The 239,567-nt window shown below is 26.9% G+C and overlaps 9 protein-coding genes, 1 non-coding gene and 1 pseudogene across 16 annotated transcripts in view; 7 read left to right on the top strand and 4 right to left on the bottom strand.

Annotated features, from left to right (window-relative positions):
* The window catches only part of LOC113555644 (membrane-associated protein Hem), a 9,141-nt gene extending 8,966 nt beyond the window's left edge, over nt 1-175 (bottom strand). Inside the window, exon 1 of the mRNA XM_026960113.2 lies at nt 1-175. This exon is cut by the window's left edge and continues 134 nt beyond it. Within this exon, the coding sequence (XP_026815914.1) occupies nt 1-7 (7 nt within the window). The 5' untranslated portion in view covers nt 8-175.
* A 223-nt stretch (nt 176-398) lies between these two features.
* Nucleotides 399-11,117, top strand: LOC113555654 (ATP-binding cassette sub-family F member 1). The gene is made up of 18 exons (XM_026960127.1): nt 399-625; nt 1,549-1,674; nt 2,691-2,831; nt 5,474-5,617; nt 6,182-6,349; nt 6,565-6,723; nt 6,860-7,012; nt 7,098-7,235; nt 7,334-7,449; nt 7,541-7,782; nt 7,932-8,160; nt 8,239-8,471; nt 8,593-8,830; nt 8,908-9,097; nt 9,196-9,374; nt 9,454-9,687; nt 10,514-10,586; nt 10,688-11,117. Exons 1-18 carry the CDS (start codon nt 553-555, stop codon nt 10,873-10,875), a joined length of 3,024 nt encoding a protein of 1,007 aa, XP_026815928.1. The 5' UTR covers nt 399-552; the 3' UTR covers nt 10,876-11,117.
* Nucleotides 11,118-29,686: 18,569 nt separating this feature from the next.
* On the top strand, nt 29,687-81,985 carry LOC113557084 (venom dipeptidyl peptidase 4-like). Of its 3 annotated transcripts, none has more exons than XM_026962387.2 (16): nt 29,687-30,362; nt 62,860-63,064; nt 64,041-64,135; nt 64,245-64,319; nt 64,408-64,460; nt 67,710-67,918; nt 71,632-71,801; nt 71,920-72,020; nt 73,666-73,804; nt 75,735-75,955; nt 76,300-76,498; nt 77,561-77,748; nt 77,882-78,076; nt 78,775-78,935; nt 79,077-79,282; nt 81,545-81,681. In XM_026962387.2, the coding sequence occupies exons 1-16, from the start codon at nt 30,285-30,287 to the stop codon at nt 81,641-81,643; spliced, it is 2,394 nt and encodes a 797-aa protein (XP_026818188.1). In that variant the 5' UTR covers nt 29,687-30,284; the 3' UTR covers nt 81,644-81,681. The 3 variants fall into 3 exon arrangements, with proteins under 3 accessions (XP_026818188.1, XP_026818189.1, XP_026818187.1); XM_026962388.2 differs by lacking the exon at nt 29,687-30,362 and adding an exon at nt 38,960-39,107; XM_026962386.2 differs by lacking the exon at nt 29,687-30,362 and adding an exon at nt 42,912-43,527 and having other exon boundaries at nt 81,545-81,985.
* A 5,846-nt stretch (nt 81,986-87,831) lies between these two features.
* Nucleotides 87,832-94,897, top strand: LOC113556782. Its single transcript, XM_026961929.1, has 4 exons — nt 87,832-88,239; nt 89,400-90,036; nt 92,589-92,973; nt 94,027-94,897. The coding sequence occupies exons 1-4, from the start codon at nt 88,174-88,176 to the stop codon at nt 94,622-94,624; spliced, it is 1,686 nt and encodes a 561-aa protein (XP_026817730.1). The 5' UTR covers nt 87,832-88,173; the 3' UTR covers nt 94,625-94,897.
* A 1,128-nt stretch (nt 94,898-96,025) lies between these two features.
* Nucleotides 96,026-96,145, bottom strand: LOC113559489 (annotated as a pseudogene).
* A 2,105-nt stretch (nt 96,146-98,250) lies between these two features.
* On the bottom strand, nt 98,251-113,646 carry LOC113555657 (protein MON2 homolog). 2 transcript variants are annotated; one of them, XM_026960130.1, is made up of 28 exons: nt 113,403-113,646; nt 112,934-113,325; nt 112,650-112,823; nt 112,348-112,530; nt 111,884-112,255; nt 111,684-111,809; nt 109,754-110,056; nt 109,314-109,587; nt 109,075-109,234; nt 108,103-108,465; nt 107,618-108,006; nt 107,393-107,529; nt 106,567-106,923; nt 106,277-106,489; nt 105,635-105,810; nt 105,317-105,479; nt 104,372-104,621; nt 104,137-104,258; nt 103,850-104,047; nt 103,618-103,752; nt 103,018-103,484; nt 102,085-102,604; nt 101,862-101,999; nt 101,019-101,344; nt 100,682-100,917; nt 100,184-100,532; nt 99,698-99,777; nt 98,251-99,292 (listed from the first exon to the last, which is right to left on the bottom strand). In XM_026960130.1, the coding sequence occupies exons 2-28, from the start codon at nt 113,081-113,083 to the stop codon at nt 99,105-99,107; spliced, it is 6,549 nt and encodes a 2,182-aa protein (XP_026815931.1). In that variant the 5' UTR covers nt 113,084-113,325; nt 113,403-113,646; the 3' UTR covers nt 98,251-99,104. The 2 variants fall into 2 exon arrangements, with proteins under 2 accessions (XP_026815931.1, XP_026815930.1); XM_026960129.1 differs by having other exon boundaries at nt 112,934-113,460.
* A 9,283-nt stretch (nt 113,647-122,929) lies between these two features.
* Nucleotides 122,930-128,276, bottom strand: LOC113557210. Of its 2 annotated transcripts, none has more exons than XM_026962591.1 (3): nt 128,213-128,276; nt 127,837-127,932; nt 122,930-123,898 (listed from the first exon to the last, which is right to left on the bottom strand). In XM_026962591.1, the coding sequence occupies exon 3, from the start codon at nt 123,896-123,898 to the stop codon at nt 123,182-123,184; it is 717 nt and encodes a 238-aa protein (XP_026818392.1). In that variant the 5' UTR covers nt 127,837-127,932; nt 128,213-128,276; the 3' UTR covers nt 122,930-123,181. The 2 variants fall into 2 exon arrangements, with proteins under 2 accessions (XP_026818392.1, XP_026818393.1); XM_026962592.1 differs by having other exon boundaries at nt 128,182-128,241.
* A 10,086-nt stretch (nt 128,277-138,362) lies between these two features.
* LOC113555948 (putative fatty acyl-CoA reductase CG5065) lies at nt 138,363-164,992 on the top strand. Its single transcript, XM_026960592.2, has 9 exons — nt 138,363-138,494; nt 139,473-139,664; nt 142,508-142,759; nt 147,614-147,759; nt 154,104-154,231; nt 156,344-156,536; nt 160,072-160,320; nt 164,495-164,755; nt 164,845-164,992. Exons 2-9 carry the CDS (start codon nt 139,479-139,481, stop codon nt 164,930-164,932), a joined length of 1,503 nt encoding a protein of 500 aa, XP_026816393.1. The 5' UTR covers nt 138,363-138,494; nt 139,473-139,478; the 3' UTR covers nt 164,933-164,992.
* Nucleotides 164,993-173,827: 8,835 nt separating this feature from the next.
* Nucleotides 173,828-187,280, top strand: LOC113556188 (fatty acyl-CoA reductase 1-like). The gene is made up of 9 exons (XM_026960993.2): nt 173,828-174,172; nt 175,413-175,601; nt 176,351-176,602; nt 178,119-178,264; nt 180,063-180,172; nt 184,036-184,228; nt 184,934-185,182; nt 186,744-187,004; nt 187,163-187,280. The coding sequence occupies exons 2-9, from the start codon at nt 175,416-175,418 to the stop codon at nt 187,278-187,280; spliced, it is 1,515 nt and encodes a 504-aa protein (XP_026816794.1). The 5' UTR covers nt 173,828-174,172; nt 175,413-175,415.
* Nucleotides 187,281-200,154: 12,874 nt separating this feature from the next.
* LOC113555756 (prostatic acid phosphatase-like) lies at nt 200,155-212,002 on the top strand. Of its 3 annotated transcripts, XM_026960280.2 has the most exons (10): nt 200,155-200,432; nt 202,245-202,505; nt 203,494-203,595; nt 204,023-204,268; nt 204,353-204,541; nt 206,611-206,734; nt 207,508-207,725; nt 207,798-207,969; nt 208,518-208,613; nt 211,621-212,002. In XM_026960280.2, the coding sequence occupies exons 2-10, from the start codon at nt 202,398-202,400 to the stop codon at nt 211,737-211,739; spliced, it is 1,374 nt and encodes a 457-aa protein (XP_026816081.1). In that variant the 5' UTR covers nt 200,155-200,432; nt 202,245-202,397; the 3' UTR covers nt 211,740-212,002. The 3 variants fall into 3 exon arrangements, with proteins under 3 accessions (XP_026816081.1, XP_026816083.1, XP_026816082.1); XM_026960281.2 differs by lacking the exons at nt 200,155-200,432; nt 211,621-212,002 and adding an exon at nt 209,547-209,910 and having other exon boundaries at nt 201,827-202,505; XM_026960282.1 differs by lacking the exons at nt 200,155-200,432; nt 208,518-208,613; nt 211,621-212,002 and adding an exon at nt 209,547-209,910 and having other exon boundaries at nt 201,826-202,505.
* Nucleotides 212,003-212,867: 865 nt separating this feature from the next.
* Nucleotides 212,868-212,940, top strand: Trnar-ucu. The gene has a single exon. It is a non-coding gene; the product is annotated as a tRNA-Arg (tRNA).
* Nucleotides 212,941-239,567: the final 26,627 nt, after the last annotated feature.

Here is a 239,567-nt window from a genome sequence, read left to right on the forward strand (position 1 = left end):
ACGACATCGTTTGGTACGTCGACGGTGACGACCGTCCGTGCGTCCTACAGGCTGTTTGCGCGCACGCGTCGACCGAACGCGTATATTTCTCAAGTTCCACCGACGGAAACGTCAATCCCGGCCGAAATTGCGACTGTTCGGTTTGTTATTGTGATGATAAACAGCGTTTGTGTGCGCGTGAGAGGCTGTGTCTCGGTGATAAATTGATAATGGAAACATTAGCAACAACAATAACATGGCGGTTATGGTACGCCGTGTTCGCAGTGCGACAACATGGTCCACCGTCGACGACGTACAGATAGCGCTGACGGTTGGCCGAGGCGACGGCGGCGGCGGTGGCGCCATATTATCAGTCACCGCCGCTGTTATCTCGTCGGCGGTATCACATTATCTCGGGCGACGACGTAACGTGTTTTCGATTTCACGTGCCGATTAGAGTGGAAAGCTTTCGCGACTCCGCTGTGCGCGACTTCTCCCGGTTGCCGTGGTGATTCCTGTTGGTTTTTCGAATTTTCCACCGCTCGTGGCAATTTTGTGCATTCGTATCAAGTCATGCCACCCAAAAAGTCGAAGAAAGCCAACAAGCACAATCAGGATTGGGCCGACGACGACGATGATTCGGCCGGTGAGTCAGTCGCGCCTTGTACTCTATATCAGTAGTCACTCATTTCCGCCCGGGTAGAATGCCACTATAGATTATACGTGTCACCTCGTCAGTGTCGCTGAAACAGTCAGAAACTGCGATGTGACAGCCAATCTTTAACATGTAGCGTTGACTGCAAGGGATCATTAAGTTATAATTGTTATACACTTTAAATGATACAATTTTTTTATTTTTTTTTCAATTAAAAAATGTCTACTTGTTATAGAATTCACTTTCTGTGTGTTAATTTTTCAAAACATTGTGTCTTGTAAAAAATATGAATACTTAGTTTCCGAGTTAGTTTCATTATTAAGCATTAGTTGCAAATATTAAACTGTAGATTTAAGTTAAAAGTATAATATGTCCTACAATATATTATCCAGTGAAATTAATAATTAGAGTATTCACTTTTAGGTTCAATGTTGAAGGATTTTAAAGTATTTTAAAATTATCATATTTTACTATTATAGCTTATTTTAAAATTAATAAAACTATAATCACTTAAAATTTTTTCTAGAAAATGTTCTCACTTAAATTTGTAAAAGATCATTTTAATCTTATACTAAAGCTACACCACAAATCAAATAGCATGCTGACATTTTCTTAATATATTAAATCTTTCTTTACCATTAATATGATATCTAATAGTAAAAATTAATTTTTTTATTAACTTAGGTTAAATATCACATTTTAGTGAGTAAACGTAATAAAATTTATTCTCAATTTCTATTTCTACATGAATATATTTTTTTTTTAACGAGGTACCTACAATTTCCAAGATAATTTAATATTATGTACCTATTTATAAAATCAAAGTTAAAGTTTTTATTTTATTTCATTAAAAACTTTTTTTTTTTAAATGTACCAATAATATTTATAAATCTTTTATTAATGTATGAATTTAGTTGATATATTAGCTGCTGCCAAAGCTAATGATGATGAAGCACCGGTACAACCTAATCGTGGAAATAAAACTTCTAAAAAAAACAAGAAAAAGAATAAAAATCAAGATTGGGAAGATGAATCTGAAGGTATAATATTTTTGGCTTTAATTTATAGTGTTAACAATTTTATACTACACAATGGGGTATAAACGGGGTATTTCTGGCTATTTTGACTATCTTGTATAATCTTATACTATACTTCCTGTATATTTTTAAGTCAATACATTCAAAAATGTTTTTAACATTGGAAAGATTATGACATATTTATTATTAAAAACATTTTTTATTAATATTTTTACACCAATATAGGCAAATAATAAAATATAGTAAGCTACATGAAGAATATTTATGAGTTAAGCAAAATATTTTGAATAATGTATTTCAATTTATGCATTTTTTTAGTTGCATAATACTTATATAGTATTGAATGTTTATAGAAATTTTCAATGGATAAGAAAATCAATATTAGTTATTGAGATTTTAGAAACTGTATTATATGTGTTACTGATATAAAATGTAATAGTATTTATAAATTATATGTAAAATATAAATTAAGAATTATCCATATACTGTGATAATGGAGTTACTTTGTGTATATAACTGGACTTAATGAACAGGGATTAGGTTACAGTGGTTTGACAATTGATATGTTTAAGTGAATGGATTATATAGATGAGTATATTTGAACTAAAACTGAAAAGAATATATTGAGGTAGTATATACATTATACATGTTATATTCAAGTTAGGCTTTTATCTAATTATTTTATTTTATAAGAAGAAATTAATTTTCTATTAATTATCCAACCTTTTGTAGGTAATTTATTTTTATTTATGATTGTAAACATTTAAATCTAACCAACTTAATTTTGCTGCTTCAAATTAAATGTCAACTACTAATATCATCTATTACTAGAGTTTATAATGTCCATCTAATAGGTATATTACTTTATAATAAGTTTCCTCTGTAATGTATGTATAATATGTAACTTGATACTTTTCCAGAAGTTTTGTTTGTTATCCATTTATTAAAGTATATAAGTAGTCAAATATTTGTGGTTAAAAAATATTGGAAAAATTATTATTTTAATCTTAAATTTATAGATTTGGTAGACATTTTGGCTACTTCAGAAGTAAATGATGATGCAACTACCAATGAGCCGCCACAACCTAATCGTGGAAATAAAATTTCTAAAAAAAACAAAAAGAAAAATAAGAATCAAGATTGGGATGATGAATCAGAAGGTAAATAGTTTGGTTATATATTTATTAGTTATTAATAGGAAATTAATATGGATTTGAATGCAAATTGCATTTTTTCTGAATGTCTGAAAACATTGCTTTCCAAGCACAAAGTTAATTTCATACATCAAGGAATTAAAAAATATAATTTTTATTTTGTATTTTTTGACATTTTTAGTGCATTTTATATGTTTTTAAGTAATTTTTATATAGGAATGGATCAAATTCGATAAAAACATGTGAACATTCATTCTAAAAAAATAATAAAAAAAAAAAATAATGTGTTTTTTAAAAGTTTTTAGGGAATTTTTTTGTTATTAAAGCATTTTTTTAAGGCATTAAGTCATATTTTTTAGGACATTTTTCTTATTTTTTATGGCATTTAAAGTCTATTCCCTAGTTATCAACTTATTAAAATTTACACTAATAATCCAAATCTTACCATTTAACTAAATGTAGTGTTATTAACCAAACAATAATTGTGATATATTGATCATTTGTTGCTTTAAGTTTAAAATGGCAATCCAAAAATTTTGATAATAATGTTATAACCATTGAAGCTGGTAAATAGTTCTCCAAAGAAAATAGATTTGTTACAACATATAATGGCTTAAGGAGACTCACAAGATTTTTTATATTTTTAATCATTGGGATTTAGTTATTTTTAATTTTTTGCGTAATGTTTAAAGACGTGAATATCTGCCAATACATTTGAAACTGGACTTCTGTTTTTTAAAAGGTAGTCTAATATTAAATATATTTAGTTGCATCGTGTCTTGCAGCCATTATACTGATGATTGATGTGGAATTTCTAGCTGTTTTTGTTTGTTTAATAATGACTGTTTAGCTACATTCTAGTGTTTGAAATGTCCAGCTAAAGCTTAACTGTTTTATTAACTCTGAAAATATTTCTTGTTTTAGTGCAACATTAATGGCTAATACAACTGTGAGCTGCATATGTCACATCCATGTTTTCATTGTCTATTGTAACATTTAATAATTTTACAGCATTTACTATGTTTTTCGTGTTATTTGTAATCACAGTAGTAACTTTACCATTAATTTCCCAATTTTAAAAAATACAAGTTAAATTTTCAGCTAGATTTACTACTGTATGAGGTTCTACTATTTCTCTTGTGTCTTAAGTAAATTACTTTACTGACCATTGATTATGGATTATGTTAGCAGTTAATGATGTTAACGATATATATGAGTTTTGAGCCATTAAAGACTAACCATTTCAGTGGTGCAAACTACATTTTGTAAATATCTTATTATAGACCCAGTAGTTCCACCGACATTGGAGTATTCATTTTGGTTGTCATCACACAGATTACAATAGGCGCGATCTCCTTTTCGCTTAGTATAGTCCCACGCCCAACTTTTTCTTTTTCCAATTTTTTGGAAAAACTTATATATTACATTCATTTAATGTGGCTGCACGCAAACCCAATGGTTGACTGTTGCAACAAATATAAATTATAGAATGGAAACTTTACACATAATATCTAATCTTTTGCAAAAATATTGTGTTATAACATAATAAAGTATGATTAAAGTTTATTAAATGATAATAAAATGAACCGCTAAATTATAAGCAAATCTCCAAATAAAATAGGACAAAATGAAGATAATTAGTGTTTAACACAGGTTTTTGTAATGTAATATAATATGACAACCTTCTAAAAATTATTAGTTGACAGTTATTCCTTTTTATAAAATAAACAATTTATTTATTATGATAAAAATAATAAATTATAATATATTTTCTTACCAATTAAAATTATTTACGTGATTACAAAATTTACGTATTCACTATTCACATGATTATGATTCCGATACATGTGCACATGTTTTAGCATTTATTATAAGTGTTTTATTTTGTTACATTCATGTGTTTGGAATATGTGTGTACATATATGTTTGTATTCTCTTAAAAAAGTAAGATCCGTAGTTATAATGCTTTTAAAAACATTTTTTTTTTTTTATATTGAAAAATTAAAATATTAATGTACAACTTACACATATACATGCAATAATACTTTTAGATGATACTATCGTTAATCATTACATTGACTCCATTATAGTGCATTTAATAACAAAGTAGATGGCTCTAATTGGCATTATTCAATACATAATAACAATGTTAATGTTTACCATTTGGTGTCATTCTTAGAGAACATATTAGCTTAAATATATGATTTTGTCTTTATTTTTTTTAACTAATCAATTTGATACAATTTCATTTCTAAATAAGGAGGTAACAATAATTAGTTAAGAATAAAATTAAGTTGATTTTATAATGATTACAAATTTGATAAATATGGCTAAATATCAAATTAAAATTATTAAATAATGATTATCAAATACTTTTAAATAATTCAAATATAAATATATCATTAATCATTGCAAAAATTGATGCAATAATTTTAAATTAAATAATTTGGTTTAATTATTCTTAACAATTTTTACTATTTTTATTATTCTAAAATAATTTTAAAATTAGGAAGTACTTTTGTACTTTTAGTTCAATTTGTTTTAAATAATTATAGAACAAATAAATGACAAAAATTTAATATAATACAAAGGTAATATAAAATTAAATACATTCATTTTAATAGTATTTTATTTGTTGTAATGTATAGATTTAGTTGATCTATTGGCGGACACAAAATTAAATGATGACGATGTTGAAGAAATCCCCCAGCCAACTCGTGGAAATAAAATCTCTAAAAAGAATAAGAAAAAGAACAAAAATCAACAACAAGATTTGGAAGAAAACTCAGCAGGTACACTTAATATTTTTGCTTGTATTTTTATTATAACATTATACCCTTCTATTAAGTCATACCCTTAGCTATTTAATATTTAAGGCACCTAAGTAATAATTTTACATTCAATTTAAAATTATGTATCTAAATGGAAAATTACAGTCATCATGTCATATCTAATTTATTAAAACTCTGTAATAATGACATCAAATTGATAATTGGATGAATATATTCAATATAAATGTTTGAAAGAATATAATTAATTGATTAATAGCCTTTGATCTATTTATAATAAAACTATGTTGATCTAAGCTTATTAATGGTGTTAGTAGTGTTGATATTTTTCGATTTAATTGAGTAAACAATTAGATTTACTCAATACATATAATCTCTATCAAACATTGTAAATTTACTTATCATATAGTCTATTTGAATTGATTTCAAAAAGCAAAACAAATATAATATAAAAAGTATTTATGTATGATATTTTTTTTTTTATAAATATAAGCGTATTAAAAATGTATTCATTTTCCTTCAGCTGTCCTTTTACCGCTAATATTATACTTATGTTGTTTTTTTTAGTTGATGATGATGATGATGATGACGACGTTAACATTAAGGTTTCAACATCGCCGACGGAAGAAGTCGTCGACAATACACTGGCCAAAATTCCGACGGGAAAAGTTTCGAAAAAAAACAAAAGGAAAAAAAAAGATTTTGATTTGGAAGAAGACGACGATTACCCGCTGGGTTAGTTATAAACTATAATTATTTAATTTTCCGAAGACTAGAACTATCTAAATGCTTTTATAATTTTATTATCTTTACTTAGTATCAGTGTATTGATATTGGTTATTATAGAGATTTTTATTCCAACGTTGGAGGGAAGGGGGATCGTTTGAAGTTAGGTGGTAATTGAGTTTATATAAATGGCAATTAATGAATTACGTTGTGTTTTGTTATAGTTCAAGACAATGTCGTCAAAATTGATGACGAAAATAAATCTTCGGATATCGTTGTAGAAGAACCTGTTGATTTTGATGATTTGACAGAAAAATCTGACGAGAAAATCGAAAAGGTCACCGATTATATTGAAAGTGACAATCTTCCAACAGCAATGCCAGGTAATGCGTACCTTTTATCATTTAGTTCACGATTTTTGGCGTTAGTATTTCTTAACGAGAATTTCGTCCTGTGTCATAGTATGATATACTACATTATGTTTTTATATTTTAATCTACGTTCATGTTGGTATTTTAGTTATAGATCAAGACGTAGATGATAAAGACGGTGGTGATATAGATGAGGATCTGGAAGCCGCTAAGCTCGCTGGAAAAAAGAAGAAATCGAAAAAAAATAAAAAGAAGACAAATTATGACGAGGAAATCTTAATGGAGGCGTCGACAGCAGATGGTTTGTATTTTTTATGTGTAGTAATAATTGTGTATCGATAGCGTCGGGTCATTATTAATTTATCCGGTTTATGGTAATTCTATAGTTACTATAGAAGACGATAAAAGCAAAAAGTCTGATACCGTCGAGGAAATGCCCGTTGAACAGAGTGCTGACGTAGCTGACCCCGAGAACGCAGTGACTACAGAGATTAAAGCTAATGGTGAAAACGAGGATAATGCCGGTGAGTTTTTAATTTTTTTACTAGTATATTGTATTATTGTGCAATAGCATGTATAAAAACACGATTAAGTGCATTAATATTATGTACACCTAAATTAGACCAATTTGAGGATGAAGCTGTACCAGAGATAGTAAAAGTGCCCAAACAAAAATCGAAAACTAAGGACGTAAACAAATCACTGTCCCATAAAGAGAAAAAGAAAATGAAAAAAGAGGTATATATGATATAATGTGAATAATTATCATTTATCAATAACCGTTGAGCATATTTTGATTTGTAATTAACGTATTGTTTGTTTTTTCAAGTTGGAGTATCAGAAACAAATGGATTTGATGACCAAGAAAGGGGGCCAGGGACACAGTGAGTTGGGAGCCAACTTTTCAGTGTCACAGATTCAAAAGACAGCAGGTCAACTAGCGGCTATGGAGCACGCAGTTGACATTAAAATTGACAGCTTTAGCATTGCAGCCAAAGGTCAGGATTTGTTCGTCAACGCCAGCTTACTGATTGCCCATGGCCGGCGATACGGTCTGGTCGGACCAAACGGGTGAATACCGATTTTATAATGACGTTCTTATAAAAAAAACCACAAACAGTTGCTCCTTGACTATTGCTTTAGTGACAACTTCCGTTACTTTGTAAATTTTTCGTCCTCGTTGTCTAATAATGATATCAATCTGTTAACGCTATTCACAGTCACGGAAAAACGACACTGCTCAGACACATTGCGGAGCGGCTGTTTGATGTACCTCCGGGTATTGACATCCTGTACTGTGAACAGGAGGTAGTAGCTGATGAAACAACAGCGGTAAAGGCTGTACTTAGAGCGGACACGCGATGTACAGAGTTGCTTGCTGAGTGCAAAAGACTCGAGGAAGCTCAAGAAAAGGGCACGGGTGAAGACGTAACGGAAAGATTAAACGAAGTGAGTAAGGATTGGGATCTGGGTATTTCATAATTCGGTGATGTATCTGTAAAACATATTTTCCCCCTCATGACATAGGTATATGACGAGCTCAAGGTACTCGGGGCGGACTCGGCTGAACCCCGGGCTCGGCGTATACTTGCTGGTCTCGGTTTCTCCGCGGCCATGCAGGACCGGGCTACCAAAGATTTCTCCGGAGGCTGGCGGATGCGCGTGTCTCTTGCCCGGGCCCTATTTCTTGAACCTACGTTGTTGTTACTTGACGAGCCGACTAATCATTTGGATCTGAACGCTGTCATCTGGCTGGACAAGTGAGTTACCCTGAGTTGGTTGATGCGCATATCATATTGCAACACAACATGGGTGTTTTGCTAATCGAGTGACAAGTGTGTTGCACAAATTAGCGATTATTGTTAAACAGAGGATTTTCAGTTATTTGCAGGGATGGAAGAAAACTCTGTTAGTTGTATCTCACGACCAGAGCTTTTTGGACAACGTGTGTAACGAAATCATACATTTGGACCAGAAACGATTGTTTTACTACAAAGGTAATTACAGTATGTTCAAGAAAATGCACTCGCAGAAAAAAAAGGAGACTATCAAGGAGTATGAGAAACAGGAGAAACGACTGAAAGAAATGAAACAACAAGGTCAATCCAAGAAACAAGCTGTGAGTTGATTTATTTTCGTTATCAACTCGAACGCTTCTCAGAGCTAATCTCTAATAAAAATATTGTGTAACTGCAGGAAAAAAAACAAAAAGAAGTATTGACCAGGAAACAGGAAAAGAACAAGGGCAAACCTGGTAAAAATGCCGGCATGGACGATGACGACAACGCGGAACCCACGCAGCTATTACAAAAGCCTCGAGACTATAACGTCAAATTTTCATTCCCCGATCCAAGTCCATTACAACCACCTATACTGGGTCTGCACAGTGAGTTGTCTTCAGTAACTTAATTCAATTAACACAATATTATTATTAGAGGTGAAAATGGCATCGACTGATATTGTGTCTTTAATTTAATTGTACAGGTGTGAATTTTGCATATCCCACCCAAAAGCCATTATTTAAGGAAGTCGATTTTGGCGTTGACCTCAATTCCCGGGTAGCTATTGTCGGGCCGAACGGTGTAGGTAAGTCGACGTTCCTCAAGCTATTAACCGGTGACTTGCAGCCTACTGCCGGTGAAATGCGCATGAACCATCGGATGGTATGTATATTCACACACACACACACTCGATAATAGTTGATGTAAATTGAATATTTGTCTTGCACATATTTTTTCGCAGAAACTTGGAAAGTTCGACCAGCATTCTGGTGAACATTTGACAGCTGAAGAGACGCCCGCCGAATATCTGATGCGGTTGTTCGACTTGCCGTACGAGAAAGCGCGCAAACAGTTGGGTACTTTCGGCCTAGCTGGTCATGCGCATACCATCCGCATGAAGGACTTGTCCGGTGGACAAAAAGCCCGCGTCGCCCTGGCTGAACTCTGTCTGAATGCTCCCGACGTCATTATATTGGTAAGTCCCATGATATCACTTGGGATAAATCCAGTTTTATTATAAAAGGGGTTTAGAAAAAATAATAAATAATGTATATAATGTATAATGTACAATATGAGAAACATACTATTGAAAAAAAATAGTTTGCAAGGTATTTTTCATCTAAAAATTTGAAATTGATTTTTAATGTTTTCTAATAACTGGAAATATCAATATTTAAATTTTTAATATAACATTAATTTAATTAAAATTTTAAATGTAAATTGTGTATTTTTATGCAACATATATCTCCCCTAATTATAATGATTGGTGTGTCAGAAAATGTAAAAAAAACCAACTCGAACCATAATCTTAAATTAAATTTTTTTCACTCATTTGTTTCTTTATATTTAAAGATTTATTATAATATTAAACTTATTTTTCAAGTAAAAAACTTAGTTTAATGAAATTATCGACAGTTTGCAAAAGAGTAAACACTTTACCCTAAAATTATATCACAGAACTTTTTACATTTATATTTTTTATTGGGAATAATATTGGCTACATGTTGCCACTAATTAGAATACAACATAGTCAGACTAGGTTTGTTAAACCAGTGATATGTATTAATATTAAATTAATGTTTGTATTATATTGGAGTATAATTATTATGGTGTATTATATTAATCGGGTAATCTTTTGATTCATTTTTTTAAGAAAAATATAAATAACAGAAAAAGAATATTGTAATACCAATGCATTTATAAAACATTAAATTATAAATATGTCCCAAATCCAATTAATACATAGTTATGGTAGTGTTTTTTTTTTATGGTTGTTGCTAATACTATTCATATTGTTTTAGGATGAACCTACAAACAACTTGGATATAGAATCTATTGACGCTCTAGCAGAAGCGATAAACGATTACAAAGGAGGTGAGTAATATTAGATAGGCATATATGTACATACATGTTTATAACTTGCTGACCCGTACAATTTTTCATGATAATTAATCTTGTCAACGTTTGCAATCAAGGTGTCATAATTGTATCTCACGACGAACGACTTATTCGTGACACAGAATGTACATTATGGGTTATTGAAGATCAAACCATTAATGAAGTAGACGGTGACTTTGACGACTACCGAAAGGAACTGTTGGAGTGTCTTGGGGAGGTGATCAACAGTCCGAGCATTGCAGCCAACGCGGCCGTCGAACAATAACAGCAATCTGGTGTTGTCGATTATTAATTATGTTTAACAATTTTGGTTGTGTGCATGGACACATCTGATACTTATAATTATATTGTTGTTGTCTTTGGCGTATTTGTGATAATATTATCGTCATAGTCAAGTGAAGTTCTGTAATTCCTATTTACGTGCCTTTGTTTACTCACAATATATTTTATGAATAAATAAAATAAAAATTAATGTTTGAGGAAAACAAACACTATTTAAGAATAACATACAATGATATTATATTCTGACAACTGATGGTTTTTCTAACCTGATCAACCCTGATGATTATTAATTGTATTTTATTGTGTTTCTTGGAACCACAATAACTATTATTACATCAATATAAACTTGTTACTTTTTGTGCAGAAATGATGAGTATATAAAGTATTATACCAATCAGAAAGAAGTGGACTGATTTTTCAGAGTAAAAATAGTGTTGTATGTTGAGTGAAAATGTAAGAGAATGTAATATATTATTGTATTTCATGTTTGTGTGGGTACTAAATTAGCATATTATAAACTAGATCAGTGGTTCTTAATATTTTTGGAACGACCCAAATTTTCCCTTGAAAATCTTCACGACCTAAATGGCTTAACTTTTACAGGATCAATAAGTTGTTTTAAAAAAAAATCAAAGTTTGTTTATTACTTTATACTATAAAGTCAGTAATATTATAATTTATAATGAATATAATTTTACAAATGTATTTTTAATGATGAGGTGTATGCAAAGTGTACTAGTTTCCTGCTATGGTTGATAACAGTACTTGATAATTTATATAGTTTATATTTATATAGTATAAAATAACATACATATCTTAGAATTTTTATAACTAAAAAAAATTCTCATGACCCACCTAAAAATTGATTTGTGGCTTACAGTTAGAGAAATGCTGCACTATAGATGATATTACCTGATCTTCACTCAGGTTGCGGTTTAATAAATATAATAACATTGCCTATATAAATATAAATTACAATAAAATAATGAAATAATGTAAATAAACATATATTGTGTACAGTTTTGAAAATTATCCATCTAAAAAAAAGCGACATTTAATATAATTTCGATAGATAGATAGATATTGATATATATATTTTATATTATGATATATTATAATATTATGATTTTTTATAAAAGCTATCTCTATCTACCTATAATCAACTCTCAATTAATGATTACTGCCTTTTCCCACGTACACTTAATATCTATTTTGCATTTCTATTGAATCTAACCTGAGTTTTAGACATAATGAATTTAAAAATATAATTACATTCAATTTTATTTACATAGATAGATTTTATGCAATTAAAAAAAATAACCGATTGTAAAGTTTTTAAAACTAAAATAGTATAAATGAGGATAACTATTCACGATAGCATAAATAATTAAAACATTAGTGATAACTGATAAGTAATAAAATATATTCCTTCTGGTGTAACAATCAACATTTATGAAATTAATAAATCTACTAAGTTTCTCACTTGTTTACATTGGGTACCCCACGTATGTTATGTTCTTTTTTTCTGTTTACTTTAGATGTTGTTTAATTTGCATCCGTGCCACGAAGCATTGATTGTAAATATTAATTTGATAACAAAAAGTTTCTCATATTGATAATGGCTTTTCCTAGTTCGGCCTAAGTTATTGACTACAACTTTAAATAAATTATATACCCATATATATAAAAAAATTATTACTTATCAGTAAAAATTATAGCCGAAAGTCTTGTGAATATAATATATCGTTATTTATAGCGGATCAAATAAATATTAAAAAAAAAAAATTATTATTTTTATCAAAAAATATAATTGATAATTGTTTTTAAGTAGTTTCTATAATAAATGAGTAATATTAAAGTAAGTGTTAACTTAAGAAATATTTTAAATGTCCTATGTTTTACAGATGATGTAAAAAATGTGTATCGTTGTAAATATTACTGAAGACCTTAAGTATGGCGATATATACAATTTTTATGGACTTATAACTGCACGTCAATGAAAACTAACTTTAACACTCTGAATGAAAACTGATATATTTTCAATATTTTTTATTACAATAGTTGAGATCAGTAACGTCAAAAAATTTAAAACATTAGTTAAATTGTTATTTTGAAAGTTATGATTAGTTAGATAGAAAATTTATTTTTACCTATAGATGTCCAATAAATAATTGCTATGAATAAGCCACCTTAATATTTCATAAATATTATTATATCTCTAACTCATTTATGAGTTTTGAGATATCGAAAAACAAGAGGTCCTGATTTGCGTTCAAAACTACCACTCGTTAGGGAACAGTTGTATTTAAAATCAGACATATAGTGCACGCATAATTATAACTTTAAAGCACGCACCTACATTTTCCTTTCTACTTAAGATACTTAAATGTTTGTTTTGTAAGTGTTAAAACTATTATATTAAAATATTATAATTATTTAATTAAAGCACGTGTATTATAATCATACTTGGTAGTTCAGTTTCAGATTTATGTTTCACAACACTGAAGGACATAATATCTTTTTTAAATTTTATTTGGTGATAACTTACTATAATATGTTAGGATGGCAATGTTTAAACTTAAATAGAAGGTACATATACACAACCAACGACTGTTTAAGTTGTAAAAAGAATATTCTATTTAAATTATCTTATACATATTATATCTAGTATCACGTATATCTGGTAAATTTTAGTTAACATACATCACGAAAAAACGACGCCGACTTCTGGACCGTTGACGTGGGGAACTCGGCATAAGACAAAATAGACTTATTTTAGACATATTAGTCATATTATTATACAATGATGGGGGGGGGGGGAGAAATGTATTACTGGTTGAAATAATAAATCACCACTTTTGAAATTAAGATATTTTGTAAATTTAACATTGTCAAAACTTAAAAAAAAATTTTTTCTGATCACAATTCAAAAATTTTATCGATTTTATAAATTTGAAATTAGTAGGTAATTGTACTGTTCGTAGATAATTTAAAAAAATTGTCTGTACTCTTTATTAATAATTGTCGTGCAATAGGTAATAAAATGCAATTAATAACTGATGATGTGCATAAACCAGTTATACTTTTCTCTTCTTCCTGTGCTCAAACATTAATGTTTCATGTAAAATTATAAAATTATTAGCAATCAAGTTGCAACCCCAAAAATAGGTATTAGGTATATCCATGACATTCGTGTAGCCAAATCGCCTATCTAAGACGCCGTGTAATCTATGATAGTCGACAGCCAATAACATAAAAAATGACTATTTCCTGGTTTATGACAGTATACACATGGTTAATTATTGATAATATTTAAAAATGTTATTCGTTAAAATATATATCTGTTTATTATCTTCTACATTATTAGTTGGAGATTACTTTTATGGAAAAAATAATATATTCTTCTACAAAATATTGCATATAGAAGTACTGTTTCTTTGATAAATATTAAAAACCGAACATTAATTGTTGGTCAAAATATGTGTTAGAAAATAATTGGAAAATAACTAATATCAAATTAAGTAAAATATAATCTAACAGGTTTAAAATACATAAAACATAATATCATATATTTTTAATCATGTACTAGATATTTCATATTATGTATAACATGTTTAGTTAGAAGGCAATATTAAAGAAGGGATGAAATAGATAAAATGCCGGTCAGCTGTATAGGTATTGAGCGTGCCTCGTTATTGAGTAAATCACTTTGTTAATGTATATATTATATTTGAATTCATCGATAAATAATGATATAAAGACAATGATTCTAAATGAATATGGTCTATCAGCCTATGTTACTAAGTAGGTACTCGTATATTTTATAATATATTTATATTACTAATTACTATTAAAGTAATTTATTTTGTTACAAGTATCTAATACTCGTATATCTAAGTTGAATTAATTTTTTCTCAATATAATATTTAATTTCTGTACTTGAAAATGCAATGTACCTATTTAAAAATATGAAACATATTATTACTTATTATACTTAAAAGTTTCAAGTCTCGATAGATTTAAATTTGAATTCCAACAATTTTATTTAAAATTCTTCAGATAAATTTTTAATTCCGTCCAAATTTGTACTTCAAATTCAATAAAAAAAAAAATTGTATACATTTTGTATAATTGAATAATTTCAACGAGTTGAAATAAAGTGTTTGTTTATAAAATAAAAAATGGCATTGTATTTATAAAATATAATAATATACGTAAAAGTTTCAAGTATTAACGATTAATAGTTTTTTAATACAATAAATTAATTTAAATCGTAATATATCATTCGTTAAAACTTAAAAAAACCTATGTATATAATTCGACTAAACACAAACTTTAAATTTCTATAAAAAAAAAAATTGTGCTTAAATATTTTTATACATAAAATACTCATACCAAAAATCGCGATGTACATAAAAAAAATATAAACTAATGAAATAACGCATTATTTTAATATCAATATTTTCACAGCTTCATCCAGAAAAATATTGCATTGCTATAAATTTATCTAATTATATGCTATAGGTGCAATGAGATACTCTTGCTATAATATATTTAGGTAAATACACTTCTATATTGGTTTTTGAAATTTACCAGAGAAAAAATATGCATTGAAGTGTAAAAATTATTTTATTGGTAAATTGTTCACTACATTTAATACATTTTGTTTATTGTCCTCGACTTAATTAAATATACACAAACCGTTCAAAATTCATTTATGTAACGGTACTCGGCCTTATTCGCTGTTGTGGTCGGTATAGGTGCATATTATTTTATATTATATGGTAAATACCGATGGTCGTGTGACGTGAGATTCACGTCCTTACGCAGAAAAATAAATATTTAGTTACGCTAGGATTGCCCTTCGTTGTGTCTCGTTTCCATTTAACGCCATTTATAATTATTATTGTTATTTTACAGAGGATAGTGCTACACAACCTTAATCATTCATTGTTTAGTTGTACCGATCAGAATAATATTATATTTGGATATCTAAATACTTTCCTCGAGTCTGTGATGTGGGTGCACTTCTGTAGCATTGACCTAATTTGAGGATCGAAATAAAATATTTACATTATATCTTAATTGGTTCTCACTTTTCACATCAAAAATTCTACAACCCAATTGGTCCCCACTAGAATTTTAATACAACATAAACGATTCTAGAACCATTAGTTTTTTTAGTATAATTTATTATCCGATCTAAATATATAATCATTTTAAGTTCAAATATATATATATATATTTCTTTTTTTAAATAAAAAACTAAATAAACATTGGTATCAAATAAACTGTAAGTGTTTATTTTATTTAATAAGAGCTAAAATATTATAAGAGAGAGCTATAACATTACAGTTTTAACAAAATCGAATATAATTTAATGTCTTATTTTTGTCTGGTCGCGATAATTTAAATTACTCCAAATAATAATTATCATAACTAGGAAAAACAATTAGACTATACCTTGAAAGACGATTATCGTTCAAATTAAAAAACAAAAAGTTTTTTACATTTTTAATTTTTATAATTAATTTATGGACATCGAATTATATATACAAATGTAAAATATTTAAATATTATTGATAATACCACACATCATGTACTTCTTTCTTTTAAGCTACTTACATATTATTATTTCAGTAATTTTATTTAGATCGTATGCCATTTTAAGTGCCTAAACTAGTAGATTTAAGTGGAGAGAAAATTTGGAGTGCAGACTTCGTATTACTGCTAGCACATTATATACGAAACGAATTTAGTAGTAACTAGAGTTACACAGAAGGAAGCTTTTGTGATCGTCCTGAGTGTTTGGCTGGAATTTCTGGAGTATGTTATAATATTAAAAATTAAAATTGTTGTGTATAATATTTAATTGTTTCACCGAACTCCAACTTGTATAGTGTATAGGACCATAATAATGGGTGGCAAATGAGCTTTATGTACCTAAGTAGTTTATTATTTAAGTTGACATATGATGTGGATGTTAGGAGGTAACGTAATCCCCTACGCCTGTCATTTAGTAGTTTCCTCTTAGGGTTTTACATGCTGCAGCCTAGCAAGACGTCGTCAGTTGAGTGTCATTTCTAATAAGTAACGTGTACTTTGTTGCATTGGCCAGTGAGTGAGGTTGGTAATTAAAGTATATTAGTAGTTGAATAATGAAACTGTGGTTATTCATATGTATTGATTATCTTTCGTTAACTTACATTCTTCATTTGTAAATTATGATAAATAATAATAATTTGAATTATTTTCATAGTTAACTATTTTTTTTTGTTTATGTAGGTATATAAAGTAATCAATATTAAAAACCTCAATGAGTTTTTTTTTTTTGCAACAAAATAAATATTGTTGAAAATTATTGCAATATAGTATCTAGGTTTCCGAACAGCTGAAAAAATAATTTTAAAAGTTGTAAATATTATTATTCATTGTATTCTAAAAGATCCACAGAGAATCATTTTTTTCCGAATACAAATATGGTTTATTATTCGCTTTCGAAATTAAAATAATAGATTAATAACACTACAACGACGCAACCTTGCGCTAAGTAAGGCGATGCGTGACGATGACTGACGAGAGCCTGTAACGTGCGTAGTGCAACACGTATAGTCAGACTAACATGGGTTATCCACGTCAATAGATTGTTGGTAGAGTTTTTTTCGATTTTTTTTTTTTACCAGCCTTGATAATAGGTATGATCAATTTGGGACCAAGACATTTTAGTACTTGAAACGGAATAGAATTGACTGTATTATTGAGCAAGGAGTTATTGAAAATTAAACTAAATTATTAGTTTATATCCGTAATTAAATAAGATATAATATATGTATGTTGTAAATTTGTAAGCAATTATTGGTTATATCAACAGATCGTTAATAATTTAATATGCCTGTAATAAACTAATAAGAAATGCTGTACAAATAACAAACACATTTAGTATATTATGATATTGTAAAATATTGTACCTATATTTATAAATTTACAGTTGCAATTATGACTCCTGCTGACAAGCGTACAACTTGTTTAAATATTACATAACTATTATACATTTTATTTTTAAATAAAAAATTAACTGTTGGAAACACGAACAAACGAACAATATTTTTCAATGGTTATCAACACACAATAATTAGTAGGTACTTGCTTAATACGTTTTAATAGTCATATAAGTTGATATTACAAATACCCAATTATTTAAAATTTTTCTGGCATAGAATAAAAGTAAACGAGGACCACAGATCGATTAAAAACTGTACTTGGTACATCTTGTATTAAATAAAAAATATTAAGCGACAATAGTTCCTTTTGGTCTCTTTCTTTACATACATTATATATATATAAATGTATATTGTTGCTATTAATTATTACACACTTAGTGTATACTGCATACATTAGGAACATTAAAAATAAACATGTTAATGTTATAAGAAAAAAGTCTATTATTAGAACCAATTATTTGGCATATTATATTTTTTAGGATAATAGTTTTAAATTATAATTATAATTTATAATATCGTATTAGGTTCCTATATTACAGTAGGTACCTAACATATTGGTACTAAGTAGTAATAAAGTAGGTAATTAATAATAATAATAATTAGTAATACTCTATATAAAATTGTCTCGTGTAGTAAATAGCATACTTACTTATTTATATATATCCATTGTTTTTGGAATACAAATGATATGACGAATTGGTGACTACACAGTACACATTGAATGTAGACTTATATTTTCTTACCAACAAATTATTTTTTCGAAAAATAAAATTATATTATTAGTTATTACTCAAAACTCGATTTGCTTAGCCGCAATATTCACCCAATTATCAGAGACTCAGTTAACCACTCCTTGCAGAAACATGATATGTAAACCGTGATTTTACTTGAGAGGATGTCGCACCCGCATGTGTTGTCTCCGTCTTACACACGACATAGTAAATTTTCGTTCATCAGTTTTGGTGAATTATGAGCATTTTAAAATATTTATATTTTTCATACTCATAAATCACTTAAAAATTAAAATATCGTAAAAAAACTAACGAGAAAATACAGATAATGTTCTTACCAATAAGTCTGATAATAGGTAAATTCACTCTAGTATCAAAAATAAAAGCACACTTTTGAAATTGGTGAATAAAAATTTACTATATCGTGTGTGTGTAAGACGGAGACAACAAATTCGAGTGCGATGTCCTCTTAAACATTTAAAATAAGCATTTTTCCGTAGTATGATTATATAAACCTTCTATTAAGGTATACATACAAGTATTATAGATTATATACTATATAATATATTATGTTTATTGTGTTCCACGTGTGTGGTGTTTTTATTTAAACGTATTTTTTACGCGTAAACATTCGAGCAACCACCATACAATAAATATACATAACTATACCATACCAAGAATATTCCTATCATCAAAATTATTATAAACATCATAAGCAACGAATAATGAGACTTTAATAATATACATCAGCATATTTGTACAGTACTTACCTACCTATAGGTATTCGTGCGGTTAATAGACAGTATTATAACTTTTAGGGGACAAATACAGGCTATAAAGCCATCGAGTACATAGTGTATAGGTATAAAATCAAACGTAAATAATACGTAGTTTTGCATATTATATATATATATTTTTTATGTTTGTGTTTGTAAACGTACTATTAACTGGTACGCGATGTGTTATTTTTGATTTCGTAATACGGCGATGGTATATTATTTTCCCACAGACAATGATAGGTGAATATACGCCTATACTTATTACCGTTTCCAAATATTCATTTGGATTATCGACACTCGACATTCTCAATACTTTAATTTGGTGAATACATGCCATATAATATTGTTCATAGGGTGTAGGTATGTGGTATTGATGATTGCTCAATTAGACGGTTATTTAAATGTTAAATCGCTAAATCCTCCAGACACACTCGGTAATATGCTATATAATATAATATGATTTTAGTAAATGTCAAACAAAGAAAATTTTACATAAGCATTTAAGTAATCACTTTTTGCTTTATCTCACATATATATAGGTTCACAATACAATACTATATGACTGCTTTAGGTATGCATATTAGAGCGGTGATATCTGATTGAGCACGGTCCATTTTTTCAACAATTGGATTGGGCGAAGAAAGAATACATTCTTTTCATGCAATGTTGTCAATTTTTTGATGATACGTTTATAACTAAGACTGACCATGGATGAGGTAGCTTCTTATGAAATACTAGAATATTACAAGTATTATCACTAATTGTCATAATCATTTTTTTGTGAGATTCATTCTTGTTATCTACACATATTCTATTCTATTTTTGTGATTTTTGAGATAAATTACTACACTGTCTATAGACATTATAATGTCGAATTAGATTTTTTTCATCGTTAATCTAAAGTAACTAAGTACTATTTCCAAACCGTACTTATCGTGTATTCAATGTTTATGACATTTACAGAAAAAACGACAATACTCGTATTCTAAAATGTAAAAAATTTAGTTTTTTTCAAAAAATATTCTTTTTGACTTAAAATAATTAAATTTAATCTATAAAAATGATTAAGTATTTCTGGGCTTAATCGTTTCATATTTTGATTTTTTTTTTGGATTACCGTTACCCCATTTTTTTATGCATCTGTGATATGTGTGTTCCCAACCCTCCCAAATAAGAAATTGTTGAAAATTTGTATTAAAATATTTTGTACCTTATTTGTACGAATTTGTTTGACAGCTCTTAGCATTCAAGTAATATAACAAATTTCTGTGACAATAGAGTTCACTCTAATGTAAATCATTAAGTATTCATATATTTTATTTTTCTCGATTCAAGAATTTAATTTTACAAATTTGTAAGATTATTTCTGATATATCAATTCTTTTCTCTGGAAAACTATCATTGTTTGAGTATTTTCAAAATTTATACTTACATTTTTCTATTAAAGTATGAAGATAGCGTGTAGTAGAAAAATTTTAAATTTTGTGGGGTGACGTACGATGCATCTGTTCTCAATTTGGTTGTGAAGAAGGTAAACTATATACAAATAGATTACTGCTTATTTAAGTTAAATTTTCAGAATAGGTCAAGTAATATCAAATATTTTGCATAGTGATTATAGTATTAGTTACAATTAGTATACAGGTGTTTGAAAAAATATTTATTTTTACATAATTTAAAGTTCCTATATTATTTAATGTTACTTACTTTTTTTTATGTTTTTACTTTTTTCGAATGACAATATACATTTTAAATCTAATCTAAAATATTTAATAGTTATAAGTAATAACTATATAAATTATAAGTGATAAAGTTTTGATGATTGGATGACTAACATTGCGAGATACCTTGTATTGCTCCATACCACTCATCTAAACGTAAAATACTAAATTAAAAATTTCGTTTTTATACATTAAATCAAAATGTTCTGTTTAGGAGAATGAAGCTAAAAATGAATATTGTTTAATCAATAAAAAATTTGAATTATAAAAATAAAATTGAAAAGTCTCTGCTATACAGAAGATTTCTAGTGGATTCCGTTAATCGTCATTAAGTATTCACTGTAATGTCATGCTGAATTTTAATTCAATATAAATCATTACAAACTATTCAGACAGAAAAAGAAGTGTAATTTTTAATTTTTAATTTTGTTATAATACAGTAAGTTAAAAACATGTTGCCAAAAACGTTACAATAATTATTTTAATAATAGCATTGTTATAGTTATAAAATATAAAACTTTATTGCAAAATAATAGATGATACATTTTATAAACACTAACTTAAGAACATAAATTAGAATATTGACGTTGACAATAAGCGCTCAATTTTGAAAAAATATCCTAAATCCTTATTAACCTTTGTAAATATACATACACCTATCGAAAATAAATCACATGAAGTAAGAGACAAGTTTTATGATAACTTTGACTTTAATTTAAATGAAATGCTTCAATATAGAATAAGGATAGCCGTGGGGCATTGGAATAAGTTTATTAATAAGATTTACATAATTTCAAACTAAAATTTACAATTCAAACTAAACTCAAGAGATGCAGATAATGTGTATTACCATATAATTTAAACTATGGAAATATTTTTTTGGCTTTATTTGGAGATGATTGATTGATTGCAGCAAAGAATGATAAATTAAAATAACTGTTACTAAAGGCACTGAAAGTAGAGTAATTGTTGCCTAGAAAGACGAAGATTATAAATAAGGTGGGAGGACTAGGTACATACAAATAAAAAATATAAACGGAGTAACAAAGTTAATGTAGCTAAACATACATGTCAATTTTTGTAATCAGCTTTATTATCTTAATTGGCTGAAACTGAAGGAAGAAGAAAGAAAAATATATATTGAATTACACCTTTGATTACAACAAAAATTGTTTAAGCAAATCATAATTTTACTTTAGATATATAACTTAGTTTAAAATCTAAAATAGTTTAAAATTTTCCAAAAATGATATAAAAAAAAAATTAGTTTCAATAACGTTAATAATTTTAGTGATAATTAATGTTGTAACTTTAAGTATATGTTACAATTGTTTACTATTGAAATTATCACACCCAACACTCATTTATTATAAAATATCATTTTTTATTTTATTTATCTATTTGGATGGGCATGATGGCCAATAAAATTGAATTATAAAATGATCAGTAGCGTACATTTTTTAAATTAGTACCTTAGTAGTTATGACATACTTATTAAACAGATAGTACATATTTAAATACAAATGTACATAAATTGAATTTAACTATTACAATATGAATATGATACATCAAATCATAATTTCTAGGTTGTTTCTTACAAATTATTTTATTAAAGTATTTAAATATTATTAAACATATTCACAGTTGTACACGAAAATAAATAATATGAAATATATTAGCTATAATTCAATAAATTAATAAGAGAATTTCGACCATAATTGGTAGTTTAGAATATTACATAGAAAGTATTTAATTATCAAGTACTACAATAATTAAGAACCAGAAAGGTAAAATTTAAAAATAATTCCGAATTTCTGAGCAATAAATTTGTTTAATATAACTAGGTATTTTAAAGATAAAACAGAGGTTTAACCTTTTTTTGGATCTCCAAGGATTCTATGTTTAAAAGGGTTAACATTGGAGGGTAATAAGTATGAGGTTGGCATTGGATGTTGCAATTAAAAAATACAAATCTCAAAAAACGATTTTGTATCAACTCTATTGTTTGTATCGGACTTACTCTACTATTAGGCGACCAAATAATAAAGTTTTATGTAAGGTTTATAAAAGCTTTTATAGCTTCGATTTATAAAATCTAACATATTATATATGAAGCTTTGTTCTGAATATTTAAGTAATGATCATTTGATGATAAGATGCATTAAAATATTTAACCTAGATCATTATTCTTATAGACGCAAATAAATTCAGAATCATTTAAAGATATGGTGTTCATTTTTCGAGAAAATTAATACTTTGCAATTAGGAATACTTAAAATTAAACTGTTTTGGTTACACCATTCATAGAAGGACGTTAATATCATTTTGAATTAACTCAGCATCATTTGAGGGCCTTTATAATACGAAATAGTTTTAAGTCACCTACAAAGAGTAACACAGGAGAATAGGCAAATTTAATGTTATTGATATACATTAGGGTGAAATACCTATAAGACCCTTTATTATAATGTATATAAATATATTTAAAAAAGATCTTTAAATGAATAAAAATGTATCCTAACTCTTACACTCTTATATGCATATAAAATATTTCTAGCAAATATTCTTTATCAATTTTTAATTTCTCATTCATGTATATACGCAACGACCAAGTGGTTATAACATAGTATTATATATTCATATCATAGATGCCTGTAAGAATATATTAATATCATTACTGCGAAAATACTTTTTTGTTATAATAATATGAGTATGTGGGCGTGTGGCAAAGCAGCAAACTACTTAGTTAAATGAAAAAAAACACCTTTCGATCAGAGTAAAAGTTCCTGTTTACGTTAACTATTTCCATCGTGTATAATAACAAGGACGTGCTCGCTCGAGAATAGTAATCAGTTCATCATTTTCGCAAGCCAAAACAGGTCACCACCGTGGCGTTTCAATACATTGTACACATAATATATTATTATTATATAAAAACATTATATTAAGAATATTTTTTAATGTTACATATTTTTTTAGTAAATTTTCTTGTTAATTTGAAGAGAAAAACATTTTTTTTAGACTACAGATATTATTATTATTACACTATTATTATCATATATGGCTGCGATATTCTAATATCAATACTACTGAAATAAACATTTTTTTTCAAATATTTTATTATTTATAATGGCGGGTATTTTTCATAGCAGGTACCCTACAGTAGTGGTTTTGACAAAATATTAAAGTAGGAAGTGGATGAATTTGGCACAAAAAAATATGCAATCAAAAAATTGTTTTCATCCCGTACTTTCATAAGTTTGTCCATGTGTACTTATGTTTTATTATTTTAATATTTTAAAATGTAGATAAGTAGGTACCAGATATATATTAGATGTTGAGTGAGTCACTGTAATGAATGTGTTAAATTTGAATTCATCGGTATATTATTTTACAGAATGTTCACGAAAAACAATTCTGAACGGAGACCATCTGTAATCAGTCTAGGATATTTTTATATTATGTTATACTCGTATAATACCGATGAAAAACATTTATTATATAGTATTGTAGTATATTGTTTCCTAAAACAAAACAAAAATATATTTTAATTTATATTTTATTATTAATTATTATAATATAATATTATATAATATTGTTGTAATCAATTTTTATAACTTTATAAGTCTATAGACTTACGATCGGTGTAATAAGTTTGTCATTTATGGTATAAATAACTTAAAATTAATCTAAATACTTTAGAAAATTTCATTAAGTGTAGTAAAAATTATATAGACATTAATGAAAAGTTTTAAGCCATAACGAATAATATTTTTAAATTACAAAAAAATGACTAAAGTCGTTAACTTTGTTAAAATTTCTATTTTTATCAAAAATTCTATTTCAAATGCTTTTAAAATAAAATTAAAAATTGAAATTCTTTAATATATATAAATAACTCAAAATAATTCAAAATATTTTAAAATTCAAATCTATAGAAAATAATAATTTTATGACCATTTTGTTAAAATTTCAAGTGTTTATGATTACTCGTATCTACAACTGCAAAATGTTTACCTAGTTTCCTCCTTTTCGGATTTCAACTGTATATTATTTATACAAATTATTTGCCATAACTTTATACATGTATATTATATTTCTGAATATATTATTAGATATCAAATAATGTTTAAATTTCATCGAATTTTATATGATATGATAGATGATAAAGTTTTTTATGACTTCATTCTTAGATATTTTATACATAATAATTTATACTAAACATGTTTAAATGTATAATAAACAATACTATACAAAGTATCTTCGTTCTGAAATGTATATTTTTATCAGACCTTATACTAAGTATCCGCGTTTTGCATTTTAAATAATAACTGGATTTAGATGAAGATGATTTAACAGAGTTTTGGAACGTGCCGTTCTATCTTATGTATTCAAAACATTGAGTGTAAATATAATATAAATTGTAGGGGGAACGATATACAAGTGATAAGATGTGCATTTATAAATGCATTTTTCGTTTGCTTCTATCTTTTAAATCTACTGACACCTTATGTATAGCAGAGTATTCACATAGTCCCCCGTTTTTTAAAACCTATATATTATAAGAAATGAACCAAGCTACAAGAAAGGGGCGATTACCACCGTCTATACATCCATACCCATAAAACCGTTATTAGTACTGGGTTATACCCAGGATATTCGTATATGCCTACTAAATAAAAAATTAAATCATAAGCCTTAGCTTACAAAATTAATGTTAAATTAGAATGTCAATATGTATAATAAAAAGTAGTAATGAATTCAAATAGATTTTTTCATCGTGCTATTAAGACATTAAGTATATACAATACTAAAATGCGAACATACATTTCAAACATATAAAAAAAAATTCAGTATGAATATTAATAACAATTTTGTTGTTTATAGCTTATACTGTTTATAGTATCGAATGTTAACCGGAAACTAAACAGGGAAAACTTGTGTAAGCGTAACACTATGTACCTAAAGGTAGGTAATTTAATAAAAAAATAACTTGAGTTAGTTTAGTTAAGTCAACGTTAAGAGCGCCAAGTTATAGGATTAAAGATAACAAGCAAATAACAATATTTTTTTAGCACTAAATGTTTAAAGTTTATAAAAAAATGAAAAAATAACCTAACTTGTTTTATTTGGGTTTTTATAATTATTGCTGATTTATGTTTAAATTTAGATAAAATATTTCGAAAATGTTATTGTATATAGAAAATAATAATTTTAGTAACAGTGAATTATTTCAAGTTTTTATAATTAATATTTGTTCTCTTTTCTCAATAATAACATATAAACCTGAAATCGTTTGATGACTAATCATTATTTTGTACATCAATATCCATTTCATCAAAATTTAAATTTCAGTCACTCATAAAAGATATTTTTGAAAATATAATAAATAATTTCATTTCATAATTTTGCAGATAACCAGAACGATATGGAATCTTGTATTGAAATTTCAAACTTTTAACCAAATGAGCAGAATTTGTATTTTTTTATCGAAATATTTTGAAAATTATTGTAACTAAAGTTATTGTTTTTGAATTACCACAGAATGATTAAATTATTTTTTATTTTTCCTATTTAATAAGTAAATTACTGTACATTTTTAAATTTGACTACTAAAAATCTTAACTAGGTCCACTTTGGAACCAGAAAAAATATTAAAGATGAAGATAAAAAATTTTTATATTTAAAAAAGATTATTCTATTTTATTGCTCAGAATATGAAATAAATATGTTTGAGTGGTTTAAAACATTCCAATATTTTCAAGAAATATTATTTTATTTTTATTTATTAATTAATCAATATCTATAATAAATATTGTTAAGCATTTAAATTTTATTCATAAATCATACATTCATACATATAAAACTATATTTTGTCCTCATTACACTTTAAAATATATACTATATATCTAATAACAATGCTATTGTACATTACGTCTGATATATGAATAATTATCGGTTAATATTTAAATTTCCTAAATAAATTGAACAATTTGGTAATTTTACACTAATCTAATCTCTCAGTGTTTGCATAAATAATTGTCTGACTTAGGTCGTAATATTCATAACACATATATACGTATATAAAGATGCATATTTAGGAATAAATTCAAATTGTTGTGGAGGCGGGGGAAGAACTTAAATATTTGATATTCAAAAAAAAAAAAATAATTTTTATTATTTTGTCATAAATCAAAAATATTTTTCATGGGAATTTACAACTTTTAGATATTTGTTAAATTTTATTTATTTATACAATAGTATTTTTAATACATTTTAACCATAAATTATTTATAAATATATCATAACATATACTAAGTAATAAAAATATAGAAAATATAGGGTGACAAACCGTTTTTGCTTCGAATTATTTTTAGTACGCAATGATTTAACATTGACTTTAAATTTAACACATACCTTACAGTGGCTTAGTGAAAAAAACGAGGTAAATCCAACCCTTACTGTTTATCTACTTCCTTATAATAATTATAAGAATATAAGCAATTTTAATTTTTAAATAATATTATCGTCATCAAATGGAGTAACATTTCTGAAATAATGAAGGGGAGTAAATTCAGTATCCATTATCCTATAGCAAAAAAAAAAAAAAATTGAAAATAGGTTTTTACATTATGAATTATGATGTTTAGTCATTCCACATGATTTAAGAATAAAGTATAGAAATATATTCTAAAGTCAAATGATACTTTTAATAAGTTTTACAAACACTGGTATATTAATAAAAGCTTTAAGAGAATATAAAGTTTTAATCTACATTCTTGTAAAGTATTTTAATAGAAGTATTACAATTTTAAAATAGGTAGGTATGGAAATACTTAAAATAAAAGTTTTCGAACACGGTACTTTTAAAAATTTGTTATTTTAAACACAAATAGCTCATTTAAATATAAATATGATTTTATAAACAATTATTTTCAATTAATTGTATATTACTTGTAATTTTATAATTAGCTTGTGTAATAACTAATAAATAATATATGATTTATTTTATTTGTTATATTCTTATATTCCGTTCACGAACTATTAATATTGATACTCTTGTTTATTTTAATATTTTACTGGCTTATATGAAAATAACATTCGAGAAGCAGTATTGGTAATCTAAAAGGAATGGTTTGAAAAATGTAAATTTCTGGAGTATAGGATTTAGAGATAGGTAATTTGAAGGTTATTTAAATTGGTATTGAACCTCTCTCCATTACGTACACCACTGATGGCAACTTATTATTTTTACATCTTACGTATTAAACTTTCGATTTGGCGTATGCATGTTATTTTTAAAATAGAAAATAAATTGAAAACTAGTTAAATAAGAAATATAAAAATGTAACAATAGAAACAATTATGTTACACCTAAATTTGTGTAAGTTATCCCAAAAAAGGACAGCACACTTGTAAAGTTTGTTCACTTGTCATTTTCTGAAATACTGGCCATTCTATACAATTTCTGGTCTATGTGTTTTATTATCTACATGGTTTGAACAACTCGAGCAAAGTACACTTTTCTGGCCAGTGTTTACAACCCATTTGGATCGTAACATATACCTATTATATAGTATATCAACATTTTTTTATGTTTTTTTATTTATCATGATTTTAAATGTTATATTAAATCATTTTTAATTTGCGTTTTATTTGTCTAATAACGATGTAAAATGTTATATGTACCTGCATGTTTCATTTTAGATACTGCGATGAAAAAATTAAGATGCTCAAAAACTTACCAGTACCTACTGTACTCGATATTTTTTTATCCAGATCAAAAATTATCAAAATATAAATAGATAATACAAAATTTAATATATCTACCTAGATAAAAATTAAATTTTTTACATCTTATTCTTAAAAAAATATACATTTTTTTCGCTTCATAGGAAATATCAATATTAATATTATTTTAATTTAAATTACTAACAATTAATAACAGTTATTAATAAATGTTAAATAATTTAAATGATCATGTAGGTACATTTTATCTGAATGGCTATTTAATTATTTACTTAAGTAATTTCTTGATCACAATTTTGTAATTTATCTAGATAAGGTATTTAGAACATATTTATACGAATGTAGGAATTGCACAACACTAGAATTAACTAAATAGTGATTATATTATTATAGTTTATAACTATATATAAGTTATTGAATGAATGGTACTCAGTGCTGAAGTGCTGCAGACGGTCCTACGTACGGATATGTCGAGATGATAGTGCATTGAACCTGTTGACATTTATAGTGTGATTTTTAACGCGGCCTTCGAGGCGTGCTCATAATATACTATTATTGCTTTACTCAGGTAACTAATTCGCGGAGACAGTAAGTACTGGTAATATAATACAATATTTGTATAACGATGTCGTACACAGGCGGGCATCGGGTACTTTCACATTTGCCGTGATATAACGCGACGAGTGTTGGGTACAACGTAAATAATAATATTATTATATGCACGATACCTGGCGGCGGCGGCATCCGTGGCGGGTCAGTCCAGAGTGAGTCCGAGTTACCTACCTACTTTCATTTGCAGCTGCAGTACGCGTGTATACTGTTTCCGCGCAGCAACTCGAAGTGTGTACCGTTTTTCATCGTTCCGTGCTGAGGCCGACGACTATAATAAACGTATTAATAATATTATTATTATTCGTCTCGCACCCCTCACCCCACGACAAATTGTTTCTGCTGATCACTTTTATACATAACCCGCGCAGGTAAAATCGCTACCGCTTGTCGCTCGGTCGGACAAAATAAGAACAACATATTATATCGTTAAAATCAGACGGACGACCACAGCAGTGAGACGATGTGTGTATTCGTGAACCGCGGTTTCTCTACACGCGTTCATCTGCAGTAATACCTAATAATATTATACCTAGGTATACGCACCGGTTCGCTTCTCGTCGGTATACCCCCGTACCCCATCGACAATAATAATATTATTGTTATTGTAACGGCGTCGCGATCTCTCGGTCGGCGTCGACGTCCGTCGCGCGTTCATACTATATTACAGTAGACAGTAGCTCGTCGTGATAATAATAATAATAATAATATAATAACAGACGGTCAGCGCGGGTCTCCCGACGGATTTCGCGTGGATTACACGGCCGTCACTGCGACACGAGCAGTAGCAGCAGCAAGTCTCATGCCGCGTCAGTCGGCCGCACTTAACTCGTTCGACATGCGCTCATCGACGGACGTATTCCATTCACCCACGACAATGGTAAGACGATTTTTTTTTTGTTTTCAAATTTATTGCAACAATAATACGACGTACCTAATTATGTACAATAATATTATTCATTATTTCGGTGTCGAGTCAGGCACGCCAATTTACCCGTACAGATGGGTATCTAATAAGGTACTGTACCCGTGCATTCAATACTTAATTATAATAATATTATATCGAGTTGAAAATAATAATTCAAAAGTGAAACACACCGACGAATTTTTATAATCGAGAATATTTGTATTTACGTATTATTTGATTTTGATTTTTCGACTTTCTATTCATATACTCGATAACACGCAGTTTATTTACTTTCATATTGTATTTAAAATACTATAAGATTTTGATATTTTTTCCATGTACGAATAAAATATCACCAACAATTGTATTTTAAATAATACGAATATTTGAATTAATTATATTTTAGATGTAGGTACACGCGCGTATAATAGTTTATTATATTCGAAATATGATTTGGACGTTTAAAACATTTATTTTAATATTCTTTTATTTGAATACCTTTACGAATCGGAATTTATATGTTATCAGTTTTATTTGATCATTATTATTGTTATAATTTATAATAATTATTATAGCAGTCGGCTACGCAATACCGCGAGTTTCTTCTAAACGAATACAATTAATTATAACTGTATATATTATTCGCATTATTTTGCTTTCACTGCTATATTGTTATTACTATACTCGACAATTATCCAGTTTATTTATACACATTATTTAATGTAAGACCACCGATAGTTTATAGTACTTAATATACGTACTATATTGATGTACTTATAAACTAATTAAGTACATTATATAAACAAAGTTATTTTCTTAATAAGTATAATTCACAATTAAATAATATTTAAAAATCGAATAAACATTATGTGCTTACAATATTTTCGATTACACATAATACAATATTTAAAATTCTATGACTAATAAGACGCCAAAAATGTTGTTTTAAAAACATCATATAAAACACAATACATGATGAAAATAAATTGTAATAATGGGTAAACGTTTATAGCCTCAATATTTAAAATAAAAACTGCCAAGATCATACTCGTACTACTTCCTCATCTAGGCGTAGATATTTGTACATTGTGGATTGTGATGATGTACAATTTATATATAATAAATTGTATTATTAAATGATAAAGCAATTAATAACTAACGACTTATTGAAACAATCTAATTGAACATTTTTCGAGGGTCATTATTGTTAGTTTTTCCATGCTTTTAGAAGAATTTCATTTCATTTTATGAACTTTTTAAAGTACTATTTACATTCGATTTCCGATGTTTAAAGGTGCTACTAGTTTATAAATAGTTACTACTATTATTAATGAAATTCTTTGAGCACTCTTTAGCACAAGAAAAACGTTCCCGGGAAAAAATATAATTATTGTAACACCAATATATTAATATATATTTAAATCTCTTCACTATAAGAGATAAATACCATTAAGAAAAATAATTTTAAAAAAAAAAACGTCCAGCCTGAAAATATCGCTCGTTAATTATTGAAAAACGTAAATCGCCAAACAGTTACTCATTCTGGTCGCGTATATCTACTAATGGACAATGAATAAATAACATTTTTCTTAATACTAGCATAATGACTTTGATATATGCAGTGTATATAAAAATATTTAAAATACTTTAATTTTTACAATCTAAAAATCAGTGTAATGAAAAACTCATTTATATGTTTTTGATGACACGAAATCAAATATCACGTGTTATTTGTTATAGAAGTGGATAAAGTTAAACAGGTAAATATTATAATATATAGTAACCATACCAGTTTAATCTATATTGCACAAGAAATAAAAAACAAATATGTATATAATATATAAATAACGAAATATAAATACTTGCAATACCGTGGTACTATTTACATCAGTCATCAATTATACAAGTAATTTTGTACTAACATTTTTAACTTTATTGCTTTCGACAAAATAACAAATGTTCTTACGTATTCTTTAAATTAAGTCATAGAATTCGAAATTAAATAGGTATTGCATACATTCGAAGATACAAAGACATTACTTTACAAAATATTTACTCAGGAGTCTGTAGCCTTAACAAATCCCACTTTCTCAACAATACCTTTTAACTTTGTAATTTTTCGGAATAGTGTATTGAATTGGATAAAATGTTTATCTTACCATGGTTTCTTTCAAAAGCGAATAAATCTAAAATATAAAAAAAAAACAAAAATAATCAAACAGTAATTGACTTTTGAGTTCTGCTGTGTAGACTCAAATTCAATGTAGGGATTAACGGGGTAACCATTTATTTATTTTCTTGTTAAAAAAATATATCATACATTTTAATCTTATAATTTAATTTGCTTAAGGAAATATTTAATGCAAATATTATTTTATATCTATTTGGCAATTTTATGTATTAAGGTATCATGTCTTGTTGTTCATCCCTAGGTTTATTCAGTAGCTAATTGTCGAGTACATAGTTATTATGGTGCAGCAGCCAAATTCAATTAAAATTACTTAATAATTATTATAATATTATAAAAATATTTAATATTTATTTTAGGTTTTGAGCGAAGCGATGGTCGTAGAATTTATACATTGATTTTACAATGATGTGTGTTGTTTTTATTTTTGTATCTGTCATCACTTTTTGGGCAGTAAAAACGCTATGATTTTCAATGTTGAAGGGAATTTCTGATTCAAAATTGAACCTATTTGGTATCTCGGAGAGACAAAAGTAAAAAAATTTCCATTATTTTTTAAAACAATCGTAAATAACAAAAAAAAAAAAAAAATTAAGGAAAAATTTGAATTTTTACACGTTGTAGCATGCCATAAATTCGATTTTGCTTTTTTTTTGTGTAACTCAAAAACGAATAACTGTAGATACTTAAATTTTCACCAAACGTTATGTTGGCAGTTACACATTTTATTATTTTATAATCATTTTCAATCTTATTGAGCTATCTATTTATATTTATTCAAAAATTTAGTTTTCTTCTATAAATATTTATAAAACAATATCCGCTAGGTTAAAATGTTAATAAAAGGTTCATTTATAAATAATCAAAAAATACTGAAAATACAAAGCTGCAATATTTTTATAAGAGTTTAAAATACTTAATAAACCTATTTTTTTTATAGTTCCTACTAATTGGAAGCCTAAATAATATAATAAACTATTATTCTGGATGATGAGTGTACATGAATATTTTTAAATTTAAAAAAAAACTCATCTATAAACAGTTCAAAAAGTGCGACATTATTTTATATTTAGAAAAAAATTGGTCAAAAGCTGGTATTGATTTAATATTTCTATTTTATCAAATTAAAAAATTACTGGGATTATCCCAATGTAACAATTTGATATAACTTAACTAGAAACCATTTTAAAATTTAAAATATTTTGTTTCATAACGGGATGAAGACGAGTACAATAAATTATATTATAGATAAGAGTATCTATGGTTGGAATAGATACTCAGTATGAAAATACGTAGTTAAATTATATTTTAGTATAAAATTGTCAAATATTCTAGTCTCCAGGTACACACACACACATTATAATATAATGATTAATAATCATATGAAACTCACTATATACCACTATATATCATCAACAATGTCTACTCTATCGTTATGTGCTTATTCTAGATATATTTGATATTAAATTTGAAATATAAATGCATTATATAAAAAAAAAACCTTAAAGTTGCAATCAGAGTTCCAGTCTTTAATTCATATTTCAAACTAGTCTTTATTCGTATACCGTTCTGTTTGATGTTGAAGTACCTATTCATGAGATATATTGTAGTTACAAATGTATTATAATGTCTTATAGTTGTGTTTTTACTTTTACACCATGTTGCACTGTTATTATTTATTTTATATACAGTTAACTACACTAATGATTAATTTACTATGCATAGTATTACCACATGACTCGCCGCACTCATTAAAAAAATTGTTTGAACTCCTTAAACACGGTCAGTATCTAATCCCCTTAAATAAAACTTAAAAGTTAATAAATTATTTATAATTTTTATGCACAAATTTTAAATTTTAATCTTTTTAGTAGAAAAAAAAATATTATTACCTCATTATCTATTAGAATCTCTGAAACTCGTCGTCTAAGATTCATGATCCATCATGTATGCTCATCTTCTTCTTTATCTTTTAGCTTCAACTAATGCTTTATTCATAAATATTCATCAATATTTTAAAAAGAACTCGGCTTTGTAATTATTCAGTGTTAAAAAGGTGGTCATAATTTTTTAAAAAAAAGCTTACCTCAAGACTTACATAAATTTAAGTATTTAACATATTAGTAATTAGTACTAATTTGAATATATTATTCAAATATACTTATTTTTCCACAATTCATAATTTGAATAGACGCATTAAATGGAACATGGTTGCGCACATGCTTGGTGAACCACTGTCTACTTTTTCAAAGGGTGCAAATGGCGAGTGATCCAAATGGTGTGTTTATAATATTAATTTTCATTTGCATTTTAATATTAATTTTGATAACAAATTAGAAGGTGTATATTATAATTAATATTAATTTTTGGTGCAGTGATTTTGATTTTCAACTGTCTATATATTATATTATTAGAATTATTATAGTTATTTTAATAAATAATATTTAATGACATGCTTTAGTTAGCATATATATATTATTACATACTTAATACAGTATAGTTGATTTTTATTTTTACAAAACAATAAAACATAAAATTTGTAACTTTCTCAGAATTTCTGAGTGTACATTTTTATTTATGACATAGATCAAAAATAAACGAGTGAAATTTGTCTTTTATACATATAATACGTAATTTGTGAAAAAAATAAAGTCAATTTCCTTTTAACCGTCCTTTATAATATCATAGTTTTTAGATTAGGTTAACATTACGGTAATGTAGTGGCGGCTCGTGCATATGTGCGATGGTGCGGTCGCACTCCCTACAGAAATTAACAGTTTATAGTACAAACTACAAATATATTTACAAAATAAATAGGTACATATTTTAGTGCATACTGCATAGTATATTATATATTAACAAATTAACAATTAAAAATATTTTTAATTATTATTAAAATTATTTTCATAATTTATTAGAATATCGTTACGAACTCGCGATATTATTATACGGGTATATAGATAGCTATATAGGCCTATGCAACATCGCAGCTTGTGCGACATTTTGAATCGCATAAAAAAATACCGGTTTCCCGTAAACTTTAGGTATAATTTTAATATACGAGTAATAATAATACTATCTCGATGAGGCGGCGGCTATAGAAGCTTATGATGTGCGGTGAATTTTGTCGTTCAAATTGGACGGCAATGACGTGCGGCGTGTTTAATTTTGTATTATTATTTTATCATTTTAATTTTTTGTGTGATGTATTATTGTTCTTAAATTTTTTCATCGCACTCCTGTGCTAAACTACTACGAGCCGCCACTGACATTACCTAATCAAAAATCTTGTAATAATAATAGTAATAAATTGTTTGTTACAAATCATCATTGCGGATAATATGTAAAAAAAGATAATAAAGAAGGTTAAATTCGTATTGACATAAATACTTATCTATAGACTGTAAGTATAATATTATAGCACAAAGGCGCTTGGAAAAATATAAAACAGATGACAAAGTTAAACAAAAACTCTCTATATAATAAATTAATTTTTTATATTATGACAAAAGCATCACGCATCTTACCTACACTATCCTCATCTCTAAAGAACCCATCTTAGTATGTTACACATACAAGGAAAACCTTTCATTGAACACATAATTATTAGATGTCCAAAATACACTAAAACTTAAAAAAATATTTATTAACTTAATATCACTCTGACTAGCTCGTAACAAAAAAAACACCGAAGCAATCTACACATTTTTTGGACGTAACTGTTTTCCGCCAAAATGACTCGCCCGTTATCACTATGATCGTTTTCCGCCAAAGATTATATTCCGATTACCGTCAAAAAAAAATTAAAAAATTATTTATAAGTTTTTTAGAGAATCTCTTATATAAGTTATATCACGCGTCATTTATTTATTTTTTTTTGTTATTGAAAAAATCAGACATAAATGACAGGTTAGATATAATGATCAGTTACAGGATTGATTAACCTACCTTCTGTAAGCTTATGCAGCTTGTGGTGGAGATCGAGAATTATTATGATTACTTTTAAATTATAATTATTTCATCGCAACGTTATCCGTAGATAATTGACGGGTTATTGCTTGTTATCAGTCTGAACCTGACAGTTTAAATCATGGTAAACGAACAATTTTAAAATCATTTCTATAATATCGAAGAATATTGAAGTGATATCAAGTAACCATGGACATATTATGCTAATATTCAAAAATTTTAAATTTATACACGCGTTTACATTTAAAAACGACATTACTCGATAAAGGTGCTTCAATAAACAGTGCGTTGCTAAAATGTTTACACCATTCGTATTATTCATAGACATGTTTATATCAATATGATAAATTGTTATATCTACTATGATAAATAAAAATAATACAGTTAAAAACAAGTCAATTGTTAGACTATTAGACTAAAATATAACTTAGTGTATTATATCATACAAATAAAAAATTTGTAATCAGCAATTAGAAACATATAATCACTTATCGTTGAGTGTTGAAGATAAATAATTATTTAGCGCAAAATCTTAAATTTAAAATAATATCTAATAGCTTAATTTTAGGAAATTCCATTAAGTAACTATAAAAATGATTATTTAAATAAGAGTAAATTGCATCAGGTTTCTTCAATAAATATATATTTTACAACAAAAAAAACTAAGATTATTAATAGGAAATCGTTATTTGTTGACTATTTTATTTGTATATCTGATGTTATTAACTTTTTAACTTCAGGTGCTTTAAGAAATATTTGTAGAATTAGGCATAATTTTTTTAAACAACTTATTAGGAACTTTGTTCCTTGTTGCTTTAAATTTTTTGAGCATAATTTATTTAAAATATTTGTGTTTAAAAATATCTATGATTATTTGTTCTTGAATTATAATAAAACAACAAAATATATTTTGTTGAATGGTTTTTGCTTAAAAATTCACATTTTACAATTAGTTTCCTCTTATGAAAACTACAGTGATTTTTTTACTTTTGACTCTAGATAAAAATAAAGTTATTAACTACATTCAATTTGCTACCAAAAATTATATTTAAAAATTAAAGAAAACACATTATTCTAAAATCAATACATTGAACGATCAGCTCAGAATTTATGATTATTATAGACAATAATAATAGTGTGGAGAAAGGCACACTTGAAAAGTATAGCCAATAAGAATAAAGGTTTTGGAATAGTAACATAAATGATAATAATATAATGGATATCATAATATGATAACCGATTTATATCAATAAGTAATAACTATTAACTATATTATGTGGGTTTTCGTAAAAAGGTTTTTAAGAATACATTGCCTAGTTTGAGTATTTTTTTTTAGACTAAAAATACTATTATTATAATTTATAATATATATACGTAACGTTATATAACTAAGAAATAAGATATTAATTGTATTTTTATAATATTGCGTGTGTACTATACATTTAATAATATCGTAATTTTATTTCGTATAATTATATTATCTACTTAAATAATATTGAAAGTGTAAACAATTATATAGATACTATATCTACTATCAGCTAGTAGGTACTCGTATAAAAGTTACGATTATCTAATGTGCCTCATATGTCATCACTGTATGTTTAAATAACTTTGAGTATATTCTTATTTAGCTATATATAAAGTTTAAATATTTACTAAAGGTGGGGAATTTTACAGTTATGGAAGCAGATAAAAATTGAATCTCAATGTAATTAATAATTATTTTAAATTTGAATTCATGTTTTTATAACAAAAAACTTGTTACATTTTTGTCACCCATACTAAATGATACTAAAAATATATTAGGTATAAGTCACAAATCAACAATACTATAAATTAAAATAATAAGAATATTGGTTTATTTTTTTTTTACTGAAATATAATAATAATTCATCAACTAATAGAAAGTATGTCAATATTATAAAAAAAATTGTGGTATATCTCTGTTTACATTTTTTAAAAACAATTTATTTGCATTTGTATATTACGTAATAAAAAAAAATGTAGGTATATTGTAATAATATGATTTTCAATAACAAATCGAGATTAAGTATAAACGAATAAAGGAATAATAAACATTTACAACTTTGGACTTATTATAAAGAATTTATCATTATACTTAATTTCACATATCGGCTAAATATATATTATATATATATATATATATATACACGTAGAACATAATATTATTACTAACATATTATATATAATCATTTTATTGTTTTTGACACTCGCATCGGATAGACACTTGACATAGTTTGGTAATAAAAGACTAAAAAAGATTAGGTATAACATGAAAAACTTCGAAAAAAATTCGAAACGCTTTAGTAATTGTATCTTATCATTTAGAATTATTGTATATATGCATTGACACGATCGTGTTGTACCTATTGTAAAAATATTGCTCTAGTGGCCCATTTACATACTGTTTGATGTTATCGTAAAATATTGGGCGTAGACACACGGCGGACTAACCAAATACATTGTTTTCTTTTAACGGCGCTTATTTTTATTTTCGTCAAGGCATGTTTTGTACTCAAAGAAGACTGTGTGGATACATGGTATGTAAAATATTTTGTCACGATCATTTGTTTAACATAGTAAAGGTCTATATTGAATCAAATTTCGTTTTCGAATCATGTTTATTTTAATTAGGTACATACTTTGTAATATAATATGATATAGGACCGTTAAATTATCCGATTTTTTGCAGTAATTAAAAAGAATTAAAATTAACTTATTTTACAAAATACTATATTGTATCGTGTTGAAAAATATAATGTATTTGACAATAGTTTGGATTTGTTATCAATTATATACTCACACCTATATTATGGTATAATAAATTGAATAGCATTGTCTATACTAGAATATTTTTTTGTTTCTTATCTTAAATTTTTGATTTGATTGTTCATTCACAACTTAACAAACGTTTTTCAATTTCCCATATTAATTATATTAGTTGTTAACCCGACACAGTAATATAAATATTATAAGTATAGAATAAAATGTATCAATAATCCGATAAAGGTAATAAAAAATTAAGGTGTAATAAATCTTGGTTATTAAGTCTCCCTTATACATAGGTATAAATAGCTAGATTTGAGTATATATATATATAACAAATTATCAGTTCATCCCAAAATAAAATACTAAGTATGCCATGTGTGAGAATGATATTAGGCGTATACTAATAATTTATTATTATTTATCGTATTATTGTTTAGTTTAATTGCACTTTTGACTAATAAATTAAACATAATATAATAGATAAATACCAACTAATAAAATCACTACATCTATGTTTTCATAAATTTGTTTGGTTTATTGTCTTTCTGAATAAATATTATATTTGGGTGGCCTTAATTTATCGGTAAAGAAAATAAGTTTAGATTTGATTAAGAAGTTAACTTCCCAAACAATATAGTGCATTATTACTATTTTAGAAAATCATGAAAAATTAGAAAATATAAATTAATGACGCTGTTTTTGTTTTAATTTTACTAAAAAAAACTATAGCATTTAGGGAAGAGCAGGACAAGTTGACTGACTTAAGATTTAAATAATTATTATCTTACTACAACTAATTAGTTATGAATTAATGCATAGATTATCTTGAATTTTTAGTGATAATTCATAATATACTAAGAGTAAATAGTATTATTTTTATTTCTTAATATTTAGTATATTATGTTTTAAAAATAATTTATGTAAGTTTGTAAATTTTGTCAACTTGTCCATAAAAATGTATTAGCTTAATTATATAATTTAATATTATCTATGAACAAATTCGATATGTTACAACAACATTTTTCTAAATATTTATTCTAATATTTAATTTTAATATAATTATAGTTAGACTTATAATTAAAAAAATAAGAGTAGTCAGTACATTAAATAATATTATATTTAAACACATATAAGCTAAAATTGTAAAGGGTACTGACATTCATATTTTATCTTAAACGTTCTATGCAGAGTGATATAAAGCAAGGATTAGGTTATTCATACTAAACCAAAATAAATATTTATTATTTTTGCTCTAAAACTACGGATATTTCATTTAATTTAAAATTAATAATATCAATATAATATGAGCATTTATTATATTTTTCTTAGAATTTCATTCTACATAATGGTTTTCTAAACCCCTATAAATGAATATTTTAAAAGTATTGTAAGCGGATCGATCATTTAAGTCTAACTAAAAAAAAAAAAAAATAAATATATAAATCTAAATACCTAATTATTAAATTTCTATGATAAATTATTATTACCAATTTTGACCGAAGGAGAAATGATTTTGATTCAACTTCAAGACCTTAACGTGCAAGCGTATAAATTTTGAAGAATTAGTTAAAGGGTACGCGTTTTAAGCACAGTTCATGATAGAGACACTGAGTCCCATTGCGTCTCACCACTTTAACTCCTGCATATATAGTAGGAGTCAATTTCAGCCAGACAGTGTCTCTGATTTGACCAATTCAATATTGCATAACGTCATTATAAATTATAATACATTTATGAATTAATTATACATTTGCTTTGTGCTTCACTGCAGATAATTGCGTGCATAAAATTTATTTATACATACTTAAATATGATTATATGAATTATAGAGTGGCTGTGCTTACGTATAATTTGTTATACCTAAGTTTGTCAGTTTATATAAATATATCATACACAATAGTTTTGTAGATATATTTACGTAATATGTAGGTATAGTGAGTTCCACTTAGTGTTATCACTGATTACATTGGTGCAAGTTAATTTGATTCTATTGAACAAATTTTAACTAATCATTTAAATTAAGTATACTATACGTGTATAGTGTATACTTGAAAAATTAAGCACATAAAACACACATAACACATATTAATATTATATTATAGAATAATATTATCATTATTGAAAACAAACTATATATATATATCAATAATTAAAGTCTCTTGGGCGTCGCGTAATTTATACCACACCTTAACTTAAAAATAAATATTTAGAAAAATTTTAAATATATTTTGATTTTTACTCGATCTGAATTTAATTATTTGACCGTAAAAGTGTGGTCATTTCATTCAAAGTAAATTTAAAATTTGATTTAAATAAACAGTGGATTTTATAGCTAAGCTACTACCAATGTAGTTCTCCAGTACCCCTTGAAGATTTAAATACTTACATAATTTATTCAAATTTGATTTCCTTGTTATTAATTTTTAATTTTGTTTTTATCAATGGTTTTGCGATTTAGCTATGTTTTTTGTGTCTTTGTTGGTTATAGTATTTTATGAGAATGTTGTTCTTAACTTAAAGAAGGTATGTCCTTTTAAAATTTATAATTTTTGAACATATATAAGTGAATCAATAAGATAAAACAATATAATAAAGTATCATTGATGATATATGATTGAAAAATAACAATATTTATAAAGCTTTATTTCAACTTTTTATCGGTAACTTCATTTATAAATTTTATTTCATGTTTTTATATTTTATACATGTATTGCTCATATCCAATGATAATTATTATTTATGATTTCAACCTATTTATTGGTTTTTAATATTATATTTAAAAAAAAATTAACTTAAGTTAGTAAATTAATTGTTGGTTTCTATAAGCGCTCAAGAATTTACTGAGTTAAGTATATATACAATTATTAACTTAAAACTATTTTATTTTTCAATATTAACTTAGCTGAGTTAAAAAAAATACCGCCAACATCCTCAGCCTTGCTAGTTCATAATTATAAAGTAATTATATATTGTTTAATGCGTGGTTTCGGTCTCACATATACAGATTTATCATAACATACTGCAAGTACTCCATAAAGTTATGACAACAATAAAATAATATTTCCCTAATATGGCGTGCTATACATTTTTAACTACCTATTATGAAAATATGTTTTTCAATAAAAAATTCACGAGATGAAAATGAACGACACGATTTCGAAAACATTGTCGGTGCGAGTAGTGTGTATATTATAAATTATTTTAGCAGCAAAAGATATTCGTGAGTATAAAATATAATAATGTATCATAGAAAAACAAAAATTAAAAGCCGATAGTTTGCAAGAGGGTGGTAGTCTCGGTTATGGGTGGAAATAGAACGTTAGATATTATTAAGTATACGTATCTATCTCGCAACCCCCGAAACACGCGACATGGCCGATGACCCGCGAGCTCTTTCTCCGATTCGTTCGCGTTTCTCCGGTGGTTCACATAAAACATTTATTTTTTTTGTTTTGTCCTTCGATACACACACGCACATTACCACTATCATCGAATCATTCCGCATCGGCCAAAGTGTATCCCGTCCACAATCGACAACGTGCTCTTCAGTTGATACTCAGTCTCAGCCGGCGTTCGACGTGCGTGTAGCGTGTGAGTTTCACTACAATTCGTAACAGCTCTATTATAATATCATCAATAAAATTGTGTTCGTAGGAAAACAATAATAATAATAATAATAATACATCGTTAACTTTTTAGTCCAAAACGCGATCTTAGTGCGAAACAGTTGTGATTTTATTGACGGTATACTATATATCTCGATAATATATTATAATATATCTACTACTTGCTATTGTAAAGTGAATAATTAAAAAAAAATCTTTATTTGAATTTAATTTCATGTATGGTTTTCAGAACTTCAATTTCGTCATTTATTTGTAAAATAATATTATATTACAATTTTTTAACTCTGCGGGCCGACCCTGAAATTAACGTTTGACCGGAGTAGAAAAATAGTGCACGTGCAGCAAGTGTTAAATAATCATTTAGATATATACTTTATTTGTTGGCATCACGATCAAAAGATTCCGACTAGTTGAGTTATTCTGCCTCTCGAAGTCTCGACCGTTTGTATGGTTGGACATTACTATATTTATAATCACTATGGAAACAATATTTTCCTCTTCCGGCCAGTACAACACGAACAGCATGGACACGACCGAATTGCGCGAAAACGATAAAAGTTTTTGGGTAAGACACTATGCCAAACTCGCGCATTACAACGTTCGATATTCTATTTTAACAAAAAATGAAATAATAATAATTATATTTATTTAAGCTCGTCTAAATGTCTAATATAAAGGGCGTATGGGGTACTACCATCACTGCGTTTGACTTTTCAATCGACTCAACATGGTGTGCGTATGACGCGTATAAGGTCATGTTGTCCTATAGTCCACTTTTGCCTTTTAATTATTATTACTATAAAATTATAAGTACAATTATTAATATTTTTCTGATAATTCTATTGCAATATAGGCAATAGTTTAACATTAAGCGCACAATATTAAATGAGTTTTAACACTGAATGTTTTTTAACGGACAGCCGTGGCTACATCTGAAATCCGTATACGCCAGCAATGCTATATACTATTGTAATAATATTAATATTATATTATTATTTATCTCACCTTTATATCACTTATCATTCATCTAAAAACCCTAGGTAAAGGCCTAGGCAATGATTATCATAGCGTTTTAAACGTATTAATTTATAAAATAATTACCGAAGTTCAAAACTGAAACCTCGACAAAAAAGTATTACCTATAAGTTATAACCTTAAAGGTAATACCTATTATTAAAATAAATTGAAAATATATTTATTTTTAAGATTTTATCAATAAATCAGTAAAGCATAGGAAAATATATAAAATAATAATACCTTAATGAAACTATTTGATACCCTCAACAATTTGCTACCCTAAATAACTACTTAGAACAACTGCCCACTCAACGTAGAATTGAATGAACACCGTTAACATTAGATTACAATGAAAACTCTTTATAATGAAAAACGTAAATATTACATTAAAAAGGTTGGTTTGTTCTATAACCTACTCGTATTATACCTTTTATACCCTTTCTATATTACAAAAATTCTCTATAACGAAAGAAACTCTTGGTCCCATCAAATTCGTTATAGAGTGTTTTCACTGTATTTAAAAATTTGTAGTATAACTGAATTTTATAACGATAAGTTTAGTTTTTTTTTTTATAACAGTAATTATTATTTATTTACAAGCTTGGCAATGATTTTGAAGACGAAATCGTGATGTTTAACATCTGTTTCACTTTTGCGTGCTAATAATATAAATTATTATAGATTTTTTTACTTAAATTTTTTAGCTAATGCTTATCGAAATTCTTGTTTCATTAGTAATCATGAAATGATGAGACGACAGCGAGACTTAAAGAGCTTTAGCTACTAGAAAGATAATATTTTTATTATATACTAATAATAATAAAGATCGTATATTGTGCTATTTTGACCCGATCCACGTTTCTAAATTGTTGGTATTAAGTTATATTTGCTTATATTCTTAATTTATAAATATCTGATGTACAATACAAAATTATTGTAGATTGTTTCATTTTGTTTGCACGTTATATATGTATTTATAATATATAGGTAGAAAAATATTATTATATTTAATATTTATTTAAAAAGTTAGTTCATTATTAAATCAAACTATTATTTGATTATAGTGACTACCTATTTACAAACCATAGTGAATCAATAATATTATCAAAAAAATAGTTCAGTTGAATCTTCAAATGTCTTTATTTTTAATATTTAAAATTCCTCAAAAAATATTCCCAGCCGGTATGGGAACAATATAATAATGTTTACTTGCCTAATCTACAGTTATAAGAGTTAAGTACCTAATAAATATTAAAAATTATTTTAAAAAATGTTTCTACATATTTAATAATTTCTCACCCAGCTATAAATGTAATTATTATTGCTCACAATAATGGGCAATTAAGATAATTTAACACGATAGTAAATTTAAATTATCCAAAATTATTGATCATAAAGTGTATAAAAGTACTTAGTAGGTAGTTATTTAAATTCGGTATCGAAAATTGTTTATGGCATTATATTATGTACAATAGTAATAGTAATAGTAATATAGTACATTACATGTTTATTGTTAAAATATTGTCCTCGAAAAGGTATGAACATTATTTGAGTTCTGTCCAAGAGATTTATTTATTTCTATTGTAATTTATTGTATAGTTTAATAGTTATATACCATATGGTACTGTAATAATATAATGTTGTATAATGTATAAAATCAATTAAATAATTATTTATTAATTTATATTATGTGCACAGATATGTATAAATATTTATTTTACATAAAAACTAAATATTGATTGAAAAATTAATGCCCTTAAAAAAAAGCTTTATATTTGTTTTTGAATAACTGACAAAATATCTTAAATAAATATCACTACTAAATATTATCATGAAACCAGTACATGTTAATGAAGTAATATTGTCAGTAAACTATCGCATAGATAAATAAGTGTCTTTATTATAGAATATGTATAGCTGCTTTATAATTATGATAGTACAATAGATAAATAACTCGAATTTAAGTAGATATAATTAATATTTAATAGTTAGTATAAACGATATTATATAATAATTAATCATTAATATTATTAAAAAAATATGACAATTATATAACTGTAGTATAATATAAATGACTGGAATTCAAGTATAATTCATACTTTAATTGTAATTTTTCATTAATAATTTAATAGCTATTTTAAAGTCGGAGAAGAGCAATAAATGATTAACAGTGATATGTGTTTTATTATTTTTAAATTTTAAATTTTACAAATAATACAAGTATAATTTTATAATATTCCCTATAATAAATTATTATATTTATTATCTATTAAATATTAATTATATTTAAATTTGAGTTATACATATTATTACGCAATAACTATATTATTGCTCTAAAATATTTATACTGATGACATATTTTTGTCAATGTCATATTTTATTGACAAAATTATTTTTTTGTGGTTTATTGGTTTTATGATATTTTGTTGATATATATCTTTGTTTTTGAGAGTTTTTCTTTTTTGGATTTAAAGGATCTATAGAAGCATAGAAAAATAAAATAGGCATTCGAATAATATTTGCATTATACTTCGTATTTCTTCCTTTACTATACCAATTCTCAATTGAATAATTTTCAATTTATGAAAATGCATTCTTCTAATGGATGTAAATTCGATCACACTTTTATAATAATATGATGATTGGTATTTGAATGCCAGCATGCCGCCAAACTTGGCAAATCAAAATCAGTGTTCTTTATTATTATTTGTAACTTATAGGTAGGTAAGTGGTGTGTGGATAATGTGCTTACTGACGAACATTTTTTTGTAATGCTCGATTAGTTTTTACTTCGATATCGTTTTTATAAAAGTATTAAAATTTAAAAATATAAAAAATAAGTATTTCTTATGGCAATATAAAAAAATATGTTGAGCATAATATTTAACAATATCAGCTTATCTTCTTGAGGTTGGATTGATTAATACATTTAAATAATTAATATTGTGTTAAAATATTTTTTGTTATTATCATTAAATTATTTGTTTAAAGTAAGATTACTCATGGAATAGATAATGATAATGTTTTCAATTTTTAATCCTTAACTATAAAAATTATACATTTTAAAAATTTTCAAATGCAAAAAGAATTGCAAATATTCGTGATTTTAAGATAATTATCTATTTATATATTTTTAGTATTTATTTTATAAATGTCGAAAAAAATTATTCAAAAATTTATTATGATGATTTTTTAAAATTTTATACACAAACCCACATAAGTTGTTCTTATATTTACAGGTATATAAAAATATACACAGTTTACTTTTATAACCATTTGAAGTTCAAATTTCAATAAAATTTCTTAAAATTGATCCAAAATTTTTAGATAGTTTTCGTTATTTCCAATTTTTTTTTGGTTTTTCCCAATTGTTAAGAAAATTAATAACGATTTTTTTATTTTTAACTTTGAATTATCAATTAGATTTTTTTCATTAGAAAATAGATTATGAATGATAAGTTGAATATAGCTGGATATCGTCGTTATAAAATTAATACATTCATCACTCCGGTCAGATTCTAAAATTAAATATAAAGCGCGTATAAACAGTGTAAAATTAATAATAAAAATTATATATAAGTTTCTCATAAACAATATCATATTGAGTAAAGCCGAGAAAGTTATTAAACAATGTAATTTAGATTAAATTGGTCTGTACTTTTATGTACCTATAAATTGTTTTTTTACCTACAGAAGTTTCTGTGTACAGTTGAAAAGTGTTTCGCAATGTCATTATAAAAACAAAAAGTTATAAAGTTATTTATAATAAAGATATTAAAGACCGCGGCAATGTGGATATTTTCATTTTGCGTCCTTTATCTTAAATATTGATCATTTGTACAACTATTATCCAGGTATGCTATAAGTTCGGGATCATCCCCTTTCGTTAGTAAAAGAGTTAAGACTAATATGTGTTCGTTGTGATCCTTACAGTGGTTGTTGGATGGATGTTATTAATGCTTCTTCTCTGCTCTATAAATTATTATATTCGGTCGGCCACTGAACCCAGTGAATGTGCGATACGTTGCAAATTTTTATTATATATTTGCTTATAAAATATATTTTATTATTTTTCGTTTTTTTTTCCGTTTAATAATTAATAATATAATTTCTGATATTTTATTATATTTTAAGCCATACATAGATCTAGGTAAAACTATAGAGTATAGGTATTTAAAATTCACTATTATTTAGATTTTTTTTCAAAAACTAAATGTAAAGTCAATTTTTTTCTGATTTTGACGTGATATGACTACATGAGTATATAATAGAAAATAATACAATATGTATTGAGTAATACTGTTTTCAACCGGTTCGAGGTAAACGAAAGTAATTTTTTACGCAAACAGAATCCGCAGTAATCCGTGTAGGTAATTTATAATGGCAATGCAATTTATTGTTGGCATATTAATATTTAATATTATAATGATATTTGAAAATTTTATCGGACCGGTCCTGTACTGAGTATGAAATCCATAGTAATAATGTAATTATATGCGTGCCGGTTTTTACCTTACAAACAAGACGAGTGCGAATTATCGTACGTCAATGGCTTCAGTACATATCACACCTACTTAATATTATGTTATTTAGTTATTATGATGTTTTGTGTCGACTGTATGAAAAAACGTTATAACCTATAATACGTGGTTACTTTATACTATATATTATACTCGTATGGTACCTACTATTATTAATATTACAATATTATTATTATTGACGTTTGAAAATCTTAATTTACCTACACGCAGCAAAACGACACTCACTGACAGATCATCAGCGATAATTAATAATAAATATAAAGTATAAACAATAATAGTTTTATAAACTTTCTACACGCATTACCATAACGTTTGATAAGTATTGTGAAATCACATTTTGTTACGACTATTATGTATGAAATTAAAATATGTAAAACATATTTTGTGAAACATTTAAACAGAACATTTGTGGACAGCGTTTTTTAATTGTGAAAACTCCTTAGTGATGTTGCATTTATATTCGTGAAAACTCGTAAATTCATATGTCGTCATGATACCTATAAGATCTAAATAATACCACCGACCAGGATACAGTAAGTTTCTTTATAAGATATAACTGGTTACAAATTACATAATAAAACCGTGTGCATATTATTTACAAAACAATTTGTAATTGGTTATATTACAACTTAGAGTTAAATTTCAGGTCCTAAGCTACTATTAAGTATTTTTAGATTAAATTCTATAATAAAATGTTCACACTACTATATATTTGTTTATATAGCTATAAGTGAAATCGTATCGTTTAAAATTAAAATAGTTTGTGAAAACAATGTATTACATAAATTATAAAACAATAAGCTTTTGTTTATAAAGAGGATGAAAATCAGTTTATCAAACTTTTTTTTTTAACATTCACTGGAAAAATATACAATTTTTAAAAACAGTTACAATAAAAATCATATAAGCGAAGAAAAACAATAATACAGAGCATGGAAACTCGAAAAGAGTACCCAGCAATAATATTCAGATTTATCAAACTTAAACAATTAATTGTTATTATTCAGATAATTACGTAATAATTTAAATATAATAGAATTAATGAACTTCAATATAACTATACCTACATGTTCTACATGATCAAATAATTTAATTAATTATTTTTAATCATTCTCAGATTTTTATATTCCTGTGATATTGTAACTAGTTATTTTCTCAAATTATTTTTTGCTGTAACATACTAATGTGTATGACCTAAACAATTTCGAAATATTTAAATATATAGTCATCTTTAAAATCTTCAAAGCACGCAAAATAAAAATATTATATTTTTATTCTCCTTTGAGTATTTTCCTAACAAATTCATAAGCTATATTTTGGACTTACCAAAATAATTAAAAATGCTACAACATTCTAATTTAAGTTATAACTAACGAACTTATAGTACCAAATTTGATTTATATATATATATAATATGTATATTGGATTATACTCTATTATATTCATCAGTTAATATATTTTTACTATAGGATATTCATAAAATATTCAATTATATATGATTTATTATTTAAAATATATTTTTTTTTTGGTTAGGTTTCAACGAAAGTAAATATTGTCATATAAGTACATATTTTATTAAATAATAATATATTATGTACCTACCTACCTATGTATATATCGTTTTGCGGATACAAAATTCAAAGTTCAAACAACTACATGGCAATGAAAAGTAATATATATATATATATATGTCATACTATAACAATATGTGACTTTATAATATATAAACTATACACATACACACACATATATATATATATATAACCTCGTACAGACAAGTACACTATACATATTATTCGAAACATATTTAAGCAGTTAAAATTAACACAGTTGGTTATCAGAAAACGTCGCGTACAGTCGTTATCCATAGTATCCCCGCTTTGTGTCTACACATTATATGGCATATACAATAATTGTACAATAGAAAAAAACTACACGTACCTCGGAAAAAGGGTTAAGTCATCTTATGTTCCAACATTTTTCTTTCTTGATTTTCAATAAACATATGCGACCAAGTAGAATTTTACACTCTTTATTTAGTGGTGAAAACGAAAATAGTTACTCAATTCTATTCAATTTAAATGACAATGATGATATTATGAGGTCAGCCACACCGAGAGACGAAAAAGATGAAAAACCAAGTGAGGTTAGTTTTAAAAATCCATAACTCATTATCTATAAAAATATAAATATTGAAGAATTTTCTACATCATTCAGATCAAAAATGCACTAAAATTAAGCATGTTATAATTTTTGATAATAGATCGCTTATTAATAGATTTGTTAATTAGAAATTGAGTATCAAACTTAAAACTGCCATCAGGCAAAAAACGTGTGTCCAATGTGTCCAAACTTTAATAGTTAGTTACTTACTTACTTGGCCCTAACATAATTAGAATTCAATATAATTTCAGTTTACAGTACAGTAGTAAAACCGTTCTAAATTTCCTATGTATAACTATATAAGTACTTATCGTTATAGTTCAACTATCTAATCCATTAATTCATCAAATAAAAAAAAAATATATGTAGACTTTTTCATTGTGCTATTCTATTTGAACATATAGGAAGCTTTTTAAATGGTATTCCTAATGCACTAATCAACAACGTCTTATATATATAAAATATTCTATTATTTCCTGCATGGCAACATATGCATGTTGTATTAAATGTTGACCACCATTTCAGTTAATATGTAAAGATTAAAGATACTTTTTCAAAATGTGTTTACTGTGGCAAAAGTTGCCAAGTTATCTACTGAGAGTGTATTAGTGTGCTGCTGTATAAAGAAATATCGAAACTCAAAATACCAAATCACTTTACACCAAGCGAGTCATTTTATATACATATTTAATCATAAATTTCCGTAATCAAGATTCCGGTAAAATATTTTAGTAAAAATGAAAATAAATATTAGATTGTTACCGCATTGCTCAAAATTCAAATAATACATTAATTAAAGAAAGATCAAACTTGAACATCTTAAACACAAACATGTAGGTACATGTCAAATACCTAGCAGAAGAATAATGACCGAAAATTTCACTAATACTGCATTGGCATGTTCAAACATTACGCACCATTATACTTAAATATTTAATTTGCACTACCACACTTCATATTATCATGAATTTAAAAAAAATATATGTGGTGACTATTGCAGATTTAGTTAATTATTTAAACTGAATAGTAATTGTATTATTATTTATATACAAATATAACTACTAGTACCTAGTTAATTATAACTAACTAATAACAGTTATTTTTATAATTCTAAATTATTTTTATTTGATATAGATACTATTTAGTATACCATAATGTAGTAAATAATTACAATTATTACCAAAAATACCACGTTACAGTAATAAAAATTAATGCCAAATAATAATTACAAACATAATTTGTAAAATAAAGTTAATGGATAATTTAATCCGGTATTGGAAAGATTTTTCACCGAAAATACCGTATATACATTAATACCATTGATACCAGTTATAAACAAAATAAACACACGATATCGGCGGTATTAACATTTTAAATACCGCCAGCCCTAACACAAATATTAATAATATTGTATTATAAGTATAACTATAACACCCTTCAGTTATAACAGTTAACCTATTTATATTATAAATATTATGTTTACAGCATTCCTATTTTTATCATACATTTTTAGTAAATTATTTTGCAGAAATAACAAATATTTTAATAATAATATTGTAATGACACGTAAATTAATTATTATTGCAGCACGTGTTGTTACTTTTTTAATAACTTTTGCTATGTTTTGCCTCATATTTGACGGAAATTTTCAAGGATGCCTTTTTTACACGATAATTATTATTATACAAAAATATATATTATAATATATAATTGAGTATAGTGCGTCACTGCATTTGGTTCTCATAGTTTTTTAACTTTTTTTACAGCATACTTTTAATTTCTTATTTCAAAGTAGAATATTTTTCGAAGTATTTACTTTGTTATGTTTAAATCGAATTTTGGCCGAGTATTTTATGAGTTATAACTTATAGTGCTGAGCGGAGTGGAGTAACATAAGGGCACCTCGTCAAAAGTTGGACCAATACTGCGCTCATCTAAACTTAAATACTTATCTAATAATAATGGTTTGCTCGTCCAAAATTTAATTTTTGCGTATCATATTATACTACAAAAATAGCCTGCGTAGGAATATTATTATTGCTTTTACTCCTTAAATTCGAATATAACATTATGAGTATAACCGGCTATACCATTTATAATATGTACATACGGATTGCATATTGGCAATATGTGTACACTATACATCCGTTCAATTGATTAGATCAAGGTATCTCATTTTTATGACGATTCGTACGGATATACAGTAATATGTACATGTGCTCCGAGGGGTTTTATGATAATTACTTACGTAATAAAATACAATACTATGGCGTAATCGATTTAAGAATAATTTGGAAATATTTTGTTAAGAAAGTTTATAGATACGTATTATTATATTTTATTATATTAAACATTTATGTAAGGAGATAATAATATTATTCGAACTGTAGTGTAGTATAGAGTTGTAGACAGACATCATATGCGTTGTAAATGGAAATAATATTGTAACATAGAGACAGCTATAATATATGTTATACAGGTGAAAATAAATTTTTTTTTTTAAATTATGTTTTGTAAAAATTAATTAATTATCTCAGAATTATGGTGGAAGGGGAGTTCTGGCCCCTTCCTAACTCCTCGTGAAACATGAATACGACACTGACGTAGATCTTTCTAAACTATATGTTAAATATGTATATGCAAATAATTTTATTGGAGTTGAAGTTGATTGGGTTTAATGATTTAGTAAGTCCTCTTCAAATTAAAATGCTATATTGGAAAACAGCATGATATATCTGATGATAAATATTTATTTTGAACAATGTTAATCGGAAAAATATCTTTAAGTTTACGGAAGTTGAATACTGCTGTTCTTAGATGCATAACTGTATACATTATCTATAAGTATGTAAATTCTATCTTAAGTTTTCGTTGAAAGCTAACCTAATATATACGTCACGTTAATTATGTACGTTTATTATATTATATAATTTTCGATTGTTGACTTAATTAGTTAAATATAAGTGCCATAACTGTGTGTTATAATATGTTACTATGTAAATAATTTATAGCTAGTTAAAGAGGTGTGAAGTGCTGGTGATGTATCAAAGAAAATTACACACACGATAATAAACGTAATATTATATTACAATATAGGTCATATACTATAAATATATATAATATTATCACATGTACATAATTAATAATAATTATAATAGGTAAGTGATAACAGTTATTATAATAAACTTTGAGTAAAAAATGACCAAGGTCATGCAACACATTGTATCGGGCTTAAAAAGTTAAAAGTCTTTAAAAAAAAGTTTTTTCACATTAATTTACCAGGTTAGGTTAGGTCGATTTTCACTCCACTTACCTATGTAATATTTTATTTTTTATACGCCTATTATGGTTATGTAAATGTTAGTAATATGATTTGTCGCCATGGCTATTGATTTTAAGTGGGCATTACAACGAGTATACGAGTACTCATCTATATAATATTGTAACGTGTGGATTATTAATAACAATACCTTACCGAATTACCGTATAGTTAATTATAAGTTGCAACCATACTCAATACTAATTAGTTATAAATAATTGATACAAATATATTTTAATGAATAGGTTGTATGTAATATTATTTACCAAGTTATAAAAAAACGGTACAATGGACAAGGTTACCTATAGAAACTTTCTACCAGTTAGTTTATTTTGAGAAAAAACTTTTATTTAATTAAATTTAAACTAGTTAAATAAAACAAAAATAAAACTTGCCCAGTCTTGTCTAAAATGATAAAAATTACATTTTATATTCAAAATAAAATCGATTTGACATTTGTAATTTTCTTATTTAATTTATTGAAAATTGGATGATGAAAATAAATTAGCTAGGTATTGTATTTGTAATAAATATATGTGTAATGCAGTGGTCTCAAACATACGGCCCGCGGGCCACAAGTGGCACGCGTACCTTTTCTATGTGGCCCGCAATAAAAATACATTTTGAACAAAAATAGAAAAAAAAATTGTTAAAATTGTTAATTTTTTATCCATGTTTGGTAGCTCTTATGTATGTGAACAATTATTTTCTCTCATAAAATTAAATAAATCAAAAAGTTGGAATCAAATTTCAAATATCAAACTACAATCTGTTTTACATTTGGCATCAAGAAATTCTTGCGCAAATATAGACGACTTGGTACAAAAGAAAAGATGTCAAGTTTCAAGTGCAGCTCAAAAATAAAAATTATTAAATAGTTAAGCTATTTTTAAATTTTAATTAAAATTTTTTATAGTTAATGTTCATCATATTTTTTCAATGATAACTTTGTAGTAATAATTATGTCAAATATAAACAACTACCTTGTTTATATTTTTTATAAATATTTTTGGTAATAGTAATTATAATTAAAGTAATTTCGTAATATATTAAGTCACATTTAGATAAATGGATTTTTTATGTATCTTTGCTTTGTCTTTAGTTTTAAGTGTATAAGTATAAAAATGACACTTAAAATTTGGCACACGAATTTTTTTTGAAAAAATATATGGCCCGTAGGTAATTTGAGTTTGAGATCACTGGTGTAATGATACAGTGTGTTTATGTAGTGTAACACGAACATTTTTATTCAGTAACCTCGAATTGAAATGGGGGTTTCAATTGGATTTAGAGAGTAATGAGGTACATATTTTTTGGTGATTACAATTTTTAAACCTCTTATCGAGTGTATGCAAAATATAATTCACCTTTTTGTTTCAAATATCAACACTTACCCACATAAAATATAAAACAGCTGATCTAATTTATTTTTAGTCATAATTGACTTTTAAGTATGATTCTTAAACCAAAATTGACTACAAGTTGAAGTTTCAATTTAAATTTCTATAAATTACTGAATTTGTCAACAATCATCATCCTACGATTTTTCAAATTTTTTTCATTATGACGTGATTTCGTGTATTTATTCAACCTAATTTTAACTCGTTGTAGGTCAATACATTTTGATTTTGGTGTTATGGTTAAATTATTCAAATAACTTAAAAAGTTTAGTCTATCTAAATATAGTGTTGGAAATGCATGACACCGTTTGAAAAAAATAGTTTAAAAATGTAAAACTGTCAAATAAATATACGTATTTCAGTATTACCTAGGTCCTAGATCGTCTCGAAAACCTCATTTCAAACCGATGTTATTTGAGAGAAATATTTAATTTAAAAGGAATTACGCGCTTTGTATATATTATATACGAGTTATACCACGTCTTACCTTTTACTCAACTATTATAAAAGCAAAATATATACACTAATCACAATCAGTCAAAAGCGCTAGCTAATTTTAACCTTCTATTTACATAGTCATAAACCTACATATTATATAAAATTAGTGATTTTATGTTAATATTAAAACTTATCTTTACGCACAGTAGTGTAAATTGGTCTATTAAATATGAAACATGCACTATTATTTCAGATATCTGGTGCATAGTGATGTAGAACTATCGTTCTGCACCGCTAGATAATCTAAAATATGTCCAACTTATAAATTTAAGGCGGTCTATAGTTGTGTTTTTGACATGAGTATAATTATATAATTAATTACAGACTGTTATTAAATAATGATAATTTTATGAACAGTTAAGTTAGAAATATTACAAGTTTTTCAAAAAGCAACCAACAAAATATATATATACTAAATCATTGCGTGTGTTTGATAAAGTAAAGAACACTATTAGTTTAAAATAAGAATTTTACTAATTTTCTTCTTGAAAGTTTAATTTATAGACAAGTAAAATATTAAATTATTTTATCTTCTTGTATGAAAATTTGGTTTTGAGTGTATTATTAGTTCTAAGACATTTTAGTTATGTTTACATTCCTCTGTTCCATCACAAATAAAATAAAATGTAAGTTAATGTTTACGCATTATATGAATATTATTATTCAATAATAATACATTATATACTTGTAATGTAGGTAAATATTCAATTATTGAAAATGCGTGGTGGTCGGTCATATTGGTATACAGCCAAAAACGTTTTAACGTATAGGTACTACACAAAGTTAATTTTTAATTGTCACCTAACGATTGATTATAATTATATTTATATCCCAAAAATATTTTATAAATGTGTATGCGTATGTGAAAGGTGATCTGATTAATATTTTATGAAAATTCAATTGTAAGGTAAACCATTAAGGTACAGAGTACGGTATGTATGGTATGTAATATGGTGTCGGACTTATCTCAAAATGATCAAATATAATAATACGAATTAAAATTGAATTTGTTGTCGCGTATAATAAATATTATTTTAATGTTTTGGGAATTCTAATAATAATATCGTTACAAATTTTTAGTGTTTTTTGAACAACATAAAAAAAAACAGTCAGTTGAGTGTATTGAAATTATTCTGAGTTGCGTTTTTTTCATTAGGCAAATAATATGACTGTTATTTTATCATTATTATTATTTTTCATGCAATAGATACACAATCTATTATTACTTTTAAATTATCTATATGTCACGAATAACAGCAATTTAAATATAATTATATTATTTCCATAATTTTTTTTCTGACAGCTATCTAAAATTTGTGCTAGGTTTGCAAATTTTTAATATTATATACGAAATAAAAGATAGCAAATAATCAATAGATAAATATGATACTTATTTTAATAAATTGATAATATCAATTATTGATAATGTTATAATAGTAGTGTTAAATTAAAATAACACAAAAAAGATTAGAATAATCAGAGTATTTTTTTTTGATACAGCATATTGTTATTATTAATTGCTATACAATTATATCTAGAGCTAAAATGTATATGTTTAAATATGTGTAAAAAAAAAAATTAATTTTGTCCATAAATATGTTTTCATATAAGTATTGGTCGTCGATAACACTTTTGTGAATTGCATTTTTGTATTAGTTTTGAAAACTTTACTAGATGATTCTTCAATGAATTTCATAATTTAGCATTATAACTTTGAACTTTTTATATCGTCTAAATGTGATACGTTACGTTAAATGTCACCCAAAAAATATAAGATAAAAAAGTATCTACACGGTATACACGCGTCGTACTAACACTACTATAACGATTGGTAAATTACCTTAAGACCAACTATATAGTCTACATGCCTCTAGGGATAACATTTTATCTTTTAATCGATCGTATCAGCTTATAAATATTATATTTACTACAAATAAAAAAATAATGACTGATCTTCGTTAGTTAAATACAATATTCTACGTTAGTTTTTTTTTAAACGAACATTAAAAAAAATTCAATTTGCAACTATACACATTTTGATCATTTTATGTGAAAACATATATTCTATTCAGTTCACTATGAGATAAATCTTAGACATAAGGGACTAAAGAAAAGTAATATGCTAATGCATAGAAATTTTATTTCTATTATATCAATGCAATATGAATACTGCCGTCGAATGGGAAATATTGATGTGTTTTATAACAATAGTTAAAAAAATATCAAAAATATATAGGTAGGGTTGAATATTTTTTTTATAAGTATTTGAGGTTAAACTATTAATAAAGCTTAATAAAATCATGAATATTTGGTAATTATTCATAGGTAAAATTAATAAACTTTCAATTTTTTAGTAATAAGGCTTGCAAATTAAATACAGAGTTTCTCATAAGTACTTCTTGTTGAAATCCAAGTATCTTAAAAATATATAAAAACATTTTTTTTATACAAACATTCGAAGTTCAAATTTGGGCATTAAGACTGACATTGTTTTAAAGACCTGAGGTCTCTAAAAGGACCTCTTATATCTTGGATTTTCTACTTATGAAAAGTAATAAATTGTTAGAAATAATGAATAATGGGAAAAAAAAAGTATTTTTAGAAAATTATCTGCACTTGTTTATTCTAAACTTCGTATGAACTACTCAATTTTATTTCAACTTGTGAGTTTTGATTTGATTTTGACGAATCTATGAGCCAATAGATCTTTTTTCTATTTATATATGATTATTAATATGTATGTTTAATAAAAATGTTTGTTTTTACATTCTTCGTCAATGTGAAATCTATACTACGGCGTTGTTAAAGATTCAAAATATCCACCATCATATTATATTATTATAATATTGTACCGTTTACATTTATAATATAGAAACCCATTATTGTATTCCGTTATGCGTCCGGCCAACATTCGTTCATTCGTTCCGTTGTCCTAAATACACGTGTAATAGATAGGTATACAGATAGGTACATTTGTCGTGATCATATATATAATATATAATATAGCTATTGTGCAAATGTGCTCGTTCTCAGTGATCGGATCGTTATTTTTAAAACATTATTGTATGCTTCGAGTGCTGCTGGTAACAGTGTAATAATACTTAGATTTGTATCGAAAACCTGTTGCGTGGGTCGATCTTGTCTGATCCAAACTCTATGTCACAAACTCGGGATTTCTAGCGGTTACACGTGCATAACGTTTTTTTTTTATAGATATTGTAGTAGTAGCAGTAGGTGCAGAGCTTAAATAATGAATAATGATAAAAAAAAAAAAAAACTAGAGCTATTATACGTATTATTAAAATTATTTGCATCTAAATTGTATTTAAAACAAAAATCATAATATATGGCACACAGGATTTTAATATGTTTGATGACAATTCATCATTTAGATTCGACGCTTCATTGATTTCCGGGATTATGGGAAATGTTAAGATAAATGAGACAATAATGACATTATATGGTTCTGCATTCGCATCTATATAAAATTTAAAAGTGTTGCACTACGATAAATTTTTAATTATTGATATAATTTTTATTTTTCGATATCGATATCGATTTGAAATAAGTACGCCAAAACACAAAAATTATTATGTATACATAAAATTAATTAATTATTCGAGTGTATTAAATGCAAATTATAAAAATACGGTATATATTAAGTGTTTAATTGTAACGTATATTATTATTAAAATCCAATATAATGTTATCAAAATTATAAATATGAATTAGATTTAGTTAACGTATTTTCTTCATCTATAAGCATTTTTTTCAGTATTATAAACTAAATTCAAACAAAACAAAAAAAAATGTATCAATCCTTTTTTTAATTAAATAACATGTTCAATTTTACATGTTTATTTAGATGGAGTTAGTATACAATTTGATATTTAAGTATTAGAGAGATATTTGCGAGTATGTACTTGAATATTGCCGACAACGCAATTTGAGATTTATATTATAACTTTCAGATCATTTACAGTATTTACGTTTTTTAACAAAATACATGAATTATAGATTATATTATGGTTATAATAGTAAATACTAAAATATAAGTACAACATTTTAAATAATATCAATTTTTTTATTAAACTCTAAATGTATTATAGAATTATAGTTAGTTAAAATATTATGTTTAGAAACCTGGATCTTTGCTCACTCTTAGAAAGAGCTTACCTAATTCATTTTTTTTTTAATATATCACGAGAAATTGTAGAACGATTTTTTCAAAATTACAAATTATTGTTTTAAATTACTGTCGAAAATAATAATATCACACGAAACAATTTTGCACATCATGAATCAATTATACATTTTTCATTTCATCGCACTGTATAATAATCTCACAAGAGAATACAACGTTATGCTTTGACGTTTTTCATTGCGATTACAAATTCTTAGTGTACAACGTAAAAAAAATTATATCAAAATATTATTTGATGATTTAGTAGCGATTATGATATAATATGACGTACGTACATATTAGTTGGGTTCCTGGTTTTAAAGTTACACTAATTGGGCCCCATAATAAAAATCATATTACGTTAATTGCATTCCAGAAATAATCTTTTTTTTTTCCGTTATAACAAACTTAGAACTGTCTAGAACTTATCATCCAATTATAATAGGCAGGGGTGTATTGCGTACTGCAAGAGTAATAGCCACTGAGATTTAATTATAAAATAGCCATTTATTAATATGATAATAATATCCACAAAAATATTGGATGCAAGTACATTGGGCAAAAATGAAATACACTTAAAACGATTATTAAAATAGGTAAAATATTATTGTACGCATTATAAATTGTTTTAAGAATATTTTTTTTTTTACTTAAACAATATAGGTAAGTACAATTTTTACTAAATATGGCAAAGTTATTAAATTATATGATCTTATCGATTTTATACCTAAATAATTTACTGGTATAGTTTAATTTTTTTAAATTAATTATTTAATGTTAAATTTATTTTCGCTTTTTACAACCGTTCGTCGTCTGATGAATACATAATTTGTTTATATGATAAAATATTAATAATTGTATTGAAATGTATAACAAACAGATTTAACGAATTCGTAGTAATTATTTTTTTTTAGCGATTCGAATACGTAATTTTTTTTTGTACACAATTTAAAACTATAATTATTTTAAGACCTAACCACGGATGCCATCGAAATTATGACGTATTCATTCGACGAATTGATGATTGTAAGAAAAAAACAATACAGCATAAAAGTGTTGCGCATTATTAATACTATCGTCGCGAAAATTCAATTAGGTCTTGTAGGATTGCATTGATGATGATATATTTAAAAGTTAGAAGAGAGGGCTTACTGTACTTTTGCCATTCCCAAGTGACACAGACAATTCGCGAATTTTTTTCGCTTACACACATCACGTGGCGCGTACCCGCTGAAAGAAAACGGTGGCGTTATATTATATTATACGCGTACGCGGGGAGACGTATGGTGGCTGAGTCACATTTTGCCAGCAAAAAAAAAGTTTACATAATATAAATAAATAATACAATAAACTAGCGCGAACACTCGAGCGGATGTCAGCAGTCTTAGTACGCGTACACAGTACACAAACGTATTATATTATATACGTATTCGAATACCTTAGAAACACTTTGTTTTCAGCCCTGCCATCAGGTATTGAATTCTTCTTTTATAAATAATGCCTGTAAATCAAATTCTGTAATTCTTTACGGAAAATACATACATATACTATAAAAATTATACATAAAGACATAAAACACAAATGCATATTGTATAAATTTGTTAATACATACATACGTCATACATACAAGGCCAGAAAAGTTAATAATAGAAAAAATGTTTTATCGATATAAATTGTTTTAAATTAATAGTTAACTAATATTTTTTAACTCAGTTAAATATTTAGAGTTTATAGAAATCAACAAATTTAAGTTAATTTTTAGTTTTTAATATTATCTATAACTATCCAATAGGCAGTTGAAAATGGTATAAATAATAAACATCATTGAACATAGGCATTTAGTACTTTACATTATTACAATATGCATAACACTTTCTTATATTAAATATGTATATTGTTTTGAAAACTGAGGATTTAAAATTTCGATGAACATTTGCTTAAAATTAAACAGCCTAGAAGTGTATTTTGGGGGGTGCGGAGAGATGAGATTATTGAGATTTTCAAAATTCATCGTAACAATTTAAATTTGGTGTTCACAAACTTTTTTGACCATAATATTACGTATATCGCCTATAGACAAACTTCATAATTTTGGTTGTTGTTGATTTTGCTGACTATTTATTTTTAAGAAAATAAAATAACAATAAAATTTTGTAACAGGCGGATATGTCAAATATTTATCACGTACCCAAATATAAAAAAGTGGGGACAAATTTTGCGCACTTAAGCAAAAACCAAAAACATTGAATGTGCCGGTGAAATGGTGCTAACATTAAAACTGTTGACTTAACGATAATTGGTGACCCATGAACCGGTCAAAATTACGTGTATAATTTAATTTATTTCAATTAATTGGTCATAGGCGGAAAATTAAACATGATGTGCGATCGAATACAAATATTGTAGGATTTTATCCAGTTGGTTTACATGGTGTGAATGGTTTAATCTAGAATAGGGAATTGTTTATTTAATTTTAAGCGCACGATCCAGACAGTGTATTATTTATGTTTTTGTTAATGTTTTTAATTATTCCTTATACTCGCCAGCCACCATCGCCACTACGTTCATTTATCACTAAATAAAGAAATTTAAAAATAATTTAAGTTTTAAAAATATTATATTGTTAATTATTCAAGAAAAATAGAAATAAATTATCGATGAAAAGTTCTCAATTTTTTTATTAATATTGTCATACATTATATTTTATTGCCGTATTTATTATAATATATATTAATATCTATACTTCTTACAAATTTGCAATTAAAATTTTTTTCAGGAAAAATGTGTATGGAACGTAAAGAACAGGCCTTTGGTATTTCTATTGATTTTACTATTGGTCGTCTCAGTAATAGGAGCATTGATTTACTTCACCACAGACATATTCAATAAGCCTCAAGCAATACACTACGAACCATTACAGTTTCAACAACTTCTTAGCGGCAGCTACGAACCTAATCTTTTCAACGGGACATGGGTCCAAGGTGAATAGTTATAAATCATTATATTAAATGCGTAAGCATATTATTGTATAGAATGGTGTGATGCTCTGCCAACAAACGGGGTCCAGGACAAAGCGGCGAGGAGTTTTTAATGTTCAAATTTGCCGTCTTTTCATGACAGGTTCGCGCGGCATGGATGGTTATGCTCGCTATGCTATTTATTAGAGTTTGGATATTCATATATAAATATTATATATTATATTTTCTTATCCATTACCACCATCAAAGAAATATCGAATACTATAGTTCATATTTTTTGGTACAACCCAGAAATAAATTTATATATTTTTTTACTTCAAAGTGGTCCATGACTTAGAAAAGGTTAAGAACCTATGCTATAGGTAAAGCAGCTAAGATAATTTAATAAGACATAAAACAGTTAGTTGATTTATAATTCGACAGATTCTCGTAAGAAATAAGTTGTTATTTCGTAAATAGACGTGTTCGTCCGAATAAAATGTTCAATTTACAAGCAAATTGTGGTTGTGAAAGTTTTGTGCAAGATGTTTTTTTTTTGTATATATTTGAAAAATGTAATTTAAGTCGTACAAAACGTTTTTGAAGGTGTCGTTTATCGTAATAAAGAAATCCGTGGACCTGTCATGAAAAGGCGTTAAGTTTAAACATTTAAAAACTGGCGCCGAAGTTCCCCATTTTCTAATAAACGTACTAACTCCCCCCCAAGATACACCAAACTTTAAAATACGTTAATATAATATTTTTATTTCCCTTAATTTTGTCGGTTAATTTGTTACTATATATATATTATATGGATGGTTCCTTAGCTCAAAACTTCTCACTGCGACTGCTCTAACTTAATTCATCAATTGTGCTTATTTTAAAAATTGTTTACAATTGTATAATACATCATGCGTACATTACAATTGAAAAAAAAATAATAAATATTTACATTAAAATGTAATTTTGATTACATACAACTTGTATTTAACTGAAACAGGTGACGAAATATTGATGAAAGATGATAAAGGAGATATTGTACTGTTTAATGTGAAGAATTTACTCACGACAGTTATAGCAAACGCTTCCACAAAAGTTGGTATTTTCAAATATTTTATTACATTTTATTCTATAGTTAAAAATAATTTTTTATACTATGAATTTATTATTAAAAATTGTTTTTTTTTTAAATTTTATTTTTTAGAACGTCAAAAACAGCTTTCAATACGATCTTTCTGCCGACAAGCAATTCTTGCTTTTAGCTTATCACTACAAAAAAGTACGCTACTCTAAATTATCACTGTAATTTAATCTAACCGATTCAATGTAAAATGTTTAACATTGTTATGTGTTTTATTATTGCACAGGTATTCAGGCACTCGTTTACTGCTTTTTATGATATAATTAATGTTAAAACAGGGTGAGTATCTGTATTCATACTTTATTACATAATATTCTGCTAATTTTTTTGTTATACTATTATGATATATATATATATATATATATATATATATATATATATACATATATATAATATTATATTAGACATCTATAACTACAGTGTCCAGTGAGGATTTACCCATTGCGATATAGGTATCTTGAAAGAATAAAGTTATCATGATTTTTTTTTTTTTTTTGTGAGATAGGAGGAAAGACTATAGCTACAAGTATTTCATATTTTAATTTAATTCAATGTTTTGGTAAAAAAATTTAAAAAAAAATCGAAAATAGCTATTTTGTAGAGTTTATTTTTCTGGAAATATTGAAGTTTTAAAATTTTATTTTCATTAATCTCATAGTTTTTAATATTTTTTCTTGTTTAGAGAAAACTTGTGAATTTTTTTTTTTAAATCCCGATGCTAATGAAAAAAAAAATATGTTAAAATGTCAAAATGCACAGAAAAATAAACTCTACAAAATGCCTATTTTCGATTTTTTTGAAAATAATTAAATAAAAACAAAATTTTCAAAACCTTTTTACCAAAACATCAAATTAAATTAAAATATAAAATACATGTAGTACCTAATTGTAACCCTTGTCCCTTGTGAGTCTTTAGGAAAAAACATAATTATGATATCTTCATTATTTTAGAAGAATAGATAGATATCGCAGTGGGGGTAAATCCTCAGGGGATACCCTAATATATAATATATCCTATCAATTCAAATATTCGATACTGATCGTCGTTTATGTTTATCAAATGTTTAAAATTATTTTGTATTGTCTATGGCTAAATAAATAATATATTGTCCATAGAAATGCCGTATCAGTAGGGATACTGGGGACCTGGGGCAACAGTTATATGTTCCTCCCTATAAATTTTTTTTTTTTGACCGTAGTGTAGTTTATAGAAATTTCTCATAGGTTGTATCATGTATTCATGTTTCATTGATATATTTATATCATTCAAAGTAAATTTATGATAAATCATTCGTAATTTGTATTTATAAATGCCAAGTATTAATGATGAAGTGTTAAATATACATTTAAAATGAATGATAGATTTAAATTTCATCGTTACCAATCTTAAATATTTATTTATAAATGAATGGTGCCCGCCACATACTGTACCTAATTATTACATTTTCTACTATATTATACATAATATTATATTAATATAGACAATGGGTATTACCACAATTTCTAAAACATAATGTTATGATTTAAAAAAATATAATTTGGAGATTATACGTTTTATTTTTATTTGTTGTACATTTAGTATGTTCGTTTTTAATGTTGTACGAATACTATGAACGCAGACCATCACATTAGTTAGTTTAGTGTACTTTGTATACAAATCGTGGATTTCGTTATGTTTTAATCATTGACATTTTTTTAGTTGCTTCATAATAATCCTTTATTATAATGTTTTATTCTAGTTATTATCCCATTTGTGTAAGGTCATCTATGGCATGTTTTATAATATATTATTTTATGTTTATAGAAGTAAAAAGTTATAAACGTGTATTCTTGTGAGCAATAATATTCAAATTAAAAATGAAATTTTATGTTTACCAGATTTTAATATAATTATATTAATTAGGTAGTACATTAATCTATGGTTTACAACAATGTTAATTCATTATTATTGCTTATATTAAATGTATACTGTAGTTATACACTATTCTATAACATTCTAAGTCTAAAATGTTTAAATTATTTTTTATCGAAAATTATTATTTATCGTATTGCAATTCATAAATAATAATATTATTTTATTGTTAACCACGCCGCTATCGTGTAGAAGGAATTGTTAGTTGTTTAAGGTAATATTATATGGTGATAATTAATTCCGGTAATATGATCGGGTTTGCCGGAGGTGCATTTTTTGATGCCTTATTCGTTGAATCGTTCTTTTTCATTGCATTAATTGTTGGGAAGGAGGCAGATATTGTTTGAGTAAAATACGACATCTGAGCAACCATTTGTATGGGAGTTGATTCACTTTCATTTGAAATTTCTTTTACTTATGAAATACATTTTTGAACACCAATTTCTTCAACATTGGATGTATGATTATGATCGTCTTTATTAGAAAAAACCTTGCTATTTTATGTACGTTCAATCTGCCCTTCTACAGTATTTGTCAGTACTATATCTGATACCTTTCCAATAAGTTTTTTCTTTTTTCATACCTATAATATTTTTCAAAAATATTTTATGAGTACACTCATATCATCTTGGGAAATTTTTATGTAATTTTTAGACATTGTAAAAAATGTTCTTAAGTCATATTTAAAATAAAATTATTTTATTAAAATAATGAGTTATAACTTATAACAATAAATAAAACATTGTACAATTTTGGACGGCATAATACAAATTAATTGTACATCAAAAGCGGACTGACGGCTGCACGCCGGTCATCAAATTATTATCATCGCCGTCGTCCAAATCGTAGTTAATATTTTAGATAATCCATCATAGATCATTGTAGCATATGTTTATAAATATACATCGTGAATTGACATAATTGTATGTTGGCTATAAGGTTATTGATGTATTATTTAGTTTTAGTAATATTTTAGTATTATAATTAACAAAAAATATATAACAATAAATGTTTTGTTGTAAAATCATTGAAGTTGATTCAATGAAGAGGAAGACGGGGATTTTACAAATCACATATTTTATTATTCTTGGGGATTTCACATTATTGACTCAATCGAATAATGGATAATTTTTTAATTGATAAAACTCAAAATTAAAACATTGTTCAGCTACACAAAGTTTTTTTAGACACAAAAAAAAAATAAAAATAATTAAATCACTTCGTTGTAGGACCACTTGACTCATAGTTCCATTCAGAATCTTAAATTGAATTTCGAAAGAGTACTTAATACTTATTTATAATTTGTAGATAGTTATAATTAATTAAAATAATATATTATTTGATTAAATTAGTTATGTATGGTAGAGATATGCTAATTACAAGTATGAATTCAGAAAACAAATTGGAAGGACATAAGTAAACAAAATATCAAATTAATTAACAAGATTACATTACATTACATGGGCATGTCTAAAAAATAACTTATATTCTATTGATTGTTTTCTATTTTTCTATTTTAAATATTTTTTTTTATTTTCAAATATAAGTACTTCACACCTCTGGTATTATATTATGATTTTATGATTGTGATTATTATTATTATGTTATTCGTGTAGAGAACAATTCACGTTACAAAACCAGAACTCTGCTAACGCCTGGGATTTACAATTAGCCAAGTGGTCACCCGTTGGTCACAGTTTAGCGTTCGTGGATCATAACAACGTATATTACATACAAGACATTAATAATCTGACGAGCACCGTACAGTTGACATTAACGGGTGGCTCAGAATTGTATAATGGCATTCCTGACTGGGTATACGAGGGTAAGTATATTGTTAGCTTGTATTTTACGAGTATATAGATACATTATTTAGGTTATATACTATAGTTGCGGACGAATTATTGTTCAGGCTAATATTATGACGTATAACAGTTGCGGACACGGGTTTTGCTATCGAAATACTTATTACGGACATCAAATTAATAAAAAAACATTTCGGACACAAGTATTTCCCTTCATTGCTTTTTTAGAACTTAGAACAAACTACTGCAAAAAATGGTTAGTTGGGATTCAAAGTATTTGTGTCTTAAAAAAAGCAATCGCTCTTCTAAAAATGTTTTTTATAAATATATTGTTATCAACGATTTGGTGCAACATTTTGATTTTTGAAACAGCCTGTACAAATGTTAAACTATTAATTTCATCACTTGCATATTGAAAATTTTGGTTATTTATTAATGCCTCTTTTTCGAAAGCTTTTTTTCTCACTTTAAATTTTGCACAACTATATAATTCACAAATTGTCTGAAGTTCGCAATCGTTATATCAAAAATATTGATCCATTATTTCTGTGGCATAAAGCTATTATATAATCTGTTTCGTTACAATAATATTATATTTCGAAAAATCGTGAAAAACATAATTTCTTCGTTTTATTATTAAATCTATTAATTGCCACTAAAAATCTCTAAGAATTTAAAAAATAAATGCATTCATAAAATATTTTTTCAGCCAATGTTTATGGTTATTGTCGTTATTATAAAAACACAAAGTGAAGTTAACAAGTGATAAATAATAAATAATAATTAAAAATTGTAGTGAAAATAGTGAAATACATACTTTTATAATATATTTAATTGTACCTACGCAATACATCAAATGGTTTATGAATTTATATTTTCAATAAATAAAAATACTTAGTTACTATTCACAGTAAGATGAGCTCACAAACAAAATTTAGATAAAATAAATTATGTATAAATATAGGTATTAAGAAGACGCTTTATCCAAATGTGTTGTCTCTGTCTTACAAACATAGGTAACTATAACATAGTAAAATCTGTTTCACGGGAGAAAAAACCTCTAGGGCTACAGTCCAAGTCAAACAACCCATTTTTTCACATTATAAAAGGGAAAAAATTAGCTGTACAACGTCATTTTTAATTTTTTTATCTCACTAATACAAAAAAAAATTTTATTGTTTTAAAATCCATTATTTTTGTATTTTTCAAACTCGATTAACTTTTAGTGATATCGAAGTATAAAAATGATATTGCGCAGTACAAAATCTCCTCGTAAAAATTAGGTTGTTTAACTTAAACTATAGCTCTAGTAGTTCTTGCCCACGTGAAACGGGTTTTGCTATGCTGTTTTTTTAAGACGGAGACAACGTGCGAATGAAGGTTCCTCTTAAGTATTTTCCCTGAAATAATTTTACAATTAATTTATCGCAATGAAAAATTAAAATAAATTGTATTCGTAAAACTAGTAAACAATAATAAGCCTATCCGAAAAGTTATATTGTATAAGTTCCTTAGATATAAAGACCATGTTTTTTTCAAATTAGTTGTTTTATATTTAAAAATATTAAATATATATGTAAATTTATTGAGGTATTATATTATGATATATAATATATTAAAAGATTATTTCTATAGTTATAATTACCTACTATAACTATTTCCAAACATAGTAACTATTCACAAATTGACTTTTAAAATTATAATATTGATATATTTAAAAATTTGTAAAGAGTGGCAATTATTATAGTTAACCATTCTGTTACATGATAGATATTAAATAACTTGTCGTTAAGTAGGTCCAGCGCATAATAGGCAAACGATATTTTTAGGTTTTTTTTTAATTTTCCATGATTTTCATTTTAGTCATCAAATATGAAATTCAAATTATATAACAACAAATTCTATTTAATCTGAAGCATAAGTAAAACCGTTTTAAGTACAGCTTTACAGGAAAATCATAGTAATGGTACCCTTCACTGAGTCGGTCACTGTAATTGATGTTTTAAATTTGAATATAATGACGAATCATTCTATATGAAAAACGATTCTGAACTGAGACTTCAGTACTAAATATATTTTATTACCTAAATATAAATTTATATTGTTATAACAGTAACTTATTTCACCGTCAGGGAGGCGTTGTATGGTATAGATATAATAGCAATACCTTAAAATTAATCTAATATTTTTAAAATTACATTGGGTATACAAAGTAAAATATAATAATACATGCGAACATTCCATACGTCTCCGCAATTATTTTTATATTTCTACAAAATAATTAAAATAATTATTTTTTGTTTAAATATCTAGTTTTCTCAATATTATAAAAAAGTTGTACTTACTCGTGTATATTTTCATGCCTTAAGATTTTAGTAAAAACTATTTCTATCTTATGAATAACCTAATCTAACTATTTATTTTCAAGTCTTAATATATATAATTTAAAATTGTTTTAAATTTCCGTTAATTTGACTAATTTTAACAAACGTTACATATACTTCAATAAAAAAATTCGTAAATATGTCTTTAAAATATGTTTAAATCACTATAAAAACAACTTGTATGGAATCTCCCCCATGAAATTTCTATGAATTATTGTTTAAAGAGAATTAGAATGTTTAAACATTTAATCATGTAGAGAAAATGCTAATATAATAATTAATAACATTCGGAGAGAAATTGCAAGTACCTACGTTTATTCGTTTTTAAATTAAAAAAATTTGATAAAATTATTTTAATTTAAAATATTTCCATTCCCTCTTACTTTTTAAGAAAATTACCAGGAAACTCTACTTTTATCTTCCTAAGTATCAACTAAATTTAATTTCATATTGGATAATATATTGAATTTGAAAATTGAAGCATTCTATTTACAGTAAAAAGTATCTTCAGGCACAAATAAAAACATAAAAAACTCACATCTTTGAAAATCAACAAATTCATCACTCTGCTCAAATTCTAGAATATAAGTTTTCTCAGAATACTGTACTTATACATAAAAAAAAAAATAATATATTTTCGAGCCGGGATCTCGTCATGCGCCCAGACAGTACTCAGCGCACATATTATTCAACTACAGCTGCAATTTCCTACAGCTAATTTCTACCCTAATGTTAACCACAATAGTGACGTGCGATAATATTTCAGTAACATGATATCTTACAGATTTTTCGTACGTGTAATATATTACATAGTCACGGCCGTACTGCATTGTGTACACTGTACAACACTGTATAGTAATTTGCGTAATATAATATGGTTTATAGGTACCTACTACGTTAAAACTAAAAATCGTGTACGGTGTTACAGTGTATATTATTATTTTTGGGGCGAATACAACGCACCGATACATAAATAAAATACAATGTGTTCCATAGTGAATATCCTGATTTTTAAATTATATCTTTAATAAAGTATCATTGAACTTAAAAAATTGAAGCAGGTGCTAATCAATACTCTATAGGGTATCAAGTATTTTTTTTCACAATTTTTCAAATATGTCTTCCCTCACATGGGGTCAAAACAATAACCAAACGTTCCTTTAGATTCTTTTTGTCAGCTGACAATTTTTTTGAAACTAGGACTTTCTTTGTCAACACCATTGTATATTATAATAATATCATGTTACGTACTATTATTATTATAATTATTATGTGTTATGGCCAAGTTTTCAGCCTAAATTATAGGATGTGTGTGTAGTAATCGTTTTTTCTCATTATTTTGTTCGCAGAGGAGATATTTAGTTCGAACAGTGCAATGTGGTTTTCGAAGCAGGGAACCCGGGTGGCGTACGCTGCGTTCAACGACTCGTTGGTGCCCACGATGCAAATACCCGTGTACGGTGTTCCGGGAAACTTGGCTTACCAGTACCCGAACACTGTCAGTATTCATTACCCAAAGGTGAGAACGTCGATTTTTTTTCTACATATTATTGTCATATTATCATATAATGTTTGTTATTTATTTAATAATAATTTTTTTAAATAAACACCTCGGATATTTTTCTTCTTATTAAAAGGTCGGTGTGCCCAACCCCACGGTAGAATTGTTTGTGCAACGTCTGGACGTGATTGGTGAAAAACCAGAACCCATACCCATCGAGCCACCAAAAGAACTAACGTAAGTATTGAATCCATTAATGTAATATTAATATATTAAATGTATACACGTCATTAATTATTGTATAGATAAGCAGTTACGCTACTTCCTTTCGAGGTGATATACAATAGATAGCAAGTGATCTATAGTATCTAATGTTTATCTCTACTGTTTTTTTTTTTTTAGTTTCTAAAACAGAAATTAAAACCACCTTATGCTATAGGTGGTAATTACTTTATGATTTAAAAACATAGTTCTTTTAATTTCAACAAAAACTTTGCATTTAAAATGTGATATAAATACGTTATAATATAATCCGTAAAAAACATAAATAGGTTATACAATATGATATTACATTATATTTATAGAACTATAATATACATTATCAGAATATAATATGTTAGAAAAATATGAAAATTTAAGTATATTAAACTATAATATGTAAGCAAAGTTTAAATTTAAATTTTTTTAAAGACATAATATAACGAATAACACTAAAAAAATGGAGTTAAATTCAGACTATATAATATTTTGAAACTATTTTCCTCTATTAATTAAAAAAAAAAATGGTTGATTCTATAGGACGGGACTATTATTACCGTTTAATTTATTTTTAAGGACAAAATTACATTTTAGTAGAGTACGTCTGAATATAATATCGTTACGAAACTCTGCAGTGGTGCGGTGCAATTCTTTTCGTCCTAGCAGCAGTTATCTTTCGTTCGAATGATTACATAGCTATAATTATTGGATTATACGTAGTGGTAAATTAGTGCACGAACGACCGAATTTAGTTACCCAAAATAGACATTTATATGCGCGCGTAGGTATGTAAATTAATACGGGTTGTAATCGGACTGCGTGCAAACAATCGTACACCTATTAAGTATACCTGCCTTATACAATATTATACATAGGTAAGTGCATGTAAAAAGTATATCATAATAGTATGGCAGCGGGTGAACACGCACGAAGAAGAAGCCTAAATGAAAACAGAACTCGATTGCGTCCGATGGTTTTATGAACGAGTGAATTTACATTTGTAATGCTCGCATTCAAAATAATAACAAATACGTAGCATTGATAAGAAATGCAGGTTTAAGCGAAACGTTAGCGTAAAATATCTAGTTTTGGTATAATATTATGGACGAATAATTCGTCGTTTGCTATTCTTGATTCGGTACCCGGTGACGTCTTAAGTGGTTATACAACCAAATAACCGCAGGTACATAATTAACACGATAAAATGTATTGTAAACTTGTAAACAGCTGACATTGCAGAATTAAAAAAATTAAACTTTAATTTTTTTATCCTGTTCACAATATCACCTATATTTTATAGGTATATACCTCCTATTATCTTCTGCATAATTACATTTCAAATCTTACGATATTCAGTTATTATATTTTATTAATTTATCGGGAAAGAAAAAACCATTCATTTCAACTTAAATAATTAAATAAATTTATTTTTATTTTTTTAAATATTACATGTCTCTGCAAATATTCACTCTGTGCGTAACATTTTACTTGTACTGTACAAAGTAATGGTGGATATATTACTATTGGTGTTGATTTTCTACAATTAAAAGTTTCTATCGATAAGTAGATAATTATAATATGAAATAAATCGCTTGACTCATTTAATTGTGTGTTTGAATTTCAGTTCAGTCACTAAAGATATTATACTAAATACGGTCATATGGTCAGATGATACAAACCTATTTGCAATGTGGATGAACCGAGTACAAAATAAATCATACTTAGTTCATTATTCCGTGGTCAATTCTGCAGAAAGTATTAACGTAAGTTTAATAAAATAAGATAAAAATGGTATTTAAATTGATTTGTTTCATCGTCCATACTTAGAGGACACCAAATCCGCATGGGTTTCTCGATATAGTTAGCAAACTTTCTGAAAAAATTATATTTTTTTTTCTAAATAATCGGAAAATAATTACTCAAAATTAATAGAAATTATTCAATGAATAACCACAATAATAGATTTAATTTAATATTAATAAATAATAATCACTGTCATTTTAATTTTAAAGTCTGTGGTTGATAAAATTACAGATTCTATACTTACAGTTTATAATATTATTTTCTATGTAATAACTAGTATTTCTATACTAATATAAAAAAAATATTAAAATATAATATAATTACTCACCGTGATGACTATACATACAATTCATACATTAGCGAAAACCTAACTGGTATTCTATATATTAACTAGTAAAACCGTATAATGTATATATTAACGAGCAAATAATTCAATTATTATTATTGTTTTTTTTTTATTCATCAAAAAAGTATTATGGATTTATTTTATTTTTTCTGTGATAATATGCACAGAAATACAACATTATCTTTTAATTCATATAATTCAAAACATATATATTGACTAAATAAACTACGAGCTTAAATTACTTACTACAAAAATAGATATTATATTATTAACTATAAACTTAAAGCAATTTATGTACCAGGTCAACGATATGAGATAATCGATAAGACTTAAGTATGGAAAATTACAAACTATCCTTGAATATTATTTATTATTAAGCACAATTTTTTTTACTCGTACACGTGCCAATATTATATATATATATATTTGTTATACTTATAATAGGTATTTAACTATTATTTATTATTGACAAAAACAAAATTCTCGAAAGGATAGAATATGTAATAATGGGCAGTGATAAACTCTCCCGATTTTTAAAACTATTTAACTCTCTAAGATATATTTCAATTACTACTTGTAAAAATTATTTCCCGGGTCAACATTTATTTACCTGTTGGAAATATGTATAAACTCTCTTGAGCTTTATTATTTTTTTTATATTTATATTATTATAAAAATTAAATTGAAATATATATATTTTATATTTTTTATTTTTTTAATATTATATAGATAATATGTATATATGTAAATAACTAATGCTTTTTTTTTATTATTAATATCTATCTCGATTATAATTATATTTCAAAATTAATTTATAATATTACTGTTTTTTTATTTACCATAATTTATATGTTCATATTATTATAAAATGTATATTATAATTTACAAACATATAACCTATTAAACACCCAGGAGAGTTTACCAACGGAACAATTTAAAATCACTAGTAATAATCAACTTCAAAAATGCATATAGATAAAGCTGATAATATCTAATACCTATGTGTCAATGGGCGGTACTTAAATTCAAAATTTAGTAACATAGATATTGAAAATTTTGCCTAGGTATAATAATTTAATTTAAATAAAAAATGTAAGAATCACATTAAAAAAAACCGGATATATCAGCTGTCAGTTTAAGTTTCGAGTGTTCTCCGTTATTTGTGGGTTACTGATAACATACCTATTTACACATTAATTAGAATGTATTAAATTTAAATTTAAATTCAATGATTATTGAAATTCAAATGATTACAAAATAAAAAGTATTCTGAGCTAAGACTGCGTTTTAAAAAATACTTACTGCTGTATTTCAAGTACTTGCATAGTATTCAAATTAAATTTTATTGTTATATTGTAAATCATAAATGACGTGTTGTCAAAACATAATACGTTGTACTCATTAAATTTATGACTACTATTTAGACAATTTCATTAGTCGGTATTATTATTTATTGTTCTGTATTCTAGAATAGTTACAATAACATTTACTTATCCACTTGTTTTTTTTTTAAACGCGGACGTGTGTTTTATTTTTTCTTACAGATAGTAGCATTCAGTCAATCAGGGGGATGGTTGGATTTCACACAAATACCATTGATCGGCAACGAAAATCGCCTGGCTATATTATATCCTGTGAAACAATCGGACGGAAATAATTTCAAGCACATAGTCATAGTAGAACCCGATGGAAAATTGACTCCAATAACGAATGGAAAATTCGAAATCCTCGAGCTTCTGAAATGGGACATACAGTCAAACTACATGTAAATAAACTGTAATCTTAGAGACAGGCCCAGACTATTGCATTATTTAATGAAATAATTTTTTAAATAAAATTAGCATTATACATAGGTAATTAGCGTACATTTTTGATTTTCAAAATTCCATTGAGTTTGACATAAAATTATTGTTAATTTTGCTATTTTACTATTTTATTATATGTTGCGCAGAATCAATTCAATTTTAATATTTTAAATATATAATATATATATATTTTAATAATTTAAATCTCAAATATCTTAGACCTATATAGACCTACTTAGTGCCCTAAATTAAAGCATTTATCAACAATAATATTATAATAAATTATTGTATTTTCTTTTCCTAGTTACTATTTGGCTAATACAGAAGAAAATCCCGAAGAACAGTACCTGTACCGGGTGTTAGTTAAAGAACAAAGTTCACCAGAATGTATGTCATGCACGACGAAATGTAAATATAATAAAGCGGAGATGAGCGTGGAAAACGAATATTATACGCTAATATGCTCTGGTCCAAACGTGCCAGAGGTCAAAATATTTAAAACGGTATAAGCAATAAGATTATATTATATTATATCTTAAAATACAGATAAGAATAATCCAATTATGTGTTTATATAGTAATAAGTAATAACTAATACCCTTATAGTCAAAATATTATCACGATTTTCATTTTAAGGTTATATATATAAACTATACTAGTAACACTAGTACAGCTCAACAATGAATATGAATGTATACATTAAATATCCAGTATGATAAATTATAAAAGCTATTATTATGAAATATTGTAATTGAAAATTATATTTATGAAGGGACTGTATTATAAAAGAGTTGATAATGATAATAATTATTGGTGTGAACATATTGAACATGAATAAATAGGTACATTTATTTACCAAAAAAAATTAAATATTATCTAATAAAATTGTACATATTTCATATACGTTCATGATCCATGTTAATGTTATTAGTTACTTTGAAATTTCTGTATCATTTCGATTTTTTTTAATTTGTATCTATATAGTGCTGTCCATTGATCACATTAACTCTGAATATTATATCCGTTAGACATTTTGACCAGGATTCCACAAAAAAGTCAACTTTTTTTAAATTTATATAATATTTAGAAAATGATAATATTTGGTGAAAGTTCAAATGACTACAATTGATCATTTTTGAACTATAGCAAAAAAAAGTAAATAGATTTTGTCAAAGACTGGTTTTGCGTAAAATTCCTATTTTTTCTTTTTTCTTTATACCAATTATTTTTAAAAGCACTGGGAATTTTTTACTTTTGGCTCATTCCCCAAAGTACCAACTACAGATCCTATTTTCCACCAGAAACTACTTTCTGCAATGTTAATGATTGAAGAAGTGTTTTTCCTATTTTAAAAATGTATTCATACAAAAAATCTATTATAATCAAACCAATATACCTATTTAAATCATATGTTCAAATTAAAAAAAACCAAAAACTAAAAAAGATATTTTATATTGATAAAAATAATATTATTTATAAATTAAAAATGTGCATTACAAATTGCATTATTATAATATTATTTTATTGTCACTTTTAAATAAGGCTCCATAAATGTTTTTATTTAAGACTGGTGAAAAAGTTTTGGATTGGGAAACGAACGAAAACCTCAAGGACTTAATATCTACCATTACTCTTCCCCGAGTATCGTTCATCAGCGTGCCAATCGATAATGGATTCATGGCTCGCGTTCGACTTATACTACCGCCAGCCGTCGACGAAAGTGCGGATATCAAATACCCACTGTTGGTCAACACGTAAGTGATAAGTCTCATAAGCATAATTATATTATTGAAAAATACTCTAAGAATCAATATATATTTTTGTACCTATTGCAAAACTTATGTATTATTGTATCCGATATTCTCCGTGTGTATTATATATGTATAGTTATGCCGGTCCCGGATCGAATTTGGCACTCAACAAGTTTTCATTGGAATGGAACATGTATTTTAGTTCGAGCAAAAATGTAATCGTCGCTCAAATTGACGGCCGTGGGTCAGGAAGAAGGGGCGATAGAAATATGTTCTCTAACTATCGGAAATTGGGTACCCATGAAATCGAAGACCAAATATTCGTTGCGAGGTAAACAATCGTTACTCATATTATACAATATAATATAATAATAATATAATATTTTTAAACAAAAGTATAATAAATTATAGGTACTTTTAATGAATATTTTTTTGTAATAGCAATAATTATTGATGTCCATAAATATGCATATGTACCTAGGTATTATTTTATTTGGCTTTGGCTTATTAAATATTATATAGCTAGTTTAAATGGGAGTATTCTCATATTTGAAGTATCTATTTTAAAACATGTTCCATCAATAATTATAATTTTTATGATCGTTTTATAAATCAATTCTATGGGCATTTCATTAAAAATCATTAAAATCGTTCTAAAGGTAAGTATTTTAAATTGTATACAATATCTATCACAAGAGTGTACATAAATAATTTTTATCTGCAGTTGTGCAACTAGAACTAACATTTTTAAAGGCTGTAGTCTCAACCTGATGTTACCCGAAAAGTCATCTGAGAGGGCAAATTCCTTCACCTAACAACCTTATGTATATATATATTCACATAAATTTAAAAAATAATACATTGCAAATGGTTTATATAAATTTATATTAGGTACCCACCTTATAGTGTTCAACCAAGGATGAGCTTTCCTTATAGACAAAGCGTATTAATCTATCAGCTGAAGTAGCAATACGTAAACTTTTTTTCTATAAACCTTATATTTCATTGTTTATGAATGTTTGTTTATAGTTATCTCCAGGATCGATTTTCCTTTATTGACAAATCGAAAACGGCAATTTGGGGTTGGAGTTATGGCGGTTACTCGGCTGCCATGGCTTTAACTAAAGACGACAAAAATGTGTTCAAATGTGGATTGTCCGTCGCTCCTGTTACCGACTGGATATACTATGGTATATTTAATAACAATAATGATAATAATAATAATATGGAATATGGATATTTAATTTTGATCTGTTTTTACAGTGTTAAATTTTACATTTGCCTAAATTTCTTTCAAATTTGTATAGCTAAACATATTAATACGTTTTCAGACTCGATATACACGGAACGCTACATGGGCTTGCTTACAGATGATGTAGCAGGTTACAAAAACGCCAGCCTATTGAAAAACGCCGAGAAACTCCGTGACAAAAAGTATATGGTTATACATGGCACGTATGACGATAACGTTCATTACCAACAGTCCATGATGCTTTCCTATGAACTGGAACGAAGAGTAATACTTTTCAGACAACAAGTAAGTACATACGTACTCCGCTGTACAGTAGATGCGAGTGTACCTCATCATTGAATAGGGCAACTATAATAGATGTAATTTATTTGTATTATTTGTAATAAATCATACGAAAAACGATTCTGAGCAGACTGCCAGCCTATATACTCCTGAAATATTAGTATATTGTATATTATTATAATTTTAATAAAACTACTATAGGAATTGATTTTACTATTGGTAATATTGCAAATCGGTAACCTAACCTAACTCATTTTCGCTCGAAAACATCACATTTATTTTATTATATTATTAATTATTATAATTTTGTTTACCCATATCTATATCACATACCAATTATTGTTAATAACTTTTGAGTTAATATCAAATTTTCGTAGAACGGTGTAAATCAATTCATGATTAAAATTATTAATAGCTTCAAATTAATCTAAATATTTTGAAAAATGGTTATTGTTGATATTAAAATATAATAATAAAAGCGTCATGTCCCCACAAATAATATTTTTGAATTTCTGCAATATAACTAAAATCATTATTCTTTATTGTTCTTCAAATTAATTTTTCTATAAAAAAATTTTAACTGGGCTAATTATAGGTATTTGAAATTTTTGATTTTTTTTTTTTTTCTATAAATATAGGTTTTTTTTTGTTTGGTCAAAAAATTAGAAAACTTTATTTAAGGTTTTCACTAGTTCATACTAGAAAATAAAACTCCAGACAAAATATATAAACTTGATTTTATAGATACAAGTATTTTAAGTTCATATTTGGACAACATTTTTTAAATTGTTTTGGTATAATCCAAAAGTATTCTTTGTAGGATTTTAAAATTTTAGGTATATCATTATGTTTAAATATTATGGTATGAAATTTTCAAAACATTTGCTATTTAAAATAGTTATATTTTATTCCTAATTTTGGCTTATACCGTATAGTATAAATAACAAAAAAAAAATCAATAATAATTAATACAAATATATTCATATGGTAATAAGCTGACAGAACGTTTTTACATAGAATCGGTTTTCTTATGCAATAATTTATCGTTAAATTCAAATTTAACATATCTATTATATGACCTACTTAATTACGAGGTACAGCTGACTTTTAAGTAGTTATCTACTTCCCAGATTTTTTTATTTATCCCAATTATTGAAAAAATGTTGTGAACTTTTGACTTTTGATTCCCCAAAGTACCTACTTATTAGATTTTGCTACCAAAAAATATATCGAAATTGAAGTTTTCAGCATATTTATTACTCCAAATACTAGTGATAGACAAAAAGGAAACAATAATACAATCATCTCTTCACTCAGAATCTATAATGATTTGTCTACTTCAAAAATGTGAGAGAGTCGTTTATGCAATGTAAAACCGAGAAGACCGTGTAAAGCTAAAAAATGATTAAATATTGATAATACCCTACTATGGTAAAACTCTTAGTCTATCAAAGAAAAAAAACAGTAACGTTCCAAAATAGTGAAATAAAATTCGGTTGGAATACTATATAGTATAGGTACTGGTTTTTTTAAAATAAACACAAATTAATACAATTATTTTCTCCGGACAATAGCATTTTGTCATGGCGGTGGTACACGAATGTGCACTTTCTCAGTACATTCACTTCATTGGTCTGGCCTACTTTCATTCTTACTTTGCTTAGATCTATTTTTTACTAAGACTATATACGTGTATATAATGTAAACAGCAAACATAAATATAACATAGGTACCTATTATTCAGTTATACGCATAATAACTATAAATTGTATAATATAACAATTGCAAAACAAGTTACTTAACCATCAATTTAAAGCAAAACGTCCAGAAACTATTCCAAAAGTGTCTTTTGATTTCGTAATCTTAACTTTACAGTCATCAAAAAGAGCGTTCTTGATTAAATTATTTTTATATTTTCAAATTTGCTTTGATGTATAATTTTATTTAAATATTTGAATTGGATTTACTTGTACATAGATAAATTGACAGTTTTCGTTGTTGAAATACCTTTACCTAATTATATATTATTTAGTTATACGTATATGTGTATATTACAAAGCATTAATATATAGCCATTAGCCAAACACAACATTTTGTTGTGCAGTTAACGCTTAGATACGTACATTATAAATTAATTTAACGTATTATGTTTTATTCGTATATCTTAACTAGGTATGTATTACTACAATTTAAAGAACATTATTGTCCTAAAAAAATGCAGAATACTAATATGCATGAATTTTTTGTTTTTTTTTTTTTTTGCAGACTTATCCAGACGAATCGCATGGTTTATCAAGCGTTCGCAATCACGTGTATCAAACAATTGGTTCATTTTTGTTGGATTGTTTCCACGACAGGTTGTGATCTCAATAACTATGATTATTAACAGACATTGTATTATTTTTTAAACATTTATTATTGTTTTATTTGAATTATCATAATATTTGTCTTGTATCAGATTCTACGAATCATCATTCAATTCATTTTTCAATTCATTTTTTGTTTATTTTTATTTATTTATTTTTTTTAATACACCTCAAACCCAAAATGTTGTTTGTCATGAAAAAATATATACCTAATTAATACGTTTAAGATGTTTTCATAAGTTTACTTCATAATTGTTTTCATTATCGATAGTGTTCTATGCGTTAATTGTTATGTGCCATTTATAAAAATCATCTACTTAAATATACATTATTGCTTTAACCACGCGTATTTTAACATTAAAAATCATTATTCGGACACACCTTTATGTGCTATAATATGCAGTCTGGTGTAATATGTATGTTAACGATATTACAATGTTACTTGATAATTAATATACTTCTACCCCAAAACACTTTTCAGAAAAAATACTATCGGTATGTACTTATTTTTCGTTAAATATACTAAAAACACAGCGATCATACTATTTGTTTACAATTTACACCAATGAACAATGTAGCTATAATATATAATATTATATTATATAGTGGAGCCAGAATTTCAATAATTGCAGTGTTATAAATTAAAACAATGTCGAGTTATCGAACTTGACGCACTCGAATAACATAAGTTAATTAATAAAATTATTAAGATGTATCTATGTACGCGCTTGAAACAAATTGTAGAAAAAAAAAACAGGCAAAGTAATTGTATTGCATAGTAGGTGTTGAGTACTCAAGTATAGCTCATCATTGAGTATAGGTCGTTGTAAAGGGTGTGTTAAATTTGAATTCAATAATACTGAGTTTAAAACAGTTACCGAATCTACTTAATATTTAATTAGTATATGGATCATATAAATAGTATTTTGTTCCTATCTATATATATTATAAACAATAATATTATTTTATCAAAAAATATAACAGACATTATGGTGTTTCATTTTACTATTACTATAGTATTAGATTATTTTTATTTAATACTTCATTTAAAATTGAGATTTAAAAACATACGAGGAATCTTGTTTTGAATGTTCAAACCTCAGATGTAAAAATTAAAAAATATTTCGAATACGTAACTATAAAATAATTTGCAAATGTTTGTTATTTTTGCAAATTTCGTAAAAATTAAACGCAAAACTCTTATAAAAAAATATATATAACTGAACTTTTAAAATGTTTTGATTAAGGTATAAATAGATACTATACAAGATCGATATAAAATTATGATAAACTACATATGTAAAATTCTTTTAAATATTTTTATTTAAAAAAAGGAGTATAATTTTATTGTATTTTATATTTTGTTTTTATTTAATTTTACTCAAGTATTTTTGTTACTTTTTATAAAATTTATGCAATTGTTTAATGATCGGAACTTTTTTTTATTTTAAAATTTACACTCATGAACGTTGTTATACGTTTGCACACGGTGCCCAAATACAATTTCAACTAAAACATCGTTTCAGACAAATGCATTTCGGTTAGAAACGGAAATAGTATATTTTTTCTTTTTTTACGTTATATGGTGCATATAACACATTATATGACTCTTTTTATTTTAATTACTGCTACAACTATGACAATAAAAAAATAAAAAACGTCGTGCACATGTGCAGACCACTAGAATTCCGAGGTGCGACAAAGAACCCCGAGTGGACGAGATCGGCCGGTAACAGATTTTCGATACAATCGTGCTGAAGAATGAACGCAGTATAATTGTTAGGCATTAACGTGCGATCACGACGTATTATAAGCATATTCCAGGTAATAACGAACGACGGAATGAATGAACGTCGTCGGCCGCGCACAGAACGGTATACAATACGGTGTCAGTGGGTAGAAAATATATAAAAGGTATTATTTCAATTTATAATATTTTATAGAACGACGACTGTGGATTTCGAACGTTGAATAACGCGCAGGTACGTGTAACTATAATACTTGCCACGCGGTCATATATGGACGCGGACCGCGATGACGGTCCCAAGATACACATGGTGAAGGCAGCTGCCGCGGGTTTGAGACTGATTATAAAAATATAGTGAGAATCTGAGTACCCCGTAGGTACTTGACGTATACAAATGATATATTTTGCACCTGTGCATTTTTTATGCATCCACTGTAACTATATATACCTACCGATATTAAACCAATAAGCTAACCAGACCTTTAGTGGTATTTCGAATACTGTACTCGGAGCACTTTTACAATATTGTTTCACAAAAATATTAAACGCTGAATACTTTTATAGTCGTATCGTAGCGTAATAAAGGCTATCGGAGCACCCTTTATTTATTTATTTATTTTTTTGGTTTTAGACCAATTATAAGTGGAAAGTGAGTTACTATGTACTTCCCGATGTCCGACTATACTGTATACCTATCTACGTATACGTGTGTAACTGTTTTATTTTTAAATACTATATATATTATCTTCTCATATATTTCTTAGACTATTAAACGTATTTTTTGATTATTTTTTTTACATTTAACACGAGGTACGTCTAATGAAAATTATTACATAATTATTAATTAATTCAACCATGCGTTCAATTGTACGTCACGTGTATAATACACTGCAGTTATGCGCCGGCAATATCGCCACTGCCACCGTATCGGCGAGGGAGCGTCGAGTCGAGACGATAATAACCATATACTGTCCATCGTATTACAATACGCTCGACGACTATTCACAGTAAATTGAATAATACTCACCAGCAATGTTTTTTATTTTCTCCATTTAGACGGTGGCCAAAAGACACCGATGACGCGTTTTCTTTTATATTGGTCGTCAAGATCATAGAGTAAGTCCTAAAAAAATCGCTCGCACGGCGGCACCGTTGACGCAGATATAGGGGAAACGACTAACATTCTTCAGCCAATCACTACATTATTATTATGTTGTACAAAGGCATAGATTAATAAAACATTATACGATTTACAAACATTCAGTGATATTACATGAATTGCAAACATACGTACTGGTTGTGGGCTGCCGGTGATGTGGCGCTGTTGATATAATAATGTATTTTATTATAATATAGGCACGTTGAGTATTCGAGAAAATTGTGTATTTGTGTGTTCCCGAAACAGCCCCCGAAAGACCAGCGTGCGATAACATAATTATTTTCGGCGTTTCCACAAAATAATAAGGTTGCTGCAAAATAATAATAATATTCATAGTTGCATAATTATAATAAGATATTATAATATACGTATAAATATGACTGAACTACTGTTGAAAATCAATGTATTGCATTTTAATGTCTTAGTTGCTATAAAAAAATAATTTTATAATTTTAATGCAAATGCAAGCTTTCGTGGTTTTGATGAATTTTGCAAAAATTTTAACTTCAAACGCTTATGAAAAAAAAACTTATTTTTTAAAATATTGTTTTTAATAGAACATATTTTTAATTCCATATTCCAAAACAGAATATTTTTTCGGAGTACATCGGTTAATAAAAATTTAATTTTGAAAGAGTAGTTTTTTAGTCATAACTATTTAAAGCTTAGATGAGTGATGCTGCATGCCGCATGGATACCTGCAAAATATTGGCCCATTATTCCACCCATCAAAAATTAAATACCCGTAACAGCTAATATTACACTGTTTGTCCGAAATTCAATTGTTGTAGATCGAATAACTCTGACTTCCAGACCTCCACCTAGCAAACCATAGAGAAATCTATAAATACGTCACCGCATATTTTTATATAATCACAACTTAATATAATGGTTATCAATAAGGATAATATAACAGCATACTCGGGTATCATCCACGACTCACCCTGCATTGATATACGCGCGATAACATTATCTGTCTATGTTTATATATAGCACGACCCCGCAACGGTGGATATAGGTTAAAAAATTCAGCCCGGGGAATTTGTATATAACAGGCTCGCCCAATATATTATAATATTCATTTTCCATAACAAACCTTTTTATTTTTTAGGAATTTTCTTATTTCTTATTTAATATATATATATATATTCGATTACGTAGATTTTTTTGTTTCAATAACATTTATGGAAGTTTCGCATATAGATTATAACCATATTTATTAAGCATCTGGAAAAAGTCAGTTTTAAATCATAAATGAATAAAATATGTATTGACTAATTTTACTAAGTGTAACTAAACTACCAAAGTTATAGGGATGTAGTACAATACACAATACATGTATATAACTACAATATTAATAATTAAATAAAACAAATATTAAAACAAATTGTATAAAAATGTCGACAGCTTAAAATAAAATATCAATTAACTTTGTGTACAACTACTTAAAGTGCAGCTAAAATGACAAGCGTGCAAATTAATTATGAATGCTTCAATAAATAACATTATTTTTATAAATAAAATAACCGAATCAGTATAGTAATTCCTTTGTTAATATAATATCACTCTATTTGTTTTTTACGTTGTCAATTATCTCATCTACATCTAAGCTACTCAAAATATTTTTCTCTACGGCCATAAGCATAAAAACGTTAAGCTTTAGTTCACTTAAAATTTTTACTGAATTCGAGTTTTAATGTTTTTAAGAGAACGCCATACCCGCATGTGTTATCTCTGTTAATAGTAAATTAACGTACGTCATAACAAATTTTCGTTCAGCAGAATAAATTTTGTGATGTTATCTTTAATATGAGAGTAAATTTACCTATTATCAAATTTAAAGGTAAGAATATTATCTAGACAATGACATGTTATTTTATTGATATTATTATTTTAAAGTGAGTTACAGATATGTAAAATATTACAACTTTAAAATGATAATATCAATAAAATAATATGTCATTGTCTAGATAATATTCTTACCTTTGTAAATTTGATAATAGGTAAATTTACTCTCATATTAAAGCTAACATCATAAAATGTATTCTGATGAACGAAAATTTGTTATGATGTACGTTAGTAAGACAGAAACAACACATATGCAGGTATGAGCGTCCTCTTAAAAACTGAAAAATACCTTTCGCGTGGTATCTAAAATAAAGCAAAAGCTTAGTATTATTAACTTAAAGTAAAAATTAAAAGTTAATAGGTTGTATTATAATACTTACAATAGAATTTATACTTTGTAAGTTCATCATTGAAGCAATAATACACAGTACAATACATATGTATATGACGATAATGAAGTACAAACTTTGTCTTTGATTTCATTATAGTTAATATCGTCTTCGTTTTCGTCACTATTTAAGCTGTTTAATTGTTGTGTGATACGAGTGTACGACTTAAATACGATTTTTTTTTTAAATATATCTAATCAACGGCAAAACTTAATAATTCTGACTTAAGATTTTTAGGTTTAATACTCTGGTCAAATTTCTCGAGGTTCAAAGCGAAATCGACAAAAACTTCATTTAATAGTTTAGAACTAATTTGCTGAAAGTTTTTAGGAGAGTGCCAAGTTACGTAAATGTGCATATGCAGTGTATATTTGCGAATTTGATAAAAATCTTTTCTCCACAATGTCAACTACTTGACAACAGAAACACGCAATTTACTATTGACAAATAATTTATAATCCAAATATCTATATATATATATATATATCGACCCAGAGCTATAATACGACGGTCGGCCCACCACGGGAACTTTCCCGGTGTCCCGGCGAAGGCCAACCCGCTAAACGGGCAATCGTATCGACGCACACAATTCGTTCTATGATCCAAGTATATACCTACATAATATCATAAAAAAAATAATTAACAAAAAATAAACAATCGTCGCGGTGTTTGCGTACGCAATAATAATAATAATAATAATATACGCCTAGCGATGAGTGAGAAACGTATAGTTCGGGTTGGCCGGCGAAACACTTGCGTATACATTGCCGATCGTTCACAATTATATAATAATAATAATAATAATAATGATAATAATAATAATAATAATAATAATAATAATAATAATAACGATGACAACGGTGATGATGACGATGATCGTGGCATAATATTATTATAGTGTGTGATGGGTGTTATGATGTTTTACACTCGTCACGCGCGTTTCCGTGCCAATATTGACACGCGCCCGGTCGGACGTCGCCGCGATCGTCGTCGAAAAGCGCGGCACGTCGCGTATTCACATTATAAATTTTGCGAGCCGTTGCAGTCGCGGACCGAACGAAGCCGACGCGCAATAATTTTTTTTACGACCAATAACGTCGCGAGTGCGAAACGTACGACAACGATTTGCTTTCAACATAATAATAATATTGTATACGACGACCCGTGTCGGACGACCGGACTACACGACTTCGCTGCCCGACGACGGATCACGCGGGCCCATCTGCTAAAATATAAATAATAATATTATACTCCTCACAGTTTACCGTCGTATCGTTATTGTACTACGCTTATTGAAATCGACAGTAATAATAATAATCGTTATTATTTTTATATCATTATAGCCGCCGACTGACCGCTGTCCGTTTGCGGTCGCAGTCGTCGAAATGTTAGCGACCGCCGAGCGCGCAACCTTCGTTGCGCTGTGGTTGGTGTGCTGTTACTACCATCAAGTGAGTGTGTAATAAATAATATAATAATGTATTAGAAGGTACGGAGCAACGTGGTTCGGTATTGGCCACTGACACGGTAACCGACACTGGGCAGGTTGTGTTCAAATAAATAGATTTCTCGTCTTTGCAACATCATCAGAGACTCGGAGGCGGATTTACGCATATAGTCAACCTAGGCACGTGCCTAGGGCGCAACATCTTTCGGGGACGCCGCAATTTTTCAGTATATTCCTACTTTTTATCTATATAATATAATAGTGTTGTAATGATACCTCGGGGCGGAAAAATGGTAAGTCTGCCCCTGATCAGAGTATATCTCGGGAACACCGCCCTTCACACGAGACTATGGACTTGTTAGCGTAGAATTGTATGGGTCTTAGCCCCTTGAAGAAATTGGCATATTATGTTTTTGGATACGCGAGTATTATGCATTTGTATTTTCGCAGCACTTTTCAGCGGGAAGATTTTAAAAGTATTCTTCTCGAGCCATTTTTTTTCACTGTAACACGAAAAGACACTGAAAATTTAAAATATTAAAATATTAATCGCCTGAAAAAATATAAAAATGACCTAAAAAACTACGTAAACAAAAATTTAATAACATTAAAATTTTAAGTTTAATTTATAGTAAAATAAATTATTAAGAATAAAGTAAAAAGTATATAATAAATAACTAAACAATTTCAGATTTCATCTAACATATAACAGGTACTTCTTACAACAAAAATCTACCAATAATAATAATAATAATAATAAAATAATTTTTTTGAACAAATGTTTTTTAAATTCAAAATTTGAGAAAAATGCACCACATTATATAACTACTTAAAGGACCGATTATTTTCGGTTAAAATCGACGGTGCCGCGGAAATTGCGTTGGTGGCGTTACTTCTGCGACTCGCGGCGCCACCACTAAAGACGATCTATATAATTTGTAAAAAAAAATATACCTAAAAATACAAAATACAGTTAGTATATTTTTAATAAAAGGAACACGAAACTAATTAAGGATTTTTACCTAAGACGACATTTTATAGGATCAAAGGAAAAAAATTCAAAAGTCATCGACATCCTAGAGATAGAAATATACATCACGAGTCATAACTAATTATTCGAATGATATGCATAATAATTATTATTATGATTACTTTTCAATATAGGCCACCGCTAGCCACGAACACGTGCGGACGAAGAGCGGCTCGGCGCGTGAGCAGAGGACCAAACACCTGACTTCCGGCATGCCCACGGTAACCATGGTGGCCGCCGGCGCCAAGAACATCGGCGGCGGAGGTTCTTCGGACGCCGACGCCGACACGGCGGACATTGACGTGCTCGCCGACACGGACACGGCCGGCGCCAAAGCGTCGGACGCGAACACCGGCCACGGCAAGCTCCGCGACTTCTTGTTCGGGAAACCGAACAAAATCTTCAAGAGCCTCATGCGGACCGGCGTCAGAGTGGTGCAGCGCGGCATGGACGCGTTCCAGGGGATGTCGAACAAGGTGTACACAGTGGCCCGGAATCAGATCGGCGGATCTTCGTCGGCGTCCAGCACATCGGACGAGAGCGGCAGCGCCGGCTACCGGAAACAGGTCAAGCGACAAGCGGCCGCGGCGAGAAAGCCGACCGGCTTCGTCAAGTCGGTGGCCAAAATGCTCAACACCGGGATCGCGGGCATGGAACAGGTCACCGACTTGGGCCTGCTGTTGGGCAACATGGGCACGCACAAGATCATGGCCACGCTGGACGGCAAGTCCGGCAACCAGGAGATATTCAATCTGATCGTCAAATACGTCGGTACGTAATGCACGCCATAATGATATAGCGTTGGAGCTAATTTTATTATTATTGTTGTTGTCGTCGGTTTTGATAATTATTTAATATTCAAATAGTTTAATGTTAATTTAAAAAATTCAAACCCAAGACTTATAAATATAAGGATGAGAAGTTATGGGAGGTAAAATTGGCAAAATATGCATACAAATTATTTTATACAATTATACTATTATATGTTTACTTTTTTACTTAACCACTATTGTTATTTATTAAATTATTGGACAACCAAAAAAATAATTGCATTTACGCAAATAAATTAAATTGATTGCAAATGGACATTTGAACATTCTTAACACCTTATGCAACAACTATTGTCCAAATAAATATTTTTACGACAGGAAAAACTTCTATAAATCTAAAAAATATATTTATTTGTATAAATATCGTGATATTTACATTTAATTATTATTCTTTTTTCACACCTCCAAATTATTTGCAGACCACTGGCCATTGTTTTATTGTAACAATCGTGCACATACAAAACTAGAGTTTTTTTGTTCAACTTTTGTTTTATGTAATAAATTAATGTATAATTATTCAAAAACGCATTTATATAAGTATACAAAAAATCTTTAATATTCTCATCTTGAAAATAATACCAAAATATGCAAAAAAAACTACAAATATAAACTCACTAGATTAAAAAACGAGGTTTGGTTATTTTTACTTTTTAACTAGTCCTCCCAAAAATACAAATTTTAAAGAAACACACATTATTAATAAGCATATCAAATAAAAATCAAATCATGTCGCTCAGAATTTAATATATTTTTGATGGTTAAATCATCGAATTAATTAATTAATATTGAAGAATTGTATCATAACTATATTTTTTGTTAAATTTATTATTAGACAACATGGATGCATTAAATTAATTGTATTTACTGTTTCTAAACCATAATATGTGGAGCGACCCATCCTGCGTGTATTTTCCCATCGGCTTATACTCAAAAGTGTGTCGCCAAAATATGCCTATTTATCAGGCTGCAGCTGCGGTGAGCACGCGCGCGAAGGCATTTTTAATATTGTTTTTGTTTTTATTCCCGACGCTCGATCTTCATTCTACAGATGAAATTGCTTATTTTTTATGATCAGTATACTTGAAGTATTACTAAACTATTTTTATGAGGAGATCATCGGGTTTAGGATTTAAATGTTTCCGGATTATTTGTAAACGCCTTCAGCAACAGACGGTGGCTGCGAAATGCCAAATACTCACTACATAAATTGGTATATGTTTAGGGTGCTACCTACCATAAAATATTTTTGATTTAAATCCTTCCTATTCTAATTTGTCAAATTTTTCATTAGATTTACTTACTAATTATTATACCTTGTATACACATACAGTAAATATATTATCTTGTGAAAAAAAAATTTAATTGGTTACATGACCATTTATATTATATTTTAATCGTGTACAGACTTGTGTGTTGTACAATATACGATGCAATAATAGCTATATAGAGTATAGTTATACGTGCGAGTGTACCTATCAAACTAACTCACAACAACACGCGCTACACGTGTGCAAACAATGTTAAGGCAAATTGTTAAATTCACTATTGGGAACTACTTTTATTGTACGCATATGCCCAAATTTCAATATTCTCGCTTAGTTTTCTGGTATCTTGGTAAGTGCATCTTGTCATAATATCCCTAATTTAGAAATATTTTGAAAAATATACGTACAATTTTATAATTTTAATAAATTTGCTTCTAAAATCCAATAATTTTGAAAATCGGTAGTACAAGTCAAAAAAAACAATGTTCAAATATATCAATCGTGAGAGTAAACTTTTTTGAAATACGAATATAATATTGTCTTTTTGCAAATTATAATACATAGCTTTAACTACACTATTTAATTTGTGTTGAAATTTTGTTGACTTTGCCATATTTTTTTATTTTAAATGAATACAATATAATATGAAAATTTAAAAAATAAAATTCCTATCCTAAAAATGTTTAAATGTAAATAAATAACAGATGAACCGATTAAATCAACGTTCTTATTTTTTCTCTTGAGAATATAATTCATAAAATCATTTCATCCCATTTATATTTTTGGAAAATTAATTTAAATCTAATTGCCTACGTACGTATCTCTAGTTTTCATTTTATACTTAAAATTTTATGTAGAGTTTTGGCAAAATTGAGACCACTGAAATAACCTTATCCTAATGCATACCTACATGTTATACGTAATATTAATTATTATGAATGTATAATGTACCAAACCAACATATATACAATTATAATTAGACAGTCTAAGTGTCTAACCTTATAAAACAAATAAGTACCATCATGTTTTCAAAGTAAACATGTTGATTGAATGAACGTCGTAAACTTGTAGGTTTCTACATCATTTAGCTTAAAAACTTTTGATTATATTTTAATATTTCATAATATATAAAATCATAGTATTATAACGATCTTAATGTTCATATCATATAAATTAGGTACGTGTATGAAACAGAATTTCCTGTTGTTTTTTTTTTTTTTTGAAAAAGGGTCCAAAGTCGGAAAAGGGTCTAAAGGCAGTGCGGTTCAGTTCATCAGCGACGTGGGTACGATATCGACTTTTGCAGCCCAAGACGACGATATTACCAATGCGATATCTACGGCAATGGAAAGGTTAATGAGCAACCCCAAGGTGGTCAAAGCCATGATTCGTTTGGTTCTCACCGTTTTGGATTCCAGTCCGTCCACGGCATGCTTGCTAGACCAATTGCCGTTGTCACCCCAAGACGTGCGGATGGTGTTCGATATATTCGTAGGTAGCAACGGACAGATGATGTTGAAAACCATTGCGGGGCTTGTGTCAGACTTGACCACAGGACCAGACACGAAAGCGTTTTTGGAATCAGCTTTGGGCATGATGTCCATGTTCAAAAGGTATACCGTTTTAATCGCCGTCTTATTCATCAGTCTTGTCGAACTTAATAGTACCTAAAACTACTAATTGACGTATTTTATTTTAAACATGGTATATGCATGTGGGTGTGTCGGGCATGATCTATCTAGATAAATATCAGCGAGTGTATTTAAAACAAAACAATGTATTGTATCGGGTATACATCAATAAAATTACAAGTAAAATTAAAAACAAATAAGAGATACAATAAAAAAGTTATATCGGGTGAAACTATATTTGAATGCGTACGTGGATTGAGCCACAACATGAACATTTGCTAAGAACATAAAAGAATGTATCAAAATGGAATGGAAACTTCATAATTTTCTGTTGGCTATTGATTCCGCCGGATACTGTTATTACTCGTGTATATTTATTGATTCCACCGATACTTATGTAAGATTAAAATATATATTGACATTTAAAATTGTTTGAAAACGTAATGCGAGAGATAAAATAACTAAAACATGTACGTTCTAATACTTTTCATATGTACACATGAAGTTATAAATACAAAAATAAAATCGTTTCAATTTTTCACTTCGAAGGTCGAAAGAAAAAATTCTAATACTTTAAAAAATAACGGGAAAAGGATGATTCTATTTCGAAATGATTTATTATAATTTATAGATAAACAAAAAATATTATTTTCATGAATCATATTATTATATAATTTATATATTTATATGTGAGCTATGAATTACTTGGTACTACAAAATTAAATTATCAACCTATACGTTATAATCAAACCAATTACTTCACTTAAAAACGGCTAAAACTTAAAAAACAAAAAATAGATTTGTTATAAAAATAACTTAGTTAGATAGGTCTGAAATTCAGATGATGACATGAGACACGCATAAATACACTATAATATGCATTAGACGACAGACACTATATACGTTTTATACACAAAATAAACTTCTGTGGTCTGAACGCGTTGTTTTGAATTCAAAGTATGACCGTACGAAAAAATTATGAAGAAAAAGCTATTCGTATTGTAGCTATATAGTTTTTATAACATTTTGTTTCAGTGACGATCCAGGGGCGGCCACTAAGAATTCGGACAAACCAGCTGAGTCTATCGTTGGTTCGCTGACTAGTTTCTTTACGGGCGGTGACCTAGAGGAAGAAGAAGGTATTGACGAAAATAACAATTCTGCACCCCCGCCGGAGGTCATTAACAGAAAAAAAAGCAGCCGTGCAAAAGGAACTAAATCAAAACCGTCTACGAATAAACGAAAAAAAAACGACGACCCTTGGTTCAGTAACACCGCAAGCTCGATCGAATCGTTAGCGAAAAAATCCAAATCCAGCGAAGATCCATGGTTTAGTGGAACTGCGTCGAGTTCGTTACAAAAAAAAACAGCCCCGCCCAAGCCCGACAAATGGTTCGAGAGCAGCAGTACCATTAGTGGAAAAAGCAAGGTCAGCCGCAATAGCGAGACCGTCAGCGATAAAAACCATTTGAAAGTGGTGACTAAAAAAAGTGGCAGCGCGAGCTTCAGTAACGATGACGATACAGGCAAAATTGCTGCCAAACCAGCGGATGTGAAGACAAAAACAAAAATCGTCGCCAAAAAGCCCGTCGTCGAAGAAGTTGACGATTTCGACAGCGGCGAATACGACTAATGACAATGGAGTCATCGCCACTAGGTTTGAAGGCACACCTATAACTATTTATATTGTATATCTCGACTTCTACTATATTTTGCAAATGGTACAATGATAATAAAACATAATCCATACACTCAGTATCGCAATAGTTCGCAAAATACATGTATACATATATGTCTGTCGTTAAGTTGAACCTTAAAAAGATTTGTAATAGTAATATAAAAAACTACATAACTGCCTACTGTAATTTTAAACATTTTCACATTATATAAATTTATTTACATTATACTGCATATTGTTATTATTTTTATCATATTTAAAATAAGAATATTAACTTAATACCTAGTTTTTGGTAATCACATACAACATAATATAGACATATAGAGGTATAGATACTAATGAATAAAAATAGCAATAGGTCTAGAGATGGCAATTTTATGATATATTTGAAAAATTCAAATATTTTTATAAAACAAATATCAACAAATTCGCATCAGATATTATACAAAAAAAAAAATCACATTAAGAAAATAAATAATTTACAAAATAACGTTATTGTATTATGCACATAAACTAACCTCTTTTATAATAACACGAGTCCTTACTTTAATTATATACAATAAAAAAAATGATAATTTTTTTCTTATAATATTTTTCATAGCGTTCAAATAATTTGCCATCCGTGATCTATACAATATTATAAATGATGGTAGGTAAACCATATAATTATTTGATAATTTGATATAATTTGGTCTGACAAATAGTATTATCCTATGATAATATCAGGGATGACGAACCCATAAGAAAAAATGTTAAATAATATACGCGACGACATCTATATGACAATAATGTTATTGCTTGTAACGCATTGGACTCTACGCTCCTTAGGTTATATTATATTACTATTTAGCGAAAAATGCGATTAAAATATTATAATATATAAATATTTTATTTGTATATTATAATATTTAGTAGTCAGAGGCGGACTGAGACCCAATCGGCCCACTGTTTACCAAAAAAATAAAATAAATAATGTCTATAATAATAATAATAACCAATACCTTGCGTAGGTACAAAAAAAAATTTACCTCCTAATTTCTTAGTTTTTAAAATGTTTAAAAAAAATTGTAAAATATGTTTGTATTTTTTTATTGCGTAATTTGAGTTTGATTCCCTTAAATTTCATTACACATTTATTGTAAATAAACATGTTTCTACATTAAAATGTATACTGCAATAGATGTGTCTCAAATCTCAATAAAAAAAAAAAAAAAACAATAATACTAACCGAATAAGTAGCTAACTAAAAAACAAATATTATTTTAATAATATCAAATTAGTAATTACCTATAGAATATAATTAATAATCCATATTATATTATTGAGTTTTGAGAGTAATGAATGAAAAATAAAAAAAGCCAACGGCACGTAGTGTTCCCAAGCGGTCACCCATCCAAGTACTAACTACGTCCGACGTCGCTTTATTTCAGTGATCGGACAAGGAACTGGTGTATTCAACGTGATATGGTCGTTGGCAGAGGTAATGAGTTATCTGAGTAATCAAAACTACCATTGTAATAATCTGGTAAACTGTTATAATCTGAAAAAAATTAAAAATTAAATAATATTATTATATATAATGATGTTTATTATAATTTATATAATCAGTAGTTTCGATCGCTCGAAGAAGTTCCCATGCAACATGCTTAATTAGTATAAGCACCATGAAGTTGCTTTTCGTAATATCATTATATATGGTTCTAAAGTCTCGATTAATTATTATATAGGCATCTATACCGTAATTTGTCCAGTATCGATGTGCCCTCATACGTGCCTAACAGAAGTGGCTCGAAACAATTAACAATTAAACGCATTGACTACATGCGTCGCCAGTATAAATTTGATAAACGACACCTAAACAACGAGTAATAATATTCCAGGGGCCAACTCGCCAACTACACTAGGTACTAGGTATAGTAAGTACCTTAATGCGGTATATTAGTCGTCACCTCACCAATTTGACGGTCTTTCGCTGGTAGCCCACGACTTGGGTGGATCATCATCGATCTTGACGTCTAAAGTTGAATGTCGTAAAATCGGTGACTGATGTGGTGTATACTCAGGCCGGAATAAGGGGACGACCAAGCGGCAGACGTGTTTGTGATAAAATCAAATGTACCTATGACCTATCTAATGTACCTATTGAAATCCAATTTTTTTTTCGCGCAGCTGCAGCAATCATCACGGTTTTTAATTACGCAGTCCAGCGTCGTAACCAAAGATTTTTTCAGGACATGTCCGCAATACTTTGATGGAAAGATTTATATGCATGTAATTATATGTATTATGGAAATAATGGGATAATTATGTATTCAAATATTCAATAGACAATAATATATGAAAAATTTTTTGTACGTCGACGTTAATCCAACGTTATGATTTCATTATCAATATTAGAGATGATCTATATATTGCGACCATCTCTTGCACTATTTTGCATTCTATACTCTATAGACTATAATATAAATAGCTTTCACGCGAGAGTTCTACTTCTTTTTTTTTATTCTTTTATTTATTTAAAAAGTGTGCGATTAGAAGGTACCTAGGTATTATTGTTTTTTTTTAACAAAAAACAATACAAATCGATTAAACAGAACGACAAAATGTATTGTGTACCTATACTCGAATTATTCGTGGTCAATATTTTTACAATTTAGTTAGGTTAACGTATAAAAAAACATCGAATCATAATTTTTATTTTTCTACGCTTTTATATTAGTAAGCTGTACTAAAAAATATTATAATTATTATTGTACCTACTTATTGAGGGTTTTTTGCAAAATACCAGATTTTGAATAATAAATGACCGCAGTAGGTACTTACCGCGCGTTTTTATAAATTATTTTGAGTATAATTTTCAACAATTATTAATATGATACGAGTACCGACATTATAACTATGTGCGATTTAGATTTTATCACAGCCGTCATCAACCACTGAATATATCACCATTAACATATAGCTAATTACAATTACATTCTTGAAAATGGTAACACAATTATCTATTTTATATTAAAAATATGTTTTTTCTCTTTTTTAATGAATAATATTTCTACTAGCGAAAACCAGTTCCCTCTTTTTAAAGTTTGAGCAATCATAGATATTTAGACAAAAATATAGTACGCTCATCATACATCCCATGCAGAAAAAGACCGCGACAACGAAGTACAGATAATACGTATATCGCGAGTATAAAGAGTGATTTAAATCTGCAAGTAGATAAAACAATTGATTAACTGGATAATCAAACAACAGAGATATTTAGATAAGGAACTCAATAAAAATTAAAAGCATTGAACGACATAAATTACTTATAAAAGAGCTTAAAAAAATAATTATAATCAAAACATAAATAATCAGTTTTGTTTTATTATATTTACACACTCACACATCACGTAATACAATATAAAATAATAGTAGTAAAACGTCAATATTTTCTACAACAATCATATTGAATTTCATATTACATATGTTGTACAAAGTATATTTATAGTTATTATCGCATTTAGCGGTGAGAGCAGTACCTATATAGTCGGTAGTAAACACTACACATATAACATAATAAATTTTAATATTATAGAAAAAAATTTACACAAATACATAATTGTATTAACGTGCATTAAAATATTACAAATAAAAATAAAAAATAGATTCTCATCTGAAATCTTCCCACTGTATAAATATTATAAATACAAATGTCCAAAAATCGTTGACGAGGACGGAAATGATATAATTGTCTTCATCGCTATATAAAATAATAATAATAATAATATGGCCACCACCGCCGTGGCGTTTTACACTATAGTAGTATAGTACTATACTCATTTTTCATTCGGTATGTGCGTTAGCACTCGCCAGACTATCTCGATCATCGTACCGTATGCACTATATATAAGCTCGTCGTTTAAGAGGTATTTTTTAAGCGCCCACGGCTAATTGTTTATGTCCGTTTATCGTGTAAACGTGTATAGCGTATAGTATAACAATAATGATACAACTAAAATAATAATAATAATAATGACGATAACAATAATATATAATAACTGTTATTCACCGAGCTTTATAAGGTGTAATATATAGGTACTACTGCTTGGGTTAACAATAATTAAATCAACACTCGAGTGACGACGACGAAGGTAATAATCATGACAGTAATAGTAAAAAATAATAATAATACTAATAATGATGACGATGATAGTTAAAAGTAATAGGTAATAGGTACGTAATACAAATTATTCACAAACAAAAACACGTTATTTGTGATTGGCAGCAGCGACGGCGAAGGCTTCGACAAAGAAAAGAAACAATAATAATAATAATAATATCTAATGAAGAAAATAAAAAAACAAAAACGTTTTTAAATGATGAAGGCGTGCGAGAAGTAGCGAGAGGAGGAATGTCTCCGAGCGGTGGCGATAGTGTCGACTCTTCGGAATTATTGTTGTTGTTGTGCGTCGGCAGCGGTCGAGGGCGGCGCTTTGAGCAACAGGTCGCCGTACTGGAGCAAAGCTTCGGTCAGCGAGTCAGTGACCTGAGGCGACGAACAACATTGTTGAGTGTGTGGTACGCACCGCACGAGGCACGGGTACAGTCTGATCAACTGATCCCACACGGCTTTGCTGACTGGTGATATGAATAAAAAATAAAAATGTAAGTGATTAGCGCACGTCTGATTATATGGTTTCGAACGGGTGGCAATATTATTGCGGATTGGTGGCTTCAAACGGACAGGTGGAAGTGGATTCAGAAAGGGATGAGGAAGCGGCAAAGTGGGCATTTAACCCCACAAAAACATAATTGCGTAATATTATGGTTTAGTTTTCTTATATTCATATTAATTCGGGAGTTGGTGAGCTAGATTAATTCATCACCTTGAATGACGCAATAATAGAATTTGAATAGAACTGTGTGAAAACGATGAGGCTAGGCAAAATGAAGACTAAAAATAATCAACATATTGTCATACCGTTACATTGCTCACTTTATATTACATAACATATTTATTATAAAAGATCTGTTGGTTATTACCTTTGTCGGGAGTTTTTTTCAAAGACACAATGAGTGTAGCGATTGCTTTCAGGACAAATGATATTTCTGACATGCGATACCTATACAAAATACAATTCATATATATTAATATTTTAAGACATTAAATAGAAAATAGTAAAAAAAAAATGCAGTTCGTTAATGTCAATTCTCTTGTAAGTACTTTTTAAAATACGATTCTAAGCATTATAACAATACTATATTACTATAAAAATATATTATGTTTAGCATTATTTTTAAAATGAAAATGTTTATTTTTAATTATTATTTTTATATCTTTTACAAATCCGAATTGATCAATTAAATTAACTAAGTAATGAAGGATGATATTTTAAAAGACGAATAATTAATTTCAGTTAAATATTCACTAAATGATGATCTAAGTTTAATGGTTTTAAGTGTAAAGTAACGACAGATGTAATTTAAATTTATTATAAATCGGTATATAATTGGTAATTTTATATGAACCTGGGCAATGGACACTTTCCGGTCAAACTTTGATCATGACAGAACTTCTCGACAACCTCCTGGAATCTGTGCAGCAACGCCGTAACAGCGAGTTTGCCAGTAATCAGTTCGGCGTCCGCGTTGGATTCGTTACCACCACTGTTCACCGTTGTCGCTGAAGTATCCATCGGTGGAGGTGACGACGATGATAGACCGTCTACCAATGAAAACTGCAATAGCGTTTCAAAACACACTTTGGCGAACTGTTCTCGTAAGAGGGATGGCGGCGAGAAACCGCCGACGCCAGAGCCCGTGACACCGCCAGAGACGCCTCCCTCACGGCAATCCACCATCATCATCGTATCGTATCCTGTTATACCCACACCCATCAACAACACCGATTAGTGCACGAAAATAAGACCGTCGGAGCAGACGGCGTGCCAAAGGTATCGTTGAACCATAACATATATATATATATATTTATTTATTTTTTAAAGTATTTGCAACAAAAACACGTACCACCGCCGCCGTACGGATAGTTGGGCAATGTCGACGCGGTGGTGGTGGACAACACCGAGCCTCGGTTCAGCAACACCACCACTCGCATGATGAACTCTCTAGGCACGTTGTTTGACTGCGACAGTATTTCATCCTTCAAGAATTCCACCAGCTGACAGTCAATTATCACAGAATCGTTTTCGTCATTGTCGTCCACCATTTTGTTGCTTTTCAACATCGCGGACGCTGGAGGTAAGCTGCGCATCATAACGGAGTAAAAACAAATGATGAGTTAGGTACGAATAACAAAGCAAAACATTTTTAATACGTGCGTAACAACAACTGCGTGTATACGAACTTCTTTGGGAATAATATGTCTTCCAGAACAGAACCAAGCGGTGACCAGATAGAAATATAATCATCTCCACCGGAGTCCCGGGCCAGCGGCACCCCCACTGACAGCACATTCATTAGGCCGACCACCAGTAGTTTCCACGTGTTCTGTTGCTGTTGCTGACGTCGCCGCACTAACATGAGATGCTGCTGTTGTTGCTGTTGAACGTGTTGCTGCTGCTGTTGCTGCGTGCTTCCCGACGATAAGGGAGTAACGTCCATATGGTAATGGAATGACGGAGCTGGTGTCGGATAGGAAGAGTATCGGCCGGCAAGAGGTACAGAAAACACCTGTGTGCAAAATGAGCGAAATTATTACCTCTCTTGAAAATTTAAATTTCAAAAAGTATTTATTAGCGCTTTACGTAATATCAAAAAAAAAATCTAAAATATGTAACTTATAATCAATAAAAAAAATTTAAAAACACAGAAATTGTTTTGATAAAAGTAAAAACCTTATTTAAGATATATCAAGATAAAATAAAAAATAAGTGTGATTAAAATAATATACCTACATTGGCTACATCCAAATGGTAATGATTATGGATTTAGGTAATTTAAATAAAGATAGTTGTAGATTGTATTCTTTAAGATGTAACCGTCTTCAGTAAAGAAGAATACATACTAAAATAATGCATTTAAAATATAACAGGTGCACACTATAAATAGAGACAGCTGCATAGTAATAGATTTCTGTACGACACTGTCAATAATGAATTCAGATTGTTATAATTTCATAATTTTTTAAGGACGAATTAATTAAATAAATAATGTTTAGCGCACACCATACTGGTCAACTATAATTTACCTCAATGATTCGTCTCAAAATCTCGCCTTTAACTACGCATGTTTCAGCCGCCGTCATTCCATACAAATCAACAATCATGAGCACTGCTTTCTCACCAAACGCTACATAATTCGAATCGATAGCCACCGCCGCTGCAAACTGTATTAAATAAAGATAAAAAAAATGATAATGAAAATAATATATTATATATACAAAAAAATACGTAGAAAAGGCAGACACGTACCTTGTTGTGATGGTGAAATTGGTCGACCGCCGTTGCACCGTTTGTCAATTGTTGTCTATCAATACCGGTGTTGGATACAGAAGGTGGTAACGGAGGGCATACGAAACGGCAGAATTTCAACAGTTGATCGAAGAGAGGACACAGAAATCTCTGGACCAGTTGACTCCGCTGCCGTTGCTGCTCCGTCGAAGTCATTGAGTTATTTTTATCTATGTCACCACTGTCATTACGTATCGGCGTATTATCAGCGGCAATAGATGACGAAGGTCCTGCACCATTAAATTCTTCTTCGTCGAAAATCAATGTTTCCCGTTCTAACGTTTCCAGACACTGTAAAATCTCGTCCTGCAATCGAGTCAACTGTTGTTGACTGTAGCTACCACCGTAGTAATTCTGTTGTTGCTGTTGATGATGATAGTATTGATGATGGTGATCAGACAGAACCACCGCCGCTGATCCGTCAACAGCAGCTGCTGCATCCAATACTCGGAAAAGATCTTTTAAATCTTGGTCAGTGAACCTTAAAATACAATAGTATGAGAATTGTGGTTTCTACAAAACACATTTTTAGAGAAAATAAATAAATAAAGTATATTTTTTTTGTGGGGGGAGGGTTATACAAATAAGTATATACAAATAATAATGATTAATAAACCATTTTCATAACTAAAATCTATGTTAAATCACAAAGCCACTACAATTGAAACATACAAAATTTTTTAACTTTTCAAATCTATAAAAACAATTGTGCAAGTAGGTCTAAGACCATGAAGTAGGTACTTCAAAAATTTGAAAATTGTATTACCATCAAAGACTAAAACAATAAACTAACGTTATTGCAGAACAAATATTCACACATTACAAAAAAATGAAAAATATATACACTACATATAAATGACAAAAAAGAACCCCGTGGCACTTATTGAAACGTACCTGGTTTTGATGCGCGTAAATATTAACGGAAATATTTGCAACAGGGCCGTTAAAAATTTCTGCTTATGTTGCAGAGACTGATGATGTTGTTGTGGCTGCTGATACTCGCGACGACGACGGTCTTCCACTCCGGCCGCTGACGATCCGCTGCTAGCAGTCGTTGTCGGAGGCGGATTAGTGGGACTTTCAACAACTGTCGTTTCAGTAGCGGCCGTTGCGATTCGCATCCATACAGTCCATGTACATGTCCAAATTTCATTTTCCACCAACGAAGACGGCGGTGCCATTGTAGGTGTGGCCGATCCAGCAACTCCGTTTTTACTTTGCCAATCTTCTTCTCGCGGCAACCGTACCTCAGGCGCTACGTTTTTATCGTTTGGCGTCATATTTGTACCATCACCGACGTTATTGGAGTTGCTATAAACCATTAAGAGTTCGTGCAATGAACGCAACCCTGCCAGCGATACCTAAAATAAAAAAAAAACAATTTATAAACGAGACTATAACGAAGATTTTTCGAAAAAAATCAATCGATAATAAACTAAATATCTACACTATAAATCATACTGTACTGCTTTACACTTTACTTGATATACAAACCTCCACATTTCTATTCAAAGCCGCTTTTTCCATGTATTCCAACAGCAAGGTCCACGCTTTGACAAAATCTCCACCAACTGTCATTGAGTACTTCTCTGCGTTAAACACCCTGGCTAAACCATACAGCGTAGACACCTTTAATTTTAAATACATAATAGAACATACAAATTAGGAATACCATTATTACACCTCCATTTATCTTCAAAAATCAAAAACAAATATTCAATCTAACCTGCGTTTCTGCCCATTGTTTTTGATCAGTATTCCGGGAATGGTGTATCAGGATCGTACCACCACCCGCCGATCCACTTCCACCACTTCCCCCTACACTACTGCCACCCGTACCATCGGAAGCTGCAACTGTATTGCACGTAGAATCACTGGCCGACTCGCAGAGCATTTGCACTTTGTTCATTAAAGGAAACAGTACCTACAGAGCAACCACAATATTATCACATATTCATACAATAATCATAAACAATAGACAATAGAATACATAAAACAAATAAAATGTATTACCTGCCACAAAACAGCATTCCACGATGACGGAGTCAATAAGTTTGCATGTGCAGAAATCGTTGATAACAATGTTTGTCCGGCCGACTTCCTAACAGCAGGTCTGGGATCGATACAAAGTTCACCTGAAACATGCATTAGAATGACAAAAATAATATTTTTGATGAATTTTAGTATGACAATTTTTAACAAATGATAACAAAAATAACAAAGATAGGTTTTATGTTTGTATACTCACCCAGTTTGGTGAACAAGCACATCCACAACTTATCAAACTCGGACATTTCCGCTAGCGTAGTGACACCTGGAAAATCGGGATATACCAGTTCTTGAGGATCATTCAACGTGATTCCTGACATTGTTGCATCTAGTGTGTTACCATCAGTCAATGTTTCACCACTGGCTCCTCGTTTCATATTGTTATCACCTCCACTATTGTTACAGAGCAATTTGTCTTTATTATCTTTGAAATAATCAGCAACGTTCCACTGTGTATGCATAAAAATAAAATTTGATTTTAGTAAATATTTTAAGGTATAATAATTATGGTACTAATAGCTTAAAATGCTTAAGGGGAGGAATATTAGTGGCCTGTGTTCTAAGTTTAAATTAATCGAATATGAAACACAAAGTCCAAACACTGGTGCTTACATATTAATAGCGTAGTATAATCCTTAACCATATGAAATTATAAACAGTGTAAATAGTGTGATGAATAGATTATTTACCATAAATATAAATTCATATTATAGCTGTGGTTAAATTATTTGTATTACTATAATCTTAAATTAATAATGTTGGTACAACTCAACCAATGCACTAAACGTTTCAAATAGTTAAATTAATATATAGTGTAAGATTCTAGTAACAAAAATTAAACCATACTAATCTAAAATAAAAATTATTTATTGAATAACTTTTAAATTATTAATTTTATATTTGAATAAAAATATTATATATTTATTTAAATTTAAATATTAAGTATAATAATTTATTAGAATAATTTGATTTTGGTCAAATACTCAATACTGTCTAAAAATGAATTTGGGTGTTTAGGTGCCTTAACCATTTCAATTGTGCTTGCAGTTATACTTGTAAACATTCCATGAGTCTTAAGATACATTCATTTTTTAATGGTTAGTTTATTAAAACAAGTGGTTTTTTAACAAAAAATTATGTTTACCATTAATCCTAATGCTGTCAATGATATGTTCAAGTCACGTGTTTGCATTCCAAATTTTGCTGTGGTTTCCAAACACAAAGGTAAACATTTGCACGGCATCAGTGGCAAAAAATCAGTGAGTACCAGTTCTAAACACTGGAATGCTATTCTTATCAAGTTCTCTCTGAACAATTTAAACAATTAATCAATACTCAATACAGTTTACCAATCATTATAAATAATATTAATATATATACATTATAATTTATAATAAATAATAGATCATTGTAATAGTTATAAAAATATAGTATAATATAATTGAAAAAAAAAAGGCATTACCCATGACGGTCAGATACAGCACCAACTATGTTCAATACTAATGGCCAACCATGTGATAATGTCTGTCCTGATCCATGCAGTACTTGTAATACACATTCCAATTGCCGTTGTCTGACATCACCATTCATATTTAATGACAATTGGGATAATGGACTTAGTAATAATATTTGTAGTTTCTATTATAAAAATGTGTATCAATCAATAACAGTTTTAACAACAGGATTTACCAAAGTAAATATATATTTTATTTTATTTTCATAACATGGTATACAGTACTCGTGGTATAACTAATTTCAAAAGACTAAGAAAAAAGTTTATTATATCAAGAATATGTTATATCATAATTTGTATTATATACCAAGATATTTCCAAGACAATGACAGTTTTGTTTGTTAAATTTAGATTTTTGTTATGCCAAACTTCGTTATATCACGAGTTAACTATAAAATTGTTGTAGGTACAGGGAAACATTTGTTTTTAAAAATAATTTAATAAAAATATGATACGCTAATGATATAACTATCATAATTCATATGTAATTATGTAAGGTACAGTGTTCCTTTCATCATAACATAATTAATGTACCAATAAGTGAAATTTAGGTAGAAGTTCAAAGTGATAAATCATAGATATTAAACTAACTTGATTATCTTTAAGCGGAGGCTGATATTTATACTGTAGAGCTGCTTTCACCAGGTATGTTATAGCTTCGACACCCCATTCACGCATTCTAATGTGTGGATGCTGACAAACATCCAACAAGTGATTAGTCACAGGTCTCCAAAGTATGTCAATACGTGAAAGATTAACTAATCCAGTTTCTAAAAGTTTAGCGACAGCAAACAGTGATGGTTCCTACATATATACAGAACAATTTAATTAATATACATAGACAAATTATAGTTGCTATATTATGTAACAGTAAAAATTACCCGATTGCAATAGGCCAACTCCATAGCTTCATGTGACAACTTGCAGAGTGCATCAATTAAATGGTGGAGAGCAACATCATCCAGATATCGACTGGACTCAAAGAGCCGACTGAGCATGGTTGAAAGTACAGGCAGGTCGGCGGCCATAACAGCCGTTGTTATGACAGCAACATTTGATGACGAAGTTGTTGACACTGAAGAAGTGGACGATGATAATGAGCCAACGACCGTACCATCTGCAACAGTGGCAGAATTGGTGACACTTGAGTGTCTATTTGGCACCGATGTAGCAGCACTATTTCCTGCTTTAAGGCTTCCACCAGTTGATGGTTTCAAGCCCAATATCCAGACAAGATGCTAAAAAAAGAATTATTAATATTATTAATCACTGATAACAAAAAAAAAAAAGTGATAAACATAATACGGATGAATAGTGTGATGTCACATACGTCATTAATCCGTTATTAATCAACATTTATTTTGGATCCAAACAAAACAAAATACACATTTAAAATGTATATAAAATAAAATAAATTTGTAAGTTATAATCTTTTTTAACAGCTAAATCTATTAAATCTATTCACAAAAAACAAATGCAAAATAAAAAAAAATGTTCTAAACTGTTTTAAATTGTTATAACAAACAAAATTAATTTAATAATTATTTTTGTATATATTTTAAATAGGAATCTCTGTTTGGATCCAAATGATCCAATTAATAAAATTGATAACATGTATGACGTAGGCACTATTCAAGCATATACATTGATAATACACTAAACGTATTGTTATGAAGAATACAAATATAGAAATAAATGATTCAATACCTGCAGAGTTGTTAATACCAAATGCCAAGATGATCCCAAAATGGAACCATGGCAATGTGCTAGTACTAACAGAGCACGCATGCACTGCAAATTCTTAGCTGTAAGCATGACAGGCCCATGGTTCTGTAGTGAGGTACCTACAAAGTTCAATAAGCAAAACCATAAATATAAATTTAATTTAAAAAATTGTGTATGGTACATAAATATAAGTAGAAAAAGTGTTACTTGACGGTGACGATGACATGGTCTGCAGAACAGACGAAGGAGTGGCCAATGGAGTTCCCACAGCCACTATGACTTGTTGTTGTTGCTTGTAATCAGCTGATTCTGGGCCATACCCACCTCCAGTCGCGCTGCTATATTGTTGATGATGATGGTCATCATACATCGTTGCAGAAGTGGCATATTGCACTGTTGGCGATGTTGATGATTGACCTGCACAACAAGTATTGACTGCTCCACTAAATACAGTCAGGTTGTAATGTGGTGGTAAGCATGCACGGCACACAGCTGTAATAAAGGCGTCACGTGGCCCCCGCATATCTAACAGACCGCATAGGCCAATATATGCTTGCATTGCTTTTAGCATGTTTTCTGTAATTCCTTCGTCAGTACTACATCAGAATAATACATATTAGATAATGACAAAGACATACACAATTATATGATTAAATTACTTAATAATACAATAGAGTATAATTAACACTTACCATGACTCAATTAGCGGGCAAAATGTTGTTAGTAGTCCATACCAACTACTGTTTATTATCTGTTCATGTAATGGAGATATCTTAGCTCCAGTTGTTTGACTTTGTTCATCATTACCATTGTCATCTTCTGGGATGTTCTTTTGGGAAAGACTGTCAGTATTTCGTTGATGACCACGTCCATCGTCCCCAACATTAGATGATACTGCAGTGGTGGAAGGCGGAAACACGACTGATTGATGTATATCAGGGCGTACTTCAATTTGAATAGCACGAACTGCATCTACTAAGCATGCATATGCCACAGATACACCATACCCATCAGCCACTTGTGGTGGTTCATCGTGTTTATCATTCATTTCCAGGCTATGAAAAAAAAAAACAAACAAACAAAAATTGTAATAAATTATATTATGGGTATTAAAAAAACAGATGCAATTTATAATATTTAATTATCATTAAATTCCTATTTGTATACTTAATTCAATCTCATATTCAACAAAATGCATTACCTGTCTATTGTTTGTACACTAATATATCACTAATATCTTGATAAATATAAAAATTATATTAGAAATAATACTAAATTTAAGTAGGATAAAATATATTTTTCAGCTTGATAATATCCTTAATAATAAATTTACCCGTAACTATATATAATCAAATAAATACTTATTATGGTTTATAGGAAGCTATAAGAGTACTTTTAAAAAAGTATTAATCATTAAATATTATACATCATTAACATAAGAAGGGCCATTTAAATTGTAAACACATTTTGTATAGTATTAGATAATCAATTTATAATATAGTTAACATTTTTTTTTTTTTTTTATGAGCCTATAGTAACCTATAGGATTTTTAAAAAAAGATACTAAAACACCATTCAAATTTCAAGAAATCTAATAATATCTTAAACTAAAATCATATCAGTTTTTTGATGTTATGAATTAGTTGATTATATATATTACTCACTAAATGGATTTAGCTTGACCAGTTGGTAGCTGGATCACTACTGGTAGCCATATACCATTACGTCCAAAAAAACCTGGTTGTGGGGACACACCTGGACCAACTGGCATACCAGCCAATACAGTTGGTGACTGTCCTTGGAGTGCTGCGTTAGCAGTTGCTGCTAAATATATAAAATTATATTTAATATTATTATTAGCATTATTTATGTAAGTTTCAGTAAAATAATTATAAGTACATACCCATCATTGCAGCATTGTTCATAGAACTGCCACCTGACACCACCATAGCAGGATTAAATAATGATTGCACGTATCCAGCTAATGAGTCAATAATATCACGAAATATCTTGGTGCTATGTAATTTGAGATCATAACATGCGCAAAATGCGGCTAATAGGCCAGGTTCAACCACCAGTCGATGTAATACCTCCAAAGCGACAGATCTTTGCCATGCAGGTTTGTCAGCATCCAAAAACTTGACAATCAATGACAAAAATATCTCACACTCGGTAATCTAGAGAGAAAAACGAACAAAAGCATTATTTTTTAAGAAATAATGATTAATAATAATCTTCATCACTGATGATTACAGTTAAATTTTCAATGTTTAATTGATTTTTCAAATTGAACTAGAAAATTAATTCTATAATATGTTAACTACTTATGAATTATATACACACCAGTAGCTTATGGTATTTGCGAACCAATATCGAAACGAGACGCAATAGTCGTACTGTAATAGCATAATGTGGTCTATCATCACCACGGTGATTTGAGGTAGGACTGCCAGCACCACCAGTAACACCCATCATCATTACTGAAGAGTTATTATTGCCAGAAACAGATGAAGCGCCGCTTCCAGTGTTGGTTATTGTGTTTCTCCTAGCGCCACTATTTCCACTATGATGCTTGACATTGGGAGAAAATAGCTTAATGACTAATGCGCAGACACGCTCTTTTAATAGGTATCTAAACTCCATGTGCTAAAAAAAAAAAAAAAAAAAATGGTTAATATAAAACATGTTTATATCAAATATTGTGTACACAGATATTTACGGCATAAACATTAAATTATTGTATTAGCTACACATCTTATACAATTCTATTTTAATCTAGACCTAAAAGAAAGCACTTTTAACATTTATTGTTTTTATTATTTTATTCATTCAATATGAATAATTTATAGTAAAATCCGGAATAATTTACATTATTTAAAAAACTTGTGTGCAATTCTTGAAATTTTATTTATTCATATATGGATATTATATTTATATTTATTTACTCATATATATTATATCATATTTATATAACAATAAAAACATAATATGAATTAATATTATAATATTTTCATGTCTTCATAATTATAATTTTATAATCTCATCTCCGCATGAACATTAATAAAATTTTAAAACTTGTTATCATCAATAACATAATAATATTTACACTTTAGACATTGAAATTATCACTATAATATTTTATCAACTATATAAGAATATAATTATTTTTAAATTATCAGTTCTTATAATATAGATATGTACACAAATATGAAAAATGTAATTTAAAAATCAGCTTATTTTATTGATAATTTCTTGAATATTGAAACGTGATTAAAAAAATTAATGTACATACATATAATCCAAATATTAATAATATTTTATTAAATATAAATAAATACTACTAAATTGCTAGTAAAATTTCATATACTTTTATAAAATTGTATACCTCTAAGTAATGAGAATAAGTTCAGTTACATAAGATTAAAAGATTAGTTTCATGCTCAACTCATAAGTACAATTCATTATCTTTATAAAATGTGATAAGGTATTGAAAAAATTAAGAAATAGTTTTCAAAATAATAAGACAAATATTTGTTTATTAAAAAAGTCCAATCAGTATAGTTTGTATACAGACCTAATGATATGAAACCACCAAAACTAAGTTGTATGCATTATCAACTAATGTTTTATTAATATATTAATTTAAGTCCTAAAATGACTTAATAGCTGGAGAATGAGATATTGATGAAAAATAATATGGATTTTTAAAATAATAAATGTGTTTATAAAAGCTATAAAAACATAGAATACCAGATAACTGGGTTACTATATTTATAAATTATATACATTAAATGGTTTGGGGTAAGGTAATCCTTTAAAGATAACTTACTCTAAGTTTGGTGTTTTCAATTATAATTTATGAATATATTTTTTAAATAAATATAGAACAACTGTTATTTTGTACGAACTGTATGTACCGTGTATCAGTACATCTTTATTTAGGCATAGCTTATTTAAATTTGACTTAATATATATACAAGATTATAAGTAACATGAAAGAAATCATAAAAAACCAATAGTCATAAGTTGAGTATTTTCTTACTTAATTTAAAAACATCTAATTTGGGTAATTAAAGTTGGATATTCACAATACTATATTATAACTACTATCATAATGTATGAAATTTAGTATTTATTGATAGATCAAATTTAGAGAAAAAACATTTCAAGTATACCTTAATGCAGTTATTTAACTATTTAAAGAATATTCACTTTTATACTATCTCTATAACAACTGAAGACAAGGTTTGGAATGAATATAACAATTAATTACTTTATAAAACACAGGCTGAAAATCAGAAAGCACAGACTCCAGTAATTCCAGACCAAACGTCCTGGTCATTTCCGTCATTCCAACCAGCCAATATGGACGGTCAGTGTTCACCAATCGCACAAGGTCCTGTGAAAATATAGAATTAAGTATAAATTATAACACAGAAAAATCAAAAAAAAATTTATAAAACTAAAACATACCTGGAACATATGATATGCATCTGCAGCACAAGGGCTCAATGAAGACACAGCAGCGATATTATCATTTCCACTTACGTTGCTACCATTATACTGATGATGATGATGAAGTTGTGGCAATGGTTGAGTTCTATTACTTTGCTGTTGTCTTTGGTCTTGTGGTGGAACAGAGGACTCTATGCCATTTCTTTGTTGTTGTGCATCATATCCATTATCGTCTTCACTACAGTCTTTAAGTTGCTGTTCAAGCTGTTCATCTTCATGCATAACACGTTCAAATACTAGAGCTACAAGCTGACGTACAGTAGCACCAGCTGTGTTAATGACAGCTTGCGAGTCTTTGGTAAAATGTAGTCGGAAACACAACACCAAATTCTGTAATATATACACATGACAATAATTAGTAAACAACAATTTAGTATATATATAAACTTTTACAACAAACGTTGTAAAAACATTATAATTACCCTAGCTAAAGTTTCACCACGCACCACACAGTCAGTGGTCAATAACAGCGTGACACTCTGTAATACTTTTACGTGTTCAGTCCCCGACTCCATTAGCATCCACAAGGTATCAGTTATGTAACGAGCACCTTTTTGGTCAACTGCTCGGTGTGTGATTAGTTTCTGTATGGTTCCCAAACACATCTATATAATTTTAAAATTATATTAGAAACAAAGTATAACAAGTCATAGTAGAAAAAAAAACAGGTAATATATTATGGTTATTATAAAATACACTTAGCCAACATGTATACTGTACAGACCTTGACGATTTTTGGCTCCTTGGTCTCACACCCCTGCACAACAGGATATAGTATTTGATTGACAACATAATATATCTGGTGATGATGGTGGTGTGGTTGTTGTTGTTGTTGTTGCAAGTGATCGGCCGCAACAGCCGCCGAATTTCTCAATTTGACAATGGCCTCTTCAGACGCCTGTAACGGACACATAATATTATCATCAGAACGTTGCGGACAGTTTCTCATCGGGAAACAAGCACAGCACGAGCGTACACACGAACAACGGTCATGTAATTCGGACGTACCTCTTTGATTTGTGGATATTTCTTCTTCGTCTCCATGGACAAGCTCTTGAAGTCGTTCTGCAGCGATTCCAGTAGTCTGATGGCATTTTCGTTGTCGGTGACAGACGACGACGGCGAGGACGTGCCGCCGGCCGGACGACGGTGAGCCATGACGGTCGGTGGCCGTGCGAGGCCGTCCGTTCCCTCTCGTCGAACCTGATCGATCTAACCTTTGCCAACAGCGTGTACAAATCGCTCACTCACTCCAGGCGAGGGGGACAGCCTACTGCTGATCGGCCGTCCTAGTCGGTGGCGCGATACACGACAATGGCGCCTGTCTACACAGCCGACCCACTGCCGGGCACCGTGTTAACAAGAATATTGCCCGGCACGCTCACACAACGGGTAGGCACCTGCGAGAGAAATAAAATGATCGTAAAATGTTGGACGTTGACTAGCACACGCGCAGTAGCCAGTAGGGTCGTCTCACCAAAAGTTGATTTCCGACGTTTCCGTTCGCTGACAACGGCGACGGCGAACGACGATAACAATGATAGAAAAGAAAAAAAAACGTAGGTAATCTGTAATCTGCGGCGGCGGTGGCATTAATATTGACGTTGTCGACTTGTCGTCGTCGCCGCCGCTGCCCCTGGAGTGTAATCGTGGTCAACTGTCGCTGTAGCACCAGTGCACATTGATAGTGGTCGTGGTAGTAATGGTCGCAACTCGCAAGTGTCGTGATAACGAATTAATAATATCAACAAAAAACCATGGTTGACGTAGGTACTCACATCTTGTTATTGTTAAAATTTAATGACAATAATAAATATTATGCATCAATATCTTATAACGTGAGGCAGGAAATAAAACCATAAAATACAAATCTAATTTTTTATTTTGCTATTACTTATATCGTATTTGACATTAGTTCTAATTTTATAATTACAAATTTAGATCAATAATTAGGTATAGAAGTATACAAATATACAATGAAACACATTATTAAATAGGTATAGTACCTACGTATTATTTACATTATGTGGCTCGTTCATTATGTGATTGTCCTTGCTTGGTTTTCCTAGTTGCTTATTAATTATTTGAATTTTTTTATTTTATATTTTGTATTTATACAACCTGTAAATATAATATATTTTTACAGTAAGTATACGTGATGTACATATGGGGGAAAAGGAGACTGTTGGCTTGGTTGAAGAATCCGTCCAGCAACGAACTTCATGGAACGCGAAGAGGTTTTTTTTTTCTAGTCGTGGCACCATCTGAGTTATTTGAATTTTGAAATAATATTTAAATCTTTCACGTTACCTATTTGTTTTTACGGAGAAATATTATTTCATCATTAGCTACTTAACGTTTTTTGTATAATATTATGAGTGAGCAGTGAAAATGGCCATGAACCTAACCTAACTATGACTCATCGTTTTATTTGAACTTACTTTTTGCTAGGTATCGTAGGTATACTTTATGAATAGTAATGTTACTAGTTAGTTTTATATGGAAATACCCCTAAGTCCTAATTGAGATATCATTGTGTATAGCTTGTCTCAATAATATGTACATTTGAGTATACAGAGCGATTAAATCATACTATTTGAAAAAAAAGCTAAATAAAATATTTTTTTAATAATTAATTTATACTTAAATAATTTTATTCTCGGACTATTTTCCCGTTTTTCCGGACTTTATTTCCTTTGACTTTTTTCCTAATATCGTTTTATACTAACACAATTATTATTATTATACATAGGTTGTATTAAATAGTACAATATTAATTTATGCTATTAAATCGAATGTAATGTTATGAATATAATATTGTCATTTTAATAATATATCAACTATTAAGATTTGAGATGCTAATCAGTTGATTAATGTTTGCTATTTATAAATCAGTAGGTAATTCAATTTACCTTGATAAAAATACTTCAATATCTTTATTATTATCATATTCTAAATTAAAATAGTTTTCGAATAAGATTATTGGGTATATTCGAATATATAGGTCATTGTCTCGTATTTCCATCATTTTTGCTTATTAATTTGAGTTATTATTTAAAAAATGTAAAACTGCATTTGTTTTTAGTGTGTATTTTGCCAATACTAGATTTATGAAAGTAGAATGTTTTTATATACAATGTTTTATTTGTTATGTTCATATTTTGTTATATTTAATAACTCATTTATTAATATTTAATGTCATATTGTAAAATTATCTTGTTTCAGTTACTTGTTTTGATTTAACCATTAGTTTATTTATTCTGTCATATTGTGACATCGAGAGAATTCTATGTCAAAATCAAATGTCTATGCATTAGGCGTTGTATATATTCCATACAAACTTCTAGCAGTTTTGATAAATAATAAACTTTAATAATTCACTTGTTTTTTTTTATAATCATATAATTTTGTATAAATTTTTTTATATTTCTTTGGCTCAGTGGCGAACCCCACCCCCATTTTTTATACTAGTTTATACATTATATAAGAGTTGATTTGTTAGAAATATATTACATACAAATATTTATCAATTTAGTTACAGATTAATAGTTGTGCATGATAAGATTAATTAATAATTACCAATCAATTATTTCGTTGAAAATTATTTTTAATTTTATATGTGTATTGTTGCGATTTTTTCGGCTAATCGTCGGCCGTCGCCTTTGATCGATAACTTATATACGATAACAATAATAATTATACTACTCTCTATTATGGATATTAAGAAGTCCCGTGTGAACGATTCAATCCATTCGATTTTACCTTAGACTATATAGTGTTAACTACATTCAGAGTCGATGCTTGAAGTATTGGCGCCCTTTACCTCCTCACCAAGTTAAAATAAAATTTAGTTTTATAATAAGATTAAATAAAAATAAAAATAATTTAAAATGTGATACTTATAATTATTATAATTAATATTAATAACAAAAGAACTTTACTTTTTTAGCTTTTAATTCATAAAACTATTTGATTGCTTCTTCGTAGTTTACTTTTTGGACTAAATCATTTTCAATTGACAAAATCGCTAACGACGAGAGCCTATCATGTAATCGAGAAATTCAAATAAATTTTTATTAATTTAAATTTAGAGAAACTTCGTTCACTGGATACTACTAAAATTGGGATTGTCAAAAATATTATTTGAGATACCTATATAAGTTTAAGCCGTTTAAAGTAATATATACTTTAATTGCATATCAACATATTGTATATAAATTGGAGCGCTCATGTGGGTGATCCTTTGCCAATTAGTAAAAGTGAACTCAGATGTTCAAGTTCACTTTATAGTTCTACGGCATTTATACCAACATTATCTTCTTCCTCCATGTAAATCTTTACAGCATTCCAAGATATGTACAGGAGATGGTAATTTTTCCAGATTGTACAGAAACCCTCATGATTATTTATGATTTTCAAAATTAGTAAATATTTCTTCTATAGATTCTCTGACTGTATCTAAAATAGTAGAAAAAATAATTGAATTGAATTGAATTTATTTATAAATGTGTAAATTATAATCGCAAATACATAAATATTATCAAAATATAATCGTTGAACCAGTCATTTGAGTTGTGACAAAAACGAATCAAATTTGGTATTAGTGGCACTTAACTTAACTATTTAAGTATTAAACCAATAATATTATTTTATTTTTATATTATAATATATACATTTTACTGTTAATATTTAAAATTAGTTATAATTATAAATATTATATAATATACACATACATGTTAGGTAGTGGTGGTATTACGATGTAGTAATAAATACAAAATGTATTTAGTATATTTTTAGTGTAAGGGAAAATAGGAGTAAAAGTCCACATACTCTCGACAAAAAAAAAAATCCTGAGTATCCATCCACTCTGGCTATTGATCTTGTATAATATGAAGTATATTGTTAAGATTAGATATTTATATTCATTACATATATTACTATATTAGTATATCACACAAAAAATTATACACCTATATATTCCCGATGTTCGTTGTATTTGTGTTTGTTAAAATATGCGATTAAAATCCATTTCGACGTTATTACTCGTATGGGTAATTTATTTATGTATTAGATTGTCTGATTGTCGTAATAGTTGTAACAAATATTGTAAGTACCTAGTACCTATACATAATTGTGATAGAATCTTCACTAGTGTCCCTATAGTTTTTTTTTGTTTCTATGTCGGTTAGATGTATGTAAAAATACATCACACTAGTTCAGTGGCATGGTGAACGATGTTTGTCAAATGCAATTGCTTAATCAACGAAATGTATGTTGAGCTTAAAAATTAAGATTTGTGTGGATGAATGTATAGTTAATTAACATAGTATTTTTTATATTAAATTGTTCTATAGCAAATTAATATACAGTTTTAGATTATATATTATGTATTTATGTAGTAGGGGATATAGTGGGTGGGTCATTGTTTAAATACTTTGCTTAGGGATTTAAATATGCTCGCCGCACCACTGCACTCGTTTATGTTTAAAACCTATACTTCAAGTCTTTCTAATACATCTTTGCCTGTATACTCTCTGCCTAAAATATCTACTAAGAAGTAAGTATGCATGAAGAGTTTTGTGAGTTCAAATAGAGTGAGAGGTAAAGTCGGGTTCGTCAGTATAATTAGAATTAAAAATTTGTACAAGTAGGGGGCAAATATATTCGGCTTATCTCTAGAAATACGACATTCTGTTTCAGTCATTGTTAGATTTTTTTGAAATACTAAAAACTTTCCCTCTAGTTTAGTTATTTTATACGTGAAATTATTATTGGATATAGCTTCTGCAGATTCGAGTTTGTTTTTACCAAGATTGGTAAATTCGAAATCCATGATTATATGCAGTTACGTATTATGTTTTAAAAAACAAAAAACTATAAGATAATATTATATGTTTATTAAAAATATGAACTATAAGCTTTGTTTTTAAAATTTAGAATTAAGTTATATAATTGTTTATAATAAAAATCAGCAATTTGGGAGAGTAGAATGTTCATCTATTATAACTTACTTTTAGATACCAATTTATACAATATATATATATATGCCACCGTGCTTAGTACAGCCTTTGTAATAACCATTTCTCCTAAAGTTCTTACTAGACTCTTGTAACTAGTGAACTAAACTCTAGTAAAAGTAAAACCACGTGAGCCACGATATATTTTTAAGAAAACATTTTGATTGTGGTCTTAGAAAGAATGAGAATCAGTGAATCACTGTATTAGAGATCTCAATTCATGTTGAATGTTCCTTTCTGGAGAATTATTTCCCTACAATAAATTTCAGATATTAGAATAAGCTTTTCCATTTCTAAGTTGTACATTTAAAATCCTCAATTACAAAATTAGGCTTAGTATTTCTAAAACACAAAATTATATAATCATACATAACATTATTTGATTAAAAAAGTTAAGTTTTATGTATACCTTTATATATATATATATATTATTACTTATTTTTATTACTTTTATTTGTATACTTTTTTTACTTTTTTGAATTCTGCAAGTTACTTGTTTATTATTCAAATAATATTTTAAATAATATATTATAGGTATAATTTTAACATAAAAATCCATACATTACTTATTATACTTAAATATAATATATATATATATATATTATAAATATATTATACAAATACTCTTAAATTAATTACGTCAAATAATAATTTAATTTTAATTGGATAGGAATGTGAACCATTGATTTTATTCATAATATATATTAATATTATAAATAATTTGAAATATTTGTATTATATTCGGTATATTTATTTTAATTTTTTTAAATTATAAAAGCCATTTATATAAAACATTAAAAACTTATTACGCAAGTATAGAAATATATTAAAGTATTATATTATTAAAAAAAATTAGTTCATAATTGTAATGATAAAAATATTTAAAAATACCTCGTTATTAGTATATTATTTTATTTTATAAATTCTCAATAGAATACCTCATAACTTAAACGATGAATACAAATAAAGTCTCCAAAATAATAAAATAATGAAATAATCGAAATTTACGTAAGCGATAAAAGTTATGATTGTATATAATAGTCATATTTTTGTGCTTCTGAAAAATAATATATTTTGACAGACGAGGTATTGCTTCTCCACATACCATATTCAATAACACAATAGTTTACATAAACCAGTTTAAAAAAAATGAAATTGAAAACAAACAGAAACCCAAATAATTGAATATATAAAAAAAAAAAATGTATTTTATTTTTTAATTAATTTGTGATGGAATCTTGAATTTTATTCACTTAATACTTTTCAGTGTTCCCAAATTTTCAATCCAAAATTAATTATGTTAGCTATTACTATAATAACTTGTACGAATGTCGAATATAATATTTGCTTATAAATATTATTTTTTTAATAAAAACTATAGTATTTTAAAATGGTTTTTCATAGATAAATATAAAAAAATTATTTTAATTAAAAATACTTAGCTTTGAATAATGGTACAAATTAAAATGTTTTGCGATTACTTTTCTTTGAGAAACAACGAAATAATAAATTTAAAAAAATGTTTGAAAATCTTTATTTGTTGTTTTTTCAGATTAACGCAGGTGCAGTTGAAATACGTGGATTTGGCTCCCTTAATATTGGGAGCCACACAAGGCCTATGCTATTATTACCCATACCCCTTTTTTATTGAATTCAATTTATGTATGTAAATAATATATTGTTAGATATTGTGGGGAATAGAATTTAAAATAATGTTGTACTATTACTGCTATTTATTTAAGCTAAAGTATTTTTTTTATTATATTTATAAACATTTAACAGGTATTATTATTAAAAGTGGAGTTAAGAATTAATATTTCTATTAAGTATAACTAAGTAATACAAAACAACGCTATAAGTAGCAGTAGGTATATTTAACTAGTATTAAGCACTTGGTATAAAGTATAGTTAATATAGAAACATTAGAAACACCACATAGCCATACAGGTAACGTTACTTATATTAATCATAATAAGAACTAAAGTAATATCATTGTTCTTTACAATTTTTATGACGGTCCCATAATAAATATCACAGGAAAAACAATTATTTAAAATTCAGCTTTTGTGGTAAGTATTTTACTTATGATTTGTGATATAGGCGGTAAGAATTTTAGTACCCATATCCCATGTAACATTTTGCAAGAGAAGAATTATATGACTACACAGTGTAATATTTAACCACGAAAATTGTGTGAGGGTCTATGACCTACGTATTTTTTAATTGAAAATCCCCATATTTTTTATTCAAGTCCTCCCTCCTAAAAAAGGACCATTTGTGTCAGTAACTTTAAAGTAACTTACTTAATAGTCATAAAACGTTTAATTTATATAAAACATACATAATATACTCTATAGAAACAGTAATTTCAAGCTTTAAAAAAATTAAATTAAACGCCAAAGAGTATAATTATTATTAAACAGCAAGACCACTGAACGGTTATTAATTATTTCAATTACTTAGAAATACAAACACTGTACCGATATATTAATATTCGACATTGTCGCAGTTAATTTTCAAACGTTCAATTAATTAAATTTGGTCTTGAGACTCAATTCTGATTCATCGACTCGAAAATATAATTTTGTAACGAGATATTTCACTTATTATTCCTTATTGTTATTAAATGCACATAATATAAAATAGACAGCAGACCATTACGATGCATCGCAGGTTTTCTCAGCGTAATTAATTTGTATAGCTAATAAAATTACCATACTAAAATTATTGTGAGATTTATTTGAATTTCTAAAATTAGAAATAATAATATCTTTTAGAAATCTAATATCTATAATTTAATATTTTTATACAAGCAATTCTGTGAGTGATTATTTAAAAATTAATACCACTTATTTGTATATTATTAGTGATCTAAGTAAAATAATATATACTAATCGTTAAAAATATTTTATTCGATTGAACAAAAAATAAACTAAAACTCAATAAATGTTATCATTATTTTTTTTGAGAATTTATTACAATAATAATAATAATATTATTATTTATTTTTTTATAAATAAACCAAAGTACAAACAATTAACAAAAATTATAATTAATTTAAATCTTAATATAGAGTACTTAGAAATGAATATTATATTATTTTAATTTTTTTAAATTATAGGAATTTTTATTTCAAAATAAATATATAAATAAAAGAATAAACGGTTAATATATATAGTTATATTATGCTAATATAATGGCGAAATTTTTCTAAATAATTAAACTATTTACCTTTACCAAACATTAAAATAAAATTGTTTAGAATTTCTACAAAAAAATATTTCACATTTCATGAAAATATTTCTTTTGCGAGGTTTATAAAATGAATTCGAAGAATTTATTATTGTATAACAGCCAACAGGCAAACTTATCCACCAAAGTGAACAAATATTTTCTCGGAATCTGATTTTGTAAGTATATAACACTTTTGTAAATATTTATGAGTACCTATAGATATACAAAATTATGTCATAAAACATATTTTCATCTTTACCTATAATGTTTTCCCCTTACTAAATTCAACAATGTTAAGTACTTATATTATACCGAAATATTTTTTATACGATTAGTTTTTAATAACTAAAATTTGATAGATATTATCAATTTGTTTGTCCTATGTTAACTGCAGACACACTGTCGTTACACAATAATATAATACTTATTCGTAGGTTAAATACAATATATTATATGTTATGTTTATTTTTAATAAAGTTTGAAAAATGTACACAACATATAATACTTAATAGTACGTGGTGAGCTGCAGCACACGGAACTGTGCGTAATATAATATTATTATGTCAATAAAAAATAAAAATAATATAATATAATTAATAATAATTATAACTAGAGTTAGGATGTCGATTACCTAAAAAACACACAAAAATGCCCTAAAAGCTTCAAAATATTACCTTAAAAATGGTCTAAAAAACTAATTAATTAGTAAGTGAAAAAAATGTATCTATAAATAATAATTTTTATTAGAGATATGGGCGTGATAATGGGTGCAATAGTAATTTAAAATATAAATTATAGATTATAATATTAATAAAATGATAAACAATAGTATACATTTACATTTTAAGCATTCTATGAAATTATTAAAAATAAATTAAAAAGTAAAATATAAATAAAATTAGATTTAAAAAAAATTAAATTAGTTTCCAAACTTGAGTTTAACACTTGCTCTAAAATCTAAAATTACCCCACATTGTACAAAAACTACAAAAATACGACCTAAAAGATGAAAAAATTTTGAAAAATGACGTTAAAAAAAAAAAAAATGCATTTATAGCTAAAAATTCCGTTAAATGCAAAAAAATGCAAAATAAAATTTATTGGAATATTCTGCATCAAGAGAGCATGAATCAAATTTTTAGCTAGAATAACATTGTATAGAATAAAAGGGAAAAAAATTCAAAATTCATCAACATCCTAACAATAATAATACGCTTTGGAATTTGGATACATAATATATGTTTGTCAAATACTAATAATATATTTCTGTAGTGTTGAAGACACTAGGTATTATAATAATATTGAAATGACACCGGGATTTCGAAAAGAACAGCTACATTCTACTCGTTATAATTATAATATAATAAATTCAAGACTAGGAAGTTATAGCATCTGTGTATTTTTTTTTTTTTTTAATTCTTAACTCTTATAACATCTATAATGCGTTTAATTTTTAGTTTAGTTTAGTTTAGTTTTATTTTTATGTATCATCTCATATAAAAAAGAAATCAAACACATTTTTTTTTTTATATTTACTCATTTAATATGTCTAAAACAAACAATTGAAATAAATGGAAATGTATAGAATAACTAGTAGTAGTAATGAAACAACTATAGAGACTAAAGTCTCTGAGCAGTGAGTACCAATATTATAATCTATCTTATAATTACGGAAAAATATATGAAAATATTAAAAAAAATAAAAGTAAACAAAAGAGATAAGAGGACAAGAGTATTTAAAAGAAATATAAGTACAAATGTTTATCGATTCGGTTTTTTTTATAAATTTGTATTTTATCATAATAGTATGTCATATTTCTCAATTTTAAGTGATATTTAATTAACCTAATCTTGGTAATTCTAACTCTTAAGTGTACATTAAAGTGCTAAAAAGTAACTATTTTGGTGCTATAACTTCCAAGTCTTGATTATAATGTTTATGAATACAGAATAACTATTTATTATAATATTATATTGTATAAAATCGATTTTTAGCAGACAGAAACTACTCGTTGTCAGCGTTTGGCTTCTCGTCGTCGCCGAATATATCGGTGAGTTCGAATTCTGTTGCTTCTGGTGTCGTAATTTTGATCCTGATCGCTGACAGCTGCTCAGTCACGCCTGAGTCCCCAATCACTCTGGATTCGTAGGGACCGTTTTCTGACGACTCTTGTTGTACATCATGTGGCCCAAGTCCTTGGAATTCGCACAGACGAACATCAGTATATTTGTAAGTCCGCTTTATACGGGACGTGAGAGCGTGAACGTCAATCCGTTTAGGCGAACCGTTTTCGGGTACAGTTGCACTTGCCACTGCACCCGATATATGCACAGTACCTAATGTACTCGACTTGGTAATCACATTTGATGCAGGTAATGCATTCATCGGATCGCCACTCAAAGTACTCTCCGGATTAGATGCATTCGCTGCTGTGTCAGCTGCACTGGAAGCTGCAGCATTTGTGTGGTCCAGTATACCAGGCCGCGTGAGTTCAGGCAACATATATGACGTTTCCGACTGCATCAGCTGCATGTTCATGAATGACCGCAACAAATCACACCAACCCCTCTCGTAGGCAATCCAAAGTCTCTCGTCCCGGCGCAATTCGTCCAAAGTTAAGTTTTTGATCTGCTTTGGCGTGCACAGCGGATTATCCGACCCAGAGAGTCCGGGCAACGATTTTTTCCACTCGCTGCCGTCGTCTCCCTGCTGGTCGGACATCTGCAGTGCATATAATATATAATAACAAATAATACTACATTTATTGATACATAATATATTATAATAATATTTCCAGTAGCGATCAAATAATGATTTCAAGGGGGGAGGGAGTTGATTTGAAAATCTTTATATATATTTTTTTTATACATTTAAGTAAATTAAATATTATAATATATTTTCATTGACAAAAAAAGGTCATGAAGAATATATCAATCCCCTCCTATATTGTACCAACCCGATTTATGTATTTAGAAATACTCGGGAGCAATAAATATTTGACCACTGCAATAACTCTTAGTTACTGCCTATTTTTGTGACTTTGAAAATGTTTTTATCTATAGTTTTAAATACACTATACATTTTTATAATAAAAAAATGTAGTTTTTAATGTAATGATTTTTATTTATCTAATTTTTGTTTGTTTTTCTAGACATTTAGCTTCAAGTATTGAATATCAGTTTTGTTGGACGGTGTATACGTATTTTCGTATATACATAATTAATACATAATAAAAATTGTCAATGTTTATAAGAAAAAATAGTTATTTGCTCATTGTTTGATATTTTTGATACAGGTAAATCAAACTTTTAGAAAAGTAATTGGTTGTATTATTTGAAAAGATAAAAATATAGTAAAAAATGAGGATATTTTTATAAAATTGTTGTTGTCTTGAACTATATTATTTATTTATTTATATACATATAACCGGGATAAACCCTTTTGAAAATAAAGTTGAAGTGAATGACATAAGATTTAGTAAAATATTAGTAATTAACATAAACTATTATCAATCATCATACAAATTGAATGATGAATAAATAGAATTATAAATTATACAATTTGAACTACAACAAATGACTGAAAAAAATAATGTATCCTTTTATACAGATTGATTCATTAATAATGTGCTCAACTTAATTTAACTTTGTGTACTAAGAATAATATAAGTCCATAATAGGTTTGAAAGTTATGGACCAATGAGGGGATTATAATGATTTGAAAATTTACTGTACTAATTTTTTTTATAATCTATCAATACTTTATAATTTGTAAGTATTTTTTGAGATTAATAGATATTACATACTTACATATATTTTATATTTATGTAAACCTATTATCCTTAGTATATTCATTTTAATAGCTCAGCAACATCTTATTCAAATTTTGATTTAGATATATGAAAGTTTTCAAAAAAATCGTCTATTTAATAATTTACAGAAATGAAAGATTGGTTCTTATTTAAAAAAAATAATGTTTGCATCAACACAGGACACAATATAAATGGTAAACAAATCTAAATAATTTAAAATATGGTCCTTTAGCATGCTTATAAATTCCAAGAATTTGAAATTCATTATAAAAGATAATAATGGAATTGGTGGATTATCATTTGTAGTGTACATATATATTTTTACCTCATATTTTTAATTTCATACACTTAAGTCATAACTCATAATAACATAGTAGTTAAATATATTATTTTTAAGCTTTAGACAAGTGGTCCTACCAGTTTACTGCCACATATCAAATATTTAAGTATAGTAGAAACTATCAACTATTTGGATTATTTGGAATAATGTTTGACATAAGTGTCATCAATATTTCTAAAATAATATTTTGCTTTAACATAATATAAGATTGAAAATAAATGTGACCATTAGAATGGAAAAAATCTAAAAAGTTTTTTTGACACAAGTTATTAAAAATTCAATTTTTACATATTATGCAATATTGAAAATATTATATAATTAGACAAATATTTGAAATAAATTGAAAAATAGTATTATTAATATGAATGAATGTCGTACGTTAAAGTACGTTAAAATAGCAGCATATTGTAATTTATATCGGTATATTTAAATTATTTCTATAATATTATCAAGTGATATTTATCTATAATCTATATTATATTTTATCTATATTCAATATGCTGTGCAATGATTTCGAGTTATTTTATATGAAATATGATTTTAATTTGAGTATATGTCTGCACATGTCAACATTTCAAAGTTGAAATACTCAAACGTTGCTGGTATTAAGGCGAGTTTAAATTAAAAATTAAATTGTCAAACATCGAAAATAAATCCTACTCCTTTGATTCATGTAATAATAATATATATAACAATAGTATATGCATGCCTTGGCACAACGAACAACCCGATCTCTATCTGCTCGAGGAAATAAAAATTACTTATTTGATGATATGATAAAATTTAAATTCAATATTATTTATATTGACTTTATAGTTTATTGAACGTTTAATATATACGTTAATTTAGAGATGATAATATCAATAAAAGGTGCAAGTGCTACCAGTTACAATCACTTTATTAAAAAAAAAAAAAAACAAAACAAAACAAAAAATTAAAATCAAAATATTTTAGTGTTGAGTATTTAAAATAGTATTTTTTTAAAACTTTAACTTATCTAAAAAAAAAATAATAATTTCATTGCAAATGATTCCTCAATATTTAGTTCATGTTAAAACGTAAACAAAAAATATATGTATTTATACTAAAATCGAATCAATATGTGGTACCTGATACCATTATTATACAATATTTATCGTAATATTACAACGCCACTGGATTTTCACAATTTCATTTATCGATCAATCATCAATATTATGTGCAAATACAGAACGTATCTAATGTGATAAACACGTACAACACATTTCTATAATCCACGATTATGAGATTATTTGCAGTACCTACCTATAATAACAGGTGTATAACACGTTTTTAGTGTTCCGCCATAAGTCTATCTTTCCCATTGGCATTTTCCACCAAATTCAATATTTACCGACTTCACGTTTCCATAAAAAAAATTTAATACTATTAAAAGTTTTTATGAATAATAAATTAAGAATAATAATATTAAAGTTATAAATTGCTGGGAATTGATTTATAAATGTAGAATTAATATATTATGTATAAGTTTTTAAAATAATTTTTGTAATTATTGTAGGTACACTTTTAAGATATTTGTACACAAATGTTTAATTTGGTTTAAAATATAAAAATTATTTTTATTTTTAATTTATTTAATAATATATTGTAAAATATAAGTACTGATTTTTCAATATTATATCGTATTTTAAATAAAAAGTAACAGCTTGTCATAGTATAGAAATTGATTTAGTGGAAACGTGGAATAAGTCAATATCTCATTTATAGTGGGAACGAGGTATTGGTGGAAAAGGGGAAAGTACACTTTTAGTGAAAATAGGTTAGGTTTGTTCTATGTATGCATACAGATTAAATGTCTTATTTCATACAATATTTTAGTGGTCTAAATAAAATAATGGCAGAAACTCGATAAATATATTTTTTTAATTGGATTCTTTTTTATAATTTTATAAAAAAAAAGTATAATAACAGGTCCCATAAAGTATCTATTAAATTACAAATAATAAATTATTGTATAAGCTCTTATATTTAATCGTGTAAGCTATCATCATATTGATAATGTGGAATGTTATAAACTGTTGAAGGACCCATATTTTGTTAAATAAATTATGATTTGATGATTTTTAAAATTATAAATATTAAATTGCTTTGAAAAGGAGAAATACATTTGTTCGATTTAAATTTAATCACACAATTAATCAAACCATATTAATATATTCCTTAAATGTACTATTGAACAATTTAAAGTGTGATTTTAAAATTGCAAACAAAAAAATAATTAATCAAAACAACCGCTGCTCCAATAGTGTGTAGTATAGTATAGTATATTATGGTTAACATGCAGTGTATATTTGTTAATTTATTTTAGGTTAAAAAAAAAAATAAATAAATTCCAATAATAATTAAATATAAATTTTTAATAGGTATCTAATTTACTAAACAATGATCACTATGGAGTGCTACAAGTGCTATAGACTTTTTATTTGATACTCGACTGATCAGTTAAATTGTTTAGTATGTAATACTTACATTTCGTTTTAGTTAGTTTTCTATTGAAAATGAAACTGTTTCACTGTAAAAGCCGAAATCGTCCAGTGTTTCTGAAATTTAAATGGTGATCTTAGACTAGAAACAGACAAACAAAAAAATTTTGGATTAATTGTTTATGGAATATAAATTATTATATTTAACTTGTAATAAAAACAAACAAACAAATAGAATTAAAATTTAAACAGAATTTGTTTAAATAATATATATATATATATATATATTATTTATATATATATATATATATATTATTTATATATATATATATATATATATATTATTTATAGATAAATATTAAAAAACGATATTAGTTATTTTATTCATTACTATAATGTGGTTATAGACGTGTGTAGGTTACCTAACTTTCGACGGAAGGAAGACGGTAACACGCTGAACGATAGTTGTCACACAACTGACTGGCGGTACACGAACGATTGCCGGACAATGCTCAGTTTTTGGTCAATTTCATGTTCTGGGTGGCTCGGCGGATTACTTTACTATATATTGTGCGACCGTTATATTGTGTACTTGTTCGTTCACGGTGGGGAACGAGGTAGTTAAATACGACAATCGTATATTATATTACACAATTTATTATGATCGTATCTGTATAATCAGATAGTAAGTTCTTCAATTTTAATATTCTTCACATTTTTTATTTTTATTTGTGTCGAATAAAACACATGATAATATAATACACATCAAATATACGACATTATGGACTATAATATTCTCGATTGATAAACGAATTTAAGTAGTATATTGTAAAGCGAATAAAAATATTAATGCATTTTTTTGTCATAGATTTTGAGCAAGTGAACTAGTGAAGAATATTATACATTGCATTGATTTTAAAATTATGTGAATTCGTATTAAGTAGATTTCATATTTTTACGCACATCATTACTAAGCAACTCTAACAAATGTAATTGTATTCCTTTTTACGCAAACGCAGATAGGTAAACAAAGTTAATTGTTATTAAGATTCCATAGTATTGTTCCTATTTAAGTATGGAAAATATATTAGATCATCATCAAAAGCTGTGGTCCTGTAAAATTCTAAATAAATGTTTATATATATATATATATATATATATTATTACTTTTATAATTGTATTGTTCTTTGATTAATAATTATTTTCTAAAGTAAAATTAGAACAAAAACATATTATCAAAGTGATCGCTGGTGGTTGAACATTTTATGCAATTATTTTTATGTGCAGCTTAATGAAACGTTCGTCTTGGAGCTTCCGAGACTTACATGTGACTGTTTAATACTTATAGATATATCCATTAAAACTTAAATATTTTAATTGGTTTTAAGCATCATATATCTGTATATCGTACAGATTAATTTCCGTCTGTAGAGTAATCATAATGTTATTTTAACAACATAAAATATTTACCAGTCGTTAAAATTCTTCACATTGATTTAATAGTTCGATGAAATATAAAGTTTAGTTTTCGAAATGTTACAGTAAGTAAAGTTTTATTTTATATTTTGCATATTAGTAAAAATTCACACATGTTTTGTATATTTCAACAGATAATTTCATAAAAAGTCTCGTGTTTTAGAAATATATTAACTAAAATAATTTACATTTTGATCACATTTTTTATTTAAACGAACTATTATTTTATTTTGAGCTATATGTAAGTTGTATTGTCGTCTTATTGACTTATAGTGTTGGTAAACTATCCAGCCATAAGCCATATACAAGTATATTATACAGGAATGTAGCCCATTATTGCTTACATGTAACCTATATTTTGTGTACTTCAATTATTTATACATATAGTCTGTATATGGTATATTATACGACAAAATTTGATTTCTGATTATATACAATGAAACATAATTTTTATTTTACTTTGTGACTGTTATTCGTTTGGCAAAAAAGTTTCCATTACATCCACTAAATTAATGCCAAATAAATTCAAATGTTTAATAATTTAATAATTTAATAATAACTCAATAAAAAATTATATTCTAATTCTATCAAATTTTTAATAACAGATATTGCAAATTTATCATCTGAAAACATTTCCTGTTTAAAATATACACCAATATTGTGTCTTATAATATGGAATAAAGCTTTTTGAAATAATTTATTATAAAACAATGCTACTTGAACGATAGAAGTTTTAAATTTGAAAATTTAAATATATATTCTGTGTTGATTCTCATTATGAAATTAAAATCAATTTTGTGTTATTTATACCTTTATATACATTTATGTAAATATTTTAATTCTATATTATTTCCTGAATATTTTTATGTATAATTGAAGAATATTCAAAATTAAAATAAATAAAATAAAAACTTTAGTTTTACACAGTATATCTGAAGAGTTCCCAAACAAAATATATTTATAGAATGTAAAAAGCATTATCTCTCATACAATCAATACATATCGTAATATAGTATAAAGTCTAACGAGTATTATATTGTATACAAAATATCAGCAGGTTTGGTTTCTTTCTTCGGTCACTAGTTATATTCGGCTGTGTACGGTGTGTTCGAGGTACCTTGTCCGAGCTTGCAACACATAGAAGTGCAATAACATTTTTGTGTTCGACTTCAAAAATCGTTTAGAGAAACTAATTCTATAATACAGTATGCATTCGATGATAAAGCTACATCTCGCACAATAACGTATAATGTACACGGTGGAAGCGGTTTAAAAAACGGTCGAGAGTCAAATCAAAAAACTAAACAATGTCGATCGCATTTTTCATTTTAAAGGGCCTGTGATCCAATTGGACGGCAAATGATAACGTTTATATAGAAGTGATGAAGTTCCTAATGCATTGTACTCGTCGAACCGAATACCACAATCCGGGTAGTTGGACTCTCATGTAAGACATAGCTTTAGTTCACACAGCAACATTTTTAACACGTTTTTACGCTAAAAATCAAATCACTATTCTAACTCATCCACCCTACTCATCCGATTTTGCATAAGCCGATTATTTTTTATTCCCAAAACTCAAGTCGAAAATAAAAGGTCACTTTTTAATGACGTTCCGGTGATCCAAAGAGTTTGTACAGCGCAGTTAAAGGAAATTCCACAAAATGAGCGTTTGAACTGAATTACCAGCGCTGTAACGGGTGTGTGACTAAACAAGAACTTTATGCAGAGAGTTGATGTGAATAAATTCGTTTATCTTTAAATCTCTGTTTTTATTTAATTTGGCTTGGGAAATTTTCAGACATACTGTGCATACTTAAATTGTTGTAATAAATAGCATTTTATTCGCAGGAAGATACTTGAAAAATGCTACTATTGTAAGCAGTTTACTGTATTAAATATTAATAACTATATAATATATAGAATTGGTACTTTTTTAAAAAAAAACTAATTTAAAGCAGTGTGCTTATAATATATATCAGGTATCACTAGGTGCGAATCTATTAATATCATGTAATTGTGTGTCTATGTGTGGTAGTTGTGGTATAGATTTTATAGCAATAAGTTAATAACGTTAAAATTTATTATCCTACACATATAACTTGATTTTAGCCATAAGTATTATTTTTTTTCGCTTATGGCGATAATATTATTAGGAGATAAACAACAATAATCATTATATATTATAATAGGTACTTCAGTCCTGATTAGACGGTGTGTATTTTTTTAGTCATACAGTATTTCCTATACAAAATATGTATAATTTTCAATATATTTTGACTTTTTTTTTGAGCTATCTACAAATTATAAGAAGAAAAATGTTCAAGTTTTATTTTTTCATTCAGATATTATCGATAAAAAAAATTGTTCACTGAGTCAGAAAAGTTTAAAATTGAATACTGCAAAGAGTGCAAGGTTCTTTGTAAGTTTTTATTATAGCTAAGATATTTAAAATACATAGGCACAATTTTTTTTATAGACATTTTAAGTTCAAATTTGTTTAAAATAATTACATATTTAAACAACGAACAAGAATATTCATTATTTTACTAAAATATTTAAAAATATTATTCATGAGGACTTGAAGCAATTAATAGGCAATTAAATTTTAAAATTAATATATTTTAATTAAAATTTTTTTAATATCTTACATCTATGCCCATTTGTACGCATAATTTGTTAAATTGAAAAACATAATATTATATTGGAGAAACAGAGCATCTAATTTGAGAAATTACACACGAATATATTTTATGTATATTATTATTAGGTATACATAGATAATTTTGAAGAATGTGTAATTCTGATGACAATATTAAATCAGTTAAATTCTAGTCTGTTGATATAATTATAGCATGACCATTGACCATAGTATTTTTTATGACTGTGAATATGATATGATTGCTATTTCGTACTTATCATATTTGAACAATTCAACTCAATTTATTGACTTTATTCATAATAAAAACATAATAGGTAGATACATTTTTTTTACTTTTTTGATAGTTGTTAATTTTTATTTTACATACAAGCCTGATTCTTGAATCTATTATAGTGTTACCAATACCTCAACGCAATAATATTATTCGTTAAAAGGAACAAGTTAAATTAGTCTTTAAAAATCGTTCGTGCGATATTAAGTTTTTGTATACCGCGAATCGCGATACTGACTATACTGTATAGTTATGCATTCATTACGCCGATTTTCGGAAAAATCTAACGACTATCGTCTACTTTTCATAATTTTAACGAATAATATCGCGTGGTTGAATGGGCCAAACTATACTGACGGTTTTTTTTTTTTATGTAAAAATAAAACTTCAAAAACGGCGACATTGCAAAACAGCATACTGCGTGTGGCTTATTGAAAGTCGTATTAAACAATATAATAATAAATTAGAACTAACGGAATTAAACCATTTTATTAGTTTTATCATTATTATAGTTATGTATTTATCTTAATTATATAAACGATGATTTTCGACTTGGATTTTTATGATATACAGATAGTATGATATTTTGTTGTAATTTGTAATTAATTGAAGAAAATTAACGATTTAAACATATTGATTCTTAACAGATGATGGCTTATATTTAAGCAAAAATACTTTTTTTGACTGTTAGATGCTTCAATATTGTTTTCGCCATGACGTTGGCTGCACTTTACTTATCTTTTCGCTTCTATGGTATGAAAGTGTATTTTAATAAAAGTTATTTAAATTCAAAAATTATTAAATGGAAATATTACGACGATATAATGATATACATTATAATATAATAATATATTATATAGTTGTCATTTCTTATAGTTAATTTACAATAGCGATATTACTTTTAGTCAGTTCGCGTAGTTCCAAGTATATAATTATTTACCGTTTAACGACTATATTCATATTGTATTTCCGCTATTTCGAGTTTTTATCTTACTCACACGCGTGTAATAATATACAATTGAGTCTCTCTTCGGCAGTCATCTACAAGGTCATTAGATATATTTTGTGTAGCATTACAGTTGCATATAATATAATAGCGCATTAACGCGTGTATCGCAAAAAATCTGGGCTTCTGGAAGTTATATACAATGTAGTAAGTATATATATTTCAATACAACCGATCGCACTGTGCGGATCTTCGGTCACCGATTTATGAAAATATTTTTTTTTAATTTTGAAAAAAATGTTTTTACACAATTATTTTTTAATTATCTTATTCAAAATAAAAAAAAAATTACTTTTACTAACTGTACAATAATGTTTGATACGAAACAATTAATTAAGAAGTTCTAAACTATCCGTGCATTTGGAACATGAATTTAAATTTATACAGCAATAAAGATTTGAAAAAAAAACACGTTGTCGTAAATTAACTAAAAGTATGTACGCAAAGGAGTGACTCAATTTTTCAGAACTAAAAAAGAATCTAAAGGTAACTATAATAAAAATGTTTACCTAGCTGACAAAACACACAGCCACAACAAACCACTAAAATCCATTGATCACCAACCTCCACTCACATTTTAACCCGATTAAACTCTCGGTTGACGAAGACTTATATTACCGAGAAACTTTCTGAATGGAAAGTCCTGGTAAAATGAATCCAAAAATCTAATATACCTATATATATTAGCTCGTAAACAGCTTATATCCATATTTATCAGAATATATTCCCCTAAAATAATTATAATAATTATAAATAAATATAAAAACATTACTTCAATGATAATTTCGTTTTTTATCTAACTATTATCGTAGAGAAATACAAAGAAACATTTTCCATTTGCTGATCTATAGTTTGTGAATGGCCGCAGAGCAAGTGGTTCGAAAAATCTAAGTATTTATAAAATAGTCTTTATCCGAGTATAATATAGGTAAACTTGAATATTCCAAAGATCAGAATATGAATAAAAACGCATTATCAAAGGAAAAATGAGGTGATCGCCTTGTATAAAACGATATACAAAATTATACGTAGGTATATTATCGGTTATTTGAAAAGCTATTTTTTTCTAGATAAACACTAATTTTAGCGAGTCTTACAAAACACTGTTAACCAACCGATTATAATATTCTAATTTTTGTTTTTTTTTTTTTGTTTTTTACTCTTCCATTTAACCTCGCCGCGTATTCTAGATAGGTTAGGTATATATAAGCTATGTGTATATATAGGTATAACAGTCGTTCGAAACACGGCGGCGGCGTAACGAATCACATCGAGTTAATGTTTTAAATCATCCGAACCGGACCAAGTGGCCAGCCTATTATAAGCCATGGGTATATAATATATAGTTATGGCCAGCTAAAATCAAGATAAAACTCGTATGGGGTATTATAACATACTATAATATATTATACGATACCGTCGCACGACTTTGGGCCGAAACAAGACCTAGAAAGCCTATATATAAATACATTATATAGGTATATTCTGGTTTTTGTTTTTTTTATTGATATTAAAATACATCGACGACTTGTCCATTAGTATATAATATGTACATTTGTGTTAGGTTTGTTACATATTTTTTTTTTATATAAAATAAATAAACATTTTTATATTAAATTGTATAATTCGGTTTTTTTTCAAATAGGATCATGTTCTTTATATCTTGTGGGTTCGGTCTTAGGGTTTTACAGAGAGAGCCTCTGACTGTATTTTATTAATTAAATTATTTTTATCTGTTTTAAATAGACTTATTGAGCTTCGATTTGTCCTCGTTTATTGTTTATCGTTATTGTATAACGTACTTTTCGTTTTACCACGGTTGTACACGATTTTACAAAGCTTCGTATTATTTCATTTGGATTTCTTTTTTTTTTTTTTTGAAAACTATTAGTTGCAGTTGGTATCGTAAGCACGTAAATATGTTGTGGCATTTTTATCGTTGAATCATTGAACACACGCCGTGTATATATTACCTATATTGTTATACCGAGTATACCGCATCCGACCGTCGTGGATTCCGAAAACCCCATAAACTTGTATATTTTAAACGACTTAATACGTTTGTCTTGTGTGTGTGTATATATATATCATACTATACACTTTTTGAAAGAAAGTAGACATAAAAAAAAACAAAAATAAACATTTACGAATTCACTCGATTGTCAGTATATATATATACTGATATATTCTATATATATATATATATATATATATATAGAATGTAGGATGTATAATATATTAGTTATATAATATATACAAAGCCGATATATATATATATAGGCCCTCTCTATACTGGTAATTTCGTAACAAGTCAAAAACTCGAATTCCGCCGATATTATATTATACACTACATTTATAATATTAATAACATTGATATTAATATGCATTTATGTATACGCTCGCGTATACAACGATAATGGTTGTTTGTGTGTTGTTTTTCCGTTCGATGCCGTGTGTTTTATTATATGCGCTTTATACCTACCTTAAACGCCATTGCCCATTGCAACGACATAGTTAAATCGATATAATATTATCATAGGGCGATTAGACATTGAAAAAAGGCGTTCTTCACCGGACGTGTTCATAATTTATGTTCGTCCGAGCATCAACAGTATAATAATATGTAAATGACGGTTGGATTCTTTTGTATTTTATTGCACCGTGGTTTTTATTGAACAAAAATAATATATTATTATTATCGTGTAATCCTTTTTCATGATATCAGCTACTATGTAATATTACCATTTGAGCAAAAATTGTTAAAGTTGCATCAAAAAATTGTTCACTGATGATTTGACTTCAAAAAGGTTTTCCCTTTGACAAACGAAAACCGTACTCTATCTGGTTGATTGTAATTATTGGATTAAAACTACGCGCTATTTTTAATCTATATAGACCAGATATATTATAAACCTCAAAAACTTTTACTAAGTTTACTAAAAAGTTTAGAAGAAACATTCCATTCTATTTAAATTGTGATATTCTTATCATTCAAAATTAATAAATTACTTTTGTTTTCAAAAATTACAAACTGTTATTGTTACATGTCAACAATTATTGATTGTAATTATTATGGTTATTTATGAGTAGGTATCTACTTAGCTGAAAATAATTTATACATATGTATTCATATACATATTATGAATAATAAATAAAACATTATATATTAAAAATATATATATTTTAAGTAATTATAAATTAATTATAACAAGTTTCCGGTTTTTGAATATAACGACCTAAAAAAAAAATCATGTGGCTTATAACCTCCTGATGCTTAATGTCCATTTTAATGAACATTTTGTGTTACTTCCTAAAACGCCAGACCTGTTTATAACAATTGTAATCATATGTGCCTGATGTCCATTTTAATGGACATTTATTTTTACCTCCTAAATGCCGGGCCATATTCTATTTTGAATTTTTTTGATATGATATTACAACCTCAAAATAGATATGATAAGAAACAATAACAAATAGGTTAGGTTAGGTTAACAAATGTCCATTTGAATGGACATCCGGCACATTTGGTTACAAATTTTAAAAAGCAACCAAATTTTCATACTAGAAAGGAAAGGTTTATGACTGTATAAAATAATTTTTATTATTTCTAAATCAGAACTACAAAAAAAATTGTTCAAGTTTTAAAAACATAACAATAATAGATTTTGAAACGATAAGAACTTTTTTCGTATTAGACATTATAGTGATATAAAAAAAATTTAAAATAATATTTCACAACCAATGATTTCCTTTTTATAGTATAAAAATTGGGTTATTTAACTTAGATTTCAGCTCTGATGGTTCTTGCCTGCGTGAAACAGTTTTTAGTATGTTGTACGTTTGTAAAACGGAGACAACACACGCGGATGAAGCGTCCTATTACGAGTGCATTATTTACAGTAAATTTACCAAATTTTTATCACACAACACAGTAAATGATTTTATCTGTATTATACATTTTTCATTTATTTAATATCAATACTCAATCATTTTTAATAAACAAAAAAATTAATCTCTATATATAAAAAATCTAAACTATCTTTAAGTTATTAAAAACATAAAAACTCTACAATATACCTCATAATTTTTTATGATTTATACCATAATTTATGATAAAAATATAGTAAAGCTACTGTAAATATTGTGTTCGTAATTTGTTCCCTATAAAAAAATGTTCATAGAAACATTTTGGGTGATGTGGCGTCTTCTTAAGTTTTTAAGTTTATAGGTATCCTATATTTATTGAGTGGGATTCGTTAAAATTTATATGAGCTTGACATTTAAAAGCCGTTTTGTCAATGAAAATCAATCTTTCTATCTGTTGTAGGTAATTAAAATAGTCTAAATTCTTGGAACTAGTGGGGTCAGTACTCTGATATTTTTTTAGTATAACTTTGTAGATTGAAGTCTTGGAAAAACACATTAGCTATTTAAGTACATATAAAGATAGTGACGTAATTTAAATACTTGCGGTGCTACAATGCACTTTATTTTTCAGTTAGTCAACAAATTTTATAAATTATGAAGGTGATAATTTCAAAACTGGTATTATAATCATTCCATTCAATATAAATCATATCTATGTGAATAGTAAATACATTAATACAATCGACTCTCGGTATTTCGGTAACTGGAAGTTGACGAGGAAATAAAAAGTTTGACTAAATGTTAAGTTATCAAAATCTTAAAAAATCATGCATGTATTTATTTATTTTTAAATATGTATGAAGATTACATTAAAAAAAATCATAATTCCATTTTTACATATTTATACATTAGTATACATATTGTATACTTCGTGCTAACATTTTTAAAGAATTTATTTAATATTAGTTAATTATTTTTGTTAATTTAATACATTGTTCTTGATTATTTTTTTTAAACAATTAAATGGCTTGAACACATAAATCATGCACACCTTTATTGTCTTCAATATCAAGATTCGAGTTATCAGTATTCAAGCATTAAGTAATAAGCAAAAAATATTCACGGTTATAAACAATATTTAGCTTATACCTACTATTTATAGGTATTTACAATTTAAAATCGATTACAATATTATTCTATAATGTATTTTTTACATTGAATTTTAATTATGGAATCCAATTATATAACACAATAGAAACGTCGTATTCGTTATTAATTCATTTACTCATCGTATTTCTTCACGTATTATACTACTAAGACATAACGTCTATTGACTTAAACCTGAACGATCATCAAAATTTTCCACCTTATTTACGACAGTAACATTAGTGTAAATTCAAAATACTCGCTATTCTATAAAAGGTAATGTTTATATACTTTTTACGTATACCTAGGTATTGATATACCTAGCTTTTTATTTAATAATCGTAAAAATGAAACAAGTGAAAAAAAATACCACTGCTCCGATGATTTAAATTGATAACTAAATCATATTTAACAATATTTTGTGATTTATAATTGCTTATACATATTTAAAAATAACTTTAAATCATATAAATATAAAATTATAATATTAAATAAATGCCTTATTTTTGTAAAAAACTTTTTTTTATTAAAGATCATTTATTATTATTATTATAATTAATTCGTTAAACTTAATTTAGATTTGTTTGTAGTTAATTAAAATTTATTATCGAATATAAATTTGAGGTGTCACTAACAAATAAATGAATATATATGGTTGACTTTATGCACAATTAAGTTAATCAAGAGGAATTCTAATTTAAATATTAGGCTTTACGTCTCTAGTTAAAATACTGGTCCTAAATTTAAGAATCGTATTCACTAATAATTTATAAATGAATATATTATAGTTGCAGTGACGACTCAAGAATCTAAAATCATGCTTGTGAAAATCCTTCTACGAGTTAAATAAACTAGGAAACGTGTCTTATGTATACCTACTAGTAATAATATTAATCTATACATTGTATTAATATTAACTTAAGTTTTACCAGATGTTATGAAATGTTTAAACATTGATTAATGTAATCCGATTGGGATGTTATCTCAATGTATCGAAGTATCCACAAAAAAAAGAAAAGAAAAAAAAATCGTGTTCGAATAAAATAATATATCATTAGGTTTTCAAAATTACTTTATAGTCACACCAGTTAAAATATTCATATTATTCGTAAAATATTGTATTCGTGGTTCAAATAAAACAAAAATCAATTAACTTCAAACTTGCATGGATATATTAATACGATATTAAAAAAACAAATAAACTACATTTCGTTCAATAGAATATTATTCAATATTTGTTTTGTTTTGTTTCAGGCAATCATGAGCATAAAGGAATTTTACACCGGATGTGATATTTTCATAACTGGCGGGACCGGATTCATGGGAAAAGTTTTGATTGAAAAACTACTGCGATCATGTCCGGGCATTAGAAACATATACGTTTTGATAAGACATCGCAAAGATAAATGTATAACTGCCAGAATCGAAGACATGTTGGCGTTACCGGTACGGAGAAATATACATTTAAATATACTTGAGTGATGTTTAAAATATTAGGTTTTCGTGCATTTGATACGTTCGATAAGTTCGGTAATAATAAATTTAATTCACTTGTCGAATATATTATCGTCTTCGGACCAATGGTTCAATATTATAGTTAACGAAATATTAAAACGAGTCACGGGTGTTTATAACTGTATAATTAAAAAACAAATTTAATGATCAAATATTATTACTATCCAACCATATTCGGCGGGTTTTGTGATCATTTGTAATAATATAATGTGTATTTTAAAGATAAAATACTTTATTATACGGCGTGATCCATTGAACGTAAAGTGCACTTGTTATTTCATAAAATAATATCATTTTTTTTAAATATTCCTTTTTTTATTTATTGATTTGATTTAATAAATATCTATTATTATTAATTAAAATCGTTACAATAAACAACATATATTTCTGTAAGTATTTCTTATCGTTATTATATTTTAAGTTATTGTTATTTTAAATGACTAGATATATTTTTAATAATATAATATTCTGTAGTAGAATATTAATTGGAGTATTTCGATCTACACGTATTAAAATAAAATTTTGCGTAAGTATAGTTTATTCGTTTTTACTATTATTATTCTTATAATAGAAAATTTACAATCTATGCTACGTGCATAATAAAAAAACATGTTAACAGTGTAGGATTTTTTATTTACAGAATAATTTAAAGAGGGAAGGCATCTGATGATAGAACTCAACTTTTTCTTTAATTAGTTTATTAGTTAAAGTTTTTATGAATCGAGCAGTGAAAAAATATTTGTATGGGTACCACTCCACTCCAATCATTTAAACTTCAAATAATTATAAATCATTAACTTATTCGTATAAAATTAGATTTTTGTATATCTATAATGTCTTTAAATATATTTTGCTTTGAAATAAAATATTAAAACCACACATTGTTGTTAAAAGATTATTTTTTAAACAATGACGGTAAAAAGTAGTAAAAAATTTAATTTTTTAACGATTTAATATTATATTATAAAAAAAAATTCTCATAAATGTTAATAGTTTTTGAAATAATAAGTGTTTTATATAAAATAGATCACTCGGATGATATTTATTATATAGTATATATGATAGTATAGTTCAATAAACATACCATATTACAAATTATTGTCTCCATTATACGATTACATAAAAAAAAACCACTTACCAGTTGCCACTATGCTAAAATTACTTGTTTTTTTTTTAGTTAAAAAATTCAGCTATCTAATCGTGGAAAATATGAGAAATATATTTTAAACGTGATACTTGTATTGTACACGTTAATCGTATTAATAACCTCTCACCAGTCTTACCCCCAAATGTACAATGACTAAATAGTAAAGTACTCTGAATGTGTGTCTGAATAGGTGCTTACATTTAAATGAAACTGAAATAAAACAAACGGTTAAATAATTACAATTTAATAGCTTATACAAGTCGAGAAAATAATGTAAAAATGTCTAATATATATATATATATATATATCAAATAAACCGTAAACACTAAACACAACAAATAAATAAATGCAATTATTTACCAAGTTTGAAAGATTAGTTGTAGTATTTTGCAATGAAATTTACACACACGCACGCGTGCGAGTTTGGATTAAAGCTATTTACGTTTATTATCGGTACAAGTGTTACTCTATTTTACGAGTAAATTGAATTAATCTATTTTATTTTGTTTTAAATTTCAATTAGGAATAATAGGTATTAAGTTTTGCTGTGTAGGTGACACTGGATTTATTTTCTCGAAATAATTCAAACATACCTATCGTTATTTGTAATAATTTTAAATAATTTACCATAATTTAACTTTGGTTTTATAATTACACTGAACAACAATTTCACATAAATATTTTTTTAATTGAATGTAACTGAATAAAAAAATATATATATTCCTAAAATATCTGAAAAATGGAGAAAATATCAATTTATATTCTACATGTATTACTTGTATTAAAACGTTATGACAATAACGATGTAATGTTTCAATTTCCACATAATGTTACATGCCATATTATAATAGATATAATATAGATACTATGTATATATTGTAGTATTGTACAGTGATTAATTCTAAGCTGATTGAAGAACGGTTTTAATTGAATTGATAACACTTAAATGGTGTTTCAATGCAAAAGGGTCAATAAACTTGTTTACTTAAATATTTTCCATGATGATGTTACTATGCATAATGTTCCAAAGAATAGCTATAATTTTTAGATAAATATTGAACTAGAAAAAGCGATTTATAAGATAATTTTAATAATCATATATTTATTTTCAATGTCATAGACATATAATATTTTCCCTGTTTTTAATAATCGAAATTACCATAGCTCATAATTTAATAATAATAGGTAATAAAAAACAACGATACATTATTGAAGCGTTCGTCAAAAAATTTTATGGTACCTAAATAATAATAAATATTTGATATTTTCTTCGCAGCACTAAAAAACATAATATCGTAGATATGATTTTAACCAAGATTCATAATAAGTATTTGAATAATAATATTCAAATTTTAGCAAATGTTCGTATTTTTTTTCCGATTATCTTAAAAAGTACGGATAACTTTTTCTACTATAAAATATTAAAATGTATCTTAAAACAAAAAACATTTATAAATAAATAATATAATATAATCGGTTTCTAATAAGGGTAACATAGGTAATTGTAACACAAAATTGATCAGAAAAAAAGTTATTCTCAACCCAAAAACAAATGTATATTTATATCAATATTAATTATAATCATTATATTATATTAATATGGAATTTTCTTTTTGCGTTTGCCCAGCTGTTCGATAAGATTAGAACGGAGTATCCCGGTGTCGCAGAAAATAAAATAAAACCTATAATTGGAGATTTGAGCGAAATCCATCTGGGGATGAGTGATGAAAATTACGATATGTTGGTTCGTAATGTTTCAATTGTTTTTCACGTTGCTGCAACCGTTCGGTTTGACGAGCCTATTCGAGAAGCGATTATCAAAAATGTAAGAGGAACACGAGAAGTCGTCAGATTATCTAAACAAATGAAGAACCTCATTGTAAGTAAAACTATTCAAATGAAAATGTTTATACTTAAATTCTTACGTACCTAAGTAGTAAAAAGAATTTAACCAAATCAAAGCTCGGAAATCGGAACCAAAGTCCGGGCGAGTGGTTTTAGAAATAATATACTATACATGTGTACAATCAATAATCATATAATTTGTATAGTTTTAGACATTTATAAGATAAATGTTTGGTGTATTGATACATTTTCTTCGTTTAATTGTTATAGTAAAATATAACTTAAGATTAAATTTTAATTATAACATTAATAATAATCACTATTGATAAGTGATAACTTTATGCATATAAACACACTCAGATAGCGTGAAATTGCCTAATAAGATAAGTACCGCGTATTAATCCACTGTTAATTTTCTTCATCTATTATCAAAATGAGCAATTATCTCTCACTTATTGATTTGAATACGTATCATTGCTATTATTATATTCTGCACAATAATATAATAGTATAATTATAGTGACCATATATAAAAATTTTAAAAATAGTGCATATTAAAATCTTGCTTTTCTATTACGAAAAACCCCTCTTATGAGATAATTGGTCAATGTATATATTATTCTACACATTTTTCCTATAGGCCATCTTTGTCTATATAAATTGTTTTTTTATCTCTTTACTCTATTATTTCTATTATCCACTGTAAAAACGAATTATTTTAAATTATAATTTCATTACCATATCAACTCATTAGGTATGTTTCTTTATGATGAACACAGAATCTAGTAGGCCATAATATCTTCAACGTACATTACGTATACCATAATGGTATAGTTATATAATTTTTATATTTGAAGCCTTTAATATAATTCTTAATAGGAATAGCTACAACTCGTAAATATTTTTTAAGAATATCAAATTTAATTTCTTATAATTTAATTTATAAGACTCAGTCTAATATTAAAAATAAAAAGGTGGAAAATTGGGTACTGCTCTCTACTGTATAATAAAGCGTCGAGCGTGTATTGCTGTAATAGATGAGCTCAATTTTAATTCTATGATATACTGTTGAGAGTAGAGCATTATTCAAATACAATTTTATTTAGATAATATTTTTAAAAATATTTTCATAAAAAGTTTCATCACAAGTTGTTATAATTTACAATTATAATTACTCGAATAAAAAATTATTCAATTAATTTTAAAACATAATTCTTTAAATAATTCTTAAACATAAATCAAATAGTTATCAGTTATTTTATTTGATTAAAAATTTAACATAATATATTATAATTTTTTATATAAAATATTAAAAACGGTAGTTATAGCTTTGTATTTTAAGTCATACGATTAATATACATTTTATTTTATTCCGAATAAATGCAAAAATAATATAAACAAAGCATACCTATATAATATTATAGAAGAAAGTTTATTATAATTATAAAGTATGTATTTGTTATAATAATTTCGTAATAAGTAATTACTGCAATAATAAATAGTAGTAACTATATCAAAAATGAAAAACATTTATTTATAATAAATATCATTACACAATTATTATACATATTACAGAATTTTTAAATAAGATTTTCAAAATAACCTTTTCTTCAAACATTTCATCTGATAGTTTGTTGAATTTCGGTAAATTAGTCATAGTTTTAGGTATTACAGTGATACAATTAAATAATTATATGAGAATTAAATGCATTCGGTAAAAATCAACATTCTGTTCGATTAATAAATTATTAAAATAATTTCTTAATTTAATGTATAATAGAACAATATTAATATAAACTTATTGATGACTAGATAATACTATAGTACTTAGAATATTGACTACGCAATAATAACGTATTTCGTAATAATACATAGTGCGATATACTCATCATACGTTTGGCTTACTTCGTAACGAAGAATTTAATATTTCTTTATTTACTAATATTATTATTAATGTAAATTATAATATAATGAATTAGTATTAGAATTATGACTGAAAATTAATCGAATATTTTTTTTACACATTTACACTTTCATACGAATAATTTTATAGATAGGTAAAATGTTGTACAACACTGATATCATTGATCATTAACCATTGTATAGGTAACAAAAATAATTCCAAGTGTTTGAAAGCCTAATTAAGACTTACCTGTTAGCCACTAATATTATTCTTCATGATATTATATTGATAGTCTTATTAAAGTAATTTATTTTATTATTGGTATTAATGGAGATTGATTTAATTTTTTTCAAAAATATTCTTATTCTACACTTATTATACTTGTATTTTTAGTATTTAATTATTATAATAATATACATAAATAATAATATTATATTATTGTTATTATTTATTTATTCTCTTTATTAATTGTTGATCTAATATTAATTTTTTATATTTCGCGCAAAATAAAAATGTACTTAAATATGTCTATTGGTGGCGCAAATTACAGGTAATAAAATTGGCAAAAATACTATCTCCCTGCAAAATTTCATAAGTTATCAATAATTTGGTTATTTTTAAAGTTATGTGAGACATATTGTATTGCAATTATTAGATTTGACGTATTCACTTTCTAGAGACAAACCTAGTACTTTAGTATAAATAGTTCTTAACTACACTACCACATTTATCTATGAAAAGTATAAAATTGAAAAAATCTAAAAACACTTTTATAAAAAAAAATATGTTGCTTATTTTATTTTGTATATTTTCTAATTTTTAGTGATTATTTTGATGTTCTTAAGAGCATATTAAAGCTCTGAAAAATGTATCTTTTTTAGTTACATAACTTCCGATTCTTGCAGATAATAACTGGAATATTGTTTTTTAACGTTTATTACTATCTTGTTATCGATTTCATCAGGATAGTTGTCAACAATAATTACTAATCACTAATACAATGTTAAAACAGACAGTGTAATCGTTATTGATAATTAAAAAGTGGATTTTATTTTATAAATGTCCCAAAAAACAAAAATTACTTTTTAAAAATAAAACTTGATGCACTTATAATATTACATAACTTAAAATAATGCCCTTACACATTTTTTTAGCATAATGTAATTAAAAATCTATTTGAATGACTGTACGAGGTATTAGATAATTGTAATTTGGCGTTATCGTGAATGATACAAGTCGTAAATCATATAACCCAACTATACTCGTATATTACTCATATCTAATGGCACATGAAGAAAATGTCGTTGGTCAAACGCATTTGATTGTTACATAGGTAAACCATACGTAAAAAATTAGATTACGAAGAAAAATAAATAACACTTTATTATCTAGTAGTAGCGTGGTTTATGGTAAATTTTTATGAAACTGTATTCATTATTATAAAATCAATACACGTAATATATGCATTAAGTTTAAAAAAATGTAAAATATAAATTATATTTTTAAGTACTTGATGTGTTTGATAAATTGATAAATTTCGTGTTCAATAAGCAGTGTTTTGGAATATTTGGAAAAAATTCGAATTTCATTTACATTCATACCCTATTGTTAATTCACAAAATGTAAGATACAGTCACTAGTTGTAATTGTATTGAAATTAGTTTAAAATACGAAACTATATCATTATGTATGACGATAAAAGTGATGACGTTTAGATAAAGGTAAAATATATGCATAATTTATATAATATACTAAAAATATACCTAACCATCTTTGTGTTATAACTGTTATCATTGAGGCACACAATGTGTTATCAAAGAAATGAATGTATTGGTAATTTATTATACAATATATCGTCTGTAGGCATATTATACAGTCGATATACATAGCGATTTAAGTGAGTATAGGTGTTATCACATTATTATTTTTTAAACATAAACTTCTTTATTAATGAATTTCAGGATTATATTTTATTACACATTTACACAGTTAATATAATATAAAAACTAGGATATCTCTAATTAAAATAATACATCTGTGAACTACAACGATAAAATAATTTTTTAATGAATTTTATACAAAATACGAAGAATTTGAATTTTTTCTACGCCAACGATGATAAGTACTTATAATAATTTAACTAAGTTTATTTAACTAATTTACCTAACTTAACTTATACTTAAAGACTGTAAGTTATAAGCTTTTAACTAAGTGATCGCTACACCTAATTTAAAACTGCATACGTCTTTAAGATAGTAAGTAGTTTAAAATAGTACAATATTTATCAAGATACTTCATATTTTAAACTAAGTTTGAAATTTCTAAAATCAAATTCGATTTTATAGGTATTTTATTAAGTAGACTTGTAACACATTAATTTCTCATGAACTACTAACTTTGTGTAGTAAAACAAAATTATTATATTTATCTGCATTTTGTCTTGTATTATACACATACATTATTTATTACCTATTATTTATTATAATGATTTTTCTGCCAAATAATACATTTGTGAATCTGTGAATATAAGGTGTACTACAGTTGAGCTTTGCCATTCACCCACACCAATATGTGTCGCAATATATGACATTCCCAAAAGAGGAGAGGTATAACCCCTAGCCTCGTCACCACGGAACCGCGTTAGACTATACTCATTATTTTCACCACACACAAGTGTTAGTGTTTAAATAAATAATTGTGGAAGTTAATCAGAGACATAACATTTTACTAAACTCCGGTGGTTTTTTAGCCATTGGCTATTATATTAACCACATCATTTACCTCTTCAATTAATATACATGTCATTAGGTATCATACACATGTTTATTGGCATAATAAATCGATATATTATTGTAATTCATAATTCATAGCGTATAACTTCATAATACTGCGGGGTACTTAATTATATTCGATAACTGTATCTTGATGTTTATCATATTATACATTATTGAATAATTGCATAATTCATTAAATTTTATTCTGCAGGTATTTTTACACGTATCAACGACCTACTGCAATTGTAACAGAATTTATGTGGAAGAAAAAGTGTACGAATCGCCGATCAGTTGGCAGGATGCAATTTTGATTGCAGAAAATTTAGATCCCAAATTATCTGAAATTTGCACGAAACAGTAAGTGAAATAGGTATAATTAATCTTAAAAAAAAAAAAAAAATTCCTTTGTAGTAATACATATTTTTCTGAGTTATATAGTTGATTATAGTTTAATATATTTAGCATTAAAAATTGGGAAATTAATTTCTTTCCTAAATTCAAATATCACGATTTTGCACAATTATCAATTAGTATAGTATTAACAAATATCAGATATCAATAAATGATATTATATTAAAATTATGCATATTCCTTATCATTGTTGTACAACATAAGTGTATATTTTAGTCTTTCAAAAACTCATATTATGTGTACCTACACTCATAATATTTATTTTCAAGCGCTGTTTTTAATAAAACCCGAGTCCTAACTATAAGGCAGCTATACCTTGCAATTTACATTATAGAGTTGCCAAAATAATAAAAATGTTACGATATAAATAATTACTAATTTTTTACCTAATTCATGATATTAAGGATAAAAATCAGTAACTTTTAATACATTAAAGCAATCCTCATATCGTCAGGTGTAGATTAATTAATAATATCTTAAGTTTTTAATTATTATTTATTATTATTTGTCACATTATAAAAATATCTACATTATTATAAATACATAAACAAGAAAATCACCTGGGGTAATATTAAAATATTTAAGGGTACTTAACGCACACTAGTTCTCATTTAGTTGTACCTAGGTTTAGATACCTGTAATTAAGCATAATTGTTATAATGTTACAATATGTATGAAAATTACTACATCGAAGCTATAAAGTAAATTGTTCTTCAAACTACAGGTCTACAGGTGTTTATTGGAGATAAATAATAATACCTACTATAGTCTATAAAGTACAATTGAAAGTCTTTTTTTTATTATTATCAACTATCAAACTATAAAATGAAAGAATAAGAGTACTATGTTTGATACTATAATGTGCAGTGCAGTGGCATAAACTGGGGGTCGCACGGGGTCGCACTTGCAACCCCTGAAAATATCATAGGGTCGCAAGAGTATCTTTTGCGACTCCGAAAAATCACGATTTCAGTTTTCATAAAATTGAAATATCAGTAAAATAATAAATTAACTAATTTATATTTTGAGAACCAATGTTTAATTTTGTTTTGAAGCACTAGAATTATTATTATATTATGTCATTTCACATTTATTTATAGTTTTGTTATTAATCATTTTCTATATTTATACCAATATGCATATTTATTGTGATCGGCCGATTCGAGTCTAATATTTTATTAAAACTAAAATTTTGACGAATAAAACAGTTTATTTTTGATCTATAATTTAACTTTTATACATAAATTAAATTTATTTTTGTAAATATTTTTTTATTATTTTGGTATTAATTGTTGTACCTGATTATTAGAAAAATATTAATACAAATGTTGAGAAAAATGTTAGCCTTTTTGAAGAAAACCTCCATTCTACAAGAAAAAGATCAATATAGTTAATGATTAATTTCATATCATATCTTTAGTATTCATTTACAATTTATTGAAATTAAATTTATATTAATTTAATATCTTTAAATACCTATTTCAGAGGATGTCAGCGCACCGTTTGTTTTCTCTCTCTATCCCACGCGCAACATAGACAAAACGCATTTATGCAGTCTGAGTAGAACTCGCTCAATTTTGGTTTTTAGAGTTAATATACCTATTATAAAATTTAATTTTTACAATATTTCTGAGTACAAGACAATGAGTTTTTAAAAAAAAAAATAAAATTTTGAAAAATTAAAGGTTATTTAAAAATGTTGTAATTTATAGCTATTTCTAAACTATATAATTAACGTTGTATTGGGAATAATGAAAAAAATTCATCGTCTTGTACTCAGAAATATTATCAAAATTTAGTTTTATAATAGGTATACTTACTCTAGAATTAAAATTGAGCGAGTTCTACTCAGACTGCGTAAATGCGTTTTGTCTATGTTGCGCATGGGTCTAGAGAGAGAAAACAAACAGTGCGCTAACATCCTCTTAAGATTATTTTGTTAAACACTACCTTAACTTAAAGTCAAAATTTTATTTTATTGACAGTACGTAATTATATACCCTATTTATGACGTATGTTCATAATATATACCAATTACCAATAGATACAATATGTGTTTAAGGTTAAAATAGTTTAGTTGAATTTATGTACTTGTAATGTTAAATCTAGGATAAAATAAAATATTTTAGGGAGGTGTGGGGGGCTTCGCCCTCCACAAGTCTGTCCAACCTAGAAATTGATTGCAACCCTAACAATTTAGCCCAATTTACGCCACTGGTGCAGTGTACGAATTATGTTCAGACATAAGTAATAAAAAATAGTTATAAAAATGTGTCCTTCCAAGTCGACCGCAACCTATCAAGTTTATCTCGAAACCTTTACAATTAGCACCGATCTAATTTGAAAATTTGGTTGTGATAATAATACGAGTAAGGTAGCAACTCAATCGGGAGATTTTTTTTTAATTATTTAAAGATGATGAAATGTTATTAATTTCTTATAACTTAGGTAATTTTACATTTGTTTATAGATACTGTAACAAGTAGGTATTTATCAGCCGAGGGTTTAAATTTCACAGATAAGGCATTATCTATCTTATGTGAAAGTTTTAAACAATACGTCTGTAAATCTTCAACTAGAAGATCATAAGACGTCGTAGTTTATGGGCACAACTCTATGGAGAATATTTGGCTTACTAGTTTATGATAGGTATTGTTATTTAATAAAGCTTTTAATATCAAAACGATTTGTTATTAATTTAAAAATATTTGTACATTGAATTCTATTTTGGTATATTGTTTAAGTCAATGATTTTGATATTTGACCTAAATCATCTAATTCCGAGAATAAAAACATTTCATAGAGATAATAAGACTTGGCATGACTGTTCCAAGAAATATGGCATCTGAAGGATTTAACAGAAAAAACAACTTTCAGCCAAATTGTGTGGAGGATAATCTTGTCTAAAAATTCCGAATACAATTTAATTAAAAAATAATAATCTAATTAAATTTATTTTTCTGTTATAGTAGTATTATTATGATTGATTTTTCAGATATAATTTATATATATTTAATATTTAGTATATATTTATATTATAAATATAATCAATATTTATGATAAAGAAAAAAAATTATTATCAAAGGGCGAGAGTGAATAATATGTATAAGTGTAAGCTTATTTAAATGCACAATTTAATAAAAATAATTGTATTATAATCTTAGTCATATTTTTTTCTCTGTTATTTTGAAAACGTTTTCAAAATGTATTAAATATATTAAATATTTTTTAAGATTTTGTTAAATTTTATCGTATTAAATGCATATAGAAAAACAAACCTAAACGTCGAATCGTGAGCTGCAAGTAAAGAACCATTGGCTATTGTACTGGACATAATATAGTTTACTTGACGGACAATCGTTTTGTTGTATTATTACTATCACCATAAAAACACAAACATTAATCAAAAACTTAACATTGGCGCAAATTTTAAACTTTCGTTTAAAACGAGTTCTTATCAATGATAAATCAAAGATAAGTTTTAAAAAATATATATTTAAAAAAAAAACAAATAAAACAATGCAATTTAAAAAAATAACTAATGACTTGGGATGTTTATCTTAGTTATTTTCATCGTGTAAATTAAGACGATAAAAAAAATGCTTATACCATTAGGCACATTAAAAATACAATAATCACTTATGCAACGAAAAAAAAATAGTATATTATAGCTCACTGCAATGTTCCTATAGGATTATAATCGAATGTCAAGATCATGAAGACGTTTTGAAAACGAGAAAATATTTCGACGAATAACTGAAATACCTTCAACACCATTATAACACCATTTTAATATTAAATAAAATATTTAGTATGGAACCGTAATAATAACAATGTAAAAATGATTTAAAAAACGAGTAATAAAATTTATAATATAATAAAGGGACTATATTCATAAATAATATTTTATCTCTTTACATACTTTATTTGTTAATCATTATTTTCAGAATAACTTAAATTAATAATTACTTATATTAAACGCAATAACGTATTTTTGCTTTGGGGCGTTTTGTTTAAATTAATTTAAATATGAAATAAATTCACTTTTTATAGAATAAAAATAAATAATTTGAATTTTAAAATGTGATTTTTTTTTATTAGTAAACATTCATTACTTACTGCTTAAGCTTTTTGTAAAATATTTCTTATACATAATTTAAAATAGTTTTTATTAGAATTTTTATTATTGTTATTATTATTATTATTATTTTTTTTTCTAATAACTGTATAAAATATTTTATATTTTTAATTTAATGTTACAAAAGAGGATATTTATCTGAGGACTTTAAATTATAAAAGTAACAAGTTATTATTAATTAGTTGTTTTATAACTTATAAGTAAGAATATAAAGTTTAGATAAACGGAGTAAAATCGCGATAGTTTCAAATTTAATATTTATTTATTCTCAGAAAAATATTTTGCTTTTGAATATTACAATAACCCGCGTATGATGAAAAACCGAGAAGTAAATTATACGAGTAATAGTAAAATAACTCAATTTTCTTTCGAAACATGTTTTTTAATGAAAACAAATTATTAAAAAAATATATTTACCATATACGTCCAACATTAATATTTTTGGATAAAATTAGTGTTTACCTTTTAAACACGTTGGCGGACAATCAAACAACTTTACTGCTATGGGCTATAGCAATCATTAATTATTTTTATTTTATCTAAATTGACAATTTAAAATATTATGGCAATGACAGTGCTCTAAAAACCTTTTCTTAAATTTTTCATTATTTTTATAACAGTAATAATTTTAATAGTTTTTTTTTTTATGAAAAACAAGTAGTATGATCTATATCTATATTAAATACGTCGCAAAATTGAATACTGTCGATTTTATTCAAAGCGAAATTTTATTGATATATATTTTTTCATTTTATTTGTAAATTCTTACTTTTCCATAACATTTTTTAATTATAACACATACGATAATGGTCATCAGTGGCTCACGGCTCATTTATTTACTGTTATTTAAAAACATAAATAATGTTAGTACTTTTCGGTTATTAAAGAAGTTTGACTTAACATGTATCTGAAAAAATATATACGAATGTTGAGATTACTATTATATGTAATAACAGCAGTAATGAAAAGGTTTCATTTTTAGATATACATATATGAAACAAAATATTTTATGTCTGTTCGCCAACATATGAACTAATATTTTATATCAATATACTCGTAAGATTATACAAGGTTTTATAGTTAATATAATATGTTGTATGCACATAGTGTAATCGAACATATCATGAAATGGATATCCTCTATTATACTATAATAGCCTATAAACTTTGTTCATAGCAATTAAGACGTTTTTATTTGGACGTAATGGACACCAATTGTATCCAATTTGTGAAATGGAAACTGTTAATTTACACCTAATGCAATTGTTCTTATTATAATAATTTATACCACCTAAATCAATAACTTATCGTGAAATGGTCATAAAAAAATAGTACGTTTACCTAATTATAATTTATAACAAGCTAATAAACTAATGTTTAAGTATAAAATGAGTACTTATTTTCGTTATTTGGATGTTAATAAAGTATAAATCATGTATGAATAGTGTTGCATAATATGCAAAAATGCAATTGAAACATAAGTATTTTTAACATGTGTTATTAAATACATATTGTGTGTGATTATATTTTATACATAACATTTACTCTTTAGTATTAATATATTATTTTATTATAATTATATAATGATATTTTGAATTTTCCAAAAAATCATCTGTATCGTATAAATTAGAAAAAAAATTACACTAAATTTAAAGTAATTATTTCCACTTCACTGAGCAGATATAATTTGTAACCATTACATAAATTTAAAAATGACTTAAACATTGTGCTCAAAGTTCGTAATACGGAAATCCATTTCATGAAAAGTTCAACTACACTGTAAGAGTAACGAGTGTAAGGTGGTATATTGCTCTACACAATAATCATCGAAAGAAAATAAATCCTCTTGAAATGTAGTAATAAATTCGCACATTATATATTTTACAATGTATTGTGTTTATGTATTACATATGGTATTGTCGCTTGAGAATTAAATTAAATAATCGATGGCTAGAATTTTTTATTTCTTTGTTCTCCCTCGAGAGCTTTATTGACTGCGTTTGCGTGTATATACAACTATAAACATAGTTAATCAATAGCCATGTTGAATATATATGTTGTATGTATATTGTGTATATATATATATATATATATATATATATAAAAATTAAATTCAAACTGAATAATGCGTTGAATTTATTCTATTACTGTAGCTTTCTAGGATCATTTCCGAACACGTACACATTTACAAAATTATTTGCCGAGCAAATAATCAGCGAAAAATCGGACAGGTCGGATCATAACAATAATATGCCAATGGTCATATTCAGACCGTCGATAGGTAAGTATTTATTATATTATTACAAATATATATGTATATTTATAAAAATATTATTAATATAATATGGACTATTTCAATAACATTGTTAGAAATGGATAGAACCTAAATATTGTCTACTATAATCTATTTCTTCTAACAATGTTTTTATATTTTTGTTGTTAAACTTCTCTCTTTCTCGCTCTTACTATTAAGGGGTGTGAAGTAGATCTCTTGTCTCGATCCATTCCTTTATAAGTCTATTATGGTATACGTTCAATATAAGCCATGAACCATAATACTATGGGTTAGATTGAATGCATTCAATTAAACACGTACACGTAAGAATGTATTCATCGAGTATACATTAGATTTATACTTGTACTCTATTAATTGTGATAGAAAATGTATTAATTTTATAATGAAAATAAATGAAAATTGAACGTTATTATAATAATGAATTCTATGATCAAAAATATTAAATATATATATGTTTAAAATTTTTTTTTACTTTAGAAAAAATAATACACCATAAAATCTATATATTAAATCAATATACATTTAATAAAAGGTACCACAGTTCCAACTTTCATGAATGGTAATAATGTTATAGATCTTCAACTTTTTAAGGCATCGGATCATCTATTATTTTTTGAAAATATCACGGGTCGCATTTACGGTAAAAAAATATAGCATATTAAATTATTAAAAATTATGTATTTAAAGATGCATATTATAATATGAAGACAAGACGTGCCCTGGACTAAAGATCTCTTTGAATGTGTTTATTTAAATTTTTTTTTTTTTAAATGAATGTTCTAGAGTTCTATACCCTGTGTAATACCATACAATAATAACGCCATTCCACGTTGGATAGTGCTGCGTACGATAATATCACCATTCGACAATTAAACTCTGGCATTGATTTTTTGTACACTGTGTCATTTGGTCAACATGTCCAGAAAGAGTAAACAAACCATGAGTTCTGCATGAGTCAGAAAATTTCCCCCTCATTTAGACCCAGCTGGATAACTTTTGTAATATTATACAGTCACTTAATGCATCATAATATAGACTTTTGCAGATATATTACTGAAATAACAGTAATATAATACAACGAATCACCCGCATGGAGACAAAAATTACTTTTGAAGAAAAAAACATAATAAAACATATTATTTATAGTACAGTAGGTTTTCGTTATTTTGAATCTCAAAAAAAACAGGAAAAAGTTCAAAATATCAAAAATTTCTAGATATTGAATTTCATTAAAATTCATTTTTAAAAATATTTAAAAAAATTGGTAAATAATTTTAATGCTTAAAATGCATAGTTTGAATACTTAAGTACTAATACTATATACATATTAATAAACTACAGTAATGAATAAATATTATTTTTTTTTTTTTTTAAAACCTGTCATTACAAGTTGTTTGATATCACTTATATATATATATTTTTTTTTTTGTAAGAATGTATAAAATAATTATAAGGACATTAAATTTATGCTTATTTTCCATTTCACAATTTTGTATACGAATGACTACAGTTATTGACTACCAACGCGTTAAATCACAATCAGTATACTAAAAATACTACTTAATTTTTGTTCTTACCGTAATAAGCTATTAAGTGTAATGGTAATTTCAGGGGGGTTTCAATGTAGTTCGATATAACGATGTTTGACATAATAAGAATCTATCGTATATTTTTAGTAATTTAATTAATCTTATGTCCTTAGATGCGTTCACAACAAAACGAAAATATATAGTTATTTATTTTAGACGAAGAAAATAAAAAATCATTAGTAATTTCCTTCCGGGTCTTATTTTCAAAAACAATACGAAAACAAGATTTTAAATTACGAGACTAGTTTTACATTACACGCAAATTCGTGTAGAATACTCGTAGGTATTTCTGTTCAGAGATAAATGACAGGATACGAACGACAGTCATTATTTTGTAACCAATATAACGCGCGTGTGTATAGCTAAACCGATGTGGTTATATTCGATTAAAATTCGGATTTTCGTCCGAACGTGTGCCGCGCGTTATATTATATTACAACGCGTACCGCGATATTATTATGTTAATAGGCTTTGTATATAATATTATGATATTATTATGGTTTCGCAGTACTATCTTCGGCCGCCGAGCCCGTAGTTGGGTGGATAGATAATCTTAATGGACCGATCGGCCTCATGGTGGCGTGTGGGAAAGGCGTATCGCTGGTCACGCTGGCTCATAAAGATTCAACTCCAGACTTTATGCCCGTCGACTTGTCCATCAAGGCGATGATACTGGCCGCTTATCACCGTGGCACACACAAGTACCTATATATATATATATATATATATATATATATATATATATATATATTGTTGATTGTCCAGCATAAAATGTCAAACCTAAAATGTCAAACAGTCCCGGGATACCGCGCGAGGGGTGGTTGCAGGTCCTCAGCTACAACTGCTGTCGTAGAGAACACCAATAACACTGCTTAACGTATTATATCGAATAGTATACACGCAAAATACAATGTGATATCCATCGCGTTTCGCCGTGCCAAAACGTTTAAATCCTATTCTTAAACTTTAAAACTGTTTCTTCCGTGTGTATAGATAAAATATGAAAAAACATATAGAAAAGTGGGTACCGCTCTGCTCCGCATTAGGTATTGAGTGGGTCACTGTAACGGGCATGTTAAATTTGAATTCGATGATATATCATTGTAGGCAAAACGATTCCGAGCGCGGAGACAGTCGTCAGCCTGTATCATTAGCTATACATTCCATGGTATGTGTGTTAAAGTACTTTATTATAGTAATATTAGAATTACAAGAGGTAGGTCTAATTTTTGACGAAAACATTGCATTTGTTAAATATTTAGAAGGTATTTAATTATTATTATGATATATATTTATACCATATTATATTATTGTTAGTTACTTTTGAATTACTAACGATTTATGATTAATAAATAAAATGGTTCATTATATTAATAGATCATATCTTAAAAATTAATCTACATATTTTCTAAATGTCATTGCGTATAGTAAAATTCATAATGCACATAAAAATAACAAGTCTTCACAAATATTATTTTTAAATTGTTATAAGGTAATTTTCATCGTATTTATTGTTAAAATACGTAATTTCGTACTACAATTAAATATCTATAAAAAAAATAATTGTGTAAAAATTTTCGAGTATTTTTATTACCCAAAAAATAATGACAGGAAAACCAAAAAATAAAAAATGTAAAATCAATACATTCGTCACTCTACATAGAATCCAAAAATTTTTTATACATTATACATATTTCAATCTTAGTAAATAATATAATTAGAACCAATCTATTCACTTTTTTAAACTTAAGATAATATATATACTAAATATCACAAAAACATTGGTTCTCGTTTCGATCCAAAATATAATATTTATAGAAATTTATAATTGCATTATAGTCACGTGGTATTATTTTGTAATCTTGTATTTATAAACTTATTAAAGTTCATAAATATAATTAACAAAACAAATTAAAAATTATGTTGAAAAATCCATAGTATAGTAAAATAAAAAATACTACGCTGTATGCGTTATTTAAACAAAAAGTTAATATTTATAATTACATTTTTTAATTATTACTGTAAACATAATGAACAGAATCCAATTTTAAAAGTTTAGCAAGTGATAAGTTTTTCACTTAATTTTATAATAAACAAACTAAAATAATATGTACTAATCAAATATTAAATCATTGGATAGTGTAAAATCTGAATAATACGAACTTCTAACCACCATCTCAATATAATATGCACCAATGCACAATGCATAAATCGACCAGTTGCTAAAGGTAATGCCTGTTAGATAGGTACTTTTTACAAAATCGATATTATTCAATAGCTTCATTGTTGAGTCTATGTCTAGATTTTATACGATGTAAAGTGGCATGCAAGCCGCATATGAGTGAAAAGTGGTGGTTTTCTATTCAATAGGAATAGACCGTTTATTAAACAATGTAGCTTCTTCATCCATCGATTTAATGTCAAACAAAAAAAAATTCAATAAGACAATCGACGTTTATGACATTATGCTTACTTATTGTATAGCTTATCTATACAATAATCTTATTAGAGTTTTAAATAAGAATCAATTGTTAAAGATCTCCTAATTATTGTCTAGACTCTAGACCACGTTTTTCGTTATGTTTTTTGGTTCAACATATTATAGTATCGTACTATTATAATACTTTATAGGTAACCTTTTGCAATTGATCGTCTCACACAATATAGTATTAGGTACCTACTCTAAATTGTTTACTGTTACCGTATAGTTCACCGCTTGTAAATCTTGTTATGTACAAACGACTGTCTCTAAGCCATTCATTTTTAAAAACATTTCATATTTTCACGGTATAATGATTAATTAAATTATATTAAACTACAGCTGTAGGAACAAAGATAAATTTCAATAGATCGTTTTTGGCATTCTTTTAAAAATATAACAAGCGTACTTTTACCAATGTAGAGTGACTATTTTAAAGTTAAACACTTATTCCGTCAAAAACTCTGATACAAGAGATATTTTTTAAGTCATAACGAAAATTTAAAAAAAAAACCAAACATCTTTTAAATATTTTTATTGTTATAACTTTTTAAATTTATAAATGTATGATTTGATTATTTGAATTAGTTACTGCATATGTTTTTAATTTCGTATTCCAAAACATAATATTTTTTTTTGAGAATTTCAATACATAAAAAAAACAGAAAAGTACTATTGCTGTATAGTAAAATAAGTGAATCTAGTCATTGATATAAGTCATTCTAACGATGGATATGTTAAATTTGTATTTATAACGATAAGTCATTGCATTCAAAAGACGAATTTAAATGGAAATGATAGGTATTTCAGTCTCTATTCCTAAAAATATTTTATGATTTGAATGAATATTACTATTAATAATTTAGTTTTTCATTAGTTAGAAGGCATAGGTTGTACAAAAGTATTTTATATGCTTCAAAACGCTATGACAGTCACACAAAAAAATCATACATCATTGTAAAACTATCATTACATTTACATTCATCACTCAGCTCAGAATCTAAAATCGAATTTAAAACGAGTTGTTAACAAGTAGTTATAACTTAATAAGTATTTACATTTTAAAGTTTTAATGAATAAAGAGGTGGAATATTATATCTAAGTATTTAAAATTAAGATGAGTAGATTAGTGTAACAAAAAAGTATCTTGCAAAATACCGGTCCACTAATTTACTCATCAAAACTTTAAAATTTAAATGTTTATAAAATTAAAACTGATCATTTAATCGTTTGAAATTCTTTAAAAAGTATTCTGTTGTACAAGATAGTATTTATAATTCACAGACTGGAGTAGCACTGGGATAGATATGCTAAAAAATGGTGATTCACTTATTAGCTCATCAATACTTTAAATTCTAAGCATAAGTCATAACTAGTTATCTATCTAGGTACTTGTTTGAATTAAATTTTCATGCATTGACATTTTAAATTCTTAGAAAATTATTTTGTTTTAGAATATCAAGTTAAAAACATATGCTTTTACCAAAAATAATAGTAGAAAAAAAATGTAGTTAAACATTTCTAATTGTGTAAAGAACATTTTTTTTCGAAAACGTTAATATTTTTCGAGAAAATTAGTTGGTATTTACCCAAAAAAATAAAAATAATCATAATATTATGCTGGAAGTTTAATTGTTTATTATGCTGGAAGTTTAATTGTTTATTATACTGGAAAATTAATTGTTTTTGTTTATATAATAATTTTATTGTTATTGCTTATCTTTATGTTTTATTATATTATGATTTTTCTTATTTAGCTCGTCAGCGGACAGCCCACTCACCGTGTATAATTCGTCATCGGTCAAGAAGTCAATTACTAACAACCAAATATTACAATACGGCGTAAAGTATTTAATGTCGCATCCGTTTGATGATATTTTATGGAGGCCGAGATTTTTTATCACGTCTTCCAAGATACTTTATAAGTATCTCACTATTATTCAACAACTTTTACCAGCTATACTTATTGATTTCGTATTGAGGACTACTGGTATAGAACAAAAGGTGTAAGTATTTTCTTAAAAATTGTATTTGTGACTAAGTATTACCCATTCATGCCCGTAAGGTAAAACAATTTTAGTCTGCAATTTAGGAACTTAACACCATAAATGAATAAAAATATAAAATATTAGTTATGAATGACATAAGAATAATCTTAGAGTAATATATCTAATGAACTCATGATTCCTATAGCTTTCACCAATCGCCTCCAATGGTTAATTGTGCAGTATTTCGAATTTTATAGCCAATAAAATAATTATTACGCTACAAGTAACCGTGAAAAATTAATATTAGTATGTGATAAGCAAAGCTATGAATTTAATGCATTCGTATTTTTTTTTTGTTTTTTTTTGCTACACCGTATAAAAAAATGGATTCGGCCAAAATTTGTTTTGACCTATTTATAGTTTAAATACCAAATCTTATTTTACATATTTTTGCATATTTTATGGGTTAGGGCATATAAATGCATGTTTTAATGACTTTTTTGTATAAATGCTTTTTTTTGTACTCTTCTATTTTTAATTGGATATTTAACGTGTATTATTTTGTACTCTTGAAATTAAGATTAAATTAATTTATTGATATCAAGTCTGAAGTCGTACATAACGGATGACAAAAATCGTTGATTGTACAATGCAATAACTTCTTTAGAGCATATTTTTTCAGTTTTTAGTGCATATATGAATGCATATTTAATAATTTTTAAGTTCATTAAATTCACAGCCTTGGTGATAAGTATACCTAAGGATATCCATAGGTGTATATAGGTTTACTTACAATTGGGAAAACAAATTTCTATAATTTACACATTTGATAATTATTTGATATTATTATAAGTGTACAATAGTTTACCAAACTTTACATTAATACCTCCATAGAAATTATCATAATTATAATTTTGTTAATTTTATTAATTATCCTAACGTATAACAAAGGAATCATGCTGTTGAACTAAGTGATGAGTATTTTACCATTATCCAAAATAATAAAACATATGGTGGCAAGTTTCGTGTAGCAGTGAGGGTGTTAAAACGTTTTTAAACTCATGAAATATTATCCACGAAACCACAACTGCGGCTGTTGATTGACAATTATCTTACTAAAATACATTATATTTTTCTGATACCATTTACATCATAGTATATGTTATAGGCATTAACGTTTAAAAGTAATAGAAAATAATTTGTATGATTACTAATCATTGATTGGTAATAAGTGGGGCTGTGAATTTACAAACAAATGTATTCTTTTTAGCACATTGTAAAAAAATCTTAGTTAATACATTATCAAACAAAATGTTTGAATTAATTAGCTAAGTAGCAATGAATTCAATTTTGAAACTTTTTTTTAAATTTCTTATCACTTTTACATTTTGATTTTCTAGGTATTTTTTGATAATTTTTTGTTATTTTATTCGATGTTTCTTATAACTTCCGTCAATTTTAACTATTTATACATATTTAATAAATTATTCTTTAATTTTTGCTTTGTAAAATAATTAAAATATTTTTTTTCTCTTCAATACAGCTTAATTTATTTTTATACTTTTTCAATTTTGATTTTTAAGTGCATTTTACACTCCATTTTTACAGACTTCCAATTCATTTTTTATGGATTTTTAGTGCTTATTAAACTCACAGCTCTAGTAATAAATGTTCCAAGCTATGAATGTCATATATTAAAATGTATTGTTGTCTACGTAAAACACCTATGATTTAATGCGTATACTAATAATAATATGGTCAATAGTCATTATAATTTATGGGTTTGATATTCATATTGTGTCATTGGAATATTCATATATTGTTAAACATCACGAATTAAAAAATGAAAAATAATAAAATTACCATAACTTACTGTTCAATATAATTAATACAAAGGTAACAAACGGTAGTAACAGTTACAAAGTTATAGTTCAAACGATCAATAAACAATAATAATATTACTATATGCTTGTTGTAAACAGACTCGTAGATAATTATAATAACAAAGATAATTATGTTTAGTTATACCTATCAATTTTTTTTGGCTGATGTTGATCCGTCTTAAATTTATTTGTATGATGTCATGCATTTTTTACAAATTTTTTCACGTAATATTTTCATAGTATAATATAGATAACTCGTATACCTATATATTATATAAATATATCATTGATAAAATTGACTTTTGATTGTACCTATTAGCTATTCTAAAAACATTTTTTTTTTTTTAATTATATTTATTATAATAATTGATAAATAAGTAATAACAAATAACATCTAGTATCTAGAATGAACTATATTCTAATATTGTAACTATGTTTGTGGTTTTGAATGTCCATCGTGTACCACAATATAAAGGACGTATCTATGATATCATAATATTGCATGTTATAATCAGTAAATTAGAGAATAGTTTACCTTGAATTTCTCATATTAACTGTGAGTTGCTCTGAGTAATTAATCCAACTTTAATCGTTATAAGAAAAATTGTTTTTTAAAAACTTACAATATCAATAAAAAAAAGTTGTGAGCATTATGTAATTTTGGTATTTTTTAATTGCTTCAAGAATAATATATGAAAAATCTTAAGTTACATTTTTGTGCATATTAGATATTCAAATTTAAAATAGCATGAATTTGAATTGTAATATAATTTGCAAATTTTCGTGATATTTGTGATTTTAACGAATTTTGTTCAAATTTAAAATTCAAACCCTAATTACAAATAAATTATGTATAATTTAATGAATTTTTTAATTTAAATTATATTTAAGTTCATTTATTTTTGAATTACATAATTGTTACATTATATAAATCCTGTAATACATTTTCAAGCTTTTTTCAAATACGTTTTACATAACATTATTTTCAATAACGATAAACTAATATAAATGGTATAATAAATTATAATGTACAGCCAAAAAAAATAGTACCTTGATTTTGATGTATAGGCATTTTAAAGTCCATAAATGTTTACGACAAAGTATTGTATTAAATTGCTTTTTAAGGGTCTCTACAAGTTTTTACGTTTTTGATTTAATGGCGTATAAATTAATACATTATGTTACGCAGATGTATACTTAATTTTTAAACTTTTTTAGTTATAACATATTTAAAAAGATCCAAATTTTAAATCTTTGTAGTTTAACTTGACTGGAAATAAGGAACATACTCGTATTATTGAGACTGACATATTAAATTAAAATATGCGTACTAAAGTATTAAGTAAGGGACAATCATTAATAATTTTGTAATTATATCTACAAAAAAGAAACTGCATTGAATTATTAATTATTTTTTACTTTTTTATTAATATAATTAATGTTGAGGCTATTCTCATGTACTTTTGTTGGTATTCGGTTATCGGGATATACGTATAAATAAAACAGCGATGGATTAAGTTACTTCACTAATTTTGCGCTAGCAATAATCAAAAGGAAGTTTGCCACCTTTTTTTCCCTAGTTAAAAAGATTCACAAATAAATATGTATTATTAATCAAATTATTATTATTTATTCATTTAAAAATGTATAAGACATTACAACTAGTTAGCTTATAAATTATCAAAACAATTAAATACGATTACATTAAGATGGTTTCTTTCCAATTTTAAGGTTTGAAAAATCATCTATATTATTATCTCTTGAAAGTTGATTGGCTAACTCTAATTCTAGTTTTCGATTACCTATATACTTCAAGAATATCAAATCACTCAACCGATAATCACCAATGTTAGATCTCGAATACGTTTTGAACCTTTTGAGACATGAAAACATTCGCTCTATCTCGAACGGTATTGGTAAACGCTCATACAGAAATATAATACATTCTTAGAACAATGCTTTTCAAACGAGGAAATATTCTTTTTAAATCTTTGTTTAAAAAAAAAAAAATTACAAATAAACATTAATCGGATCGTTTTTCTCTGTCGTATTTTGACCCTAAGTGTACTATGTGTACATCATTGCAAACAGTGTTTTTATCGACAACTGGTTCATAAAATTGCTGATTTTTTATTTTTTGTTCGACTTGGTTGTTATAAAAATTGAATAGCGAATCGTGTATAATATTTTAATTTGTCAAATACTCCAATGCAATAATGTAATACACTTTTATTTCGTACAAGGTTAACTAAAAACGTATCTAGATAAATTATAATGAATAAGTTATAATTTATTATTATTGCTTTCAGTAACTTGGTAAGATTGCAGCAAAAAATATATTTAGCAACAATAGCGTTGTCAACTTTCACTTTACAAACATGGACGTTTGTAAATACAAATTTCTTACGTCTACTTACATACATTCCGGACGACGAAAAAGAAGATTTTGATTTCAACTTCGAAAATATCAATACAGAAGATATTTTCAAAAATTGTCTTATTGGGACGCAAAAATATTTATTCAATACTAATCCCAAAAAAATAAAGCAAGCAAAAAATAAATTGAAAAAGTTAGTTTTAGATGCAAATATACAATTATGGTATACAGTTATGGTAAAAAAATAAGCTAAAATTCGTGTTTTTTTTTTCTTATTTTCAGATTAGTTTGGATCGATCGAGTTTTAATAACACTATTTTTTGTATTTATTGCATGGTGTTTATATTTAATTACACCCTTTAGATTTTGAATACAAAATATTTAAGTTAATTTTTAATATAGTTTTTAAGTCAGACTATCTTATGCAGTCATTTTTTGTAACAATTTAATTAAGTGTAATAATTTACAATTGAAAAATATTTATAATAAATATAAAAAAAAAAACCATTATCTGGTGGTTACCATTAAAAATTGTACAGATAAATACATCATCGAGATTAACTTAAAATCACGTTTTGTTTTTTACATTATTTAAACTCCATCAGCTGATTGACTCCATGGAATGTTTACATTTTTCAACCTATAACTGCATGAGTATTGAGTAATTAATTAAATTATAGAATTAAACAGTTCAAATAATGACTAATTATTATTATAATAATTAATAATACAATATGAATATTTATATAATATTTCACGCTAAATATAAAGTAAAAAATCCTCGTATTAAACTATATGCAAACTCATCTTAAGTTAAAATTAAAACTATAGAACTTATTTGTTATTTGTCAATTAAACTGCCATTTCAAATTTGGAGTTTCTTAATCAATATTAGTTATTATAAAAAAATTACAACTTGATAAAAGTTTCACTTTTTGATACCACACAAAAAATTAACGAAAACGCTTATTTCGCCTCAAATCGTACTCTGTTTAGGAAACTAAATTAACTTAACGATCGTAATACTAATACAATATGTATAATATACAAATATTCAAATAATCACTTATCTGGTGGTCCATTTGAATATATTACTTATAATAATAATCCAATAACGTTGAATAAACTTGATAAGCATCTGAATACCAGTTGACTATTCAACCAAAACACTGCCACTTTTCTTCCCTTTGCATTTTTCATATACCAATAACCATTGATAGCTTTCACATCGCAATATCATTATTATTCACTCTTATGATTGTACAACATTTGTAATCAACAATAAACGATATTATTACAGTAGTTTATATATAAGAAAATAAACAATAAATGTTCAATATTGGACATTCCATCACAAAGACATATTGCTCCTATCATTTTCAGCACGCATTGATGTAATAGGCTTATTTTGGTTAAGATTTTAGTAAATCAGTTTTGGTTAAACTCTATTATCTCGATGTAATCAGTGTATTTATGTATACATGATCAGTATTACATCACTTTCGGTATAGAATTTGAGGTACTTTGTCTCTCTAATCGAATTCACGGAACCGAATTATTGGAGGCCAAGCTCGACTTCAGAATCAATCTAGCAGGTTCTCCGCGTATAACGAATTAACCGTCGTAAAAACGAATAGGTAATCTAACCAATGAACTGAGAATAAATTCCATTTGTCATTAAATTCAGTGACAAATTACACTTGGCCAAGACAATTAAATTTTAATTAAGTTACATGACGATAGTTACTCGGGTATTTTGTTATTTTTTACATAAAGAATTACTTTTTTCAATGGATTCGACGTGTTAATTTAAATACTTAATTTTATGTAGCGTGCTCTCACTACTACTAAATTATTTACCCCTCTGCCTGCCTCTTACTTAAACTGATGTAACAGTTTGAATACTTGATAAAAATAATTAATAATTGAAAAATATTCACATAAATTAGCTCTATTGATCCCTGATTTTCAAGTACGTAAAATGAAAACAAATATGTCCGCTTTTGCATTTTAAGTTTAGGAAAAAATAAATTAAAAACGGTATAAATTAAATTATATCGTAATTGCAGTTTTATGGCTCTTTAATGTAGTAATAATTTTTTGAAAGACATACTTAGTTGAATAATTCTCGTGGAAATACTGTAAAACGATTTTCACAAAGTTATGTTAATTAAGTTAAATACTTATTTTTAAGACGTAATGTTTCATTAGTTATATAATGTCCTAACTCATCCTAAAATATATCATCCTATAGGGAAAAATCAAAAATAATTAATTTTCTAAATCAATTTTCGGCACATATTGTGTAAATAAACAACAAATTGTTCTCTATAATATTTACATGGTTTTTATTTTTTGTATTGTTGATTATAAGTGTCTAATTGTAACGTTTATTTGATTGGAGCAAAAAATAAAATATGCAATTTTTAACCTTAACACATTGTTAATAAAAAAAAATAATTATCACACCTAAGAATTTGTATTTGATGCGTATATATTTGATAAATATACAATATGTATGTTCGATAATATTAACAATAATTAAGGTAATACCTAATATTGTTTGACAAACACAAATAATCAAAAATACGGCATTAAATTCACCATAATAAATATGAATTTATGAATAAATTTTGTAATAGTTATAGTTACTGAGAATTTTAATTAGATCAAAGTATCACACTTTTCCAGTACTCTTCGAATATTTATTAACATTTATTTCGGTGTCTACATATTATTATTGATGTATCTTTTAATGTGTGCAATAATAATATTATTATAGTTTCGTTTGACTTTTGATCTAAGCATATTCGATTTGTAACCAATGGTGCTTTTGAGTTTTTTCCCATTTTAAGCCAGCCAATTTTCTTTTATCATCAAGCCGCGTTTTCTTTTTTGTAGTAAATATATTGGCTTAGTATACTATGGATATAATGTATAATATTTATTATTTATAGATATGTATTATATTACTCGTATATTGGTATGTATATCAAATGCTATTTCTAACTTCAAATTTTGTAATTGCTTAAATTCATTAAAATATTGATTATTTAACCTGTTGAAACCATGCATGATCATACATAAAATACATTTATTAGAACACTAGTTCAAATTTATCCAACATTTTTCACAATAATATATTTAAATATTTTAAGCTTTTTTGGGTTGGCAGCGTGCTTATAAATTGTATAGCAGGACAATAAACGCAGAAACAAATAATAGTACCAAAATAAACACTGGCATTCGCTAATAAATAGAGCCCATGATTTACATGCATTTATCCCAGAATCACATCGAAGTCAGTCCAATGAGTCCGATACATTTCGATACGTATCGTTGGTATATTTCAAGTGTAATGTCTTGAACGCTTGTGTTTGATGCTTAAAGTTATTGAATCGATACATAAAAATCGTAACACTCAAATGAGTTCAAAAAAATAATGATTGTATAATAAATCATTGATAATATATAATACGTACTCGAATAAATTTTTTACAAATTAAATTAAAATAAAATAAAACAACTGTAAATATTGTTAAGTTAAAAAAAAATCTAAAATGTCATAATAGTTAAATTATTTATTTGGCTATTTTCACCAAATAATCTCTGTAAACGGGCACGTCCCCGAGGGAGGGGCAAAATGATATTCGTCCTCTCATAACAATTAATTTAAGAACCAAATAGAGCAAACTAGATTGCAGGACTGACATAAATAATTTGATTGATTGGTTTCCAAAAAATAAACGAAAAATATATATCATTGTATAATTATTAATTGTACTTATTTATTATTATTATAATTATTTTATTATTTTATTTTTTATTATATTATATATTGTACTTAATTATTTTAACAATGTTAAAACTTAAATAAAGATTTTTCATTAAAGTTAAATGTATGAAACAATAGTTTTTTATATGAGCTTATTTGTAATGTAGTCTGAAGTCTGATTATAAAACAAAATAAGTCAGTAGTTGACTTAAGTTCTCCCGAAATTTTGTAAAATACGTATAAGTATAGTTATTATATTGATTTAAAAATAGGTTTACTCCCTCTTCCCTTTAAAACTGACTAGGGACGCCTCTGTTTGTTTAGTAGGAACAAATTTCAATCTGATATTAGTATAACGTATCCTTTAAAATGTAATTTAGGTAAACATTTAAGCATTTAACACAGTATAAACATTCAACACAGTATTATACAATACGAATAATAAATTGACGGGTTGTTAAATATTTGTGTCTTATTTGTAGGTTATCGTTGAAAAGTATAAATTTACACTGGTAATAAAAATTAAATAACTTGTATATGTTAAGCTTTCAATAAGAATAGTCATTTTTTTTCAAAATCGAGTTCTTCACTGAACTTTTATTAGGTATGAGAGACTATCCAAAATATAGATTTTAAAATAGTTCACTTTCTATAACTTTAAATTAATAAAATATCAGTTTTTTTTTTTATTATTAAACAAAACTGGCGACTTTGGTCTATGACCATTGGCTATAGAAAATTAACATATAATAGTTACACTTTATCATGACTTACATTAGGTTATGCACATATTTAAGTTACAATTTATTAATTTAATCGTAAAGGATACCACGGATTTTGAGTTGTACGGCTTCTGATATAATGTTAGATATTCCCCTTCTTGTCTCTCCGTTTCGAATGGAAACATTCAGTTATGTGTTTGATCGCGAAACAGGTATGTCATAAATGGCGCATATAGGGGGCTCTTCATCAGACAATGATGGGTTATTGAATTATTTCCAATTGGTATTCTGTTAATAGAGGTTTCTGTTTTTCTTGAGTTGACCGGTGGAAATCCCAGAAAAAAAGACCAAAGAAAAAAGAACAATTTTAAATTTTAAATATATTTATTGATTATAAACGAAAGTATGAAAAGTCTACATGACTACATGAGAAATTTCCAGTAATAAAATGTTATTTTATATTATACCATTAATTATATTTTATGATAAAGTATGAAATAGTCATCTATAATGATACTATGATTTCTACATAGGGAATTTTTAGTACTAAAAATGCATCTTACTCTATATTATACTAAGTTATATTGTATTTAATATATAAAAATATACTAGTTACCTACATAAAAATGTAGAATGAAAGATATATTTGTTTAAATTTTCTCACATAATATTATCCAATAAAAAAACAACTTTTTCAAATAAAATTCATTTGTAGTTCAATATTTTTAAAATTAAATTAAATTGTAAACATTTTTCTTAAAGATTAGATACCGACGGTTATTAAGGAGTTTAATGTAGGCAATTTCGATGTGGGTGTATGCGGGTTGTGTCGATGTAAATGTGTACGTAGATACTAAGTAGAAAGTGATATTTTTTTAATTTTTATAATCAATAAATATATTTTAATTTTTTTAAATTTGTTCTTTTTTATTTGTTAAATTGGTTGCATATCTTTTCTTCCTTGGTCTTTTTACCGATTACTATCCTGCGGTGAGGGTCGTAAATGAATAATTATGTTTTTAATTTTATTTAATTTCGATGATCCTTTTGCTGACCGGTGTAATATGTTGTTCGAAATTATTTTAATTATAGATTTAACATATCAAAAGTGTGTATCTATTCTAAAATCTCAATAAATCATAAGAAAGAACGTGGTAATTTTATTTTTCCGTAGTTGTATAAAAGCCTATTTATACTCCCCGGAAAACGATAAACAATTAATAATTTAATGTATTATGTATATATAAATACATTTTATTTATCAGTTTATGGTCAAATGGGCTTCGGTGTGTATTTCGCTTTGTGAACTAGTTCGATCAAGATGAACAATCTGACAGTGGTGGATTGGATATTCGAAATAGCACTTGGTATATTTTTAGACGTAGTTAAAACTACTCTCTAAACTACCTCTAAGAACAATCTCAGAAATTTCCTTCAAAATCGGTAGAGTACCTAGTATTTAAGTATATTTATAAGTTACAAACATATATTAATTTCCATTATATAGTTTATTATATAATTTTATACTTATATTTCCCAACTTCACCCGGGTTGAAATTAATCTATCTTTCTATCGTTTTCCATTTTTTTTTTTTTTTGCTTCAGTTGAAATATATATAAATACAAACACGATTACAAATGCGTAAATTTCTAATTTGACACTTCTTAATTATATGAAAATATTTGTGTAAGTACAAATACCTGGGGGTAGATTCAACGAATGATTAAAAGCCAATGTAAATCCAATATCTTTAAGGTTGGTATTCGTCTTTATATGTATTTACATAAAAAATATTTAAAATAATTAAATAAGCATTTCAATAAAATTATTTTACAAATGGCAACTACTATTTAATAAAAAAAAATTACTAGATTCTTGTGAGCTATACTATAAGTTATAACGACTTAGGGCCGGTTCTACCACCTATAGATAACTCATAGTTAAACTTATCCATAGGATAAATTTACTTATACCGTTCTATAATGTCTAGATATCCCAGAAGCTGTTGGTAAAGTTATTGGTAACTAGTCAAACAGTTTTACTACTGAATAAGTATTTTATCTGAAGGATAACCCATGTTTATATCGGATAAAGTATTTCGAAATCGAATGGAAGATTTAGAAATGTGGGATGACGATGTTTTATGAGATTTAGACTAAAAAAAAACACAATTATACAGGCACGGCGCCAAGGGGGGCTCTAGTCCCCCCAGAAAACAGTTCAGCCTCCTCGCCAGCCCCCCCCCTACTGAAACATATGTAGGATATAATAAAGTCATAAAGCGTTATAAATTGAGGAATAAATTGAAATAAATTATAATAATTGAATTAATGAAGTTTAAACAAATAACATCTTTGGACCTTTGGTCTTTTTATTATGGATTAACCTACTAGTATTGTTTAATAAGGGAAAAATTTACTACAATTTCAATAAAATATGTTTTGAAATTTGTAAAAAAAGAAAAAAAATGTTATTCTTTTATTATTATCTTTATTGAGTACTAATTACTGGATGAAAATAAATAAACAAATGTATCCCAAATCATTGAATTAAAGTTGAGTTAAACAAATTTATCTGTTCATTACTAAACACAATTACTTTAATTTATATTTATGAAATTTAAGTAAAAAAACATAATCATTCATTCACAAAGGTATGTAATATTAAAGTAGGTAATAAAGGGATTGTCATTTTTGTACATCATTATTAATATAGTCGTTGAAGGTCTGTGATTAAAAATTTTCTGACATAAGGAACATAAATAATATTTGACATTATTCTTAAAACATTTTTAACTATTCAAAAGTTTGTACTATATAGCTAATAGCGATAATATGTTATGTTATATGATACGAAATTATTTATATTTTAAATAACCTCATCGATTGTTGAAAAAACCTTAGTCTATGTAAAAAAAATATTTGCCCCACTCTGACCCCTGGAAAAAAATTCTAGTGCCGTGCATGCAGTTATAGATTTTTTATCTAAAATTAAATTTCATTTAAAGTCAAAAACGAACAGGTAAGTAATTTATTGTATATAATATAATATTATATTAAAGCTAATATTTATATGAAGCTGACCTTTATACTTATCTATTTCTAAAATAAATAAACCACCAGCAAGAGCAGACTATGCCGTATAGTTTTAAAATTGGAAATTTTTTACATTAGGTTAGGAGGGCTTAGATAGTGGGATTTAGCAAATGCGCAATGGAAAAAAAAAAAACAAAAAAATTTCCCCGTTAACTGTTTTATATCTATTATGTATCGAGTTTCTAAGTTTTTGTTAATTGAGTGGATCGCATTCACATTGAATTCATACAAAAAACGATTCTGAGCGTAGATAATATTTTTATCACTCACGAACCACTCACCCACCTGGCCCATCCATAAATAATTCTGGAAAATTTCCAGTTGATACACGTGTACGGTACCACTGAATATATAAAATATGAATATTTTAGACTAACGAACCCATAGGCGTAACTAGGGTTAAAATTCTGGTGGGGGCTAAATCTTAGTCAGGGGGGGAGGGCTGTTATTGCGCCAATGAACAAACCGTCTCCGCTTAAAATCGTTATGCATACACCATGAAATTATATCATTGAATTCAAAAGTAATACCATCCATTACCCACTTGTAACTTACTGTAAAGCAGAATGTCTTCCACTTACCTTACCAGCTTTTTAACTTTAATACCTATAGTGGTTTCTTGTAGAAATTTGGATTTAGTTGGACTTTGGGGGATCAAAAGTAAAAAATTCCCAGTATTATTATTTATGATGTGTTTCAAGTTTCAAAGCAGTGAACGATTTTTCGAAAGAGATTTATCTTTATTTTTTATTTCCGACATTTTAACCTTATACAATTCATAATAATGTAAACATCTTAATTAAGTATTGTAGTAGCACAGTTGCGAATTACAATATTCTATTCTATGATAAAAGTATAGATCTATTATAAAAGTTAATTTGTAGTTTAGTACGGTACCTTTCAATTATTATCAATAATCTACTATATTTATTATTGATAATACAACAATATCATGGAGAGAATAATAAATTAAAAATTAATTTAACTGGAGGTTTTCTATCCAATAGATAGTAATTCATAACACAAATATTATTTGTAGAACACACATTTATTATCAATGAGATAAATGTCTTGGATAACGTTATCCGATAGATGGCTTACCCATACTCTATCTATAGATGGTAGAACCGGCCCTTACACGAGTTGAACAATAAATTATTAACGCCCTTCAAATTTCAAGGAACCTTTTAAATTAATTTTTATTGAAAACAAAGAAACATTAATTTTAATTATTTTTTTTTTTCGATTAGTTATTAGTGCATACACGAATTTTCTCGTAAACTACGAAACACTGAACCTCACTGCAGTAATATAAATAACATAATACATAAAATATAGAAAAAGAAATCTGGTATATTTCGTTATAGCACCCGTATACACCGCGATCATAAATTACAGTAGTAACAGGTAATGGCTTGTGAAAGTTTTGTGTTCTGATTTTGGCATTTTGAGTTTTAACTTGAAATTTTTTAATTTCAAAGGTGAATTACTAAATAATATTATATATATATATATATATATGCCTTAATATTATGCATGATGAATACATAAAAATAGCGGACATCGACGTACCTACTGTTGTTATTATTATTATTATTATTATTATTCAATGAATTACTATAAACACACAGTGCACGGTGTTCGTATTGACATTTCATAACGTGAAACGCCCAATAAAACATTTCTATTGTATTTTCAAGCAACACTGCGAAAAGTAAATCATATTAAACGTCGTGTCCGCGCGATTCACATTGGGAGAAACATTCGGTGTCTTGCATTTTAATTAAGGAAACCTTGTGTTTAACACAATAGATCGTTGTCGTTTAATGATATACCTATCATTGCGTCGAATGATTTTTTACTATCAGACCCGCATAACCATTTTTACACTGCGTTCGGACGGTAATATTTTGTTCGTCGGTGTACTAGTCGACAAATCGCCGCGTTGTACGATACGTTTCCAATAAAACGTATTTATATTTTATTAAATCGTGTTTGTCGTTCGTCGCACAAGAAGGTAAGACTCCATAATTATTATTGCTTATTATTTTCAGACGTAGGCTTCACACACGACTGTAATAGTTGTGTCTGAGTGTATTGCACTATTGCACCAGTATGAAATATAATATTTCATGCGTGTTGACATGTTGTTGATACTGCAAATTTATACATTATTCAAAACTAGGTACATTGTATATATAGTTAATTAATGATGATAAAATACAGGTATTTTAGCATTAAGTTAGGGTTTGCTGACTTCATTTGTGGATTTATATTTATAGATGAATCAATCGACTAACAAAACCGTAAATATATTATGTAGAAAAACTACGTTTTTTAAGTAGAACATTCAGGAGATCTATTTGATAAAAATTTAAAGGCGGTAAGGTAGTTAATGAAAATAATTAAGTTTAGTGAACACGAAATCACTAAGTTAGAATTTAACAGTTAATAAATAATGAACTTAACTCAGATAAAGAATAATAAATTTGCTTCTTTTAGTTATAATCCGAACTTCATTGATAAAATATTAGTATTATTACTAAAATATATTATACAATTAGATTATTTTTTATTGAAAACCATACGTAGTTACTATAGTTAATGATTAATGTATAAAACCAATAGTTCAAAAAATATTTTTAATTTTAACTTTATGGATTATTTTCAAATTAACATTTTTCAACAGTCACTTAAACTTAAAGCGTTCTCGAGTTAATAAGAAAATTAACTTATAAGTTTAGTAAAAAGGTTAAAAAAATTAAATATTATTAAAATTGCTTTTAAGCTATAACTATTTAATCCTCTATCTGGATAAATTCAATAGATATGGTATTTTAAAATATAAAGGATTTACTCAATGTTATTTGCATGGTAAATATTTAATAATAGTATGTTTATTACAGCGTACCGTAAATTATTATTTACTTTTAAACGCATTTTTTCCATATTGTACATGGGCTATTATTACGGAGTATAAACTATATCGAACCATATTATTATTGTTGTACCTACGTATTTATTACTCGTAGTAATATGAATTATATGAAACTGCCACCTATTCGATTTTACAACTCGAAATAGGAATTTTATAGCAACGATTAATAATCCATTATGTGTACTCATGATGGAATTTCTCAAAATATTTATGTACAATATTACACGCGTTAATTATTAAGAAATCAATTACACGTTATACTAAAATTTATGTAGGAAAAACTGTAATACCTAAAGTAACGATTATTTAAATTTTTCAGAACATGAGTATACAAGACTTCTTTAGAGGGCGTAATATCTTGGTAACCGGTGCGACCGGATTTATGGGCAAAGTTTTAATTGAAAAACTAGTTCGGTCCTGTCCAGATATTGGTAAAATTTGTGTGTTGGTGAGACATAAAAAAGGAAAAGATACAGCTTCTAGAATCAAAGAAATTTTGGACGTTAAAGTATGTTTTAATTTACATATTTGTATGTATATTATTACGTGTATAAAATTGACGATATTTTAATTTACTGTAATTAAAAAATACTTAGTCTAAGCACCATGACCTATTTAGGTATGGAAATTTTTTTTATTTAATATTAATTTTATCGTTATAATAATAAAATATTTTGCATAAGTAAATTATTGTTATTGAAAAAAAATGTGTTAAAAATTACTGTTTTTAAATTATAAAAATGAGCTATTTAGAATATTTAGATAGATTCATATCTAATTCTGCAGTGTTCATAGTAGGGCTGGCGATAATAATTATTTTTTTAATTAGTTATTCTGATATACGTAATAATATTGAAAATATGAAAATACAAAAAATTAATTTACTATTGTTTAATGCGAAAAATATCCATGTAATAGTTGCATTACACCTTATTTACTATATTAATCTTATTATCAATTTTTAACTTATTTAAAAAATGTACATACAAATATTAATAAGCAATACGTTATAATCGTTCATTTTATTTAAATTAAATATATAAAAAATGTACATAAATCATTATGATGTAATATATAAATGCATTTTGGTTTTATAAATCAATAAAATATATATTCTTATACACATACAGTCTTTTGAGGAGTAAACTCATAGGTAGGGTGACATATTATACTATTGATAAGTACGCAATATTGCCTAAATTGTAATGTCGTCACGATGAGAATGGTATCAATGTGTATGATTTACTTTGTTCGCAGCTATTCGATACAATTAAAGAACAAAAACCTGGTTTGATGGAAGAAAAACTTTTTCCCGTACTGGGTGACATGACTGAACTACGACTTGGGCTATCGGACAAGGATTACAGTTTTTTGGTAGAAAATGTTTCGATCGTGTTCCACGTTGCTGCCAGTGTCCGTTTTGATGAGCCGATACGAGATGCGACGATTATGAACGTGAGGGGAACACGCGAAGTTGTGCAATTGGCTAAACAAATGAAACAATTAAAAGTAAGTGTATAGTATATTATATAAGATATTAAGGTACATCCTTATAGATATCTTAAAACCATCGCAGTGTTTGCGGAATGTGTTTAGAAAATATCGTAATTGTAATATGTAATATATAAAGCATGGGCTTAGATATAACGTTAATCATTTTCAAAAGTATGTTGAATTTAATTGAACCAAATTCAAATACCAAAAACCGAATAAAAATTAATTATTTTGATTAGTCGGTTGTATTTAAACCGATACAATAATAAAATTATTACGGTAGTTTTTTCAACTTTATTACGTATCTATATTTAAATATTAATGCATCATTGGAAAGTCTAATATTTTTGTTATGGTCGGAAAACGCTACTTTCAACAATATTAACAATCAATAATAAAATAACAACAATCAAGGCTTGAAATCGAATTTTTTGAATTTAATTTCAATTTTGCTAATTGAAATTGGTTTTTTCTGATTTCAAATTAAAATTAATAAATTGATTTTATAATTTTATGATTTTTACTCTATTACTCGATAACTATTTAATTATTGTTTTCTTGTTTTTAATTCGATTTCAAAACAAAACATCTTACGTATTTATACGATTTTAATTTTGATTTCTCTGTTGTCGTTCGCGTGTTTCATATGTGACGTAACGCGTGACTGCAGTTGAATAGGCCAAGAAAACTAAATATTAGTTATTTATAATATACACTATACATCGATGACTAATAAGTTATCACGTATTACACAATATAAGACCCGTTAGGTATTATTAAATTTTAAGTTTTAAATATTTTTGTTTATATAACTGTATAAACTGTTTGTGTATCAAAATTACACAACATTCATTATTTTGAAGTAAAATATCGATTTTATTTTTTTTTAGATTACGATATACATTTTAAACATCATTAAAAATTTTATAGATTTATTATTTACTTATAAGATTTGTATTTATATTTCAAATCGATTTCAAGCCCCGTATAAAGCAAAATACCTGCAAGTGAAGGGATTTAATAAATATACGTATCTCAATTACTACTCAAATAACAATAGTAGGTATACATACTCGTCTACTACTCGTTTTGTACCTTGTCAGTAAAGAATCGGGTCCAGAACCATCACTATGTAAAGAAAACCTCGAATCAAACATGATGTGTAATATTGTAATAATAAGATACCCTAAGTATAGGTACACTATAATATATATATCAGCTGAAGCCCATGACATTATCATGAACAGTTCATCCTCAATACAACAAAACAGGCGCTGAAGAAAATACCGAAACATCTGTACATATTTTTCTCACAAGGTGAACTTAAACCATTAACTGTAAAAAAAAAAAAATAACGAGTAATAGATTTGAAAGACGCTATATGGTTTGTATTAGGTATAATACCTACCTCTAAACAAAATTGTCCCGTGACCATCAATATTAAAGCCTAAACAAACATTGAAAAAAAGAATAAATAGTATTCAATATAATTAGGGATCACGTACTGACATAAAAGTATATTTTGTTGTAGGTATTGCTGCACGTATCGACTGCGTATTGTAACTGTATAAGAGAACACGTCGAGGAAAAAGTCTACGAATCGCCAATTGGTTGGCGAGAAACAATATCGATCGCTGAAAATCTAGATCCGACTATGAGCAGTATTTTAACAAAAAAGTAAGAGCTTATGTGCAACTTAAAAAATAATGCTTCCAATATCAGTGCAAACTTATAATATGTATTATAATTACTTATACGTGTACATAAACGTATATTATTATGTGAGTTTTGATAAAAGCGACAACTCACTAATAATTATATCTGTTATATTATCTTTTTTAACTCTTGCAATAATATAAAGTTATTTAACGAACCGGGTTTTTGGAGAAAATTTACAATTTAAAAATTAAAATCCATAACTCTCATTTGCAGATGAAAAAAAATGTTGAATACTTCATAATATTAAAATGGCACAAAGTAAAATTAATAATGTATATTAAAAACCACATCCGTAAGTACCTCTACACAACCGTATATACCACAAGATAACAATAAAATATTACTGCTGGTTTGAAATGTTCACGTACAACAGTATCATATTATAATGTATTTGGAATTTATTTGCGCGAAACTCGCTGCAGAACCAAATTAATAATAAAAATAATAAATACTTAAATACACAATTATTTACCCTTAAAATTTTTAGATAATAACAATTATCGTTGTGGGTCTCATATAATGCAAAAATAAGTAGATTAAAATCATGAAAACAAAACAAAAATAAAGTACCCACACTTACCTATCTATGTGAATAATAATCTAATATTATCGTTTTTGTTTTTGAAAATTTATAATTCTATTAACCGTACCTACCCACCAAAAAAAAATACATTACGCGTTTTAATATTGTAACAAAAAAAAAAAAAAAAAAAATATGAACTACACGTTGCTCGTTAAATAAAAGTTGCACAACAAATTTTATTAAAACTTGTTTTTAAACCAAACTATTTGAATATAAAAGTGAGTATTCCATATTTCAGAATAGAGCTGGAACAATACCTATTGTTTCACAATAGTTTTAATTTCAATAGCTTAGTATCAACTCCGTAATTTGATAATATTAAAAGGTTGGTTTATTAGTATTATTATCGATTATTAAAACAATAATTAAACTAAATAAAAGGTAGGTGAAAAATTTATAGGGCTCTACATTGCGATTTCAAACCATCAATCATTATTGGCGATCTCCAAAAACTTAACCATCGCGCTTGCGTCTTTATTTGATCAAACGTTAAAATATAATACGGATGTGATTTCACACAACACAAGAATCATCTCTTTTTCCTCGTTATGTTCTCTGAATAATAATTAATGGTTCTCAAAAACTTTATAAGATTATATTACTAGTTACTAATTAGATATGATAGAATCGGGAATGTATGTTTTCAATTCGAGGCCTGTTTATAATCAATCAATTTTATCTAAAAAAAAATCCGAGCCGAGTTTTTAACAGGCCTGTATAACAATTTTCGTATCTTGAAACTAATGTTTAATACCAGTAAAAATCTTTTAAAATGGAAAACAATATCGAAACAGAAACGAAAATATTTTCGATTTTATGCCTAAGTTTTTTTTTCGGGTTGAGTTTACAATTTCTCAAATAAAAATTACTCAAAAACGTTTCTCTTTTCTATTACCATATCAATTCGTACCTATATCATGATACATTGAAATAGGATATCTTATGCGCAATATGGGTAAACTGCTGTGAATAGCGCTAATGTAATCGATGAGCTTATATTATTATTATGTCAATCAAGAAATATAATAATTTTACTTTAGTGTAATAACGTTCATTTAGATTAACACATTAGACACTATCATTGTATTGTATTTACGACACATAACATGAATTATATTACCAAAATGTCAATAAATTATTATCTCATTATTCGCGTGTGTTATTTCGACGAAGGTTTTTGGGATCGTTTCCAAATACATACACGCTAACGAAATTACTCGCTGAACAAATAATTAACGAAGAACGGAATAACATACCGGTAGTAATATTCAGACCATCGATTGGTGAGTATTCTTGAAATAAATATAATTTTATTTGATTTGTTTGAGCCTTTGGTATTGTGCAACAACAATCTGTCGTTCTGTCTATAATATAGGTACACCACGTAGCTACCAAAATAACACATATATTTTTTTTACACGAAATGCCAACCATTCCTTTTTCTGTTCCTCATCAGAAAAATTCTGTAGACAGTTCTAAGTAGTAATACAATATATTTATATTTTATTTTCGGTTTTGTAATATTCAAAAATAAGTTAAAACAAATATTCAAGTCATGTTTATTTAGAAACACATATAACTAAAGTATTTGTACTGCTTGAGATTTTATTTGATAGGAATTATCATTTTAAAATCATCTTAAATCCCTAAATATTTCAATATTTTCTCAGAATATATACCGTGCATAAAATGTTTTAAACGAATATCAATCACAAGTATAAAACATATATAATATAAACGTGAGCTTTTTTACGCCCCAGGAAATAATAAGGAAAAGCTTAGTAGGTATTTCATCAGTTGAAATGTGATATTTGACAAACTTTATATATTTTTAGGAGTAATTGACAAGGACGAGCAAGTTAACTGCTTTTGTTTTATTATTATTTGAGTTTATATTACAATAGTATAGTTAAAAATTGTAATTTACTTTTCTTTTTTTTTTCAACTCAAAAGCTACAATTTCAATAGCTTTTAATTAATTACATTTTTTTTTAAACTGAATATTTACAATCTATCATATTCTAAAGTACAATAAGCAAATTTCATAAAAAAAATTCCACTAGCCCTAACCTATGCACATCTAGATATACAAAACTAAAATTATATAGTCAAAATGATACATAGGTTTATGAGAGGAATTGACAAAAAAAAAAAACCACCATTCTATGATAGAAATGATAGAACCCAACTATATAAAATAACAAAAGTTATTTATGAAAATGTCTAACTAGTAACTAGGTTATCTAGTATTTGAAACTAATGTGTTTAGATAAAAATCTATGTACGTTAATTTGATCCCAATCAAAGTCCATACACAGTTACTTCAGTAATCCGATAGTCTACGATTTAATATTTACATTCATTACTACATTATAAAGTTATAAACAATAATTTCGATCATTTTTTTTATTATTATTTATAAACAATAATACAAAATAACATGTTATACATAAAAATTTATGGAGTTTGTATTGTTCAAAAATTAACTGAACGTGACTATAAACATTTATCAATTGATTAGTAATTGCATATCACTGAAAAAACTAACTTGTTAAGTTTGAATTTTGTTTTTAAAATCAATGTAACTATAAGTTATGTTTAGTTATACTTTACTTTAACTTTTAATTCGTTAATTCCCAAGTTTTGATATAAAATATCTATTAATGCAGACGATTGGTTGCCTAGCATTCTAATTTGATATATTTTGTTGTTGAACTTGGATCGAAAAAATTCTCAACTATACCTAGGTTAGGTTAGGAGGTACCTATCATAGTAGTTCGTAGATGGTATACTCGTAATTTGAGTCATAATGAAAGTCGAAACTTGATTCCATACAACGTATGTTTCTAATATTTTATAATCCATGATTTTGTTCACTTTTTCGCGAACGGCTTAATCGCTAATCGCTAATAAGTTGTCTGTGTAAATAGTTGTTCGCGCCGTTAAGATACAAAAATAATAATATGAAAAAAATATTTCATCTAAAAATTTACTTATGTCACTATTATTCATATTTTTATACTCAGTATCAGTAGGCGTAGCCAGGAGGGGGTGTTGAATCTCCCTTCCCTTCGGCTGTATTTTTATCAAAAATATAATGTTTATAATATAGGAATACAATCATTTATCGGTGGTGAAATGTATTCTGTTATGCCGTATTCACGTTATCGACTGCACTGGTGATAATTATCATTATCATTCAATTATTTTATTATTATGTTAACACGGTTGTAGATTTATTACATTTTATTACTAAAAAATACTCTCCCCCCCCTAAAAAAATCCTGGCTATGCCACTGCTCAGCATTACTTTTGAGTCATTTGTTTGAACTTTGTTCCACCGGCTTTAACCTAAATGAAATCGACATCATTTCATTATGGAAGATGGCGATACTAATAAAATACCTTAAGCCCATCTTATATTTTAGGACGCATTTCGGATATTAAAAAAAAAAAAAAAAATCCAGAACAAAATAAGTATTACACTTTTTTTGTACTTATTTGTTTTTGGAACGAAACTAGTGATAATTTCCTCTAGCAATCTCTTCGGGTTACGAAAAAACAGACTAGAAAGAAATATATTTTTAGTGCCGTGTTTGTAATCTAGGTACCTGCACCGACTTTAATGAATACAAAAAGAAATCACTTCATACGAGATACGAATTTGAATAATATCCTAACCAAACATAGACAGTGTACACGACAAACATATTATGTAAATTTACAAAAGCCAGCTAGAATGAATTTCAGAAAATATTTTTCAATCTTCTTGTGAAGTGAATTCGGTTTTATAAAAGTTGACTGAATTAAAACCGTATAAAATATAACCTTTGTCTGATTATTTACCAGGGGTCAAATTTGTAATACATTTTCATTGTTGTGTTATTTAACATACATGTTCAAATTAGACAAGTATCTACTAAATATCATTGGTTTAGTTTTAATACCAGACTTAGTATATTTGTAACTGTATCCGGTAGTTAAAAAAAATATAATTAAATCAAACATAATACTTAATAATGTGCGTGTATAATATAGTTTTAATAATATGCAAAATACAATTGTTGACTAGCTATTTATCGTATTAGGGACTATTTTATTTCTATATACATATTTTTTATCAAAAGTTCATTTTTTAGTTACTTGAATCTTTTCATATGAAATCGAAACAATACTATACTATATACAAGTATAATATGGATTAAGATAGATTATATAGGTGTTGTTGCGTATGAAATACAAAATATTTTTACTTATAAATATAAAAAAGTATAATTTTACACCTTGTTTGTTTTCTGCTATAAAAATGTTTCATTCTTCAACTTCGATATTTTTATTAATCTAAATCTAGTTAGTACTTTGAGAGATCAAAATTAATAATTTTTGAATTACAACAAAATCACTGTAAAATCAATACAATCATCATTTCCACTCAGAATTTAAAATTAAGGAAAATGGTAATTTTTACAAATAAAAAACAGTATTTAACATAATCAATTTTAATATTTTGTTGTACGAATAATTCAAAAACAAATAATCGTATGTACTTGAAATTTCGTCTAAATGTATACGTATACAATAGCAATTTTCTATACATTTGAATAATTTTTTGACTGTTTTAGATTTGTTAAAACATTAATTAAACTATTTAATTTGTAGACATATGAAAATTTTTTTAAGAAAAGTTTTGTAAAAAGTCTTGAAAACGTATGCAAGGTTTCTCAAAAGTGTTAATAGTGTACACTGAATGTTTTTTTTTTAAAAGTCAAGTGTAAATCTAAAATAATTTTTTATTAAAAAAAACTATTTTCTAATTAAAATTGTACAAAATTGTATAGCTAAAGCTTGAAAATTAAAACATGAACTTGATAAAAACAATGTGATATTTATTATTTATTACCTAGCATATATCTTTAAATTTTTCTAAGTAATTTTTATGGTTTTGTGTAAATATATATGATGTTGGCAGTTTAAATAAGCTCTAGGTGAAATTATTTATATTATATGATAAGCTAATAACTTATATAATATTTAGCTTCTATAATATTGAGATTAAAAATAATTACTACAGAATTTACTCTTAATTTGTCAATGTATAATAATATCATATATACACCTAATATGCAAATTTTGTTATTTATTACAGTTATATCATCAATAAATGATCCTATCAAAGGATGGATAGATAATTTCAATGGACCGATTGGACTTATGATGGCATGTGGTAAAGGAATCGTACGAGTAACATACGGCGAAAAATCGATAGTTCCCGATTATATGGCCGTTGATGTATCCATAAAATCAATGATCGTAGCGGCTTGGCACAGATCGAATTCAAAGTACACATAATTTGACATAATATTATTTGTCATTGTAATTGTAGCATTCTGTGAACCTGTGAATTACAAATCAACCACTGGTGAATGTTGGGTTTGGTCTGTACTTTATGGAATAATTTGCTAGTGAAATGTGCTCGGAACACGCTAATCTGTTCGGTTTGTTAAATATTTAAATCATATTCCCCCAAACCACTACCGCTACAGCAATAGTTCAACTAGAATCGAAGAAAATAGGATAGAACTTACGTTGAATTGTGGTAATAATATTCCGAATTCAGAGTTAGCCACCACTTAATGTACATTATACTGTTATATTATTATTTTGACCCTTTGCGACACCCAGGGACACAATTTCATTAAAAAAAAAAAATAGATGTGTTGAGCCGCTCTATTTGTTTTCCATGTTATCTTATGGTTATACATATTACTATTAAAATCTAAATTAAAATTGGAGGTGTTAAGCATACCCAGTAACCCCTCCCCCAAACTGCGCCAATGATAACACTGCAGTTAATTTATTTTGAGATATTACAGCAACCGTTTCGGTTAAAACAAATTTTTTGATAAATATTATAGCGATATATTTTTCATTATATTATCGATCGTACTTACTTATTTTACAACATAACCGTATAAATTATATAATAATATAGATATAGATGCAAGGTGCGACATAATCTCGAATTATTTTATATTTTTTTTCAGTTTGTTTGAGGAGGACAACCCTATCCCTGTTTACAACAGTGCATCTGTATCGAAATCTGTATCCAACGAAGAACTATTACATTTGGGTATGAAAACTCTTGAACAATACCCATTCGATGAAATGATGTGGCGTCCGACGATTAAATTTACTACATGTTTTTACTCCTATTACATCTCCACAATAATTGAGCAAGTCTTGCCGGCAATATTTTTTGATGCATTATTGGACCTGATTGGAAAACCACACAAGTATGAAAATGTGTATATTATCAATTATTTCTATGTTGGGTATATTGAAAAATATTATAAACACTGAAATTCTTTTCGGTTTCAATTTGTCAGAATTAGCCTTTAAATTGGCTTTTGTTCACCAATTTTGAAATTATGGTATCGTGTTTTAACTTTGAGTTTTATCAACCACACTGATAAAATGTGTACCTTTGTAATATGTAGCTTATAATCAAACTACATATATTATTATCGTTGATCATTTTTGTACATCGTGTATATTGGTTTTTTGGACGCCGTGCAATTTTTGAGTACAATATTTTGGTTTATCATCTTTAGAACTGAAAATAATTATGTGGTGTTTGTTCCAAGTATAACTTTCATAAATATACGTTATTTACACACTTGTGAGAAACTTCACAAAATCGTGTGTAAACTTCGATGTTTCTTTTGTTAGAATTTTCAAATTCAGTGTACGTAATCATTGTATTGTATAAAAACGTTTCGACGTTAAATATTTACATATAATTATAAATTGTACTTTATAATTCTTACTATAAATATATGTAACATATAGATGAGTATCTATATAATAAACATCACTCCAAATGAGTGCTATATTTTCTAAAAGAAAAAATAAATGTCACTTACTTTAAAACGTGTCTTGAGTTTCAACGAACAAATTGTAAACAACAAATTATGATATTTTCTTTGCGAAAAAAAAATACAAATTATGTGTAAATACTTAAAGATTTCATGACGTAACCACGTAACGATGAAATCAGTTAGTGGTACACATTTCGACCGTCTAATTATTATATAATTCAATGACAATATAAGTTGTTTTTATTTAACAAACAAATATTTGTACCGATACCTACTGTAAATGCAGTCTATAAAATATATTGTTTCTGGTGTGTTTTTAGACTTACCAAATCTATTTTGTTATCGCGAAAATAATTGTTTGAACTTCAACAGTCTCGGTTTATATTTATCGTGTATTAGACTTTATAAGGTACATAAGCTACAATAATATGCTTTATCCGGGTCCTTGGGCCAATAAATTGTCAGTGTTGACACATGCATTCTAATACAGTTACACAACCCAATATACGTGCAGTATATATGCTATAAGTGCAATCTTTCGTTTGTACCTATATTTTGTTCATTACACAAAATATATATTAACGCATAGCTATATCCTATATTATAGGCCTTAAAAGACACACAATGAGTGAATGCAGATTGACATTCTTTTACAATTTATGCTATTCGTCGTTGACATTAGTACAATTTTTTGACATTATTTTTTTTTCCACTGCAATGAAAATAACTATAGGAAAATATTATTAACAAAATCCAATACATAAATTAGTCTTATAAGTCAAGTTTTCAAAAAAAAAAAAAAATACAAATTATCTTATGAACATTTAGTTCAAATTTAAAATATTTATTTTAGTCATATATTATTGTATCATTGGCCATTTTTTTATAATCTACTATAAGCTGTTATATATTCATAGCATATTATATTAAATAATAATAACTTTCATTTACCGATATTTCTTTTTTACCATTTTAGACGTTTGTTACCTTTACAACAAAAAATCTATGTTATAACGATGGCTTTATCTTATTTTACTACAAAAACTTGGAAATTCGACAACTCAAATTTTTTGGGATTAATTGATAAGATACCAGATGTAGACCGCAAAGAGTTTGACTACGATTTCAAAGATATAGATATCACTGAATTTATAAAAAATGCGACAATCGGCTCACAAAAATATCTATTTAATGTAGACAAAAAAAAATTACCGTTTGCAAAAAAACTATTAAACCGGTAAGATATATTTGATATAAGATATTTTTTATATATATTTAAATATTTTGAATAACTTGCTTTATAGTTTTTTTTTTAATTTTTATCACTGAAATATTTATTACAGAATTTTTCATTTAATACATTCTTATTTAAATAAACTTAACACTGATTTTCAGATTCATATGGATGGACAGAATATTAAAAACATTTGGCGCAACAATATTGGTATTCATTATTTTTTATTTTAATATCATACCAAGCGCATTCCTTCACAACATATTTTGTTATTTTTAATTAATTTAATCAAGCTCTAATTTTATGAATAATTTATTTGTTGGGAAACATGACTTTTATATTTATATGTGTGTGTATAATTTGTTTCGGTATAATATTGTTCTTGTTTTACGTTTCAAAATGTTATTAATAATAAACAGCCATGAACTTCATAGTTTAGTGTTCGCTGCAATAATTAAATGAAAGCCTCGAGTCAATTCCCAAACGTCTTCAATTTACACGAATTCTCAGAAATATTATTGTTTACACTTAGAATCAATATTAATATATTAAATAAGCTTGTAGTTATGGTTTTTACCATTTTACCTACTTATTATAATTAATTTTATTATTATCTAAAATAAATGTACAGTTATGGTATGCACAATACGACACAGTCTGGCTTTTACATCAAATTCTACAATATTTTGGCATGTACATACTATGGAATTTCTTTGTATGAATAGCAAAGATTACATAAGTTAAGCCTTTGTGGATTATAGTATGTTAAAACTTACAAAGCGCACACGCTTATAGATATAATTTTGAATATATGCTCGTACATAATAAAAGTTAAAAAAAAATAACTTGGCACACCAATAGAATATATTATAAGTCGATAGACGGAATAAGAGAAAACAATTTGATAGAATTTCTGTTTTGTACTTATATACAGCACATACGAAAATCCACGACAAACTATGAATTATTAAATATATTTTAATCTTGACGTGACGGCAAGTATAAGCTAACACAATAAATAATATAATGTGTACAAAATAGTATTTATACTTTGGTACTTATGTAATATTATAGGTGGAACTTTGTAGGTACATTTAGGTACATGTGTTAAACGTAAACATTAATTTTATTAGTATTACTAAATAATATTATGTTTAGATTATGTTTCTCATTACATACAAATTATAAGAATTGCATAGATTTAATGAAGAAATCGTTATGACTCTACAACGAGTTAAATACTCAAAATTCGGCATCAGTTTTCTACTCTATATTTTAGGCATAGATCTCATGATTAGGCTATGGTATATCTGAAAACGCTGTACTGCAGGTTCCCTCATGTATGGCATCCACGTTCCTCTTCTCATGGATTAGAGGTATTTTAAATTGGTCAACAACCTTTCTTTTGGAGGTTATAGTTTTTAAAAATAGCTAATCAATTGTTCATACTACTGAACGAACTTATTATGCGAATCAAGAGTCCCTTACAATATTTTATGTTATTGTAGTTCTAAATTATTACAAAGAAATATTTTTCTATCACCATAATTTTTATTTTTATTAATTTTATATTTAACGTTTTCTGTTGTTTATAAAAATATACAGTACAATAATTTTGGCTAGAAAATTATAGGTATTTACCTACTCAAATGTGGGTAACATTATTTTTTATTTTTATCATGAAATAAAAATAGTCTAAAATTGTTTTGTTTTTTACGTCCCTAAAATCATTATTATACTTGAATTAGTACCTATACTTAATAAAACTATATACTTGAGTTCAATTGTGTTAATGATAAATATCGAACTGCGACCGTTGTATGCCATTTTAATAATATTATTATATGCATGATAATTTTGAGGGAGACTAAAAGTGTAGTGTGTATATTATTTTATGGTTCTACAGTGCATATTTAGTAGGGTGTAATTTATGTATAAGGTGCAACGAATGTTACAGTCATAATAGTATTTGTCATTTTTGCCAGATATCGTCAATTATATGTATGATAATATTATAATATGCAATAAACATGTAATTGTTCATTTCATATTGAAATGTCGAATAATAACGCGCGTTTGTTGCCTATGCAATATGTCTACTTAACTATACGAAACTGTATTAATTTATAAAAATAAAAACTTATTATTATTTATAAAAATTATTATTTCAATTATTTTATTTATCAAGTACCAACGAAGTGACTTAAAAAATACTAATACGAATATACGATTAACTAAATACAGTAGATTCTCGTTGTGTCAAAACTCAAGGGGAACAGGAATACTTCAAAATATCGAGTTTTATTAAAATTCTTAAAAAAAATTGGTAAATAGTTTGAATGTTTAAAGTACTAATACTACATACATATCAAAAAAACTACAATAATGAATAAATTAATTTTTTTTTGTTAAAAATCTATCGTTAAAGTTTGTATAACTTTTGTTTTTTTTTTTAGAATGTAAAAACTAATTATAAAGACATTTAACGCTTAGGTTAGGTATATTGTATAATTAACATATATATTTATATAATAAATTACTACAAATATTGACTACAAACGCGTAAAATTACAATCACTATATTCAATCTATTGCTTAATTTTTTGTTCCTACCATAGTTAAAATAGTATTTTATTATTCGAGAACAAAACGCTATTGAGTGTAAATAGTGAAATGATATAGTTTCAAGAGAATTTCAGTGTAGTTTGAGATAGTGACGTTCGTCATAATAAGAATCTACTATGCATACAATATACATATATTGTATATTTTTCGATGGTGTTATGATACAAAAATCTAAAATACTCAATTCGTGGGTAATAAATATTACTTAAAAGTTCGGGTATTAATTATTATTTATTTCTCTAAAGTTTCAATTGAGTAGATAAACGAAGTATTAATTTTAAAATATAGGAAGCGAATAAGAGAGTATAATATAATTATATTAATATATTATATTATACATTACAGAGATCGCACGTAGAGCAGTAATTTAATAAACGAGCGGATGTGTCGGACAATTGTGACAATTATCTATACTGTATATAAATATTATATAATTGTTTATATTACATTTATTTTTTTGATAGTAAAAAGTAAAATACTTATGTACAAATAAAATTGTCTAATATTTTTTTATAGCCCCTTGATTGTTATTATTTTTATTAGGTTTTATAAAAAAAAAAATATGATAATTTTATAATCAATAAAGATAAAGTTCAGTGTTATAAAATTGTATAAACAATAAAAACTATAATAATAATAAATGCTAAATACAACGTTTCAATAATATTTAACTAGCATAAATCAGTTTAATGACATTAGCTTATATAAATATATACCTATTTTTCATAATTTTAAGTAGATTTATAAAAATAGATAATATTGACTTTTATACTCAAATGCAATACTAATGAATGAATGTACTAATAAATGGTGATAAGTAATACTTAACATAGGAAACTGATCATGATAATTTTTAGCCATTATTTATAATCGTACTTACTAGTGCCTATTCTATAATATTTCAGTTTAATAATAATTATACCTGAGTACCAATTATATCTACTTATTTATTGCTTGTATTGATCAATGTTCTCGTATAGTCGTTCACTGTTTTTATGCTAATTAATTTTGGCAGTAGGTTTATCAAACAATAATATTATATATTATATTTAGTACAATAAATTACTGAGATCGGGTCTAAGTCACTTTTCTTATCAATAATTTAAAAAAAAAACTATTTCATAAGATTTAATAATTATTTAGTTTATTTCTGTAGACTGTGTTTAAATACCTATAGTTATTACTTGTTAATTATTTATGATACACCTAGATAATTTGTACGCATTATTACGTATCGTATGATTAACTTATAGATATGTTGTGCAATGAGCTTATTTATCAAGTATAGGTACCTATATATATATGTGTGTGTATGTGTTATATGATAACACATTTTTTTTTAAAAATCTCACGTGTGTAAGAAGATCAAGAGACAACAAGACACTTGTACATTTAATAACACTCATTCGCAGGGTCGACGTTAGGAGAAGGCAAAGCCGGAGCATTTGTCCAGGGCCTTGCGCGTTCAAGGATCTCGCGCCTTTAATTACACCTATGTCCTATAGGCTATAGGTGACTATAGTAATTGGTTAAGGTTATATAAGTTTTGCCCAAAGCTTCGCAAAAGGTAGCGCCGGCCCTGCTCATTCCTTTCAGTACGTTAAGTAAATTAAAATAATGTTAATACTATTTACAATTTCACGATCATCAAATTAGCCCTTTAAACGATCGAAATTAAATTATTAACCATCACCAACACGTCGTATAACAGTTCTATCAGTTCTATGTATCTTATACCCTACCAACGAGTTCCTACGAAATACTAATGTAATAAAAAAATGTCAAAATACATGAATTACATTTATATAGACTTAGTGTGAACTGTGAATCGGTGGTCGGCAACCTTTTTGAAATTTTAAGTTTCGCGAGCCGTGTCGGACAAAAATTAAAAATTTTCTTAATTTAAAATGTTTAATTAACATGTAAAAATGTTACATTTTAATGTTTATTTATTCAATAGTTAAAAATTAGAGAATAATGAAATTACAACTGTCTAATACTTGATGAATACACTTAATGTAATTTTTACTGTCTGATATTGTTCACCATTTTTTCGATTTCCATATCAAAACTACTTACGAGTATGCATCACGCTCTAAGCTACACATAGTTGAGATGATCATCTGCATGTTAAACGTGATCGCGGGTATTGGTTTTTAATTTTTTTCATTTAAGAAAAGGCTTATTAGCACACACATGTAGATCCAAACTTACAATTATATTTTGCAGCTATATTTTTATTTTTGAAAATGATAGAGTAAGTTCAGCATAATGAAGTAAAAACGATTATTTAACTACATTTATAAGAACACCTTGTGACTGAAAATCTATTATTTGCATTTAAAGTAAAGCTGAACAGGAACGTCGTCAACCGTCAACATAAATATTTAATGGATTGGCGAATAATTGAAAATATTGTAAACATCGTTTAAAATATTGAAAGCTATAAGGTACCTATTAAATTCGTATTGAAGTATCGAAATAGATTGAACAAATTTAACTGATTAAAATAAAAATGTTGACAATTCAAAATGATTTGTACAAGCAGGAAAATGTGTTTATTCTCTTTTTCAAGATGAGGTCGTAAGAGTTTCAACTTTACTTCAAAAGATATAATATGAGATACATATTAAGAATAAGTAGATTTTTTCCTCGTAATTTCATATTAAATTTATTCATATATACTTCATTATATTAACAGAAAAGACCACTTTAGAAATCTAAACTTCGTTTTTAAACATAAAAGCGTTTCTTTCAAAAAATCGTATAGCTCTTGATGTAACATAGGGTCAAGATGTAAGGAATAATATACAATTCAATCGTTAAATTATCATTCATAGATATAAAATATGTAAATTTAAGGAAATAACTAAAAATATAAAATATTCAATTTAATTAGTTGTTATTTTGGAGCTAGCCGTATGGAATAGTATCGTGGGCCTCCAATTGCCGACCACTGTGAACAAATTTGAATGCACCCAAAACATGTATATTAACATATTTTAATATAACACAAATAAAAACCAGTTGGTCGTATTACTATTTATTATACATAATATTATAATAATTAATAATATGTTAATTATTTCAAAAATTGTAACACGAGTGGCTGTTTCAAGAGTATATGTATAATATGTTAATCGTATAATAACAAATTCAGCTGACTATTGTTACAATATTGTAAGTAAAGTAGGTTTATAGTGTTTATACTCGTACAGTTACTACAGTTGTATATGATAATCTGGCATCTGGTATATAAACTACATAATATGTATATGTATACTATTATTACTTTATAACAGTGCCTATAGTAGTGAGTATCACTAGTGTCAGAGTATTTGTATAGTCAATATTATAATTTATGACTTAAGAAGTAATAATACCTTTATCAATAACTAATAAATCAATAAATATACCTACTATATACAGTGATTATAATAATAGAACGATAGCATAGTATAATAATAATTAAGCAAATCACTTCCTATCAGTATTCAATGAAGTTTTCGTAGTCCATTTTTAAAATCAATAGGTTCACTTTACTTTAACAGTTCAATTTAGTATTTACACACCTATTAAGGCCCAGACGCCCAGTCATGTCTACGATTCAACAACATCTAAAACGTGATATTGGCTTTTCAAAATACATACATGAAATTAAAATTGTCAGTTTTAATTTCAATTGCGATTATCGACATTACTGATTTATATAACTGATTTAAATTAAAAATGATAAATTGATTTTTTTAAATTTCTAATTTTTAATTAAATTTTAAAAATAATTATTGTATAAAATATAATTTTTATATCATAATGTAAGCACATCGTATTATAAAAAATTTAATTACAGCTTAGCGTAATAAATTAATTTCTCTATAAAACGTTTTTTTAAATTAATAAAAAGGAAAATCCTAATAGTATTGTCGTTCATTGGTTTTTGTAGTTTCGTAAACTTTCACAAAATCTTATCAGTTTTATTTATGTTCAACGAGAGAAAAATGAAAAAAAAACACTTAATGATAGATCACAACCCGCAGATTAATTAATAAAGTCAGAAAAAAAAAGTTAGAATTAAAATAATTGGATTAAACTTCTGATCAAAATTAATCGAACCATTTAGACGTTGTATCTATATACATAATATCACGATAAAAATGAAAAATAAGAAGACATTTTTAAAGATTATAATATAATGTATACATTTATACGCAAAAGAAACTCGTTGTATAGTATAATATAATATTATATAGGTATCTAGAGTATAGCCTTGTTACCGCGTGTTCGCCACGTCATTATTTTTTTTTCCTCGTTACCCGTATTCTATTTCAAATCTAGATTATCGTAGTCGATTCGTTATACCGTATTAATTTTTATAAATTTAAATTGAGAAAAACTTTTTGAAAAAAAAAGATATTCTAATGAAGAAAACGAAATTACGATGAAACTCTCATCGCTCCGTATATTATAGTGAGTGCCAAATAAAGCTTTGTTAGTTTTCATACCTACAATGGGTGGAGACGATTGAGTTCGGTGTGTATTACATGAAAAAAAATCATCAGGCAGATTATACATTATATATAGTTATAAAAATATAACTCGTTTATTACGGCAGCAGAGGTCAGATGAGACAGTAATTAAATGCGTACCTAGAGTTAGACAGAAATTAGATAAAATACATGCCTCGTTAATACAGTTACAGCCAATAATTACACGCGTTAAAATAGCTTCGATTGATTTATTTGAATGTTCAATGTCCATTACCTACCATCGTACGATGGGCAATTGCCGCTAATTGTTATTGTTACAATTATTATGTATTATCATACTATTATAATAATAATATAAAGAAATTGTAGCGTTTTCATTTTCCACGATTAATGGGCCACGGCCAGAGAAATATAAATAATGACAGTTATAATAATAATAATAATAATATTGCGGGTATTTCCAAATGCCGTTGCTTGGCTGTTTCCACATTTTAATATACCTACTTGTATTGAATCTGCAACGGACAGGTTTACTCGGCGACAATCGACAACTTTTTACGAGATAATAATGACTATAAGCCTACACCACTGATGTGGGTCATATATTATACATAATATACTCAATATAGTCATGAATCGAAGTAAATTAGTAATTACATATAAGTCTAAACAAAACGTAAAATACATATGCACGTGTTATATATATATACATATATATACAATATATAATTATATTAATGTATATCTATAAACATGTAATTATATATGAGTATGAAGTATCATAGATCATAATAATAGTATTACGTGACTTTTGTAACTATTCGAACAACTTCAATACAGCAAGTATAATCAAATGTGTATAATAATATTCTGTATATATGGAGGTACCTACTGTGAATATTGCAGCAACATAATATAGGCAAAGGTTGGCGAGTCGTTGAATGTAACGAAATGTGTATTCTGTAGGTAATTCATGTTTAAAACTGAAAATGTCAAAAACATTTTTAATATTAACTACTTGGCATGTGTTTGAATCATTTGTAAAAGCTAAGTTATTTCAGCAGTCAATTTAACTATAGTTGATAAGAAAATTACATAACTAGTTATTATTAAGAACTAAATTAATTTAAAATTATAAAAATAATATTATTTTCAACTAGAGATTCTTTGTTGAATTACTTTATTAATTTTATAATATTTTCGTTATTTTATAATATTATATTATTTTGGTAGATAAAAATATCATATCCGATTTTCCAGGACAATATATTATGAGTAATTAATCAAGAATCATACTCGCTGATTTTTCAAGTTGATGATATTCCGTCTTATCTTATTCTAATTATAGTAAATATTTTAAAACCTATAAATACATTTCAATACAGCTAATCAAAGTTATATAGAATAATTTGAATTGAACAGTCGATAGGCGATGTCCAACGATAACACAACAATACTTCTTATAAAAGTACCCATTTGGCCATCTAATAGTATTTAGTACCTTAGTAGTAGTATACGTTGTAACGTACTATTGATTATTTAGTAAAATAGAATATTATATAATCAATGGTAATTATTACTATTACACAATTACATAGCCACGTAGGTAACATATTTTTATGTTTATAAATTGGTATTAAACTCTTATTATACTATGCCATAGTTTAATACACATAGTACAATAATATTTGATTGAATTCAATGAATTCATTAAATATTAAATATGAATAAAACTATTGTTATTGCATTTTTGCATTTAAATTGAGGGACATAATAGCAGCTAATCGAATCGTGAAATAGTGTTGGTTTATCAATAGGGTTTTTTTTCTATCGTATAAGCGTTAACGGTTTTTTGGTTAGAAGGAAATTTCCATATGACTGCTTTATAGATTAAAAATCGATTTGCATGCATATTAGACACCTATATAAGTCATTTGCTAGCATTAATATCTATTATAGTTTTTCAAATAATATAGAAAAACCACTTTTACTTTATGACTTCACGTTGATTAAACATGTCCGTAGACTGACATAAGAATATTATTTATTTATGCCATGATACAATTTTTACATATTTCAAAATACAATCAAATATATATTTTTTTTCACTAACATATTATAAATAACTGATTTATTGAAATTCATTATATCATTAATATAATTTTCGATTTATAAGAAAATAATCGGAAATCAACCCAAACGTATTAAAAACAGATATGAAAATATTGGTTAAGAAGACGCTATACCCGTATGTGTTGTCTCTGTAAAAAAATTAAAACGTTACGTCACATGTAAAGTTCTTCCCAATGGGATTTATAATTTTGGTTGTTTTGATTAAAATATCGAGGGAGTAAAGTTGTCTCGCGCAAAACAGGTTTTAGCTATGTTACGCGTATATAAGACAGAGACAACACATACGGCTATAGCGTCCTCTAACTATGACAGAAATTAGGGACAAAGAAGTATACTCAAATTCATATTTAAATACTTGATTATTATTGATAAGATTAATATTAAATTATTAAGTATCACGTAAAATTGTGCGCATACACTTATGAGTGACTCATAGTATATTAAATTAGAAAAGTTTACGGATTTCGTTCGACACGAGCACGACCACAATAATAACGAATAATACGAGTACCTACCTTACCAAGTATCGTATTAATTAAAACACTGCACATTAATTTCCAAAAACAAACATACAAAAAAAATAAAGGTCACTGCGGAGATGGCGTCATCTAATGGAAAAATATGAAAAAACAACATCCGCATCATAATATCCTCAAATTATATTCCATCGCCTAGTTGGTCTCTTTCTCCCGCGAAGCCGTGGAGGTAAATAATATACTATTAATTTATATGAAATACAGCGCAAGTATCTGTAGAGCACTGATGTTGTAGACTACAATTTGTAGTTTCAGAAAAATTTTTCTTTATGAAAATGTATTCCTTCAAAATATTCCTTTCAGTGGCGGCATCTGGGGGGGGGGGTGCATGAGGATGCAGTTGCACCCACGAAAATTTATCTAGGGAGGCAAAAGTATCATTTTGCACTCACAGAAAGCAGTCAAAAATATTATACTAATTTAAATATAGAATACAGTTTTACATTAAGATTTTTTAGATTCTGAACGGAGTGATGAATGGATTGATTTTACAATGATGTGTTTTTTTTTTTATTTTTGTGTCTGTCATCACATTTTAGAGTAGTAATAATGCTTCGATTTTTGACTTCAGCCCCTCTTTAAATAGGAAAATTCATCTAGTTGGTACTTTGGGGGGAGGCTCAAAAGTAAAAAATTTCCAGTAGTTTTCAAAAGCGTCAGGAAAAACCCTGAAAATATAACGAAAAAACGGGAAATTTTACGTATAACCACTTTTCGACAAAATCGATTTTTTTAATTTTGCTGTAACTCAAAAACGAATTATTGTAAATACTTGAAATTTTCACCAAACGTTTATATTATGGTTATTTGTTTACGATTAAATTTTCAAAATATTTTGACCTTTTTAAAGCTATTTATAGACAATTGAAATTTTCGACTTTTCTAAGTTTTTTTTTCTTAAAATGCCGATAAAATAAATTTGACTATCCAAAAAATTTTTAAAATTTAATACAAGGTTTATTATAAGTTGTTCTTATCGTAGTAAAAAAAATCAAAAATCGTTAGTCACAATTTTTGTTTATAAGCATTCAAAGTTCAAATATTTACGAAATATATCAAAATCGCGAAAATTTTCTTGGAATTTTGAAGTTGAAAATTCATAAAATTTTTGTGATTTATACTTAAGGTTCAAAAATCCAATACAAGGTTACCCATAAGTTTTCCTTCAAGTAACTGTAAAAAAAAATTCCAGCGTCAATATAGAAAACATTTTATGAGCGTATGAAATTTAATTTTTTACGAAATCGCGTAAAAAACGATATATTACAATTTTTATGATCATATGTTATTTATTTATTTATTTATTTTATATTTACAATCTGTGTTTGACATCACAATTAGTAAATTGGATAATTTTTGTACATATTTGACTTGAATAATATAAAGAGGGAGGCCAACCAGTGATGGAACCCAACTTATTACAATTTAAATACAGGTAATAATATAATATATCCAACTAATTATCATTGACTCATCTCCGTTCAGAATCATTTTTCGTATATAATGATACCCGACATACCCGTCATTGCATTCAAATTTAACACATCCATTAAAGTGACCAGTGACCTATTCTCCATCTCTACTAGACAGCAGAGCGATACCCATTTGCCAACTTTTTTTTTATTACTTTTGTAATAGCAGCAGTTAAATATTAGGTGGTGTCGGGAAACACCCGCATAGGTTTTTAAATCACCATAAACGTTTGCACCCACACGAGTTTCTACCAAGTGCGGCTTATGACCCCTTTCTTCTCTAGAATAGCGGCAGAACCTATATATGTAATTTCGGGAAAATTAATATTAGCATACCACTGAAAATCAAACTTTTGAGCTTTCTGCAATATTATATCTGCACCTGGGTAGGTACCCGCCCTGGGTGGTTATGTTGGTTGCAAGTTGTAACTGCGTGAAAAATTTCTAAATACGCCATGTATTTAAAAAAACAAATAATGTAAGTAATAGTTTTAAAAATACAATTTTTGTAATACAATGAACTTATGAACTTTTTGTTATGTTATTACTTATTATTATTATATTAATACTAATTACTATAAAGTGGCGTGTTATGAAAAAAAAAAAAATGATAATTAAAAATTTAAATGTTCTTTCTGGATTGTGACACACAAAATTCTTTGATTACAGTATCATAATACATAATTGATGGATGCTGGAAAATTACTTTCGTTGTTTAATACGACTAAAGCAAGTTTTTGCTAATGATAATGATAATAGGTATCATAAATTATGGTAACAAATATCAAAATATCAAAATATATTACTAATTATTGTAGGGAATAAGTGAATGGAATTATGAAAGTATTAAAACAATGAAAATTTAAAAAAAAAAGTCCATCCCCTCAAAATTAGCCGTCCGCGGCAACAGCCAGTTCCTCTCATAAATACGGCCCTGTATATCTACAATCTACCTACTTAAGTATTATGTTTATGTATACCACAACTGCCAATAAAACACAATTATATAATATTATTTTAGTCGACGGTTGCGGGTTATTTGTGTATTTCACGGTATAAACGTTCGACGTCCGTTTGCGGTTGAATAAATTAACGATAATTAATCGGAACAATATTTTGCAGAGGAATACTCGTTTAGGTAGGTAATTCACATCGTACGTACTTAATAATATTACCAATTATAATGTTCGATTATTGTTGTACACGTTTTATTATAAGTATACTAGGGCAATGGACATATTATAATCTTTTGAAAAATATACACAAAATATGCAAGCATTAAAAATGTTTCCTTAGAAATTTAATTAATAAATTAATTAAAAAACGTGTAAAATAAGACCGAAGTTAATAAGACACGGGAAACTCTTAAATCGATAGGTATACGACCTTATGGCTTATACTTTAATTTCCGATACTACTGCGACAAAGCCGACTTAAAACGGCTTTCAATAATAATCATTTGTGTATTTGAACTGATTGCCGTATTGAAAGACGCTATTTAATGGAAAATGACGTGTAAAAATAACTCACAAAATGTAATATAAGTACCTCGAAAACCATGTATTGTAATGAGTTCCTACTTGAATCAAAAACCAAAAATACACAAATATGCAACGTATAAAATTACAAATTTGTTTTTGACGTTAATCCTATGCGAAATTTCGTTTCTATGTAGATAGCCTGTTTTTACTATTTTACAAAACAAATATGCAAATGCCAGAAGTCCTTTGCCCTGTATAATGTGCATTACAATTATCGTTGCTTCATGTTGCCACCGACCAATACCCACCGCATAACAATAATTTATCGTTACTCAACACTAAATTTAGCACCAGAGAGCGTTTTTTTTTTATACGCAGCGTCGTCGTCGGTAGATATAATCTATCGGCGAGTACACGCGCACGCAGCTTCATTACAATTTATCACTCGTCGTCGTCGTCGTCGTCGTCGCCGCCGCCGCCGTCGTCATCAGTCGGTTCGACCCGACCCGGTCGCGATATAGTTTGCAGTCTCGGCGTGTCTCTCAGCCTCCACAGTGACAGAATCTCATTTCCGCTTTCGAATTTCAGTCCGTCCGCCACGAACTGTGACGCGATATCTCAAGTACCTCTACCCATAAAACTGCTGAACGCCGCTATAATATTATATTTTCATAAAATATTATATTATTACACCTTTGTACGTAATATTTTTTCTTATAAAATAATATCGAGGTAAACGAACAATATGTTCAATGAGATCGTATATTATAATATTATTATAATTCTACACTAAACTAAATATAATATATTCTATATTTATATATATATATATAGGCGTAATTAATCCTTTATATTAGGAGGAGCTAGATTTCTAGAAATGTTTTATAACAATTTTTTTTATTAGATTATTAATTATTGTTTCTATTGGTGTTTACAACTGTCTTGAATGATTATTTGTTTATATGAAACATCATATTTTTTTTTATTGTAGGCAAAAATAAAGTTAATACTAACATGTTTATAAGCACATACATTTACCAAAAAATCTTGGGGGGCTGAAGCCCACTCAAGCCCCCCTCTCTAGTTAGTAGTTACGCCTATATATAAATATATATTACATATAACTATATAAGTATTAATGTATTTAGTATTATTATGTATTGTAATATTACCTATGTAATTATTGTAATTATTGGTATAACATACCGTACACACAATTACACAATTATGCGATTAATAATATATGTTTGAAGTGGACCGGAATTAATTTAAAAATTTAAAAATAATAATAGTGGCTTTTATTATTTATTTATATTTTTATAGAGAAGTTTTGATTTAAGAAGTGAGGGCGGGGTCTATCCATCGTGAATAATTATAATCCTCTCGCCGTGTTCTTTTTTTTATACACGCCGCCGCAGTAGTCTGTATCGTTTAAAATTTCCGTTCCACAATTCATATTTTTATCGTAAAATACATATAAATACAGTCAGAGGCGGGATTTTCAAAATCAAAATATTATTTCGTGGTGAGCGGTTTTAAAAAATAATTTACCTCTATTTCAAAGACTGTTCTATAATAATAAAAATAAAAGTATTGACTATATTTCGATTTATATTGTATTATCTAGATAAATATATAAACGTGAACATTCAAAGTTAGGTACCTACCTAAGACTAAACATTTTCAGTATTTATATTCTAAATAATTTCGAACCCCCCGAAATTTGTTCTCAGTTACGACCTTTTAGTTTGTACCTATCTGGTATCTATATATTTTACGTAACAATATAATAATTAAACATATTTGTATTCAACACAATACCGTCATTTTGACATTGTCCATGTTCCCTTGACTCTCCCTCCACCATCGATCCGGAAATCCACTTCTGTGAATACAATAATCTACAGGTAACTTTGTCCTCGTCGTCGTCGGCGGCGGCGTGATAAATTAAAAGCCGACGCCGCCGTACCGACTACCGACGATAGCAATAGTAATAATAATAATAATAATAATAATAATAATTGGCAGTTGGGCAAAACTGTTGGCGGTGTTTGGCGCGCGCCAACTGCTACGCAAGATAATGGACAAAATGGTCTATCTATTATCTTAAATCGTGTGTTTAGCAACAGCTGCATGTGGCATACGATAGTTGATAACGATTACGAAATAATAACAACATTGTGTTTTAACGTATCACCGACGATAAACAATCGGAAACATTATTTCGCACGGAGCGCAAAAGTTTTTCGCGACACCGACCGCCACCGCGTCAGTCAGTGCCCCGCGAAATGAAAACTAAAGAGAATTAAATAAATATTTATATTTCAATATTCCGTTACAGGCTACACATTATACAGTCTCTCCTCCATTATGCGGTTCTGTTATTTGTTTTACGTATAATAATTATTGTTTGGCACGCATATGCATTACATACCCAATTTTTAGTCGTGCGAATTATACGTCTGTTTTAATAACGACTTTTGAACAATGACATGTTTGTTAAACACAGGCCACAAATACGTGGGACAAGCCACATCGCCACGACAATATGAATATTAAATAAAAACAGCGATAGGTACTGCCTACCTATTCGAAATCGGGCAACTCTACAGCACTTGATATTATAATCGTATTTATTTTCTCCATCGCCCTGCGTAATACGATGCGTTTCACGTTATTACTGACGGCCATCTCGCTCGTGACGACCGATGTCTGTTCGGCCACCGACCCACTGGCTGAAGAATATGGCGAACTGGTGTTTTCATCTCTGGTGAGTAGTTATAAATTTTATTTACTCGTGCAAAATAGTGTGAGTCAATTGCGATTTCGTGAAAAAAATAACAATGTCCAAGCGAATCTAAGTACGGATTTTAATTGGTTATAGACGTTATGGTCAATCTAGTAGGTAATCTATCTACAAATTACAGCATAAAGCTATATCACAATAGAGTCACGTAATGTAGGTAAATAATTGAATAAATTGATAATAAATTCATCTAAAAGTTAAAATTGTATCATACATATGTATAAATAAGTTGAGTTAATTGGTTACATGTAAATGCAAGTATGCAATGTAAAATCCACTAATCTAGATGATTTTATTTCAAATGATAATGAGTAATGACTAAATAACTAAGAAATAGCTTATAAAATAAATCCAATTAACAATCCTTATTAGCACCTTCAGAATTTCTGGTATTTATCTCAGAAAATTTAAAACAAGGCACCTAGGAAATCATTTCTGCCAACAGATAAAATTAAAAATATTAGATGATTTTACCTACAGTTATAATAAAAAAGTAACCAACAGTAGGAATTATTATACTGTATATTTTTTATAAGTAACAATAAGTCAATAATTATGATGGTATACCTGTATGCAGTAAATATATTGTATAGTACTTAGAAGATAAAAGTATTCCTGTAACTGACTACATATTGTAGAAAAATAAAATATATTTACATACTATTACTAATTATAATGGTATGCCCATAATACATTTTTATTTTTAGTTACAAATCTCAAAACTGATTCCATATATTATTTTGAATTACTAGAAAATGAATGTAATTTAAAATAAGTACCTAATAATATTTATTTATTGTTATTTGACTTTCTATGGATTGAGTCATGAATACCGTAATATTCTTATTAGTATAATTTGTGTATATTGTATACCTAACTCAACATTTTAGTTTAAAGTTGTATTACTACCTATTTGTTTAGGTATCTGATAAATTTTTAATTTTAATTTCAGCTTTATAGACACGGTGATCGAGCGATAACTGATTTATCTTACCCTAAAGATCCTTATAGAAATACATCTTACTGGCTCATGGGTTTTGGACAATTGACTAATGTAAGTTTTTTTTTTCAATAATTGTGTGACACGAAAAAAAGATACATTTAAAAAAAAAAGGTTATCAAGGTATTAATTTTGATATTTAATACATCATGAAAATATTTCTATTTTTATACTTGATGTGTTTTGAACACATTATTAACTAAAATTATATTTTAAAATTATACCTTACTATGAAAGATATTATATGTTAAGTAAAATAACAATGATAATAACTTATTATTTATTAATTTATTATTGTTAACTAATAAGAAATAAATATTAAGCTATAATTATTTATTAATTTCAAGTTATTGGTACTTTTTAAATATAGTAAATATTTCTACCAATATTGGTTATATTGGTTACTATATTTTTATTTTGACATACATTATAATTATTTAAATGTATTTCTTAGATAATAAAGTATATTTTATAATTTTAGCAAGGTAAAGAAAGGCATTATGAATTTGGAAAATGGATAAGAAATAGATATAGTGATTTTTTGCCCGTTGAATATTCAAGTGCAGATATATATATTCGTAGTACTAGTGTTGATCGTGCTTTAATGAGTGCTGCTGCTAATCTAGCTGGTTTGTATGCACCAACTGGAGATCAAGTATGGAATAACAATGTGGGAACTCTATGGCAACCAATTCCTATTCATTCAATTCCACGAGATCTTGATGAAGTAAATTTTGCTTGAGTTTTATGCTGTTATAAATTGATGTTTTTTGTATTAATTAAAATTAATCAAAATATATTTATTTTTCAGTCTTTGTCATTTGGTAATAATTGTCCTCGGTTCACAAAAAATTTTGATGACCTTCAAAATTTACCAGAAATCCAACGATTTAATGAAGATCATCAAAAATTATATAATTACCTTAAAGAAAATAGTGGCATGAATTTTACTAATTTAATTGATGACACATTAACTTTATATGATATATTGTTAGTTGAGGTAATAATAATTTAATTTTTAAAAAGTAATCAAAATTAAATTAAGATTAATAATTAATTAATTTTTATAAAAAATTTCAATAGATGCGTGGTCAAACTTTGTTTAGTTGAATATCAAAATATCAATCAAAAAATCTTTTTGTTTGAAAATCGATTAAAAAAAAATATTCTGTTAATATATTATATATCTTTTAAATTATTTTGGATTTTTTGTTACACAGTGATATTATATTATATATATATATATATATATATAATGTATACACATTTAAAATGTTATTATCATACTCGGATTATAAAAATACTATTTAATATTAGTGCCGCAACTAAGTGTTTAGGGGCCCATGCACTACAGTATAACAGAATTTTTAACCAATTACCACCAAGTCATAATTTATAAACTAACTTCTTAACTACACAAATATCATATATAGTACTGATACTGATTATTCTTTATTAAAAAATGACTTATTTTTTTTATTTGAGAATAAAATTGTCTTATAAGAATACTAATTAAATATGGATAATTATTCATAAGTAGGGCTTGGAAGTTGATGCATTTTGCATTTTTTTTTTTTGGAACTTTTTAGACGATGCTTTCTTGGCCACAAATGTGTTTCATTAGCATGTGAATCTGAACAACTAATTTTTATTTTGAATTTTTTGGTGTTTATTACTTTTTAAGTAATTTTTTGACATTTTCCCACATTTTTAGTAATTTTTACTGATTCTACATTAGTTTACTTCTCATTGTTTCTTGTCGACCATTATGCCGATAACTTACTTAAACCTTAAAATTACAAGGAACTAAGATCAGTACCTATCCGATTTTATCTTATCAATTACAGTTCTTATTGTCGTGTTATAGTGAATATTATTGTACCTAAATTTTATTATTTTTTCGTAGTATATTCTAAATGCCAAAAATTAAAACGTCGGTTAGTGCTCTTCTACGTTCACTATATTTGTAATTTTTTAATTTAATTTTTAAGGACATTTTATGTCATTTGAGTAATTTGTAAGCTTTGATAAATGCGTATAGAAATAATTTTATAGTAAAATAGAGTGCAATTTAAAAAAAACTATTTGTAATTTTTTAAGGATTTTTTTGTCATTTTTATGTTATATTTGCATATATTTTTTAATGTTTTTAAGGTCGTCAACTTCCGAGGCCTACTCTTAAGTTAAATACCCATAATTGAGAAAGTATTATTAGGACAAAAATGGTTTTTTACAATTTTTCTAGAAACGAAAAAACTGTTAAAAATCATGAGGTTAATAAAAATAAAATAAAATTTCCTTTTAAAAATAATGTTTTAATTTAAATTGTATGCTCTAATGGCTAATATTAATAATTACAATTAAATCAGTTAGATTTTGTTTTACTTTTTTCAGTGAATATATTCTAATTATATTTAATTTTATAATAACAAAAAGTATATCATTAATAGATCAATGGATTATTAGTAATTGTAATATAATATTGAAAATAATCGCGATTTATGGATAAAAATGTATAATCATGATAATACATTTTAATTATTTGAGTACTTCTGCTTCTTAAAAAAAAATCAGCTGTCAACTATTGTCAACAATATTATTATGGATAATAATATTCTTTTGTCCAAATAAATAAAAACACAGTAAATAAACTATAAGTACCTTGAAGTGTGCTGTAAAAGTTTAAAATTTAAAATACAAAAGTGGCTCTTTAAAATTTGGAGTTAATGTGTGGTGTACGCTTTGCACACATGGAAGTTGCGGCACTCCTTAATATAGGTTATATGTATATAAGTTTTTGTTACATTGGGTTTAATCACCCACTTATTCCACTTAAGCTATGTAGGGTATATAAGCTCCACACACTTATTAATTTATTATGGTTTAATACTACTAATGAAATATTGTCATATGATATTTTTAATATAAATACAAGAATTCATGAAAAATAATCATGGTGATCTCGTCAAAGTTATTGTTGGGTTAATTCACCCTACATGGCACTTCACCCTAATAATGTAAATATTATTTCAATAGTTAATTTATTTATATTGTTTATTTATTTTTTAGACACAATTTAATTATACTTTACCCAATTGGACCAATTCTGTATTCCCTGAGAAGTTAAGAGAAGTTTCTGAATTGGCATTTCTATTGCCAACATATACACCAATATTGAAGAAACTAAGTTGTGGTATGTGCAAATTTAACGATTGATAACAATGAAAAAATATTAGAACTTAGAAATAATTATTATATTATAAAAAAAATAGGTATATTTCTTATTATTTAATTAAATACTCAAAACAACATATAACTACAAAACTGTGTATTTTATTGAACATGGATACATGTTTAAAAAATATATTTTATGTTAAAAATGTAAATTATCTGTTGAGTATTACATTTATGGTAAATATTTTGTATGATTGATGTTTATATATTGATGTAATACTTATTTATTATCATTTTACTGATAATGAAACAATAATTATTATATTTAAAATATATTATAATACATATTATTTAAGATATATATTAACTAATAAAGCATTTTGCATTATGAGTTAGTAACTTATGTACTTAATTTTTTTTTGATAAATTAATAATACACAAAAATGTATTTACTCAATATTCATAATCAATTAATAACAAATATCTAGACTTATAATAAATAGTATATAAAGAATACAATTTTTAAAATGTTATTTAAACAATAAATTGTGTTCATCTAGTAAATGTTTGAAAAAAGTGAATATAGTTTTTATATAATTGCTTTAAGATATAAATACATAATAGTAAACAATATTATCTATTATTCTTTGATAAAATAAATAATATAAAAAATTATTTACATTATTTTATTTTATAGTTTGGTAAAATCATTATATGATAATGTTGTACATTACAAAATTGTTTAATTTATTGTTAGTAAATTTTTAATGATAATTAAAATTTTTTTTTCAGGTGTATTGCTTAATGAAATTGTTGAAAACATGAAACAAAAACGTAATGGAACTATGAAAACTAATTACAAATTATGGGTATACTCAGCTCATGATACCAATGTTGCTGGGTTATTGCATTCCTTAAATGTGTACAATTATAAATTACCACCTTATGCTGCTGCAGTATTTTTAGAACTTAGAAAAAGTAAAAACTCAAATAATACTTATGTTGTTACTGTAAGTCAATACATTATTTAACTTTTTAAGTTATGCATCAACTAAGAAGTAATAAATTATTTACTTTTAAAGGTATCATACAGAAACACTTCTACTCATGATCCTTATTTGCTTCATGTTCCGGGTTGTGATTCAATAGCATGTGATCTAGACCAGTTTATTGATGTTGTAAATCCAATTCTACTTACAGACTGGTATAAAGAATGTAATAAGTCAGATGAAAATAATATTTTGGCTTATTTTGGTAAGGCGCTATCCTGTATTTCAAAATCTTAATTCAAAATATTTTTAAACAAACTTTAAAGAAGTTTTGTTTATTTATTTACTTTAAATATATATATATATATATTATATGTTGTGTTAATATTATGTTCTTTAAATTAACTAAATCTGTCTTGTGGTAATTGAAAAATAATTTTTTTCCTTGCTATAGATTTAAGGTTTTAATGAATATATTAAATATTTCATATTTATTTATGCAATTTCTTATTATATATGCATAATAAAATACTTAAAAAATATTGTATAATGTAAAATATATAATCATAAATTGTTTAGATATACTATATATTAAATAAAATAATATATACCTAAACAGAAATTCAAAATACCTTCTAATATTTGACAAAATGATAAAAAAATTGTTTTAATTAACATAACATAGTTTTTGAGTACAAGATTACAATAAGTATGTAATAGGAATATTTTTTAAATGGTAGACAAGAAATTTTTTATTTGAATACATTAAAAATTGTTTTATTTAACTACTTCTCCTATTTGATTTTGTTTTAGGAATTATTGCAGTAATATTGATAGCTGTTTCTATTATATTTTTTACGTTGAACAAAAAATATTTCATTTGTTATTGTGGCAGAAATTATCAAAAATGTATGTACAAAAAAATCATCAATACCTAATACGTATTATAATAGTGTTTTTATATTTTATATAAAATTAGTATGCTTTATTTGTTTTATATATTATTAGTATTTTACTTTATTATTTTCTTCTTGTTTTTCTGTAGTTAAAATATACAGTCAAATAATTCACTTGTCTAAATATTAATTTGTTTTGAAAGTTTATTGATAAGTAACTTAATATCATCAAAAATGAAATAAAATTATAAAAACTAAGAAATGCAAAAAAAAAATTTTAATTTTCTAAAATATATTTAGCACAAAGTATTTTGTCAACTATCTTAATAATATTTAATTAAAAAATTTCATGATTTAAAAATATTAAGTATGGCTTTCTGTTTTTACAATTTTTTGTATTGTCATCCAGTCTAGTTAATTATTAGTAAAATTATCGTATTATCAATAAATGGTATAAAAAATATTAATTTAGTACTTACTTTATTGTTTAATTATTGTTGTAGGTTTTAGCTTCATATTAATTATATACAAGTATAAATATATTCCAATTTAAAAATAAATTTTAAATATATCCTTTAATTTAAAAAAAGTATTTTAAATATTTTTTGTAATTTAATATTCATTATTAATACAATATAATAAACAATATAGGTAATAAAAACGTTATGTTATTTTTGTTAATTCACTAAATTATTATTATGTTAACTAATTTTACACATTGAGAGTTGGATAAAGTAAGTTTACAATGCAGTTTATTTTGTAAAATAAAATAAAAACAAAAAAATGTTGGATTAAAACTCCTTGTATTTCCCATTTAGAAATAATATTATATTTTATGCTGAGTTTTTTTAAAAACTAAATATTTAAGAATATAATATTTATGTTAATAAATTAATTTATTTTACTATTATTATTATTATTGTATATTTTATGTTTTTCATTTCAGTTTAAATGGCATGGACTGAAACTTTTTTTTATGCATCACGACGACTTTATTGACTTAATATGTATTGAAGAAAATATCTTATTTTATATACTAAGCATGCTAAATATTTTCATATTACTTTTCAACATTTTATGATAGTTGATGTTATTTATCACTCATACTACAAATGGGTGTTTATAATTTTTTTTTTAGGTTACAACTTTAAAATTATGTTAGATAATAGATAGTATGATTACTGTGTTATAGTAGTTAGATTGTAGTATTTGTTTTAGTATTTGAATAGAAATATAGACTCCTTATATTATGAAATATAACTGACGCCAGTGTATCAAATCTAGAAAATTAATTAAAGCTTAGAATAATATGACTTTTGTTTTTATTTTTATTTTAGTATCTCAAATAGTTCTAAATCCAGTTTTAAATATTTTAAAATGTAACCACATTCATTTAATTTAACAATACTCAATTATTGTGAATCATTTACTAATAACAGTGTAAATAATAATTTTATGGAAGTACTTTATGTATTAAAATTGAACAATTGTATAACATTGACTTACTAGTAAGCAACTAAAATATTTTATTAATTTCCTTTAAATTGTCGATGTTTTTCAGTTAATTAATTAAATATTAATTAGCATCACTATGAATTATGAGTGAATGGTTACTTATTTATACATCTTTAAATCACATAAATACTTATTTTTATAGTTGTCATTAAACGAATAATGAACATTTTATACTGTAGCTTACATATAAAACATAAATATATTTTATAATATGCTTTATATATAAGGTAAGTAACTGGGCTATTGATTATTGCTTGGAAAACAAAAGATATTATTTTGTACCCAAGATATCACACGATTACGGACAAAATTTAGTGTAATATTGTCAAGTTGTGCGATACATGCGGTACAGATTATCAATTTTATAATTAATTTATCGTCTAGGCATCTCAAATGAGTAGTGGCGAATTCACATTATTAATGACAATGGGTACCTAATCATAATATGATGATTAAATGTAAAACTTTTTTTATTGCATTTTTATAAAATAGGGACAAACATTTTATGGAAATTAACAAAAGAAATATACATATATTACAATTGTAATGGTATTTGCTTTAAAAATTGTGTTAAATTATTTTGATTTTCTATTTTTGGTTTTTAGTGAATATTTTTTGCGTAGTGTACAGTTTTCATATAAATAATTAAAATAATTTAATATGTAAATTAATTGAAATTTAAACATATATGTATCTAATTTTATTACTAATTTATTTATAATAAATTAAGATTAAAAATAACTATTATAAGTGTGATTTTATAAATTAAAAATTAATATATTTCATTTTAAATTAATTTTGGATCTTAACTGCTTAGTATTCAACTGAAATTACTTGTTAAGTACTATAAGTTTATACATTTAATACGTACAGAATTCTATCAATTCTCTCGAAATATTATTTATACATTTGGTAACATTTGTTCGCAATCGTGTCTTTTAGAAATTCGTTTTTATCCTGAACTGTCTACAATCGCGTATCACTAACTTATAACTTAGGTACGCAATAAGGTGTAAGATAAGTGAACCACTTCATAATGCTACGTTATTTATGTCTACTTAGGTAAGAATTAAGACAAATTAATTATTAACATCCTAGTTTCTTAAAAAAAAAAAAATGTATAACTTGAAACATTAATTAGTAGGGGCTAATTTTAATTGGTACTGTATTACTTTATGTTATCATGTTGGAGCATAAACATAATCCATCCTTCCTCAAACCAGCTACCTATCTACTACTCTGACCAGAAATTTGACAACGCAAATCTATTATTTAAATATTTGTATGTTTAAAGCAAATAAATAATTTTTTGAATAAGTGTTCAAAATCAAAACCAGGATGAGTGACGATGTTCCTTATTAGAATGCGTCTATGGGTCTATATATGCATGTATATAAATAGGTAGGAAGTATCAATTATAAATTATAATAAGTGGGTCGTCCTGTTAATTTGTTACTTCGTTTTTCTTTTACTTCCGTCCCGTTTAAATTGTGCGCATGTTTCAGTGTACCATGCCGTGCCCCGGGAGGAGACCGAGACTGTGGACTTCGATCAAGACGGACGGAGTCGTGTAGCCGTTTCGTTTCGGATGAACGGCGTCGAATCGACATCCGCAGACGTGTAAATATTACGATATAATATAGTACGTACCTGCAGCAGCAGTAATAAAACGTGTAACGCATTACGCATAGAGCGGTGCATCGGTGATGTTTTTCGTTAAGGTCCTATTTTATATAATATAATATTATGAGCGATTTTTGTAAATTGTTGAGAAATTCAATTTTTCCAAAAACTGCACTGTTCTATCGTTTAACAGCCAAATATTATTTATTTAGTGGATCCATGTGTAATTGTCGCGCAACCGCCGTTTGTTCATACATTTAATATTATTATTCATCATCTATTACACATAATATAGAAATATTCAAATATAGAATACAGATTGTACATGTATTATAATAATTGTGATTTCTAACCATTATGATGTGCGTAAGATGCAGAATGAGAACCTTATCCGTATAATGGCTGCAGCGTATGTAAGGTGTGATTATGGTTACTTGACCACATTATTATACATAATTATTGCGTCGCTTATTGTCGTATTTCCAATTATAATATATATATATATATATATACATAAGCCTACCTACCTACCTACCTACCTATCATATAATATCTACACAAGATAGGTATATTAGAAAATAATTATTATTTATTTCGATATTATAATGCGGAAAGGTTAAGCAAAGCTTTGGTGCACATAATAATATATTAATATTATGATGTATAGGTATTTTTGTGTCGAAGGATGCGAATAAGCGGTAACGAGGTGGTACTTATATACTATATACTTACTTACATACTACCTATGTTCAGTGTGTTTTGTAATGCGATATAACTTTCAATCACCACTTCACCAGATTAAAATAATCTAGTACTTCTTTATATATATATATTTGCCAGTCCATTGTTGGCGGTCTTTAATCAGTTTAATTTTTGATAAGGAGAGACAAAATATAGGTACTAAATTTATTACTGACTCAAAAAAATTAAAATATTATAAGTGATTAGACTGTTTGTACCTATCAGCGTATATCTAGGTAACTAGTCACTTAAAATAAACTAATGAAATATTTTCTGTTGTGGTTATACTGGGACTGTATATAAAGTCAGAAATTAATACTCACGTGATATCTCCGCAATATAAAATCTAAACAGTTTTATTGTTATACATACTCAAGTACTATTCACAGTCCCTGTAGCGCAGCGGATAGCGCGTTGGACTTCTAATCCAAAGGTCGTGGGTTCGATCCCCACCAGGGATGCATTGGAAAATAAATTTTTGTAACGACAAAACATCTGGCCTTCATCTAATCCACTTCATTGACAACTGGGCAACAAAATGGCGGATTAAAAATAAATCCATACACATCTGTTTATTATACCATTCCATTCACTCTATAAAGAACAAGACCCCCTCTCAGGGTACTCAAATTTTACCATCTTTTAACGTCAAATATCTCGGCATTGCACTCGATAAAAGACTAACTTGGGGCTCCATCTTAAAGCCAAAAGAAAAACCCTCAACAACCGACTACATCTACTTCGCATAATCATGAAATTAAAACTCCCAATCCACATCAAACTTATTCTGTACAATTCCCTTTTGCGACCAATATGGGCATATGCCATCCAAATTTGGGGCTGTGCTAAACCGTCCCAAATTCGCACCATACAAGTATTCCAATCGATTACGCTCCATATAAACTCCACACCCTGGTTCGTATCAAATAAAACACTACACTCCGACTTAAAAATCGAATCAGTTGACCAACTAGCCACCAAACATAACAGATCTTTTTACTCCTAATTACATTACCATCACACTAACTCATTAGTATCTTAAATCTCATCAAATAATTAACCCATTAATCCTATCTATCAGCTCAAGAGAAAATATTGCAGAGATTAACTAATCAAATAAAAAAAAAATTAATAATAATATATCACGTTGTGTTTTATCACTGGTTGGCCTCCCTCCTCATATTAATCAAAGCTAAAATGTACATAAATTATCAAATTTAATTATTGTACTATGTAATACATATTGTAAATATTCTCTGTAAAAAAAAAAATAATAATAATAATAATCCTATAATAACTAGTAATTAGAGTAACCCTGCTACATATTTTCTCACATTTAACGATTTTTAATTTAATTCGTACTAAAAATTAAATTCCACAAATATAATTACTATACCTAGAATTTAGCCCTTAGGTATATATACTAAATTTAGTAGGTATTCGAAAATTAAATTAACTATATATTTTATTATACACAGTCTTGCAACTCATTACGATGTATCTACCTACAGGCTATACAAGTCATAATTAATACAAATATATAAGTGATTAAATAATCACCTACTTCAAAGTTCAAATTGCGCGCAAGATATAGTGGCAACGTTCACATTGAGAATTACGTTGCGTCATATAATATATAAATACCTATATCTAATGTTTTTGTGACATAATATATATATATATAAATATATAGGACAATTTTTTCGAATTTTGGCGGATTTTCACCCTTATAATTATTATTATGTTATTATGAATCTAGTCTCTTTTCGTAAATTTCTTGGGTTGGAGATATTTGTTTATCCTTTCTTTAAAATTTAAGGTTTCCCATACTCTTGGGAGGAGGGTGAATTCGAGTGACAGAAGTGGGTAGTCCACGCAACTACTTCAAGTAATGCCTATACTGACCATATAATATAAGAAAATCTAAAATGTTCAATTGGTAGACAGGTCCTATTCCTAACTTTTACATAGGTACCTATTATATTAATATTCATTTATATATCTATATTAGGTACCTATATCATTACAATTATATCTATCATTAGGATAATAGGTATAATTTTTAAATTATCAATTAAAAATTTTATTATTATATATTCATCTACGTATTTACGTAATATTATAATATGTTGACTTGACTTATTAATTATTATGACAATTGATTATTATTATCGAATAAAAATCAGAAATAAATATTATAGATATTTAGTGAAAGGTATTAAAAATAAGATAGACAGCACTGTGCCCCCGTATCACGCCCCCCCTCGATTCTAGCACTGCTAAAATAAATTAAAAGTAAATACTTGCTTTGTTATACCTATTTCACATTCCTAATTGGATCATTTTTCTGAAAATTTCGAACAAGTTGTTAACGATATAACTAATTAAATAATCTTTGAAATTTGAAATTAAATAAGTCTATTGTTACCTAACTATTTAAAAACGAAATAACTTAAAATAATGATACCAATACAAATAGGTAATAAAATATATGATATATTTAAAACAATATTTATTTGTAATGACTTCAAATTAATGTATAAAAATATTTAAAAAAAAAAATGTATACTCACTTTTCGAGAAAATGAGGTTTTAAAATAATCAATTGATATGTATATGTATATATATAGTATTATACTCGTATTATACTATTATCTCAATTCAGTGAATTCTCAATGCTATAACAATTTTTTTTAAATTTGGTTTGTAGTTCCTACACATATACGATATACTAACACAGTGTTTCCCAACTGGTGTTCCGCAGAACCTAATGGTTCCATCAGCCGGTGCCAATGGTTCCGTGAGAAATTTGGGAAAATATAAATAAATTAATAATATTTTTGGTTTAAATTATGATTCTAACATAGAATAGCTCCCGACAAATATATGAGGGTTCTACAAAACGTTCAAGCTTTTGCAAAGGTTCCGCGAGTAAAAGAAGTTGGGAAACACTGATATTACTAACACATTGCCAACATCTCTCGTGGCTGGGTTTAGCACCGTAATAAAAACAATATAAAACAATATGAAGGTAGGTACCGCTTATCATGTTAAAAATTCAAATTAAAATCAATACTCAATAAGGATAAATATTTTTTTCAAGCTTTAATTTATTACTTATAAATAATTTTTGTTCAACAAAACATTTAAATTGAAAAAGATTCAATAATAATAGATGTATATACAATATTATACATTCAATAATAATAATATTAAAATACGCCTCGAGAGGACGAGTTAATAATGCAATTCACCCCAACAATACTTACTGTTAATATTGTATTCGAGGATATTAATTTAACAACGTTTAATATCTTCGGGATGCGGTAAGTAAATTAATATTTTGTCCTCCGGCAGTCTAATGTAAGATGTATATCTATATTATATTAAACGTGTATAAATAGTAATTTAAAATGTCATCGGGAATTATATTTAAAAAAGTTTTAAATCAATATGTCCATTTTTCAACTATTACGTGCTTTATTGTAGAAAAAAATCATTCTACGTATAATTTTAATTATTAAAAACAAAGGTAGGTAAAAAGATTAACGAATAAAATTAACTTGAATTAATCGAGTTAGTCAACGTTAAAAATTTCAAGTTATAAGTTAATTGTTAGCCAAAAATATAATTTAAAGTTTAAAATTAATGTGGACAAAAATATTGATTACTTCAATTCAGCAAAAAAATAAGTTAATTCAAAATAGTTAGGTTCTAAACATTATTTTGTTAAAAATACATCCTACTATTTGTTTTTTTTGCAAACTAACTGTAGATAGTGCAGGTATAGGCAATTAAAAATTTATAATTTTTTTTTTTTTTTGAAAAATTATTCAATAAATATTCAATATTTTATCCGTACTTACTCCAGCCATATTATCATGTTATCTATTCGTATACATATACTTTTTTTAAATAACAATGCGTAAACTGTAATGATTGATACCTACGACTTATTAGTAAATAATTATACGATATAACCTGTGTACAAATAAATAAATAATATATTATATAATACGCATGTGATAAGATCGTTTTCATATTTAATTGTATATTTTGTTTTTATGATGAATAATTAAATTATAATATGTTAATACATCTATTAGGTATGCATCTATTAATATAATAAGCATTCCTTTATATTATTACCTATTAAATTGTTAATTAAATTGTTAAGAATGTCATTACCAAACATTTAATGCTGAATAATTAATATACCTAACGAAATATGTGAGTACTTATATTATATAATACATAAATACTTATTATAAGTATTTATTAAACAGATAATCAAATATAAGAAATATTAGTAAATACATTTATATTTATGTCATTAAATTACAATTTCATAATATTATTTGATTATAGTCATTCGTGGCTCGATTTTTGAATTTTCGCGACCATATGCATATAGGTATACATATTATAATATGTACAATTTATTGATGTGGCCATCATTTTAAAAGCTATACACAGCAGCTAACAGCTAATTACGACGAAAAGTATTTCTATACGTTATACCTTATACACAACGAATTTATTACTTTTTTTGCAATATGTGCATAGTTAATAGAAAAAATATGTAAAAGTCTTAAACATTCTAACCAAAGTCCCCATTCATAAGCTATATTAGGTGTTAAGTAAATAAAATATAGTTCGCATTAAAAAAAAAATCGAATTAACTAGCTTGAACATGATATTTATACGTAGCTGTATATATTATAACCATGTAGCCATGTAGGTATAAGGTAGGTCAGATTTTATTATTAATATATATATATATTTTTTATAAACAATTATAAATAAATTACATATTATGTAGGTACTCCCGTATTCATGATAAGCCTAGTATGGATTTCGAGGGAGATGGAAAATTTTTATATTTGTTAGCCCCTCTCCCTCCACAAGTTCTATATAGCTCCAAAAATAAATATTATTGACGTTTTAAAAAATACCTGTGACTCACTTTATATCGATTGTCGATTCTTTTCTCGGTTGCTTTTCTTTTTAAATACGTAGGTCATCGACAATAATCTTTTCTGCACAAATCGCGCGGAAGAGATCGTTTTTAAGCTATATCGAACACTATAGCAGCTTATTAGAATTAAATCCGGCCCCGCTGCTGTTATATCTCTTATAAAATAAGTCTATTTTACGGGTACCTAATACCAATAAGTTATTTTTAGCATTTATAGCTTTAATAAATCATAGTTCATAATATTATCACTAATGTTATAAACATAAAGTTTATCTTAAGTTATGTTTAGGTACACGCATTATATTATAAGTAGTGTTTATAATGAAAAGCACCTGTAGTATAAGTACAATAATACTATAATATTATATATTTATAAATATAAAATTCTGTAATTATATTATTGTATAATGTTCATGATTATCATAGGTTGGAAACGACATTTGAATTATATAATATTAAAATAGGATGTTTTGGTCAAATAGTAAATTCTATACAATATAAACTATAATAGAAATTATTGCCACGATCATTATGTGTAATTACTATGTTTTCGTATAATAATAATATGATAAAGGTATTAGGTACATATTATGGCAACAACGACGTATATTTCACATACAACCACTACTGTCAATAAGTTAAATTACTGTGTTTTTATTATCGTGAAAATAATTATTTTGTTAAACGGTTTTAGATAATAATATCATTATATTATACAATATTGTTTAATTGTCTGCCAAAATAATATTATACTATAATAGTCTAAACACTTTATAAACGAATCTGTCACAGTGTCACTATAAAATAGTTATTGCTTATTATTCTGTTATATTGTTTTGGAGTTGTTATGATGTGAACAAGATACGAATTTAATACATAAAGTTATAATATTTATCGATTTACTTACAATTGTTCAAATTTAAAACGTAACAATATTATAAAATATATTATATATATACATAATAATATAATGATGCGTTATTATTTATGAATGAATGGTTATGATATGAAAACGCATAGTACCTACGGTAACGGTATTACAGCGTAATCATGTAATATTATATTGTTATGACTTATGAACCTCTTTTTAAACAATAATTTAAACACTAAAACAGTGTCAGGACGATTTGTAGTGTGCTATGTGTCGTTGGGTATTCAGGAGTCCAAATATTTTTTTTATATATAGATAAATAATAAATGTGTTTAATAAAAGTTCGACGTGGTCCCATATTGTGGTTCATAGCTAGAATAAGTAAGTCAATTAATTGAAACGAATTGATAAAATCCATTTTTGTATAATTAATTAGATTTAAATACAATAAGTCTGCTATCGTTTGACTTTTGATTTGTGCAGTATTTATAAATTTAATTTTATTATTGTGTTAGTCAATAATAATATATTGAACGTCTATAATATACATAATATATTATAAGTATATACATTTAGGTGCTGTGATCGTTCAAAGTTTGCGTCCTTGAAATTTGACAATAATTTGTTTGGCAATCTATTAATAAGTTGCTGTTATTTTTTTGTGTCTGACTTTGGGAGTAAAAAAAAACATTGAAGATAGTTTCTGTTGGCAAATTTAATTTAGTTGATAGGTACTTAGGGGTGAATTAATTTATCACTTATATTCACAGAAAAATATTCTGCTCCAGAGAATCAAGTTATAAATGTATACTGTTACTCGAAAAATTAATAGCGATTGAAACATTTTTTTTATATGAAAATTTTATAAATTAAAATTACAGCACTAAAAATTAGGTGTTTTTAGTTTTTTACCTACAATAGCTTTATACATTGCCATCGATCAATACTAGTTAATCAAAAGCATAAAAATCTAAGAAAAAATCAGACCATATAAACAAGTATATATATTATTTTATGTCAACTTTTACTTTTATTTTCTGAAAAAAATGTAATGAAACTTCTTATTTATAAGATTTGGTTAGTGTTAATACGTTTATTTAGTTTTATAAATCTATATGCTAAATGACAATAAAAAAAATTAGAAAATGTTAGATAAAATTAAATGTAATGTATGACAAACGATAATTGTCTATTGCTATAAAATATCAATAATTGTTTTGGTTGGTTTCAATTATCGTGCGTGTATAACGACTCGATGGAAAAAAACCAGGGACTGTGAGAATAATGCAGTACTTCAATCATTAAATTTTCGTCTAATCATTATCGCAGTCAGGTGACAATATCACGTCGTCCCTGCAAATGTACATAGCAAAAGCTTGGGAATTGCAAAATCTATCTGAATATTTCACACGCTGTCTATATAGATAAGCATTGCGATCTATTTTATTTCGACTGATATAAAATCTATAAAACAGCGATCGACCATGCATCCCTTGCCCTTCGTTTCTGCATTTATAATTATTTATCTTCTGAAAGCCTGAAGCTGAAGCCCACCCAAGCTCCCCCCTATATAGTTACGACTATGATTTTTTGGTAGTATTGGTATAGTAATGAACTAATAATACGCGAAACAATATCGAGAGCCGCGAGTAACAACGAGGGGATGACGGTCAGAAAACGTCGATGTACTACAAGTTTTTGGTTGCGACTTATTACTGTGTGTGGCGTGTGCGTTAAACGTAAAGTTGCTTGTATTTTGTTATTATATTTCGTGACGCCCGCTAGACTCAATTCTCGAGTATTTTTTATTGAAAAAATAGAAGGTCGGGAAATACCTTAAAACTTTTATTATAATAATATTATTTTTTACAAACCATTACATAGTCATTCTCCCGTGATTCTCTTTGTAATCGATTGCAGTACCTATACCTATTATAAAATATTATATGCATATAGTTTTTAAAATTGGTTTTTTTTTAAATTTATTCTTTTCATTAAGTTTTGAAAATGACGTAGATGCACTCTTTGTATTGATAAATTGTGTACGCGGTTGAACGCATAAAATATTATTATATTTTATAATGGGTGATTTCGTCGTGTTCGTCTAACGAATTTATATAGGTAAAAACCAGATTGATGTAATATATTATGATTCATTAGTTCATTACCCATTTCCATCAGTATATCGGGAAGCATAATAAATAAATTCGCTGGATACTCCATTACGATTTATCGGATCATTTGTTCGAGAAGTCGACTGAAATATATTGTATTATGATAAATACGCCACCGATAATAGTGTACTCATGTACATACTAATATAATTGATTTATTATTATATAACTGTTGATTAATGATTATATAATATACATTTTACTCGTGTATATGCGTATCTGAATTTATGCTAGTCTCGTGACGTCCAGCCGTTGGGTGTATTATATAATAATATACGGAGTGATACATTTCATGTAAGACGACATTCATCATAAAACACACATTCTTAGACGATGGTTTACCTTAAATAGATCACCCCGCGTGCATTGTTTATACTTTGTGTCCAGGGCTTGATTTAATAAAATTAGGGCCAAGTGCACATTTTTTTTTTGAGGCCCACAAGTCAAAAAAATGTTTTAGAAAAATTCTACATAGAGGGGGGGGGGAAATGTTAATAATAAAAAAAAATATTTATATGCTAATTGTGTTAAATATCAAAATACTTATCTCAAAACTCATAAAATATTTGCACATTATTTCATGTACTATAAATACAATTTAGTACTTGGTCTAGTAAATTAAGGACAATGAAAAGACAATACTAATTAAATAACATAACAAAATTATACTATACTAAAATATTAAAAATACTTAAGGATTTTATTATATAAACTTAAATAAAAAAAAATTAATTTTAGTCTTTCATAAAATTATAAAAATGGAAAATAACTTATAAATTTAACAATTTATTCTATATAATTAAAATTAAATAAAAAATGACCAATTTATATTTACATTTTGTCATAAAAGAGTTTAAATTAGTTATTAAGTATCAAATATTTCTGATGTTCAAATAATTTTCTATTATTATTATTTTAATATTTTGTGATGGTAACTTATTAGCACTGGGGTATGGAATGACAAAAATAACCTAAATTCAACTGACAATTTAGTAATAAGAATATACTTAAGTCTGAACATTGACAGTTGATATTACATTTTAGAAAATACATTTTTGTGGAAATAATTTAAAAATTTTCTACAACTTTCAGAGCCCGGGGGCCCCCAGAAATTGGGGGTCATGTGCAAGTGCTCCATCTGCACTTGCATAAATCAGGGCCTGTTTGTGTCTCGGGTATACGCTTAACCAACGTATAATAATGGTCGAAGTATAGGTAATGTAACGTAATATAGATGAAAATGCATATTACACTATGATTGTTCGAATACCCGTATAAATGTTTAAAAACATTGTACTCTTAGTCTATCTGCAGTGTTATCGATCATCTATGTATGATAAACCTTTTGATATTAAAGATAAATAAGAGATAATTAATTTTGCGCGTAATAATTCTTATCTATTATAAATACAAAAAAATATAAATCAACCTAACTTATATCACGTGTAGATAATGCCTGTGTTATCGATAAAGACGATTAATTAATATACATATAACAAATGCAGTAAAACGCAATAGATGAATACAAAAATATAAAAATTTCAAGAATGTTATTCTTAAAAAACTTATGTAACAATATAAATGTAAACAATAAATAATTTATTGAATAAATTGTCAAAAATATCTGAATTAATATATAATATGTATATGTTATGTACAAATTTAATTGAAATTCAAATTTTTGAACTTTAATCCGAAAATCAAGTTAAACAATTTTACGGGTGTCAATGTGAATGGACTCCTCTTGGTGACTCCTGGGTAACTGAAAGGTTCACGAACTAAAATTTAGATACGTAAGTAGAAATAAATTTATCGGAAATAAAAATCGAACTTTTTACCAAAAATACTTGGTGGAAACAACTGACGATCAAACATAAAGGACTATTGTTACGCCTGTTCGTGATATTAAATATAAAAGAGTTTTATTACATAAAGTACATATAATGTGTTACTTCACATTAAATAAACAGTCAACTATAATAAGATATATCGTTCATATACATTTTTGTTTTATCGCTGTACAATTTTGTATTGCACGAATTTCTAGTAAATGATGTGATTTATAAATATTATATAGCTGGGATGGCAAATCCACGGTACGCGAAAAGTTAAAAATTGTTTATTATATTAATTCATTGATTGTACAATAATTATTTTCTTACAATATTGAATATATTAATATACATATATGTAATATTTTTCATGGCACGTTCGGAGGAAAAAAAGGTAATTTTTAGCACGTAGCGTTTAAATAATTTGTGAACCCTGTTACAAATTACTTAAGAAAATATTTCCAAAATTGTTAATATTTTTTAATAAATCGAGTTAGTGGTTTAAATTCCTTTAAAAGAATTACCATTCACCTCAGATCAATACACATATATTGGTTTGGTTACACATGTTTATATTAAAAAAATAATAATAATAATGAAATATCAATATCACTTTAATTTCGGTCAACAATCATAGTTTTTATACATTGCCTGCGATTAAAAATAATCAGTCTATTTCGAATACATGATAATTAATAATGATATTAATATAATCATATTCAATTGTTTGGACTTCGTACAAGATAATCATCTACACATAATGCTCACTGAATTTTGATTTGCGCATGTTGGAAACAACCAGTGGCTGATTGTGAAAATAGTGCGGGCTAGAAAAACAATTATATTTTACCGGGTAAAATATAAATTCGTTTCGCCCTGGATCTGTTAAGTGATTTTTTCTTTTAGGGTATATTTATTCGAAGTCTTATAGAAATGTTGCCCTCTAATTAGCAATCACAATACACAAGAACGCCGCTAATAATTATTTTTATGAACAGTCCACTGACCATTTTTCCGCAATCCACTGGAAAAAAAAACCTTATATTCCGCCGTTATAGTCTATCACTGGAAATGACGTTTCACGAAATAGGAAAGTGGAGTGCGCGTCTCACGTGGTACCTACTACTGTTTTTCACTCATTGCCGTAATCATTATTAATCAAATCTTCAAACGAACTCGGTTAAGAATCAACAAGCAGACGAGAAACGATAGGTTTTCATGTATAAGAGAAAATATTTTTTTTCTTTTGGTAGTGGTCTTCGAAAAATTCGAAAACTATATTTAGGTCTCAGTTAAAATACAACATGAAAACTGGAAACATAAAATTATACAGTTTGATAGGTGCTTAGTGACGTATTCGTGAATGATTAGGGTGGTTCATGAACAGAAATAAAAATAATTTATTTACGAGTCAGTAGCTTATGGCTGTCAAGTTGGCCTGATTTCTTTTCTATTTTTTTCGGGATGTTCCATTACGATTATGACTTCTCAAACATTTAAAAAAAAAATTTTATTTTATTTTGATTGTAAATTATGTAAGTCAACAAGCAGCATCAGCTTCGCTCGACAATATATTATTTCTCTATAATGATTTTACAAATATACTCACATAGTGAAATAAGTTAACTGTGGTTTGCGGAAAATGTGAGTTATTTTTTATTTGCCCGATTTAGATAATTCGTTAATAATTGTGTCGTAATAATATTGCGTCGATTATAGATGATTTTTTCGTTGAATATTATATTATAAACGGTGCTAATTTCTATAATTCAACTTAAATCTACTCCCGAATACTGCAAAAGTCCAATGATTTTTTTTTTAATAAATCTGTACTATAGTTATAAAGCTGAAAATAATTTTTACTGCTTGCTATCCTTACAGGTAATATACATTTTTAAAATATTTAGAAGCTTAAGTATAGGTTAGCGGAAAAATAGATTTGACTGAATTTTAAAAGTTCTTTTCATTTATTATGTTTTGGTGGTTTTTGAACAAAGGAACACCTATACACTCTTTCGTTCAAAAATGTCAACATTTTTTCGATCAATTATTAGAATCATACTGATGTTGTTATTATATTATACTTAAAAAATACGAATCGAATGGATTGATTGAAGCAATGAAAGTGGAATGGCGAAGAAGATGAGCAATATAATATGCTACTTCGATAATGATAAACACGTTTTATTACGATTAACGCAATTATTGCGACGAAATTACTTTTAAGAAGAAATGTATTTGAAACAACGCACGTGTAACGACTTACCTGCAAGATTCAATGGTTATAAAATGTTAAAGATCGAGGTCGTGAAGTTTAAAGTTTAAACACAACGTTGTACTGAATCTAATGATTAATTTATTATTTATCAACGTTAAGAACTTAAGACCCGTCTATATATATATATATATAATTAATTTCAATTATATTATTTCATAATAATTTTTTTCAAATTGTAAAAGCTATTTTTTATTATACACTGTGTATATTAGAACAATACAGGTTAGGTATTATATAATATATAAATACAGATGTGAAAATGGAAATCTTTATTGTCATACATGTTCTCTGAAAAATACTCTTCTAATTATCTTGTTTTTTTTTTTTTAATGTAAGAGTACATCGTGGAGCGGGTTTTAAGTTAAAAACCAACATTAAGTAAGACAGTTATGTAAAGTTAACATGTCGAAAATATCATCTAAGCACCAAATCAGAAAATCAAGAATATTATTTATTCATATACGTTACTCTAAATGTTATACCATTATAGGTAATCGAGTTTGTTGTGTTGTGTCCGTCTTACAAGTACGTAAAATAGCAAATTTATGCTAAGCAGATCACGCTTAGCTCCATTAGTTTAAAAATTAGAGTGGATCGACCTATTATGAAACTTGATGGTAAGAACATTATCTGTGTTTTTGTTAGGTTTTTACGATTATTAAGTTTTTAAGTGTGTTATGAGCATTTTTAATTTACTTAATTATGTTATATACCCATAACTTGCTAAAAAATTGTACTATCGTAAAAAACCAACATACAAACACAGATAATTTTCTTACCATCAAGTTTCATGATAGGTCGATTCACTAATTTACTGACGGAGCTAAACGTGATCCTAACGGATACATTTAGTGCTGGTAACGAAGTGCACGGGGATGGCTAGTATTATATTATTTATATTTAGTACGATATATAGTGATATCATGTATTTAACATTTAATATTTAGCCAAAATTGTGTTGTATTGGAACGATTTTTTTTTTTGGGGAGGGATACTTAGGAGGTACTAAAATATACATTTTATAACATTTTCAAATTTTTAACGAGGTATTTTTTTATAATGGTAACGTTATTTTATTAGTATAGTATTAGTTTATTGGATTTTTAAGTTCAATCGACTTATAACACTTATTGATCTTCAATTTTTTATTAATTGAAATAATTGAATAACAGTCATATCTCAAATTTAAAAAAAGGGAAAATAAGTAACCAAAAAAAAAAAAACAAATCAATTAACTGGTTTTGCGTAAAAATGTATATTTTTATTCCTTTTGTTATTTTGAAAAGTACTGGACTTAATTTTGACCCTCTAAAGTTCTAACGGTTTACTAAGAAGTACTTCCAGAAATCACTCCGAAGTTTAAAATCAAAGCTTTGCTCAGAGTCTAAAATATTATTTTATCGCAACACAGTAAAGTTAGTAGAATGTAATGCAATGAAAAAAATAATATAACGTAAAAATTGAATTCAGCGGTAAACGGGTAATAAATATCTACAAATAATACAGATTTTTTTTATACATTGTAATAAATCGAGTTCCCATATTAGTGTGTTGTTGGGAGGCTAGTATTGAGTTCCATGATCCGTATATTTTTTTTTATTAGTTGAATCCCCAAATAATCCGTACAGTTAAGTTAAATTTAGTTACTATTTGGTTTTTTAAATATTTGCGTTACATATTTATATTAAATTTATTATTTAATTATTTATTATTCATTGGCAAAAATCGATACGAAACTCGAACAACTGAATAATACGAAAAAACGCATTTACACGAACATTAAATATGAACTTCAAATATAATTCGAATTTCATACATCGTTGTGTCGGTGAGATACGGAGTTTTATCTAATAAGTAATAATTATAAACACTGATTAGACTGTCATGAAAAACAAACACTTATATTGAACAAGAATATAGATGTACTAAGTAATTCTAAGCTGGCTACAATTCGGCGATATATAATATTGCGGGATTCATTTCGACTAATAAACTAGGGACTCGACTGCGTAATGCAACCGTCGGGAGGAGGAGGGTGAATGGTATTGTGTAATAGGAAAATATTATCTGGGGCCGTCCCACGAACAATTCTTTCACACACTACTAGCTGTATAGTACTGTAAGAGTGTAGACACCTAACCTGCAACACTACTGGTGAGTTCGATGTAAATACAACGAAATGATTGTTGGACGATTACCATAGAAAATGCGGTGAGAGAATAATACAATTATGTGATCTGACGGCTGACAGCGTATAATATTTCACCATAAGTGTGTGTTTGTCAGCTGTGTATTTATTCATATTTATTCACATTTATTGTTACGTGTTGAATAAATATTGAATGTAAAATATGATGATGTTATAAATAATTATCTGTATTTGTATAATGTCAGCTGACAGTTATATATATATATATATATAGTTGGGAGAAGAAGGAGCTATACGGCCTATACGCACCGCGTTTTTTTTTCGTGTAATTTAATATCGATATTATGGAAAGTTCAATTTAAGGGCGTAATTTGCAGTATAGCAAATTATATATACGTACTATTCTCTGCCCCCCCCCCATTTCGAATTTCAAAAATTTTTTGGCTAAATATTTAGCGTACAATTAACGTGAATTGGCGTGACTAGTTTTGAAATTTGCTTGGCACCAGGTCAAGTATTAAAATTAAAACAAAGTGGGAGGGGGGGCTAGAGAAACGTACGTCTTTTATAGGCGTGTAAGTCGTAATTTTTAATTCTGTAGAGTGTAGATGCGGTTCATTCGCCATTGGTTTATCGATTCACGAGTAAAACCAAACACGAGTATAATTAATATTAAATTTATAAAATAGACCTATAACTTATAAGTGTATATTTACATTTTAAAATGATAAAAACGCGTATCTAACTAAATATAATTATATAATCTTTATCTAAACTACAGACTACAGTATAGAAACTCGATAAACCGTCACTCTCCGTTATAATAGTTATTAATGGGGCTATAGACTCGATAAACTCATGTAGTTAATTACATATTATATATATATATATCATGTTTCGTATGTACCTCTATATTTTAATTTAGTATTTATTAGTATGGTATTATTTTTGTTTACAAATACATACATTGTTAAATATATAAGTTTATTATAGACAATTTTTTGTTAATCGTATATTTAACAGTCCCGGTTAACAGTGACGGTTAATAAATAATACAGTTTCAATTGTATCTATAATTTCGGCATCCTGCGAAAAAGTTTATTTACTGAATATCTATCTCGTCATTAAATCGTAATTTACATTTTTACTATTATTTTAATAAATATAATATATTTTTTTCTCGACTATTATAATTTATACTATTATTATTTGAATTATATTTATAAAATAAAACTAAATAAAAATGTATCTGTCGAGACTAAAATATCTCTCGAATATTAAAATATTATTATGAATAATACTAATACATTTTGTGGGTTTAAATGTTTCAATAGTATTAGATCAATTAAAACACACCTATTTTGATAAAATTTGTTTATTTTAAACACCTACTAATAAGTTGCGCTGGGAACGAATCAAGTTATTTTTTTTATAGTTGTTGGTTCTGAAATCTATACATTATGTTGTCCCGATTAATGTTTTATTTGGTCTAATAATAATTTGCTAAAAGCTATCAAACAACTGATATTACGATTCTGAAATTTAATCGTCCCAAAAATATTTGTTCCATTTGCGGTATACCGTATTCTATATTATGTATTAATATTTTAGAAAAATAACAACATGAAATATATTTGCGTATTTTTACTTTTTTATCTCATAGAAATTCACGACCCAGTTATTACTTAGATGCCTACTTAGCCACGAGCCCACCAGTATACTAGTTATAGTGGTAGGTAAATTATTATTATTTTGAAACGCATTACTTAATATAAGCAAAGTAATTTTAAGACATCAAGTCTTAGACATAAACAGTGTCCGTAGAACACATGAATCAATAACTCTATGGAAAGCCATTGTATACATATATTGTTGCATACAAATTAAATTTAACATCAATAATAAGAGTATAAACAATAATAACGTGGTTGTATTATACTGTTACAATACAATTGCCCATATTTTCCCTTCAGTTCTCACGACAATACACAAACCGATTTTACCGATTGAACGTTTAAATTTTTGTCGTCCAGTCATAGCACAAACATAATGTCATAATGATAATACGCCCGCACACGCCTTGTCGCGATGTTAATATTGCGGGAAAGACTGTTAGGAGGAACGCGGAGCCGATTTTCAACGTATTTTGAAATTCCATAAATTTTGAATATTATATTATACAGTGTGTCCCAAAAGTCCCGTATCACCCTTAATATCTCCATAGAAAATCAATATATTTAAACGCGGTTTTTTTTTCAGTACTAAGTATGGAAATTCTGATTGAATGGCATAAAATTCAATTTTTTTTTTTTTTGTTTTAGTTATCACCTTAATATTATTATTTTAATACTTTTCAACTTATCTGCTATACCCGATATGTATTAGTGTGGTGGGAGTGAAATACGGTACGAAAATAACTACAGGAAAAACTCTCAGACTTTGTAAAATAAATTGTTAGATTGCGATAACTGGTTTATTTTATCTGAAAATAGAACATTTTCTACAACCCACATTGAACTTAAATTTTTAATTTCTTTCATAATTTTTAAAAATAGCTTGTTTTTTTTTTTAAAGATATATTTAGTTATAAATTAAAATATTTAAAAACGGAGTTAAATACGAACTGTAGAATAATATTTCTTCTATAGTTAAAAAATAATTAATTTTGGTGGGTTCTACAGACTACAAGGTAGAATCATTATTCCCGTAGTGTAATTTTATTTTTTATTTATTTTATTCTATTTGTTTTTGAAGAAAAAATGACATTAGCATCATCAAGCACTTTAATTGTTATAAAACTTAATTGTGTTATATTAATAATGTTTTATCACAATGTTATAATCTTTTATTTGATATATTAGTCGGAACATTTTGAATTTATGACTTACTATTGATACAGTAATAAATCTACAAATAGCATAGTGTTTAGTAACACTACAATTTCAGAACGCTCTCGCAAAATGTCGACGGGCTTTATTTTAGTCGAAACAATAAAATCAATTTCCTATCAAAAGATCACACGTGGCGTCAGGCGTGTGGGTACGCGTCATAATTTAACATTGTATGATTATCGAGAAGTTTTTGACATTTCGAAATGTTTTGTGTTCACCATAGTGACCTTATTATTGCTGCGTTGTATTGAGATACGGGCAGAGTCTGCAACCACAATCTGTAATTGTTCCGAATCAATCATTTTACAATAGACTAATAAAACGGTTACAATTATATGATTATAATTACATTTTATGATATATTTTATCCGTTCGTTAACACGCCTGAGAAAATCGTTATAACATCATGTGTTATACGTATAATATACTGCACAGCCGTAGAGGTTAATTTGTTAAAACGTTAGCCTTTCGATTTCTCTAGCACGCAATATTACTGTTTGTTTGAAAACATACGAAATAATAATATTATATTATATCAACAGCGCAATAATAATGGTAATTCATTAATTGCATTTTATGGCACGATTAAACTTTGTATCGTAGAAAACGATACGGAAATTAGATATTAACAAACAGCATAATTTGTAATGGCTATTATAATATTATGTACTCGTACAATGTACATTGTGCGTTTTCTAAAGTTGTTTCGACCCTGAAAAGGCCACTATATAATAATAATATATTAAAATACAAATATTATGATCTCCGAATACCAAAGTGCTTTTGGTCGTTTTGGATGCCACCTAATCGCTGTAAACAATATTTCGTCCGTATTAATACATATTATTAAAACACAGTATAGGATGTTTAAATATTTAAAATTAAAAAAAAAAAAATGGGGGTTTAGCACTGTTTTGCTGCACAGTAGGTATCGAATGGGTATGTGTTAAATTTAAATTCAATGACATTTCATATTGTATATACGAAAAACGGTTCTGAGCGAAGACGGTCTATCAGCCCTACATCAATAATTATATATATATATATATATATATATATATGTAATATATTCATATGTTTTATGTCATGACTATTAAAGAAATTAAATTTACTATTAGTAATACAGTAGATTGAATTAATTTTTGCTGAAAAATTTGCATTTAAAAATATATAATAATATACTTATGTAAAAGTTTTACGACACTACAAATAATGTTTTTGAATTATAAAAAATAATGAATGTACGAAGTTATTCATACAGATTAAAAATACAATTACGTCCAAATTTCAACTTAAAATGTCTATAAAAAATGTATGCTTGTACATTTTAAGATTTTTTTTTGTTTCAGTATATGAACTACTTACAAGGAACTTAGTATTAAATCTTAGCAATAACTATAATATTTGCACAGTTTTTATAAATTTTTAATCGAAAAACAATTTGTAAAGTTTTACAAATTTTGTCAACATTTTAACTTAAAATAATTATAAAAATAAATTGTTCCTACATATTTTAAACATTTAGACATATCTACAAGAAAACCCTATTTGAGATTTTGTATTAAATTTTCTAACTTTTTGATAGATCAAAATTTGTTATTAATAATTATAGAACTACTTATATGAACTTTTTTTTGAGTAACATTGTATTAAATTATAAAATCTTAGGTAGTTAGGAAAATATATTAAAAATCATATACATTTTTAAATATATAATAATTTGTTACAAAAGCTCAAGAACAGTCTAATCAACAACTGCAACACAATAATTTTAAGAGTTGTTTTAGATAGAAAATTAGATCTATAGTTTGTTCTTTAGAGAGGTAAAAATATTGAATTCCCAATAGTTTTCAAAATAACCGAGTAAGACAATAAATGCATGGAATATGGACTTATTCATACTGTTCAACGACAAGTCGGTATTGACTTAAAAGTTGAAAACAATATACTTATAAATGCTGAATGAAATAAATGCTGTTTTCGGAAAAAAAATCTATCTACCGTATGACTTATACTAAAAAAAATTTCTACAGCATCATTATATAAATACACTAAACCAATAGATATAATTATAATTATAATAGTCAATATTACGTACTATATGTAAAGTAGGCTGAAAGATATTCTTTGCTCACAACATTGTGTGTGTAATGTGTATGCAATGACTTATCATTGAATTTAAATTAAACACGTGTTTACCCGATTCGAGGTACTTTCGATACCACTGTGCAGTTGAGCTGTTCTACTATATTGTTAATTTTTTGATTTGCATTGTTAAATTTACCAATATTTATGATTTTTAGTTTTATATCATAGTAAAACGATTTTTTGTTTTAATCGAAATTTAAACATGGGCAACTATCGTTTTTTTTTTTAATATTATAAATATATGTTTGATTTTCAACTGATTAGTAGGCACTTAAAGTAATAAGTAACACGCATTTAATGTTGTAAAATAAAGATTACAAGTTAATGTAGTAAACCTACATAATTAGCATAGTAATGATAATAATAATAATAATAATAATAATAAAAGTTCAACTAATATCTACGGTGTTTTCACATATATGTGTATATAATACGATTATTTTAGTAAGTACAATACCTATTACAAAATTAATGAATGTGATTGACTTAGACGATAATATGTGCAAAAAAACAGTAAAATCACTACTATTATATTAAAAAATACTCAATCGATTGTAGTTGTATTATAATATTTAAATATTTTTACACATATATGATATATTTTATTTAAAATCTGGTAAAGACTCTTTTATTTACCTATATTTTATCATTTCAGGACTTTAGATAGCTGGTAGCCACTTATAAAGCGATGTTTCTATGACTGTTGATTTACCTATTATTCTACTAGACTATAGAGCGACAATTCTCAAATCGTTATTACACGTGATCTGTGTGTTATTCCGTTTCAAATACAAAATTGTATACATATTTTAATGATCAGAATTCAAATAAGCCAAAAACAATATTATAAGTATCTACTGTAAAGTAAGCACGAAATTTTAATTTTTATTATAATAATAATAATTCCAAAACAACAAATCTTGGAAAAATCGTATAGAAAAAACATTCGTCTTGGAACTTTAATTGTTTAGAAATGAGAATAACCTAACCAAACTGTAGCCATTTCACTGATACCACACTTATTGTATGAAATATAAATAACAAATAAACCTTTTTTTTTTTTAATTTGATGACATCACTTGGGACGTTATTGAAACATTCGGATAATCACTCTTATAGTCACATGATATTATGTAGGTATATACTATGTATATTATACTTCTGTACACTTATATACTGTAGTGTAATAGTATACCTACTTGGCTATACCCCCATTATTCCAATTGATAATTTAATACTTTATTATTTGAATAACTTGGCCGTGAAAAAAAAAAATAAGAATAATTTAAACGTTCAACAAAATACCAGTAAGCAGGTACAATGAAATAAAATGTGCACCCTTCCCACTACTAACGAAATATGAAAATAAAAATGATACTGTATAAATGGAAAGCTATACCTATTTGGATCGACGTCGTGGACAAATTTCGTACTAATGTGATAATGCGGTACTTTGATAAAAACTAATACAGTCTGTGAAATAAATTAAATCTTTTTTTTTTTTTGGTAGAAAATTTGTTTGATGATGTTAACGCCCGGTACATCGCATAGTACCTCCATCTATGTGAAGGCGCTGCACTTTTATTAGCCCCGGTGGTCAAATGTCCTGGATTCGGCACTGTATATGTACCTATGTATTATGCATATTATGTAATATGCAAATTTTAAGCACACATTTTGCTTTCGACGTTGCTATAATCAATTTTTTTTTTATAATATGCAATATTAAACGTCATGTAAATTCAATAGTATTAATTAGCTACAACGAGATTAGGTAATCTAACATTATACTCATTATAGACATCGCGCATAAGAGTATTATTTTTGAATAAATTTAGTAATTTACGTATGTTTTTTAATGAACAATAAACACATGTTGATACAAAAAATTTGTTGCATGCAGCATGCTACATACATTCATTCGCAGGCGAACGGTTTAAAAACAAATTTAACAACTGTATCGATTTACATCGGTTGATGGCCGACAGCTAGACACTCAGACTCGGCTTTCATAGAACATTTAAAACAAGACCGTCAAAACCATCGAGCCACTAAATGAGTGGTATCTACGTCACAAACGTCGTTATCACCCACTTCATCAAAAATCTAAACTCGTGACCACTAGACTGCTTACTAGAGTTTCTCCCAAGTCGTGTCTCCGACCTTGGGTACTCACTCGGAGCGAGTCACACGGGATGCTCTTTTCTTCTTTAATTAATCGCACTGCCGTCGCCGATCACAACACGTCATATACGCGTTGTTTAATTTAAGTAACATTTTAAATTATAATATATTAATATTAATGTTATTTATGCACGTTTAATTAACTACTATAAATACAGGTCCGCTGTTTTTTCTGTATATTATGTTTTATTATATAGGTAATTAAAAATAATGTTAATTATTTTTGTATAATTTAATGTAATATTACCTAATGGTTACTATACATATACACTATGTGTTATGATGATTGTATTATGTTATATTGGTGATTTAATTTTTAACACTAACGGCATAATACTGTGGTAACATCTGTGAATTCACGATTCACTAATACCAGCATTGCACCACTTAAATGTGTTACTGAACTTATAAATGGTATTATTTAAAACTTACAACAATTATTTTATATTATTATTAATAATATATAGATTACACGTCGTAAACACCAATATGTGTGTACATAAATTAATATAAAAATATTTAGCAATGCCTTGTGTTGTAACACGTCCAATTCAGCAGTCAATATTGAATTAAGGAACAGTAGAGTAGGTACATACATTTAAATAACACTAGTAAGTATAATCTTTATGAATAATTACCGACGTCTTACATAGACTTAAATGAATACAAATCGATTTACATGTAGGCAGTCTAGTCCTAAGACTACACACGAAAGCCTTTGATTTTTCTATTTAAGCTGGCCGTAGTCATCTTTTTATGGTGACGATAGTACTAAATTAGGTACAGATTTACCCACAATATATTTAACCTTTAGCTAATCTATACCTGTTATTGCTAAACTACAAAAACTCTGAAGATAAGTGAATGTAAATGAAAAATGAACATATCAGTAAAATATATTCTATTAATTAGAACCATTAGACTTACAAATAATTAAATTAAATTACCATTGACCTATACCATATGTATAACATTTTAATGTTAATCAAAAGAATAAAAAATTAAGAAAAAATCAGACCAATGAAAAAAACAAGTACCTATATATATTATTTTATGTCAATTTTTATTTATATTTTCTGAAAAAAATACAAAACAAAAAATGTAATGAAACTTTTTATTTATAAGATTTGGTTATTGTTAATACGTTTATTTAGTTTTATAAGTCTACATGTCAAATAACAATAAAACATTTAGAAAACCGTTAGATAAAATTAAGTGTAATATATGACAAACCAAAAATGTCTATTGTAATACTTGTACATGTTTTCGGGATTTGTATAATATACATTCACATATGTTTCTTTTGGATCACCGTGAAGCTCATAATATAAATCGCAACCCAAATGACCATAATAGATCATAAATTATATAGTATACCTTTTATATATTACTAAATATTTTAAAACATATGCCCGTTTTGTCTCCGTTTTAGTACATTCTAACAAATTATTGTTCACTATCTATATTTGTAAATTGATTTTGACACTTTGAAATAGTTATCACCAATCAGCCAAAACGATATAATAATAATATTGAGTTGAAGATGTTGTAGTAAATACAAATATAAAAATTATTGTATTGGTAATTGTGTTACTTCCCTGTTATTCAATAATTTATAAATTCGCCTAAACGATCGGTTAATTTCTCGCCCAAATGATATATGCTCTAGCTCTACTCAGGTAAATTTTGGGTCAACGCGTACGTTTTTATTGAGTTTCCTTACTGAAAAACCGAAATGATGCAACCGATAAATTTGGTTTCTTAAGTTTGACTTTTAATAGTTGCCATAATTGTATTTTAGAAATCCCTTTTCATTATAATTAAAATATTAGTCTTACACTAAATATTATTATTAATGTTTGTACTTACACGAAACCGACAAGACCGTTAAGTAAGAAATAGAAGGTCGATAAATAGGTACATAACAAGTAACACTCATAAAAATATAATATTATTTTTCACAAGCCATAATAAGTCACTCTTTCCGTAATTGGTTGCAATATACCTAATACTATAAAATATTTTAATATACACAATAATATTTAAAATTGAATTTTTTTTTTTAAATTTATTTCTCTCATTTAGTTTTGAAAATGACGTAGGTACACTCTTTGTATTAATAAATTGTGTAGACGAGTGAACGCATATAATATTATATTTTCTAATGGGCGATTTCGCTGTGTTCGTCATCTCATAGGCGTATCCATGGGGGGTTAGATTCCTTGCGTGAATATTGACCCTCAATATTATTTTTTGTCTATTTTGTTCAGATTAATTTTTCTTGACAAATAATACTAAAATTATCACTTTTGTAATTATTTATCAGCGATATAATATTTAATATACAAGTCGTAATATTATGGCCGATCGAAGTTAGCAAACGGATATCCTATCATTATCTTATCAAATACAGCCACATTATGGGCCAAATGATAATAAAATTACTAAATTACTATTGACAGGACATTTGGGTTTTTTATTCAACAATATGAGGTTTGTAAAATGTAATTAAATAAATACATTTTAGTGAAAAATGTTTAAACTAATGTATTTAGAGTTGTTTAAAAAAGGGGGCTCCGATTAATGTAGGATTTACTAAAAGTTGATTTAAATTCACTTTAAGCTGAAATTATGGTTGCTAAAATTGTATTCAACATTATAATAATGAACCGGAACAAATATCAAATCAATTTATTCAAAAAATATAAAAGTTTCAACTTTTTCTAATGTATATAAAATTGTTCATTTATGTTGATACATACAAAGTGTTTCTGAAGTGTATGAGGTCACAAATGTATGCTTACTTAATGTGATGGCCCAATGAAGATTTTTTTTAGAAATTTTTTTGTATATTTTCAAAATCTGTGTATATACAAATACAAATTATTTTTAAATTATGATCTTAAATGTAAAAATAAATAATCTAGTTGTATTTTTCGCAAAATTCTCATAAACATCAAAGGGTTGTAAGGTTTTTGCGCTTGTCGTGCTTTTTTCATGCTCGAATCGCCAACTAAAAAAAAAGTGGTGTGATACATCGATTTGTATACGATTATGAGAACACTATAAGATAAACAGCGGTTAGTTATTTGTTGTCATTTAAAATATATAATTAATTAACACATTGTTTTACATTTAAACTAATAAAAAAATTAATGAATTTATAACAAAATTAGAGTAACAGAGTTTTAAATGATCAACTTTATTGCCAAACATTTATATTATATGTATTAGGTTATAAACTATGATAACTTTCATCCTTAATGTTATAAGTTGGAAATAAAATAAACTACCTAACTATTTGTGTAATTACACAGCAATTTCAGTTTTTAGAAAAATAATGTAGCTGATATCATTCATCAAACACCAAATTTGTTGAAAAAAACTTGGAGTTCATTACATTGTCGTATGACTCGTATGTCAAATTGCATCGAAGTTAACGGGGGTCACATTAAACAACTTTTGTAAATAAAAATTGATTTTCAAAATAAAATATATTTAATTATGATTATTTTACAATATATTAATTAATCGTGTATGTTAAATGACAATAAATAACTATCACTACGCATTATCTTGTAGTGTTCTTAATGTTCTTTTACAAATCGATGTGTCACACCACTTTTTTTTTAGTAGGAAATTTGTGCGTGAAAAACGGGCTATAAGCGCAAAAACGATGTGCCTCGATTTGTATGAGAGTTTTGCAAAATATACAACTATAGTGTTTATTTTTAAAATTAAAATAAATCCAGATTTTTAAGATAGAAAAACAATTTAAAAACCCGTTCATTTCACAGTGAGTATCTATGCATAATACTAGTGACGTCATCTATTTCAGAAACACCATATACGATATATTATGGTATATACGGTAAACTATAACACAAGGCCGTTTTTCATCCTTAGCAATACTTAATATTGAAAGATATTTTCAAATAATATTGATCCAAATATAATCTTAAATATAATATACTCCAAAAGTAATAGTCGTTTGGAATTACAGTTAGAAAAAAATAAGTGTCTTATTTTCATCTAGATTATGGTATTTTTTAAATTTTTTTTCTTTTAACTGTTAATGCTATAAATATATTTCGTTAATTTAAAATTAAATTAAAAATAGTTTTTTTAAATTTTTAATAGTTCTAGCAATGATTTATGAATGTCATTAACATTATTTGGGCAGAGCCCACCACGAAATAGTACGTTGAAATTTTATATTTGGGCTTCAGCCCTAAACCTAACTTAACCTCCTTAAAATATTTGGTCACCTACCGCCTATGTTCGTCAAACGAATTTATAGGTATCTATCGTTGAAAACCGGGTTGACATAATATATTATGGTTCATAACGCTTTTCCATTAATATAACAAGAAGCATTATATATAAATGTGCATGGTACTATATTACGATTTATCGGATCATTTGTTCGAGAAGTAAACTAAAATATTATATTATGATAAATACGCCACTGATAATACATGTGTATTGTGTAATGTGTACACTACATAATTAATTTATTATTATCTTAATAATTGTTGATTATATTTACTCGTGTATTACATTTATGCTAATCTAGTAACGTCCAGCCGTTGGGTGTATTATATATACGGGGCGATACATTTAACGTAAGACACTCATCATAAAACACATTCTTAGACGACGTTTTACGTTAAATAGATCACTCTGTGTGTAATGTATATGCTCGGTGTGTCGAGTATACGCTTAACCTAGGTATAATGATGTTCGAAGTACATTGTAATTATATATCGTACCTTGCGTGAGAACATGACGTAGTTTTTTAAATATAATCTATGTGTACATAATATAACTATTATAATACATAATTTTATACTTAATAATATTATAATATTATCACACGTGTCAAGTAATATAAGTATAACGTATTGTAGATTTACCAATGGACAATTGATTTACCATGTTTGTTAAAAAAATTCTTAAATATTAAGAAGCACTGTACGGTCTGTACGATAAGATATTTAGTTTTGAATTTATATAATTATATATATATGGACAAAACTCGGGTGATAAATTAAAATTAATTCTGATCGTGCGGGTGGACATTATACATTTATACTATTAAATAATATAATATATAATATAAAATGTAATATTATTAAATTTAAAATATACAAATAATACGCATACATGAAATATAAATAGCATTACGTATTTTATAACTTTTACTCATCATCTGTACCATATGCAATACATTGAACCTCTATTCACTTATAATCTATGATTTACGGTCATGTGAATCCATATTCGTTTGAGGTATAATCATTAATCACTAATCAATATGTTCAATATTGACACAAAATCGAAGATGGCAATTTCATTCCATTCTCAAGATATAAAACAAAAATTGTTCGATCTAATCACATTGACTTAAAGGCCTCCAGAATATGTCATTTGTTTTATTGACACAAAAATCAAACAACAAATAGGTACGTTAGAGTATAAACAAATATTTTTTTATTCAAAAAATTGAAAATATAATATTATACGTATATATATATATATATATACTTATTTTAATATTACATAGGTATAAACGTTGACGCG

The sequence above is a fragment of the Rhopalosiphum maidis genome, chromosome 3, assembly GCF_003676215.2.
Source record: "Rhopalosiphum maidis isolate BTI-1 chromosome 3, ASM367621v3, whole genome shotgun sequence".
NCBI classification, from domain to species: domain Eukaryota; kingdom Metazoa; phylum Arthropoda; class Insecta; order Hemiptera; family Aphididae; genus Rhopalosiphum; species Rhopalosiphum maidis.

Excerpts from the sequence above, each read along its gene's own strand:
- LOC113555654 (XM_026960127.1), top strand. The coding sequence starts at position 553 with ATGCCACCCAAAAAGTCGAAGAAAGCCAACAAGCACAATCAGGATTGG. Across the intron at positions 626-1,548 it reads CGACGACGATGATTCGGCCG|TTGATATATTAGCTGCTGCC; the intron begins GTGAGTCAGTCG and ends GTATGAATTTAG. Across the intron at positions 6,350-6,564 it reads AGACGACGATTACCCGCTGG|TTCAAGACAATGTCGTCAAA; the intron begins GTTAGTTATAAA and ends GTTTTGTTATAG.
- LOC113557084 (XM_026962386.2), top strand. The coding sequence starts at position 43,441 with ATGGAAACAATATTTTCCTCTTCCGGCCAGTACAACACGAACAGCATG. Across the intron at positions 73,805-75,734 it reads ATTCTGCAGAAAGTATTAAC|ATAGTAGCATTCAGTCAATC; the intron begins GTAAGTTTAATA and ends TTTTTCTTACAG. Across the intron at positions 79,283-81,544 it reads TAATACTTTTCAGACAACAA|ACTTATCCAGACGAATCGCA; the intron begins GTAAGTACATAC and ends TTTTTTTTGCAG.
- LOC113556782 (XM_026961929.1), top strand. The coding sequence starts at position 88,174 with ATGTTAGCGACCGCCGAGCGCGCAACCTTCGTTGCGCTGTGGTTGGTG. Across the intron at positions 90,037-92,588 it reads TCTGATCGTCAAATACGTCG|GGTCCAAAGTCGGAAAAGGG; the intron begins GTACGTAATGCA and ends TTTTTGAAAAAG. Across the intron at positions 92,974-94,026 it reads ATGATGTCCATGTTCAAAAG|TGACGATCCAGGGGCGGCCA; the intron begins GTATACCGTTTT and ends ATTTTGTTTCAG.
- LOC113555657 (XM_026960130.1), bottom strand. The coding sequence starts at position 113,083 with ATGGCTCACCGTCGTCCGGCCGGCGGCACGTCCTCGCCGTCGTCGTCT. Across the intron at positions 107,530-107,617 it reads CATGTCATCGTCACCGTCAA|GTACCTCACTACAGAACCAT; the intron begins GTAACACTTTTT and ends TGAACTTTGTAG. Across the intron at positions 103,485-103,617 it reads CTTTGAATAGAAATGTGGAG|GTATCGCTGGCAGGGTTGCG; the intron begins GTTTGTATATCA and ends TTTTTATTTTAG.
- LOC113557210 (XM_026962591.1), bottom strand. The coding sequence starts at position 123,898 with ATGTCCGACCAGCAGGGAGACGACGGCAGCGAGTGGAAAAAATCGTTG.
- LOC113555948 (XM_026960592.2), top strand. The coding sequence starts at position 139,479 with ATGAGCATAAAGGAATTTTACACCGGATGTGATATTTTCATAACTGGC. Across the intron at positions 154,232-156,343 it reads CATATTCAGACCGTCGATAG|TACTATCTTCGGCCGCCGAG; the intron begins GTAAGTATTTAT and ends ATGGTTTCGCAG. Across the intron at positions 156,537-160,071 it reads TATCACCGTGGCACACACAA|CTCGTCAGCGGACAGCCCAC; the intron begins GTACCTATATAT and ends TTTCTTATTTAG.
- LOC113556188 (XM_026960993.2), top strand. The coding sequence starts at position 175,416 with ATGAGTATACAAGACTTCTTTAGAGGGCGTAATATCTTGGTAACCGGT. Across the intron at positions 176,603-178,118 it reads AACAAATGAAACAATTAAAA|GTATTGCTGCACGTATCGAC; the intron begins GTAAGTGTATAG and ends ATTTTGTTGTAG. Across the intron at positions 187,005-187,162 it reads GCAAAAAAACTATTAAACCG|ATTCATATGGATGGACAGAA; the intron begins GTAAGATATATT and ends ACTGATTTTCAG.
- LOC113555756 (XM_026960280.2), top strand. The coding sequence starts at position 202,398 with ATGCGTTTCACGTTATTACTGACGGCCATCTCGCTCGTGACGACCGAT. Across the intron at positions 206,735-207,507 it reads ATTGAAGAAACTAAGTTGTG|GTGTATTGCTTAATGAAATT; the intron begins GTATGTGCAAAT and ends TTTTTTTTTCAG. Across the intron at positions 207,970-208,517 it reads TAATATTTTGGCTTATTTTG|GAATTATTGCAGTAATATTG; the intron begins GTAAGGCGCTAT and ends ATTTTGTTTTAG.